General features: G+C 41.3%; 4 protein-coding genes and 1 pseudogene across 5 annotated transcripts; 1 reads left to right on the plus strand and 4 right to left on the minus strand.

Moving 5' to 3' along the window:
• Nucleotides 1-2074: 2074 nt before the first annotated feature.
• TDRD7 (tudor domain containing 7) lies at nt 2075-45374 on the minus strand. The gene is made up of 17 exons (XM_054284380.1): nt 44046-45374; nt 43474-43694; nt 36108-36249; nt 34801-35017; nt 29566-29651; nt 28200-28417; nt 14644-15224; nt 12217-12403; nt 10564-10675; nt 9573-9775; nt 9296-9430; nt 7821-7904; nt 7524-7658; nt 7092-7202; nt 5170-5660; nt 4684-4844; nt 2075-2547 (listed from the first exon to the last, which is right to left on the minus strand). The coding sequence occupies exons 2-17, from the start codon at nt 43678-43680 to the stop codon at nt 2327-2329; spliced, it is 3291 nt and encodes a 1096-aa protein (XP_054140355.1). The 5' UTR covers nt 43681-43694; nt 44046-45374; the 3' UTR covers nt 2075-2326.
• A 14676-nt stretch (nt 45375-60050) lies between these two features.
• DGKQ (diacylglycerol kinase theta) lies at nt 60051-150921 on the minus strand. Its single transcript, XM_054289341.1, has 25 exons — nt 150912-150921; nt 150657-150824; nt 147606-148193; nt 124865-124944; nt 115466-115565; nt 110811-110896; nt 109946-110071; nt 108338-108491; nt 103753-103821; nt 96162-96262; nt 94465-94688; nt 93536-93626; nt 91352-91406; nt 90139-90200; nt 89723-89873; nt 88900-88938; nt 87108-87223; nt 79316-79467; nt 77803-77951; nt 77035-77216; nt 75919-76019; nt 71565-71711; nt 70289-70400; nt 68726-68878; nt 60051-67635 (listed from the first exon to the last, which is right to left on the minus strand). Exons 1-25 carry the CDS (start codon nt 150919-150921, stop codon nt 67465-67467), a joined length of 3387 nt encoding a protein of 1128 aa, XP_054145316.1. The 3' UTR covers nt 60051-67464.
• Nucleotides 148051-209460, plus strand: ACO1 (aconitase 1). 2 transcript variants are annotated; one of them, XM_054284578.1, is made up of 21 exons: nt 148051-148379; nt 178265-178388; nt 180112-180280; nt 182329-182466; nt 183805-183874; nt 183979-184162; nt 187122-187261; nt 188219-188390; nt 188832-188932; nt 189916-190032; nt 191299-191458; nt 200989-201124; nt 201940-202024; nt 202296-202452; nt 202984-203108; nt 203911-204015; nt 204690-204832; nt 206228-206375; nt 206791-206913; nt 207846-208031; nt 208770-209460. In XM_054284578.1, the coding sequence occupies exons 2-21, from the start codon at nt 178292-178294 to the stop codon at nt 208881-208883; spliced, it is 2670 nt and encodes an 889-aa protein (XP_054140553.1). In that variant the 5' UTR covers nt 148051-148379; nt 178265-178291; the 3' UTR covers nt 208884-209460. The 2 variants fall into 2 exon arrangements, with proteins under 2 accessions (XP_054140553.1, XP_054140543.1); XM_054284568.1 differs by lacking the exon at nt 148051-148379 and adding an exon at nt 167001-167072.
• Nucleotides 158663-159625, minus strand: LOC128945604 (Golgi to ER traffic protein 4 homolog; annotated as a pseudogene).
• A 2377-nt stretch (nt 209461-211837) lies between the features above and the next one.
• Nucleotides 211838-232337, minus strand: RIGI (RNA sensor RIG-I). The gene is made up of 18 exons (XM_054287762.1): nt 232031-232337; nt 231805-231939; nt 229811-229989; nt 229170-229316; nt 228424-228550; nt 227490-227603; nt 226441-226594; nt 225325-225583; nt 224438-224600; nt 223930-224031; nt 221725-221882; nt 220951-221086; nt 219910-220058; nt 218718-218808; nt 217842-218012; nt 216188-216339; nt 214494-214640; nt 211838-212796 (listed from the first exon to the last, which is right to left on the minus strand). The coding sequence occupies exons 1-18, from the start codon at nt 232134-232136 to the stop codon at nt 212500-212502; spliced, it is 2787 nt and encodes a 928-aa protein (XP_054143737.1). The 5' UTR covers nt 232137-232337; the 3' UTR covers nt 211838-212499.
• Nucleotides 232338-288358: the final 56021 nt, after the last annotated feature.

Consider the following 288358-nt stretch of genomic DNA (forward strand, 5'->3'; position numbering starts at 1 on the left):
AAAGAGCACTAGCAGGTCAACTAGCAAATGTCTGATGGGATCTTACATGGGGTAAGAGAGCAACACTACAAGCAGGTGTAAAATCATAGTTCTGCACAAGGAGAGAGCAGTAGTACCTGTATTGTAATGGATTAGTAGTGGGGCTGCTGAAGGCAGGGGTGGTACTGTATCCTGGGAATGAAGATGGAGAGACACGTCAGTGCAGCCCCTCTGGATACAGCATATGAACAGAATTCAGAGTGTCGTAACTTTGGGTTGGGTGTACGCTCTGTGCATGCACAAAACAATTCACCAGGTGAACAGCGGTGCCCGAGGGTTTGCTGATCAGTTAAGACTGCAGTTTGTTTTACTAACACACAAAGCAGCCTCTAGGAACTCCAGCACTGAGCTGCACAGATGCATGGGACTGTAGGACTGTGTCCTTGCTTTGACCTGGGCTTTTTAGCCACCAACAACCAAGGAAAGGGTAAGGCATATTTCAGAAGGGGCAGACAAGTTTGGAAATCATCTTCAGTCTCTTGAACATCTGCCAGGATGTGTCCTCTAATACTACAAGTGAAGAGTCACAAACTGCCTCATCAGTACAGAGGTGCACATAAACTTCTGACAAAGAGCAGATCCTCAAGCCTTAACGGATACAAATACAGCCCAGGTATTTCTCCTGAAACTAAAATAGTTCCAGCGAAATTCTCTATTGCCATAAAAATGGCTTGTAGCCATTAGACTTCACAATTGGGAAGGTGAGATGTGGTCTTACATAGGAAATCTCTCTTCAGGAACTCAGGGGAGTGCTTCTCATTCTACTGTCCTACATCATTGAAATTTTCCAACTCAGAACTCATCCTAAACAGAGGGAGATTTGCATTCAAGTTTATCTTACAGTAGCTCATCACCACATGGTTTCCTCTACTTGCATTCTTCACCTTCTCTGCCATGGCAGCTGAAGAAGTTGATTAATATGGAAAACTAATTACTATCTTCATTGTTAATACTACCTCTCTGAAGTACACTTAGAAGTGTCAGCCTCAGCACACTTAAACATGGAGAGGACCATGTTAAGTAGCAATTTGCATTAGAGTAGCAGTTTGCTGGTTTATCACTGCCCTAGTAAGGGCTCTGCTACACCCAGCATACATCCAGACAGAGAGACATGCACCAGACTTCCCAGAGGACTCCTTGCTGCTTAGCTCAGACCTTCTCCAGACCACCACCAGAATTAGACTAAGGAGTGCAAATGTAAGCTTGGTTGCTCAGACTATTTGCATGCATTTTCTCTCTCCCACCCTACTATTACACATGCATGGAACCTTTCAGTCTTGTTTCCCTTTCTGTCCAATCTCCTGTACTTCTGCAAACAGCCTTATAGCAGAATTTCTTAGCTTGGCTTGTGTCCTACTAGAAATACTACACAGCTGTGCACAGCAGAAAAAAATCCCATTTCTGGCATTCCTCGTGTAAAGCTTTAATATTGTGTTTAACAATCTTGAGGGACAAGCAAATTTAAATTGAGACAGCAGACTATGAAATATAATCATGTCTACACCTCCTCTAAATATTTCTAAGACCAAAAATAAAGCAGGTTCTAAAGTAGGCTGAAAATACTGTGTTCCAAGGACTCCAAGCATCCATCTGTGTGCTTACAGGACACTGCTTTCTCCTGTCCCCAGGAAGCAGAAGTCCTCTGAAGAGTCTCAGAAGCGTACATGAAATCAAGCTATCAAAAAATGAGGGAAAGGAATGCTTTGAATTTAGCAGCTGGTCAAAGACGTGGGGTGAGGAGGGGAGCAGAGAATTCAGGAAAGTGGTATCACTGCTAAGAACAGCAAACAGAGCAGTAAGTACACAAAGTGAACAGCTGTCTGTGAATGTTCCACCCCACAAATGCAGTATGCCAAACAAGGCACTATTCAAAGCTTACCAAGCTAAGGAAAAAGGAAAAACTCAACAATAATGCACGTCTCTGACAATAAATTCAGAAATATAAAACACTTGTTAAAGGAAGGACTGCCCTGTAATGACTGAGTAGTAGCTATGAGATAAAAATCCCTCCAAAATTAGGGAATGATCACAAGAACACAATTGAACATTGTTTTATTGATAAATAACTTTTAAAATAATTTAACTCAAATATTCTAGCATTAAAATGGTAAACAACGTTAAAATTTTCAGAAAGTCAACTGAAGTCAACAGAATCCAAACTTGTTAAACAAACACAGATTTTTCAATTTTATCCCCATTATGTCTTCAAGGCCATGTAGTAGTTATACTTCTCTTCAAAGCCTGTTACTCATTTTATTGCTAAGCTGCTACATTGCAGAAGTGATGATTAATCACCCTTTGAAAATTCCACAAGACTCTGAGACACAAAATCATGAATCCATGTATCAATATGTGGAAGAGATGTGTCCACAAGAAAAGTCACTATTTTTCGATCCCAAGAGTTAGTGCTGTCATTAACTGCCTGTATCTGTGCCACAAAAGGTTTCTTCTCTACCAGATTCCGAAACACTATTGATGCCTCTTCTGACCACTGCTGGTTTTTCACTCCTAGAACAAACATAAAGCAAAACAGAAGGTCATTTATAGACTAGAACAATCTAAGTTTAAAAGAAGTGGTGTGAGTTTAAATACTTGAGAAAACAGTTTTTAAAGTGCTAATGCATGCAACTTAAATCTACGAAAAAAACCACAAGCTTACTCATCTCCCACACCAACAAGCTTAATTATTACATTTATTTTTTCTTGAAGTTTAAAGATAATGATGTGTTTGCAGAAGTGAAAGGCAGATGCACTGACTCACTGAAGAATTCAGAGAATATCAGCTGCCTTGCATGACCAGGGCTTATCAGGAACCATGACAAAAAGGAAACTTAAGATCCTTTCAAAACAAACTTCCTTTATTTTCAGCCTGAGGGTGCTGACATTACTTGTCCCATTGGCCTTGCTTTAGATTTTCTTCATCTCAAAGCAGCATCAGTTATTAAAACACCTGCCAAACCTTCAAGTCCCAAACAAGACATATAGAGGGCAGAAACAAAGAGAAATTACGCCTAAATGCCTCACAATTGTTCTTACTTTTTTCAGAGTGGTATCCCACAAAGTCAAGTCTGCTGGAACCTAACAGATTTTTGAATATGGCTGCAATCCACCTAGAAATAAGCAGCTCCTGCAGACTTGGGATTCAGTTGCCCAGACCACTGCTGGTGTACGGCATCTAGACATACGGGCTCAAATATCATGGTGGAATACCCAAGAGCCACTTGATGGATAACACAAGCAGAACAGCAAAATGACAATACTTTGCTTTTATTATTAGCAGCAGCTCAGCAGCTTGCCACTGACAGGACAACACAGGAACACAGCTGCCTGCAGATTGCAAAAGGAATTAAAAGTCAATAGTTAATCAACACTTAAGGAAGAGTAACTAATGCTATGAAAGCTTTATGCAAATGGAAAAGCAAATGGGACTTTTCAAGGAAACAGATTAGTGACTAAGAGGCATAAGACACAAAAGCAGAGAGAAAAAAGTGGAGGAATAGCAGGACAATAGTTACTGATCTTCCAGGCTCAGCTGGCCTGCTTTGACAATATGAAGAATCTCAGAGGCAATTTAGCTAGCTACTTGGGAGACTCAGTGAAGCAGGAAAAGTGGATGACTTGCAGGCTTGCTGGGCTGGATCCTTCAGAAGACAGACCCAGCTAGAAATCAGCCACATCACAGCACTGCACGCCAAGGACCCCAGCCTGTCGGTAGCACATCCACCACACAGCACTAGTTTAAAACACCCCCAAGGTCACACTGAGGCTATGCAGGAAAGCAAATCCACAGAAGGCACAGGACACTAACTCTGTCACCTGTCACTTCCAACAAGCATATTCTGTGACTGAAATCTAGAGCAGTGCTGACCAAACAGCATCAGCAAGCAACATGACTAAGATGAGACGTATACATCCCAAGACAACACAGAACTGAAGGAAAAATTTTGAAGTGAAAGAAAAGTCAGCAAGGAGAGATCAATTGTTATTTTTGAAATTCTCTCAGATGCATGTACACTCTCTATGTGCCATATTCTCAAGGAAATTTTTGTATGTAAGCTTATTGAAAGCTCTGTCCCCTCATGGAGATCTTTGCTTGTTTGAGAAAACCAATATATTTTAGACAACTCTGGATTCCAAATCAGCACTGGAATTACAATAGGGTCAAGATATATATATAAAAAATACTCTAGAAATTCAACATCTAGGGTCCTAACTTTATGTAAACTATGATAATCAGAACATTAGGTTCTTACCAACAGTCACATCATAACTTTCACACTTGGTAATTGGCTGTGTTAAAGGATCAAAAAAACATTAAGTTTTTATTTCCCCATGTCTTTTGCATAGTAGATATCACACGCATCAAATTAAAAATTTTATGACCATGAAAAGCAGCTGCTGGGAAAGTTTAAAGAATCTCCATTCTCAAAGATGGTATCTTAAAGTGCTGCATTAAATTAAACAAACAAAAATAATTAAACAGAATCATCACTGCCTATGCCAAGAAAAAAAGCAGGACATAAACATGTAGAAAAAACTCAATTACATAATCTTTGACTTTTTTCCATTTAACGTTTCTGTTCACCTCATATGCCCACTGATGTAAGACTTTAACAAAAACAATTGCAAATGCTTGATACCTACCTGCAAGCTGAGCTGTGATAGCTTGGAAAGGTAGTCTTCTGAACGTATCCAGGAGTGGCTGTACTTTCCCTACGCTGACAAACTCATGTTTGCCATAGTCCAGCTCATACACTGACAAAAACCCATTTCTAAGAATCCCTTTTATTATGACCCTGTACCACCTAAAAGGGGGAAGAACAAGAATAGACCATTTGAATTCATATTCACACACTGTCAAAGCACCAGAAAAACAATGCACAACCAAAAAATCTTGACCAACATGCCTCAGGCTTCCCAAACCTGGATTTAGCTGAATAATACCAACTATCCCAGCTACAATCTGGAAGCATGAAGAGACTGCAATCTCATTTACTCTCTTAATCTCTCAGATATCATTGGACATCTGCTACGTTTTTAACAATGCAGACTAAGTAAAGCTAGGCTTGCCTAGCTTAGCAGAGTTAAGCTTGCTTTCAAAGATTTTAAGTAATTTAAGTATCTACTTACTCATCTCCAATTTTAGCTGCATACAGCTTATTTTTTTCAATGGTCACAGGTTTCTCTTCTGCCCTGCTGTAGTACAAGATCATTTCTTCCATTAGGGCATACAGATTGTTTAGCTCATTCCAAGGCTGGACAACGAAATGACCGGGATGGCAGGCCACCGAGACGTAGATATCCATGAGGTCACCAGGCTTTGGCAAGGGTAGAGGGGGCGGCATCTCCATGCTGGACACTGCACTGCTGGGCTCTCTGCCTGAATCAGGGAAACTCTTCTCCAGCTTCCCACTAGGTAACTGTAGAGCTGGAACAGCATCACCTACAGCTTTTGTGAAGCCGGTCCCACTGGGAGCCACACTCAAGAAAACATCTTTTTGATGCTTCCACAAGTCTGCATTTTTGATCTGCCTATTGATGCTACGATCCATGTCTGGGAAATTCTCTGGAGCAAACAAGTAGATGTGTGCAATTCCTTTTGAAGCATCCTGTTTAATCACCTTGGAACACAAAATACCGTTTAACAACCAGTTAGTAACTATTAAAGGCACATCTGATTTTGTACAGAACTTTTGTAAAGCAGCAACAATTCATTGCACTTACATACAGAACCAGTTTCAGTGTTCTCCCAAAGATATGAAAGAAGTTGGGGCTAATAAGCTGTTCACAGCAGATGAAAAGACAAAAAACACCTGCAGCAATTCCACTAACTTAAAGCAAACACAAAACTTGAATTTTGTTCCATCCAACAGGTTCAATCACAGTACTGTGTGTAGAATTCTTGCTTCCAGAAGAACAGTAGCCAGTGTCCACACAGATCTAAACAACTTATTAAATAATAACACCTAATCCTTTAAGCTATCCTGCAGTCATTATGGAAAATGAGGCCTGCTAAATTAGATTAAAAAAAAAACCCAAAAAAATCTTCTAGGTTTCTCTCACATGTAATTTTCAAGCACTGACAAAAAAATACTTCCTATTTACCATCAGATATGCTAACATTATTAATAGTAAAGCACTTAAATTTTAATTTGACAAAGTACGCAACATTCTTTTAAAGATGCTTCTGCTAATGTTCCCAGCCAGGAATAAAAACTTTCTGAAATTAAAGCATGAATCTGCTCTCTATTATTTAACACAGCAAAAATGAGCACCAAATTCAAGCTCTTTTGGAAGAGGATGTCTAGAAAAGCCAGGTGCAACAGGTATATATCTCAGAGCAGAGGTCTAGACTAAAGCAAGCAAGAAGGTTATGGAAAGCTATAAAGCACTTTTTCAAAGTGTCTGACAGCAGCTGTAATCAAAAGGTTAAGAAGAAATTATCTTTGTTTAGTCTGTAGTTATAATAGATTTCATTTATAAGGGTATTTTCAGTAAGTTAAACTAAGTGAATATTGCAAATGCAAACAATTTTATCTCAAAGGTAAGAGAAATTTTAACTATATAAAGCATATACTAAAACAAAGTCAATTAGAAAAAGCAAATAAAAAATAAAACCGCTTTCAAAGAAACTAGAAGGAGAAAAAGCTTTGCTCACAAGAGGCATAAAAGTAATTCAAGATTAACTGAGAAGTTGCGTATTTCTATGTGCTGAAACATGACAACTACGTTTCTTTCTTATCAGTGGTGAAATAACTCTAGCTGCATATTTGGACTTGGACAGCAAAACGAACAACTGCTGTGAAAATTGCTAAATTCACAGCAGAGGGGAAAAGACAAGATTCTAACAGGCCTAAGCAAGTAAGTTTTATAATAAATTTACTAAGAAAAGAACTTTGTATAGAATTTATGTCCTTTAGCTGGATACAAACTTCTACACTTCTGTAACAAAAAACAATTTGATGGGCTGTTAAGCTTTTGAAGCTGTTCTTTCAATGCTCTTTCCTAATGCCTATGCGAGTTCAGGTCTCATAGGCATTTTGACTACTTACCTTCATGCTAAATTCAGGACAATTTATTACAGCATCTCTCAGCCACAGTACAGCATCTGGAGTCCACATGCCAGTGTTAGGAGGCAGATCTGCCAGACAGCACTTCAAAGCCTAACAACAGAATTGAGTGTACAAGGTATAATTTAGTAATACGAAAGCTGGTCCAATTCAGAGAATAATGCTGACAGAGTCAATTATGCATGACAAACAGAAAGAGCAAAACGCAAATCCAGTACCATGACACATGCACAACACCCACCAACTCACAGGACTACACTGCAGTTTATTTCAGGTGAAGATGCACAATAAAATACACTACAATGTTGAATGCTGCGAAACAAAACAGAATTTTAGTACATAAACCTTGAAATAGCAGCACTACTAACACTGCCAAGAGATTGAATACAGGTTAACTTTAACATGTCTTCGTACCTGAGGAGGTATTGCAATTACTTCTCTCAGGAATTGTCGTGGGATTTCTTTGAGCTCTGATACTTTTACAGTTGCAACTGTTCCACTATCCATAAATTGCACATCAAGTGCCCGTCTAGTGTGAATAATTTTTATCTGAAAGAAGAAAGCAAGAGTACAATTTTGAGGTTAAAAAACCAACAGTGGCACACACATAATAGAATATTTCATGGAAACTAAACATTCAGAGTGAGTTGAACAAAAAGAAGAGACATTTCTATGTGGGCAAATTCTAGCTGCTTTTTGAATACTTCTTACCTCTACACGTGCCAATTTTCCTTTGGAAGGAAACAAGCAGATTTTGCCACAGAAAGGTAGCAATACATTGAACTCAGATGTCTGCTGCAAATACAAAAACAGGAGTCAAAAAGCACAGAGCTATTACTATCTGGCACTCAATTAACCACTTCAAAAGCAACACATGGCATAAACAGTACTGAGAAGCAAAAGCTCTGTTTCAAATAAAAAAGTATCTTTCTGGCTTTAGAAACACTTCTTATCACATTGCTTTAAGCTTCCCCAGTTGGTAGACCTTTTCATCCCAAACTCTGTGTCTTACAGGGAAATTGGTAGAACATGAAGTGATGGGGTAAAAAGCCACATTGGGCAACAGACTAGGAAATCACCAACAATTACTTGGCTTGAAAAGTGAGAGCAGTTAAGAGCTATGAGAGATAAGCTCAAGTGAAGAAGCTCCTAGCTTATATTCTAGAACATACAATTTCTTGAGACATATAACAAACCAAATTTACTGCTAACTCAAATGGAAGTCTCATAGGGGTGACAGGCACCATGATAATCCTAAATAACAAAACAAGAAAACAGCTACACTATAAAAAAGTAGGGAAACTACATTTGAAGAACAATCAACATCTTACTAGGTTTAAATTCTTGGGCAAAATGAGTTAAAACACTCCAGATAAGCTGCAAAGCCTGGTATTAAAAGAAGCTGAAGAACAATCTCTTTCTCTGATAGCAGCAAGAAAATAACAACTACTCTCTCCCAAGAACACCAACTCTTGAAACACCTATATGGCTGCCTTCCTTAGTGTCTTTGTGTTGCTAAATATTTTAGCAACTTTTAGCAACTTGTGCTGCTAAACTTTAGCAACTTTAGCAAAATATTTCTACACTTTCTTTCAGTGTTTAGCTTGCTTGAAACTGAATCCTGATAAATGAAATGCGTTCAGTATAAAATAGTACCAGGTGGTTGCGACATCAGGTCTAAAGCTTAACTTCTACACCTCAAACACTTTGACAGCATAGTTTCACAAGCAGCAGTTCCAACAGGATCTGCTTTGTATGATTTGATTTTGTCAGGCTCAGCAGAACTACAAAATTGATTATCCAAATTCTTACAAATTAGATCCTCGTAAGATTTTTTCTCTTTGACCTAAATTCCCTTGAGACTAGTAAGGATGCTGCATGAATCTGTAAACATGGTGGAACATCTTCGCCATGCTGACTTCGCCATCACGTGCCTATTTTAAAGCAACTTAAGACTTTTCAAAAAGTCCCCTATACATCACTTTGACGTTGAAAAGAAAGCATCAAAAGACACTTTTCACACTGAAAGGTGCACCCCAGAAAACCCCAAACTAGAAAGAGAACTTTTAGCCTTTTTGAATAGTCTATGGCTACCACAGAAACTTGAACTTATGTGCAAGGAAAATTATCGGTACTCTCTGGAGAAATGCTGATGACTTTATCACTTCCCTTACCGTAGAACTTACCTTGTAAGTAAAGTAGTCTTCTAGTTTCTGCAATATTTCAGAAAGTCTAGACAAGCCTTTGGATGGCACTTGACAATACAGGCTCCCATCAGAGGAAACACTGGTTACTCTGACATTGGTATATAGCGTATCTGCCTGCAACAGTAAGAGTGTGACAAGAAAGGGAAAAAAAACCACCCACAAAATTTAGCAAATTTCTGACTACTGTTTTTTGTCCATATAAGACCTCAACAGTCAATGATTTTTAATAATTAAGGAGGAAACAGGGCAATGGTACCTGTAGGTGCAGTTCAAGGGACTTGTCATACAATGCCTTCAGACAAGTAGCATTGATGTTGATATCATCTTCTCCAGAAGTGTCATAGAGAACAAGAAGAGGAGTATCACTCTTTTCCAGTATTTCCACAGCAAATATCTTGAAACATGTCTGTGATTCCACAGCCTTTACTAGGACAGGATCATCACAGAAGGCTTCCAGTCCTGCAAGACACACCAGACCTTTTTGTGTACCAAAGTTTTACAGCACCCTTACTACTTGCAATCTACTTAATTTCTAGCTTTTTATCAAAGAAAGCCACCTTTGGGGGCAGAATAGAAAAGAAAAAGACCATCTTCAGAAAGAGCTGAGGCAAATGTGTAGAAAAAAATGGAAAACATGTCAATTATTAAAAAATCAACCAACCAAAAATAAGACAAGCTCATTCACAGCAATTTCACATATTTAAACTTTAATATTTTTAAAAAGTTAGAAAGGCCTACTAGTTTCAGAAAGATAAATAAATTTACCTTTCTAATAGCACTAGGATCACTTCAGAATAATTAAACAGGCCCATATTTAGAAATATTGCCTAATTTGGCCACAACTCCATTTCTGGAAAGAAATGTGCTAGTGCATATTGCTTGACACAACACGTTTCCTTTACTTCAAATGTTTCCTTTTATTTCTTTAGGCTCATGTATATTAAAGGGATAAAGACATCCATGTTAAGTGCAGAAACAATTAGGCTCCATTACAGAGGTACAGGATAAAATCATCTTCTAATATCAAGGATTCTCTGTAAAACTCTTCTTCACATCCTTTCTTCCTTTCTTTTCCCTCTTTCCATGCATACCCATGTCTGCTTAGACTGGCTGAGCTGAACAAAATCTATCAAACACATATAGAACTATTACAAAAAAGGATCAGAACTCCCAGACTCACAGAGGCTTCAATACATAAGCTGTGCCAACAGTAAACATGCGTGCAGTCAGCACTGACTTTCTCTTACCTGCCAGTTTACATTTTGCAGCTTGAAAAGGAAGTGATCTGAATTGTTTCTGTAGTCTGCACACACTGTTGCTTTCAACAAATTCACTGAAGCCATGATCAACATAGTATACCTGAGAAGGGAAAAGGGAATTAAAAGCACAAGATCATGAATATAATTTAAAGTATGTTTCCTTGAGTCTAGGGAGACTATCTGGTTGCCACATTCTCTAATACAACCACAGACAAATTACTTTTTGCCAGTTTAGTACCGTTAATTTCATGTTTTCAGGGAAAGCCTCCTTCTCAAGATGTGTATAACATCCTCTCCAACTGTTCTGCAGAATCTGAACTTCAAACAGGAACTTTGCTGCAAGAATTCAGCATATACTATCTCAAACTATGCGAAGAAAGGTAATGAAGTCACAATTTTTACTCACAAAGTTTTGAAAGTGTTCAAAAGTCAAATACTACTTAGGTGCCATTTTAAGTTTTGCCTACTGTTTTTACAGCATTAAGAGAATAATTTTGATTTAAACTTGTTGTTACTTTGATACAAATACCACAGTCAATTCAGGAAACTAGAACAGAAACTACTACTGGCAGCAAATAACTGGAGCTGAAGTTACAGAAGGAAGGCTTTGATGGGACTTCCTAGAACTTTCTTCTGAAACTCTATCTTGCAAAATATTTCCAAAGCAAATATTAAAAAGGAGGTCTAAACACTGTGACAAAGGAAAATCAGCAAAAGCTGCAATAAAGCAGCAGCCTTCTCTGGACTGATAGCTCTGACTAGGGGAGAAATTAGAAACAAGCATGCCGCTAATTTTCTTGCCACTTCTCTAAACCCAACAAGACCTCTCTTTCAGAAGACCAAGTTTTGACATCCAACTCCAATTCACAGCTGAAAGGTTTCATACTAACTTTCAGAAAAAACTCAGTTCTAATACATGTGCTATTTCAGTATTTATAAAATGGTTCAACTTTAAAAGTATGTTAAGCAGGGCTGGGGAAAGAAACAAAAACGTTAAAGATGTATCATTAATACTGATTAGACAAGAAATAACTGAGCAGTATTAAACTTTTTTTTATCCTTCTAATATACATTCTAACTTCACTGCAGATGGCAAGAAAACTCTGTTCAGCACAGGAAAATTTTTTAACAGAGGAGTTAAATAATGTGAATGGAGTTTAACTAAAATACATAACTCCCAAAACACCAGATTTTCCTGGAAGGGGAAAGTATACTCTGTTTTTGTGGGGTTTTTTTTGCTATTTAGTGCATATTAGAGATACTTCAGTACAAGACTTCGAGCAAGATCTACGAGCAAATGAATGTTGTCCTTCCCTTCCTCTTCCTATGTTTCTCTCAAACCATTCCTCTTACCAAGGTACATTTTCAGTACCAAAGTGCTATAGGGCCTAGTTCCTTTTAAAACCAAAACCAAAACTCCCAAAGTCAAACTATTCATGGAGAAAAACCTGAAAGACCATTTAATTTTGTCAATCATATGACTTCTACAAGGTCTTAATTTCTCATATACCTGAAAATAGAAGCACTTTGGGGCAAGAAAAGAAAGAGTACTAATACAGCATATTTAAGACTTGACTGTATATCTAAAAAACAAGCTTGTCTCAATTCTTTCACCAAGTGCCAGAGGAGGTAATTACTTGCCTTCACTCTGTTGTCCTCCAGAGAAATTATCCGTGCACGCAACCAGGCATCTTCTTCAGCATGTACTGCAACAAGCTGCCCAACACTCAGAGACTGAGCTGATGACACTGTACTGGTCTGATTGTAGTATGCTTTCATTTCATCTTCCATTTGTTCCTGGGCAGAAGAATACTCTTTGCCCACATACCTACAATATTTTACAAAAAAAAAAAACCCCAAAACAAACAAAAAAAAAAAAAAACCAACAAGAGTTGGGATGCAACTTCAAAAAAGCTGAATAAAAACATACGAACATTTACATGCGTATATGAATAAATTATATACATTTTCTAAGACATTCATGTCCAAACTCTTAGCTTTTTAGGACAAAAAAGTTACCCTGTCACTAACAAACACCATCTCAATCTGGTTTTCAGTACATTTGATCTAAACTAAAGCAACTAAAGTGTCTTTAAAAATTAGCTGTTAAACCAAGTGCTGTTTTCTCTCATACAACAGTTTTATCTTGGTATTTGGCTGCTGACCGAATGTTCATATTAATGCTGTTTGTGCTACACAGGTCTTCTTAAATCAAGTATATAAACTTTCTGGAAAATCTAAATGGGAAGTTCTGAATGCTTCAGAAACAAATCAGATTAGAGCAGACAAAAGGAAAACCTACCCACAAATTTGTATTACTAGCTACTGTTTCAGCTTGTTCATAAAGATCATGATTTTACTAAATTCTACTGCATAATTTAGATTATATGCAGATAGTGTAATGCAACATGGTATGATAACTCTGTTGCAAACATTATGTTAAATCTGACCACACTCCAGGGAACTCTGATTTTCCTAGAAACAGCCTTTTTGTTTCTGTGCAACCATTCATCTACTTCGTAATGGAGATAAAGTGCGACGACAGTCATGCATGCGTGACTTAAAAGTTTCTTGAACATTTGTTTCATAAAGACACCTAACAGACAGTCAGAGTAACTCAACTGAAAGCAGAAGAATCTTTCAGAATTTCCTGCTTCACTCCCTATTTTATTAATTATTTCTTGTAAGAGTTCAACTGCAGTACCTAGTGTATCATCTCTTCCTTCAAACACCCTGCTGTGAATGTCTAGCAAATATCTAGGAGTGTTTCTATCTATCTCTCTATCATGACTACATTACAATTCTTTGAGAACTGATCCATGTCTCAAAACAGAAACAGCATCAAAACCAGCACCTTTCAGCATTGCCTTCATTTGTACTGCAAGTGAAAGGTTTCAGACAAAAAGCTTAGCCACATACCAAGAAAGTAAAGAGATATTGCTCCATCCCTGAGATTGAGTTAGGAATCTTGATTTTATTGATCCTACAAAAATCAACATCAACCAACACCAGCCACATAGTTCTTGTGTAGGTCAGCAGAGAGGCTGGTAGGACATGTGAGAAAAGAAGAGCCCATGCACTATTTCCTCTCTATATGTCTACATGAACATTTTCTTGTCATGGCAAAAGACCCTAATCCCTTCAGGGCTAGTTTCATCATATCAGGATAAATGGCCCTGCCCGTGAAGTACATGGATAACTCTGAGTAGTAATTTTTGTAACTAGGACCAAGAAAACACTAATTATCATCATGTACCTACACAGAACTGACAAAATGAGAAACTTCAATACTGTCCAAGAAACATGGCTCAAATTTGGGAACAGCTGCTTTGTAGAGAAATTTTTACATAACCATCCTCAGCTCAATGTCATATGGTATTTTAATCCACAGTACTCAAAGTATTAATCTGAAATACTTAGGGGAAACATCCTTAAAACAACAGACTAGAAAGCTAAGAACCATTACTCCACATGGACAGTAAGTTAAAAATGATGCCAGAACTAAAAGGTGCACAGAAACGTTTTGTAGAGTTAAGTCACATGTGCACAGCAGGCTGTTAGTAACAGATGTAATGTAACAATCCACCTCTTACACTGTCCCCTTAGACCAGGCTGATTAGGAACCAAATCAAGAAACACTAGTAGTTTTTTGCTGGATGAATGCTCATCTTTCCATAAGTAGAATCTGAGTGCACTCAAGTCATGCCTAGTTAGTGTAAGGTATAGAAGCAAAAAGTATTTTAATAAGCACAATAGTGATATCAGAATACTGTTTTGTGTTATAGTGGGATTATTTTATAAAATCTTCCAATTGCAAGTCAAATCTGCCTTGATTCTCAGACACATTAAAGCTAATGATAAAAGTGATTGATTCAGGATAGAGAAAGTTTCAGAAAATTTCCATTTAAACACACAAACAAAAGGATTTAAAGTTTTCATTAGCAAAATAAGTAAATAATAAAATCCTGAAACCTCCTGTTCATCTATTTTTTTCTGGCAACCTGCACAATATGAACATGTGGATTTATAAATAAAGCAAAAAAGGAAGATTCCAAAATATAAACTTGCCTAATCAGGACCTCATTAGTGTTTTTCAATTCTAACACCATGATGGACACAGATCCTTCTGATGGAATAATTAGAGAAGGAACAGTTATGTTTTCTAGGTACTGGTCCTTGGATTCTTCATACTTCTGTTCAGCTGTGGCCTTCACACTATCATGCCTCTTGACTTTCTCAGTGACATTCAGATTTTCATCAATGCATTTCTGGGGTTTAGCATAGAGGATCGCCTTTCTGGGGACTTCAGATACGTAGTCCACAACACATACATCTGCCAGCAACTCTAGATTATTTAGAATGTCTTCTGGGAATTTTACTTGGTAAGTGTCTTGGTACACTTTGGGAAGTGCATGAGCCCAAAGACCATTGGAATACTTCAGCAAGATGCCAACGACTTTTGCTTTGAAGTCGCTACTGAGTGATGCAGGTGTGGTCTCCATATTTGGCTTTAACAAAGGGTCTGCTTTTGGTGAAGTAACATTCTGAGATGCCTTTTCTTGCTCAGCATCGCTTTTTGCTGCTGGTGGTATTTTCTTAGCAGGATAAACAAATCCATCTATTGGATCACCTCTGTGTATTTTCTCCACCTTGGAAAACAACAAAGAGAATCAATAATCAATTGTATTTGTAACACGAAATTGTTTTGTCGACTACACTTTTATAATATGCATTTTATACAGACTTTGAAGAGAACATCCACAGGGAGCTAAGCTTGAGGCAGTTACTACAGGTTAGCATTTCCTGTAATGTTTCCTCCTCTGTTTTGAAGGCTTCCAAACACATATGAGTACATCAGTAGTAGGCAAACATCTATCTATGCAATACAACTGGGACTTGCTTCCAAAGAAGTACAGTCTCTCTTTCCTCCTAGCAGGACCAGGAGATGGTGACACCCTTCACAAATTTACATCTTTTCCACGTTAATCTTCCCCACAGGCAAGCAGATCATAAGCAAAAGTATCTCTCAGTTTTCTGAGGGAAAGAAGATTTGACCCTATACTTCAGAAACAAGAGGACACTTGCCAGGCAGTGCTGTCAGGCAGGCTATCTGCTGTCATGCTCAGAGAATTAGTTTTCTTTACAAAAGTTCTGAAATCAAGGAAGAAATTTCTGCTTCGTAATGAATTTCATAACAAAATTGATTAGACCCTTTTAAATCATGGCACCAGCTTCCTTCAGAACCAGGTATTTTGCCAGTCCCTACATATTCGCCCTTTGCTATAAGCTTATCACAGAGGCACAACATTGAAAGTACTGTTTGAGAACTGTAGCCATAAACTCACAATAAAATTCTGCTTCCTAAAGCTTTGCAGTTTCACAGTTTCAACCTAGATTGATCTAACCATACCTTAGCAGGAGTCCATGTAAAATTGAGATAACAAAAGGTCTTAGTGTTTTTGCACTGGTCCCAAAGCAAGAAAAACAAAGAAAGTTACTAAGCAAGGTTTATGTAGCTCTACTTTGGAGTTCCTTTGTCAGAGGAAACAACTCTAATCAAAGTAATTTTCAAAAGCACATCAATGAAAAAACATGGAGCAGCTGAATTACTTGCTACTACTCAGGGGTAGCATTCACCTCCACCCTATTTTTGTCCACACCCATCAGAACTTTATATACCTTGCACAACTAATTATTTGCAGCTCTGTCCTAGCAACATACAATCAAAGCATAATGAACAAAACTCCAGGTATTTTCTTACAGAAAAAGAATAACACATATCACTCATTAGCAAGAAACAAATACTGAGTTACAATTATTACTGAAAAATAATCAAATGGCCTTTGCTGTGTCTAGAATAATGTATTTTGTCCCATGTATATCACATCACACTTAGCCCAAATTGCCACATGGTCTGAATTAAGAGTCAGGAAATGAACTATATAAGTGCATTTCTCTAGACTTGCTCTGCATTACACTGTCTAGGCTGGCACCAAAACAATCTGTGAAAAGGTTATCGGGAAGAGGCCTTGGTCAACTTCCAAGCACTTCCATGAGCACTAGCATGACACAAAGAAAATAATTTTCATAGATATAAAAAAAAAATATTAACCATGTTAGAGAACTCTCACACGTTCTTGGTAGCATGCCTAAATTATTCTCTATCAGTGAAAAACCAAAATAGAAATATTTTCTGCAAGAATAAGACATGAGAAAGCAAAGTTCTTGGGCATCTCTGCTAGTCAGCTTAATATAAGAGACAATAAACATGTCTGGCAGTAAAACCTAGAAGGACCGAGATGCCCTCAATGATTCCTGACAGAGAGCATCTATATTTGTACCCTCTGATATGAGGAATCTTACAGTGCCCCTTGCACCATAGGAGAAGAAAGGAGTTCAGGTAAAAATAACACCAAACCAAAAATTATCAAAGTCTTGCAAAGGCTTTGATACATGGTCAGGAGACCTAAGTATATCAAGTCACACAGACAAAAAAATCAGAGCATGCCATTTTGACAGATAATCATATCCTAGATGGAGAGGAATTGATAAGGATGTCCCATGTGTTCAAGGACAAGGCTGAGGAATTCATTTACATGACCAGCCAAGGAAAACCTTTAGATCCAGAAAATACTTAACATTATCAAGACAACAATTTGTTTGAGAATGCTGTGTTGGACTATATGGCAGTTCATCCTGGAAGAAGCTGGATGCAAAGGTCTACCTTTATGTATCCCTTCTCTTGGCTAGTGCTCTTTAAATAGAGCTGCAACACAGCTGAATAAATTTTTGCTGACAGGACTATAAACCCTTACACAGTAGACCAGCAGCAGACTGAGGAGAGAAGATCCTCAAAGATCTTTAAGCCTCTTAACTCCAATAATAGCTCTGGGGTTTTCTAGACACTGAAGTTCAGTTTTGAAGACGCTGTATATCCTAACTGCGCAAACCATTTAGAGACAGCAAAATGCTATTTTCAGTAAATTGTTTCAGATTACTTCAGTATAAATAAGCACAGGCTGACATCACTAGAATCACAGAATCATAGAATATTCTGAGTCAGAAGAAACCCACAAGAATCACTGAGTCCAAATCCTGGCCCTACACAGGACATCTCCAGGAATCACATCACCTTCAAGGCCACAAAAATTTCTCATAACAAGCAAATGGCTCCACTTGTGAGCAGCACTTCAAAACAGACACCCTTTCTTAAGCACAAATGTCTCAACCAAGTTTCCTGTTGAGCTTACAGATTTACCTTCAAGGTACTCCCCATTAGTATGGCTGACACCCCAGCTCTGCAAGCACATTATTATACTGGGAGGTACTGAGAGACACCTGAAAGACAATGTAGCCATTTGTCACAGCCAGCACAGGTTCATGAGGATAAACTCCTGCTTGTCAAACTTAATTTCATTTTATGACAAGACAGATAACCCATCTAGCTGATCCAGTGGATATAACCTTTTCGGTTCCAGTAAAGCCTTCCATACTGGTTCTCACAGCATCCTTCTGGACAAAACATCCAGCACACACCTGGGTGAACACATCACATGATGGGGTTCCACAGGGCTCCATCTCAGCCCTGAGCTCCTCAACAGGTTCACAAATGACTTGGATACTTAGTAACCCTGGGAAGGAGTACTAAGCAAGTTCACAGAAGATAAAAAACTGGGAGGAAGGCCTTGCAGACTGACCTTGATCAATTAGAGGGCTGGGCAACCACCTACAGTATGAAGTTCAACAAGGGGAAGTGCTGGATTGTACACTTGGGATGGGGCAACCCTGGAAGTGTGTATAGACTGGGGAACAAGAGACTGGAGCACAGCTCCATGGAATGGGAGCTGGGGGTCCTGGTTCATGTCAAGTTGAACGTGAGCCAGCAGTGCCCTGGCAGCCAGGAGGGCCACCCGTGTGCTGGGGGCATCAGGCACAGCATCACAGCCAGGCAAGGGAGGGGACTGTCCTGCTCTGCTCTGGGGCAGCCTCACCTTGAGTGCTAGGGGCAGTTCTGGGTGCCACAATGGAAAAAAGGCATTGAGCTGTTAGAGAGCATCCAAACGAGGACAATGAAGGTAGAAAAGGCCTCACGTGAAGGCCATATGAGGAGTGGCTGAGGTAATTTGGTCTGTTCATCCTGGAGAAGAAGAAACTGAGTTGCAGTTACAACTTCCTTGAAGGAAGGGGAAGAGGAGCAGCAGGCACTGATCTCTTCACTCTGGTGACAGTCACAGGACCAGAGGGAATGGTCTGAAGTTGTGTCAGGGGAGGTTTAGGTTGGATATCAGGAAAAATCTTTTTCAGCCAGAGGATGGTTTTACCACTAGAATAGGCTCCCCAGGGAAGTGGTCAGAGCACTATCCCTGACAGAGCTCAAAAAGCACTTAGACAACACTCTCAGGCACATGGTGTGTTTCTTGGGGATGCCTTGTACTGGGCTAAGACTTGTATTTAATGATCCTTGTGGGTCCCTTACAATTCAGAATATTCTGTGATTCTGTGACCTTGCCCCTTATCATCTCTCCATTACACAGCACAAAACAGAGACAACAGCTGGCAGAATGAATTATCAGGGCAACAGAGAGTGAAGCCGTTCTACACAGGAGAATAATATTTTTTTCCTGGGCTTGAATAACAGAGGCAGCTCTTAAAAACTGAAATCTGAAGACTCAAATAATAAAACTTCAAATAAAAAAATACTCCCAAGATAAATACTGACACTGCAACTGAATGAAATGCAAAAGAGCAAGTCCCCTTGTTTTGACATACACATATAGCAAGGACAAAAGCAGACATGCTCCTGTATTGGCAGGACAAAATCTTTGCATAAATATGCTTGACAACATTTGAAAAAACCACTGACAAACATATAGAAACTAAAGAAAGTATCCACTTTGCAATGCCAGCCCTAATTAATTGTGTGTACAGTGATAGTCATATATTGGTAACCTCCTGGAGCATCAACAGGATGTTTCCAAGAAGGAACTGGAGACAACACATCCTTGAAATGAGAGTTTCTAGTCAGAGTAGATGTTTTTCAATTTCAATGTTACATTCAAACTAGCATATGCAGGTATTTTCTGCTATTCTCCTGCAAGGTAAGAAAAGAAAAGAAAACCTGCAAAGGAAGTTTGCATTTAATGTCAGTGACAGAGTCTCATCAGAAGTCTGGCTCTATGGTTTTTAGTATCCAACAGGTTCTCAAAGACGACTCTAAAATACAAATCAGAACTATCACTCTGATTCATTGAGAAGAATTCTTCAGAAATGTGGTGCAGGAGTTTTTCAGATCTGATTTAAATATGCAACATGGAAGCTCAACCACCACAGCATACATACCAGAGACTGTACACAGAAACATTTTAGTGACAGGCACCTTAGAAAAGCACTTCAGTGTGAAGGCAGCTCTCATCTACCTGACTTTCCTCACAATACGTGAAGTTAAACTCCCAGAAAGCTGGAGCTGAAAGCAGCAAGGAAAGTATTTCTGGCCTTGATCAGCACTACCTGACATCTACACATTGGCTGACAGCACTTCTCTGTCATTGGCAGCCACCACAACTTCAGGTCCCACTGGTTTTGCCCATCCCTCTACAGTACAGGTCTCCCCAGGCAATGGTGAGATGCTGCTTCAACATTAGCATTCAACTCCTCCCTGTTCCAAGTAGCTGCTTCTGAAAGCAGTAACTGAACTGCTGGGTACGTGTCCAGAGCAACCAAATCTGGGGAAAAAAAGACACTTGGTCAGTGTTCTTGAAAGGCCGAAGATCCCCACTGCATATGGTGGGGGAGCTTTTCCTTACAAAGATCAGGAAGCTTCTTACATCATCCAGTTACAGCTAATCCTTGGAATCCACTCCAGCTTTTGCAGCTTCTAGTCTGATATACAATTAATTACTTTTCATGGGAAGCTACGATATCTATTTTCTTACCCTAAACAACAAAAGAACACATCAAAACACTTGTTTTTAGCCAAGCATCATGTCAACTGGGAAGCTGAAACAGACTGGAATATGCTGGCCAAAAAAGCTGCAGCATGTCCATTGTTAAAAACTTGACTGGATACAGACCTGGACAGACTGCAGGTGACCCTGCATGAGCATGGAGGTTGCATTAGGTAATCAAATGAGGTCCCTACCCACCTCAGTGATTCTGTCTCTTGTAGTCATTTCTTCTGTACTTACCTGAAATGTTAGAATGCAAATCATACTAGGTATATATTTCTACTTTCTTTTGTTGTTAAACTAAAGAATCCCTATCGTCCCTCTGTTCAGGTTCAGCTCATGCTCAGAGCTGGGATGGTAAGCTCTACAAAGTTCAAGAGTGTCTTTAGATTGCCCCCTTCTGCCCATCCTCTTTGCCCTCCCACTCCATTACCCTGCACATCACAGTGAAGACATTTGTTCTCCCCTTTCTTGTACTTACAAGACTGGCTTCTGCAAATACACAATTACAGAGGAAAGTGTGATGCAATAAGACAGCTGAGCCAATCTAAAAACTCCATACTGTTGAGGGCTGCCCCTATTCCTCACACCTTTATGCCAGCACTGAGGATCAGCAGACAACTCTGTCAGCAGTTCTTTTTGGCTGTAATACCCTTTACCTCATAATGCATTGAAGTTCTCCTACAAGGTCAGAACACCGGAGATGCACAGGTTGCAGGAGTAAGAAAAGACGCTGTCAAAATGGAGTCTGACTTCATTTGGTGGCTCATAGCGTTGTCTAACCACTCATCACCAGGCCTGAGTTTCAGCTATATTGATTTGCAGCCTGTTCTAGCACTATGTTTGGACAGCAAAGTCATTCAGGACCTTCTGTCCTCAACCGGGTCATTTCCACACATTCCAGGACATCATCCTCCCAGTGAGGCTGATACCAACTGTAGTCTGCTCTGTGCTGAAGTATGTACAGCACATCTAATTACATTTTAGGTATAACATGCCTTGTGTCCTCTGAACTCCATTCTAAATGGCTGCTGGCTCTGTGTCTAAACACCAATTTCTTCAGTGAGGGTGGCAAAAGAAAGTTATTGTAATTCAAGAGATCATCTATTGGAAACAACTTTTAGGGTTTGCGTAAAACTAAGCTTTCATTGATATGCACTACCAGATGCGATAGCCTGCTCCATTACCTCCTCCATGTGCAAAGTACATTAGAGTTTCAAGTTTGTTCTTCTGTTTAGAAAGATCACTTTTGCTTCACATAGCTTAACTGTGGTATAGAAATTCCTTCTCTGAGAGTGAAGACCTGATAAAACTAAAATTTCTCAAGGAATACAACTCTCTACTGTGGCAATGCTTCTCTTTTCTGAGCATACCTGTTTAGGTATGTTTACCTCTTTTCTTACCTACTGTAACCACTGTTACTGTAAAATGTTACAATAAAAGCTCAGCTGCCTGACGCATTAGTATGTAGTACCTATTTTGTTAAGACATGGTGTACTGCCCAGGCTTCAGAAAACAACAGTCTCAGTCTCCCAATTTGTTTACCATCTAATCCTGGCATTCTATCAAGCCTTCAGTTTCATCTTCTGCAAAAAGTCCCAACATGTATAAATGTAAAATATGAATCTGAGAACCAAATACAGCTAAAAAAAGATAAAATAAAACCTCCTACCTGTCAATTAAGCAACATCTCATTGTTGTCTCATGCAGGTCTCATTCTTATCTAAAAAATTCTCTACCTTTCTGTGGTGATAAACATCAACTTGTAGTGACTATTACAAAAAAAAAAATCAAACAAAAAACCAAACAACAAACCAAACAAAATACCCCCAAAACAGTGAAAAAAAAAATGCTAATTTCCCCCTTAATTCCTCCAATTTTTTTCCAGTGATGTATTTTCAAGACTAACAGACTGTGGGACCTGTCCAACACCTTACCAGATATCCAAGAGATTAAGTGAAGAAAACTAAGCCCTGCTTTACCCTGTAAAGCCTCCTCCTCATAGTAAACAGCCAGGAAAATGGTCTCCACTCTGAGGAGTCTTTTCACACAGCATCAGCCAATACAGTCACTAAAGGTCACTATAGTGACTTAAGGTCACTAAAGAATATATTCACATGTTACATATTGTTTAGCTTAATGTTTATTAAAAAGCAGTAAGAAACCTGACTGAGGAATGATAGATTAGAGACAAAAAAACTGTCCTCTGACAAGTAAGCTGGTATGTAGCTAGAGCCAGTAGAGTATTTTAAGGAAAGGAACATCTTTGTTCTAGAACTGCGGAAAAGCAAATGTATCTCTTCCAGCACAAGGGGAATTTCAAAATTCAGAATGGTAGTGTTATTTTTCTACCAATTCCTTCAGAAAACAAGCAGAAAGACTAAGGCAGTCATTACCACAAGAAAACTCCAGAATCAAATCAATATGCATACATCCCTTCATTCTGTCAATTAAAAGGTGTCGGCTTGTTATTCATTCTACCAAAATACAGGCTCTAGGATTGGTGTTTTCACCAAAACTTTGGGGTTTATAACCATGGAAGAACTTCTGAGGTATGACAGGGTCTGACAGGATCCATCTGTCCTGATGGATGAAATTATTTTTGGCTGTTAAGTGACCCGCTGTGCCACTCAGACACTTACAACTCTATGGAACAGGATGGGATTCACCTGAGAGTACTAAGGGACCTGGAAGAAGCACTTGCCAAGCTGCTCTCCACCATTTAGCATCAGTACTGAATAACTGAGGAGGCTGACGACTGGAGTCTGGCTAATGTGATGCCCGCCCACAAGAAGGGTTAGAAGGAAGATGTGGAGAACTACAGGCCTGTCAGCCTGACCTTGGTGCTGGCAAAGGCTATGGAACAGATCATCTTGAGTGTGATCATATAGTACATGCCAGACAACCAAAGGATCTGACCCAGACAGCATGGGTTTGGGGAAAGGCAGGTCTCACCTGACCAACCTGATGTCCTTTCACGACCAGGTGATGTCCGCAGAGGGTGAGGGAAAGGCTGTGGATGCTGTCTACCTAGAATTGAGAAAAGTCTTTGAGACAATCTCCCACAACATTTTCCTGGAAAAGCTGGCAGCCCACAGCTTGGACAGGAGCACTCTTTGCTGGGTTAGAAACTGGCTGCACAGCCAGGCCCAGAGAGTGGAGGTGAACGGCGTCACATCCAGCTGGGGGCTGGTCACCAGTGGTGCTCCTCAGGGGTCTGTGCTGGGGCCAGGCCTGCTTAATACTTTTATTTATGGTTTCGGTGAGGGGGTTGAGTGCATCTCACCAAGTTCACAGGTGACACTACATTGGGTAGAAGTGTCCACCTGCCGGAGGGCAGGAAGGCTCTGCAGAGGGATCTGGACAGGCTGGATTGAAGGTGTGAGGTTCAATGAGGCCAAGTGTCAGGTCCTGCCCTTGGGTCACAACAACCCTGTGCAGTGCTACAGGCTGGGCAGAGTGCCTGGAAAGCTGCCCAGCAGAAAAGGGGGATGCTGGTCAACAGCACCTGGTGGACAAGAAAGCCAATGGCATCCTGCCCTGTATCAGCAATAGTGTGGCCAGTAGGACCAGGGCAGTCCTTCTATATCCAACACTGGTGAGGCCACATCTCAAGCTGGGCCCCTCATGAACAAGAAACATTCAGATGCTGGAGCAAGGCCAGAGAAGGGCAAAAGGGCAGGTGAAGGGTTGGAGCTGGAGAGGGTAATTCCTATGAGGACTGGCTGAAAGAGCTGGGGTTGCTCAGCCTGAGGAAGAGGAGGCTCAGGGATGACTTTATCACTCTCTGCAACTGTCTCTGAGGAGGCTGTAGCCAGGTGGGAGTCCATCTCTTCTCCCAGTTAACCAGTGGCAGGACAAGAGGACACAGACTCAGGCTGCACTGGGGTGGGGGGGTTCAGGTTGGAGATTAAGAGGCATTTCTCCACTGAAAAGGGGGTCAGGCAGTGCACAGACTTCCAAGGGAGGCAGTCAAGTCACCATCCCTAGAGGTAGTCAATAAATGACTGAACTGACAACCAGTCTATGATTGACAATGGGTGTTTGGTTGAGAGTTGGACCTGATCTTGGAGCACATCTGAAATACCTGTTGAACACCAACACACGAAGTATGAGAAACAAACAGGATAAACACCAAGCACTGGTTAGTTCCCAGAGCTATGACTTCTTTGGTGTCAGCAAGACTTGGTGGAACAAGTGCCACACCTGGCATGCTGGGATGGAGGGCTGCAGGCTGTCCAGGAGGAATGGGCAGGGCAGGCAATGTGGAGGAGTTGCACTGTATGAAAAGGGGAGGTTTGAGTGCACAGCCCTTACCGTTAGTGATGATGTGGGTGAGAGACCCTGGCTTCCAGGGAGCATTGTTGTAGTGTCTGCTAACAACAGGCACTCAGGAGAAATCTCTGGGTTGGTATCTTGTTCTTACTGGAAATTGCACCTCCCCAGACATCTACTGTGAACACCGTACTGCTGTGACAATCAAATCTGAGAAAAGTGTGAAGTTTGTAGGAAATAACTTCTGGTCACAAGTACTCAGTGGGACAACTAGGAACTAAAGCCTCCTAGGCAGAGGACTCTGTCAGGGGAGGTTCAGGAAGTATTTCTTTAACAGGAACGTGGCAAACACTGTAACTGGCTTCTTGGCTGACACCCTCAGCATGACAGTGTTCAAAAGATATTTGGATAATGCCCCTAACAACAAGTTTTAACTTTTGGTCATTCCTTAAGTGGTCAGGCAACTGGACTAGATGATCACTGATAAGATTCCTTCCAACTGAAACACTCCTATTTATTTTGCAAATACTTATCACTTGCATTTTTCCATACTGAGTCAACATTTGCATGAAGCTACTATAAATGCCAAGATCCCTTTTCCCCAAGCTTCAAAGTCCACACAGAAAAAAACCTCACTTTTTTTTTTTAATGTAAGGAGAGTCCTTTCTGTCCATGGCCAAGATTACAATGAAATTTTACAGGCCAGAAACATGGTATGAGGAGGTTACATACCTCAGGGGTTCAGCTGCCTGCATCCCAAGGATGCAAGGCTGAGCTCCAACACAGTAAAACTATATAACTTTGACTTAGAATTGTAAAAAAACAGCTAAGTTGTGAGAAAGAACTTGTGACAAAAATATATAGAAAGATAGAAATGAGACAGGAGTTGCAAGTCTAAAATAGGGATCACTAGCTGCTCAAAGACACATGGCAAAGTAATTAATCAAACAGAAAGGTAAAAAAATCTGATAAAAAAAAGGTGAAGGTGGGAGGGTCACTACCAGTCATCACATTTTGCAAAGCACAAGTGCTGGAGGTGAAAGCAAACAATTCAGCAACACTGTGGATTTGCCAGAGCTGCTGAAGGAGATTCTTTTCCTGGCTGAGGTCTGTCTAGACAACAAAGACTTCTAAGCATATTTATTGTCAGCCCCACTGCTCATGAAGGCTGGGCCACAATCTGTGACTGCTAGCCACTACCTGGTAACTTTGTACTTCTGCATTTAGCTGTGCAAAGTGTGTTGCTACAAGTAAGATGCTCAACCAAGCCGACCTAATGAGGGGAGGTAACAGACAAATAGAGACAAAGTCAGCCTCAACACCTCCTGCCTGAACGGTGAAGACTGAAAACAAGATCATCAACCTGCAATTTACAGCGATATTTGGAGACCTGAACTCAGTAAATAGGGAAAATATCCATTATCCATAGTTGTAAAAACATGGAAATTACCATCTTCTAGATAAAATTCCTACCTTTCCAACAGAAGATTTGGAGATGCAAAGTTATTCAGAAGTGATACTCTCCAACGCACAGATTAAAAGCTTGGAGACACTAAAAGTGTATTAGGTTTGTTGTCTGCTGGTTTGTAACTATGTTACACTGATCTGAATGAGTAAAAAAGGAATATGTTCTTCTTTGAGAAGATAATAAAAGAAACACCAAGCATGTTTTTGAGCCTGGCAGACACTACCCGTGTAAGAAACCAACATGACAGAAATAATTCAGGTATCAGATATCTTTACTTTCACTGGAGAGTACAGTCCTTCTTCTGCATTTCAAAGGTTCTACAAACTTGTACACCTGCAGACAATATGTTTAAACCAGGAACAGATTAAGAGATGTACTGTAGCTTTCATATAAGAAGTCCCAATTCAAACTTCTCCATGCCTGAGCCATAATTACAATTTTATAAGTCAGTAAACTGAGACGGGCTTTAGAAGCTCATTAAGTTCTCTACAAAAAGACTGATTGCGCCAAGATAACTCGATAGTTCTGACTGCTGTTGTGCTGTGCCCATTGTATTACAATGTTTCCATGGATTTAATCAGTGCTGCTTTATGCTTAAATGACTTTATTTGCATGCTAGAAAGAAAGAGATAGACCCAATAGATAGTAAGCAAATGGATAATGAACACAGAACAAAGATACTGGATGAACAGGACTGACTGGAACATTAGCTACAAAAAAGACTAAAATTTGCTGCATGAATTAAGCAATTCAAGACATAACAGCTTTCCCTGTAGATAACACAGGAACCAATCATCAACCATCAAAACAAATTGCTTCTGACTGCATACATTTCTAGTGTTTGTAGTAAGGTGTTACAAACACATTTTATATATCTGAGAATACCATACATGTACACAAATGGTGTTATTCCTGAAAAGCAGTTATTCAACTCAGTTATTTTCTTTTAATTTTTTTTTGTATTTAATGCTTTTACAAAAGAAAAGACTTAGGACATACAAAAAAATGTACTTCAAGAAGACAAATAATTCTTATTACTTCAATAGTCTTCTGTGCCACAGTTTGACAAATACCAAGGTAATGAAAAGTCTTCGCTGACTGGCCATATAACACTGGCCTGTTGAAGTAAAGCTAAATAAAGCCTTGATGCAAAGTTGCATGACACCATAAATGACCTGTGAATGCAGAAGAGGAGACGGAAGTACAGCAGTTGAAGCCCCTCCACCCTGTGGTGATGAAACTCATGTCAGACCTCTAAGCGGACACTCAGCCAGACATCAGTTCCTAATAAAAGACGCAATGACACCCTCAGTAATCAAGGGGTAACAGGCATCAGAAGGAGGGCAGAAAGGGGCTTAGCTGTAATCTCTCCCCCTAGCATTACTACCCTTCAATTTCATCTATTATTGTATCATAAACCTAACCTAAACAGCAAAATTCCTTGGCTTAAGATGTGAGAAAGACCTCTGGAAAAGTCTATAGAAAGATAAATACAGTTAGACCTCAGACTGTTCACAAAGGTTGTTGGTAGCTTGTAGCTTTAAGAGGAGGTAAACCCACCAACAAGGAAAAGCATAAAATGCAATTGGGGAAAAAACCCAAACCAAGAACAACAAACATGGCATGGACATCACCTGTCATCAGCTATTTGAGTCATCAGTACTGGGGTCAGTTAAAGGTTGCAAGGCAGCAACCTCAAGCACTTGCTCCACAACACCATGCAGTCTGATCTTCCTTGTTCAAACACTAGTCCAGCCAACTGTGATTTTCTGGGGTTTCAAAGGACATTGTGGGGGTTTTAAGGGATGTGGGGGTTTTCTGTCACTGCTATAGAGCATGAAGGGAAATGCAGGTACACATAAAATAACATTTGGCAAATGAACATTCGGAAGTCTACAGAATACTGGCATCTTCCATAAAAAGGGCTCAATACTTACTGTGCACACATGAGGCCAGTTCTCAAGCTGATAGAGCACTTCTGTGCTCAGGTCCTCCCAGTACATTTCCCGATATATCTGAGACATCTTTGACAGTCTGACACCACTGCTGTACTTGCTCAGCAGCTCCTTAATGCGACTTTGAAGTTCATGGATATCAGCAGCAGAAGAGCCAGGGGCAACAGTATGTGCCTCTGCAGTGGATGTATTCAAGCTATCTGTTAAAAAAAATTACAGCCTTGAAGTAAACACAGCCCTACCAACAGAAAGACAGATCATTACCTCCGTACTTAAAACTAAACATGGGATCTGCCAGCATAGCACCAACTTTAAAACGTGGCTCTCCCACCCAGCATGGCTGGTTCAGTGACTTCCTATGGCAAAGAACTATGGAAATCTCAGACACTAAGTAACTACCTAAAATGAGTTTTCAATCACTGTAGTTATTTTCGTAAAATGTTGCTACGTGTTATTTCTGAAGGAATTCTGGAAGAGAATACAGAACTGCCAGCCCCACTGCAGCTAAGACACTGCACTAAGATAGTATCCCAAGAAGGGCCCAGGATAATTTCTTTATGAGTACAAACACCAGAAAGATATTGCATGACAACCAAGAATGTTCTTCTATATTCAGATGGGTGTACAAAACAGACCAATGATTTGCCTTTCATTCCAAGATATGTCCTGAGGAAAAGTCTCCACCCAATAAGCAGCTTTTCTGTGCTATGGCATCCAAGGAAGCCCTCCAGTGGAGCAAGGAAAGTGACAACTGCTTAGCTGCTCTGGGCAGTTTCATATATTGAAACTCCTCAGGCACTCATTATTCCAGGGGGAGGTTCACACCACTAGCTTACCTGCTGCCTCATCTCTACTGCTCTTCTCCCTTTGGTGAACTCTATTTGCTACCAGACCTGAAGCTTCACAAATCAGACTGACAAGTCTCAAAGAAAGAAACCATCATTTTGCAAGCCTATCAGCTGCACAACTGTTGAGCCATGCAGGCAGAAGAGTATTTGCTGGACAGATACATTAGTAATGCTGCTTACTCCTGAAAGCCAGGATTTCATCCTTATACCAGACTCCTACCCCACTGGTGAAGTAAAGCCTCCTCCTCCCATTTCCAAACTCCTCACACTGGCTTTGTGATTTGCTTTGACACTTACTGCCCAATGTTTTTCCTAGAAGGCAGAGGCAGACAAGCAAACGCACATTTCCTCAGCACAATGAAATAAGAGTGAAAAGGTTCACTTACAGAACTTGATTCCTCATCCAAGCCCATCTTCATTCAAAACAACTAATAAGATGAGTTTTTTTTAAGATGACACTCTCTCTGAGTAGTAAACAAATAATTTCTCAATGGGCATACCATTTGACTCTGTGGAAGAGCTTCTGGACAGGTGAACTTGCAACTCCTTTTGAAACCGTGGTGGGACAGTCAGCCTCTTCTCAGATCTAAAATTGGAAAGAAAATTGCTTAGAATCACTCCTCTTTCTCTAAATAACATTCCATTTGCTTCTAAGACTTACACATAAAATAAAATGCATTCCACACATTCCATACACTCCTAGAAGGCCTCCTGCAGCAGTAGCCAAAACGTCTTTGTCAGGAAGACAACCTGATCAGCAGTAACAGGACAGATCAACGGGTAGTTTATTAATTTTTCCCATTATTGTGAGAAACAAAACACAGTAAAAAGACATTAGCAAAGGGAAAGTATCTAGGAGCACATAGGCATTCTAGGTCTTTTTGTGGATGCTGTTGGTTACATTGTTTAGGAGATTCTCCTCTGAAAATCTCTCCCACTGAAAGCACACAAATGTTGCGCTTGCAGGTGTTCTTCAGAGGAAGAATACAGACTCTACTTGGGAATACAGACACTAAAATGAGCTCTTGACACTGAAGAGAGCACAGCACTGTGTAGCTCACAAAGACCTGGAAAAAAAATCAGCTGTGGAATAATGACATACACTGCAAGCAAAGGGGAACAAGACTTGGAGAAGGGAAATCAAAGACTAGGCAACATCTCCACCATAGCACAGCAGGTTGCTCTGAACCAGGCACCTCCTGATCAGAGCAGACCCTGCACACCCACTGGGCAGGCTTTGCAGAAGATCTCTGCCCAGGGCCAGTTCTGGAATTCAGAGATAACAGTGGAGCAAGCCATAAACCTCACCAGTTGCAGAAACACCAAGGGTGATTTTCACAGCTTCACCTGGACTCTGAGAAGGTAGGACAGTAGTTCCAGAATGATGCTGTGGCTAGTTGCAACAGGAAGTCAAGACCAAGAAGCCCTATATGTCATCACATTGACTTGTAATCAGAGCATATCCATGAATCAGAAAGAGACCTCCCACATTCGTGTCTTTTCTGAGAAGCATGTGAAAAGATTTAACATTAATTTGTCTCCCCTGCTTTTATGCTATCCCTGTTAGATGAAACCATTGTTCCTCCATCAGCTACGGGATATCACTTGTACCAAAGACCATACTTCTGTTCTGAGTCATGTCCCACAGCACTAGCTATGAGGACAGGCACTGCCCAGCTCAGCAATTTACACAACAGGAATCATGCCCAGAAGTGCTGGCAGCAGCAGATCAACTACAAGCACATTTATGAAACTCGGAAAGTACAAAAGCAAAGCCACCCACACAAAATCAAAACTTCCACTCACACCTGACACTTGCTGGGTATCTGAAAAGCCTCTTACAACACTCATCTGCACTACAGAAAAGCCTTCTACATTCTGGGCACACCCCAGATGCCCACACTAAGTAGCAGCAGTCTCTTCTTAAAAGCTGTGGCTGCCCACGCAGATGCTACAAGAAATTCAGGATCCCTCTTCTTTGTACATGTACCTACCAGTATGGACAACTCTAAGCTGAACAAATACTCAAGCTAAAAAAGTCCTCTAAATGGAAGCACACTCAAAAGAGAGTACCATCTTCGCTAGGCAGAAAGCAAAACAATCCTGTGAAATAGCCCCATGGGTAGTGGAGACTGTCCTGCTACCTCTGCCTGCCAACAGGAATCCATAGCTGTGTTCTAGTCCTCTGTGCCATATATCAGGTGACACAAGTGATGTGACTGCAGGGTAGGCCAGCCAGAACTGCAGGCAAGTTCCAGTGAGAAAGAGGGCAGATATTCCCTGCTTAAGCCATGCCATGTGAACGCCCTGGAAAGAAACCTGTAACAGAGCAGGGATGATTCCCTTCCGCTACATGTAAAAGCTAATTGGATTTGGGATCCTCTCAGTATTAAGAGACTTTATGTAGGGTCTTCCTGTGCTTTCTGTTGTGGTTCAACAGTTTCCCATAACGAAACTGTCATCCAGCTTTCCAAGCTGACATGGGCTTTGAGCGCAGCCATCACCAGATCTGAGTGCTGCAATCAGACAAGAATTGTGTGACGTGCTGCTTGCTCCCACAGATCATGATGGTCCTACGTCTCCACAGTGAGATGGGATATGGCCAGACAGTGCCAGGGCCAACATGCTTCCCTACAGTTTGCACTTATGGACAACTCAGCTACTTGCAAGGCCTCATGTTCCTCAGCTGCTGGAAGCCTGCTCCCAGCACGAGGCTTCCTAGCCACACCAGCAGCCTGGCCCTTCACAAATGCCTGAGCCGCCATGCAGCCCTGCCAAGTCCCCATGTTACTATATGTTTGTTACTATAAAATACAGGAAGTATTTTATAACATTTCAAGATTTGTAATGTGTGAAATAAAATTAGGTAGATGTCACCCCTCTTCTGGCTATTCCTAATGTAGTCTGCTACATCTTGTGTTATCTTTATTCATCTCTGGCAGTCTCTCCTGAACTCCTTTTAGGTAAGTTTTCCGCCTTTCTTTCTGTTGTCTCTTTCTGCCCTGCACTGTAGGAGAAGCTACAAGCAAAGTCTGCTTTGGCCCATCTGTTTTTGGAGGAGGAGACATCTTGTGACTGAGCAGCTAGTCACGTCTCACTGCCACACATCACTGCCTCACAACGAAGAGGAGCAATGTCCTTCGCTGCCAAGTGCCTTATCTTGGTGAGGCCCATGCCACCCCAATCTGCCCTCTGGTGCTTCGACAGTGCTATCTAAGCAGCAAGGCCAGGTAGTGGCCAGCAGCAAATGGCTCCTGCTGCTTCAAACAAGGGTGTCACCAAGCACCCAAACCTGTTTTCATCCATGCTGCTGCCTTCCAGCCTCAAGGATCTCTGCAGTTAACCAACAAGGTCTCTCCCTGATTCTCAGGGTCCACAGCAACATAGTCAGGATAACTTCAGAGATTGCTGCTCTAAAGTCATGTGAGTGTGACAGAACCGGGAAGACAACCAACCTGTTCCCTTTCCACCAAATGCTACACAGGGGAAAGCCCCTGAAGCTGTGGTCATAAAAATCTCTGAAAAAAATATCACAAAGCACTACAGAGGTGAGACATAGACTTTGGCAGTCACAAAAAAACCATCATTTCCAGCCTCATTGAGGAGCTTCACTACATGATACGGGGTGGAGCACCAATACCTGTCAGCATCGAAAGTCTGTCACTGGCAGACATTGTGTCAAGGCAAGGAACACACGTCTGCCATAGCAGTACAGATGTTCAACAGAAAAGAACAGAGACCCTTATGTGCTACCATAAGAGCATGGGTGTCCTTTCCTACCATGTGGGTACATGGAGGGGCAGGGTGGGTAACAGAAAGGCAAAAACTGCACACAGTTAACAGCTCACTCCAAACTGGGAAATGGGGCAAAGAGTCTGTCACCCTCAGGACTTGTCTCAGCCTACCTGAGCTGTGAAGGCTCAGTCACTCTCATAGGCAAGTGCTGACACCCCTGCTGGAATAGCGTCCTCAAGCTCGTGCCAGATAACTATGAGGCTGCTGTCAGCCCAGGATTTTTGGGGATGCTGCCCAAAACTCCACTCACTGCACACTGTTTTTTGAAGTCAGGACCTCCTGGCTCAAAGAAGCTTTCCCTCCTGCAATTCCCAAAGTACAAGCAACTACAATGGTATAGGAGGTACAAAATGTCCCCAGCAGCAAGGACACATGGATCTTGCCAGCCCTGCCTCAAATTGGCCAAGTTGAAACAAATTAACAAATTAATCCAGTCACACACAACCTTGTATTCACATGGAATATGAATCGCATCTCCCTGAACTCTCCCTTCACTATGTACCCAAGCTAACAGGATAGCATTTGGACTCTTTACAAAAGCACAAGATGTCTCCTCCTCCAAAAACAGATGGGCCAAAGCAGACTTTGCTTGTAGCTTCTCCTACAGCTCAGGGCAGAAAGAGACAACAGAAAGAAAGGCAGAAAACTTACCTAAAAGGAGTTCAGGAGAGACTGCCAGAGATGAATAAAGATAACACAAGATGTAGCAGACTACATTAGGAATAGCCAGAAGAGGGGTGACACCTACCTAATTTTATTTCACACATTACAAATCTTGAAATGTTATAAAATACTTCCTGTATTTTATAGTAACAAATTTGGAGAAAACTCTAAGTGCTCTTTTTGCTTTGCCTGAGGCAAAGTGCCTCTGCCTTTTAGAGAAGTGCCACTTAAAAATATGCAACTCATCTGCACACACAGAAAAGGGAAGGCCCAAGCACAGATGCTCCTACTCCTTTCTGAGTCACAGCAGGATAGCTTGGTCCTTCTCTGCACAACAGACCCCGGATGGCGCATGGAACTCATGCAGGTGGGTGAGGCAGGACATGCCTGCTTTCTGTGGATCTTCCAGAAAGAGCAGGAACCACAGCAGGATTCAGCTGTTGTGCTGCTCTGGGCCACTCCACAGATACCACGCCACTGCATTTCCATTCAACGCCAGGCTGACTCCCAACCCAGCCCAGGCCGGAGCCCTCCCCCTGCAGAGGATTACTGCCACAATCACAGCTCCGCAGGACTTAGCACAGCCACAATGGGCAACAGCAAACACTTTCTCACCACCGTCAGCTGATGGCCCGGGGCGGCCAAAAACAACACAGAAAGAAACGATGGGGCAGCAGCTGACTAAGCCCCCGGGATTAGAGAGGCTCAAACGGGGCTGAAAAGCAGCATGTAGCGCTAGCCCAGCAGAACTGCAGCTCCAGCCCTCAGCTCAGCTCACCCAAACACGGTCAGCCGGCTCCTGGCTCCCAGCACGCCGAGACGGGGCACAAACACTGACGCTGCAACACAGAGTCAGGCAAGAGGGAAAGAACAGCCACCTGCACAACCATCACCCTCAACACACACATCACCTGCCCCTGCACACAAATCTGCTCCTCCTCCTTTCTGTCACACTGGCCACAATAGCTTCCTCCTGGCCCCAGGCAACAGCTCCACACTCCCTTGCTGTGACACCTTTGGCCACATTTCTCCAAAACATGTGAACAGGCCAAGAGCACAGACTAGCTATAGCAGCACCCAAAATGGCAAAACATCATCTGTCTCCTTCCTGGGTACCATCCCATATTCAGACTTCACCTGCTACAAGGGCAGGGGCCTGGATTCCCACTGGATCCCAAAGGACACTGCTTGCATGGCAGCATCCAAGTGTCCATCACACTTCATTTTCCCCTTGTGCGCGCGCGCACACACACACACACACACACACACACACTGACCTGTTTACCACAGTGACATGCCTCTGCATGGGGATTTCTTTAGGTGGTCCACTCCCAGCAGCTGAAGGTAAGGCAGATCGGGCACTCTCCACCACAGGTTTCACACCTCCACATGCCACTTCTCTGCCTCGGGGCAGGCGAGGAACAGGCCTCTTAGAACTGCCTTCTTCTGGCATGTTCAAAGACCGGGGCTGCCGCAAAGTTCCTTTGGGCTTTCCTAAAGAGTTTGCAGATGCAACCATGATTAGCACTCTTCTCCACCCAGTCTACCTCCGCCTCCCCAGGCACCCAAAGGGTGTACTGCCACCCAAAGGGTTCCTTCTCTACTCTGGTTTGTGGGCACCTGAACTCCCACCACACAGCAGAGGTAACCAAGTTACACCCAGAGGAACACACCAGCATTCAGGCCACACTGGGATAAACAAGCTCTTGGTCACTTTGCTGTTTATATGCTGGATGCGCCACATCACTTTTGGAGGTTTCAAACACTTCCAAGGGGATTGATGTGCAAGACAGTGAATCAACCTGCCTTTATAACCCCTGTCATTCAACTGTGATATGAACCACCAGCTCAGCTTCCCAACTGGCATCCTTGTGGAAAAGCAAGAAGCAGCAAACACTTCATTACAGACAACAGGGGAGCACACACAAACTAGGAGACCCACTGTTGTTCCAAGCTGCCAACCTCCAAGCAAATAGGTCCTGCCTGGGCTTAAGCCTGGAATCAATTCCACAGACAGTCACAACAGCACGGCAGAGAGGAAAACCTGACCCATACTTTAGGAAAACACTGCTACAGAAGCTAATGCAAGAGGTAAGAGGTAAAAAGAGCCGAAAATGGGCCTCAAAACTTTTGTGGCGCTGGCATCAGCAACAGGAGATGCTGAAACAGCCACAGCTACAGGGACTCCTTCTCACTGTGAGGGAATGGTTCAATTCTCCCACTCCACAATAGGCCAAGGTCAGCCTTAAAGAACATGCAGGCTCATTGCCACATTTCTTGCCTGCATCTCAGTTGTGTTCCTCACAGAAGCAGGAGCACATGAAAGTGAAGCTACGCATCCTACAAGGACTTTGTTTTCCAAGATCATTCACATCTTGCATACACACCTGAAAAGGGCTTTCTCTCAGATCATGGCTTTCAGATATAAGCATCCTTGTCAAGAACACTCATCCTCGCAAGAACTCTCCACTTGGACTCTGTAACTTGTGGCCGTAGGTGACCCACCCTCACAGCCAAGACTTTTGTGCAGCAGCTGCACAGTTCTTTCATAAAGGCAGGCCCTGTAGAGCTGCCCATGGCTTACCTGATAAACTGACTGGTGATGTGTTCTTCAGCCTCATCTGACAGTTCACCTGCCGGACTGTTTTCTTCTTGGAACTCCTCTGTCGGGCCACCAGCTGAGCAACTCGTACAGTTTCATTGCAACTAACAGCATGGCAAATTACCTTGTTGGAGCAGGAAGAGGACAGGGGAAAAAGCAGTCAGTGAGACCCATGCTCATCCACAGCCCTCAGAATCATTTGTATCCCTTTCCAAGCTGTTGAATCATGCAGGCCAGCAGGCAGTTCAGGAAAGGCTTCAGCAGCAGATACAGATCTTGGAGATCTCACTCTCCTTTTGTGAAACCTCAGAAGAAATCTCAGTGAACCTCAGAAAGCAGCAAACCAGACAGCCAGAGCCTCTGCATCACCTTTCCACATTAGGTTGGGCCCCTCTGAGAAACAGCCTGGTTTCTAACTCCCATCCCACAGGCCCACCATCTTGCCTTATAATTCTGGAAAGCCATGGGGCTGCAACCTGTCCTTATTCTTTCTGGCAAGGCTCACTAGAGGCTCTGGCACCACGCTGACCCTGTGGAGCAGGGTTGCATTTGCCCCACTTACTGAAGAAATTGCACAACTATCCTGGCTGCACGATTCACAGGCACTGGGCTGGCCCCCAACAACAGCCCAGCCTTGAACCAGCCCACAGGTATCTCCCTGCTCAACTTCACGGCCTCTTGCCTCAACACCCAATCACCCCAGGCCATCCCATGGATGGATATAGGAACTTTGCCTTGGCAAGACACCAAACCATGTGCCTAGCATGCACTTTGCCTGAAAAGAAGATGGTAGCCCAAACTTTTGGGCCATTCAACTGCTGCAAAGGCAGCTGGGTGAGTACTCCTCCAGGACTCCATAGTACACAGGCAGTACCACAAAAGCAATAAGTTAAAATGTAAGTCTGGAGTCGCAGTCATGTTCTGTGATGGTGGTAGAGGTTGTAAAAGGGCCCCTTTCTCAACAGTGCCATGGGGTCAGCACTGCTACCTTGCTAGCCATAGCCCCCAAGGAACCTCAGAGATGACCATTTTGCACAGCAGCAGGGCAAGAGAAACTCAGGGATTTCACCAGCATCTCTGAAATTGACCAAACAGCAGCTTCAAAAAGGATCTTTTCTCACAATTAAGACAGGACAATCAAAGCAGAAAAACAACAAAAGAAAGAGATTGCTAAGCAGCAACAGCTTGGCCCAGGGATCTCTCTTCTTGTTCTAGGGTGACCCATACAGCCCAGGAAAACAAGGGCAATGGATGATGACACTAGAAGCCAGGCAACCCCTCCAGCAGTGCTCTCCAGGGAAGAATGAGCTCCTCTTTGGCAAACCCAGCACCTTTGCTGGGCTGGCTCAGCACAGAGCCACTGCCAGGAGGGCCTCTCCTTCTGAGAGAGAGCTCTCCTACCCCAGGAACTCCTACTTACGGATCAGACAGTGTACCTGCTGCACAGCCAGCACTGATAAAAACAGCAATCCAGCAGTATCACCACCGTAGTGATTAAATGCCAGGAATCACAGAAAAATTAAGACTGGAAAACATTGCTACAGTCCATGTAATACAGCACCTTTGCTCAAAGCAGCATCAATTAGACCTAGTTAGTCAGGTGGTGGAATATCTTCAAGGACGAAGAACTCTCAACCACTCTGGAAAACTTCTTCTATTGTTTAGCCAGCCTCACTGTAAAAAAGGTGGGCTGTTTAATGTTTACATGGGACTACTTTTATTTCACTCTGTTATTGTTGTCTCTTGTCTGTTCACTGAATAACAATGAGAACCGGAGATGGAGTCGGGCTCCATGGTTTTTTTTACTCCCTTTAACAGACATAAGGATAAGATTTCCCTGAGCTTTCTCTTTTCCAGCACAAACAATCCCCGCTGTCTGAGCCCTGCCTCAGAGACGTTACATTGCAGCCCCTTCATAATCTTCACAATCATTCCGTGAACTTGCTTCAGTGTGGCCATGCCAGTCTTGTTCTGGGAAGCTTAGAAAAGGATGTGGTTTCACTGCTGCTGAGCAGAGGGGAATTATCACCCCCATTAGAGTGCTGGCAACTCTTCTTAATGAATCCAAGTATGCTGTTGGTCTCCCTTGCTACAAATGGCACCCTGCCCACTACGAACTCTGCACCCACCAGAACTCCAGGGCATTTGTCTGCCAAGCTACTTTTCAGTTGGTCGACCCCAAAACTATACAGGAATATGGGGTTTTTCTTCCCCAGGTGCAGGACTTGGCATTTGCATTTCCCTATACTAAACTTCATAGGGTTCTTGGTGCTCCAATTCTCCAGCTTCTTGAAATCTCTCTGAACAACGAGCACATTCATTTGCTCTATCAGTCTCTCCTGTCATCCACAGACTTGCTGAGGATGATCTCTGTACCATCACCTAGGTCATTCATGAACACGTTAGACAGAGCAGTTCTTGAGCATCTATTCCCAGGGCACATCACTTTTAAGTGGTCTCCCAATGGGTTTTGTGCCACTGTTACAGAAGAGGATATTACAAGCCCTACCAAAATTCAGTTAAACCACATCCAATGGTCACCACTCAACCAATCATCTCAACTTGAAGGGTATTTGTTTGTAACATATGATTTTCACTCTGTAAATCCATACTGACTTGCCTTCTTGTCTTTCAAGTGGCTGGAACAGCTTTCTAGGATTAGACGCTCAACAACTTTCCAACAGTTCAATGTCAGGCTGATCTTCCCATCCCACCCTTTCCAGTGAAGGGTGGTGCTTTCTTTCAGTCCTCAAGAACCTCCCACAAATTACCATGACCTTTCCAAGGTAACTGACACCTGTGAGTGCACTGCAATAAACTCATGGGCTTATGCACATTCAGTTTTTCCAAATGCCCCCTATCTTAATCCTCCTCCAACAAGATTAGGACTTCCTTGCCCTGCACTTTCCTCTGCCTATTTCCATAGTATCTCTACACCCCTTTACAGCTCACCCAATTCTGCTTCTAGCTCCTGTGTGCATGCTTGCAATAGCAGATTTAAGTTAGGCACTCCTTCTTCAATGACGTGTACCTTCTCCAACCTTGTTTAAGAGAGAGACTTTGTCATACAGCAGGCTGTACCTGCGTCATTACCCATCTTTGTGAAAGGTGAACCTGAAATCCTTCACTCTTCACCCTTTCACAGATCTGTGCAACAATCTGCGCTCAACAGTTTGAGCATGGACTCCATAAGGCTTTAGTGAAGTGAAACACAGCAAAAGGCTGAAGGTCTTCATTTGCTGTACCTTCTTTCTTCTTTTCTGTTGTCCCTATATCCCTGTCCTTGTTTCCTCCAATTGCCTGTACACTTAACCAGCTATTTTAAGGACTCTTTTTGTAAGCATTTACTCAGAACTAGCAGTGCTCTGGGAGATGTTCTCAAGGGGACAGCACTTTGTGTTGGTCTTCAAATAATGAATAGTAAACACAGTCTTGCTTAGGTCCATGTAGGCTTGTTTAGCCAGCATGTGTATAATCCTTCCAGGCTCCTTCTCCTTGCTCCCACCTCATGCATGCTTGCATTTATGGCTCAGTTCTGTCAGTGCTCCTCCCCCCTTTGCTTTTTCCCACAACTATTGGAACGTACCATTTTTGAAACTGGAGGAGACAATTCTTGTAAGCTCACTATCTCTCCTGGATCATTCTCTTCAGGATTGCATTCCATGAGTCTTCTAAGCAGATTCCTGAACAGGCCAACATCTGCTCTCCCAAAGTCCTGCATTGTTGATTCAACTTTGTGCTTTGTTTCCCTCCTTTCAGGGCCACAGACACCATCTAGCCACAGACAGGGCTCTTCCAAGCCTTTACATCTGCAATCGTTCCTTGTTTTCAAGGACTGTGTCCAGCAGAGCACCTCTCTTCATTGATTCATTGCATGTGTCAGGATGCTGGGAGCAGCAGACCCCAGAAACATCCTGGATTATTCACACTTGGATGTCTTGTCCCTGTAGCAGGTATGGCAGTGGCCCAAACCCCCCAGTGGTTGTCAAAAGAAGGCATCATCTGCTTTGTCTGCCACTTCTTCCCACTTAAGATATTTTTATCAGATAGCCACCACGTTGCCATACACTGGTCTGTCCACTACTCATAAGCTCTTCCTGTCTCATCATCTGCCCCAAGACAGTGCTCCTGGCATCCCTGCTGCTCCCAAACTGGGAATGTCTCACAGGAACTCCTCCTGTCCACCACTGCAGCCCATAACTCCTCAGCAGCCAGTGTCAACCCACAGCAGCATGCTGGTTGTGCGACCTGTTGCAACAACTCCCCGTGACCTTAAATGAGATCACAGCCCTGAACAACACAAAGATCTCCAGTTTCTTCTGGTTGTAGCCCAAGCTGTGGACAGTCATGTACTGGCTCTTCAGAGAGGTTCCCATTTGTGCCCACTTCCAGAAAAGAGTATGAAAGCTTTCCTCAAACTCCTAGCTAACAGGAATGGATATATGAGATGGATCACTTGACCTTTGTTGATCACTTTGATTGATCACTTGTTCAAAGTCTCAGTATAAAAGGATTTTTGTCCCTATACAGTTTATCAGAGTTATTTATAAATGAACATTTTCACATCTCTGGTACATTTCAGGTTTTTCCTGTCACTAATGTTCTAAATTTTTTTTTTTGCATTTCCTTCCCTTGTTTCACAAGGATAAAGTTTAACAAAATGCTTTGAATTAAAATGAATTCAGATGTAAAAAGAGATGGGGGCTAGATGAGCAGAGCAAAGCAGTCTTCAAACTTCTCCTTTTGAAGGGGCTTAATTATTCAAGCAGAAGTCAAAGTTTTCTTAGGCGAAAGTGCAATAACACACTTCTCATAAATGAATATGAGGTAAAGCAAAGTAGGGTTCCTTGAAATGATGCAACCACCTGTTGGAGGTGCAAGTATTTCAATGACTCCCCTTTCAGTGCTTTCTGTATGCTGAACTTCATTCTTATCTTCTGTGGAAACTGGAGGACATAGCTACTGCATAAAGAAAATGTAATCAGATTTAATCTTTCCCACATTCAAGACAGCTAAATTAGTGTTCAGTATTAAGAGGAACAAAGCACAATTTATATCATTGTCATCCCAAGATAATGTTTGTTCAGCCTCAGTTACCTAGCTAATATTCAACTCCCACAAACACCTAAGGCAGCATGTAACATGTGGCACTTCGAGATCAATTTGTATTATTTACTGCCTACTTTATACTATTCCTTTTTGAATGCATTTCTTGGACAGCTGCGTCTTGGACAGCTGACCTAGCAGTAAGGAAAGTCCTTCTAAGACTATCTAGACTGCAGCCATGATCACTAGCTGCTAGCAGACCCTTGGATGTGCGTGTCTTTGCTGTCCTGCCCCACTGTCCGTAAGGGGATTAAAGGAAGAGGCAAGGGTCTTGACAGACATTTCGGAGGTCACAGTACTCCAGAGCCATGAAGAGAGACTGGCTGACTGCATGCTCTTGTAGTGGCCTTGTGTGGACTCTGAGCTACAGTCTCAGCCTATAATGGAGCTCAAGTATTCTGGAGAGAGGTGAACAAAGAGAACAGGCTTATTATAATGACATATAGCCTGTAACAAGAAAGCACATGGGAGCGGTCCCAGGCAGCTTAGCAGCCCACATCAGTGCATAGTCATGCTTGCCACTCTCTGCTTCATGTCTGCTATGTCCACACTGTGGACACTGGCAAGAGGAGTGCCATCAAACAGCAACATGGGCTCAATCTTTGCACCTTTCCCACCTCCCAGGTGTTCAACAAGGCACTTCCTCTCAGCTGTTTCAGTCATGCAGAGCACAGCTGGCACTTCTGAACTAGAGTGAGTCCTCCTCAAGTACCTCAAGACCCCTGACTTTCTTCTTTTTCACATCCTAAAGCCACATTTCACTCTCTTGTAACAGCTGCCGCAAAGAATTCACTGCCCTTAGTGCTATCCAAGAGTTCACAAGGCTCTCAGCACACATCGCATTAGTGGATAAACAAGGCTCTCAAGGGAATGGGAGGATACCAGATTACCCTGCAAGGCCCTAGTTAGAAACAGATGGCTATCTGCCAGAACCACCACGAGGAAGCATTTAATTGCAGGATCACAAATGTTCCCAGACCTGAGGTACCTGCAATCCTGTTACTAACGTAGCTGCAGCTGAGGCAGGCTTTGGAGAAAAAGAATCCCAAACTTGCTTGTCTGCTGTAAATAGGCAAATTCTGATGTAAAAATGCAGAAAGAGAACCTGTTGCTTTAAAACAGCCACATCTCCAGGTATTAGGACAAAACTCAGGATACCTCTCACTGTATTCTCACCAGACAGCTAATGAGGGAGAACTAGCTCTGAGTTCACAGATGCCATCCCAATCCAGCTAAGCAAACAAGGAATCTCAGCCTTAAGTCCTGTCTCTTCAGACCTGCCATAACAGCCACACACTGTGCCAAATATCTACTAGCTTTTTGCTCTGCCTCAGGCTACAAAGACTTCAGGAACCCAGAACCATACTCCAACGAGGGAGAGGCTTCAAGCTTGCCAGACAGATCATCTGCAAGTCACACAGCTACACCAGCTATCAAGAGAACACATTCTGACTTCAAACCAGAAGTCCAGACTATTGGGCAAGGAGGTTTGTGGTCCTGGCAAGCTGCTTCCAAGGTGGCAGCCACCAGGAGACACAGGCTAGTGCAGCAAGAGCAAGGAATAAGGGAAAACTCTTCTACCACACCAATCCTCTGCTAAGATCTGCTTCTCCTTGATCTGTGTGATGACCCTTTATCCCTCGCATGCTTGCCAAATGTTGAGGCACTTGCAAATATGCAGCAAGGCACCTCACTTGCATGAGCTCTTTGTCACTTCAGCACATATTTGCAGTCCTGTTGCACTGCAATCCATAACAAACAAGAATCCTAAGTCCAAAGCAAGCACTGTCAGGCTTATAAGCAACAGCACCAAAGAGTTTTACTGTAGGGAAAAAAAATTGATGCTAAACCCCACTGAGAAGAGATGATTAACACACGCAAGTTAACCTTCTTTAAGGTCCCAGGACAAGCCACTAGTATCTCCTCTAAAGTCAGAAATGCTGAGAAAGGGGCCAGATCTCCACAGTCACACAAGTGATCTTTCCACACAGAATTCAAATTTCCAGGAAAAAACCCTGAAACTTTACATTTCTGAATACACAACCTTGGGTCTGGAATGCAGAGGCAGGAAAATAAGGAGCACTTAATATCTTATGTCTCAGCTTCCACCTCTCCCAGAATTAGTGCACCATATGCATGCTACAGAAATCCACAGCACAAAAGGAGGCAAAACTATGAACCAGGAACATTCTGCAAACACAAAACCTATTTCTGAACCGTAATTCTCAATTGTGATTCTTACCTCTCCCATTTTGTTCTCTTCCATTCTGACCACTCCTGGGATACTTTCCAAGTAGCCTTCCAGTGTGTCATATCCTAGGTGCCTGAAGGGAATGAACTCATTGGTCAGGGATCTGTATTCATTCTGAAGTTCTGACAAACGTACACCATTTTTAAAGGCGTGAAGAACAGCTCGCAGGGCTTTTGCAACAAGTTCTGGCTCCTGCATCTTCACCTACAGCCCTGTCTCCAAAAGAAAAAAAGAAGAAAAAAAAGAAGCATTTTTACATACAGGCTAAAATCACTGGGTTTTACTATTCAAGCTCTCTCCCTCAAAAAAACAGAATGCAACAACTCAGTCTGGAGACTGTGATACTTCTGGGTAGGCCTGTAGGGCCATGGTAGTGCAAGCCAAGCATAATGTGGTATGGAACACACAGGGCATGACAGTGTCAAAAAGTGCCGACAAAGGAGTGCAGCAGCCATCATGCACAGGTTGGCTCTGCCAGACAATCACGAGACACCACATGCACAGAAGAGGGGTGGGTGCTGCTAAGCAACTGACCCACCACAGACAAGTACTAGATACTGTACCTGTGACAGGGCAATTCTGGAGGTGTGTACAGCTGGGGAAAGAGAGGCACCATGGAAAGTGGCGTGGGGGTCCTGCCAATGGGAAGCTGAACATGAGTCAGCAGTGCCCTGGAATCCAGGAGGGCCACTCATGTCCTGCGGTGCATCAGGCACAGCATCACAGCCAGGCAAGGGAGAGGATTATCCCACTCTGCTCTGCACTGGGGCAGCCTCACCTTGAGTGCTGGGGGCAGTTTTGGGTACCACAGTATGAGAAAGACATTGAGCTGTCAAGAGTGTCCAAAGTGGGGGAACAAACATGGTGAAGGGCTGTGAGGGGAACCCATATGAGGTTGAAGTCACTTGGTCTGCTCAGTCTAGACAAGAGAAGACTGAGGAGAGACCACACTGCAGTCTACAACTTCCTTGTGAGGGTAAGAAGAGCAGCAGACACTGATATTTACACTCCTGTGAGCAGTGACAGGGCCCCTGGGAATGGCCAAAGTGGTGTCACAGAAGGTTTGGGCTGGATATCAGGAGAAGGTTCTTCACCCAGAGGGTGAGTGAGCATAGAACAGGCTCCCAATAGAAGTGGTCACAGCACCAGGTCTGACAGAGACCAAGAAACGCTTGGACAATGGTCTAAGGCACAAGGTGTGATTCGTTTTGTTTCCTGTGCAGGGCAAGGAATTGGATTTTGATGATCCTGTGGGTCATTTTATCCAATTCAGGGTATTTTGTGATTTGATGACACCTTACTACTTGCAGGGTTAAAACGTCCACTGAAAGTGAGAGAGGGCACAACCACCAGCCCCTGTCACAGCACTCCACACTCTGTGGTGCAGGTTGTCCCTCTAGAGAGACGGGAGCTGCTCCATGTGCCCCTGAGCCAGCACCTTCACTAACGCTCATGTCTCCACTCCACCATGGAAACAGCATGCATCTGGGGCATGCAACGTCTTACCCACAAGTGCACAATGCCTCGACTCCACAGACTCTTCAGAGAGAAAACACAATTTAAGTCCCCAGGAATGTGATCCTCCGACACAGGGATTTTGTTCTGGCCTTCTGTTTTTTCAGCCTGTGTTGCTCGTGTCTGGTAGGGCCATGGCATGCCCAGAGCCTGCCCCAGGGCTCTGCACTGCATGACCATCCCACTGTGCTCTGCCCAGGCATGGAGCCTTCTCAGCCTGGATCGAGGGACAGACCTGGAGCCATGTTCTGGGGACATGTCACGGTGCTCGCTGAGGCCTGCCTGGCAGCCACCTCACACAGCTCCACAGCCCTCGGGCACGTCCCAGTGCCCTGTGCCGCCTCCTGGCTGCTCCCCAAACAGCTCGGTGCTTTTCTACAGCCACGCAAAGCAGACGGCCCAAACCTGCCTTTTATCCTTGTGCAATGCATTTCATCCACATCTACAGATTCATTCCATCAGCTCTCAAGAAAGACTGCTTTACCTACCTCAGGCTTATGATTTTACCGTTACAAATCTCTCATTCATATACCTCTAGAAATGTCTATAATTAGTGGGTCTAAGTATGAATCTACTGATTCATTCCTTCGTACAGACAACTCTAAATACCTACATACCCTATGCATGAGCTGCATATAAATATTTTGATATCTGAGTACTTCCTGGCACAAGGCAGCAGGAGCTGCAACACTGAACAAAATGGCATCTCCCTCCCACAAAATGGTGGCAGAAACCTTCCAGCCAGGGCTCCGGCCCAGGAAGCCTGGGCAGCGCGGGAGGCGCTTTCAAGGCCAGAGCCAGCGCTACCCAAAGCCCTCTCAGCCCCCCAACTCGCAGGCCTGTACACACTTGGGGCTTCTCCAGGAACACCCAGCTGCGCCCTTGGGACCTTGGGGAGCGCCAGGCACAAGTGCTGCGGGGCAGGCTCTGTGCTCCCAGCTGCGCCTCCTCCTCCCAGGCGCTCGCTCACCGCAGGGGCACTCCCGCCACGGGAACTCCCTGCCACGGCCGCACACCAAAGCCACGGAGCTCTCGCACAACCCAGCAACAACCCTGCTCTCCAAGTGTGTGCTGCACACAGGCTCCACTCCAACACTGAGCACAGCACACTGGTGCACCTCAAACGCCTCGTCCTTGCCCCCAGCAGCTCATGTGCAACATGAGCACAGCCACAAGGCCACCTCACTCTCCTCCAGACCCTCCAGCTCTAGGCACAGCACCAGAGTGCCCCTCCTCCAGCACACCAAGGCCAGTGACTGCTGCCCACCTACCTGCACAAGGCTCTCTCACATCTGCAGCGCTGCCACCAGGGGCCCCATGAGAGGCTGGTGTGCCCTGTTCTCCCCAAAGAGACCCTCTCCCATCACCGCTTCCCTTCCTGGGGAGCTCACCAACTGGGCAACAACACACCAACTCCAAAAGGAAGAGAAATGCCAACCTCAGCACATTTCAGATGCCACCACACACACTTCTGGCTCTCCCTTCCTGCACCCAACCTCACGACGGTCCAGCTCCGGGGCCACACAAGGAGGCACAGCATCAAGTCCTCTTCTGCACCCTTCCTCGAACAGTTTCACTTTATGCACACACAGCACTTCACTAACCCAGCCGCACCTCTTGCTCTGTACGCTTATGTTCGCACACAGGTACACCCACGTCCCTGCACCCAGACAGACAGCACGGCCACTACGCCTCTTCACACACACGTGGCCCCTGAACCCTGCCATTTCTGCCCTTGCCGCTCCAGCGGGTTTCACCCACCGATCCTGCAACAATCCCTCAGCAGCAGCTGCCCTCACAGCCGCCCTCTGCTCAACACAGGCACTGCCCAGGAGGAGCAGCACACCCCGAACCTGCCCATCTCCACACAGCAGTGGGCAAATCTACACTGGGCACTTGCATCCTTCCCTTATCCTTTCAGAGACCTTGCAGCTGGTGCACCGAGCTTCAAAGAATCAGGAGATTTGACTGCCACCTGCCAGAAGAAAAAAACACACGAGGTTCATATATCTCACTTGGACTCACTCGGTTTCAAATGACATCATGTGCCACAGAAACCTGTGTAAGTTTTGTGTAATGTAAAGTCCTGATCATATAAATAATCCCAAACACTCAAGCATTGAGAACAATGCAGCAAAAAATGCATTTCAGTCTATAACTGTTTTTCAAGCTATATTCATTCAAGAAACATGGAAAAGTTGATAGGAAAATTTTTGAGGCCTTTTTTCCTACTGTCTCTTTTAAATTGTAGACATAATTTCTTATTTGGCTAACATGGCTCTTGAAAACTCTCTTGCCTAAACATTCTGAGTTTCTTTTCCTACTCAGGTAAAATTACCAGTATATGCACTACATCAAGGAGTGATGAAGAAAATATAAAATAACCTGGAATGGCAGTTTAAAAAGTTGATTCAGAAGAAAAACTACACTAAAAGAAGAAACTGAGGATCACGGGGGAATTACATCATTTCAATATCACACATGTTAGTTGCATACCAATGCAATAGTTGAAATATATCAGAAATAGCAAACAGCATATTATAAAGTCCATCTCCTAAACTGTATTGTAAGGAGTAGTCATGAGGACAAGTTAAACAAGTCGACAGGCACTATGGTACAAAGGTCAAACTGAATCCAGTCTCAACCCACACCTTAAAATCTTCCCATTCCTATAGTCAGCAATTACACAGACTTGCAAGGCAGTAACGGTGACAACATCGATACATTAACAGAAAGCTACACAGCTCAGAGTAGCTTCCGAAGCATTTTTAAAAATCGTTTTTGAATTAAGCTGCTTTAACATGAGGTCATTCAGCAGTTATGACATTTTCCCGGCGGTTCACTGCCTCCAGACAGCAGGACACTTCACTGGAAACGGAGCCCGAGCTGCCTCATCATCACTAAGTCAACGCACATCGTTCAAACTACCTCGGCCAGCACGTGAACCGAAACTTCCTTCGGAACGCTCAGAACGGATGATCCGCGCTGCGGATCATTAGCCGGGCTAAGGAAAAGAGGAAATGCGGACAGCTCTCCCGCAGGGAGGGGATGCACTCCCTGGTAGCCTCGCTTTCCTCAGACTACAAACACTCTCCCGGGGAACGCGTCTCCGAAGGCAGAAAGCATCCACTAACCCGCTGAAGACGGGACACTTTCTCTGTCACCGCGCAAGCACTGAGGAGGAACAGCCTCCCGCTGGCTGGCAGCGCCCGTCCCTCCGCGCTGCCTTTCCCCTCAGACCGCGAGAACTTACGCCCGACGGGGCTCCACTCCTTCCTTTCCACTTCCTCCACCCGGGGTTCTCAGGCACCGGCCACAGCTTCTTCGGGCCGCCGCCGCGGGCCGGGCCGGGCCGGGCCGAAGCCGGGCGGAGCCACCGCCTCCCTGCGCGGGGCCGCGGAATGAGGGGCTGCGCGGCCGCTCCCCGCGCCACCGCCCAACCGGCCCGGGCCGCCCCGCCCGACCCGACCCGACCGCCGCCTCCGCCCCGCCCGCTCCGGCCCCGGGCGCCTGCGCAGCGCCGTGCCGTGCCGCTCCCGGCAAGGGCCACGTGTGCCCTCGGCCGCGGGAGCCGGGCGGGACCCGAGCTGGGCTCGGCGGGGCTGGCATCCGGCCGCGCCTGTGCCGCCTCAGGCCGCCCTGCCGCCGTCTTACGGAACCGGTGAAGTCTCAGTCCTGTCACAAGGCAGCAGCCAAAGTCGCCTTCCAGAGGGAGCGGCTGAGGAATAACAGCTCCGTTAGAGCGTCAAATTCTCTTCTGCAGAGGATCATAGAATGTTAAGGGGTTAGAAAGGACCGTAATGATCAAGTCCCTCGGCCATGGGCAGGGACACCTCCCACACGTTGCTCAAGGCCTTATCCAGCCTGGCCTTGAAAGATGCCGGTGTTGGGGCATCACAGCCTCTCTGGGCAGTTTGTCACAATGTCTCGCCGCCTTCACAGCAAACAATTTCCTCTTAATATCTAACCTAAATTTCCCATCTTTCAGTTAGTACCTGATTATGCTTGTCCTGCTGCTGCAGTTCCTGACTGTGCCTTTTTGGCGTCCTCATACGACCCTTCAGATACTGGTTGCAATGAGGTTTCCATACAACTTTGTTTTCTTCAGCCCCCAACTTTCTGAGCCTCTCTTCATATGGTAAGTGCTCCAGTCCTTTCAGCAACTTTGTGGACCTCATCTGGATTTGTTCCAATTCCAATAGTTCCATGTCTTTCTTGGGTCGAGGGCACCAGAACTGCATGCAGTACTCCTGCAGATCTTTAATTAATTCACTTTAATGCCTCAATTTCAGAGTACCAAAACCCACTGAATTTAGTTCTGCAGGTGGAGCTCTCTCTTGTCAACCCAATGATGTAGTGAGAGAAATAGGGGCCAGGTGTGAAAGCCTTGAGAAGCAAGAAGCATAGAGAAGTACAGCCATGAAGTGTGATGAGATGGTGTCACAGAAGCTGTGGGAAAAACAGAAACTCTTCAACAGAATGTTTTCAGGGTTAGAGAATCAAGGCATTACTTTATTCTGCCCAGGATGTTTTTCCGACCAGGATGTGCAATAGACTTTTCACATATTTGTACATTAAACCCCAAAGAAATTCACATTCATTAGTCTTAAATTACGCAGTTCTTAGTATTCAATTTCCTACTGGCTATTGATCACCTTTGATGTTAATTGCATCTTCATTCTTTGTTTCTCTTAACAATCTTTCCCAGCCCAGGTGTCTCCAACTGCTCTAGAAGTGGTAATGTTCATTATTGTTTGTTAATAGTTATGGTTTATCTCCTGTGTATCTTCCAGCTACTTGGAATTCATAAATGTTAAGATCATAGAGATGTCCCTGGGAACAGGATCATTTGCAGAGAAACTTCAATTCCCTTCCCCCTGGGCAAAGGCAAGCAAATCCATGACCAAAGTTACATTAAAAAAATTAAAAGTGGTGTAATTTCCAGCAATTGCACAAAGGTTTAAGGCAGGGTTTGGTTTGCAAAGGCTGCTGTTGGCCCTCTGCCAGTCTGAGCAGGTGAATGGACATGTTCACCCAGGATACAGTCTCCTGCAGGCTTGCATGTCCAGGACGGAGACAAAATTCTAGACCAAATGAGTTTCACAACAAAGACCTCATTGTAGCTTGGTAATCGGATACACCACAAGTAACAGGTCTGATGGAAATGTTGTGCTGTGAGATGGGCACATGACACAGCTGTGAGAGCAACTTCTCAAACTGCCCCAAGTACACTGCGGTTATGGATTGTTGGACTGCACAGGACTAAAACCTGCATCTGTCAGCCAGGTTTCCAAAAGTGCTGCAAGTGACAGTGCAGGTCTACTCTCCTCATTTTCTTTGATGCTGCGGCAACCATAAGAACCCGTGACAACCTCAGGATGGAATGATGGACAGGTAGACATAGGAGAACAGGATTTTGAATGCTTTTAACATCAAAGTTTTAAATCCAAGATGAGACTTCTGCATTTCTGTGGTGCATGACATCTCCAAAATGAGTGGGTCCAATAGGTGGAGAATTCCTGAGTCTTTTTCTGGCAGGTGGCAGTCAAATCTCCTGATTCTTTGAAGCTCGGTGCACCAGCTGCAAGGTCTCTGAAAGGATAAGGGAAGGATGCAAGTGCCCAGTGTAGATTTGCCCACTGCTGTGTGGAGATGGGCAGGTTCGGGGTGTGCTGCTCCTCCTGGGCAGTGCCTGTGTTGAGCAGAGGGCGGCTGTGAGGGCAGCTGCTGCTGAGGGATTGTTGCAGGATCGGTGGGTGAAACCCGCTGGAGCGGCAAGGGCAGAAATGGCAGGGTTCAGGGGCCACGTGTGTGTGAGGAGGCGTAGTGGCCGTGCTGTCTGTCTGGGTGCAGGGACGTGGGTGTACCTGTGTGCGAACATAAGCGTACAGAGCAAGAGGTGCGGCTGGGTTAGTGAAGTGCTGTGTGTGCATAAAGTGAAACTGTTCGAGGAAGGGTGCAGAAGAGGACTTGATGCTGTGCCTCCTTGTGTGGCCCCGGAGCTGGACCGTCGTGAGGTTGGGTGCAGGAAGGGAGAGCCAGAAGTGTGTGTGGTGGCATCTGAAATGTGCTGAGGTTGGCATTTCTCTTCCTTTTGGAGTTGGTGTGTTGTTGCCCAGTTGGTGAGCTCCCCAGGAAGGGAAGCGGTGATGGGAGAGGGTCTCTTTGGGGAGAACAGGGCACACCAGCCTCTCATGGGGCCCCTGGTGGCAGCGCTGCAGATGTGAGAGAGCCTTGTGCAGGTAGGTGGGCAGCAGTCACTGGCCTTGGTGTGCTGGAGGAGGGGCACTCTGGTGCTGTGCCTAGAGCTGGAGGGCCTGGAGGAGAGTGAGGTGGCCTTGTGGCTGTGCTCATGTTGCACATGAGCTGCTGGGGGCGAGGACGAGGCGTTTGAGGTGCACCAGTGTGCTGTGCTCAGTGTTGGAGTGGAGCCTGTGTGCAGCACACACTTGGAGAGCAGGGTTGTTGCTGGGTTGTGCGAGAGCTCCGTGGCTTTGGTGTGCGGCCGTGGCAGGGAGTTCCCGTGGCGGGAGTGCCCCTGCGGTGAGCGAGCGCCTGGGAGGAGGAGGCGCAGCTGGGAGCACAGAGCCTGCCCCGCAGCACTTGTGCCTGGCGCTCCCCAAGGTCCCAAGGGCGCAGCTGGGTGTTCCTGGAGAAGCCCCAAGTGTGTACAGGCCTGCGAGTTGGGGGGCTGAGAGGGCTTTGGGTAGCGCTGGCTCTGGCCTTGAAAGCGCCTCCCGCGCTGCCCAGGCTTCCTGGGCCGGAGCCCTGGCTGGAAGGTTTCTGCCACCATTTTGTGGGAGGGAGATGCCATTTTGTTCAGTGTTGCAGCTCCTGCTGCCTTGTGCCAGGAAGTACTCAGATATCAAAATATTTATATGCAGCTCATGCATAGGGTATGTAGGTATTTAGAGTTGTCTGTACGAAGGAATGAATCAGTAGATTCATACTTAGATCCACTAACTATAGACATTTCTAGAGGTATATGAATGAGAGATTTGTAACGGTAAAATCATAAGCCTGAGGTAGGTAAAGCAGTCTTTCTTGAGAGCTGATGGAATGAATCTGTAGATGTGGATGAAATGCATTGCACAAGGATAAAAGGCAGGTTTGGGCCGTCTGCTTTGCGTGGCTGTAGAAAAGCACCGAGCTGTTTGGGGAGCAGCCAGGAGGCGGCACAGGGCACTGGGACGTGCCCGAGGGCTGTGGAGCTGTGTGAGGTGGCTGCCAGGCAGGCCTCAGCGAGCACCGTGACATGTCCCCAGAACATGGCTCCAGGTCTGTCCCTCGATCCAGGCTGAGAAGGCTCCATGCCTGGGCAGAGCACAGTGGGATGGTCATGCAGTGCAGAGCCCTGGGGCAGGCTCTGGGCATGCCATGGCCCTACCAGACACGAGCAACACAGGCTGAAAAAACAGAAGGCCAGAACAAAATCCCTGTGTCAGAGGATCACGTGCCTGGAATAATGTGGAAAAGACTATAAGAGTCTCCTCCAAAAGTCTACATGTCATTCTTTACAGTTGCATTATCTTTGCAGTTAAAACACAGGAGTCTCAGCATGCAATGACATTTGTCCTGTTGGGCAAGAGTTACTGCAAGGCCCGTAAGGACCAGAACTCCTCAGGAAAAGGCAAGTGGATCATTATGAGCATTGCAGTGTTGCAGAGCTTTTCAGCCATCATTGTGCACATGGCTCTGACAGGTTGGATAGATGCAGAACTGCTGAGCAAGGCAAAAAGGCTGCATGGCTGACTACTGTGTGGTCTACACAAGGCAAGGTTCACTCCAGGCCACATCCTTTTGTTGGAGGTTGAGCTTCATGTTCACATGCCCATCCTCTTCCTGTCCATCTTCTGAGGTGATTTTCAGGCAAATGACAGTCTCAGATTTCTCAAGGTCTATTCTAATCCATCTATGGAAACACATACTAACGGACTCTGCCCTGGCCACATAATGAACAGGGCTAGTGATTGTAAATGTGCATTGGCATTGTCTGGTCACAGCTGGGACTGCTTCTGAATGTTTTGTGTACTCCTTTGGAACATGGAGAAAGAAGAAAGGATTCTTTGCCTCTGTGCAGTCATATTGCATATGCGCTGTGTGCCTGTTTGAGTTCAAGCATAGACAAAACTGCCTGTTCAAGCTCTGATACTGCTGGATTGCTGTTTTTATCAGTGCTGGCTGTGCAGCAGGTACACTGTCTGATCCGTAAGTAGGAGTTCCTGGGGTAGGAGAGCTCTCTCTCAGAAGGAGAGGCCCTCCTGGCAGTGGCTCTGTGCTGAGCCAGCCCAGCAAAGGTGCTGGGTTTGCCAAAGAGGAGCTCATTCTTCCCTGGAGAGCACTGCTGGAGGGGTTGCCTGGCTTCTAGTGTCATCATCCATTGCCCTTGTTTTCCTGGGCTGTATGGGTCACCCTAGAACAAGAAGAGAGATCCCTGGGCCAAGCTGTTGCTGCTTAGCAATCTCTTTCTTTTGTTGTTTTTCTGCTTTGATTGTCCTGTCTTAATTGTGAGAAAAGATCCTTTTTGAAGCTGCTGTTTGGTCAATTTCAGAGATGCTGGTGAAATCCCTGAGTTTCTCTTGCCCTGCTGCTGTGCAAAATGGTCATCTCTGAGGTTCCTTGGGGGCCATGGCTAGCAAGGTAGCAGTGCTGGCCCCATGAAGGGCCGCTTTTCAGACTGTGCCACTGCCTTATAGGCAGAGCTGAGGTTGCAGAGTATCAAGTGTGCAGTTTTGCAGAGTGATGGCTGTGTCTTTCACCTGTGGGTTACCTGAGATGTAACCTGCTGTGGCATCTTCCAGGTGCATGGCTGTTCTGAGACTGTATGGAGAGATGGGTCTCTTTATGTACTTCAATGTGTTGGTGGAGTTTGTGGTTTGTGAATGCCTGGGTGCAAGCCACAGTGCCATAGCACAGAGACCCGGAACTGGTCTGTGGGTCGGTACCCCAGGACAGAGACAGACAACCCTTTACCTTTTTGGGTGCTGCCATAGCTACCCTGACAGGTGATGTGTGTGTTGAGGGTGATGATTGTGCAGGTGGCTGTTCTTTCCCTCTTGCCTGACTCTGTGTTGCAGCGTCAGTGTTTGTGCCCCTTCTCGGCGTGCTGGGAGCCAGGAGCCGGCTGACCGTGTTTGGGTGAGCTGAGCTGAGGGCTGGAGCTGCAGTTCTGCTGGGCTAGCGCTACATGCTGCTTTTCAGCCCCGTTTGAGCCTCTCTAATCCCGGGGGCTTAGTCAGCTGCTGCCCCATCATTTCTTTCTGTGTTGTTTTTGGCCGCCCCGGGCCGTCAGCTGACGGTGGTGAGAAAGTGTTTGCTGTTGCCCATTGTGGCTGTGCTAAGTCCTGCGGAGCTGTGATTGTGGCAGTAATCCTCTGCAGGGGGAGGGCTCCGGCCTGGGCTGGGTTGGGAGTCAGCCTGGCGTTGAATGGAAATGCAGTGGCGTGGTATCTGTGGAGTGGCCCAGAGCAGCACAACAGCTGAATCCTGCTGTGGTTCCTGCTCTTTCTGGAAGATCCACAGAAAGCAGGCATGTCCTGCCTCACCCACCTGCATGAGTTCCATGTGCCATCCGGGGTCTGGGTGCCAGAAGTGGGGAGGAAGATGTGCTTGGAGCACTCATGACAGCAGCAGCCAGCCCCAGATTTTGTGCCTGAGAGCACAGTGTTCTGTTGACAGCTGATAACCTTCCTGCTGCTTCTCACCAAAGGTCCCTTTGCTGTGGCTGTGCTTTTCTGGGTGTGCTTTTTGGACAGTTCCCCAGAGAGTGCTGATGGAGTAGGCAGGTGCCCTAGGAGGAAGAGGCAGCCTTGGGGCTGCAGTGTGGATCTGCTAGGGCTTTGCTCAGGGCCAGGGCTCTTCCCAGGGGCAGGAGACACTCCTTGTGTGTGGACTGTGGCTGTAGCAGCAGCTATTTGGACTTGCCCAGACAGCAACTTGGAGCAGCTGGGAGGTGAGTGGTGATGGCAGCAGATCCAGAGGTTGTGTAGCTGAGGTGGGCATGAGGAAATAGGTGTCAGGAACAGGGAGGACGCCAGAGGAACTGGCAGCAGCTGTGTGAGGAGTGGAAACTTGGGGGTAGGGGCTAGGGAAGAAAGACGTGCTGAGTGCAGCAGGTGAGGGAGTGAGGCCAGTGCTCCAGCAGGAACAGGGAGACTCGAGATGGGCCTCTGTGTATGTGCACTACAGCTCTGAATGTCATGAGAGTGGACTGAGTGTTGTGATCCTCAGCAAGCAGGGTGGAGCTTCAGTGGAGAAACCTGTCACCAGTTCTGTGCTCTGTTTTGTTAAAGGTACTATTGCATAGAGAACAGAAGACTAAGCCATCTAGCTGTGCAGGAGAGATTTGTTCTGCAGTTCCTTCCACTTCAGATCGCCTTAAGCCATCCAGTCTGGGACCTAGTCTTCAGTCCATGCAGACTCTGCCCCACCAAATTCTCTGTGCTCATGCATGCAGGGCCTTGGGCTCTTGAGGGCTTTGCTCCTCACCACCAAGACAAGACGCCTGGTGTCTGTCTGGGGTTGTGCCATCACAGTGCATCACTGTGCCCCCATGCAGAGTACCAGGGGGCCTGGCCTTTAGCCATGAATTTCAGGCTCTTACTTGACAGGACAGTTGTCACACTGTTTCCTCAGGGCAGGCAGAACCTTGCTGTCAAGACTGCCCAACTCTCAGAACCGCTGGAGCTGGCCCTGGAGCGGTGCTCGGCCTTGTTCCCCCCTGCTGAATGCTCTTGTGAAACATTGTTCCTCCATGGCTTGGTTTAACACCATCTGGCCACCAAGCGCCACACAGAGCCACTCACTCACTGCCCCACCAGAGAACCAAATTTAAACACACATAAAACAAATTTAAAACACACATATGCAAAATTCCCCAAAGAATTCATTCACCACTTCCCATGGGCAGGCAGCTCTTCAGCCATCTCCAGGGGCCCCCTCCCATCTCATGGTGACCTGGAGACACAAATGCCATCTCTCCAAACATCTCTTTCTTCCTCCTTCTCGTGCACAGATTTAAATACTGAGCATGATGTCAAGTGGTCTGGAATATCCCTTCCTCCCCAGCATGGTAGTACAAAAAGCAGAAAAGGCCTTGACTCTGTGTAAGCCCTGATCAAGAATGCTTAAAACATCTCTATATTATCAACCCTGTGTGCAGCACAAACCCAAAACACAGCATCATTCTAGTCACTGTGAAAAAAACTCACTTTATCCCAGCAGAAACCAGCATGCCCCAGCTCACCTCAAGCCAAGCACCACTGAGGCTGGCTACTGGGCCGTGCCTTGGACTGCCCCATGTCCCTTTGCAGGCAAATTTCAGAGAGATAAACTCCCCCTGCCAGCTTTCCCCCAACAGGGGCCTGGGTCCTTTGTGCCCCTCCTGTGGTGGGCCACCCACACTGCTTGCCAAGGCTTCCCCAGCACATGCTCCCTTCTTAGGGGGGAGCGGCACCTGCAGAGCAGCACCCCGCACCTTTCTGCTGCTCCTCCCAGCAATGCTCCCTGCTGCTCCACGGGCTGGACCACCTCCCTGCCCTGCGAGACCCAGCAAGACCTGCTGGCAATACAGTCCTCAGCAGCACTGGGAGAGCAGTCTTAGAAACCTGTGCCCTCAGCACAGCACCATACTGCCATTTGTTTTCTTCCCCAAACTGATTATAATTTCAGAGGATTACTTAAAGAAAGATGGAACAAGCTTTTAAAATCCATGAAACAATAGTTAAAGCATAAACATTTTTGCATAACCACAGCACACTGTTTCTCTTAAAATAATTTTTAAATCACAGCAATAGCACATCCAGTGTCTGGGCAGTTCCTGAAAGCCTTTCCAAATACAGGGGCGGGTTCTGCTATCCTCAGTCAGAAAGCAAGAGGGCAGCAACCTCCAGTTTAACAGTGAGTTACCTAGCCAGGAAAATCATGAAGTGGTCCGTGCCCAGCAGCAAATGTCCGTGTTCGTGTTAAGCGGGTATTGCCAGAACTAAGTCCCTGTTTTAGTAGCATGGTACTTGACACTGCTTCATTTTTGTGCCAACACTCATAAAACTTGTCAGAAACCTAGAAGAATATTTATAATTAACAGAAACTCAAGCAGCTCCCTCTAACAGGCAGATAAAACGATGATCTTGGACAGGTTTAAGCAGGATGCAGGGTAACGCTTATGACCAGAACCGCTGACACACCACAGTTAAAAACTTTAAAAGACTGAAAAAATCCTCAAAATGTTCACTTGTAACTCAAAGAAGCATGAAAAAAGTGTTAAATATTTCTAGAGGAGAACAAATATGGCAAGCCATTGCAGACAGCAGTAATACAGGAGTGACGACAGGTCTTGTGGTGGGAATGGCTGATGAGGAGGAGGAGGTGCCAGCAGGGGCCAAAAACTGGGACGCTGAAGTGGGAGAGTGCAGAAAAAAATGTGCCACCCAGTCAACTGAAGCAGTCTCCTTTCTTGCAGCAGTTGTGATGGAGTGTCTTCAATTCTGGCACGTCCTAGATGAGTATAGGACCTTCCACACCTTTGTTGCAGATATGCTGAAACTCTGTCAGATGGCGATCTCAGCATCCCTGAGTTTTTTCTGGACTGGAGATGTTGGGGGTTGCCTGTGGGGACTGTGGCTTATGAGATTGAGTGTCAGTCATAGAAGACTTGCTATCAGCTCTGCTCCATCTTTTGCTGGGGAGGCTGCTGCATCAGAAGACACCAAGCCATTCCTGTGTGACAGAAAAATATGGGAGCAGGACCTCCAATGCAAGGCTGTGTAGAGACCATGTGACGCGATTAATTTGTTTCCACTTAGGCAGTTTGAAGCAGGGTTGGCAAGATCGACATGTCCTTGCTGCTGGGAATGTTTTGTGCCTTCTGAGCTGCTTGTGCTTTGGAAATTGCAGGAGGGAAAGCTTCTTTGAGCCAAAACAGTGTGCAAATGAGTGGGGTTGTGAGCAACATCCCCAGAGATCCTGGACTGACAGCAGCCTTGCAGTTTTCCGGCACAGGCTTAAGGGCTCTGGTCCAGCAGAGGTGCCAGTGCTGGTCTGTTAGAGTGACTAATTGTGGTAAAGGATCACTGATTAACAGCACAGGTTGGCTGAGGGAAGCCCTGAAACTGACAGAGCTTGTCCCCTCCTCAATTTCTGGTGTAGAGTGAGGTGATGTCTATGTGCAATTTCACTGTGCACATTTTCGGATGCCTACCCTGCCACTGCCTCTGGCCCCAATTACAAGGGCCCTGCATTAAGTCACCAGGCTTCTGGTCAGAGCACTTGTCTCTGCAGACTCTGTGCCTCATCTCTGCTGATGTTCTACCTCTCTAATATGTCGATAACCATTGTGTTGCACTTGGTTTTCCTATCCCTCTCTCTTTCTGTAATTCCATAGTAGACTCTTAGGCTGGATTTCTTGGTTTCCTGGATAGACCAATATAGTATGGTGCCAGCTACAAGAGAGGTCTGGGCAAATTGTGAGGGACAGAGATTTGTTCAAAAGTGAATGTTGAGCCTTATTAGTTGATGAGGAGGCAAGGTTTGATCCATTTGTGTTACTCATGTCAAGGCTGCTTGCCTGTAGGTAGGCACCTGCACAGGCAGTGCTCTGGCTGCATGGATTTGTTTTCAAGATGGTGATGCCACCACCACTGCATGCTCCAGCATTTGGTTATTCAGCCCCGGCAGGAGGGATCACAGGTGCTACAGTAGTTCACAACAAGGAAGCATCTTTTATAGGGCTCAGAGCTGTCATCTGATTATCAGTCTGATGTCCAAAATTATTCCATTAGCCCTTAAACCTAATTTCCTTGTGACTTTATTATTTACTTAAAAGGTTGCTTTTTTTTTTTAGCTGTGCCTCAAAGAGTATTATCTAACCGGTGGCTAGAGCCACACTGAAGTTAAACTGGGATTTATCATGGTCCAATCCATCTGTCCCATTCTCAGACACCAGTTCCCCTTGATGAGAAAGTGGTATAGCCAGATTGCAAGGCACAACCCTGTATGCGCAGGAAGGGACTGCTGGTAGCTGTCTATTCCTCTTGCAGTTCTCTCAGCCCAGAGCAGGGCAGGGGTAGGAATATTTTCAGGTTTGGATGTTTTGTGGTTTGTTCTTTTCTTTTCTCTGCACGAAGGTCAGTGTTTTGTTTGTTTCCACTCTTTTCCCAGAACTGTAGCCCCAAACTAAGGTTTTTCTATGTATGGATTTAAATGCAATTGTAGCTGCTTCAGAGCTCATTGATTTGCAGTCCAGCAAGGAACGTAAAGGTTTTTCCAGAGGTGTTGGGACATAACCAAGGCCGCCTCAGTTCTGCAGTCAGTTGTTGAACGGAGCAGGGAGAACCAATTGCTCATTGCCAGAGGCAAGGTTACTGCACCAGGAACACCTCAAGTGGATGTGTCCAGCTGAGTGACCCCCCCACCATCCCGAGCCATGAAAGGCAGACCCTAACCCCTGAGGAGGGGTGAGCTGTCCACCCACAGTGGGGCAGTTTCCACTTGGGCCTGGCTCACTGGACAGCCCTTCCACTTGCCCCAGCTGAGTCCCTCCAAGCCAAGGTCCATGAGGTCTGACCCTTGAGTTGTGCAGGCCAGGTCCACCACTGCTCACCTGAGCCAAGCACAAAGCTATGTGTGGGCCTGTTACCCACAGCCTGAAAACCAGGTCATGTGTTTCTAGAGAAGGGCAAACAGAACAAGGAATTGTATGAAAATACCTTGGAAAATCTGGATCATCATTAAAGAAGTCTGTGTGCGTTAAAGTAAACTGGTGCTATCACAGAAAGCCTTTACCAATTACAGTGCTAACCACAGAAATAAGGGTTCTAGAGGTGCTTGAACGTTGCAGGGATCAAACTTAGATGTCGTCTCACAAATGAAAACGTTTGAAATCACACTGTTAGAACACAGCCATCCTTTCACAGGGCATGACCCAATCTCAAACAGTAAGGCTACAAAATTCCTAAAAGCAGTGCCCAGCTGAGATAAAGTATGTTTGTTTCTGCAGAAGTGTATTCCGCTATTTTTAAAGCATAACTACTCCACAAGCATCCAGGGTAGAAGAGATGTATTTGTTCACAGCAAATTCTAGTTACAGATCTCTGGAGTTTGTAAATAATACTCTTAGAATACAATATTTCATATTGGTGCAAAATGTACAGTCAAACACAAAACATGTATTGCAAAATATACACAGAATTATTCTAAGAACAGAACCCAAGGATGAACAGATGTTTAAATATAAGAGAAAAGTCCATATTTTATAAATTATTTTTTAAAAAAATCTATTAGTACACTAGATATGTTTTTTGTAGACAAGTTACCACAATATAGTGATGTGTCTCATTTCCAAGGCAGACATTGAGAAACAAGTTACATCATTAAAAGCTAGTTTTTGAGATCAATCCACAAGTAAATGTGTGATAACACATTACGGGTTTGAGGCACAGTGTGGAAACTGTTTTCAACCACTTTAATGCTTATACTTAGGCTGCTTTTTTTTTTTTTCTGAGAATTAGGCAGATGCACAAAGAATAAGCACTAGACAATAACTTGTCAGCTTACATTAGTTTATTGGGTCAGGATTATTTATTACTGATGTATTAGAACACTCACAAGAAATGCTATGAGACACCTTAAGAGTATCTTGATAATAAAACAGCATTCATACAACTGTGTAAATTGGATGATTTAAATAACTAGAAGTGAAAAACAGTTATTTAAGCAATAGTTAAGTTATAGCTGAGAAGAATTAAGATGTCATCAGTCATTTTAAACTAGGAAAGACGCTGAAATCTATAGTGAATTACAAACTCCAATGCTTTGCATTCAAAGCAGAGATGTTGTCTTCCAATATTCAGAACTTGTAGCTTTAAGATACTGATTGCTGCTAGCTACACCATTGCTAACTAAACTATCACAAGGATAACTTGCTTTGGGCATGTTTGGAATGCTAGAGTTATACAGCTATTGCTATGCTACAGATCCCCAAATTTTGCTTCAAAATAGCAGTGAAGGCTTTATAAGCACCCAAAAATTACACAATAAATACTCAGTAATACTTCAAGCACCTCTTGCTATCGAGTTTGGCAAGATAAGCAGCACTAAGAAATGGATGCCATGGTGAGACAAGGTATTAGCAGTTTGACTCAGGCACTCTTGATTTGTGCCTGCCTGCCTTCAGAAAGCAAAAGAGCTTGTGTGGCACACTCTGTGGTGGTGAGAGAGAGGACTGTAAGTGCCAGGCAGTCACCAGACTTACAACCTTTCTGCAGTCAAGCACAAGGGCAGGCTCTCTGCTCTTCAACCTGCAGTGATCTGTATGGGGAGAAGCTCTGCCTTGTATGGCTGATGTTTAAATGGGGAGTTGCTGCCAGAGGTGTAATAGGGCATATGCACAATATAAATGAAGCCATATCTTCTGAAATCAGGTTGTCCCCAAAATAACACACTTGACCAGTGCAGAGTGACATGCTAAATGGGTATGCTGCCAGGAGAGCTCAGAGGGATAACTACACCAATAACACTGCCCTATTAAAAATACTTTGCTTTGGGATAGATCTTTAATATCTACAAACATTTATTTCAAGACTTCAACTTCTTCAGCACTGATCTGCTATAAAACCTTCTCATAAATTATCTTCACAAAAAATAAAGTCACTCTTTCAGAAAACATGTTCAATATAACACACTTGTATCAGTACAAATTCTGTCCTGTGAGTCCATGACAGAGAAGCCATAACCCACACTGAAATCTCTCCAAAGCAACATAACCAGGACTCTAAAACCAGAAGGTAACTATTCCATTAATTACCACGGTAAGCAGAAACAGTGTTTCCCAAACACACAGAGTGCAACGTTTCAGTGGACATGTATGGGTTTACAATCAATAGTCTCTGTCCTGTAAACATTGAAACTGCCACTCTAACTGCAGGTTAAGGTTAATAATTTGCATTCATTTCACTGCACTCCACACATACAGTGCCTAAACTGCTAAAAAAGAAACCACAACAAAACAAAAATATTAAATAGCAAAAGGAATGAAGGCTTTGGGCTGGATGTCTCCTGAAACCAAGTGTCAAATCAGTAAGTGTTGACATTATAAATAAAACTTGAACATTATTTTACGCATTATAGAAGCAGTCTAGTAAAACCTAAAACTTAGAATAGCAGCAAATTTGCTCAAAAACGTACACAAACGTTCAGTCAGTCAGCTATAAATACATTCTGCAATGTGAGATGCCATCTCTATCCCCAAGCAGGCTTTCAAGGAGAACACAGTGTTAGACATGGATGGGGATCAGGAACACTGCAGCTGGAGAAACTCCTAAACAATTGTATTCTACAAACTTGTTCTCATTGTTATCTGAAAGTGCATCTTTTTATCTGTAGAATCATCCCCATATTTACAAAAAAAGTACAAACATTGCAATTTTGCCACACTCTAAGCCTATCTAACCTGTATTTTCTGTTAAGTGCAAAAAGTATAATGAAGTTATACATATTCTGATGCATATAAAATCGAAGCCTGAAAATGAGGCAACGTTGTCACCGGTGAATCCAAGGCAATTCAGTAGTTGCCAAATCTTTGCTGCGCAGCTGTTAAATGGCTAAAGTAGAAGTGGAAGTAGAAATTAAAGAACAGTCTAAGCCAAATTGACAGAGCAGCCTTCAGAGCAGGAACTCCATTCCCCCACTCTCCACACACATTCACCAGCACATGCTCATACCTTCATTACCAGTTTTGGTACAGAACTAGGTCCCAAAGGGCAGGAGGGCAGCCTGGCAGAAACAGGAAGATGTACAGTCACTGTTAAGGTGGTAAGGAAGACTTATGGGGTGCAGACTGAAAAAGTATCTACTGCCAGTTCAAAAGTCTAATGAGCCCCCAGTACTGGTGCTGGAATATGGACTGGAAACTGTGCAAGACAGAGCATACCTACAGTCGGTACGTTATTAAATACATATGCAACAAATCTGTTGTGTCTTCAACGTAAGCTCTTTTAAAGTGTCACAACAGCTCCTCTTACCTTCTCCTCCCACAAAAAGAGGTTTCATTAGATAATGACATTTATGTGACAACGGACTGCTACAGAATCACACGCATGCATAAATGCTGAGCAATTTGAAACAGCTGACATTCAGATCAAGTACAATATTTGCTTCTAAAGACACTAAATCAATACAATATTTGTAAGACGGTAACCATGAGGATTAACAACAACTGTCTATAACAGTTCATTTAGTTTTGTTCCTTAGGTAAGTCTTGCAGTGACAGCTTCCTCCTAGTTCTTAAAATGCTACAATAGCCATTGCCACTGGTTTTAGACACACAGATACTTGACTAAATCTAGAAAGAGCAAGCAGAGCTCAAACTGCATAAATGCAGAAACTGTACTCTAAACATGGTTGTGCTTTCACTATATTGCCATCATGTCGTGTTGGAAAGTACAAGTCCTGCCTCATGTCCAAAACCGGTGAAAGGAAGATCCAGAAGTGAGTGCTATCAGAATGCTGTAACAGGGCAAAAGCTGTATAATTAGGCACTGTGGAAGGAAATACAATAAGGCGTAGTCTTAAAGGGTGTGTGCACATGTATGTACACACATGTATAAAGAAAAGGTTTTTGGCAAAATAACCCTTTCATCTAAAACTCAATGTGGTGAAAACACCAGCAATTTAAACTGTACAAATCAAGGGTAAAAAGCCATGGGGGGAAAAAGCAGCAAATTTTCTGAAGTAGCACCCGTATCTTAGGGATGAGTTTTTGAATTTTAGTTCTACTAATTCAAGGCAGAGGTAATGTGTTTATCCATCAAAATAGATTTTAACCAGCTGACCACCTGCACTAGTCTGCAACATTGTGGTATCTGAAAGGAACCAGGGTTTTTAGGACCTTTTTCTCCCCAGTGCTGGCAATGCCTAAGTAGGACACTAGTGAAAGGTCAGGAGAGTGTACCTCAGCAGGAGAGATGCTAATTGTGCTGTTTGTGCCTGCCATGGTTTATGGGCAAGGTAAAAAGGCAGTGGAGAGAGGATGAAGGAGTGTGCTCCGGATAGCAAAGAGCCTGCATCTCTTCACTGTCCACAGTTACAGCTCCTGGTCCTGTGTCCCTGATATTATTTAACACCTGTCTGGACAGAACTGAGCCTCTTCCCCTACACTTCTGTTGCTGCATTATTTGAAGTACTTGGCCATGTGACCACTAAGCTCTCTCACAATACTACTCAAACAGTCAGTGTGGAGAATCATCTATCTACCCATTGTCACATAAATTATACTGCATTGTTACTTTCAGTGGAAAGGCTATGTCTAAATGTTTCATATTAACTGTGAAGAGTTTACCCCCTCCCTTCATGCAGGCCTTGCATACCATGGAAGAAAATACTAGGCCTTCTCAGACATCATATGCAATGAAAATATGAGAAAAAAAATACACACACACATACACATATTCTTGATATAATGGCCTTTACAGAACCTGAAACTAGAACATCTTAATGGAGGGGTTAATGAGCGAGTTTCTCCTTTTAAAAGCTTTACAGGAAGTTTCCTGTCTCAACTGAATCTGTTTTGCCATCAAAACACATTAAGCATCATTTTTGATGCACAGAGGCCTTATATACTACGTGTTTTTCTTAAGCTATGTTTTCATTCCAGTGTGGCACTCATCTACTCAAATACATGGCAGTTGGTTTCTCGGAAAAAAAGAAAAGGGAACAAAACTCAAAGCCTTCTTGTCCTCTACCAGGACGCCCTCTGGAAGCTAGGAAGAGATCACACTCATACTTCAGAGTCACCTTGCTACCATGATGCTATCCCAAAACAGGCTTTTACAGAGTTCCAGGGATGGGAAATCATCACAAGGAATATGCCACAGAAAGGGGCCCTCTGATTTAAATATTGTGACCTGTGAGTTTCATGTTATTTCAGATAACAGATACAGAGCAAAAGGAGAGACAGGCAGGTGCTTAACAAGCCAAGAACTTGAACACTGTCAGATACATGATGCAGGATTATATATGCCTGGAAAAATAGTAAGACAGCCTTATTTATTTGGGCTGCAGAAGACAGTCTGTACCAGAAATCTTAAAATTTATGCATGTTTTCTGTAACAAAAAGCCCAGCTTCCATTACTGAGTCAGCAGCTGGAAAGTAGACCATGCATCCTATCTGCTGTCCCAAGGATACCAAGCAGTTTCTCTCTCTTTCTGGACAATTATGAAGCCACAGCCTGTTCCAGATTTCCTCTCTAATCTGTGAGCTTCATTCAGACAGTGCACATCCTGAAATACTATACTCGGTCCTCCCTACTTGTAATGCTGGTACCAGGATGCCAGCAGAGGCCCAGCTGACCCCTCATGCCCAGGTCCTAAAGAAGACAACCCTGTGTTTAATGATCAGGAAGACAAGGCTTTTAGCTCTGTACTATCCAAACTATTTCGTTCATAGCGTGAGTCAAGTTTTCATGTTGAACGAAAGCGAAGTTTTAGTCCGCACTGTGGGACCTGAAGAACATCCCCAAATATAAATTTAAGAATTTAAACAATTAAGAAAAGGTTTCACTGAAAATAGAAGTCATTCCTCCAACTGCATCTCTACCAGAAAACTGAGGAGGAATCCCTAGATTGAAAGGAGAAGCTGCAGGCATCTGCCATTTTTCCATAGCTATTTTGTCTCTCTTTCTAGCTTTAGCTGCATCATTCTGTTGCTATAGATGACATTCACACCCTCGTTGCAGCACGACCAGAAAGCAGAAAGCACGTGTAATGGTCAGCTGTTGCTGAAGCTGTCACACTGCTAGGAGTACAGACTCATCAATGAGACCCAGCAAGAACTGCATCAGCATTTAACTGGCTCCATCACAAAACAGCTTTTGTGTATTTCAAAGTTACACTTAAGTCCCCCAAAGCAGCTAGAGATGTTTTCCTAGACACACTGGCAAGAGGTATGCTCTAAAGGCTAACACTCAAGTGATGAATTCATGCCACCCACAGCTGAAATAGTTATTACTGTGCAACAGAGGACAAGGAAGCCCACCATATGGCTAAGTAGGCTCTAGCCAACACGGCTTAAGCAGCTCCAAGCAGCAGATGCATAGAAGTGGCAAAATCTTGCAGGCCCCACCCCCTGCCCACAAGTGGCTCAGAGAGCCCTTTATGTATGATGTTGACCAACAGTGAAAGGTTCAGTTCCTGGGGAACCACAGTGAGATGAGACAGCAGAGATGTGAATGAAGGACGACAAGACTATAGCCATGGGCAGCAGATCTGCATGGCGCATGGCAGGTGTATGGCTGCTCCAGCACAAAGCTGTAAAACTACTGGGTCGCCACAGCTTCAGCAGATGGGTAAACATAGAGAGGTGGTCTTGGTCTCACAGGAACTGATGAAGAAACAGCCTCTGAAGAGCACACACTCATCTAAGTGAGAAAAGACAGTCACTGTGTCCCTGGGCCCACACCTAGTAACACCCACAAAGACTTGAGAAGCCTAGCGAGGTAAGTGAATTTTCATGATGACTCTCACATTCCCAGTTATTTGAAGCCTAGATGCTAAGGCTCCTCAGTAAAGCTATACTGCACATCAGCTCAGCTCTAACATATGACTATGCTAATTTACTTAATTGAACACTAAGTGGTACTTCTTTTAACCTAATTAATGATGATTCTTGAGCTTGCTGTTATATAACAGTCCAAATTCATGAAAATGAAATAACACAAGTAAAGTCAAGACAGAAGAGTCTGGTGTCAAAGTTAGTGGTTTCAGTGATAAAAAAGAATTTGTATAACATACTATTGCCTTGGGTATTCTTGCTCCTTTTTATTTTGACAGTTGTAGCTAATGAAATTCAAATGCTTTTTAAAACTGGCTTTGGCTGAATAACGAGAAACTAAGCTACAATTGAAAAGTTGCTCTACAGGCTGTTCCCCCTTCATTCATGCTGTCCAAATACTGTTGAAGTAAATGCTCTGAAATATTTTGACTCAACTGTTCTAGTACTTTCTCTCTTCCCAGTGCACTGGGATCCTTTTACAGAAATAATCTCTCCTGTGTTTTGTATTTTTCTCTTTACACTTGTACTGTTTCAGCTGTGCTATTTGGACTGATCTAAAGAGCTCTCAGCAGCTCATGCTTTTGCCTTTTTTTGGTTAGGATGCTACTGTGAGCATTAATTTAAAGGAACACATTTTCAGTTCTAGTACAATTAAAAAAATTATCTATGGAATGATTTTCTTTAAGAATGAACTGGGAGGAGGGAAGGATTTTTTTGTGAAGGCAAATCCAGAAATCTCAGCATCTTGGAATCTCTGTTTGGCTGGGAAACAGCTTACAGAAAAGCAACCCCAAGTAAACATTTCAGATGAGACAAGTGGTACATAATAGTTATTTGTGACAATGAGGTACTATCTTTGAAAGACAAAGAAGAACCCAGTACTATCAAAATGTAATGAAAGGCACACTCATAGGCAACACTCTTCACGACTTGTCTGCACTCTGTTTTCCTGGGCCAGGGTGGTATCTACCATAGGCATGAACACATGTCTCCCCTTTGCGTCCTCCTTCAGAGACTGATGTGCTATCCACCTTCATCTCTTTCAGGCTTCCAGTTTTTTTCTGCTTCTGCTTGGATTTTTTCAACATATGGACCTAAAATTGAAAAATTTAAAGGAAGTTATTAAAATATCTGTAGTCATCAATTAGCCGATCTAAGGCAACGAACTAAAAACCAAGTAAAAAGCTGAAAAACCTATAAATACACAACTATCTGGTGCATCTATCCTTGTAAAGCTATAGGATTTACTGCTTTTTTTACATAAACATATACACATTATATATATGTATGTGTGTGCATATATATTCCTGTACACACATATCTATATATACCCATATATAGAGATAACTAATCAGCAACCTGGTAGAAGAAGAAAAAATGTTTCTCACAAGTTAGGTTTGCTCTCTCTCTCACTTTCCATTACCCTTCCATTTCATCTCATGAAAAGAACAAAGTTTTAACATATTCTGAAACTCTGAGGTATGACCCTCTCTTTCACTTCTCCTCAGCAAGGCAATGGTTCTGGTACCCCTTCCAGAATAGCTACATATCCTTTGAGCTTGCCTACAGCAGCATATGTCTGTGAGTTGAAAAGGCATTCCTAAGGTAGCAAGCAAATGTGAGACTGGTGAGTACCACAGTCACCTACGACAACATGTTTATTTCACAATTTCAAAGTCAATAGAGAAGTTAAATTCTTAGGGAGCTGATGCTGTCTTCTATGTACAAATTGAGATATTCAAGAAAAAAACAGACACTGATTACCCAAGTCTTTCTCACAGGGCTTGTTCCTCTCTTATTAATTTTTCTCCTTTGCTACTGCTGTCTGACAGACCTTCCCTTTTCCAGCAGACTGATTCCTACCTCGCACACTGCACTACTACCATGGCCTTTATAACTGCCCTGCTTCAAGAAAAGCAACACTGCCTGCAGATCTCAATACAGAGGAAAAATTGGATCACTAGGCCAAAGCTCAGGGACTATTTTTTTAAACATGAGCATCATCTGAGCCACTGGAGAGAGCCTTCAAACTGTGCTCGTTAGAAGTTGTCATGTCAGTTACCATGTAGTGCTAAGCAGCTCCTTTAGGGTTCAGCATGAGAACACAGACAAGCAAGATAATATGGTAACATCCAATGCAGGAGGAACAAAGTCAAATTGCTAAGAGAAACCCACACCCAGTACCTTTGGTCCTGCAGCAGAAATTATAATCTGGCCAGGGGCCTGAATCCAGGGCTCTCCATCAACTTGAACTGGAATTGGCTTTAGGAGCGTTACACGGAAATATGAGCCTTGAGCTATGCGGATTCCTGATCGAAAACCACCTTGGACTTGACCCTGTTAGGGAGTAAAAGCCAGGATATCAATCACCCCAAGTAACAAGAAGTACAAATACTAGCTGCAATTAAACTGGGTGGATATTATTTTATTCTCACCTGACATTTAAAGTTTCAGCTAAAAAACTGCTTAGGCAAAACTAGGATACCTTTACTGCCTCAGCATTAATTATTTCAGCTAGTCCAGGAAGGAGAACTCCCCTGCAGGCTGCAGGAGGCAAAACAACTCCCAAAGCAAAGTGTTTGCATACAAAGGTTGGCCAAGGAACACTCACAAAGGTCTTGTTTGCTTTGGCTTCCCCCTCCATAACACAGTGAATACTTCTAAAAACACCTAATTATACACACAGACTTTGGCACATGTGAAATTCCAAAGTCTAAAAGCAGTTTATTAATCAGAGAGAGTTCTTCCAAACTCAACTCTAAATGTGGGAGTAAAAACCTTAATATCACAAATCCAAAGCACAGGTTTGTTAACATTTATACTCCAAAGCTGCTTCTACTTTCACAAAAGATTTAAGGGTCTCTACCAAAACAACTCTTTAGTGTATTTTAGAAGATCTAAATTACAAAATAAAGCTGACCAACACTAAAGATTAAGCTCCACAAAATTTAAGCACCCACGTTTCCATTTTTGGCAGTTTCATGGATTAGTTATCTCTAGCTACTTGACCACATATAGTTTTTCAGCAGCAGATTTCTTTAAACATGGTAAGATATGAAGACAAAAATAACCTACCATCCCACAGGAGTGCATTACTAATAGCAAATCATTGTAAAAATATGTAATACATGAAAGAATTAAAAAAGAATTCCATAAGTTGAGTCATAATATTCTTTGCAGGAACAGCATACCACCTGCTTGATGTAGCATTCAAATCAAGAGCATCAAGTATCATATTCTCAGTGACAGGTGTTGGAAAGCCTGTGGCAGATAATTATAAAACAACCTGTCTTGATGGAATCTCCACTGTGATTGTGATGAGGTACAACAAGACTTTTCACAAATACACTAGGTGAAGGGTGCATGTTTTTGTAATATTATAGTAAAATCTTGTTTTCATCCCATGAACCATTCCATGTGGACACCATGATACCTGTTATGAGAAAGCCAGTGCATTCCCTAATACAGACATATATTTGTATTTTATATATACACATATATTGCAGAATATATATATATATATATATATGTGCATACGTATGTTTCTCTACTTGGTTCAAAGTCTAGTTAAGTCATGAAGCATAAAAATCCCCATGGATTTTTAACAAGTTCTACATTCCTACTACTTGTTCTTACCCAACCCTAAGAAAGAGGCATAACTGCACTTGCAATGCGCTGCTTGTCACAGAAATGAGCCTGTCCCATAAAATGCATGTTTCTCCTGAGCTGACTGGGATGCCAACTCACCATGTGCACGACGCCAGTCACACCAACCACCTCCAGCAGGCCGTCATCGATGCGAGGCTTCTCAAAGCGGTTGTCACTTTCAGAGCCCCAGAGGTCGGCCCCAGAGCCCCAGCTGTGTGGAGAGCACACCTGTGACCACCTGTGCTCTGCCCCAGGCACGCTCCCTGGTGCCCTGCTAAAGGTGGCTGGTTTCATAGCCTTCAAAAGCTACACACTCTGCTCCCCCACCAGCTGGAGGAAGCAGTTTTCCTGCATTGTAAAAGCAGGAGTCCTTTTTCTAAAATCTGGAAGAATTTTTATCAGATCTTTTAGTAGTAAAAGAAGCGAAGTAAATAGTTTCAGTTGGAAAGCAAAGGTGTAAATAGGAAGAAGGTAACTCTGTAGAGTTTTAGATTGCTGGGAAACACAGGTTACAGCTAAACTAACCCTTAATTTTCAAGACTAAAGAACTTAACATAGCTCTTAATGGTCTTGACAACATTCGCAGAAGTTACTGAAGAGAAACTAAAGCTAAAACAATTATCAAGATTTCATTCTTGTACCTGGCCAAAAGCACCTGTAGTTAGGCAGATATTCATACACTTCAGTCCTCTGAAATGCTTCTGACAATTTAAACCATCTGCTTTTTGTGCAGTACTGACCCTTCCCACTCAAATCACTTGCTTATTGTTTAGGCATATGAACTACTCATCACTTAATTGGGATCTTTTCTTCTCCACAGCTCTCATGTGCAATGTGTATTTGTGTACATGTAAAAAGGAGTATTTGAATGAAACATTTTCAGACTGAAATGCAAAGAGATGCAAGTTGTTTAAGACAAGACAGTACTTGAAAAAATAATAGTATGGCAGGATTAATTACCTGCTGGTTTTGTGCAAATAAAAAACCTACCTCAATCAACATCACATCTAAGGAAGCCAGATCTCCTGTGGAATTACACAAGTTACTCTAGCTCCCTGCAGGTGTCAAGGAAGCACTCACAGACCTGTAAAGGTATCTGAACTGTGGTCTTCCATGGCTACCCAGGTAGCATTGCACACTTCATGTATATTGACCAGTTGCCTGTAGGACCTGGGCAGTGTCTTACAGTGAAATCCTGGCCTTCACTGCAGGAACTACTTAGGTACCCAGTCCCCAGCATGTCAGAAAGTGTGTGCAGGCTGATGGTCATTGATCCTGTTACCTAGCCATTTGGGATTTGATGCTCAAACACCGAGCAGCAATTCTACACACACAGTCCTGCATGCTCACAAAGGATCCTTCCTCTTATTTTTACCTGGGTATATTAATAAAGATGAGTCCTTCTATACTTGGTAACTCCACCTCGTGCTGGTCCACTTGCAGCTTTATGTCCTTGTGCAGGTTTCTAGTGTGGCTTATCTTCTGCAGCCCAACTTTCACATAAACTCCCTTGTTGTGAAACCTTGGAGCAGACAAGGATCTTGTAACTAAAAGGTAAGGCCAAGCATAGCACTCTTTCCTGTATGTATACCACAATTGTCCTCTAGCAGGTATATTTAAAGAGTTTTTCAATTAAAACCCATTTCAAATTCTTCTAGCTTTACTGCATAAAAACAAAGCATAAACCATGAACTGCTACTTTACATACCTTTACTTAAGGGATGATTCTGCTGTTCAGGCATGTGCAGATTGTGAAATTTTATTACAGAAAAATGGTCCCTTCGTGAAGCATTGCCTGAATACAATGCCTCTTTGAAATGTAAACTCCTAGGCTGGAAGATTACATTTTTGATTAAGACTTAGAGGTCATCATGACCAATTTTAAATTGTTTTCTCAAGCAATACTACAATACTTATAGCAAAAAAAAACATTTGAAAATCTTAGCTTTATACATTCCTAATTAATTTGAAATATACTTAGCTTCAGAAACTTAAAACAGGCTTAGTAATCTCAACTTGTGACAGAGCTCTAACATCTCTAATTTTAGAATAAAAAAGATGAGGAAGATTTTTATGGCATCCCTAGAAATGGCAAAATATTTTAGGAATAACATAAACAAAAGATAGTCAAACACACAGATTATTTTCTTCTATAATGGAAACCTTTGGATACATGGCCTTCAGGGCAACCTTTAAATAAAAAGCATAAATTTCCATTATTTTACCCTACTAGTAAATGGTTGTTGTTGGAATTCATCTCTGCAAAATCTCTCCAGCATTACATCTAAATACCGTAGACATTAAAGTGGGGAAGACAGCCAATGCAGGTTACAGCCAAATCTTCAGACAGAGACTTACTTTTCAGTTTTCTTAAATTATTACATTGCGAATGATTAGTCCTATGTCCTAACAGTTTAAAATAGCACCAAATTAAAGGTACTTCAGGTAACACCATTTAACATAAACTTCTGCTCGATGCAAGATGTGTCTATGCTAAGACAGCTTTTGTCTAATTTGGATAGAACTGAAAAATGCTGGAATATCAGTAGGAAAAACAACACTTGCAATATCCCCAAGAAGTATTAATTTCTCTTGCATGAAGAAAGGAAGCCTTCAGAAACTGAAAGAATACTTCACAGTGCCCTAACTGCAGAACAGTTGCATATCTCTGTAAAATAAGCACAAAGTTGCATTAAATTGCGCAAAATATTCTCCCAAACCTTGCATTTAGGAAACTGCTTGCCATGGCAATCTCCTGCCATTTTGGATGGTACAAGTAAGATGTGGCCTCTTCTGCAGTATGCAATCCTAAAGACTGCTCCAGGATCCCCTGGGAGTGACTTGGATGAAGATCAGATGCCTCCTCAGCAAGTTCACTGACAACACAAAGCTGGGAGAACTGGTTGATACCCCAGAGAGCTCTGCAGCCATTCAGAGAGACCTTGACAGGCTGGAGAGATGGGCAGAGAGAAACAATCTGAAATTCAACAAAGAGCAAAGGGAGAGTCCTGCACCTAGGAGAAATAGTCCTATGAACCAGCACGGGCTGGGGGCAATCTGCTGGAGGGCAGCTCTGAGGAGAAGGACCTGGGTGTCCTGGTCCATGTGTCCTGTCCATGTCCTGAACCACAAGCTGACCATGTCCATGTGTCAGGACAGAGGCCAAGAGGCCAACTGGATCCTGGGTGCAGTAGGAAGAGCATAACCTGCAGGTCGAAGGAGGTGATCCTACCCCTCTGCTCAGCCCTGGTGAGGTACATCTTCAGTCTGTGTCCCGTTTTGGGCTCCTCAGTACAAGAGAGACATGGAGCTCCTGGATTGTGTCCAGTGAAGGGCAACAAAGATTATTAAGGGACTGGAGCATCTCTTTAACCAGGAAAGGCTGAGGGAGTTGGGCCTGCTCAGTGTCAAGAAGAGAGGGAACCTTATCAATGTCTGTAAGTCTCTGAAGGGACAGTATCAAGAAGACAGAGCCAGGCAACAACCAAGGCAAGAGGCAATGAGCAGAAACTGATGCACAGTTCAACCTGAACATGAGGAACAATTTCTTTACTTTTCTTTGCCATTTCTAACTGAGCACTGGAACAGATTGTCCAGAGAAGGTGTGGAGTCTCCCTCACTGGAGATATTCAAGAGGCATCTGGAATACAATTCTGTGCCAAGTGCTCTGGGATGACCCTGCTCGAGCAGGGAGGTTGGAGAAGAGGACCACTGTAATCTCTTCCAACCTGACCCACTCTGTGATTCCGTGAATGAAGGCAGATGCCCTGTCATTAAATTTTACACTGTGAAGAAAACTTATATAGTTTGGTATTCACCAATGCAAAGACCATCACTGTCACAATGGACACTATTTTTATCTGCCCCGCAATGCAAGATCAGCGTTGAATTCCTGCAGGGGTGTTACCACTACACTTTGAGCTGCTAGCTAAAGGTAAGCAGTCCAGAGCATAAAAAGAGGCTCTTCTGAGTGAGGCCAGAGAGCACACAGCTTTTGGGACATGTATCAGTTTAAGGTCTTGCTTCAGAAGAGCACTCAATCCTGTAGTTCTTCCAAGGACTACCTGCAATTTCTGTTGCCACAACCCAAACCTTCCTGTTCTGCACTCAAAGAGTAGCGACCTTGCCTGCCAGCAGCTGTGGCATTTTGCATTAAGTAGATACCATTTTTAGTGAATTTACTAGAAATATTGAAAAAAAAAAAAAAAGAATCTAATATTACTGACAAGAGTGTGCACTTGCTTATGATGGGGAAGCATAAATTCAACTATTTTAGCAGTCATTTTTACAGTCAGTCAAAGGTAAATATCATGTGTCAGCACTGTTAGCATGCACAAGCTTTTGGCGTCTGCAAAAATGTACCTCAATTCCTTATTTCATGTTTCCTTTACAGAAGTATATAGTCCTTTAGATTTGGGGAAAAAAATTAATTCTCTTCTTTCCCACAAGTCCTTCAAGTCACTCTGCAAGAATGATACCAAGCCATTGTCCACTGCACTATGGATGCTGCACACTGGGAAATGACTGAGATGAAGACAAGGATGAAAAGCACACAGGGCAATAGCAATCAAAGTACATCCCTTAAATGCAGTGGCAATAAGAAGAGGATGCACATTTTGAAATGCTGCAGCTTTGCAAATATGGAGTAGTATATTTTGAAGAAAGAATGAACATAACTTGTACATTATATTAACTGCACAAGTCCATCTAGGAAAGTTTCTCCTACTAGAATGGACACTGCCGTACACAAACTTATTACCTGACTTTACTACCTGAGATGCTTTCAGTCAAGTATTGAAAATGCAAACCAGTGGCTCATAGCAACTTATGTACCAGGAGCCACCTATATTTACATCAACAACTGTATTAGTCAGTTTTTAAGAAGAGCACCACGAGCAATGCCTGTAATGACAGGCAGAACACTACAAGACAGGTTGGATTACACATCATTGCACTCATAACTGGTCAGAGAATATTTTTAATAGTTGCAGTTTGAACACTGCATAGTTGTAACCGGCTGTTGTAACTCTGACAACCAAGAGACAATTTAGAAGGCATTTAATCACAAACACAGAGGAAAGCAAACAAAACCAGTTTCTATAAGGAATTACTGATTAATTACACAGACATGATTTCTTTTGCTCATCAATTTCAGCAATTATGGGAAGGAGAAAAAGTCCCATTACTGGTTGATGTGCATGCCAGAGAGGAGGAAGGTCTCGTCAATACATTTTTAATAACATTCTCACTTGATATATAGAGAGTTTTTTATGCTTATATGCAGGTGCTGCAACAGCACTAGGCAAAACAAAAAAAGGTACAGTAGAAGTTCTGAACACTTCTGAACAGTGCTTATTGCTCATGTAGCAGCACTGCCTTTACTCTTGCTAAAGGCTTTGAGCAAGAGATATTTCCGCTCTCTCAAAATTTCACTAAACTCAACAATGCAGTGATTGGCAACTAAAAATACTGAATAACAATGACATGGCTTCCAAAAACTGCTTTGTTGCTCTCTCAGTAGAGGAAAAAAAAACCCCAAACCATACCCAAACCAACAAAACAAAGGAACTTTGTGTCTATGAGTTCCTGGCTAGCTTAATTCCTCCTTGTCCCAGCTATGCCACAAGCAATATTAGTGGATACCTGTAGCATTTAAGATTATCATTTGCAGTGTAAATTCGAAGTAATGCAATACCATTGACCTTCATACCTAGTTGCTCCAGGATTACCTGCTATTAAATTTCCCTGGTTCTTCTTCTCTAGCGTGATGAAAGTCCAAGCTCAACTCTGCATCAATGCCAAGACCACAGTAATTGTTCATCTGTACAATCTGACCAAAAGGAAAAAAAAAGCTATCATTTCCTGCTTACATTTATAAATGAACAGTGAAGACGTTCCGAAGTTTTTCAACAAAAGCAAGCTTTGCAGATGATTCTTCCAAGTCACTTGCATCTTAACAGATTCTGGAAAACATTTTACAGAAACACTGCACTAAAAATAAAGCTGCATGAACAACTGTTGACATGCTTAGTCATTATTTCCAAAGTATCAGAAACTTCAAAATTTAATATTTTAATTAAAAGTAACAGGCATAGTAAGGCAGAAATAAAAGCAAATGCAGAAATAAAACCAACTCAACCTCTCAAAGCAATTCTATGCAATAACTCCACAAGCTGCTGAACACTAATGCCACTATTATTTTTGGCATCAGCCATGGATTTATATTACATCATTGGGAAGACAATCTTACTTACTTTGGAAGGTAACCAGCTTACACCAGATGAATGAACAACTTGACTTCATCTACTCAGCTGCGCTTTAACTAGCTCCCTATATGCCAACCTCAAGTTTCTACAGATTTTGACCATTTCTCCCATTAAATCTTTCTCTGCATGCCAGTTCATTCCACAACTCTTTTATCGTAGGCCTTACTCTCCCATCCTTCCCTTTTAAAAAGCAGATGGAGAAAAAAGGCCCCTGTCTCCACTAAGTGAAAAATAGCTGGAACCTGAGCATCTTAAATCCTCCAACTGACTCATAATGCCTAGGATTTTCCAGTGACCAGACTAAAATCTTGGACAATTGCTACCATTGTTACGATTTCCTGCCTTTTTTTTTTTTTTTGCAAGCCCCTTGTCCATTTCTTCCTTTCATCTGAAAAGAGACAGAACCAGGATTCACATAGGGCTCCAAAATCACCATTTACAGTTAACAGTTTTATTTTCCTAAACTGAAACAAGTTCATATGAACCAAGTGACAGCAACTATACTAATTCCCATCCTCTTTGTGATTTTCACTGGAGCAACAGTTCCTAAGAATCACACCCAAACAGTGCCCAGCTCACCTTGGGAGGCTCAGGTTCCGCAATGCCATTTTCTGCTCCTTCAGCTGGCTCTTCTGCATCCAAAAGGATAGTCCAGCGATCCATAAGAACATCATCTGCCTCATCCACAGAAACCAAAATGGAGTATGGGTCCTCCCCACTGTAGCCAGCTCCCCAGCGCAAGACTCTCCCCAAGTCATTACCTGGGCAACAGTGAAGAACACCAAAAGGTGACTGTGTTTCACAATCAGTGCATCAGCCCAGTTTTACAAATCACACTGCACTAAAGTGCTCCAATCAAGTCACACAACTCATTCATTTGGAAGGAAAAGTTAACTAGCCCCAAAAAAAACCAAACATCTAAGCTGTGTTGTGTTTGCACATGTGCTTACCACTGCATACAGACGCACTGGAGCATTTGCACAAAAAGTGGTAGGGAAAAAACCTGTTGTGGAGTTGAGGCACTAGGGAGCAAGTGAGTTTGTTGTCTACAGCAACGGCTGATGCACCTGTGGTTGTCAGGAGGAGGATATTTTGCCCTCCCAACTCCTGCCCACTCGCCCACACACATATCAACACTCCTGCTGCTTGTTTCTCCGGATGCTGTTTTTCTGAAAGCATGACTGTCATTTTGTTGAAAAGCTGATACCGTGGTTTACTTTCCAGCACCAGCCAGAACTCAATCTCATGGCACCTCAGCTGCAAAACCGAGTCCTGTGTCAGACTGATAAAGATAAAACCTTCCAGAGGGCTTCTGCGCTCAGCTTGTGTTCTTGCTGTGATTCTCACCTGTTCCTAAAGGCAGGATGGCAACTGAGGGCTCTGAGCACACCAGCTTGTGCCTGATCTCCTCGAGGGCACCAAGGACCCAGCCAACCGTGCCGTCCCCTCCGCACACCAGCACTCGGAAGGAGGGCACTTTGGAGAATGTGTGAAACCTCCATTGTGAAGCGAAGCACAGGGGAAAAGAAAAGTTAAAATGGAATATAGGAAATGCAAAGTCCCAATATGCTATTTAAAATAACACAGTATTACTGGATTTCTGCCTATGCCCCTTTACCATCAGTTTCTGGATCAAATTCAGCAAAATGAATAGAAAAATATGAAGTTGTAGATAAAGATGATTTTAAAAAGAGTGAAAAAACCATATTCCTCTAAAATTCTTCACAGAACTAAATGGTTAATCCCTTCCTTTTTCAAGGGCACAGAGACCTGACTAGTCGTAATTTCAACGTGAACATCTGTAACTCTCTAAATCCTGGGGGGGATGTTGATTATGGGTGGTGTTTTTGTACTTAGTCATAGGTATCACAGTACATTTTCTTCTTAATAGTACTGTTTTCCTGGTGATGCTTACCTTTTGTGGCTTTTCAACCTACATACCAACATATCATGGAAAAGAATTGTTATTTCCCATTGCACAAGAAGCAATGAACAAGTGGGAGCATTTTGCCATAAAGCTACAGAAAGATTCCAAAGCCAAAACAAAATGAACTGGTTACTGAAGTTGCAGCTTGAAGTGCATTAATAAGAAAACAGAATTACACAGCTCTGACAGAAAAATTAGTTTGTGTATCTTGTTTATCTTGTCTCCTACATAAGCCGCATTTTTCCCACAAAGCTTTTGTTCTGAAGATCTTGTCATGACAAGTTTTTTGTTAAATAGTAGTGAAGGAATGAGCAATAGGCTACAGCTTTCAGTTTTATGAAGCTGTAACAAAGTGGGGTTCATTAAATCAAGTCATCAGTTCCTGTCTTCCTACAAGCACATTATGTTCTGTTCCTTGTAGAAATGTTGCAGCTGTGATCAGGCAAACCCTGCTAATTCTGCAACTGTGGCCAAGTTTCAAGAGTCAAAACAGAAAATTTTATTATACTTTCCTAGTAGTTCCCATGAAACATCAGAAGAAATAAAAGCAAAAATCCACCCTCATCAGGAAATGTTACATTTCTCTTTCCATCTCCATTCAATTATAAAATCTATTTATTTTCAATAATTATTAAATATGTGCTACTGTAAAGTGCATATGACTTTCCCAGGGCCAGACTGTGCTAGATTTGACAGAAGCATATACATCAGGAACTACTCTATTCTCTTTTCTTTAGATAATCCTAAAGTTTAAATATGTTCTCACAGTAAGAGCAGTCAGAAGGAAATGATCCACTGCCCTGATCTTCAGGCACAGAACAGAAGAAATTTAGATCTTCAAAATAAGTGAATCAATCTTTTAAAAAATAACAGAACAATGTAAATTAAAAAAACAAAACAAAACAAAACAAAAAAAACCCCAGGATGACTTACCCAGGCAGTGGGCCCCCATTGGTAAGTTCAAAGACTTGATGTGGGTTCAACAACTTTCTAAAACTGTACAGCAGATCCCGACCTTTTAGACCACCACTTTTTGGATTCACAAATACAAGAAGAGGGCAACAATTCTGTGGTATCTTGGAAGCCTGAAAGAAGACAAGAAAAAGGATAAGTCAGTGCTATGAAAAGGCAGGAAAATCATACTGCGTCTCAGAAATATTACCTGATGCTTCCTTGATGCCTACTAAAAAATCCAGATTCTATAAATGAAAAGATTCAAGGTCCAGCCAATGGACAGGTTAGCTGCTGATCTTACTTCCCTAGGAATTTAAGGCTCCTTAACCAATTCCAAGTACACATTTGAGCCCAACATTAGAAACAAAGGCATTTTAAGTAGCCCTTCCTATGCATTTTCTGTAAACAGCCTGGCCAAAGAACTGTGAGGGATAAGAGTTCTGTACAATTAAAACAGTTTCCTTGAAAAGCAAGAACTTCTCCCCAAACCAACTGAAAAATCTTTCTTTAGTTTTGTGGTTGACTTAGAATGCCTGTCAATTTACATGGACAAAGCATGTAAAAATTAAGATGTTTGGGGCAGATGGTGGTGTACTTCTGCCTATGAAATTAGAAGCTGAAAGCTTCTTTCAAAAATATGTAAGCTAAGCTTTTCCATCATGAGGATTTACTCAGGGGTGCCAGTATCTTATGACTTACTGAAGCTGCTGCTGAAAGGACCATCAAAGCCTCCAGAAACTGCAAAGGAAGCCACTGGACATGGCAGAGGTGTGATTTCCTGGGGCACTGCATGGACTGCATAGGAGCAATATCTGCAGCCCCACTGGAGGTCAAAATTTCCAGCCAACAGATGCACCTTGGGACTAGTGCTCACCCAGCCTGTCCGCCCATAAACAGTTCTGTAAAATGATTTCTAACTAGTTCTAGAAAGATTAGAAATCACCAGCACACCTTTCATCCATCCTGCCACAAGGCTGGGGTGCAGGTACATGACAGAAAAGTCCACTGGACATTTCAACAACTGCACCTCTAAACAGAAACGTTTGCCATGGTCCCTAAGTTGTGGTAATTGTTATTTACAAATTGGACAGCATTCAGGGAACAGCAATTTGTCACGCAGCTGACCGGATGGATTCAGGGAACAGAACAACAGTGCTAAATATAAGTCAATTTAGACAAGAATGATTCAGGGGTCGGTGAGGCAGCAGCATGACTGCAGCATGCAAGCATGTGGAGAGATACCAACAGCTACAGACGGGAGGAGGCGGCACCCAGAAAGCCTTTCAGCTGCTGCCTGTGAGCAACCACCAGAGACCATGATCTGAGGCGAACAACAGAGAAATCGGGTCAAATTTATGAGTTATATTTGTAGGGATGAAAAATGGAGTCCGACATTGAGACACCCCACACCTGTGACCTGATTTAGGCACATCACAAACAAATGATTGTCTGGGTCTTCACAGTACTTGGGAGATTTCTTCTCATTTTCTGTTCTTAGAAGAGCTGGGTGCTAATCCTCTACAAGTCACACCCTGCCAGATGTGTCAAGATGCTGACAAACATATAAAAATACTTCTCCTCTAACACTGTCTGCATGAGAAATGTGCTCTGTCATCCAGTGTGACTCGTCTCTTGATAAAGAGAAAACACATTGAGAAGAGGAACACTAAGCAGGTATTAAAGCTGGTGAAGCAGGCACACACTGATCCCTTCTTTACTCATCCTTCAGATTCTACAAGACATTCACTTTTTCAAACTTTATCTGTTTTCTTGAAAAACAAATGAGCCAAACAAGAGCTGTTTTGGGGGACAAACAGCCAAAAGAACCTCATGCTTTATTTTACTGGAAAGGATCCACTGCAGACAAAAGAAGTAGGTTGATGCTAAAGAGGCTGAAAGCTGTACACACAGCTCTCTCCAAAGGGACCACCTTCATGCTAGACGGACAACTGAAGTCAAAACACCTTTGGCCTCTACACTCAGGCCTTATTGGAAAGGGGGAAGCAATTACTCAAAGCATGCCCAACACATAATAAGGGTAATATATTCATTTCTGTTAAGCACATGGAAAGGATATTTGTAGGCAGCAAAGGAAGTCTATGGAACATAATGCATGCCACCGTCACAAAAGGTATTAAGTCAACAGCTCAAAGATCCATGCATCCCAAAGAGACACGTGGATTTCATCCCCTTGAGCCACTCAAGCATTAATGGAAGAGTAAGCAGAGATCTGGTGTTTTCAGAAGCAAAGGCCATCTTGTTACTCTGTCAGTTCCTGTACCATCATCTGCCACATCCCACTTGGAATTGTCTTTTGATAATCACAGAATCATCAAGCTTGGAAGACAACTTTAGGATCATCAAGTCCAACCTCCCACCCAGCACTGCCATTATAACACCTGAACCACTCAACCACATCACCATCAGATCCAAAAACACCAGCCTCTTAAACACCAGCAGGAATGGTGACCTTCCTGGGCAACCTGTTCCAATGCCTTACCACCCTGACAGTGATAATTTTTTTCCCCCTAATATCTAACCTGAATCTCCTGTATCTCAGAGGCCATTTCCTCCTGTCCTCTCACTGCAGGCCCAGCAGGAGAGACTGACTCCCAGCTCGCTGCACCCTCCCTTCAGGGAGTTTTAGAGAGCAATGGGGTCAGCCCTGAGCCTCCTCTTCAGGACACTAAACAATTCCAGCTCCCTCAGCTAGTTCTCATAAGACATGTTTTCTGGTCCTTTCATGAGCCTTGTGCCCTTCTCTGGACACACACCAGCACATCAACGTCCTTTTAGAAGTGAGGGCCCCAGAAGTGGACACAGCACACAAGGTTTGGCCTCACCAGTGCTGGGTACAGGGGAACAATCACTGTCCTGGTCCTGCTGGCCACACTATTGCTGATACAGGCCAGGATGCCAAGAAGGCCACCTGGGCACACTCCTGACTCATGTTCAGCCAGATGTTGACCAGCATCTCCAGCATCCCCTTTGGTGCTGGGATGCTTTCCAGCCACTCTACCCAGCCTGTAGTGCTGCATGGGGTTAAATCCCATGAGTAACAGAAGGCAGAGCACTCTGAAAGGAAACAGCATCTCCCATGGGGTAACAGAGCACATTGTTCCTTTCCAGCACTCTTTATCCGGCTTTTACTCTACCCTACCCTCTCTCCTGTCCACTTCCCATTTCTTCCTCTTCAGAGCTTTTTAAATACATAAATTTATCTCCAGCCATTTCAACTTTCTGAACAAAACTAGCAACCTGAAATCTCAGGCTTGGTATAATGCCTGGAAACTTGTGAGGTTTAAAAAAAGGGGGCTAACAGTGTAATAAAGAAAAAAACCACAAAGTTCTGCAGCTCGAAGTGACAAAAACTTTTTCAAAGAAGAGCAAAGAAACCAGCCCGGCTCTGGAGCCTAACAAATACCTTACTTGAATGTAAGAACATTTGATTATCTTCTCTTCTTCAGGAAATCAGTTTCTAAAATTACTGGTTTGGGACATTTAGAAGTGACATACTGAACACATGATTTATATTACTTGCTTTTAGAGGCACGTTCTAATACACTGGGTTTAAAACCAAGTAACTGAAATAATTCAAAGGCAACATAAGGGAATCACAACTATTGCTGAAACATGGTACACTCTAAGGCATTCAAAAGGACAGCTGTGTTTTGTAAAGTTGTCTAAGATCTTACCCAAGTAACATAAATTCTTGCAAATAGTATTTACTGTAAATTGCCAACTATATTTCTTATCAAGTGTCAATACTATACCTAAAAACCCCCAAACCAGTTAAATATACACCCTGAATGCTACTACGATTCACAAGCAGCTACAGAAAATGCCTGGAGCTAATAAAAAATCTGTATGTAGTGTAAAGTTAATAGTCCTACTACAAACCCACCTTTGTTAAGGTAACTTCCAATATGAATTCTTAACTAAACCCATTTAGATGCAGCCATCCAGAATAAAAAGATTATTTCAAGAAAGTGCTTGTCCTTACAGTGAACTTGCTTCCCATCACAACTCTTCATTAAGCGTAAAGGAGTAAGAAACATTGCTAAATCCCCAGATAATGGCCAGCTTTTAAGAAAACAATTATTTTTGGTAAGAATTAAAATCTCTTAATAGTTTGTACAGTAGTGCAGGGTGCTGTGCCTTCTCAAGAGCACACTCTTTGTTACAATCACAGACAGCCACAAGGGTAACACTTTATAGCTGCTAAATTTTTAAAAGTTCTTTAATAAAGCCCCACTGGGGACAGAGGAGTGAGTTTGTTACTGGGCAGAAGAGAGTATGTGACTCACAGCCCGAGGACACCCTTCCCCCTTTAGCCCTGGCTTCAGTGCTGTGCTTGAGGAGTGAAATCTGCAGAAGGGTTTTGTGTTGGCTGGCATTCAGGAAGGAATTTATTGCTCCTTTCTTACAGACAGCTGAAGGAGGCTGCATGACTTAGACACTCTGACAATCACTGTGAATTGCTTAATTTGTCAGGAGTAGCACAACACAGCTTTAAACTGGGGCAAGATGTTTATTATCCATGCTAATCTCCTTCCCATTGACTGTACTGTGTAATCACATCTCACAACAAAGCAGAACAAGGCGTTCTGTGCCACCAGCCCTACCAGTGTGACAACCACAGCACATCTTCCCGGGCAGTGGGCTGTCTGCAGGAACTGCAGATATCTCTGACAAGTAGAATTCAACATTGGCCAATGCCTGCCAGCAGCATCTTCCATGTGCAAGGACTCACAATGCCTCAAGCACAAGTTTTCTCCACCCTGGCCAGAAAGGACCCACTTTCTGATGAGAAATTATGTGCAAGGTGTCACAACACTACTGGAGCAACAGCTGGGTCAACCCATAAGGCTTTTCTTTATTTTTTTGGCATATAGCAGAAATGGAAGAATCACAGACTCATAAAAGTTGGAAAAAGACCTGTAAAATCATCAATTCCAACCTTTGACCGAATACCACTTGTTGACTAGACCGCAGCACTAAGTGCCATGTCCAGTCACATTCTGAACACCTCCAGGGATTGGGGACCCCACTGCTTCCCGGGGCACTCCATTCCAATCCTTGAAAACCCTTCCAGCAAAAGGTGAAAAAGCTGACAACCCTTTCAGAAGGGTGAAAAGCAGCCACTCATGTTTCGGCTAAAATGCTCATTTAACTAGGATGCTTTTAAGATGTAAATATTTTTGTGAGGATTTAGTAGAATGAATGAAATGGAAAGTTTCATCTATTTGGGAACCTTCTACACATTTTCCTGCTACTCTTAACAAATAAAAATGCAGATTATCAGAGGGCACTCCACTAGCAAAAGGCATTCCTGATAAAGCCACAAAAACCTGTAGTGATTTTGGCCTAAAACAACTTCTGCTGACTTCCTTGCTTGCCTGTGCTGCAAAAGAAGTTCTGTTAAATTAGTTCTGAACTGAAAGATTTAGTCCTGCAATGTCTTTCACCTTGAATTGATACCAAAGAGTGAAACCAAACTGTCCCAAAAGTTCCTTACACACAGCAGCTAAACAGGTTTATAATTACTGCACTTTTTTTTTTCATACTCCAGTGGAGAGAGTATTTTCATTTATTTGAATACTGTGAAATGAAAAAGTGTTTGATTAAATTCCTAAAGGTCTGAAACAGCAGAACAGATCAACACATCTGATAACACTAACTGTTTGACTTTCTAATAAGCAGCTTATGCAAACTGATTCCATGCTCAGAATTCTCAGTAATGGGAATCAGAGGGTGAATTGCCTCAGGTAGACCTGAGCATGCCAGACTTGAACCATGCCTCCTCCTTATGTCAGACACTGAGTAAGCAAATCTCACCTTAGAAAAATAAGACTAGCAACCTGCTAACCACCAATACTTCTGTGCTTTTACCAATTTTTAAGAAGGGATATTTTGGTTTGTTGTTTTTTTGTTGGTTGGGATTTTCTTTAATTTAACTGGCAATTTGGAAAAATTATTAGCCCTTCATTCCCAATTTCTTTGTATTTCACTCACAAAAGAAATGTCAAACATAGTGTAAATTTAGTATTGTCTCAGTTCCGGTGTATTTCCTGGTACTGTGTTTAAATCAATACACATATAAACAAAGACTAATATTATCATAGGCTAAAAAGATAGTCTGGGTTGGAAGATCAACTGCGGGAGATCATCTAGTTCAACCGCTACCCAAAGTAAAGATGTTGATCAGCAATTAGTCTGCCCTGGGTAATTAGTAAATGGCATAAGCTGGGTGGACAATCATACAAAAAACAACACTTGAAATATAAACAACACATGCTGAAATGGAAACACAATGTTTGTGCTGGTGTACAGCCCCTCTCTCCTGCTTATGTATTAGAAATTAATTGCTAACAGTCCCCTGAACTGGAGTTTCTAAAAAATATCTTGCATCAGATAAGAGATAGCAATGTCCACATTCTCCTGGCATCAAGAAGTTCTCTTCAAACATATCCAGTGTCAGGAAAACAGACATATGTAATCAACAGAGTGGAGTATGTTCAACTTCACACCGCAGGCAACAATTATAGGCTCATCATGGATTTGCCTAAAATACACCTAAAACAGCTATCCAAAAATACATCCTGCTTTCTGTTTCTCACAATAGGCAATCTGAAACCTAGTCTGGACAAGGAGGCCTTGATTTCTAAGAACTTCACAGAATGTAATTCCTATACACACATAGGAATAAGGCTCTCAGTTTTTTAGGAGGGGGTGCAACTTTTGATTTTCCCAGCTGCATGTGAGCACTACCACTAGTATCTACCCATATAAAAAACATAATTTTGCCTTCAGAAAGTCTTGACAAGTGTAGGACTCATTTTTAAACAGTGAAAGCAGGTATGCGAATAAGCAACTATGGCCATTGAACTTGATACCCTCCTATATAAAGCTATTTCATAATTCCCACTAAAAATGTAATTTTTTTGGCCTTCTGTGATGTTCCAAGAAGTCAAACCAGGACTCACACTTTGCTTGCCATAATGCACTTCCAAAAAGATAGTAATTGCAAGATTCTTTCTGCTGAGGTGTTGTGTAACTACGGCAACACTCTTTTTTGGACAGAACCTACATAATCCTGGTTAAAAATATCACTTCACTCAGTTAATCATTTTACTCTTCTCACATTGACTCACTTTATTAACATGAAACCTATTATTAAACAAACTGATTCACATGAAAGTGATTAGTAACAACAAGAACAAATCAGAATCAGGCCTGAATTTGTGAAAGGACTCTCGCACTAAGTCTTTCAGAAGACTATGTTCTTCTGAGATCCTCAAGGGGTAAACAAGGTCAAACTGCCTCTGCTACAGAATGGGGGAAATGAAGATAATATCACTGTGAAAATAAGCAGAAGTGTTTTACCTCACAGTTAATGAGGAAACAACATTTAGCTCCCATACCAAAGTTTGTAAGCATTTTAAGACATACCAGCTGAAACTGAAACCCCATTTAACATTTTGATCGTTGAAAGAAACAAAGAGAATTTGTTTTCCTCTTCTTTATAGTTGTACAGTTAGGCAGCTGTAGATTGACAGCTGAACAATACCAGGACAAATTACTTAACTCACTGAATATATCATATACATGAAGTACAGGCTCTGAAGTTGGTTGGTTTTTTTGGTCACACTACTTATAGTATGGCCTATTTGAATAAAACATGTTTTCACTTAGTTCTAGCAGAAAGAGTTTTAAGGCAGTAGTTTTTTTTCTTTTAAAGACATTCTTTAAATTCAAACCTGTCTCTTACCATAACTGCAGGAATCACCACAGCATTCAGAGGCTTGTCATTGACAACAGTATCTTTAACTAGCATATATATTCTTTCAGCTTCAGAAAAACATGAAATTTGGAGTACAACAGCACCTGTAAAGAGGCATCAGAAATATTTTTAAAGAAATACTTTTATTATTTTCTATTATTATTGTTAGAAAATAAGACTCATATTACAGCAAAAGTTTACTCAGTCTACTGAGGCCATTATTCAGCAAAACTTATTCTGTAGTCATTTGTTATCAGCTGAATTGTATTGTTATGTTTTCAAACCTTCCTTCCTACCCTCAGATTTTTGTAAAAGCAAAGCAACTTGAAGACAAGAATTGCAGCACAGAACTAATGCATATTTAAAGATTTCCTTTGAGCTTCAGGGGTAGGGCCTATTTGCACACTCTTCATCATTACCAACATTCTGTTCTCATCGTGTACAAGTGACAGAGGTATCAGGTTTCATTTAGTATCCAATTATTAAAAATCCAGTAGTTCTATTCATTAACAATATCTCAGTAAGAATTACTGCAAGCAAATATTTGGGCTGATAATCAAGTTTAGATCTTTATGTTCACTTAGGTTCTGAATGGAGAAGCTGGGTAAGAAGGGAAGACAAAAGAGAAAAGACAAAATAAATACTGACAAGTTAGTGTAAAGTAAGATATTTGGTGAGGAGGAAAACAGGGCAGGAAGACAAAAATGCAAAATGGACAGTACATGAGATGTAGGCTGGTAACATAACCTGGCTGTGACAAACTGGGAGAGTTAGGAAGTTATGAGAACCACAAAAATACAATCATAAGAAGAAAGTGGCAATAAAAATCACATACAAGCAGAAACATCTAAAAAGCACATGCATGTAAATTTGGTATAATAATGCTGTGACACGGGACGAGTATCACAAAACCAAGTATTGACCACTGACAAATATGGAAAGGAGAAGGTACATCTGAAAGCTTTACAGCTTTTCCTATGCAAAGATCAAAATCAATCAGTATCAATTAGTCATGTGGAGACAGCAAATAACCCAAAGGAAGCACACATCAGTCTTCAAAAGCATGCTATAGAAAGATCCATTTAGCAGACATGTGGAAGATAAGCCTGCCAAAGGATGTGAAACATCTCAACTATAGACACCTAAATATAGAGAAGAAAAAATTCCACACTTTAAATTTTTACCAAATGCCGATCTCCACCTGACCACTGCACTAAAGCTGCCCAGAGCCACTGCTGCTCCAGCTGTCAGAAGCCCCATGGCTTCTCCGATCTTGCTGAAATAAAATTCATACACCAAAAGCAAAGAAACAGCTCAAAGGATGAATGTATTTATTTTCTTCAACTTTCAGCCACTGAACTCTAGCTCTTAACACTGCTAGGAAACAGCGACTATGAAACAGTCCCATTGAGACCAAAAGCAGCACCAAATTTTAGTACTCTCAAAGTCAAAGAGATTAAAAATCCTTCACTTGAACAATTTTTAACAGTTCTGTTGTGTTAGATTATTCAGTTGAAGTGCAACTTCAAAACTAATTTTTATAACTAATCTATAATATTACTGCCTTCTGGTACACAAGGCACGCAGCCAACCCTTTAACTTTTTTTTAATAAGGTAACACTAATCCACTGCTCTTCATAAATACAATGCGTTGCATTTTACCTGAAGGGCTTTTTGCTTATGCATTAAGATTAACATACTCTGAGCTTCCAGCCTCTAGTATTAGACTGCAGTTTTGAACATAGACATTGTTTGCAAGACCAAGAATTTTAATGCTTACCTTGTGCTTGATAAACATGACTCACAGATACTACATTTGCTGCAAAGGGTAAAAATATAAACACATAAAACCTTGGGTACATTTAGAGTAAATATTTAAAGTATTTTAAAAAGTTACATAAATATAACATAAATAAATATTAAAAGTTATACAAATACAGGGAGAACCTCCAGCTAACACTTTTCCTCTCATGTTTACTTTGCAAGTAAGAACAGCTAAACTGATTTTCATAAAAGGTGACTAAGAATTCTTTCTGGCATTTCAAGTTTAATTCCTCTTGAAGTGATATAAAAGCAAATTGGGAAAAATGCTTTGTTTCCTGCAACAAAACAATATGACACATTCCTGACATTGTTTATAGAAAGTATTGGTTTAAGGAGTATTATTATGAAAATTCAATTGCACTTCTTTGAAAAAGAAAAATAAATTCTTTTCCCTGAGTGTTTGTCAATATGTGTGCGCACACACTGCTCATACTTCTCCATGATGGGGCACAGAGCTCATGACTAACATGGAGAACAGCCCACACAAAAACTGTCAGAGGCTAAAAAAGGCAAGAGATATTCTGTACACAGTAGACAGTTTAAGGTATGTGTAATTCTTCTAAAAAGTGATGCCTTTTCATACAAACATAACAAAAAGAAAAAAGAAAAGGTGTAGTCACTTATAACTAGAGTAACGTAATTATTATTCTGTACTGTGTGCATGTTAAAATTATTAAAAAAGCCCATGTGAGAGTAAAAGGCAGAATGAGTTTTTTTAAATCAGGCCAGAAGAGGTTAGAATTATATTGATGCTATTAAAGTTTGTTCTGTTTACTTACTTTTGATAGCTAATTCTTCCTTGAGAATATTTGTGTATTCTTCAGGGGAAAGCTGAGGTGGAAGGCCACTAACAAATAAATTTACTTGTACAATGGATTTACTGTTTTCCACAATGTAAAATCTTGTTTGATTCATCTGACGTATTGAAGTCTACCAAAATAAAGGAAAATAAATGATATGACAGTTGGCAAAAAGACACTGTGAGGCAAAATCCAAAATAGTTCTGCACTTAGCAATCATGTCCTCTATGCCTAGAGAATGTCAGGAACAGAAACAAAACTTCAGTTCAAACACTTAGCTTCTCTACCCTTGAGCCTGCTTAGGGGGTAACCAATGACTCACTTTTTCTGTAAGAAAGGGGACTCCATAGTTGCTAAAACAAAAAAAAAAAATCATGTTTCTTTTTCAGATTTACCTTTCTTATGTCCTTGAGTCTGTTAAGAATTGGTTCCTGGTTGTCCAAGACCATGCGCTGAACTGGAGAGGGCAAGAACATTCATCATGTTAGAAAGCATGTAAATTATTATCAGGCTTAATTACACAAAAACAAAAAGAAGAAAAATTAGGGGAAAAGTAGAGCTCGGCATACAACTAATTTTCTCATAAAGGACCACGCAGACATGAGCTACATCTTATCCAACAATAAAAACACATAGGTGCTTGGAACAATTTGACTTTTTCCAGCATTCTTAAATACCACCCTCCTTTAAAAAGGGCAGAAACAGTCTGAACCCCTCAAAAGACAAGCAGTACTTTGGTAATAATCTAACAGTTTGACATAAGACTTTCAAACTATTTCCTAACAAGTACAACAAAACCCAACGTATGAGTTTTATCAAAATATTAAAACAATTGTTTTAATCAACAATTAAAACAATTCTAACAACTTCCAGTGAATGTAAGGTAGCAAATGATCCTTTAAAACAGAGCACCAGAAACCAACCAAGGTTATGACATTCACAAAGCTACAACAGCCTTATGAAACAACTTCCCAATAATGCCTGCAAATAAAGCAAAGCATCAAGACAGTATTTGAACTACCAAGATATTTATTCAGCTGTGGCCAGAACATTAGACTACTTCAAGGTCTTTATTTCTCCATGCAACCTTACAAATACCGAAGCACAAAGGTATGTTAACTTGGAGAACACCAGCCTAGCTCGTGCAGGATCACAAAACACTTGAGCAATGCTAGAACTGCAGATTTCTATTCTTCCTAACACACAAACATGTTTCTTGGACTGTCTTAGGGCTCAAACTTACTCTTCTTCAGGGGCTGTGTCAGGAGGAAAGAAGTAATTTGAACTTTAGAATTAATCTTTAATAAACAACTGCAATTAAGAAAATTAAATGTCAGTTAAAAGTAGTTCCTCAAAAGAGGGCAAAAGTATCAATACCCACCAGAAACTACAAATGAGTTTTTATGTAATAATGAAGAGGAACCTTATTCCCACAGGACACACAGGACTGAAAAGAATCAGCATCACTTCTGATTAAGTATTTCAACATCACCATGAAGTTTATTCTCATTTGTGTTTTTTATTGTAGAACATGAACTGTGACTGTTAGAATGGGGGAAAAAACTCACAGATATCAGATGTGTCTTTGGCCACTGCTCCTTCACTTACCTTGCTTACTGCCCATAAGCACTTCCACCAATTTGAAATTCTGGAGGCACTCCGTCTGCCAAAAGATACAGCACGTAAATGCAGCTTCTGACCGACATACTTTTGCCAGATGTTACATTATTGTGTGTTATATCCTGTCCATAGTGTATAACACAGCACAGAAAATGAAGCATTTTAAAAAAATTAAATCTTTTAAAATCAACCATGATGTTCTTCCTCCAACCAACTCCTTCCAAGACAGGAATAATCTTTATTTTACACACTCATAGCATCATGCTCCCATGCTCCTAAAAACATTGGCATTCTCACAGCCACATTGTGAAGGGACACCTGTACAGCACAGTTAATCCCATTCCTGCTTCAGCAATGAGCAGCTAGCTCATCTGGAGTATTTCCTGAGTGTTCTTCCAGAGGAAGCATGCAGGACTGGGAATGAGCCTGCTCTTGGAGAAGACTGCCCAGGAGCAAGCTTGGCAAAAGCAGGCTTGACCATTCCCCACCTCCTGGGACACTCCAGCTCTGATGGAACAAAAGTTCTTCTCCAAGCCATTGTGAGGGACCACTCAAGTCCCTTTTGCAGCTGGACCAGAAGGGCTGGCACAGCCAAGAGCTTTACCATTTACAACAATAACTGAAACCCTGTGAACACACAATATTCAGGATTGAAGGACATTCAGAGGAAGGGTTTCAAATTTTGGCCTTGAGACTCAAGAGACAAATGATCTTGCTCTATGTGTCATGAATTAACATGACACATAAAGCAAGATGGGGCTGTTAAAACCCTCAACTCCCTACATGTACTTTGCCTGATATTTGATGAAAGCAACTTGGAGCACAAGCAAATTCTGGATATTAAAAAGATTTCCTGTATGTGCATGTTTATACAGAGAAACAAGTAGAGCATTTAAAAAATACCACTACTGGAGATATTTCAATTGATCCAAAGAATTAAGTCTCTTAAAGCATATATGTAGCTGCCCAATACACAGGTGTGAAGATTTTTCCCTAATGGAATTTCCAACTATACTGTTTGACAGCTGCTTTTTTTCAGATGAGGCAACACTTTGGACATGGTTGCTCCTATTTTGTTAAAAGGTCCAGAGCACTTGAGGAAATGGACTGACAACAAATCCTGGAAGTATCCTGCAGCCAAAACAAGCTGCATGCTTTACACAGCTAGATACACCCAGACAGATGTATGATCATCACTAACTGCAGAGAGCTAGTCACAAGCATGTTCTTACGTGCCCTGTGAATAACCACAAAGGGCAGCAGTCACTCTCTGTGACTGTGCTGTGCCCTGGAGCAGTGGAACTGTGCTGATCTGCTGGTGCGCTCACAAGCCCCAGGTGCTGACTAAAATGTGCACGCTACAGCTTTGTGTGTCCACACTGGGGAGGCTGGGCCTGCCAATGGCTTGGCATGCTAGCAAAGTCTACTAATGTTTCCTGAAAGTCATGCAGTTTTGGCACCAACCCTAAGAAGGACAGGCAGATTGAAAAGAGATTATCTTTCAAGGAAAGCATGTACAAGACTACGAGATGTATCTAGAATTTTCCAGTGATGTGGGAAGCAATCCAGACAGTAAAGAACGTGGGTGCCATTTCAACCTTGAGTCCTTCCTTGCATCCCTTGGGGGCTACAGAGATGCTGCTTGCCACATTATGAAGAAAATTTCTGCAGTGCTCTTTAATGTTTTTATAAATTGTCTGGATGAAGAAATCAAATGCATTGTGAGTTTCCTGAAGATACTAAGCTAGGAGGAACTGTGGACTCCCTCAAAGGTAGGGGACCCTTAAGGGGAGATGTGGATGCACCAGAGAACTGGGCAATCACCAACCACATGAAATTTTTAGCAAGAGCTACTGCCAGGTTCTCAAGCTGGGACGGGGTAATCCTGGTTAAAAATACAAACAGGGGGACGAGAGCTGGAGAGCAGCCCTGTGGAATAAGACCTCAGAGATTGGGTCAGTGGCAAGTTTAATATGAGTCAGCAGTGCCTACCTACCCTGAAGATTGTGTTAAGCTTTTAGTAGCATATCGGTCAAAAAAGATCATCTACCAAACGCTAAAAATATTTGTAATAACTGCAAATTAAGGGGCTGTAATTTTTCTGAAGAGAAAAATACATACTTTCAGGGTCACTCAGGTGGTATATGGATGTGATTAAGATCTTTCACTTACCTGCCTTCCAAGTAATGGGAGCACTTCTTTGATCACAGACTGCACAGTGCTATCCTTATTTACTCGTAGAGAAACATATGCCATTCCCACCCTAAGGAGAAAAATACTTATTTTAGGATCTATCCTGTGTGTACCTTTTTAAACAAAGTGTAGCTTTTTCTCAAACATATTTACATTAGTTGAAGAAAGTTGTTCACCGAGACTCATGGTAGATGTGGTATCAGCACCACAGACAAGAAAACACTTTCATCTCAAGGACCAGCTAATTACAATTGTAGCACTAAAGATTAGCTTCTTCCTAATCACAAAGATAAGCTGCCAGTTTTTAATAAAACTTGTCAATGCAGTTACAACAGCAAAATAAACACATGGTTAAATTTTGGTTAAATTTTATCCCCCAAGTCTTCAGAAATTAGCAGGTCCAGACCATTTTATTTCCCCTACTAAATATGCTTAAAATTCATACTGTCTCAGTGGTAAGTTGTATAGCTGTTGGGTTTTTTTTTTTTTTTTAATATAATTTTCTTCTTCCTCATCTCACATGGGAAGTTACACTGTAGTTCTTCCTACAACACATTTCTTCAAAAAAATCCACTAATTTTTCAAGTGATGTGTATGTCATAATTTGTTTGCAGATGTAGTAAATGTAAAGTTGCATCTTTCCAACCAAACACATGATAAGAGAACTGCATAAGTTGCACTGTATGTTCCACACATGTAAAGAAACCCAAGGGTTTCCATCCATGGAAATGAATGTTATGCACACTACCCATTCAGAAAAATGAACACAAGAATCCTGAAATAGAGAAAGAAACTGCACTCTCTGTTAGAGTTCTGCAGCTTCAATAATTACAGCAAACAGGGTTAGACTACAGAGGACAAATGTAGTCAAGCAGAATAACCTTGTGATCAAGAAGGAAAATACTCACTTTAGCCAGGCAGGATAAATTCTGATCACTTCTTCATCCTTTGTTTTGGCTCTGATGATCCAGGCTTCAGGAACAGATTCTCGGAATACTGAGCCCAAGTTGCTGTCCTCTGCAGCATCATTCCTGTTGATAACATCATCAGAGAGCAGCACCTGCTGTGTAAAGGTCTGAAGCTCATACTCCTGCTGGTCATCATTTATGTAGTACGCCCTCAAAGCAGCCTCCTAAAACACAGCAAGATAAATTAACATTTACTTGAAAAGACACCATTAATACCTATACAGCCATAGATATTATAAATACCCGATTTATGAAATGAAAATTGAATGCATGTTCTAACCTCAGAGGAGTGTATACATAGCAATGGCAAAAAAATCAAAACAAGAGTGAAGTTTTGAAAACAAATTTCAGTTAACATGAAAAAAGAAAGCTTGAGATATCCATGTATTTGAACACAATCACTTTTGGCAAGTAATAGTCATTTTAAGACCAAATGTAAAAATCCAGGTCAAAGAAATCTACATTCATGCATGTAAAATTTAGTCCACAAGGAAAATGATAAATTACACTTGATTGAACACAACTCTGCCTATTCAGTCTTCTTGCACTAAGGGATGCCAAAAATTAGTGAGCGTCTCAGCCACAACCCATACACCTGTGAAGAGGCAAGGGAAGGGCTGTCTTTGCAGGATGCACACAGAAATTTTACACCTACAATGGGCACATGCCTGCAGCACCTCTGCTAGCACAGATGCTGCAGTCAATACAGCTCACTTGTAAGAACTTGTATTCTTCTTCTCTGGCATTAAAAGTGCCAGCCTGGTAAAATGTGCTTGAAAGGCAAGTAGCACTCCTAAATAAAAGTGCTTTCAGTCCTGTACATAGTTTTTTCCTAAAGATCTTTGACATGCAGAACACTACAAACCTTTTGCAAAACTCTAGTTGATTTTGAGCAAAGTATCAAGATAAAAAAATCCTAACGATCTTTAGAGCTTTATATTGTCAAAATTCTGATGTAGTCCATTCTTCAGACTTCTTTGCCAAGTCTGTACGACTCTAAGACCTCACCATGCACAATTTTATTGTGAACCACCCTGTTCCCCCTCTGGGATTTATCTCTCACAGCACGGGGTCTCTTCCTAGTCCAGTAAATAAAGATCAGTACAGCACACCTGATTTAGAATGAAGTAATTTTTCCATCCCAGATGGAACACTGGAAAAGCTAGAGAGGGGCCAGTATGTGATCAATAATTGATTATTTTCACAACCAAGGGATGGAAATAACTATAATAAGCTTTAGTGTTCAAAGCTGATTAACTCAAGTGCAATATTGGCGACTGTCCAGGATAAATACCAAACCTCTACTACAGAAAAGGAGCAAGATCTACAGAGCTGGTTATCCTGTATTGCTTGTATCAGTAAAATCAGGCTTCAGACTAACACCAGGAAGCAGAATGACTGTTTAACATGTGATACTGTGGTTGCCATTGTGCTACAGATATGTAAGCCACCGTTTCCTCAGATGCTCTAAAATAGCAGCACTACCTGAAGAAGTCAAATCACGTTGCAGTGTTGTAGCCCATTCACAGATTTTTGTTGTTATTGTTCAGTTACATTTCTAAAACTTAGCTTTTTACTATTGTAATATGAAATTACATGTATCACACTGGAAAACTGACCCTCACTGGGTATCTTACCACAACTTCTTCATTTTTTGCAATCCTTGGAACTGAAATTAGTCGAAATTGGTTGCGTTTCACTGCATCATTCCCATCAAATATCTTTAGTGTTTGTTTACCTGAATGAAAACAATCGTATTGCATTAACACACACCTTGAATAAAAAAAAAAAAAACAACCGTGCTTTCAACCCACTGAAATGCTTCTTCGTGGGAACATTCTTTGTCACAGGACAAGCTTTGAGGCTGAATATTTTAAATTTTGTTTTGTTACGGTTCATTTAAAACAGGGGAACATTCAGAGAGGAAAGAGGGATGAGTAATCAGAATTTTATCCTGGCTTTTGATATAACTGTTACAACCAGACGGTGTATGTTATCACTTCTTCATTCTCAGCATTCAAGAATGCATTTATTATTGACAAGTTGAACAACCTGAAGACCAAGACAAAATACCACTGCCTTCAGAACACCTACCAGAGCAGTGCCAAGTGAGCAAGTGCTTCCAAGGAAAGTCCTTAAAATAGCTGGTTAAGTGTACAGGCAATGGGAGGAAAAATACAGGGACAACAGAAAAGAAGAAAGAAGGTACAGCAAATGAAGACCTTCAGCCTTTTGCTGTGTTTCACTTCACTAAAGCCTTATGGAGTCCATGCTCAAACTGTTGAGCGCAGATTGTTGCACAGATCTGTGAAAGGGTGAAGAGTGAAGGATTTCAGGTTCACCTTTCACAAAGATGGGTAATGACGCAGGTACAGCCTGCTGTATGACAAAGTCTCTCTCTTAAGCAACGTTTTTAAGAGTAATAGCAAAGTGCAACAATATTCTCATAGAACAGGCAGGTTTTGAGAGGTTTTAGGAACAAGTTAATATTACCACTGCATTAAATGTCTCCTTACTGCCTCTGGAAAGGAAACCAAGTTATTCAATCCAAACAAAAAAGGAGATCCCATTGAGACAGACCTTGTGTCCTCTCCTGATCACATCTTTATGAAAACCCTGATGAGCTGCTGACTTTTGCAGGTTCTTGCAGGTACTCCCCAGAGCTGATGCTTTACAGCAGACATAACTATTTATCACTGACAGAATATGCCCTTTTCATTGCAGTATTGGACTGAGCGATTAACAGAAGTCACCCGTTGTACAGCACAGTGTTACAGTCTGATCTCACAATAAATCTGTACACCTGCATTCATCATCAAGTAGTACAGCCACCAGAAGATATCCCTTGCAATCCTTGGAGTGTTAGAAGTATTAGGTGAAAGCCACATATACCAGCTGTAATGCTCACACAACTGGTTAATCATGCAGCCTGTTAATGCACATTGTAAAGGAGATGTGTTACATACTGGAGCCTACTTCCACACTTCCCTTACAGCTTGGAAGCACTTTGTAGTACTGAATAAAATACAAAGAGCCTTTTGCTCTCAAATAAGATTGGCTTTTAGGTTCAATGAAGCACACTAGACAATTGCTATTTACCATAGAAGGATTAAAAAGGAGAACTGAAACTGGAGGAAGAAAACCACCAAACCACCTCTAACTGATGACTGATTAAAAAGCAAGCAAGAATCCAGGCAGAAATGTGCATCACTGGATATCTCAATGCTGTAGTGGCAGATTATGAGGAAAGGCTGCAGTGTGTAACTACTTAGCAAGGACACTTCAGTGCTAGCTTTCTTGAACCACCTGAAACTAATCCACCTACTTCTGCTTCAGTGTATGCTCTCAAACTTCAATCAAAAGCAAACACCACAGAACTAAAGGATTATCTAAAGGATTAACTAAAGGATTATCACTTATGTGTGAAAGCAGTCTTTTAAAAATGAGAGTCCACCCCTCAAAAAAAATCATGATACCTTAATTCTTATGATCTTTATTTCTCCTTATTCTGAAATGCGACAGCTATGCTTGGACTTCTTTTTCAGTGTAGACTTGTCCACTTCTTAAGAATATTTCTTCATTATCAGTTCCACTGGAAGTGGCAGAATGTGTGTGCAAGGATGTTCTCATGACATAGCACGAAGACCTCACTGCACAGTCCCCAGTACAGCTTCCCATCCTACTGTCAAGTCATCCTAGTCTCTCCTGGGACAAAATTGGCTACGTTGACTGGTCTAGTGGCAGGCGTCTCTACCCATGTCAGGGGGATTGAGCCCAGATGATCCCTGAGGTCCCTTTCAACTCAAACCATTCCAAGATTCTATCATGATATTCAAAACCTTAGTGAATGCGACCAGCTGCTCTGAGCGACCTTGCTTGAGCAGGAGGCTGTCTTAGATAACCTCCATACCGCCTCCAACCTCAGCCATGCTGTCACTCTTTGGAGAGAAGCCTGCATAACAGATAATGTACAAAGAAAAAACAGAAATGGAATAAATAAAATCACAGAATTATAAAATAGTTCAGGTTGTAAGTGGCCTTCAAGGATCATGGAGTACAAGAATCCAGACAGGGACATCTTTCAGTAGATCAGGTTGCTCAGAACAACACCCAACCTGGTATGATACATTGTGACTTTTCAATTCTTTTTGTTGATATGAAAAGTAGTATCACTGTGGATTTTCAGTTTTCCAATTATCATAGTGGTTGTATCTGTTGTCAATTTCTTTTTAGCCACAATATAAGGAAGATATCATCAACTCTTACTTCAGAAGTACCCTTGAAACCCAACAACCATTGTATTGAGGCCATAACACACATCAGGAAGTGACCGACTCCTTTAAATTCTGCTGGATCTATGCCAGAATGAGTGGAATTCTTTTAGACACAGATTTCTGTCAGAGTGATCTCCATGGTAACTACAGCATAGACAAATGTTAAACAAAAGACACACTGTGTCCTGGGTGACCTTCTTTAGAGCTAACACAGCTTGAGAAAACAAGTGAACACAGGTTTCTGACAGCACAGCTGATGTTCTGAGTATGAACTTTCCTAACACTATCAAAATCTCTGCTGTTTTCTCTAGCAATCCAGAAAGTAGACAACCATCTGAGAATAAAAACATTCATCCAAGTTCTAGTACTTGTTTTCATTTGCTGTGCCTTTGTAGTCTGCTCTTGTGAGATACTAGTTGGCCTGAGAGAATCCCTAGCAATTGTAAATGGAGAATATTTTATGAGCTCTCCATGTCTTAAAAACAGTCAAACAACAGTTGGATTGACTCTCAAAATAAACTGGTTTACAAGAATAAGTTTAGATCTACGCACCAGTAGTAATGTTCTAAGCTCTAAGCCTATTTCTTAGATAAATAAGCATAATGCTGCTAATCTGGTATCCATCACACAAAAAACCTCCTCAGCTTTATCACTGAAAAATCACATTTAATTTTGTCACTGTCCTCCTCACAGGGGACACTTCTACTGCAACCCAGTGAAAAATGGTTTGCTTGCCCATGAGCTTCTGGAAGCACACTAACAAAAGAAAAAACAGCTACATACTGCAATTAGTCATCCAGAAATACATTTCTCCATTGAGTCAAGAGCACATCCAACACATGTAAATTAAGGAGTGTTTTATGCCAGTCTGATTTGTCTAACTAGCCTTGGCAAGAAGCTCAACTACAACCACTTCTAAAATTAGGTAAAGCTCTTCCGTCCACCTGTTCCAATTTTTAAATATTAGAAAATGATCCAGCTACCAAAGTGAAGTCTACCCCTCCTTAGTGTATATATATATGTATATGTATGTATATATTAAATGTATTATGTATGTATATATTAAATGTATATATATACATAAAAACCACCTTGCTAATATGAAACAGATGCACTTATCAAATTGTGGTATTTAAAGGAGTTACTGCCTGTTTTGTAGTACTGGCACCTCACTGCTAAATGTCTATTATCTTTTCCTGCTGGATCAGAGTACACAGTATCAGGACTTTCTCCTGAAAAACACATCTTTTTTTCTTACCATGGGATCCTGAGCTGAAAATAACCTGTTATTAACACTTAGCCTTTCCAAGGGGAAAGTAACTACAAAAAGTTAACTCCAGGCATAATTTACCGAAGTGTGGAATTTGATTTCAGAGGCTAAGATACCAAGTTTTCCTGGGAAAAGGATAAAACAGCATTGGGTAAGTCCAAAGTTCGTGTTCCCTTTGACTTCCAAATCCCCACAGACAGGACATGGCTTCTGAAAAGACTTACATGTGGCTTGTGACAGACAGGAAAATTATGCAGTCCTGAATTATTTTGTCACTTAAGAAAGCTTAAAGCCTATACTGAGTGTATTTGTGAAAATTACTCTTAAAAGACCAAATTCTAGCTACATAGCTTACCAAGAACCACTCTTTCTGAAACAACCTGTGTTATTTACATGCTTTATGCTCTTCTGCTTCACAGAGTGGGGACTATCCAAGTTTGTTTTATCTCAGTATTAGGATTCATAACTCTACATGATGGCATTTATGTATGTAAGAATTATGTATTTTTTCTTTTACTGTCCTTGAAGAGAGCCTTTCAGAATCCCAGATTCCTTCCTCCCACCCTTCCTTTTCTTTCCTTCCTTCTTTCCCTAGCTCGTTCTCTTCCAAGAGAGCCATTTGCAGGTGTGTGCCTTCTCTGAACGTGTTTTCTTGAGCAGCTGAAACTCCCCTAGCTTCAAGACAACTTTGAAGCACAAATCTGTGTTACACCTGTCCTCCCATTCTGGTAGCCACCTCTTAACCATTCTTCTCTTAGTTTTTAGAGCCTTTCCAAGCATCTGCTGAGGAACACGTCACATGTTTAGTTATCTGCAAGCAGTTACAGAAGAACACAGTGTCCCTTTTTATGAAAGCCTTAAGTTTTCTTAAATATCTTTAGGGGAAAAATCCCTCCCCACATGCTGTCCTTGCTGCTTCTGGAAAACAGTTTGTTCCTGCTTGCAGAATTACAGTGGAGATCTCTTCTGCACTGTCAGCTGGCTTGGGACAAGACATAAGCAAACTCTAAGCCAACAATGTGGGTCTATCTAACACAAAACCATTTCATCTCTTGCTCAGCAGATGAACAGTAACCTGAGCAAGGCAAAACAGAGGCTGTGGAAGGACACGCCATGAAACATCTGTTTGCTGACAGCACTGCAGCTCCCATTTCTCTGGTAGACAGGTTCCTCTAACACCTCCTCCAGAATGGGTTTTCACTGATGGCTGAATTTTGTCCTGCAGAAGAGGGACGCATGCTGAGTCAGACAGTTCACTTGCAGCCAGTGAGTGCTGAGAGACTCCCACAGGGCAGAGAGAGTCCTCTGCCAAACCCGCTTGTGTGTCTGTTAAATCTATCAACTCAGAAACCGTGTGATTGTTTTTATGTTAATTTTATGCTTTTGGTTTCAGTATCTTGGTAGGCTAAATACAGTGGTTGATTTAACACATTTAAACCACCAATACTAAGACTTAGATCTTCTAACTTTATATTTCACTCAACCAGTCCATTACAATAGCAAAGTAACAAAAATGAATGTAGACTACTAATTCAAATCTTCTTACAATACTAAACTACAGACTTGGTATCCTTTTCTGCTGGCTTCTCTCCTGTGGAAAAAGTGTGTCTTTCCACATCAATATTATTCAATTTGTTCTGACTTGTTTTCATTGTTTTTAGAAATACGTACCCCTAAAACATAAAGAGCTGGAATTAAGAAAAGCTAAATATTCTGGAATGCAATTGAGTTCAGACACTCTTGAGGGGAAAGCATGGCAACATCCCAAAGCCACGGCAGATGTAGCGAGTCAACACACTGAAGCAGTGAGCAGCCCCTTCTTGACCCACGTTGTACAAAGGGTGTTGTCCCGAGACAGGTGAGTGGTACAGCCCTCTACAACTGTGTCATTGTCATGTTAACTTCAGCAGCTTATGACTCCCCACAGACAGAGAGGTACAACAACACAACAGCTGGCAGGTGACCCTCAGTAACTTTACCAGGTAGGTTACCAGAAAAGCCATGTCCTGAGCTGACCCAAGGCCATCAATCCCATCATCTGGGGGTGGCACACACCAGAGGAGTCCACAGGGGAAGTTCTGTAGGACACCTCACTGAGCAAGGAGGTCACTCAGCTTGCAAGGATATATGAGATACATGTGATACATTTCTGGGATGGTACAAGGGTTGTTAGGGGAACTTGAAGAGAGGAATCAAAGCGAGAGATCAAAGCCATTTGGGGAAGAAGTAGTGTGGGAAAATAGAAGGATAAGGAGACAAAGGAAGTTGGTCACATTTAAAGAAGTTGCTGGTTGGTACTGCATGGCCATGCCCTGGTTTGCATCACCACAGTCTGTCCTGTCTTACCAGCAAATGCTATTTCTGACTCTTTTTGTGAGTGTGGTTTTAGCTGAGCTTTCTAAATCACAGTGAAGTTACTGCACTCTACACTCCAAAGTTTTGTGAAAATGCATTACAAAAAAGCAGTATTTTATAACACTGTTCTCTTTAAAATACAACTAATGATACTTTACATGACCATTGAAAATATACCATCTACTGCTGCTTTCTCCAGTCCAGAGATGGCCTGAACAATTGACATATTGAAGTTTGTATCTTGCACTGAATTTTCGTACCTTTTTTCTTCTTTAGGGAAGGCTAAACTAAAGCTGAACTGGTGTCTACTAATGCTTCCAATGAGTCCAGCTGAAATATCTGGATACATAATTTGCTCTTTTTGACAGTCATAAGGGAAATACGCTTGATTGTTGAAATGTAGAAGCCCTCACACTCAACCACTTAAGTCACTTAAAACACTGGAAAAATCAAAGTTGTTTAGACAAACTGCAGTTAGAGCATTTTCCCATAATAAGGAAGTATGGCGACAGATCACAACATAAAGTCACTCAGGAACTAAGAAAGTGAAAAAAGAGGATGCTTGAGATCTCTTCTATAACTGATTTAACTACTTATTGAGCTGATTTTTAAAAATTCCAAATACCACTTGCACAATCAGCCTCTTAATTTAACAAGAACTTCAGGATTAAAAAAAAAATCTTAGTGTTTATTGATTTGAAATGTCCTTTTTTACAACAATCCACGCAGTTCCATTAGGTAGCATGTACCATGTTATTCTACTTACTAATATGGATATAGGGGTGGGAAGCTCTTAAATTGCAGTTTTATCTCATCTTCTAAAAAGCAAGAACTTGGTTGTTACCAACCCAGAAAACTCCACATGCTTAAAAATTTAACTGCACAAAAACCAGCCAGTCAGTCCTGTTTACTGCAACATGCCCAAGCCAAAAAAAATTCACCTGATGTCCTCAGCAACATTTGGATCCAGAGAACACAGAAGCAAAAGGCTCTGAAAAGACATTGCTGTCTGACCTCCAAATTTGTAGTTTATCTATGAATTATTAACACTATGTTTTCTTTCTTCAATTACCAAGTTGAGAGAAATTATCTCTTTGTCAAGGTAATGAACAGATTGCCACTTATGCCACTTCAACCTACCAATGGAAATACCAAGGAGACATTTGTATGGCCCTGGATAAGTATGTTGGACCAAAACTTTGGACCTGAAATTAAAACCTAACATTTGAAAAATAACCATTTGATATTTTAATCATAAGGCAATACAAGTTAAGATTATATGAATAAAGAAATGGGTCACTATTCATCCCTTACTAAAATTTTGCTTACTTGAATCAGTTGAAATTTGAACGTCTTTTGTTGATCCTTGTGTTGACCCATCAACATCATCATCTTCATCTGTAAAAGAGAGATATTTTAAGAAAGGATTTTTGTTGATTTGCATGGAAGGGAGAAGGTGTTGGCCATTTGAGAACAGCTTCCATCAAACAAGCTAACACAAAAAGAACCAGTCAGAAAAGCACACTTTCTCTTTCTACCTATTTTATGATAATAATTCATAGCATTAAAACTGCATTACAAAAACAAAATTGCATTGTCATGTAGCTACAGTGAAGGCACACATGAGATCCTTATAGTATTGGTTTTAATATTGCAACTACTGCAATTCATTCTTTTCTGAAGTCATGATGTTTGACTGTCACCAAAGTATGGATGTTTCCATTAAGTTTTAAATTACCAAACCAATCCAGCCATCCAGTCAGAAATACTGGTGTTAGAGAAGTAATTTCCACAACGGAAAAACAAAGTTACTGACACCCAAAGAGAAAGAAACTGCTGCTCTCCAGAAGAGGACTTTGACAGTAGAGTCATCACTCTCACTAAAGCTAGGAGCTAACGTGTCAGAAAATAAAACCATACATAAGATATTCCAAAAAGATTGAAATAAATGCTGTGAACATTCTGCATTTGCTTCTGTGCAAAACATCCTCTCTGTGCTCTTATTCCTGACACTCAGGGCCATATAAGACCAGTGCAAATCCAAACATGATCAATTTTCCTTTTCTGAGGGTAGCAGTGGAGTGCAATGCAAGTGCTCATCAAATAACAGTATTCACACTCACACCCACTGAAAATCCCAGTCAGTCCTGACTGGGACGCAGGCAAAACTTCCACAAGATATAAGCCAGGCAACACCTTTATAAAAAACTATGCCTTGCAGCTGAGGGAGAAAGCAAGAAAACAAAGCACAAAGCAAAAAAGAAAGTATAAAATAAAACAAGTAAAGGCAGATCTTCAGAGCAAAAGAGGTACTGCGGAAGTCAAAATCCTAGAGAACTTCCAAGAAGCAGAATCATAGTATGTCAAGAAGGTCCTAGGCAATAGTCCTAAACTTGACACCAGGTAACACACTGAATATTTGGGTAATGCTTCAAGTGTCTACAAGAAGACCAACAACAATGCTTTTGAGTTGCGGCTTTTAAAATATAAGAAGTGCGTTGAGATATTTTCCCTGTTATAGCGAACAGACAAACAGATCAAGTTTCAAACTGGAGAGAAATTTAGACAGTATGGTCTTGAAACACCTCAAAATAAGAGAAACCTGAATGCCTTCTTGAATTTCATTCCAGATAATTTTTAAGAAGCAGTAAATATAACAATAGGAAATTACTGCTCCTGATGGCTCTCAACCCTTTTCTTTTCCAGTTTAGATGAGAAGAAGCTGACTTCTTCTATTACACTTTCTCCTTCAGTCTGAATAGTAGGGAAATCTACACCAACAGCATCTTGAAACTATTCCAGTGAAGTTCAATGACTTTGAAATTTGTTATGATAGGAATCATTTGGAGGAAGACGCTCCACACTGCTCTGTCATTGCATCTCTTGGTAGCTCAAGAGTTCAAAAGAAGTCTCTTCCAACACAGAGATGTTTGCTGAATGCTGGCGATGAAGCTTAGCATTTATGCTGCGGCAAAAGCTGCTTCAGACAAATGGTCCCCAGTAGGTCAGCAATGATGGCTGCACTCGTTCACTGCACGGGACAAATCATCTGGCACTTGCCAGCCACCAGCTTGGGACGAGCTGTGCCTATGCCTGCAGCAGGCAACGCATCCAGGCCACTGCCAACACTCTCTGTACCTCAGACTGGTGTTTCCACAATCTTATGAGTGATGTCTTTTGTCAGCAGTGGCAACAGAGGAGCACCCTCTGCACATGCCATGTCAGGAGAACTTAATGGCCTGCCATCACACAGGAGTGCTAATTATCTTTTGACAAAGGAATTTCTTGCTCCCCTGAAACACCCCTAACATGCACACCATCTTTAGCAAGATCTGCCACCCAGAGTCTATGCTTTTCTCCTGAAAAAGCAGCAGCAACTCCTGGGGCAGCTGTCCCAAGTTGCTCCATTGTCAGAGGAGCATCAAATACATCCCAAGAGAGTATCAGGGAGCTGCTGGATTCATGACACATCTTGGTAACTTTCAGCACATACCAGGAGCTAGTGGGATTTCATAAGAAGACGAAGGTCTGTTCTGTGAACATGGGTAACAAGAAGGACTAAAAGGCTAGAGCACTGAGCTTCCCTGACCAAGGTTGATGTGAGAACTAGTTCAAGACAATTCTTGGCTCTGCCATTGAGGAAGAATTTGGGCAAAGAAAAAGAGAATATAGCAATAGTATCCAGTGCTATTGGCGGTGACCTGCAGACACCTGATTTTCAGCAGATGACTGAGAATGGCAAACATCCTAAACATCCAGCAACAGGTCTGGAAGCAAGCCTCAACAGGATGTGGATGGTATAAAAGAAGTCACGTGGAGACACCAGACATATTCAGCACGTAGGTGCTAAACCAAGATGCAAAAAAGCACTGTCAACTACGGAAACCCAGAACAAAACACTTAATGCACAGCAGAGTGCAAGGGAGGTGCTGCACCACAAATATTACTCACCACGCCCTGTGCTGAGCCACAGCTGTGGCTCACTGACCATGAAAGAAAGGAAGATGTCAATTGCTGAGGCAGCTGTCAAGGTCACAGGTATGCAACAGACCTGCAGCAGGAGGAAAGGGAAGCAGCCCCACGGCTCGGGCTCTCCTCCCCTGGGTGGAGCCTCCATCCTGAGAGGCTGCTGCCCACTGCATGATGGGGAGCTAAACCCAAGGGGCAGAAATTCTCACAGGCCACAGGAAAGAGAGCCTGTGTTAGAAATGAGATTTTTCAAGGTGTTGCTACACCATACCTCTGTGACACACAGGCTAAGGACTATAAAAATGCATTCTGGCTTTCCAAACAAGGTGGGTTTTATTCAATTTCATTTTTTTCCCCTTCATGCCACAACAAAGCACTGGAAATGGTCCCAATTAAGTTAGTGAATATTCCTCCATCCCTATGTATCTGCTTCTGACCACAAGCTAATGGCTGCATTCTCTCAATTCAAAGGATCAGACAAACTTTTTCATTAAAGCAACGCAAAAATGCCATTCTTACTTTAAAAAACCTCAACTATGTGTAATATGAAATAACACGCTTAGCATGTAGCATAGTCCTGAAATAGAAAATCTTTTCTTCCGTCTCTTAAAATATTGAAGGAAGAGACTAGAAGGTGTAGCTAAAATTGTGTAGCTTGGATTCTTTCACTTAAGGTGCTCCATGGTCAATTTTATTAAGACGTGATTTAAAAATAAAAAAAAATGTGAAACTCAGACATCTTAACAGAACACACCACTGTTGAAGAGAGAAACTTAGCATCAGAAAACTCAAACTGAAGATTCTCTTTTAAAGGTTTGTGATTAACTTTTCTTAGTTATAATAACTTTAGTTATAATCAACTTTATCTTTCTTAGTTATAATCAACTTTATCATCCCTTAAACCTTTGGGACACTTGTGAAATACCTAACAACAGAATGGAATCAAAGTTCACAGTGAATCCTGCAGCACAATTAAGCTCATCTAGACTGGATTGTGTTTTGGTTACTTCTTATGTTGGAAACATTAGGAACTCCGTGGTTTTCAAGTGAGTGCTATACCACATCTTTTACCACTAGCAAGCAAATTTATTAAAAAGAAAAAGCACTCATTGAAAAAAACCCAATCCACAAGAGCAGCCTAACTGCTCCTGTCTGCCTTTGGCAGGTCACTGGGGCGGCCTGGGCCGCGCAGAGCTCGGGCCACGCGGTTCACACGCCAGCAGCGCTTCTGCTACGGCCTCTGCACACAGCACACAGGCACTGCTCATCATCAGCCCTCCTCACCAAAACCACACCTGAGCCACGAGCACTAAGCTCAAGAGCATTCTGACACGTTGAAAAAAGAGCGGTGGCAAATATCTAACTTTGATGAGCTGTATTTTGCCTACCTTTTATTTCCTTTCCTATTCCATTCAAGCACCAAAACAAAGGTTTTACAGGTAGGTAATAATCAAAATACAACTGAAAAAATACTTCCATGTACCTCAGGCTTAAAAAAAATTCTTGCTCCTAAAGAGCTGTTAGACAAACATTCACTCTAGATGGCAGCAGAACATTACCCTGCCTAGACATATGGTATTGTTTCAGCACAGAAACCTTAAAAAGGACAGATGCTTAATCCAAGAAACGAATAAAAGTATCTGTACACATGATATAAGAAATAAGTATTTTCAGCAATGATAACACTAACACCACAATTTTTGATTCTAAGTTTTCGCTTTCTTTGTTTCAAGGATAGTGCACAAATTGCCCTGCACCAGTAAACAGAAGTTTCTGCATTTTGCACAGCATCCATTAAAAAATCTCTAACCTCTCCCAGAAATAGCAAGAAGTTACTGTATTGCCACAAAAGACAATAAAAAGTAGAAATAATATATTTAATTGACTGATGACTCTAGTTTAAACAAACTCATCAATTAGTTGCATTCAACTTTGAAATTTTTACCTGATTCTGTTTGCAAATTTTCTGATATCCGAAAACAATGCAATTTGCTGAAGTTGCGAGAAAACAACTGAACACAACTTGGAGGAAGAATCATATTCCTTAATCTTCCAAAGGTACATTCTGGTGGCACAATTACACAGCAAGCAGCATGAGCCTATAAACAACAGCATTAGTAAAGAACTTGTGATACACACTGGATGTAAATTTATTCATAACAAACTATGACTGAAATTGTATAATTCAGGTTAGGGATAATATAGACCTTTTGTAAATCACCTTCATTAAATGAATGGCCCATCTGCCACTCTAGATTTTTATTTGTGTAATTTAGATTTTGTGTTACCAGTAATAGGGAGTCTTAATATATCAAGAACTTTCAAGGATCATGAACCTGTTCTGTTAAAAGCAAAAGGTTTTTATACAGCTACACGGAGAACTTTAAAGTTTTGGTCTCAAACTCTGATACACCACTCCATGTGGATATTTACTGAGGGAAATGGAAAAGGTACTCAGGTTATATTGAGCAGCTTGAAAAGAGCAGTATCCTCTTATATAGCTGTACCCACTTGCAGACTCTGAGGTTAGACTGTTTTCAGTTTTATTCCAAAAGGTGACTGGATAGTTTCTGCCTTTACACTGTTGGAAATCTTCTGCCTTTATTGAATACACATACCTTTGTATGTATGGCCACACAGCATGTTACATTTCCTAGAGAAACTGTAGAACATTTGAGAACTGTATTTGGCTGTTCTCAAATACAGTCCCTCCCACCTCAGAAATTATGTCTCAGATTAAAATACAAACCCCACAATATTAAAAAAAAAAAATTGAAATCATACCTGAAATACTGAATAACCTCTAGAGTTTTATTTTAAATCATTACTACATGGAGTACCTCATCTAGCCTTAAGTAGCAAATTAATGATTTCTTACACATACTTTCAGTTCCCACCTCATCTACTGCTACTTTCACTTCTACCATATTTTAATATGAGGTGGCATTAAGTGGATGGACTAATTGTTATCTGCACTACACACTGTTTATCAGTGTGTGAAATGCTGTGGTTTCCAGAATTATTATTGAAGGGTGCCATCAGCTTGCACGGGAAATAAACATGTGCCATGTGAATGGAAAAACACAGAAACTGGTACTGACAGCTTAAAAAAACCCCAACCACACAGGCTAAGATCTATTCTATGCTGAAATAACAGCAAACATATGAGAATGGTAAGTCTTTATCCTTGCTGAATTCATGATTTGAAATAAATTCTGATTTAACAGAGAAAGTGCCTGCAGGCTTCTAGCCACAGATCTATAATGATTAGGCCCTGATAAATTCCACTGGATTTACACAAAGCTTCACTGTGACTTTGAGAGTTGTTAATTAAAATACTATGAGGAGGATTTAAAAAATCAGATTTCCCATCTAACACATAAAAAAAAATATTCAAATAAATAACTGTATAGATTAAGTGTATTTACAAAGTGTATAAAAACATATTTATACAATGTGCAAATAAATTATATTTATATCAAGTGTTCAAAAAAGCACGTGCCCATATATATATATGTGGTTTACCACAAATACATGCAGCAGCACAACATACCAGGATGCCACACCATTCACATCTCATGCCAGAGAGCACCTCAGAAGACCCACAGGTTTTTTTGCAAAATTCACAACGAGCACTTGAAGAAAGGTTTCCCTCCCTCCAGTGGTGGTGGTAAGTATCCTGAGGGAACACATCACATGAATGATACATCACTTAGCATTACATGAATCAGATACACATTCATTTTCAATACAACTTTAAAATCAGTAATTCAAATAGCTCTGAGGAAATAGCAACAGATACTAGGGTTTTTCTCAAGATAAATACGAATCTTTAACAATATAACATTTCACTAAAAAAAGAAGTCTCATCAGACTATCAAAAAAATTATCACTGTGTTTTTCCTTCACAGTCCACAAAAAAAATTCTTTTAAAAAAACATCCTACAGTGTCAGTAATCTGTATCTACTGTGCTGTGAGAAAACAAGAAAATAGGCAGTTGTGCCTCAGTCAGACTGCAGGAAGCATGAGGATAAGAGAACGTTTGCCAGGGATGCAATACAGCCAACAGCTCAACATACAGAAAAAAAAGAAAAGAGTTCCACAATCTTTTGCAAAGAAACTTTTATATAAGATTGTGATTATATAAGAATGTGATTTTTTTTTTTTTTTTGATTTGGAGGTTGTACACATCCCACAGATTTTTCAGCAAGAGTTCAAAAGCATTGTGAATATATTAGCATTTAAGTTCATCTCACTCTTTGAAGTATATTCTGAAGTCACACAGGTCCTTTGCCTGTCAATAAGCAACTAAAGTGCTTTGATAACTGGCAGCATGTGAGACTAAAGACCAAGACTGCTCCTTCTCTAGTCCACAAAGTACACGACCACCTTCCCCTGCAGAGGCATCGGCACTTACATGGTCCAGGTGCCCATCCTGGTGGCACTGCCGGCAGTCACTGCAAGCAAACAGGATACAGTCTGTGTGCACATGCAGCTCACAAACTAAAAGCACAAAAACAAAAAAAACTTTTTTAGACTGGAAACCCCAGGGTTTTTCTGCATCTCCTTCTGCCCTCCCTTCCATACTCCTCTACTACCCTTTTCACACCATACTTTTTCTCCTTCACGCTCTTTACATTCAGCAAAGGTAGACAATAAAGAAGTACACCAGCATTGTTTTGTGTGTTCCTCCACTTCCTCTGTGTTAAAAAGATGCAACAAATATAAAGGAAAGGCTGAGCTAATTTTGCTCATAAGCAGCACTTGTCATATTTCCTCCAATTACAGCAATTTGAATGTGTACAGCCGCTTGGCTTTGTCTCACAGTTCCAGAGGAACTGCTGCCTACTCCAACATACCTGTGCCTGAAGGCTACTTTGAGTCAATCACCATATATAAGGTAAATCACTATTTCATTGTCAAAAAAATGAAATAATTTTTTCAGAGCACCCTCCTAAGTAAGGTTAACATTGCCTTCCAAAATATGATACGTACTTGTAGGTGGAAGAAGTTTGAGTGAACTCTGCAAATGTTTAGGCAAGTTTTGGTTTTAAAATGCCTTCATTATTTAAAAGCTGACTTGAAATACCAGATGTGAAAGAAAAGAATTTGCAGTTAAGCTACAAAGTCATGAGTTACAAAAAAAAAAATTCCCAAAACAATAACTAATAGATCTCCATACCTAGCTTCATAATTTCAAGAGTTAGGAGGGTTCTCTGTGGGCCTCAGAGACAGAGATGGATAAAAAGCTCCTCCTGTAGCTGCTTTGTAAATACTCAGGGAAGGCATCTCACTTTTCATCAAGTAAATGAAAGCAAGAGACAAGCATCAAATTTTTCAAATACCTTTCAGTTCCAGTCAAACAAGTTATTTCTCCAAGCATATCACAAAAATATGAGAACTGTAACCCGAAGATTGGAAGGTAGCGACTGCACATATTAGCACATTATCTGGAAGTGTCTTGAAAACAATGCTATTAATTTACTTGAAAACAATGCTATTATTTAGAAAATAATACCCAATTTGTGCTCTTTGGGCTCTTACAGAGCAGAATTAACACTGTGTTTTCTAACCCCAGAGAAGACATAATCTCCCATCACACCAAAGCAGACTCATGACTAAGTCAACCACAAACACACACAGCTCCCCATGCTCAGTGTCTTTCTTCACTGCACTCAAGAACTTCTCTCTGAGCTGTGGCACAGTCCCTCCTCCGCTCACATTTCTCCCTGTTCATAGAGGCAACAGGAGTATTTTCCATTTTTGCCAGTTCAACTAACCAGGCAAACTAGATGCTTGGAGTCATACTCTTGCTAATGTTCAAAGTGCCCATGGCAACGTTGCAGCTTCAAGGAATTTACAAAAGCATTGGGGGTTTTATTGTTAATTCTAATACAGGCATACACTGCCCTTTGCTATACTTTGTAAGAACACAGAGGGGGTTTTACCTTTCGTTTAATTCACATCTGCTGCTTCCAGCACCAACCCTAGCCCCAAATTGGTAAGAAATATGTTCACATAAATGGTGGGAATGTCCTAGGGAGTTAATCCCTTAAGCTGACGATCCTGGTGTAGGAAAGAGGATGTTTTTGAATGTAAAGATTAAATTAGAGGTCCTACAAAAAGAAATTTAATCTTTATCAGCCATTCCATAATCTGCATTATTCTTTAACACATAACAGAATGACAATCTTCTGTTCAAGCTAGCTATGAAAGTTCTTTATGATTGCCAAAAAACCCAACCTGATTAATTTCAGATACATAAACTTGACAGAAAAGCCTTTAAAATGTTAACTGCATCCTTCTCCAATCTGCTGCTCCTGCTCAATGATTATTAAGAAACTTTAGTAAAGAATTCAGCACAAAAAAAATGTTTGGATTACTCCAATTTCTATTTTTTAATTTCCATCCCTTCTTCCTGGAAATAAAGGAACAACATCATGAGACCGGATTCAACTGGCAGCAGTGAAATCTGGTAGCAAAAATAGCTATCCAAAGCAATCAGTAACTGTCACCAGAATTTGGAGTCAATCTATTGTCATTTTTACCAATGACACGTATGTATTTATTTCACTATGCATTAATAAACATGCATGCTCATTTCTGAGAACAGGTCCCCTACTGGGCACCCCAAGATTTATGTGGGTGAAATCTTTTACTTCCTTTCAAGAAAGTTTATTCAATTTTAATATATAAACAGTGTAAATCAAGTGACTAAAGTCACTTGAAAAAAGTGATTATTTTACAAGTACATTTAATGATGTCAATCATTTGTTTAGAGAAGGTAACTCCATCTTAGCCTTTGTTTTAATCTTAATTATGGTCAAGAGTCCAGGAGAAGTTCTTAATTTTAGTATCAGACATGAACATCATAAACAAGACTAGATTTGCAGTATTAAGTCATTAGAGATAAACAAAAAAAAAAAAGGAAGAAAGTTCTATATCTCCATCTGAATTTAAAAGTTTGTTACCATAAAACATTAGACTTCTAAAACAAATTCCACAAGCATTTTTGAAGAATTAAGGAAGAATCTTGTGCATTTTATAAACTTCAGCTGCCCTTTTTAAGATACATTTTAAAAAATTAGTGGAGAAAGAAATTGTAGACTTACTGGTATTCAGAAAAAGGGCACCGAACAAATCACACCACACAAAATAGTAAAACTGTAAAATCCATGTGAGGAAAACAATTCAGAACCTTAAACGAACCATTAAAAAAATTCTGTGCATGTGTAATATCTAACTACAACATGTGGCTTCATGTGCTTCATGTTTACAAAAACTTAAATGGAAACATCTGAAAAAATATTCCTTTGCACTTGTAGGCTGGGTTTGGTTGGGGTAGAGTTAATTTTCTTCACAGTGGCTAGAATGGAGCTGTGTTTTGGGTTTATGCTGCACACAGGGTTTATAATATAGAGATGTTTTAGTTATTCTTGAGCAGGGCTTACACAGAGCCAAGGCCTTTCCTGCTTTCCGTACTGCTACGTTGGAGAGGAAGTTAGGGAAGGCTGAGAGGAGACACAGCCAGGACAGGTGACCCAGACTGGGCAAAGGGACATTCCAGACCATCTGACATCCTGCTCAGTATTTAAAGCTGGGCACAAGAAGGAGGAATGGGGAACATTTGGGGTGATGGCATTTGTCCTCCCAAGCCCCTGTGAGGTGTGAGGGGGCCCTGCTGTCCTGGAGATGCAAAACACCTGCCCACCCATGGGAAGCTGGGAATGACTTCTTCACTTTTCTCTGCTTGTGTGTGGGGGGGTTTTACTTTCCATATTATACTGGCTTCCAATTGTCTCCCTGATCCTCTGGAGGGGCAGGCAGCGAGTGGTGCTTAGCAGCTGTCTGGGGGAAACCACAACAAATGGATACAATGAGAATGCAGTAGAATTAATAGAGTCAGAATATGAAAGCAAATTTTAGAAAGCTTTAACTAAATTGGATCACTAAACTAAAGCTATTTGTAATAGTTAAGAGGGTATAACTAGTGAAAACTATTTTCTTCTCAAATTTCTACGTTTATCTAACGGCACACAGGTTCTGAGTCTTAGTAAGATCACTAGAAAATTCCCTGTGCTATCTGTAGCTCACAGAACATCCTACCAAACCGTCCCGGTCACATGGGGACTATGCTAAGTGACATATTCCCACTAGTCACAAGAACAGTCTGGCTCCATTATGCAACTCAACAGACAAAAGCAGAAACAGAAATACTGCGCCATTCCAAGTCTAAATGCCGTGATCAAAGAGGATTGCTTCCCCTATACGTACACAAATCACATTTAATAAGGCATTATCTTTAGCAAAACAGCGATTTTGGAAGCAACTCAATTCCCTGAAGAATTGATTTTTCATTCATTAGACTTTTTTAAACGGTTCAGAGGTAATATTCCTATAAAACAGTAAATTCTATTTAACCTCACAACTCAACTGAACAACTAATAGACATTTAAGACGATGGATAATTGGAGAGCTGTCCTACATCAAAATCAGTCACGTACTCATGCCAACATGTATTTCAAATTAAAAATCTGGTATTTGGGTGATTTCTTTATTGTTTTTTCAGAGAATACATGTCAGAACATTCAGAGCAGTACTATTTTGACAAATAATATTTTCAAATATCTTTCCATTGAAGGTATCTCATCCTCATTACAAGTAACAGATATCTGAGACGAGTAACACAGGAAATTCTACATTCTTTTCTAGAAAATACGAATACCTGATGATTCTCTGTATCAAAAGTTTCCACTGGAAACAGAAATAAATTACTGCAACAGGACAAGTCAGCAAAATAGCTCCTCATTCTTTGCCCATCTCAGGCAGGGATTCATTGCACACCACCACAGACTCACTCAAAGTACATTGGCAGAAAGCTGAAAAGAGTGTACAGGTTTGACATAATTTGCATTTTATGGAAGGTGGTTGATTTATTATTCCTTAGTGTGGAGTACACCTTCCCACAACCAATGAATGGATAGTAAACAAACCAAATATTGCTCAATCACTCAAGGTATGCAGTGTAGGGAGACTGTAGGTTACTGGGTGGCTGTACAAGGTCTGAGTTACCTTCACATCGAAAGGCAGGTGACTCCAGGGACTTCCTGCACACAGCACAAAACTTTCTTTTGTAAAGTCCTGGAGGCCCAAAACAGTGTGCAACTGGAACCTGCCAGCAAAGAATGCATAAGACATCATCAATTTCAACTTTCAAAGTGTCAGTTAAAATTCATAGAAGCTGCTTTATCTTGCAATAACAGAGCAGTATATACAATGTGAACTTAACTCAGCGCAAGAATAAATAGATGAAACATCCTTTAAAAAATAATAATACTTGGAAATACATGTTAAATACTTAAATGTAACTTTTTTTTTATTCTTGGGAATTAATATGTATTGTATATATTTTTAAGCTGATTAGCTTCTTGATGATTCACAACAACATGAATCCAAAGGCTTCCTTTGGGACATGCCTGTAATCACAGCTGTTCTTCTAAGCATTCGTAATTGAATCAAGGACAATTAAAGAGTAACTACTGCACAGGTGAACAAAATACCCTAAAGACATGCACAAGACAACTTTTAACATCTCAGTGCTGCCACAGTTCAGTGCTCTCCACACGCCTTTCACTTCCTCCCCAAATACAGCCCGGCCACTGGCTGACCAAAGGGATTGGTTGGTCTCCCCCTGCCTTATCCAAAGCTTCAAGGCCAGAATGCTATCCAGCTCCTGAAGTACATCCAGACTGAGTTTCCTCTTGACTGTAGGTTGAAAATGATAGACTACGATTTTCTCTTGCAAGAGCTATCTGTACCAGTTTTGGCAAATGTGTTTCTTATTATTCATTTATTCTTCTTATTCATAATATTCTTATTATTCATTTTTTCTTGCTTGATTTTATTAATTATTAATTTTTTATTAACAATGAACATGGGAAGTGATAGTACCAAAGAATCAACAGATGAAGCAAAGTAAAGAATAAGAAACATACTTAAGTTTCATACCTTTTCTAGAGACTACTCTTCCTACAAGATGCACAACTCTGATAAAGTGACAGTCACATTAGAAGGAAAAAACATAACTGCATGTTTAAAGTCCTGGGATCCAAATGAGTTCCACAAAAGTTTGCTGTGATTTAGGTATTTAGTATTATGCATTTCACATGCCCTTCTTGCTACAATGAAGTTTTACACATCAAGTTTATCTTGTGGTTGTATTTCTGGTAAAAGCTGACAAATTATTATTTAGGTCTCAAATGAAATTAATCATTCCCAGTAAAACTTTGGAAATAAAGACTTCAGATACAGGGAGTCACAGATAGCAGCCTTTCCTCTCAGATACACTGGTAAAACATCCTTCAATTATTCATCAGGATTTGAATTTTCTCCTTGTATATTGAGGTTTTCCTGAGAACTATTAGCAGCAAATATGACACCTACTGTGAACACAGAATTTGATGACCCAAGGAGTCACTTCCAGTTATAAGCATCAAATTTCCACAAGAATTTTCTGTCTCAGAAAGTATGGAAACAGTCACATCAAACAATCCTATTATTCAAGCATGCACAATGAAAGAAATAAGGTAAAGTTTTGCCAGATGCAACACAAGGAGAAAAGAACAATGCTGGAAATTTAATCAAGAAAAATCAGTAACCCCCAAACCACAAAGCATGTGGTTCCTCAGGGCTCCTCAGAATTAAGCTTTGGGAGGTAAAAGAGGACAAAGAGAGGTATGAAATATGTTTGTCTTACTAAACATGAACAGAATAGTGCACAGCAGCTGACCAGTGAAACAAAGTCACCAGCTCATTGCCCTAGGAGACCGTGAGGAATCCTCGGTCCCTGACTGACCAGGAAACTGCCCATTCAGATCCCACACTCCCCACCAAGCTGGGCTGACAGCCAGCCTACAAAAAAGACTCCATATCAGTATCTCCAATACAATATATAACAGCATTTCCTCCGAAAGCTTCAAGTTTTATCTTGATGTACAAGCTGGGGATTAAAAAATACAGCCAAACCATTATTTTCAGATCCATACCCTACTCCTTTTGGCCCAAATTGAAATTTCATTCTCTGCAGCCCTCCATCTCTGACATAAAGTTCATAGCTGGCTTACATAATGTTTTTTTTTTAAATCAGAATACTCAAGCCATATAATGCATGTTTACAAAAAGAATACATATTCTTGGTGGGGGTAAATAATCCTAGAAAGCCTAAGAAGCCTTAATCAAAAGCCTAAGAAGCCTTAATCAAACTATCCCAGATTAAGTTTAAGGCTCATAGTCCCTGCCCACCCTGCTACTTCTTCAAGAGAAGGAAGAAACAAACATCTCTGTACAGTGTCATGCAAGTTACCCAGGCTCAGTTATTGTGCAGGTGAAGTGCCAGAGCTGCAGCTCACTCTAGCTGCTCCAAAACAAAGAAGTTTGCTGGGAGCAGGCCACTTGCACAAAAGTCATCCTGCACAATGAATTCATGCGCAGAAAGTTGGTAAGAAATGACTGTGTGAGCACAACCTGACGCAGACACTGTGAGGAGTACTGAAAAGCCCTGGTGGGATTTCTTCAGGCAAGCTTTTCTGAGCATCCCAGCCTGTCTTCAGGTTTCAAGTGTCATCTTTAAGTGCCCTACCCCTGCCACAGCCTCAGGCATCATGCAGCCACCCAAGGGAGAAGAATTCCCCCTGAAATCAGACACAGCGGAGACCTCCCTTAGCTCCAAGGTGTGAGCAAACTGCTCTGGACACCCAGCATGAGCATCCAACCCTCTCAACAACACAGGTTTGAAACGCAGGGGACTCTTTCTGGCCATGGTCTGGCTATTTTATCTTAAGCCTAGCTTAGAAATGCAGGCTGTTCATTATTGTCACAGAGAGGTTCTGCTAAAATAAAGAATATGTGAAAAACAGTGTTTCTTTCGGGAAAAATTGTGACAAAGGACTTTGACAGAAGGCAAACTTATTCAGAGTCTGACTGTACTTATCTAGAACACTCAAGGGAAGGAGACCAAGTTTAAATTCTTCAGCTGTTGAGACCATGGTAACAATTGTCTGAAGTCTCAAGTCACTGTCAAACAGAACAGCAACTTGCAGATTGAAATGTTAAGGGCAGGTGGAGAAGGGGAAAAGAAGGGGGAAAAAAGTTTCTTTAATTTCTTTCTTACAAATCAAGCCAATGAAACTTTGTTTATCGTGAGTGGTCTTTCTAACATGCTTTAGAAGATGTCAGGTATAAAAGCAATGCAGAGCCTGATGGAAAATGGGACGGGAGTAAGATGGAAACAAAGAAAAGGTAAAAGAGCGAGTACAACATAACAAATGCATCAATTACATAATGCTTGTCCAAACATGTTTTGGTTGCTGAACAAGTTCCAAGCACCTAATATATTTATAAAAATATTTGAAACTCAGACTAGAAAAGCCAGTGAGACACCATGAAAGAATACAGAACATTACATGTTATTACTCAGTTTATATCCACCTCCGTAAGTACAGCAAAGTACAGAAGCATAAGGTGGCCTAAAGAGAAAATGCTAATAATTCATGAGAGTTTAAAACTGCTTTTGCCATCCATCTACTTAAATTACCTTATGGAAACCACAAAAATCGATTTCCACAGAAAATTTCTTCTAGTAATGCCATTAAATGACATCTAAGTGCCCTTACAATATTGATCAGAAGCATATCAACAGAAAGTAAAATGGTAACACTCCAGTGTGATCTCCAGAATGACTCTGCACTCAGGGACAAGATAGTTCCTAGCTCCTGTTGTATTTCCTGCCATCTGTTAAGGAATGCAAAGTATTAGAGAATGTAATACATATCTGTAAATGTTCCTATCAGCCTGTAATAGAATTTGATCCTACAGAAACCTAAGATTCTAACTCCTTCAGTGCAATCTGTGCAAGTACACTGCAGTTCTGCATTAACAAAAAAAAAAAAAAAACCAAACTAGCAACAAACTGCTTTTAAAATCCACACTTTGGAAGATAGAAAAAACAAAGGATAGAATTGCTTTCTCTTGATAGTGCCTTTTAAAACTGTTCCTCATCCTGAAATGTCACAGGATATCAAGCATGTGACCAACAGTATATCATCAATTCACCTTCCACTAAGGTGGAGTCACTTTGTCCAGAGTGGCCCAGCTACCCTCCAGACTCTGATTTGTGTATAGAGTCAGGCCAGGCTGTCCTACTGATCTGCAGCCTCCAGGATGCCTCAGCAGCAGGCGGGAAAATACAGCTCCAGGAAGGCCTGTTTTACACCCAGCAGCAGCTTCTTTTCTTCCAGCTCAGGCAGAAGAAAGCTTCATCTTAAATCATGAGGCAAAGACTTCCAGGTGCAAAGGGCAATGAGAGAAATACAGATATATCAAATGTCAGGGTGGCAGCCGCTGTCTTGGGCAGTCTTAAAAATGAACTACCTTCTAAAAACTTTTCCTAGGCCTATGTCTAGATATTATTTTGCCCATGCATCTCCTTCTCCATCACATCAGAGTGACTTTCACTTGGCATGACTTTGTAAAAAATACCGGAGAGATTAAGAAACCAGGGTGGCAGGACCTAAGGTAGTGTGGGGCTGAACAGCTTCCAAGAAGGAAAGGGCAAACAGAAAGAAGGATTCTAAAACTCTCAACAACAGCCTCCAAGTGTTGAGTAAAAGGAATTTAACTTACGATCACTAGCTTGCAGTTCAAAAACACAGTTGCATTTCAAGAAAAAGCACAAGCAGCTTGGAAGCAACCATCTTCATCAGACACTCACAAGGGCAGTCACACAAGAGTCATTCTCAAAGACTGCTCCCAACATAAGGCCAAAAAAAAATTCCTGACAAAAACTAAAATGGTGTTTCTGAAACAAAAACATGTACGGATGTTTAAGTGTAGAAGCACTTCCCTATCTAAGATAAAGATTCTAAGGTTCACTCCAACACTGTAAACCTTTGCTCTAGGGAGGTAGATACGGTGAACACACCTCACTCCACCCCATGACTGTTCTGTCCAGGCCTAGACTCTCTGAGAGAAGCCAACAACTTTGTGATTCAACTTTTGCCCTTATTGACATATTTTCAATTACTTCCTTGTTACTCAGTAATCCAAAATAGCGCTTTGATTTGTTTGAAACCTCTTATTTAGTAGCAAAATATTTCTGCAACTTGAATACACTGTGTGCTCTGGAATGTCCTCTATTGCTTTGGCATTTTAGGGACAATGCCTATCAACTACTCTTCACTTATGTTCAAACTGATGTTCTTGCTCTGAGTACTTGATTTATTGGCTGGGGTTCAAAGGTAATGTAAGTATGCATTCCATATGGTAGCTCTGAAATGAAGTAAGAATACAGCATTAAATGGTGGCTCAACACATAACAGGACAAGAGAGACAAAATCAAATACTTAATTATCAAAATTTTAACTGGGGCTAACGCAAGGGAATGATGCATACATCTATATGCTATGTCACTATATCCAGGATTATTTTTCTTCATCCTGCAGGTCTCTGTGACAGGACATTTGGCCTTATACACTCCAAGGTCTCAAGGACCCTTTGCGATGGATAATGCATCCTGTGCTAGTTCAAACCAGAATGATATGATACTTCCACTCAAAAGTAAGACTTATGTAAAAGCTTTCCACTGCAATTACGAGTTGCATGGCCTAGTCTTTTTGGCCTAGTAGTGTAAAGAAAAAATAACATGCAAAAGTCACTCACTCCTTGCTTTTCCTTGCTTTTACTGCTACAGAGGAAATCAACGTCCATGTCCTCTTATTAAGACAAAGATTAAGAATTAAAACAAACACAGTGCCATCCCATAATGCTTCTAAAACTGAAGAGTCACTGATACAGCTGCAGAGCTCATCTGGAAGTTCCAATCAAGTTTCAAGAGAGCATAATAAATTCTCCTGAGGTTACAAACAAGGAGGAGCTAGCCCTTCCTTCCCTTAAGCTCTGAGGTTCCCCTTCAGGGAGGAAAGGGAGAAAACCTTGGTGCAGTGCCAAGATTATCAGCAAGCACTTTTAACCCTCATTTGGATTCTAAGTTATGCCATGTGACTGTCTCCAAGCAGCTGCCTTGCTGAAACAACACAAGCATGGGCCAAGTGCTGGAGAGAGACTGTCTTGATGGAAAGGGGCTACCCAGCAAGGGCCCAGGTAAAACCACAGTCACAGAGCGGCCTGGGTTGGAAGGGAACCTTTAAAGGTCACCTAGTCCAAATTTCCATGCACTGAGCAGGGACATCTTTAACTTGATCAGGTTGCTCAGAGCCCTGTCCAACCTGGTCTTGAAGGCATCCAGGAATGGGGCACCTACCACCTCTCGGAGCAACACGTGACAGTATTTCACCACCATTATTGTAAAATGTTTTCCGTAAGTCTAGTCAGAATGCATCCCCTTTTAGTTTAAAACTATTACCCCTCACCCCATTGCTATGGGCCCCTCAGAAAGATCTTCTACTTTCAGACCATTGCTACTGACCCAAATAACAACACTGCACACAGCTGAACCCAGCATCCAGAGGGAGAAACTCAGGTCAGCAGACAATTACAGGAGCAGAGACCCCTGCAAGCACCACAGCCTTCCCATTCCTTACCCCAGCCCATTCATGCAGAAACTTTCCTTACAAAGCAAAGTTTTATTTTTAGCACACAAAGATTCGGAATCTGATAACCTAGACTAGCATTTTTCCATTCTAGACAACCTGGCTTTAAGAATAACAGCACACAACAAAGTCTCGTGAGCAGACTTCAAAACCTTCTTAAAATGGAAATGTTTAGAATCCATTAGAGCAATGAAACAACACACCAACAAGGAAAAATAAGCATAGCAAATGCTGAACTTCATTAAACCATTCTTCATGTGGTCTCATTTCAATTTAATTTTCCAAGAACAGTTATACAGAAAATACACACTTCTAAGAAGCTGTAATACAGCTTCAATTCCAACCTAACAAGGGAAGACTAAACTTCACATTTCACCCCCAAAAACATTTTGCTTTTACTGTTATTTTGTTTTGTGTTGGTGTTTGGGTATGGATTTTTTTTTTGTTCTCCCTTTCTCCCCCTTTTTTTTAACATGTGTACTGTAAAGTAGGTAAATACTTATGGGAATGTAGGAAAGAGAGAGTTTGAATTTGAAACAGTTGCTGAGACCTTACCATTGGAACAAATCACATGCCCTGCAAACTTTTCAGAAGACTGATCCACAAAGGCTTGTTTAGAAACATCATGATCTGTATCCACTCTGGAATACTAACTGCAGGTGATAATGATTTACAATTGAGAAAAAATTCATAGGTCAGCCATAAGAATGATCTGAGACTGGGTGCAGTGGTGGCATGCTTGTGACCCCGTGGGCCTTTACTTGACCCTGGGAAAGAAACCCTACTGTCAGGAATAAAAGTTTCCACCAAACATCTACTGAAAAATTATTCTCTGATGGGTGACTTAGTGTCAAATGACACACATTCTGATGAGCTTTAACAATTGCCATCTTCTCTAGATGAAATCCAGGCAAGTAAAAAAAAAAGTCTCATTTCTCTAATACACTGAATATTGACATAGCTGAAAGAACTATCAGAAAAAAATCCCACCAGTGTTCCCTCCTACGTCAGACCTTTTAATAAATAAATAATTTAAAAGGAGAGATTAGGAAAATAAACTTCCCACAAATTGTATAAATGGCTGTCATTTGTTTTTCGCTCCGTTATATTTTTTACGCAAATGCCAAGTCTGGTATTTGCTTTGACAGAGCCTGCATGCAAAACGACGCCTCCCATATGGCAGCCTTCACTTGTACAGCTGATCAGGATTAATGCAGCTCGGATGACCACGTCAAGGAGGACATGACTGTCCAGAACGAACAGTACAATCCAGAGTTTTCAAAATAAAATCATTACAGCTCAAGACAGAAAACACAGAAGACTCATAGAGCTAAACACAGCAACGCTGAACTGCAAACAGTTTCAAAGACTGACAACAGCACCAAATAACTATCCTCGCTGTGCAGTACAATTTGTGTTTATTGTTTACAGATAAATCACAAGATAAACATTTCAGGGCAGATAGATTACAAGGACTGACAAGAGAAAAAAATTACACTGACGTCTACAACTGATGCAAATGGGAACATTAATTAAGTTTAAATTGAGGACTTTTACCATATAAAAGCAAAGGAAAAAATACTATTTTGAACAATGAATTAAATTTAGAGCAAATCCACAAAAGAAGCAGTCATAAATGTTTACAACACCCACACTCTGAATTAAATTACTATTTTCCAGTTGGATTTTTGCCATCCTCTCAAAGGCCCTTGTATATACCTATATCATCTGATTCACTATTCTTTTTGCTACAATGACTGATTGTCAACATACTGAAACAGCAGACAATGCTAATTCTTAGTAAAAGCACTTCTCACTACCTACATGTCTCTTTACCATGGGTTCTAAGACAGCAGTATTTCTTACTGTTTCACTGGCAAATTTCTACATATCAGACACCTTTCTGACACTTCTCAAGATTAAAAGTATGTAAGGAAAGAGGAAAAGTAAAAGAAGATAAAAAGCAAAGCTTTGTGTTGGCACAGCCTAGCAGCTTTATCACCTAGACAAAGCATATTCAAGAAAAACAAATGGATAATTTCTCTTCATCCAGTCCCTGTAACTCAAATTGCACATTGTTTTCAAACTTCCACATCTTATCCCCTACACAGGCTTCCACAACAAAAAGGAGCTGGCAAAATGTTTTATGACACAAAGAAGGGAATCAGCTCCCTTCACAGGTCTACACGATGGATTCCCATAAACGTGCTTTGAGTCAGCAAGGTCTGTAATGAACATGACTGATTTTACAGCCAGGTCTCATTCGACTTCTTGCTGTGGTATTACTAGAGAAGTACTAAAACATTACAAATACAAAGGTAAGGTAATGCCTTAAGGTATTTGTACTGTTTTACTACTTCTCTAGTAAATTTCTCACGTCCTTCTCCCCTTCCGTTCCTCTTCTGTCATCCTTTCCCAAGTGGATAACACACTTCATTTTCTCTTCAGTTTAGCTTCTTAGGACCTTAGTTGCATCCTATTATATTCTGTAAGGTTGATTCATGTTCCACACCCTTTGAATCAATCTCTTACACATAAAGTCTTGTGGGAGGAGGTCACAAGCCATCTGAAAGCAAGTACTTTATTGCAAAACTTCCAGGTAATGACACACAGTAAGAACATCTAGTAACATTTAAAGAATGCAAATAACTGGTCTTCAAAGGCAGAATATCTACAGTTGCTCATAGCAGACTTCTCAAAGGAAGTGTAGCTTTGCCTGTGAGCAGCTATAAAAGCTTTAGTGATGACTAATACAATTTTTGCATTATGATATGAAAACAACCCACTGCTAATACAGCAGCATGTTCATTACTGATAAATGTGTGGTATTACCCCAAGAAGGAGACAAGTCAGTGTCTTAACTCACCCTTACAAGGCTGGGAGCAATACATGAGCATGGTATCTTGACATTCTTGAGGCACTTTTCATGAGACATGAAGTTGCAAACTGTGGAAATAAAATAAGAACCATGAGCAACTCTTCAGAAGCAAGGGACTTTAAGAAACACAATCAAACAAAACCAAAAATGGAGTAAAATACAATTAGGAATACATCTTTTTAAACACATTTGTTATCCCCTAGGTTTGAGAATGTACACAACTATCACACCCTGAGCAGTGCATGCACTCCAAGTTGTTTTGCTACTAAGATGCTGGCAATGGAAAAGGAAGGACAGCTTATCCCAGAACAGTAGAAGCCTAACACAAGTAATGTCCTCCCACACTCTCTCTCTTCATGAGCATCAAAATGAGTTCTTAAATTTAAAAAAAAAGTTTTAAACAGTCCAAAACAGCTCTTTGATGTAGCCAAAGCAGAAGGACATGTTTGCAAGTGAATTATTCTACAAGCTAGTGCATGTGACATAAATGTGAGAAAACAAAGTATTGTTACAAACTGAGTATAGTGGATGAAGGTTGCCAATTATAGGAGCTTTGAAAGTCAAGAGTAACTAAATATTTCTTTTATTACAGGTTTATAATTTCATCCAAGCTCCACAAAGCATGCTTTCAAGCATGACAGTGTTTTAAAAGATCATTTCTCATGGAGGAGATATTTTTCACAGCTTTTTACCATGAATTTGCATTACATTAAGCTATGTGAAGAAAGTAAGGAATTCTTTATTTCATTCTCACCACCTCTGATTAATTAGGAACTAATAAGCTGTGCAGCTATGGATTTAGAGTCCTCTTTCTTTCAGAATTAACCTCCACCAGTTCAAGCGTGAAGCTTTGTGCAGGTGCTCAGCTCCCGACATCCTGAGTGGAAGCTCGCACCTCTCCCAGTGCCGGGGCAGAAGATGGCTTGCCAGTAGCAACTGTTGCTGTACACAGGGGGTTTTCCCCTCCCTGCTTTTCCCAAGCACAGTGTACCACTTCCTAAGCTCCCCAAGTATCTGACAACACCCCAAGTGCTTCAAATTTCCCATATGCAGTCCACTGCTGCCACTGGCTGTATGCGCTAGTGCCGCCAAAAGCAGTCCATTTCCTCTCCTCCCCTTTCTCCAGCTCATTGACTTTTGATTGCACACTTCTCCAGGCCAACTGAAGCATTAAAATCCAGGTCCACTTCTCTAAAGAGCTTATTGCTAGCCCACACTAAGTAAATTTTCCTTCTAGTAGCACAAAAAGGATGACACCTTTCCTCTTGGCACCCATCTTAATATGAGCAGTAAGCACTTTTTTTTTCATTATTCTACAAGTCAGAAAAAGAAGAACTGCAAGTCGCTACTGCATTCAAACGTGTTATTCGTCATCCATGGTTGAACCCAGAATGGTTATTGCACTGATGAAATAAAGTGGGAAGCAACAGAACCAAATCTTCTGCTGGGTGCTATGAAGCGTTACGTGCATCTCTAAGGTTTATGGCTGTTTCCAACCAAATAAGGAAGATCAGGGAAAGAAACAGCCAAAGAAAGGATGATGAAGTGGATTCTTGCAGCTGCAAATGGAGTTGCTTAACAGGCTGGGAGGTGATCTCTGTGGTGGGGAGGAGCACAGAGCCTACCAGTGCAGAGGAAACCAAAGTCATTACCCAGGCAGAGGAGATGCATCTCCTGCTCCAGAAAACAAGTATGAGTCCATACAGAGAACTGGTGAATCCTCATTGCTGATAAGTGTTTTCTCAACATGGACATAGTGGTTATATAATGATAACATAATTAAACTTGCTCCTTCCTTAGGGGTCAGCAGTATTTCTACTGATGCTCTTAGGAAGGTCACCTGCCTGTGGTGAGAGCAGGTCTGTAGGAGCTACAGGAGAAAAGGGTCAAAGGCCACCTGCCCATGCCCACCTATAGTATGAAATTTGTCACTCATACCCTGAAGACATCTGCCTCAGCCACTTGTTTAGGTAATCTAGTCACTGTCTCAGAGTGGTGCCCAACATTTACCTGACCTGGCTAGGTGAGGGGAAATGCCCTCTGAAGGCAGAAGTGTTGTGACAAAGGTTCTCATGGCTCTGACCCATGAAAAGCAGAGCATGAAGCTTCAAATATAAACAAGCAAGTGTAAAGAATTTCATAAAAAGGTGAAAGCTAGTCAAAGAGGAATCAGCAGTGACTAATGATATTCAGCGTAATGACACAGTTTTCCCTCGTTTTTCTAGTTCAGAAGCAGGTTGGCTAGAAAGGAAAGCAGAGAGCATGGTGGTACAGATTGGTCACAAGAATTTTCTGATCTGCAAGATGCAGCAGGCAACTGAAGTCTGCAAGACCACCCTCTCTAAGTGGCTATTAGATTTAAGTGCACACAAACTCAATACACAAGTCAACTGAGCCCTTCCCAAATACCCTAGGGAATCCAGACAACCAGCTCATGGAAAAGATGTTCCTCCCATGGACTTTGAGAAGTGTTCTCTACTTATTTAGACAACCCAAGTCAGTACACATACCACAACCCAAGCCAATCAGTTCCACAATTTTATCGTTGCACTGACAAATCCAGCAAAACATGGTCCTGTATAAAGACAGTAACATATGGTTCAGATAAGGAAATACCTCATGACACAGAAAAGCATACTAAGTCAGCAGCTTCAGAGAATCAGTAAAACCAAACAGTGAAGGATTGTTTCAGACAAGGAGCAAAATAGGAAGGTGCATAAAGGTTTGAATGCATACAGAAGAGGACAACACAGAAAAGAATTAGCTTCCTAAAATGTCAGCCAGAAAATTGAAGCATTTGAAAATAATCAAATTAAGGAATATCAGGAGACAAACAGCAGGAGACAAACAGTGCCCAAACATAGAAGGTAACATTCTCAGTGAAAGATTTTCACACGTTTTTCAGGAGCTACTCACACAACTCCTCCTCTGCTTGTCACATTCCTCAGGGGGTGAAATTACTCCTACAAGTCACCAATTTGTTTTTATTTTGCACATTCCACATAGAAAGAAGAGAACCCAAAATGGCAGCAAGCGGAAGCATTAGCAATTTCAGGGGTGGGGTGGGGAGGTGGCAGAATCCTACATGCCTATCAATAGCCCCAGAGAGGCTTAATTAGGTCTTAAGTTCTGACAGCTAGGAGAGGTTTTGTGGGTTTTAAGGGGTGACCTTTCATTAGGAAAAACAAGCCAAAAGACAATGTGTGTGAACTTTCAGTAGATGAAATGCAAAATTCTGAGGAAAAAGCATTTAAAGGAAGAGGATAGGTGAATCTTTTTAAAGGATGAAGATTTCTTGATCCATACAAATTAAGTGATGAGCTAGCTACAAGCAGAAACATCTATGGGTTGTGTAAGTCAAAAGAAAGCCATTGAATTGCAGCTTTCAGACACTGTACAAAACATTTACTTAAAGGTTTAGGGGGCTCTATAGAGGTCTTTCCAAGCATCTGGTCAGGCATACTGCACCAACCATATTTGATAAGTTTACCTTCTGCTATTCAACTATAAATTACTTCCTTCTTGTGAAAAATTAGGTTTTGCCGATGCTCAGCAAGAAGCCATCTGGACACTGCGCACCACAATGCTGCTGCCTGCCCACACGGAGCACAAGATCTGGCTTTACAGCAGGCTCTGCCCATAAGCCATCACTTCCTGGGACACTTTTCCTACCACATTCTGTGTGACTTGGTGTTTTAATAAAGGCCATGTGTACATAGGGCAACTCATGGAAGGTACAGCCAGCACCTTTCCAAAACACACTTTAAAAGAAACAGAAAACATCTCTCTCCAGCAAGGCGGGACATAAAGCTGGGAATCACAGTAACTCATGAGCTGTGTAACACTTCTTAGAAAAAGGATGGCTATTTATACCCTCCAATATGTCACACTTTTTCCACAAAAGCATTTTTCTCTCTGTTCTCAAGACAGACTTCAAACCAGAATCCAAACCTAGGAAGAAGAAAACAAGGAATTATGCCCTGTAGGGACTCTAGCTATATATTGGTGTCCTATGCAAATGGTGAGAATTCTGGGTGAGAATTGCTCATGAAATATCAAATATAACACATAAACTTCTCCCCCTTTTGAAAAGACCACTCAGTCTGGAGGAAAAGTCTAGGTGGTGTTAAAAATTACTTTTGTTTCCTCTTTGGAAAAATACTCACCATGATTCAGTTCTGGTGTTTTTTAAAAAGAAATTTATTTGTATATTTGTATTTTAACATGTTAGGTTTTATTTTTTTCTTTTATCTTTAACACTGAAGTCTAACTTTGCATTCGCTAAGCATTTTAATAAGTAGAATTATCAAATTGTTCTCCAGAGAGGATAAATTTTTTAATTTTTTTTTTTTTACAAAAATTTTTCGTTTCTGGAAAATTGAAGTGCAATGCATTAAAGAACATACACAGCTTATTAATGTGGATATAAATACAACTAAATTAAGTGCAGTAATTCTCTGAGGCATCTTGTTAAACGTAAGACTTGGAAGAAGTCCCTGTCTTGGAGAGTTTACTAGAACAAATGGCCTGATATATGTAGGAGTATTACATAAATGGAAAATCTCTACAGTCCTCTACAAAAAGCCCTATAAATGTACACAGATTACATGAAAGAATTATAAGAGGACTAAAATAAAGCAGAGAAAGGAAAATGTCACGTTCAAGATCTAACGCCGCATCAGACACCTACAGACTCGGCAGCAGCTCAGCCATTGCACATCTGGAGAGAGCCAGCAGGCTGACTTTCTGCTGTGGCACAGAGGTGGCTTTTCTGCCACTCCTCCCCAGTCTTCTCCTAACAACACCTAGCATTCAAGTTGCCTTTCTTTGACAATTACACAAGGGGCACATATTTCCCTGGATGCACCATTACAGCTCTAAGACCCTTTCATGCCTATCTGTAAAAGCTGACTAAAGACTCAGCAGCTTGTGAGAGAACTTTTCCTCCCCTTCATAACCATTACTTTACATTCAACCACCCCAAGCAATAAAATGAGACTGAAATATACTTCTGTAATCCTCAGCAGCTGGTGTCAGCGTGAGCTCTCATCTCAGCACTGGCCTTTGTAGAGGAGGTTGTGGACTGTTAATGGAAGAGCTGGGAAGCACAATCCCCCACACTGCCACAAATCCATGTCAGTCCTTGACTGAGCTCCCTGCCTCCCTCTATCGCTTTTATCTGACACCCAGACCCACGCACACAGTCAGTGTGTTTTTATTTTAGCATTTCACACACTGTGAATGCCAACTTTCAGTTCCAGTGGGAACCTTCCATATACAATATCTTTGTTTATATCTGTCTTCTACTAAGATGCTCAGAAAAGCAAGGCTAAGAAAAGGCTGTGGTTATGGTTACCAGCTGGCTCTGGCACTAGATTTGGGTGGCCAGGGGAATGTTGTTTATATCTTCCTAAGCACATGAAGATTTTACAGGATGAAATAAAATGAATTTTCTACCAGATGAAATATTGAACAATTTGGGTTTTTTCAACAACACGTGTCTAGAGGTGTTATAGATTATCTAAATACATCATCTTAAAAAGTTTATTTTTAACAAAAAAAGTTGAAGAAATATGAACAAAGTCCTCATTACGTATCTAAAGTATAACTTAACTCCTACACTGAAGTGTGTCTCTGTACTCACAAGTAAACTTCCACATCCCAAGAATCTCTGTCCTCCTTTTCCATATGACAACCTTCAGCCCTTTAGTGTATTTCACATATCAAATTAAACTCATCTGTAGTCACATCCTTCTTTTTTCATCTGAACAAGTCCCAGCAGCTGTAAGAAGCAACGTTTTCTACCAAAGAATGATAATTCTCTGAAAAGACAGGTCTATGCCCCTTAACACTTCCCACCACACATTTCCAGACTTAGCTGTCATGAGACTGCAGCAAGCCACAACAGGCCCAAGCTCTGATTGCCACAAAAGGGTACACAAGAAGTCCAGAAGGTGTACATAAGAAGTCTAGCTCCCCACAGTTGGCAAAAGGACATGTACCTTGTGGTGGCTTTGGCCACAGCCTGCATTGACAGCAGATGGTTCCAAGAGCCAACAGTGCCATGACTGCAAACTCCAGGGTGACAAGCACCAAGGGTAGGTTTTAGTTTTTGTTTCCCAGAAAGCTGGGTTCAGTGGACCTCTTGGAAAGGTGACAGCATAGGCATCTTTTACCTTACCACTCGCCTGGTGCAACAGAGCAGCAACCTCTGCAACAAATGACATTTGGGTGCAGTTTCCTCAGGGCAGGAGGATGTGCAGGGCAGTTCCAAGCCTTGTGCCTTCACAGCAAGAATGGCTATGTTTCAAATGCAACAGGTACTACAGAGAGAATAATGGCTCTTACCATTTACTCCAGAGGGGTAATTCATTCCAGCAGAGACTACTGAATTTATTTTCAATACTTCCAGTAATTTTCATTTTCAGTAGCTCCAGTAAAGAGAGCATTACTGCTAAGAGTGCACTACAGCTACATCTGACTATACAGTCTGTAGAGTTAGGGTCAGATTCTCACATGCTGTAAATCAGCACGACTACTATCAGTTTGCTAAAGCATAACAATTTACCAAAGTCAAAGATTTCTAACTTCAAGTCAATACACCAGATTATAAATTTGACCATGTAGCATTCATCTTGTTTTTATCAAAATGAAATAATGAATTAAGGGTAAAACATTACCAGGCTTTCTGTAAAGCTTAGTGCTTTGAACAGACAGCCATCAGTACTTCTAGCAATATAAATATTTCTCATAAACAGATGCAATTATTACCAATCTTTGTTCTGTAAGTCACTGACTTATATAATGCATTCAACCATCCAGAATAAGAGAAAGTATTTGAATTTGCATACACTAGAGCCTTTAAAGTAGTTACTCTCACCCCTCCCCTCACTGAAAAAACAAAACCACAAACAAAACAAGATAGTGCTCAGCAACTGAAAAAACGGCTTTTTTTAAGGGCACTGTCAATCACTGCTAGAATATGAGAAAACAAGCTGTTCTTTTACTGTCCCTCTTATTCAGGAAAGAGATGTAAATACTTGTTCAGTCCAGCCAATATCCCCAGGGTTGCCCTGAAACACAGCAGGGCTCTCTGCTTTCTGGTGGGTCTGTAAACCAAACTGCTTTACTCCAGGACCTGGAAGGGCTTTCAAAAATCCCAATTTGCTTGCCGTGATTCACAGAGATGCCACAACTTCCACTTTGGTTCTGCCAGGATGCATAGTCATGAAATTGCAGCACTGGCTTATGCAGAGAAGCTGTTGACGACTGCTTGGGGAAGGAAAATGGGTACGGAAGTGCTGAACATGGAAGAATCAGCTTGCCCCAATTAGTTAATAAAAGTGCCCCACGCACACAAAGGCAAAGATGGCCACTGCAGGAGGCACAGCTACTGCAGCAGGCTTAAAAGTCGGAAGGAGGAAGGACAACTGCCTGCAGATGGACACAGGAAAACAAACAAGAAATCCAGCGAAGCCAGGGAGCAAACCAAAGCTTCAAAGCTGTTATGCAAGACAACAATAACAGTCTCTACTTTCCAAACAATGAATCCGTGGGACTTAAAGGGCATATCGGCACCAAGACAATTCAGCCTCAGTCAATCTAACTCTTTCAAAACAAAGTTTTATTTTGGTCAAAATTAAGTAGGTTATTTCCTCTCCTCTGCCTGCTCTTCGATAGCATGTGCCTGACATAACAGAAGCCAAAATACAGGTTTAATCCACCTCTCTCCTTCAGGGGTTTTATCACTCCCTTCTGAAGTTGTCCTTGGTGTGCAAGCAGGCTTATTTTGTTCATCAGGACTGCCTTTGCGTTCACTGAAGAGATCCATTGACAGTTACAAGACAATAGCTTTCAGAAAATGCCCATGAGCTAATTAGTCACAAATTGGAGAAAAATATTTTTATTTTTTCTATCACAGTGTTCTTAAATTATATCAAAAACACCAGACTGCTTATCCAGACAGGATCATTCAAGCTGGTGGAGCAGTCACTATTTTCAGGAGTAACTTAAAAGCAACACTTTCATTTTACTGGAAGTTTGTGGGACTCAATTTTTACATTTGTTACACAGCTTTGAGCTACTTTTCCATTGTATCAGCTTGCCAACATAGACACTTTTAGCCTTTCATTTACAACTGTGACCACAGGCCAGTCTGAATACTGTGACTATTCACTGAAAGGAATGCTGGATGCAGCACATGGACTTCACCAGCTTATTTCCCAATTCAGCAGAAACATGCAAAGACCTGTATGCAATAATGGTGCGCTCTCTCAGACAAAAACACAGCCTAGTTTAAGCTCAGAATTCTGTTGTGCAATGCTTGCTAAATGTCACCAGGAAAGCTGTCATAGAAGCTTTGGTCTTCCCAAAACATTTCAAACAATGGTGAGAGAGGAATGGAAAAGTCTCCTGAAATCCTTAAGAAGTTAAGCATTAAAAAGACTCTCCTTTCTCACTGCAGTGAGAAACTTCAGGCTTTGCTTACAGTGTGCTTGACACTACACTGTAAATACTCTTCTTCAGAAAATCCAAAAGAAATGAAAACCTTGTTAAGGTTTTTCAGAGAGCTGCTGAGTATCCTTATAGTTCACTTGTATTCAACAGCTCTTTTCTCTCTCTGGGATTCTCTGGTCTTGTAAGCTAACCAGTCATATTTGCTTCTCCTTTAAAAGGAGATACCAGTATATGCCCTGTTTGATAAAAATGCAGTTTGCCTCCACACTATGTGAATTGCCTTGCACTTTATATTCCCAGAATTATCTGCATGAGAACATCTCTTTATAGGTACAGATACTCCAAAGAAATGCTTTTGTAGCATCTGACCTCTAAAATTTCAAGGCAGCATATCTGAATTTCTATTCGTTTGTATTTCAAACATGCTGGTAGAAAATAACAAAGTAACAAGACAAGTGAAAAAAAGACAAGCTACTTATTAAGAAAACAGTCAGGTAAGTTTGGTGATATACTTGAAATGTCAATCATTTGGTTATAGTAGGTTTGCTTGTATTGTACTAGCCTCACAAAGCACCTGGGCTACATAAGCCCTTCTCACTCTCGCATCCCTGAAGCCTACAACACAGCAACCTGCTTCTCCATCCTCCTAGTACCGTAAAACAAGTATTGACACACGAACTAAAGGAACCTCACTTGCCAAAACAGAACTCTCTCCATCTTCCCATCTCCTGACTTTACCCAGAGCAGGTTTCTTAGATCCTGCTAAGCAGGAAAAGCCAGAACACCAACAACTGGAGACAAAGGCACCTACACTGTGTGCTCAGTCCCACCAAGGCTTCGCATTTCCAGGAGAAAACTGCACAGAGAAGTTGTGCCACAGTAGCAAAAGCAGCCATCTCCATTTGGCCAAGAGGCTTTTCTACCTCCACAGCCATCAGAAAATCTAGACACCCTGCCAGCTATGTCTATACACTGAAGAGGGTCTATCCACTCCAGTTAGGATGCTGCAGTCCACTCTCTTTCCAGTCTGCACAGTATGGCCAAGTGAATATGGGCTGAGATGTGAACAGAAAAAGAGCAGCGCTGCTGAGAAGCACTTGGGAATGTCAGTGGACAAAAAACTGAGAAAGGATTCTGAACTTTTGCTCTGCTCTCATGAGACCCTGCCTGGAATGCTGCAGCCAGCCCTGAGATCTTGAGCACAAGAAAGAATGGATACATTTGAACAGGTCTTAAAGAAGGGCCACAAAAAATATCACATGGCTGGAGCAACTCTACTATGAGAGGCTGAGACACTTGTGATTGTTCAGCCTGGAAAGCGAAGGCTCCAGGGAGACCCTCAGTGCCGCTTTTCAATACTTAAATGGGACATATAAGAAAGATAGCAGGGCCCATTGCAATAGGACAAGAGGTAATACTTTTAAACTAGAAGAGGGTAGATTTGAACTGGGGGTAAGGAAGAAATCTGGTATGATACAGGTGGTGAAACACTGGCACAGCTTGTCCAGAGAGCTGGTAGATGCCTCATCTCTGGGAACATTCAAGGTCAGGTTGAAGAGGGCTTTGAGAAACCTGATCTAGTTGAGAAAATCCCTGCTTATTGTGTGGGATGTGTGGGAGTGGGGTGTTGGGCTAGATAATCCTTAAGAGCACTTTCAGCCCAAACTATTCTGTGATACTGTTCTGTGAAATTTTATGAGAAAGATGAGTTCTGCATAGACTTTACTTTTTTCCCTCTTAAAAGACAGCTGGATCAGACTCACCACCAGTGAAATTAGGATGAACACAGAGTTTCAGAGGCATGCAGTTTTAGTTACTGATTTAGTTACTAAATTTAGTCCCCAATATTAGGAGTGTTTTCTTCTTCAGAGAGATGGAAGATGGCTAGTCTCAAACTTGCATTCACATCCAGAAAGAACTAACACCTTCTCTTTTCTTGAAGATTAGGCCAAAGGCAGGACAGTGCCATGGGACAAGGTGCTGGCTCACTGATGGAAAACAAAAAATCTCCAAGAGGGCTACATCAGGGGAGAGAGTTCAGCAAAACATCTCCTGACAATTCTAAGAGAAAGAGGTCCTTCAGGGGAAGAGGTCTCCCACTAACAATGTGAAGCTGCACAGGGAGCCTGGAGGGACACAGTTCTTGCCACCAACAACGTAACAGCAATAGACCACAGGCTGTGACTCTTCTCCCAGCAGGCTCCCAACCACACCAGCTATCAGCAGTCTTCAGGGATGCTGAAGACAGGAGCCTGAAAAGAAATTTTCTCTGAACCACAGAAATCTGTCCGAGTGCAAACAATTAAGTACTTGAGCACTCTTCTGTACAGGCAGAAGGATGAAGGTTGCCCACACAAGCCAGATGCAAGACCATGTAACACAGTTGTGGCTTTTTTCCAGGTTTTCCAGACTGCAGCCTTTACACAGCTAGAAAGGGTCAAGCTGGTTTGAAGGCTGACAGAAAAACTTCTGATTGCACTCCCTGCACATGCAGTGAAAGGCCATACATCCCAACAACCTTCAAAGAAGAAGGTCCTCCAATGACACCCAACTCCCAGTTTCAGCAAGATGCAATGGTGAAAAGAAAATCAAGTACCAGATACCACTAAAAGACTCTTGAAGACCATTTAGCAATCAGAAATTTCTCCTGGCTCTGTCTTAAGCTGGTGCCTCTTATGTCTTTTGCTGCAGACTGCCCGTGCAACCAACTGAAGCCCAGGGGCTGCAGCAGAGATGGGCCAGCTTGGCAGCATGCGTAGATGAAATTGGACAGGAGGGGCAGAGAAACATGAAATGGTTAAAACCAGAAGAACAAGGAAGATCCAGCTGGACCACAGAACCACCTACTGCAGGGCATGCACACCAGAGTCATAAATGCTTACCTCCCTGCAGCTGTTGTCTGCAACAGCCTCGCCAAGTCACTGTTTTCAGGGTGATGCCTTACAAAGAGAAACTTTGTCAATTGTTTATCAGCACTGTCCAGCTGACTTACAGCTACTGGTCAAAACAAAGAGCTACAGCTTACAGCATTCAGAACAGGACAACAAAAATTACAGCAAAGACTGATCCAGCCCTCAATTTAAAGGAAAATGCACTAAAACCATTCGACATTTACTGCAAGCATCCTTGCAACAAAAACTTCATCACAGAATCATGGAATTGTTAGTGCCGAAGGGGACCTCGAAGAACATGTAGTTTCAATTTATAGTGCCATTCCCCACACCAGGTTGCTCACCAGACCATTCAATCTGGCCTTGTACATCTTCAGGAATGAGGTATTCTCTGGGCCACCTGTTCCAGCCTCTGGGCAAAGAAATTCTTCCTAACATCTAATCTAAAGATGCTCTATTTCAGTTCAAAATCATTATCTCCTTTCCTGTCACTATCTGCCCATATAAAAAGTCCCTCTTCCTCCTTTTTTATAACCTCCTCTTAAGGTACTGAAAGCCTTCTCTTCACCAGGCTGAACAACCCCAGCTCTCAGTCTGTCTTTATTGCAGAGGTACTCCATCCTTCCAATCATCTTCCCCACCTTCCTCTGGACACACTTTAAGAGGTCCATGTCTTTCTTGTGCTGAGGATCCCAAGCTGTATGCGGTGTTCCAGGTGGAGTCTCACAGGGGCAGAGTAAAGGAACAGAATCACCTACCTTGACCTGCTGGCCACACTGCTTTGGATGAAGACCAGGATGTGCTTGATTCTGGTATTGCCAGCTCAAGTCCAGCTCTTCATCCATCACAACTTCAGGTCCTTCACCACAGGGCTGCTGTGAAATGACTTCTTCTCCCAGTCTGTACTTGTGCCTGGGATTGCCACCTGCCAGTTGCAGCACCTGGCCCTTAGACTTGCTGACTTCACGAGGTGATCATGGCTAGGCAGCCTGCACGAACACTGCAAGGTTCCAGCCCTCACACATGTGGCCTCCTGCACCACTGTCACTTGTTACCCAGCACAGCACAAATCAATCCACACACTGCCATGTCAGGGTCATCCTCCTCAACAACAACACAGACGTGTCCTGTGCAAAAACAGTCCTGTTATCGCTTCTGCTACATTAGACATACCTACACTGAAATGCCTCCACACATGTAAAAGGGAAATAACAGTAGCACATCTCCAACTTTGAAAAAGAAGAATCTGAGTTACACTGAAATAAACAAGGTGGATCTTAGCTGAACTTAATGCACAGTAGGACTTCATAAGCTGTGACAGAATTTTGGCAGAAAAATGTGATATTGACACAGCTGCCTGGACACTCACAGCGCCCAAAGACTTGGAGACATTCTCCACACTACAGGCTACAGACAGCTGTAATGCCCACCAGTTCTGCACCTATGGGGCATATCACCAGGGACACACCGAGTGAGCCCCACGTGTATCCTGTGCACACAGGAACTCAGTGAGTTAGCTCTACGCTCTTAGCAGTGGGGGAAACAGAGAATTCCCTCCAAAATACACATACGATGCTATGTGTGGACCCAGGCAGCATTTCACATAAACACAATCTTTTCCACTCAGTGATATAACTAGCAGACAGAAGGTTTGCAATCCCTCTTCTGCTGCTTAAAAACTGAACACAGAACATAAATATATAATAAAAAATCCTGAAGATACTAGAAGAAAAATCACTGCTAAGCTTACTTGCAGTAGCACCCACAAACCTCCACAGCACAGTTACAATTTTTCAAGGAAAGTTGGATACATTTAAAATGTAGGTCCCATTATTAATCGACATAAACCCATAATAAATTTGCTTCCACATTCAATTTTGGTAATCTCTGGATTTTCTAAGGCATCTCAATACTTCCCAGCAACACAGAACAAGGAAAAAACCGAGATACCCCAGAGCGGCCAAGGCAACCTTTACTTGTCGTTCCTATATGGCTTCATTTCCAATTGCATCACACTCAGAAGTGTATAAAACAATAGGAAAAATGCAGAAAGCAAAGAAACAGAATCCTGTGCCAACTGGGTAAGTACATTCAGTATTTTCTCCAGTGTGGTTACTACAAAGCTATTGACATGGAGGAAACTACAGGCAAATGATTCACACAGTGGTGAATCAGGAAAACAAAACACTCACCAGGCACTATTTCCAGAAGGCAAATTGAAAGTGCTGATCTCACGATTTTTTAAAAAATCCTGATTCTTCGTTTCATTCACCTAAAGTATTTTTGTAAGATTCTTTTTAAGAAAGTGTGAGCATTTTAGTTCCAGCACTTAGGCTTGAGTCACTGATGAGACTGACGACTATATTTCTCCTGAATTAAAGCAACAGTCTTTCATGTATCTAAGATCATACAAAATTCATAGAAGATGAATGTTTACATCTATATGGACAAAAGAAACCTGCAGTACAAATTATATATACCACTGATGAGTACACCAGAACTTCCAAAAATATAATAACTCTGTCCATAAACACTAAACCTCAAATTCTCTCTGTGAAAAGACATAAATCTTTCCCAAAGAGGGACCAAATTATATCAAGGCTCATACATTAATTTCATTTTAGTGTCGTTTGGTGTGGTCTTCTCAATTGATCAGACAGAGAAAGTTCTTGTAGCACTCGATCTTAATTTACTATGTAGCATAATCAGCTATTAATTTATGCACATGAATTATCAACACACACTGAAAGGTTCTTAAAGTTTCCCAGGACAGCATATTTAAGAAAAAAGTTACACTGAGCTAAGCAAAAGTAAACGTAAGAAAGAAAAACCAAAAAAATGTAATATATCTCCATTATCTTATGGATTTAGTTTTAAATAATCTATTTGGTTCACCTGAAGAAAAAGTGCTTGAATGAAAAATACAATAATGTCAAGAAATCTTTATGCATTTGCCAAACAGGAGCTATTCTGGAAAGAAATATGATAGCAACAGAATAACAGAGGTCAAAACCAAAATGGACACCATTATATTTGGCTGTTTTGAAAGTATTTTTAACATGCTAGTATTTGTACCTTCTACTTTAGCCTATTTTTTAAAAAAGGACTTGGCAACCAAAAGTCCCAGCTGCTGCTGGTTAACTTCTTCACAAGAGAAAATATAAGCCTGTAAGTCTGTACTTGATTTCTGCACAGAAATTGAAACAGGAATCTATTAAGTTCTTCTTGTTTAAGGTTACATCTCTTCTTTCACACCTCCTCATCTTGGATCACGTGTTCGGTTTCTCACTCAGCATCTTCTGTTAACAGAATTAAGTCTGCCCAGCATCCAGACAGAGAGTTGGAGCATCAAACATAACTGGAATCGAAAACCATTTTCTAGGACAAAGAGATTGTGACTCCTTTTTGGCAGGGCTGCTGTTGCTACCCCGGGCAGCTGTCAGCAGCGAGGGCAGACCCCGCTCACAGCCCACATGCACAGCTGCTCCCGCGCTGCACCACGCGCCGGGACATCAACAGCATCCACCCAAAACCCGGGCAGCAACCTCCACAAGTGTCTTGGGAGTTTTAAATCGTGCGCATATTTGTGAATATGCAAAGATTTTAAAATCAGCTTTTCCAGTACACTGTATCAATACCGTTCTGACAAGAGGTTGAATGTGAAAAAGCAGCTTCTCCTAGGTTGGTGCTCAGCCCACATATTTGTTTTAATTCTAAGGGATTATTTTTATAGCAGATATATGCCAGGATTGCTAGTCCTAGTCAGTTTTCCATGCAAATTTGTATGTGTGATGAGTTACACTCTGCCATCCTAACTAGATTCTGAAAAAATCTGTCATCTCACAAAAAAACTTTTTTATTCTGAAATAAAGCATTCACAGTCTCAAATGCAATCCGTTTTTTCACTTTATGTTCAGAGACTTCCCTCACACCATCTTCATGTTTAGAGGAATCTTACCCATTTCCTTGTATTTATGATGATTCCAGGCAAAGATCCTAACCACATCATGGTTTCAGCACTGAGGAAGTATTTTTGCTTGAACCACTTAAGAAACTGGTTAGTGAATTATTTCTTGTGTTCTGGTTAACAAGGTGTACCAGTTATTATTTTCACATTCTGCAGAGGAGGTATTGCATAAAAAGGAAAGACTAATTTCCTGAATTATACCATGACAAACCAAGACACTAATAGGTGACACAAGCTGCCAAGCAGAAAGAAAAGCAATGAGGAACTGAGATTTTTTTTCTATGCATTCTTGCACTTAAACTGGATGTTGTATTTCCTAGCCACCATAACCTAATACTACCCTCCAGAACAACACAATGCTCCTATTTTAACCCCTAAAATTCAAATTATTCAATAATTCAATAATCTCTTACCAGAAAATCAGTTTAGCTAAATATTCAGAATGTCTCTAGCAGTATTGTGTATGGAAAACCTTCAAGCATGGATTGAATTGTGGTCAAATACAGCATTGTTTATTCTTTTAGTTGTTTTAGATCTTACATAATGATATTTTTACAATAGTAAGGGCCATACAATTAAATCATACACCTGGTATTTAAAAAGAAGCCAAGGAAGTGATACCAGCACATCACATTAATAATCCTAAACATATTTCCAAGTAATGGTAGCATTCACTGGTAATAACTCACTGGTAATAATCCACTGATATTCAATCTTAAACAGGAAAGAAAGCAACAAAGTCACATAAATATATGTGAATAAATAGGCATGAATATACACACAGCCCCACCCCCATTCCTCTAGAGCCAAGCAAATAAAAATGCTTAAATAAGAACAGGAAGTGAAATGAGGGGTTGACTGTACTCTACTGAATAACAAACTTCCACAAGTGAGACAACAGCAGGCAACAATAAGGAAGAATGCTGTGGTAGCAACACTTAAGAAAAAAAAAAAAAAAAGAAGTGTGCTTCCAAAATGTTCCTTATCACACTGTGATATACACACGTTAGGTTTCACTCTCTGCTTGGGAGTGTTTCCTAACAGGCTTCTCACAAATTGAAAGTTACCTTTAATTAAAAACACTGGAGAGGGGGAAAAATACAAAAAGAACAGGAGCTGATCAGCATGTATTTTTTAATCCTTTAGAAACGTGTATATACTATACACACAATCTGCTCTTTCCCCACTGGAGCTGAGTCAAATTAAACATATTCAAGTAACTTAGTCACCTGTTTTCTTTAAGTGTTGCAAAAGCAGTTTCACCACAGGTACTTTCAAGAGCCAGCTCATGATGGATCTAATTGACCAACAAGCCCAGAAGGAAGTCAGTTTGAGCTAATGAAAGGCAGAGTTAGAAACACCTCTGCAAGAAACAAGTGACATAACCAAAAAGTAAAGGTCGTCCAGGGACAGCATGGCTCAATGAGAATTCAGAGCTGCCACCTGAGAAGGATGCCCCAAAATCAGGAAGAGAACCACCTTTCTATGGATACTAAGAAACAAAGCAATATTATGGACAAGTTGTAAACAGCATGGAAACAAAAAGGAGGAACAGGCCAGCAAAGGCACCATGCCCAGAAGGAACCCACTAAAAAAAAAAAGGGAAAAAAAAAGGAAAAAATTATTATTCTTGAATTTATAATTCCAAGCATGGGTGGTACTGGTGGGTGGAATAAAAAACATTTGTTACAAACTGACCACAGGTGAAAGAAAACTAAGCACCTTGCATGCCATTCCCCGTGGCAGTAAATGCAGGAGGCCCCACCTTGAGTTACAACTCAAAATAAGTAATTAATGCCCATAGCAGCGTCCCTGCTGTAAAGTAATTTTTAGACCCTTAGCACAGGACTGCAGGAACTATGGTCTGTGGGAAACTTACCAGAGAAAGACTGAAAAATTTTGTGCAAAATTAAAAGGAGTTCAAGGTACTACCCTTGAACATGGCTGAGAAACACCTGAACATACTATGTCTAAGGTATATTTGATAAATTATCATCTAGAAAGAGAACCTGCAGAGCACCAGCCACAGCCACTTCAGACCGTGATGGGTTGATGAGCACCTTCCTTAGTGCTTTTGTCACTGCTTAACGAGTCAGACTGAGGCAGTAACACAGATAATATATGAAAGTGCTGTGCAAGGCTTGGTATTGGATTACAGGCTTTAGCACTTTCTGCAGTAAGTTATTTACTACCTAATTGAGTTTCTGGACTGAAATCTGAGCTAATGCTATCAACACCAACTATAGCTTCCAGCTACAAAAGCTGTGTGCATTCTCACCAAGCACCCTGTCCTTTTCTCTGCATCACTGATGGTGACAGTGATATTTTCCTCTGAGGCACTGTCAGAAGGAGGCAGGGAAAAGAAAAGCATGAAGTGTCTTCAGTATAAAATGGATTATCCTTCACATACAGACCAGTAAATTGCATTTTTCAATGTGTCAGTCAATGCTCCAAACATTTTTATCAACATGTATATCAGCTGAACTGAGCCTAGTTTCTGTGTAAGGTTTTATTTTGTGGAATTACTTGGATATGTGTGCGGTTTTGTTTTGTTTTGGTTTTTTTTTCCTTTTTGACTGTCTTTGTTTGCTCCATCTAAGTTTCAAATGCAGCAAAGTCACATTCACTCAAATATCTCAGCACCCAACATCTTGTTCACAGAAAGGCCCCACCACTGGCAAGAAAACCACTGAAGAATAAAGGCAGCAAAGTCTTGAAAACACAAACTGATTGGAGGATAGAAGCAAAATTGTATTGTGGTAACGCACCAAAAGCAAGCAAAGCTCATCACAAGAAGGAAGAATATGTTTTTCCTTTTGAACTGCAAACATTAAGACTCTTGGGGGAATCTCATATATCACTCACTTCCTTCAAAACAGATCTGAATGAAAACTGTAGGGTCAAGGATGTTTCACGTGCCTATCTCAACAACAGAGCTGGAAAGGATGAGAGTCCAAGGAGACTGCTCCTTGTACCCTTATTCCCTGCTACTGCTTCCATATCGCAACAAACTCCCAGCTTTAACATACCTTCCCTATTTGACTCTATTTTCTTAGAACAGCCTTTAAATTTAATAGACTGCATACAAAATTTGTCCAAAATATGCATCTGAAGACTGCTGCAAATGCTGTCTGAACATCTCCAAGCTCTCCTAAATCAACAAGGAACAACACGGCTTGTCCTTATCTGGGACATACCCATATAAATTACAGCAGCTTTCTGGCTGTCTTGCCAAATCTGAGATTTATGTCATAAATATAACTCAGATCCATCGTTTACATTTTATTCTGGAAAAGCTGTGGTGTTGTCAGCCAACATCTAAATCAGATTAAGAGAAACAAAGCTTTATACATCTTGGAATAAGTTTGGATGGTCTGCTTAGAAGCCTAAAAAAAATTTAACCCACCCCTCCCCACCCCCCAAATCTCTTCAACTCCTCCCCCCAAAACAAAACCAGAAAATAAAGATGTTGTTTCCCCAAAATATTATTTGACTTAGAGCCTTCATATCTAGACAGGTGCCCTATCTGCTCAAATACATATAAAGACATCCACGACTGCAGCTTCCCATAAATATTCTAATGAAATACATAGATACAAAAAACCTAAAATGGTTAAACAACTATAAATTTTCAATCAAACTTGCTTATTACTTAAATCCCCTACATTTTGTCCTTGGCCAAAGTAAACCAAACTGACTTTGCATTATAAAGTTTTATAGAACTGGAAATTATTGTAGCCCCCAAAAATGTACAGATCCACAATTTGTCCAACTCGTTTTTTTTCTTGAAGTGTTTTATGTAAAATAAAAGCACCGTGAAAAGAAATGTATTTCTTGGTGGCTGAAACTAATCCCAAACTCCAGTATAAAATATCTGCTAGCCACCTTTTAGCGTATGAAACTGGTCCTACTGTGAACTACCAGTAAGAGCTCTCTTTGCAATTCTCATACAGGCCTCATCTATCTACTATTTTTCATTTTTAAGATGCATACACATGCACAAAACCTCAGTCATTTACACTGCCTCTTCTTTGGCAAGCCTGAGGAAATTTAAACCCATTCAAACCTGAAATGACCATGATTAGGAAAGCAAGAGCAATATAAGAGAGAAATTTTTCCATGCTACAACTCAAGCTTCACTTAATCTGTCACACATACACTTACTTATCAAAGGAAGTCACAGCTACAAATAGCAAAGTGGTAAGAAAAACCGTTCTTTACAAAAGATTTACAGAAAACAGATTTGTCAGGGTGGAGAGGACATGTGAATAAACCACAGATGCAAGCCTGGTTGACTGATATTACATAAACATGTGCACAGAAGCTTAAAACATGACATCTTCAGATCCAACTGGACACCTATTCCATATAGGAAGAGTATTGCATTCCCCATAAAATTCATGTGTAAAAATATCTTGCCTATCTAAGTAAGAGAGCTGCAATTCTCCCCTGGAGTACTTTCAAGCCCACACAAAGTGCTGGTGACAGTGGTCTGGCCCCCATACTGGAGTGGGAAACAGTATCTTACTTTTAAACAGTCAGAATAGATGCAGGGCACTTTATGCCTTTTAGGGAGAGCATCAGAGCATCTACTCCATAAACTTTTTGGAATTCACAGAAAAAACCTAAGGACCATCTTGGCTTCCACTATGAGAATGTTTTGAGAATTCATTCTGTTTTCTTGTACTTTTGCTACACAGCTACGTAAGCCACACGGGGATGTGCCAGTCTACTGAGTAGTTGATAAGTTAACAGAAAAATACTTTATCATTCACACATAGAAGATGCCATTCTCCAAGAGTCTAAAGTTCAATCACAATTAAAACAAAAATCCAGGTGATTTAGGCCATACACAGCTACTCAAACTAATGACAGATAAGAGGTGAGATTTTTTGGTATGTTTCCTTTTTTTTTTTTTTTTTTTTTTTTTTTTTTTTTTACCCTTTCCTTTCAATAACTGGAGGAGTCACAGTACGAGCATGTTGAGCATGTTTAGTTCCTTTCAAAGATTGGAAGGCTTCTGTTTTGGTAATAACCAGCTTCAGGGAATGTCAACACAAACAGCATCAGGAGACTGAACATCTGAACCTACAGATCTGGAAGAGCAACCACTGCAAATCTACCTAGAAAAAGGCCCTTTGATGGCTTCATAAGCCTGTGGGTGGTTCATCAAACCGAGTCCAAAGACAGCTGCAATTACACCTGCAAACCCAGACTCTCTGCAGAGAAAAAAAACGAGGTAGCAATCATCTACCATGTTTTTCAAGTCTACAGAAAACATTTCCTTCTCTAATAGCTGGGCGGGTTACTTTTTTGTTTTAACAGCCTGGCACTCCTTCTATCACTTTCTAAAGTGCAGTGATCAAACTCCATTAGCTAAAGTAAATGTGACAAGGAGGTAACAGTTAAATGGAATTTAAGAAATCATATTAGCATTATTAAATAACTTGGAACTTGACAACAGCAGACACATGAGCAAATGATCCATCAGGTGGTTTTGAGATTTGTTGTTTAGCAGCAAGTTGTTGGAAAGACAATCACGACTCTAAGCATAGCTGGTTGAAAACAGATGAAAGGACAAAAAACAAACAAAAAAATCCAAGTAAACAAAAAAATCCAATTCTTATTCTTCACCTAGTGGAGACTGATGTGCCAGGTGCCATTACAGGGTTTTCCTGCACACCCTGAGCAGAGAACGTTAGAGCTAATGGAAACTGAGATTATTTCCCCTGTGTTGTAGTAACCCCCCCACGGAGGTGACTTATTTTGGGTAGGATTTTCAGATGTAGTTTTAAAAGAGTTATTTTAACCATGCAGCTTGGAAGTGCCCCATCAGCACATGGTCATTAGAAAGTGATGCTAAAGATGCTTATCCAGAATTCAGCTGGAAAAGCCAAAGGAGAAGAAGAGATCCAGAACACCAACTACAGTGGAAAAGTAGGAAAAAATCCTAAATGCAACTTGCAGGAATACACTACCTTTAAGTATGTTCTATGTGAGTGGATAAGAAAAAAAGTGAGACATTCTCGTATTTTCATGTTTTACAAGCATTACCTGTTAGCATTACCAAAACTATTCAGATCTTTAACTGACAAACTGGCACCTGAATGCCCAGTTTTATGACTCAAAAAATTTGCCATTTTTTAAGTCAGTGATCGAAGAGAACACAGATGACTGGCTTTGTGCATTTTCACAATGAAAGGAATTATCATGTGAGCTTGGAGCTTTGTTGGTTATTAGGATAAGCAATGACCTTATGCTACACAGACAGAACAACATTTCTCTCAGAAAACTTTTAAGCAAAAATAAAACCACCCTTGCAAGACTTGCTTTGCACCTCACAGGAACATGACTTCCACCCAACTTAATCCAGCACACTCCTTACCCCTGGCAATGACAAAAGGCAGGAGCTATTTCAAGAACTGCAGGGTACTTGTTCTACACTTACAGCCTTGTCTGACACCCACCCAAACAATGAGGCTCTTGTACAACCTGACTTTTTGCACCCGGCTTGGGAGCTCCAGCCCAAGCCAGCTGGACTGCATATGCTCATGAAGATATCATGTTTTGTGCTGTTTTGTTTGGGTTTTTTGTTGTTGGTAGTGGTGTGTTTGTTTTCCTTTAAAGAGGGACACAGAGATCCATTCTTTCTGCTATGACACCACTGGATTTTGCTGCATCAGAACAAGTTATAATTTTTATCCTTTCCAAGAACCTCGGCTGCCGTGTAGTCCAGCAGGGAAACCTAGCAATTCCTTCTCCCCTTCCTGGCGTCAGCCAAGGTTTAAAAGGTTCCAACTCCACACAGGTCGCAGATTCCCCATGGGATCAGGCATTTCAGCAGGTAAGGGTGCCCCTGAGATGGATCCACCGTGAGCTCGCTGGGGTGCATGGTGGCTCACAGTGTGTCTGCCCCGGGATGGGCTGGGACACTGCGGGATCACAGCACACACCGGCGTCACCATACGCGAGTGAGCAGCGACACATCTCCGGTTTTACGATATTTTTGTTAGGAATTATTATTATTATTATTATTATTATTATTATTATTAGTTACTCCTATAACTTAAAATAGGAACAGAAATTTCAGGACGACTCTAGTTTTCAGACTTGATTTTTGCAATCTACGACTGCTACAATTAGGCTATTACTAGAATTTTGATTACTACCTTTAGACAGTTCTTTTTGTGATGGAATGCAGTGTTTTCATTAACGTATTTCAGTATTGCGTTTTAGTACTGTGGTCTTACACTAGATTTTAAAATTAGATTTTTAGTACTATAGTTTGTTGATACTAATTATGAACAGAGTTTTTATCAGCAGTGGGTTTAGGCAATTTTTCCTCCCCCCACCTCGCCCCGGTAGCGTCCCCGGCAGGTCCCGCACGCCCGCCGCCGCCCCGGCAGCCCCTTACCCTCGCACTGGTATCCGGCCAGCCCCCAGATGAAGTCGGTGCAGTAGTGGCAGAAGGTGGGCTTGGTCAGGGTCACCCTGCGGAACGCGTGGCCCGGCGGGCTGCTGCCCCCCGCCGCGGTGCGGCCCCGCCCGCCCAGCACCGGGCTGGAGGCCGGGCTGCCGCCGCCGCTGCCGCCGCCGCTGCCGCGCAGCGAGCGCGCCCCGTCCGCCATTCCCGCCGGGCGCCCGCTCCGCGCGCTCCGCGCCGGCCGCCGCTCGCCCGCCCGCCCGCGCTTCCGCCCCGGGGCGGTGGCGGGGGCGGGCGGGGGCGGCGCCGCGGCAGCGCCGGCGGGCGGTGCGCGCTGCCCCCTGCCGGCCGCGCCCTCAGCGCCGCGCCCGGCCCGGCCTCCGACCGCTCCCGGGGCAGCCCGGCCTGGCCTGTCTTCCAACGCCTCTCTGGGCAGCCCGGCCCGACGCGTCCTCCGACTGCTCCCGGGGCAGCCCGGCCCGGCCTCTGCCCGCGCGTTCTGTGGAGAAACTCCGCCTAGCGTCCATCCTAAATCTCCCTTGGCGCAGCTAGAGAATAGGTTCTCTCTGCTGTCTCTAGCTGCCTCGGAGAAGAGGCCGGTCCCCACCTAGCCACACGCTCCTCTCGGGGAGTTGTAGAGATTGATAATGTCACCCCTGAGCCTCCTTTTCTCCGGCTGAGCAGCCACAGCTCCCTCGGCCGCTCCTTGGAAGACTTGTTCTCCAGCCCCTTTGCCATCTTCATTGCCCTTCTCTGGACTCAGAGGTAAGACATCCAGTGTTTTGCCACATTAATCTGGAAGGTTTTGTTTTCTTTTCTGCATACCATTTTAGGGCACACAAAGCTCCGCCTCAGGAAGATATGTGATGATGCATTGGCAGAAGAAAATGATTTGCCATAGGTTTTGCCTTCTACACTCAACATCTCTGACTTCATGAGAAAAGATAAAGGGTTCTGCCAAGTCTCCCTCCTCCATAACACAGGGCTTTTTTGTCCTTTGTTCAGTTAACCTTCTTGTTGCTAGTTTGGAAAATGTTTACAGACCTGGATGTTTCTATGATGCTCGTCTCTGGACTGCCTCTGTTTCTGTGATTTACTATGTTGAGTAACTTATTATGGATGGAGTAGGGTTGGACAAGAAAGGAGGCTATCACTTTGGATTTTGTGTATCTCAACTTGTCTTGATCTCAGCTTTGTGTTGGGAATCTCCACTCAGCTGTTCCAAACAGCATCCAGGTACCTCCATTAAGCAACAAAGGGTAGTTAAAATTTTTGTTCCTGGTTCTGATTTATCTGTATTTTGGTGAAGGGTGTAATAAGCTGGTGTAATAAACCTCTTCTGTAATAAATCCTTGTCCTGTAGACCAACAGTGAAGTTCTAAAATTTGTTCGCGTCTTCTAGTTTCTACTACTCTTACTGTGTGTCTCCTTTCTGTATTGTGAATATGAAAGTAGTTATGATCAGACCTTCTCAAGGAGAAACAGTATAAATAATTAAGAGACCAAAGAAAGCGTAATACGACTTTTTATGGTGGGAGAAAGAGTGAGTAGTTGCATACATAAGCTTTCAAATACTTCTAATTGCTTCTACAAACATGATTTAGAAAACATCTAAGATACCACAGAGGCTGTACAAAGCCTCAGATACGCAGGAGGAAAGGGAAGAGGGAAGCAGTGTGAAACCTCTGTGTTTGAAGATGTGTGCCTGCTGAAGGCAATGAATCAGCCAAAGCACATAATGATGAGTCCTATCTTCCACAAACTCAGCCTTGCCTCAGTCTTCTTAAAAATCATAATACAAGGCCTCTTGGAACACATTTCTGGGCTCATGGGGAAGAAGACAGAGGAACGGCCAATATTGGATTTGACAATGGTCAGTGATGCCCGACCTATTTGATTGCTTTCCATGGCAATTGTGTAAATCTGTGTAGGAGGTGACACTAGTGTATCCTTGACTTCAGCAAGGTTTATGACTTGTCTCCCACAATATTCTTGTATCCATAGTGGAATGTTATGTATGGTTCTGCATGGGTGGACAACGAGATGGGTAAAAAACAGGCTGGATGGTTGAACTCAGAAGGTAGGGGTTGATGGGTCATACTTGAGCTCTGCCTGGAGGCCCGTAATGGGAGGAGTGTTACAGTGGTCTCTCCTGTGCCCTGGGCATTCAGCATGTTTATCAAGATCATGAGAAGGTGACGGAGAGCAGTATTGTCAAGGGATGTCAAGCTCACACATGACACCACGCTGAGGGAGCAGACATTACATTGCCATCTACAGGGACCTGAACAGACATAAGAAATGAATCCCTGAACAGATATAAGAAATGAATCCCACCATAAAATCAAAGGGTTGGTTTGGGTTGGAAGGAACCTTAGAGATCATCTAACTCTTCTGCCGTGTGCAGGGACACCTTTCATTAGGCCAATTTGCGCAAAGTCCCATTCAGCCTGACCATGAACACTGCCAGGGCTGGGGCATCCCCAGCATCTCTGGGTGACTTTTTCCAGTGTCTCATTACCCCCACAGAATATAATTTTTTTTGTAATATCCAATCTAAACTTACTGTCTTTCAGTTTGAAGTAATTTCCTCCTTCTGCCAATACACACCTTTATTTATTTTTAAAGTCTCTAGAGCTCTCTTGTAAGCTCCTCTCTGGTACTGGAAGTCTACATTTAGGTGCCTTCTCTTCTCCAGGCTGGACAATCCCAATTCTCTCTACCTTTCCTTGTGGGAGAGATGCTCCATCCCTCTGATCATGTTGGTGTCCCTCCTCTGGACTCACTCCAGCAGTTCCATGTCCTCCCTGTGCTGGGAGCCCAGAGCTGGATGCAGGTTCCAGGTGGCTCTCCCCAGAGCAGAGCAGAGCAGAGGGGCAGAATCCCCTCCCTGCCCTGCTGCCCACGCTGCTCTGGATGCAGCCCAGGACACGTTTGGCTCTCTGGGCTGGGAGTGCCATGGCTGGGTCATGTCCAGCCTCTCACCCACCAGCACCCCCAAGTCCTTCTCACAGGGCTGCTCTCCATCTGCTCATGCCCGGCCTGTCCCCTGATACTGGGGGTTGTCCTGGCCCAGGTGCAGCACCTTGAACTTGGCCATGTTGATCCTCATGACATTTCCATGGGCCCACTTCTCGAGCTTGTACAGGTGCTTCTGGTTGGCATCCTTTCTTTCAGGAATGTCAGCCTCAGCATTTGGCCTGGCATCACCTGCAAATTTGATGAGGGTGCACTTAATCTATGAAATAACAATGGTCCCAATACAAACCCTGAGGGATACCACTGGTTGCTGGTTACTGATGTCCATTGGAACTCTGAGCTGTTGAGGTATGAGAGGGAACTCATACCCTCTGGATGCCAGCAATTTCCTATCCATGTAACAGTTCACCCATCAAATCCATCTCTCTCCATTTTAGAGGGAAGGATGTTGTGGGGAGCCATGTCAAAGTCCTGATCAATGACATCTGCCTCCTTTCCCTTGTCCACAAGGGGAGTCACTCCATCACAGAGGGCCTGCAGGCTGGCCAGGCAGGACTTGCCCTTGGTAAAGCCGTGCTGGCTGTCCCAAATCACCTCCCTGTCCTCCATGTGCCTGAGCACAGCTTCCAGCAGGATCTGTTCCATGATCTTCCCAGGCACAGAGGTGATGCTCACAGGTCAGCTGTTCCAGGGGTCCTCCTTTCTACCCTTTTAAAAGATGGGTACAATGTTTTCCCTTTTCCAGTCACCTGGGGTTTCACCTGACAGCCACAACTTTTCAAATGTCAGGGAGAGGGGTTTGGCAACTACATCCTACATCAGCTCGTTGCCTCAGGACTCTAGGATGCATCTCCTTGGCTCCTGTAGACTTTTAGGTACTTCAGGTGGCCACGAACCTGATTTTTACTTAGAGTGGGAAAGACTGTGCTCCCACAGTCCCCATCTTGCTGTTTGTCCACTCAAGGGATGTGGGAAAGGGGTTACTACTGAAGACTGCAGCGAAAGGAATTGCTGAGTACCTCAGCTTTCCTCTCAATCATTGTTACCATCATTGTCTGTCAGGGGACACACCTTCTCTGACATCCAAATGAGCAGACAGCAGGGTAGCACTGCAGAAGAGGTCCTGCGTGTCTTGGTTGTCAATGAGCCAGCTGTGCACACTGGCAACAACCAGGATGAACAGTATCCTGTGCTGTCCAGGAGCACAGCTAGTCAGCTGAGAGGAGGGATTATTACTGTCTCCCCAGCACTACAATATTAGACTATTACATTCAGCTTTGACCTCCATAAAGGAAGAGCATGACAAACTGCTGGAGCAAGGTCAGTGGAGAACCAGGAGGGTGGCTAGGTGTTGGTGCACTTATCCCACGCAGAGAAGGCTGAGGGAGCAGGACTCTGCCTGAAGAAGAGACAGTTGCCAGGAGATCTCCTAGCACCCCAGTACTACTGACACAGAGGTTTTTAATGAGGAAGGACCAAGGTTCTTTACAGGCATGCACACTGTAAGGACAAGAGACAAATGGCACAACTTCAAACTAGGTGTTCAGGCTGGATTTGAGGAGAAACCTCTTTACCCTAAAGGCAGTCAAGCAGAGGGGCAGGTTAAGTTCCATTGACCTGTCCTGCCTTTTTTTCAACCTAGCCTGTCCTCTTTAAATGTGTTTCTTTTATATTGATCTAATAGTTCTTCCCCTTTTAAGAGTCAGAGGCCCAAGATTTGGAAAGCTGGAACTCATGTGAACATGTCTTTCCTACAATCTGGGGAACTACCTTATAATTGTATCAGAATTTGATTGTTTCAAAAGCCTGAGGAAGTAATCAATTAATCTTTTTATAAAAAGGTGAAAATGCATTCAATTAACAAATAATTATGTGCATTACTGAATCACTTATCCAGGCAGGTAGTTACAAGGTTTCTTTGATAGAAGACTGGAGAATGGTACTTTTTGTAGTTTAGATATAAATTAACTGTGCGATTGTGGCTATTTTCTAACAACTTACTCTCCAGATAAATACTTATAAGCTGTAACACCGGGGCAAGAACTAAACTTTTTGTACTTTAATTTCTCATCTTATCTCTGAGCAATCTGTATAACCTGTGAAAACAACCTAAACCATCCAAGGGCAGTCATCAGCGAAGTCTGCCAAAACATCTGCTGCCAGTGGCCATGCAGTGTGGCAGCAGTGGAAGGCTAGCCACCCTTTCCATTTCACGTGTGGCACACCTGCTGCCCTAGACAGTAGAAAAAAAGTGAGGTAAAGAATTATTACTGGAGCTGTCACATTCACAAATGTGATAACTTATTAGAAGTGGTTTTTTCCTCATGCAGGAGCTGTTGCTTGACAGGCTGGTAACTGAAAGATGAAACAAACAGGATAAAACTACCATTTCTTAGGTATACCTTTATATTTTTTTAAATAAAGAAGTGCCTCAAGATAAAAACAAATAAAATTCTTTGAACATCCATTGTCTTTGTTTTGACAAGATTAGTAAAACAAGATAAGGAAAAAAATGTAAGGCCTCTGAAAAGAAAATTTACTTCTTTTTACATCCTGATAAACATTTTGTGGCACTTTGGATTCTATAACTTCATTAAACTCAAGTTATGCAACTCCTGGGCAGGCGGTACAGAAAACTTGTCATTTTTACAAGTTTCTTGGCTTGGTAGAGGTGTTTTTGGTAAATGGAACAAACTTTGCACCTTGGATCTTCTGAGCCTTTTGTAACCTTCTTGTACTCTTTAGATCTAGGGAGAAAACATACTGTGACAGATAGAAAGCCTTTGCTACAACTGAGAAGTGAAAGTTCTGGTACATCATCCCAAATTTATGTACAAGATTAAATAAGTTTGATGTAGTGTCAACATCACATCATGTTTTTATCCTTTAAGGAACACAGTTCGTTATACCAGAGCTCTCTTGTCACTCAGACTGTTGAAATTCAGTTACTCAATTCTTTCATGAAGCAATTTATTTGTAAGCAAGCTTCAAAAAACCTGAAAATAAGTAATCATGTCAGGTCCAGGTGAGATCCAGAGGAATTTATAAGACTGTATTAATATGGAAGTAGTGGATGAAAAGCAGATGGAGCTGTGCTGTTTTTTAGTGGTCTCTCCTGGCCTTCCCATTTCCTTGTTTTTCAGAGTGCTACAAACAATTTCATCCATCCACTGACATGATAGGAGTGGGAGTCATTAGCTTCCCAAATGCTGGAGAAGCTTGCTAAGTTTCTGTTCCTATAAAATGTGTTCTTTATGTGTTGGTGAATTGTGGAAGGGTGAAATCCCATGGTACCTATCCCATAGAGCCATAAGCAAAAGCGTTTCTAGATTACTGAAATCTTCTGCATTGTTGACTTCTGTTCTGTGAATTCCCTTCATTACTGCAAGTAATTGGAAGAGAGGAATGACACAAACCATATGTGGAGGTTGAAAAGGAAAGTTTAAAATAAATTGTGGCTTCAAAGAATCAAAGCTTTGAATGTGCCCTCCTGTTGGCAACCAGCAGGGAAGAAGAGCTACAGAGGGGTTGGTTTTATTGGTTTAAACCAGCACATCAATATTTGGAAACTGAGGGATAATGCTTCTTTTTGCACATGAAAGGAAGTGGCTCACGAAGTATCATCTTCCTAGGCAAGAGAGGTTTCAGATTTGCAGTTTTTGCAGTTTTTTCACCTCTCCAAGTTGATGATGTCTGAATTAAAGGTAAATCCTGATGTTCATTTAAATAGGATACCTTTCTTTTTTTCCCAAAGTCTCACAGCTAAAGAGACAATAAAAGTATTAGATCAGGTTTATGCACTCTTTGTCTTGAAATGAAAAATAAAAGAGAAATTCAATTTCTTATACCTACACTACCAAAAAAAAAAAGAAAAAGAGAGAAAAAAGGGTTAGTACCTAGCACATAATTAGTTTGGTTTTGGGTTTTTTTTTTTTTTCATAATAGCTCTACAGTTACTTCCTTCCTGAAAGAAAGTCTTTAAAAAACTGTTCTAATCACACTAGAAATAAATCAAGTGCTGACTTGTTAGTTAAAAGCACCAACAGCCCCTGAATAAGAGAAGCAAAGGCCCTGCTATGGAAAGCCAGCAAAGTTCTTGATCAGTTCCAAGTTATGCAATAACATATGGTACGTCTTTCAACTTTTTATTTGATTGCCAGATTAACTATACCTTTTCAAATAAAGGTTATAATAAGGGACACATTAGACTGCATAATCTAAACAAAATTATGTATTAATGTTTATATATCAAATATATGCACACTTTTCACATAGGTACAGAGATTTAGAAGAAAATCCTTCAGTACAAATTCATCCATCTGTTGTGGGGGAAAAAACCCCTATGGAAATCTTGTCAAAACCATCTTTATTTCACCAAAATCATTACAGTCAGCAGTAGTAAGTATTTAATGAAAACATAGATGCATTTATCAGAAGCAGACATAACTGTATAACTCATACTTTATTTTAGCACTTACACTCTTTACTATTTGAGGAGTTTCCCTAGTTCTGCTAACAAAACTGAGATTTAGTAAATAATAAACCATATCAGAGCTGAAAGTAAAGAAAACTGTGTAACAACATAGCTAAGTCAAAAGGTTGAAATTTAGGGCCCAGGCAGCTAGCAAATATGATGATAGGACAGGCAAGTTATTTGTGCTTCAAATACACTGATTTTAATATTTAATAGCTTATTTCCAGCTCTTAAGTTTTAGAACAAATAACTTCCTGACAGAGTACATAAAGGATTTGCTCAGAGTTAATGAATCACTTCTCTGGGAGAAATACACCAACCAATCAACCAAAAACAGCTAGGGTTTGATTTATTTTTTATTGTAAAGGATTGCCAGTTTAAATTCTTTAGTCATGTTTTCTCTCTGGACCTAGGGAACATGAAAACAGTTCTTTATTAATAGAGTACCTTAATGCATTCTGACATGCAAAATATGCAGAACACCCACATATGGAATAACAGATTGCTGTTAAGGTTTACTAAGAGTTGTGCACTCTGAAAAGAAAATGTCCAAGTCTTGTTGTTAAAACCACATTGCAATTTCTGATTCTACACTCTAATAATGTATCAGAAACTCAGTATATAAAACACCCTTTTTTAATGTATGTGTATATGTGTAAATATATAGCATTATTTATTTCTATGCCTGACAGTACCTGTTGGCCTACAGGAGAGATCTACTCCCAGCAAGAATGTAAAGAAATACCATGTATGCTAGACTCCAGAGTGATGTGTTCATGCATGAGATCCTCCTTTGGCTGTGTCACTGGTACCCACATGGATGACAGGAGGTTGTGGTCTGCAGGCTTGACAAAAGCACCCCAGATCAAAGGTCCTGACAAGCAGCAAACCTTCTGAGACAGAGAGGTCAGCAAAGTAATCTCCAGCCACCATGACTTGGTCTGTCCTTATGAGGGGCTCAGATGTCTCCCAACCAAGCTTGTTTCTGTTTATTTGTTGCCTGAGCATTGCACATGAGTGCCTTCAGTTCATACCTACATGACCAGGAGGAGTCATTCTCCTGTTGCCAGGAGTCACAAAATCCCAACATTTCCACCTTGGGAGTCTCAACTTTCCCACCTTGCTAGTCCAAATCTACTACAGAGTCCAGCCTCGCCTTTTAGCTGTCCCACCTCTTAAGCAGCTATTGAAGATAAATTCTTAAAATAAGACATCACTGTGCAGTTAAAGGGGTTTGTTGATGATTAAATAATTATCAAATTATAATTAAACAATTATTGAGTGATAATTAAATAGTAATGTAATTAAACAACTACAACCCACTGCTCTACAGGAGAACACAACGGCCTCAAGGGTGGGGCTACAGATGTCTATAATGTAAGGTGGTTGGTTTTTGTAGTTAACCTGCCTTGGTGCAGGAGTACAGTCACAGCAGTTTTAGTTTTGGCTAGTCCTGCTCAGGATGGTTCTGTTAGGCCCTGATAAGTTGTGGTGTAGACTCCTTGGTTCCTGAGAAGTCAATGGCCTGGCACAGTTCTCTGGGTGTGCACAGCTGAGCTGACTGGCGGTGATGCCTGAATCAAAGTGCTGTTCGCTCAGCCAGAGTCCTGCCCCTATCATTGCTGCAGAGGGCTCCAGCACGCACCTCTGCACAGGCACCTCCTTGGAGGGATCCTGTTGCCTTCCAGCTCATCCTCCCTGGTGCTATGTGGTCTGCTGCCTTCTCCCATAGCTTCTGCACCAGGCAGCTCTGTACCTCAGCCCTACACCTCAGCCAGACCTCAACCTTCTCAGTATCACTGCATATAACCTTACACCTGCAGGGCCGCCCATGTTCTCTTGGAGCAGCATCTGGGCTGGTGCTAAGGGGCATGCTATCGTGCTGGCTCCAGCACAGTCTTCAGCAGCTCTTCTGTGCACCTTTAGTGTCCTCTGTAATGGGAGTGCTGTGCTAAACCCAGCTGCCCCTCACCAGTGGATCACTGCTCTCCTCTGGGACAGCTGAACAGAGGTACACACTCCCTGATCAGGAAAGCACTGACTTGGAAATGCTATGTTCCACAATAAGGAAAACAGAAAGAGAGGCAGCAGTGTATTTCTATCTGTAAAAAATAAACTGGTCTGTTATGTGCCAAGTCCCCAATTGCTATCCCTGGTTACCACTACATTTCCTCCTTCTGTTCTCTAACAGTTTGTAACTAAAATGGGTTCTGTTGAGTGCAGTCCGTGGTTGATTAATGGAAAGATAATTCATGAGTAGGCTGCTGCAAGCACTGGTTTTGTAGGTGTTTATTTCATTGAATAATGTGGAATAGGAGAGGACTCTGTAGCTCAGAGCAGGGGCAACCTTACCATTAGATCCAAGTTTGGTATTAAAGCAGTTCCTCACATTCTCCCAGCAGGACTGTTGACTTGCTTCATCACCTTGTTATACAGATGAAACTTCACAATGTGTAACTTAGTTCAAGATTTCAGAAAGAATGTGAGTTTTCCAGCCTATGCTGCAAGTAAAACAACTAAAAACTTGCTTGTGTTCTCTGTTACATAACCGAACAGGACCAACAGGCAGTCATTGATAGAAATTTTCAAGGTGTGCAGGGCAGCCTATAGCTTGGGCAACAGTGTAACATTCCAGAGGAAAAGGGGCAATGACCCTTATTATTGCAGAACTGATGTCTTTAAATTCCCCATGGGCCAAAAGAAATGAGCATCCAACTTAAAAATGGGCCTACCACTGCACCTGTGCATTCCAATATGGGAACAGGCACCAGCACCTCCAGCACCAAAGCTGTGATGGGCCTGGAAAGAAGCTGAAAGCTCATCCCAAATCCAGGGAGTCACCTACAGGCTGGTTACAGGACAGAATAACCATGAATCATGTAGATTCCTGTAGCTGTAGAAGAAGAGATTATTAGTGACCTCATCCCCAATAGGTCACAGTTGAACTATGCAGCTGTGACTAATAAAGGTAAGTGTGATAAAAGGTGTAGATTGGCTGATCAGGGAGATCCTTCCTCTTTGAGGAAGAAATCTTAAGGAGGTAGAGGAGCATGCAGTATGAAGGGTGTGTAGGTTACTCATGGCAGTGGAAACAAGTTCTTGTATCAATGTCTCTGGGATGTGCATCTCACATTATGCTCCTTGGCTTGTCTCAGAGTACTTTTGGCACCAGCATAGGAAATCAGCTATTCAATTGCTTTCCCTGCCTTTCAAGATCTTCCTTGGAAGAGGGCAGAAGGCAAGGAGGCTTCCTCAGAACAGAGATGGTATTGGTAGGCCGTGAAGAACAAGCCCCATGTTTATGCTTTATTGCAAGACTGTGCAAAAGGAAATAGTGCATCAGAAACTGAAGACTGTTTAATCAGTCCTAGCAACTGCTCTGATTGGTTTGTTTGGCTACTTCTTGTTGGGTTCCTTCTTTTTTTTTCTTTTTCTTTTCCCCCATAAATAATATAGACTGACAGTATAAACATTCCAGCAATCATTTCTAAAAGACCAGAAGAGCCCTTCTTTTAGAAGGCAAGAAACAGGATTCAAATTCCAAAAGTGTCTTCGGAATCATTGAATCATCAGATTTACACAGCAGCAACAATGACAACAACATTCAGTCAAGCTCAATAGGACGGCTGTCTTCTTGACCATCTTCTGTGTCATTACTTTCCCCAGTTCCCATCAGACTGTTTAAAAGATTTCCTAGCAATCCCCTGCAGGATGAGGTCTGCTTGGGTGGAACTCTGAAGAAAAGCTGTCCTATTCTATCTAGGTACTCATTATTCAGGGGGTCTTTTTTCAGCGAAGTTGTGTGATGCTGTTCATACTGTTAGTTTTCCTCCATGAACTGCCAACAACAGAAACCAGGTGAATTTTAGCAGTGGTTGCACGAAGGGTGGGCCCTTCTCTATGGAAGGATGTTTCTGTGTATGTCATAAAAACAACTGATGCGCTGGTCTTATTTTTTAAGCAGAGAAATTGTAGTATTGCCTGAGCTACACTGTGGTATTTGTGGGACAAGGAGTATTCCACCAGCATGTTTGCACAGCCCTGACCATCTGTTGAGTGCAAGTGATACTGAGATTCACTACAGTTTTGCTCTTTCCACAGGGTAGTAGTCCTGGTAACTGGTGTAGTTTTGGATGTCCATGTATTCCCGATTCCCCACTGGACTATTCTAGTGCTCTGGATATGAAAGCCACTCTTTCACAAGAATTTAGATCCATTAAACTAAAAAATTTAGCCAAGTTTTCTAAAAGGTCTTCTGCTACTTTTGCATCTGACTTCTCCAAAGACTCCAAAACCAGCATGGAGTGATCAGCAGCACTGTTTTTCTGGTTATGACTGACGAACAGTAAGCCCCTGAATACATTAGTTCTCTTGCTTCTGCATGTTTTCCTTGTGACGTATACCTGAAGAAGAGCGCCCGGTACATCTGGTGATGGCCTGATGTGATCGACGTGATAGCAAGAAGACATGATAAGAAGGAAGGCAGAGATAAGGCAGCCCGAGAGTTGCCCAGGGTAAGACAGCCAGGAGCTATGGAGAAACATGGCTTTTGAATCATAGGAAGGAACACAGCCTGGAGTTGCAGGGAGACAGTGGCCAAAAAAAAGAGCTGCGAGAAATGAGAAATAGCATAGCTGGGAGAAGAGCTGCAGAAATCCGGGTTTTGATTGTAAAAAGAGGTACGGCTGCAGTCCGGCAGGGCCCTGGGGCAGTGCCTGTTCCCCTGGCTCCTGCTGGGTGCACGGACGCCCGGCCCACTGGCAAGCGCCCTGCTGGCCCTGGCTGCCCCGGCTCTTTCACTGCTCCAACCCGAGGGCGCGGCAGGGCGGTGTGGCTAAAGCAGCCAGCAGCAACACGGGAGCAGCAGCAGAGCTCTGAGAGACAGAATCATCAATATGGTGACCAAAGAGAGCTGTGAGATACCAAATTGACTACGGAGAGGTAGTCAGCTCAAGAACCAGAAACAGAGCAGTTTTATATGCTAGTAAAACATAGGTATTTTATTTAAATATTTGTATAATTGTTAATCCTAAGCAGAACATGTAAATATGTCTACTTAAACATGTTTTTTTAATTAAAAGAAAAGGGGGAAATATAGGTGACCTTGCCCCTGATAAGTCCCAGTAGTTCTAACTACCAAAGAAGAAGAACAGCCTTGCCCTTAATGGGTTGCAGCTGTGACTAATAAAGATAAGTGTGATAAAAGAGGTGGGTTGGCCAGTCAGGGAGAGCCTTGAGGAAGAAGACCTTGAGCAGGTAGAGGAGCCCTGAGGAATAAGGAACAATCTAGAGAGGCAAAGAAGAACAAAACAAGAAAGAGAGTTGCTGCTGAAAAAGATCTGCTGTGAGGTCAGTCTGAGTCTGATGGAGTTAAGAGACTGGCTTGCAGTCATAGTTGAGCTAGGTGAAAGTCTGTGGTCAGAGGCAGCAAGGAAATACTTGGAGTTATTTTCCAGCAGGAAATAGCCAGCAGTCTGAATCTGCCAGAGAAACCAACAGTACAAGCTTGCTGTAGTCAGAGTCAGGATGGCTAGGCTCTAAAGAAGAATAAACTGAGACCCTTTTCACTTTGTTAAATGAGAGTCTGTGTCTTGGCTCATTTCTACCCCTAACAAGAGGTCTGCTGCAACAGATTCCCACCACAGACCACTGACACAATGGAAATCTAAGCACTGGAGTGTTGAAGTGCATTAGGAATAAAAAAGGTGAATGAGATTTCACTGGTGGAAATGAAGCACTGAGGGCCTGGTAACACTTCATAGGACATTTCATAGGAGATCCCATTGTATAGCTTTCTCTTGGCACAATTGCAGCTTTTCATTAAGGTCTCTGGTAAATGAGGCAGTTTGTTCACTGAAGAGAGATTAACAATAGAGGTACTATTTGCACATAGAGGAGTAGTAGAGGATTTCCCATTCTTATGGCATCTAGACAGGGTAAAAAAGCCCATCAGCCTCTGTGTTCTTTGCTATGTTATCCCTTTCTTCCATGTTTGTGTGCAAAGAATTGAACTACTTGCAAATGGGTGAAAAGGACAACTTTTGTGAGATGTAATTTAGCTCTGTGCTCTCACTTGCACTAGCAGTCAGGGTATATCCGTCACGATGCATTTGCTCTCTGCCCTCAGAGGCAGGAAAATATGTCAGGGAAGCATCCATCCTGACTGTGCCATGTCATAGGAGATCTGATCTCCTCTCTTCAAGAAGCCTTGGAAGCAACTAAGTAGAGTATTCTTTAATTGTGATTGCTGGTTTTATTCAGTATGTTAATTTTCCTGGGGGAAAATTGAGGAATCAAAAAGCAAAATACTAGTACAAACATCTTGGGAAAATAGGCAGTATCCAATTCTTCACTGAAAAGTAGTTAAGAATCTCATGTTTAGGCATAACAATAAGTAAAATGTTACAGAAAAAGTCTACCATTAGTGTGCAGCAAAGGAATTCCTACTGCTCTTCTGTCCATCTTTAATGCTCTTTGAGCAAAATGTGTACGTATAGGCAGCATAAAATGTGGACCTCTTTTCAAAAAGCATGTTTTCCATTGCTTTCTATAATATGCCCCTTGTTTTTAATGAAATTTTAGATGTCAGAGCAACTACAAGCAATTACTAGTCAGTACAGGGAATGAAAGGGTAGTGCTGCAGTGAATGTCCAAGGTTGTTACATTTACCAGTCACCAAATGCATGTAGCAAGCATGTAGTAGGAAACAGGTGCCTCTTAGTAAGGGTTAGGGACTGTGTGTGCAAGTTCTTTAGACATGTACAGTGGCAAAGTGAAAACCGCTATCTTAGACTAGCCACGTGATAGATGGTAAATTGCCTGGGCTCCAGAGATTGTTTCTTCTACCAGCTTTCTGGATTAGTTTACTCCCCACTTCATCCTGATCTATCAGATGAGTAACATGTTCTGCCAGAGTCCTGAGCTCAGTAAGGGAGTGTTAGTGCCACTGCAACACAAACTATGAACAGCGTAAGTCCAGGCTTACTGTGTGAAAGGGTGTTGTACATTGCCTGTACACCAAAGGTTTAAATAAGATTTTGAATATGGATTGTTTTCAAATGAGCATTCACAGGAATCTAGTCTGGGTTAGTCTTCTACACTATTCCAAATATGCAAGGAAAGACACTGGTGGTCAGCAAAGACTTCTGCATTTACTGCAAGTTATATCATTACTCTTGAAAGGGACAAGAACAATCCTTCCACTTCAATGATGCAAACAGTTTTTCTTTCTCGTGCTCTGTACAGCAACTATAAGCTGATCACAGATTATCTACTTTGAAAGAAGTTCTCCAAAAGCATTAGGTAGTCTGGTGCTGAAGGTGCAGTGTTGGCAGTGAAGAGTTTTACTTATCTCAGACAGTTTATTCTTCAAGTCCCTTTCCTTCGGTTCCTGTGGCACAGTCGAACAAATGCTTTTATTCTGCAAGAAAACAGTAGTATTCCTTGACAACACATGTTTATGAGTTTCTACCTGGGACTAAGAGGAGGATCTGAACTCCGAAGTCAGTGCCCTCTCACAGGAGTGACAACAAGCCTCCGCTGAACCCCATTTAACCAGTAGATGGCAGAACTTTAATCTTTGTTTTGCTGCTGAAAATTAAGTTCAATAAATGTAACTGCAATTTTCTGAAGACTCATTTAAAGAAAGACAGTTAAGGAAACCAGTGCTAAGATCAGAAGCAAATTATAACATATTTATTAAAATATGTCAACCACAGAATTTCCTTTGGAAGATGCACAATCATCTAATTAAAGAGGGAGATGCAGTAGGCCCTCAGTTCAATAATCAGAATCTACTGTGGTATTTCTGAGACGTCATCTGGGAGCTCTCAAAATCTCTATTTTCAGACTTTTACTCCTACAATTTGAACAGCTTAAAACAGTCATGACTAACAATGAAATCTCACCACTAACTCCTTCATGAGCCACCAAACATATTTTCCAAACATATTGTACTCAGGACAAGCTGTAAGCCATAACCTGCAAGCTACTGTCTCACTGTCTCTTCAGTTCATTCACAGATGGCTTCCCAGAGTCAGGAACACTTTTACTGAGTGTTGAACACATTTGAATATATAAATTCATATGTTTTGTAGAACATAGTATGTTAAATTATATACCCTTAATGTGCTGCTTATAGGGACACAGCACTCCAGAGCAAACCTCAACAAGCTTTTTCATTATACTACAGAGAGCCAGGAAAAGCAGGACACATGCAGACACTTCTTTTTGCTGACTGCTCCAAAGCTGGGTCCTTTAGACTGCCAGCTCAAGTTTATTGCCTCCCTGTCAGGCCTATCCTAGCCCACCTTGAGACTGATTGCAGCAATCCTGTGATTGCAGCAATCCTGTGATTGCTGCAGGCTCAGTGATCAGCTGAGCCTGCATGGAAGATTGCTACAACACTGAACTCTACTGCTGTATGTTAAGGCTTTATTGACTGTAACAAGCTGAAAACAATCTCTTGGCAATTCAAAGCATTTTAAACTTCTTGACAGGATTGGAAAGAGTGAAATATATTGAGACACAATAGTGAAGTCAGCAATTGAACAGATATGATATGCTCCCTGGACTTCCAGGACGTTGGTGAATAACCTCAAAGAACACTCCAAAAGGAATCTGATATTAGACAAACCTTCTTGGAAATGGATTTCAGTAAGACAGAAAGGACAAAGGACACATAGTTCCTCATCTGTTGTGAAATAATTTAATGAAAAACACTAAAAGCACTCTAGAATACACATGATTGCAACATGAAAGGCATTGTTATTCCTATTTGCATCAATTTTCACTGCAAGAACAGAAAATAATTTTCTTTAACCCTGATTTAGCACAATGCATGATTGTCCAAGAAAACTGTTGGACATCCTTGCAATCTGATCCTAAACCCGTGAACCCATTTCAGTAAACATCTTCTTACAAACAATAGATCTAATATAGTTCTCACCTCCTGGCAGCCTTGGGGGAAAGGCAAACCCTCACTTTTTTAGTCATGTGCTAAATAAGATACCTTATTGTAAACTGAGCCCAGTGAGAAGAATAGCAAAATGCTGGAAACACCAGCAACAACATTCAGACAGCATTGCCATAAACCCTTGAATGAACAGCCTCTCTTCCAATCCCATTATAGCCTCTGTGTCCTTGCAAAGAACAAGCAGAGGCTGAAGCAGTTGTGTCTCTCTTTCTGGGACACAGAATCTTCCCTTCTACTATCTATCAACCTCAGAGGCCTTCCCTCCCTGCAGAACAGAAAGTACAAACCTTGCAGATACCCTTGATTCCCTTGCACTGGGAAAAGTCAGAGCTGATGTATGGATTTCCCATTTCTGTTGCTGACCTGCTATTTTCACTAGTCTTTGCTTTTTGTCCAAGAGATTTTAGGTCAATCAGATTTTGTAGCAATTGCTTTGGTATCTAGGTATGGAGGATTTTATTCATGATTCAAAACTTAGTGATATACATGGGCCTTGGAAGTCTCGTCTGTTAGAAACAGCAACAACAACAACCAAATTAAAATAAAATTTTAAAATTTTATTTTTAAAGGAAGTGACCCAGAGAAGCATTATAGGACTTAATCCCACAAAGAGGAACATTTTTGAAATGCCTTTATTATTATTAGTTATATACAAAAATAAAAATGTCTATCAAATAATAAAACATCTAAAGCTCTAAGAGGTTTTAGAAATTCTCTGGCTTTTCAGACCATCAGAGTAATCTACTATTTTGTGGTGTCATGTAGAAACATGGGCTTCCACCTTCAAGAGCCAAAAGCAAAACTACAAACATAACTGTGTTCTGCCAAACTCAGTCTTAGGAACCTCTCTGGCCAAAGGTTTGAAAAGAATATTATTAATTAATGTCCAGTTCCATGTTAACCATCTGGTAAAGCAAATCATATGTTCTAAAAACCAACAGAATTCTAAAAGAAGAACTTAGTGCAAGTGAATTATTCCAGGTGGTATTTATGCTGAACAGAAAGCAGGCTAACCTGGAAGCAATTTTGAGCAATAACTCAAAAGTACTATATGTTGCAGATTACAGGCTATTTAGAGGTATCAGGTCAGAGAATAGCAGGTTTAACTACCGATGGTCCCTAGAAGTCTCAGCTGTTCCAGTGAAATCAACACCAGGTATGTCAAAGCCAGGATTTCCATATGAAGTTTAAAAAAAATCCTACTCAATGTATCTTCTTTGCTAGATCTTGGGGTCCTTCCCATTGATTTCTTCCGGTCTGACATTTCCAGCTGGATAGTGTATGTAGGCAGGAGGATCTGTCAGCACAGGTCAGTGTGCAGGAATCCAGCCCACAAACATCCAGGTGAGACATCATGGGCATTTCCTATGTTTCATCCTTCTTTTACAAGTTGAGCTAAGCACTTGCATTTTCACTTACCTGAGACTTGCTCCTCTGCAGCAAGTCTCAGTTTGCTCTTAGCCTAAGATTTCTTCAGGTAAAACCAAAACATTATGGACCTTTTTTTAGTCCAACTGTCAGTGGTTAGCATGTCTCCTAGCCAGTGACCTCCAAGACCTCACCAAGACTTACAGAATACTTACATTCCTTACATGCAACTCTTCTTTACTATGTATACAATTATTTTCCTGGAATTAGATACTTTTTAGTTTTCTTAATTGTTAAGCAAAGTTTCCTGTCTGACTATTGAGGAATGACTCTGGCAGGCACACTCCATGCGACCATGTGAGCTGGAATGAAGGTCACTTCACAATGGTGGCTCCAGTGAGCTGAGAGGTGCCCTGTTTGACTCCCTACACACCACACTCTCACCCAGTCAGACCAGGATTCCTTACTGGCTGGTCCCCAGGCTTCCCATGACAGTCTCAGACCCCTGGATTCTTACAATGGTTTAATCATGGTGCAGTGACAAAATAACAGCTCAGGCTGGTGTCTCTGAGGAGGGACCCTGAGCAAAGCAGACCCTGGGCTTTTATACCCTCACAATCTAAGCATGTGAAAGCCTGGGGTCTTCCAGCTGAACCATTGGCTCCTGCTGTGTCACTCAGTGTCTGCTCACCTAGCTGGGCCACAGGGTTTTTGATGGGTCAATGCCAGTTCCTAGCCTCTTACTTCTGGCTCCTGCTTTCCAGAGCTCAACGTGCTGTCCCACTGCAGCAGTACCCTGACTAGTTGCACTGAATGTATTCCTCAATATTATTCAGGCCCAAACCATATACTCTTCTACTGGGAACACGCTGGACACTGATAAAGACTCATGGGGGTGATGTAAATTATGTCCTCTAGGATGTTCTCTACTCTGATATTGTTCTTTAATATTGACGTCATGATATTGATCTTGACCAGCTTGTTAGTAACAGCCTGTTTCTGCCAACAGCCAGGACAATCAGCTCTCCTCCTGCCAAGAGAAACAACAGGACGTCCCACTCCCACTCCAGGATGAGGATGCAGCCCTGTGTGTCAGGTGGTGTCCTGAGCGACACCTGCTTCCAGGCTTCACTGACAGCACCTCTGGACTCCGAAGCCTGGGCAGGCGCTCGGGCCGTGAGCACACGGTGCACTTACGGTCGGCACAAGGCACATCACTGACGCACCCTGCTGCCCATGTCACAGTGCCCGTCTTTCACCGCAGCAGATCTGGCCTTGACCTCGGGACCACCTTCCTACCCACCCTCCCACACTCACAGCGCTCCCTCTCCTCCTCCTCCATCCAGTGAAAGTGGCTGGCCGAGGAAAGCAGCGGCTCTCTCCGGGGCCAGGGCTGCGGGATGGAGGGGTGAGCTCACCAGCCCCGCGCCCCCTCCGCCGGGCTGGCCATCCGCTCGCTCGTCCTCTCGCTCGTCCTTCCTCCTCCCTCCCTCTCTCCCTCCCTCCCTCCCGCTCGGGCGGCTGGCGGCCATCCCGCCGCCGCTCCGGCCTCGGGGCGCGGGGCGGAGCCCGCCGCCACCGCCCCTTCCCTGTGCCTGCGCCCGGCGGCCCCTGACGGCGAGCAGCGGCGGCGGCGGCGGCGGTTTGTGCTCCTCGCTCCCCGGTGAGTGCGGGCCCCGCCGCCTCGCTTCTCTCCCCAACCGGCGCCGGCGGCTCGGGTGCCTGGGAGCCGCTTCTCCGGCCGCGGCGTGCCCGTTCCCGGCGGCCGCGGGGAAAGGTTGTGGGGTGGAGGGGCGCCCCTCGGGGCAGAGCCGGGGCGGGAGCGGGCCCGGGCGGAGGGCGGGCACCGGCGGCTAGCAGGGCCCGTTGGCAGGACCGGGGATCCTGCCGGCTCCCGGCCCCGGCTCCCGCGGTAGCGGCTGGAAAGAGTCGTTGGATGCTGCGGAGGGAAGGCGGCTCTGGCGGAGCAGCCTCTGCGAGCCACCATCTCGTAGCGGCGGCGGGCTGTGCGGCCCCCGCGGCGGCTCCGGGCCCCGGCTGGCGAAATCTCCAGCACCCTGCTTGGGGCCGGCTCACAGGGAGTACAGGGGGCGGCTTTTGCAGAGCGGTGAAAGAGGAATAGATTTAGCTCGAGAAGAGCGGGCGTGGAGGAGAAGTTGTGATGCCCTGTCCTCATGTAGGTGAAGCTTTAACATTGATTTTCCTCCTGGAACTGCTCGAGCCTTGTCTATTGGTATTTCAGTAGTATCTAAATAGTGGAGGATAGTGCGAAGTATACCTATTAAGCACACAGCAACTCCTCTGTGTTGGAAAAAACCTCAGTAGATCTGCAACATAGGTAGGACAGGGAAAGGATGAAAGAAAATAATTGGAAGGTGATGGCTATAAAATGTTGGGTCTTAATAATTTTGGGTGACAAAATAATCTGTTTCATGTTCATGGCACAGACAGCAGGTGCAGGTGTTCTGTAACAGTCCTGGAGGTCATAGCACAGATGCAGGTATTTGCCTTCTAATTTAACTTGACTTAGGACTGTGGCGGTGGAGATGCCCAGTTTCAGTAACTGGATCAGGTATATTTGGATCAGACCCTGTTCACGTTCAGTATGTTTCCACGTCTCGTAATATCACCAGAGTTCCCATTTATTTTTTAACTGGAGGTTGTACTTTGATATTTAGTTTCCACCTCTGAAGCTAGTAAAGGTGGGGGGAGGGGGGATAAAGGGCAGGACAGAGAGAGCTGAACTTTAGTATTTTTTAATATCAGCGGGAAACTTGGTCTAAAACAGAGGATTCTCTCTCCAAACAATTGGAATGGAATTAATATCTCTGAGCACTCAGTGCTGTTGCTATTGTTCAGACTGGCTTTATCAATCCGCAAAACCGAAGTAAAGGAAGACCACCCTAGTGAAATATTAACACTGGAATGTTTATTTTAGTAATGCTTTGCTAAAAAGCAATTGTGCTTCATCAGAATGTCCTAATAAACTTCTGGGGATTGTTACTTACTGCTTCAAAGAAAGTAAGATGAGTGTAATGGGCATAGAGTAGGAAGTGCAGCTGAGTCTTGTGCCTTCCAGGATCTGTGGTGTGTGTGAAGATTTATTAGGAAAATTATCAATACTTTACTCTTCTCAGACTTTATAAGATAGAGGAGGTTCCTGGAGAAGCTTTCTATATAAAAAGAAGTCTGATCACTTAGCTATGCTTTACAGAGAACAACATGCAGACTCTTGCTGAATTGAAAAGACCACAGGGCTTTCAAACTGCAGGTTTTTGTCATATCATATTTGTAATTTAGCATCCTACTTTCTTTCTGGTTGTCTTTGGCCACTCCAACTTTGATACTAATTGTTTTTATAGTAATAGTAGAAGAGCCAAAACAATAAATGCAGAAAATTAAAGAAAAAATAACATTTGAATAGTAAGAAATGGAACAAATCTCATTTGCTGGTGTTTTCCAGCATAGACTCTCACTATAGCTCTGTGAGAGTAAGAGCTGGAAATTTACTCCCTCCTTGGAGTAACAATCTACTTAAGCTAAATGGAAAGGTGTTAATTGAAGAGTGGTCCCTTTGTGTCTTGAAATATAGAGAAGGTAGAGAGGAGTCTTAATTGTGTGAAAATGAGATCATTTTTTTTCGGGGTTTTTGCATTTGCTGCTGCCTTTGGAATTGATTAATTCAGAAGATTTCCTCTAGGTTTTTGGCACTTTCTTGAAAGAATTGGGACATCCCACAGCTGTAGGGTCAGGACTTCAGATGCTTGTGAAAGAGGGCATTAATTTTGATTTTCGGGGTGTTTTTTTTGCCTACCCTTTCTGTGTGAAAACTGTTATAAAAAAGGTGATTTAAAATGTTTAGTGGAACTTAATTTGCCTCCCCAGAAAGCTTGGCCAGAAAACTCTGCTAACAGATATTTTGAGTTCATGAAATTGTATCAGACACACACTTGTTCTCCTTACAGACCGAAGCTGTGGGTGTTTGAAAGCTGGATTCATTTGCACAAATAGTTGAATAGCTGCTGAGATTACCGGTAGAAGTTTTTGGTGTGAGAAAGTTATCTTTATTTTCAGACAACAAATTCAGGATTTGTCTTGAAATCCTGTGTGTGAAAGTTAGGACCCCGCAGTGTCAGATTATTTCACAACAGAAGTAATCCTCTCATCAGTTCTTCATCCTGAAAGGATCCTTCCACCTACATATCTTCAGTAGCTCTGAAACAGTTCAGATTTCAAGTTGCAGAAGAGGAGTTTTCAAGGTGCAGAGAGAGCAGTTTATAGAGCTCATATAAAGGTAATGGCATGAGTACAGAGCTGATTCACAATACTCTCATTTTGTTTGTCTTTCCCATGCAGCTCTCCTGCATTTCTTCACCCTTCATAGGAGTCTTTTGAAACTTACAGACCAATGCCTTTTGACATTGAACCAAAATTCTAGAACAAATCTTTGTACACATGCTCTGTATTCCACATTTCTTGCAGCACTTCCATGTTGTTTTTTTTTTGTAACTAACACTGAAAGCTAGTTCTTTGTTAAAACTGGTCCAAGCTGCATATTTGTTAATGAACAGTCTAAGAGTACTAGCATAGGGTAAAAAAGCAGCAAGTTTGTATAGAGGTAGAAAGTAGGTTAAAGTTCAGAGCTGCTCTCCCAGGAGGTAGGAAAGAAATTTCAACACTTTATTTTTCAGTGTTTGGTAGTCTCCAAATAAGCTTCCTTTTATTCTTGGGTGTAAGGCTGCTCATTTTCCTGTAGCAAAAAATAAAAATTAGTCTCTACTTTTATCTGGGACACTCAGTGGTGAGTGTGCTGAGAAAGCATTCCCTTAACACTTACACCTGCTTAGTTATGATCTGGATTTTGTTAAGACTAGATTGCATTTCAGAGGCTGTCTGAGAGCACAGGAGAGACACTACATACGTGTGCTTACCTGGGTTGCCAAAGGCTGGTGAGATCTATGCAAGAGAAGTGTTTTGACTGTCCCTCTAAGCTATGTTGAGGTGAGAGAGGAGGTAGCATTTGGCTTTCTGGAGTGATGATGTGAAGAAGTTTAATATCTACGTTTTGGAACTGGGCACCTAAACTTCCAACTCACTTGAAGTCAGAGTTACTTTAAGACCTCAATGTTTGATTTCACAAACTTGATCTCTGACCTGAACTTTCAGTTCCAATATGTGTGATACAGCATTGCTAACAAAGTGCAATGGTCAGAATACTCATGACAGCTTATGAAATACACAGATTATGGAAATATGCAATTAGCAACCTGTTTGGTGTGTTGGAAGTTTAGCACTTTATGGATCTGAATAAGCAAGTATTTTAGCATTGCTGTCAAAAGTTTCAGGCAGCAGGAGCATCTGCAATCCAAACCTCTGTTTGTTTTAGTACAGTGTTTCTCTTGAGCATTAAAGTTGAAAGGGGTTCTCTGAAACTTTGCCAGAGGTTGTTTAAGAAACCTTCCTTTTTCTATTACTGCATTTTTTCCCGTGTGGAATACTGATGTAGTTTATACGGGCAGAATAGTTGCTCAGTCATCAAATTGTTAGTGGACTTCTCTTTAAGGGTCTATGTGTAATGATGGACCTTTCTGTGTAACAAAGAAACACAAAGATTCTTTCTGGAGTCTCTTGAAACACTGAAATCTCCTCAGTGTCTGTTAGCAGCAATGGAACAGCATTTATTTGTTACACAGTGGCCTTATCTGCCACAGGTAGAGTAGTAAATAATAAGAGCTTCTCTAAATCAAAAGAAGAAACGGGTGTTTCTTGCAACAGTAATTGCACTCATCTGTTCTTTGTACATCCAAGAGTAATTATAGCATTTTATATTTTTATGAAACAAGACTCTGCTTGTTCTACTTCTGGTGTTGAAGTCTGTCCAAATGCTGGGGGCATGTGTGGGCTTGAGCGTTTTTTTGCTTATGGTTTGTTTGGTTGGGTTTTTGCCATTTTTTGGTGGGTAGGTGGGATTTTTGTAATTATGTTGTCATGTGTCTGGTCATCTCTATCTGTCTGTCGATTTACCCAGTGTAACAAAAACATTTTTCTTAGGCAATTTGAATATTTAAACAAAAAAAATTCCTGCCACATGAATGTATTTATTAGGACTTTTTTCCTAAACTGACTAGAATTATGGATGGATTTACTTAGTGAAGTTTTACTACTTTAAACCCCAGACTGATACTGAAGAGAGGTTGCCTTTCCATTAAGGCTTTTGTCAACATGCTTAACATGGGTATTCTCCTTCCTTGGTTTTTAGGTAAGGTAGGCATGCACAGAACATGGTACAATTCCAATATGATGGAAATTCCTACATGCTGGACCTCCTCAGAGATCTTTGTTTATGGCTATGCCATCTATAACTTAGGTAAACTGGAACGAGTCATCAACTTTTTTAATGGGGGCTCCTTGTTGAGTAGAATGTGAAGCCATGAGAAGAGCTATGAGAAGTTTTAGAGGCCCAGGGGAAATGAGGAATAGCCCTTAATTAATTAAGTGCTGTTCAGTTCTATTTAACTTCTAGTAATGTCATGAAGTGCATGCTCAATGTTGTGATGTAGAATTTAAAACTCAGTATTCTGCTGCTCTGCTGCAGCTCCACTTATATTTTTTAAGTTGCTTGCTTTTGCTATTTGGAGGTGCTTGTTGCAAACTTAGCAGCTAAGTACAGATACATACAGTGGCACTCATTTTGTCCATTTGAATGGACAAAACCAAGGGAAATAACTTGTGGGCACAGGAGTGATAATTGCATCAAGAGGTGGTAAGATCAGATTCAGCATGGATGAAAAATGTTGCATTTTTCAAGCAAGGCCATGGATATTGCCTATGTCCTGCCTTATCACCAGGAAAGGACTTTTAACATGGTGGTCCTGCCAGCTCACCTCTTTTTTTTCCCAGTTTTCAGTTGGAGGTTTCATCACAGAAACATCATATTTTGTCATGCTTCTTCAAGTACCAACAAGTCTGAGCATTCCCCTTTTTCTTGATGACTGATAAAATTGCATCTTTGCTTTGCCTGAGTGTAATCTTTTTTAGCATTTCTAGAGTCTGGTAAAATGTTGAAATTAAATTGCTTCTTTGCTGAGTGTGTGCTTCACAGTGATGGCCAGGAATTTACCCATGTTTCAGGAAAAAGAGCATTTAATACTTGAAATCTGTTTAATTAAGACACCCGGTGTTTAGTTTTATGTAGTGATGTCTAAAATTAACCTCTTATCATTGATAACATAGGCACCCTTTCGTAATTGGAAAGACAGCAACTAAGAAACCAAAGATGGAATAGAAAAAGCAATTGTTGAAACATATTTCTCCAAGTGAGATTAAATATATGTCTGTACTAAAATGCTGAATAACCATGGCTGTTCTGTTGCTACTTTATACCCTGAAGCTTAGACAGAAGTTTTCTCATCCAGAGCCTTTTTTCCCTTCTGCAGATCAAACAATCTGTGTCTTTGATTTATTATCAGGTACTTCTGTAATGAAAGTGGTTATTAAAAACATGAGTCTTCTGTAAACATTTGTGTTGTATACTACAGGAACAGCATAGTTTACTGTCAGCATATATGTAGGAAACCACTCTGTGTGCTACAGTTTTCTCCTTTTCTGCATGGTGAGAGATGAGTGGGATGCTCTGATATCACTAAAACCCCCAAAATAATACATATTGTTGATAGTATGGATCTGTTTACAGTCAATGAGTATGCATGCTGCTGTGTTTTTTATAAAGAATCACTCCTTTTTCTGATGTGAGATTGCTGCTTTTAATCTGACTAGCTGTGCTCAGTTTCACCTTCAACTCTAAAGAGAGTAGAAAAAGATGTCTAGAATGGTTTTCAGACTTTCTCAGATATAGCAAGAGACTAAATACATTTTTTCCTTCTCTGTGATCTTTGAGATAAATGAGATAATTTATGCAAGTGTAAAGATATATTATTGTATTTTTTCAATTCTGTTAATTTCAGTAAAATTTATTTGTTGTCTTTGTTCCAAGTTACAAAACTGCTTTTAAAAAGGATCTGAAGTAGAGTCAAGGAGTCACTGTCAATCAAGAATGTGGTTTAAACTGAACCAAGTCCTTTTCCAATCAATGTTGTTGAGATGTGACCAGTATTGTGTTTATGTTTGATACTCAGAAAGGTCCAACAGCTGAAGATTTGAAAGCACACATAAAACATACCTTGAAATCTCCTGTGATTTTTTTTTAATAAAAAAATTTAAGTTTCTTACTTAAAACCTTTTTATGGAAATCCCCATGAGACTTTAATGTACTTTGAATGTGTCTGATGTAGTTGATTAACGAATAAGAGAAGACAAGGGAAGAGGATGGACAGACACCTTTTTGTTCTGTCCCCTTGGACTTGTGCACATTTCTTATGTCATGATCATCAAAGGATGTGTCCTTCAGGATGCCACAGAGATAACCACAGACAGTACAGCCAGCAGGCATCTTTGCAATGATCTTTTGGTGCTGGTGAACATCTGAGGTCTCCATGGTAAAAGCTGAGTTTGCTGGCACACTCAATACAGATGAAGTGAGGAGTGTTGTACTAAGATTTTGTTTGTTCAAAAAGACTTCTTAGAGTATCACAGTGTAAAACTTGTGTTTCCAGAGAAATTTGAACTGTGTCATATACAGGGGTGCAAACAGCAAGAAACAGCTGTTGTGGGCAAGGGTTCATTCTCTGCCCTAAAGGGCAAGATGTTGCATTTGCAAAACACTACTTCCTTTTTTTATATTTGGAAACTTATGGCCTTATCCAGATAAATTTGTTCTTCCTGGTATTCATGGTTACAATCTTTCTGTACTTCTGCTTCTCTGAGGGAGAGGGAAAAAACAGAAATCAGACTTTCTGTGGTGAGCTAATGTGCAGTCTGGGTGAATTGAAGTGTCTTCTAACAAGAGATTGAGTGTGGTGGCACAGTAATGAGCTACTGCATTGATGTAACAAGGTGAGTGGGAAACGAATTGATAGGGAGTTCAGATTCATAGATGATCAGCTTTAGTGCGGACCAGATTGTGGGTGTTCTCAGATTTTTAATAGTAGGCACTAAGGAAGGGCTAAAATCAGAATGTTGTTTGTCTGGTACACTTCATACAAGTCATGCAACCCTTTAAGGAGGTTCCAGTATTTTGAGATTACCTCCATTGGTCAGAGCACGGTGCTAATAATGCCAGGGTTGTGAAACAGAACATCATATGGGCCATTTACTTGGACTTTGTGATCTTTGTGTGCCTGCCAACTCATAATATTCTATGAGTCTGTGTCAGTAATGAGATGCTCCTTTTTAAATGCTATTCTGCATTTTCACATTTGAATAATCTATTTTTTTTTTTAGTGTAATCTCCACACAAACAGTTTTCATGTTGTTGGGCAGAAGATCAAGTGGTTGTTTTGGTATTTCTGAGCAGGTATCGATGTGGTCACACGTTGGCCATGGTCAGCGTGTGTGACCCTGCGTGCTGCGCCAGTTCCAGGCAGACAGATGTCTGCTCACCCATGTTTGCATATTTACATTTCAGCGCCTGCAAAACACGAATAAATATTCCTTGTTGTAATCACAAATTAACCTGTGTCAAGTTAATAAAAAAGTTAACCTGTATCTATTGCTAATCTGTATCAAGTTAATAAAAAGGTTAACCTGTATCTATCTGAGGATGACTTCAGAAGCTTTGGTATATTCAGTATGCAGAGTATCGCCCCCAGATTTCTTTTTGACAAATCACTAGTTTAGAGTTCTGTGCTGTGGCAAGTTGGTTTATAATTTACTGTGTGGAAATAGTAGTTGGTATGACTGAGCTTCCCTGTCTTGTGAAATTTACTGCAGTAATGCTACTAGTTGGTATTTTTTCTAGAGATTTTACCTCTTTTCAGGTATTTCTGAATGGCTTCCAGGTTTGTAACAGTGTTGTTCATGTCAGTGTGACTAGGCAGATGAAAAGAATTTGTGATTAGGGCTTGGTTAGCCAACAGTTTGGCTTATTTGTGTAAATCACTGATGAGAGGAGATTTGTACTGAAGTATCTCATACTGTGAGCTGTTCAGGGAAGAGGGTGATGTCTGATAAAGTAATGTTATCATGTAGATAATGTGTCATAACATCTTGAATTTCTGCTGTGATTTGCCAAGACATGGACTTGGATGAAAAATGTTCAAACTGCAGTTTATACTTGGATAAGAATATGTGAACTGAGTACAGTGGACTCATGGTCATATCAAATTAATGATCTGCTTTATCTGTCAGGGGATATCCAAATATTTTCTATCTATGGCTACTCTTAAACTTTCCCATGAGAAATTGATATGAATAAAATAAAGTTCTCGAAGTGGAATGCAAAAGAGTAAATCTTAACAGGAGGGTAGCTGGCAAGAAGAGGAAGGAAGAAATTAATTTTGTTAATGCTCAATTGTAGAAGCAGAGTTTGCTTAGAGGAATAGCTAGTAGCTCATGCTGATTAAAGATCATGACACCTAAAACTTTAGGGGCTTGTGTACAGGGTGAGTATTTGCAAAGCTGGGAAAAGGAGTTTCAGAAATAACTTGTCAATGGAATGATACATTTGAGGTTGTGTGTATGTTTGCAGTCTGTTCGTTTGCTGACCTTCTAGCTTCCCTGGGCATTCAGCTTTTTATCTAGAAACATCCATTATTTTCTTTGAAAGAATTCTGTAAATATTTTTTTCCCTACATTATCTTGCTGGTTTACACCCTGGACTTTCTTTTGTTACCATTTCTGCTATTTCTCTTAGGTTGTCTTTTAAGAAAAAACCCGAATTTTGAAAATACTTTAAAAACCCCCCATAAATGTGTTCCACATAGTAGTGTTTCCTGAACATTGCATGAAACTAGCAGGTGCGATAAATAAATTAATTCTTTGGCCTTGCTGTGTCTGTTTTTAACAAGTACTGGACTTTGCGCATCCTTTTGCGCCAATTTCCAAGGCCTGTCATGTGTATCTCCTGACTTGTTGTGAATTTTCTTGTTTGAAAACCTGAGGCAAGAGAAGATAATGGTACTTGAATGAAGACAGGAATTGTCTGTCTCTGGGAAAACAAGGGATCTGAAAATCAGGCCTTTGGTTATCTCTCTACTAAAAAAAATTTAATCGTGACTGGGAATATTGCCAGGCACTGCAAGAGAATTTTTCTCACTGTTAAATTGTTAGCTTGATCCTTGGCATGTGTTGGTCTAAGCCAACGCTTCCAGAAGAGACTTGGGCAGAGTTCAGGTCTTCAGTGTGTCATAGGAAGTGTTCCATTAAGTAGTTTGTATATGGTTAACCTTTTCTGGACATTAAGAGATATTTCTGTAGTGAATTTAGGCCCCTTGCTGCTAGTTGGCCTTGCAATGGGGATTATCTTAGGGCCTTTAAATTTCTGTATGTGAACCTAAAAGTCCTAGGTCCCAGCGGAATGCTTTATCCAGCAAACCATTAAGCCGCAAAAACCAGTAAATCAGTAAGCAACAACAAAAAAAGAAAATATCTCAAACTAAAATGACATTTACAGTAGAGTCTGTGCAAATTTTTTTTGTGGTGACCCTAACAAATCTTTCTGAAATTAGGAGAGTTCTTTTTGTCTCTGATAGCATTTATAATCTTAGTCTGTAATACTTACATTTGATAACACAGGGATGTTTTTGCTCCTGCTGAGCAGGGCTTACGCAGAGCCAAGGCCTTTGCAGCTCCTCACCCACCCCTCCAGCGAGGAGGCTGAGGGTGTGCAGGGAGCTGGGAGGGGACACAGCTGGGACAGCTGACCCCAACTGACCCAAGGGGTGTCACACAGCATGTGCCATCATGCTCAGCATACAGAGCTGTGAGGAGAAGGAAGAGGGAGATGGTTCAGGGTTATGGTGTTCGTTTTCCCAAATCACCATGAGACGTGATGGGGCCCTGCTGTCCTGGAGATGGCTGAACTGCTCTGGAAGAGGTGGATGTATTCCTTGTTGTGCTTTGCTTGCAGGTCTAGATTTTGCTTTATCTATCAAACCACCTCTGTCTCAATACATGAATTTTTTCATTTTGCTGCTCTGATTCTCTTCCTTTTCCTGCCAGAAAGGAGTGAGGGAGTGGCTGTGGGTGCTTAGTTGGTGCCTGGGGTTAAACCACAACACGCTTTAGAAATGAGACTATGTTGTCATGGTGGTTTGTAAGTCACAGAGGCACAAATGGCTGTCTAGAAGCAGCATAAAGAGGAGAATAATGAAGACATTGAATTTCCTTTGTGAAATTGTGTCCAGAGGAGGGCAACAAAAATGGTGAAGGTGTTAGAGCACAGGTTCTGTGAGGAGTGGCTGAGGGAGATGAGGTTGTTCAGCCTGGAGAAAAGGAGGCTCAGGGGAGACCTTACCACTCTACAGTTCTCTGAAAGGAGGCTGTAGCCAGGTGGGGACAGTCTGTTCTCCCAGGCAGCCAGTGACAGGATGAAACAGATTCTCAAGCTGTACCAGGGGAGGGTTATATTTGATATTAGGAAAAATATATTCCTGTCATTGGAATAGGCTGCCCAGGGAAGTGATGGATCCATCATCAGAAGATGTGTGTGTGTGGCACTTGTGGACATGGTTTAGTGGTGGGTATGGCGGTGCTCAGTTAGCAGTTGGACTCGATGGTCTTAGAGGTTGTTTCCAGCTTTTAAGATTCTATGATTTTAAACCATGTGGTATATCTGTATTTTTCACAATACTGCTGTCGTTTTCTGAGACCTTAGATTTGGGGTGGAAAGGGAATGACTGACAGTACCTTTTTCTCTGGTACAGGCCTTTGTGTATGGGATAGATGCATTATAGGCTATGTACTTGGTATGAAACTACAAATGTAATGAAAATGCCCTTGATTTTTCTTTTGTTTTAGGGACACTAACTAGGGCCTTCAACAACCATGAGCAACCCTTTCGTACAGATTGTGGAGCCACTGGACCCAAAGCAGCCTCTGAAGAAATTCTTTAATCTGAGCAAATTGGAAGATGTGAGATATGGTACGTTGAGAACATAAGAGAAGCATTTTGTTAATACTGATAAATAGAACTTGAACAGACTTGGCCACATTGGATGATACTTGGTCTCTGGTGAGAACTATGAATTCAAAAGGCAAATCTTGGAAACAAAATTTTAGCAAAATTTAATTATTGAAATTTAGAATGACAGAAATATCGGCAAGATTGCAGTAGTATTTCCTCAGCATACTGTGCACACAGCAGCCTTGTTTTTGCTGAGTGGTTGAGGAGAGCTAGGCAAAACTAAGAGCACGAGTTTTCTTATACTGCTAAAGGCTGGAAAGGATCTAACACTGATATGTATGACTAGACTTAACCGAAAGATTTTTCAGCTTTGAAAACAGTACTGGTTAGAGAATCCTTTCTGAGGAGGCTTTTTCCTTAGTTCCTCTGACATTTCCCAAATCTTTCAGTGGTACTGCTAAAAATCTTAGTGTCTGTGCCATTGACTATGACTTAGAAACTTGAGTATCTATACCTTAGAGTTATCTATGGTGGGTGCTTGGTGTTTCAAAAGGAGACAGGTGATTAAGGAGAATTCAGGGAACAAGAGGAGGAGCATTTTCTCTGAATGTCAGCATCACATGTCCATTACAGGCTCTGATATGCAACCAGTCAGTTAATGTCAGTCTTGGTGGGTGAAAAGCAGAGGAGAGTCTTAAAGAATAGACAGATACACATTCAGTGTTACCAGTTGATCCATTCCAGGATTCCAAGAGTGATAAACTGCAGATTCTTCAAAGGACAAAGGATGCAATTCGCACTATTCAGCAAAAAAAGGGAATAGCTTAGCAGGGAAAAGCAGGAGAAGATTCTAAAAAACCTCCAAACAACAACAGTAACAATAACACCCAAAACTCCCAAATAAACAAAATCCCCCAAAACAAAACTCCCAACAACAACCAACTCAAATTGTTCTGAATTACTGTGTCCTGAATAATAGATGTTTTTTTACAATAGCACTAATGAAGTCTCACTGAGATTGACTTTTATGTCTTGAGGCCAGCCCTCTGTAGAAAGTTGGAACAAACTTCTCAAAAGATTTTAAAATGTGAATATTTTGAGAGGCAATCAAACAAGTATTAATAAAGTGGACTGGAGGAGGAAGGACTAAGATGTGTTTGGGTTTTTTCTTCACACCCATTCCTTGCAGTAGAGCTGTCAGGACTGCTCCAATAGTATTTTGTGTCATCATCTTTAGATATTTCTGATTTGAAGTAAAAGAAGATTGATAGGTGCACAGTCTGACTTTCGTTCAGTTTCACCTTCTGTCTCTTGAGATGAAGGGACTGCATAAACCACTAAAGCTGTGCTTTCCAACATGGCAGGGAGAAAACTATGCTTTTCCTGGTGCATTTATATGTCTGTATTCAGCGACAAGAGTGAGAACAAACTGCAGAAAAACAAGATGAGCACAGCATGTTTTCAGGGTTGCTGTGCTATGGGGGATGGAAAAGTCCCTCAGCAAAGATGTCTAGTGTGTCACAGGAACTGAGATAACAAACCTGCTGAGAGCATCAAGTGGAACAGGTCAGTTAGTACTGACCTCCTGGCAAAGCTGGAGGTGAGAAGAGGGGTTTGGATAACCGGAATAAAGCCTTGTGAGAAAATGAGGACCTGTCTGCCCCTGGCATGGAACTTTGCACTTGATGACAAATGCCCTAAGGTAAAAACTGAGTTTGTTTCTTGCCTCTTACCCATGCAGCTCGCCTGCCATTTTCCATTCGAATCCTCCTGGAAGCAGCGATCCGTAACTGTGATGAGTTCCTAGTGAAGAAAGGAGATGTTGAGAATATTCTCAACTGGAAAGTGATGCAACACAAGAATGTTGAAGTACCATTTAAGCCTGCAAGAGTTATTCTGCAAGACTTCACGTGAGTCTGATGGTCTCCAAAGCAAGGAAGAGAGTCTTTTGAGAGTGCAACAATGCTCAGCTTGGGGTGGAGGGGTGAGCTGAGGGAAAGAATAGCACTTGGAGAGGCAAACACTCAGAATAAGAGCATTGAAAAAAACTTCTCTGAGATCAAGAAGTAAATATCTTCACAAAACTTCAAAACGGGGAAAGAAAATGATATTGATAAATTGCATGCAATTGAGGAAGTTCAGTGTTTAGAAGTTATTCTCTGTCTATTTTCTCTCTCTCTCTCTCTCTGTCTCTCTCATATTTTTTGTTTGTTTTTTGTTTGGTTGGTTTTGTTCCCCAGGGGTTCTTGCTTTCAATTTTCTACCTATTTCAGTTCTCATTTATAACCCACATAATTTCTTCCTATTCTAAATCTCTGTTATTATTAATATATTTTTAAAGACTTACCTGCTCTTGAAAAAATGAGCATATTATTTTTCCCAGAAATGCATATTGAGATTCCTACCTAATGGACTCTAAAAAATGAACCTTGTTAAAGCAGTGAGTCCTCAGATGTCAGTAATAATCATATAATAGTCCCTGTTCAATGTGGAAATTCAATTTTCAGGTGGAACAATAGCATTTAATTGTTCTAATACAGCATTTGACTTCCAAGTCTACTCACTGTTCTTGGTATCTTTGTCCTCTGTCTTTATAAAATCTGTCTTTTTTTAGTACATCCATGGTAAGCCCAGTGTAACTACGCTGCCAGTTGATTTTCTTCCTCAATGGTAGAGTGTCTTAGCTGTCATAATCTCTGTTATGCATTTTCACAGCAGTTTTCAAAGTGCTAGAGACCCAGTACAGCTCAACTTAAAGACATTAGAAAAAATTGGCAAAACTTCAAATTAAAGAAGTGCTCATTTCCTAGCTATTTTTCATCTACTAGCTGTTGTTAATGTTTTGCAAAACTGGAGCAGAGAGGAAGCTGAACTTCCAAGCAAGTGTTGTTCCTTCTGTTACTGCTCTTCTTTCTTGCCCCTTACTCCTGCTGAGTTTTAAAAATGTGCCTATAACTCTGCAGAGCAACTGCATTCCTGGAAAATGAGCCCTTGGACAGGCCTCTGAGGACCTTTTTGAAAAAGGCAGCTTTGGCAACTTTCCAAAAGCCATGCAACAATTACATTCAGGTTGTCCTGGTTTAGAATTATCTAACTTCCTAGTTAGGATTATTCTGTATTTATCTTTAGTTGTTCTAAGACTGTAGAAGGATATTGTGTCTGTTCCATATTAATTGTAATTGTAATAACATTCATAAGTTGACAAAATAATTCTTCTTCTGTTTTGTCCTACCCTCCCCTCAAATTCCCATAGGTAAAATAATACAGAATTTCCTATTTTTCTCACAAAAAGCTTATCCTGGAATGTCAAACTGCTGAACAATATCAGTTAATTGTGTCCAGTTTAGATAATGTGGATCCTTTTTCCTGTTTATTTTTTTGGTAATTATTCGAGATTTTCAAGGTAAAATTCAGTAGGAACCAAAAAGCCTTTTACTGCTGTTGTTGCATGGTTTCTGATATCAAAAAAAATTGTAATAACTTCCATATGGTCAGAGTCAAAAACATAAACCCTTACTGCTTTGGGATGCTCTTACAGAAATGTAGTTTTTTCAGTGGGTTGCTCATTGATGCCAGGTCCTTATGAGCACATCAGAGATCTCTTTTTGTTTTAGCACCCAGCAAAATCAGATAGGTAAGTAAGAGGGTTTTCCAAGTTGGTTGAAGATATTATGGTAGAATATACCTCAGTAGAAAACTGAGAATGTGTGGGCAGAGAAGCATCAGAAGCTGTGTTAAAAGAAATATTGAAAAGTGTACGATCTCTTAGACAAGTCAAGTGTTGAAATTCCAGAAGTTCTGGTTACTACTTATTATTTGCTTACATTGAAAATGGAGTACAGTTTGCTTTGTATGTGACAGTAGCTGTCTGTTCTGTATCTCAGGACTGGTTTTTTTTTGTTTTTTTTTTTTCTCTTTTCCAAATTGTTTCACCATGCCTATTTTGTTTCTGTTGTAGTGGGGTGCCTGCTGTGGTTGACTTTGCTGCAATGCGTGATGCTGTGAAGAAACTTGGTGGGGACCCTGAAAAAATAAATCCTATCTGTCCTGCTGATCTCGTGATAGATCACTCCATCCAGGTGGATTTTAACAGGCAGTAAGAATAAAAAAATCACTCTTTACTTCTTAATGGTAGTAAGTCAATTGAATCTAGGTACTGGTCATCAAGGTAGTTCTACTGGTTAGCATTTGTACTACAATATACATATGTTAGCATACAATGCTAACATACTGGTGGCATTTGTACTACAACGTTCCAAATACTAGAAAATTTTAAAGTTAGACTGTTGTATCAGCTGTGGTGAGTTGGGGGGAGAATTTTCTGTATCTGTGGTGTATCTATCAGCAGCAAAAGCCTGTACTAAACTGTTGATAGAAACAGACTCATTCCAGGCCTGTGTTTATTGTACTTTAATACTGCTGCATTATTGTTAATTGCTCAGAAATGGCATTTTTTCCCTAGTACACTTTTTTGACCCTATAGGGGTTTTTAAGAAAGGAAATGTTCTCATTCATCCTTTCTTCCTCACTTTTCTAAGAATAGAGGTGATCTACACTAGGCTCAGTTCTGAGGAACTGCTTTCTGCTTCAGTGCCTCCAAGCAGAAGAGCATGAGGGCACTTACTATGGCCCTCATGAGTTCTGGAAAGGCTGTTAAATCCTCAGCATGATGAGGACAAAGATACAAAGACGCACTAGGATTCACTAGACCTACAGTGAAATAAAAGACCTCTGTATACAGGTCCTTCTGCCCTCCAAGGTACATAAATATGGGCCTGCTGAACTAATCTTCCAAACAGATCCTGCAACCGCATGTTTTATGGTGCTTTCCTTACAGCTTGTAGTTTTTTGGTATGCAGTTACAAATCATGATTTTTTGTTACAGTCTTATTTTATTTCTGTTAACCTCATAAACATATGCAAGAAAATAGAGATTTTTCTTTCATATAGAGAACATTGGTCAGATTTATGCTTCAGTTCTTTCAAACTCTGCAGACCCAAGTTAGGCAGCTGATTGAAGTGAAGAATTTGTTAACACTGTTTTGAAACACAGGGTCTTCAGACACCATTCTATCATAGTGACCACAAATGTGGAAGTTGCAGGACAGTTGTGTTCCAGTTTCCTTTACTGCCTTGCTGATTCCTTCTGATTTTGGTGTTGGAAAAATCACATTTCATTAGCATGCAGTGTTGCTTTTCCCAGGCTACAGTATTTAAGCCTGCCAAATGCAGATTAGTATTCACATTTGAAGCAGAGTTCAGGTGTTATCTCTTAAGATTCCCTAAATCCTTTTAATTGGTTGCCTGTAGTGATATTAAAATGGTGCAATGGATCAGCATTCACATTAGCTAATAAATCTTCTTTCAACCTTTGACTAGATATAAAATTCACGTGGTAATTTTGGTTCTGACAGCTGATAATTTTCATTTGCAGGCCAGACAGCTTGCAAAAAAATCAGGAGCTGGAATTTGAAAGGAACAAAGAAAGATTTGAATTCTTAAAGGTATCGACAAAAATAATCTTATTTGCATGGAGAAAAGTTCAGTGAATGAAAGTTCTTCCAGTGCTCATGTTGAAAATATTTTACTTTAATTCCTTTTGTTTCAGTGGGGCTCTCAAGCTTTTAAAAACTTCAGGATTATTCCGCCGGGCTCTGGGATCATCCACCAAGTGAACCTGGAGTACTTGGCAAGAGTGGTGATGGATCAGGATGGCTACTACTATCCAGACAGCGTGGTTGGCACTGACTCACACACCACCATGATAGATGGCTTGGGGGTGCTTGGCTGGGGTATGTACAGCAGTGTATTGTGAGCAGTCTCTTGGCTCAGGGAGCTGTGGTTTGGGCTCTGGTGAGTTGATCCTGGTTGGCAGATCACCCCCTCCCAGTCACTTCCTCCCTCCTCCTGCTAGCACAATGGGGACTGTTAGTCCAAATGCTAGATTAAAGTAATGGCTAGACACAAACACAGTTTAAGTGAAGAGGCGTGAGTGCAGGGAAAGGAAATGAAAGAAGTGATGTAAAGGCAGTCAGTCGCCAAAGCCCAGCCAGTCCCTGGGCAGTGGCTACTTTGGAAAGCCCACCTCCCCGACTGGGGATGAGCCTGATGTTTTATGGCATGGAATGTCTCATTGTTCAGCTCTCTTCAGCTGTCCAGGCTGTACCTCTCACAGTGTTTTTCCCACCCCAGGTTACTTGCTGAGGGGCAGGGTGAAAAACAAAAAGCATTGATGCTGTGTAAGGACTGCTTGGCAATAGCTAAAATTCTGGTGTGCTATCAACACTGGTTTGGTCACAAATATAAAACATGGCAGTGTATGGGCTGCTGTGAAGAAAAGTGTGCCAGCTAGACACACTTACATAGCCTAACCCCAAATGCAAGTAGCCTGATAAGGTTTCTTACAGTTATATAAGACTTTGTAACTAAGCTCCCCTTTCTGATAACTGCCTCAGAGGATTCTCTATGTGTGTTGTTGGCTGTGTTTGGGGTTTTTTATATATTCTTTTCCATTCTGCATTTAAATGATGAGGAAGTAGATAAAGAAAATATTAAATAAAAAAAGAGAATTGAAGTATCACTGACCATCCGATTTTTCTTGTGTCACTTTGCTACTTTAAAAGTGTTGGAATATCCAAAAAGTACTGCAGATACAAATCTTTAGGTGGAAGATGCTGAAAATTAAATCGGAATGACTAAATTATGGTTGGAGAGGACATTATGCAAAACAGAGCTGTGATGTTCTAATACCAGTTCTCTGCACAATATTTGTTACAGGAATAGGTATAAATAATTTATTTTTCCTTGTAGTGGTGAATGGAAGTGCTTGAATTATTGAATAAATAGGTAACTATGGAGTGGAAGTATTTGTAGCCATCCCATACAGTAGCAAAGACTTTAGCTGAGCCTTTGTTTTCCTCTGATATAGTGATAGGAGCACTACTGAAGCAGCTGTTGTACAAATATGGAACACACTGTGTTTTTAAAGAGTATTTGTTAGCTGTTCATGAATGTGCTTGAGCACCACATATGGTAGGACTTTCTGATTTTAATAACCCACCTCTTGTACTGCAGCAGTATTGGTTGAGTGAAATTTTCTGAATCAAGGGTGAAAGTGTTTCTGGCTTAGAATACAAACGTAAACAACTTCAATGCATCTAAAGCATGACACCTTTGGGATTAGGCACATCTCTTATTCTGTATTTGGTTACAGCATATGCATGGAGCCATCATTTAGATGAAGCTGCAGCACTAAAAAGCTGCTTGGAAAAGTGTGGTTCTTAGCTATCACCCTGGTTTTATAAGATTTTCTAAGCCTTCTGGTGTTGACATTCTTGTAGTGAACTTTCTCACACACTTTCTGTAAATAACTCATTGTCTTACATTCCTTTATGGAAGAAGAGAGAGTTGATGGACTGTTGGTTTGACCAGTGTCATTGGAGAGGTGGCACTGTCACCCTCCAATCTGCTGTCACTTTTAGAAAACTGTAAATGTTGGAGTCAGAAAATAAACTTCCCTATTTTCTTCACCTTGAGAACAGCGGTGTGAGCTTGTGTTCTTTCGTGTCCTATAGTGACACTTAGCTTCAGTTTTTCTCCAGAATATGAAAAGTATGGCTGGACAGAGTCTATAGCATATGGGCTTAAATTCTTGCATATTCTTGGATCCAACATTTTTTCCAGAGGCTGGTGATGTTGAACTTGGTTTGTGACTGTCAGTGGTAGTCAGTCAGTTATTTCAATTTACTTAAATGTAAATTGAATTATTCAACACCCAGTGAAAGGAGCCACATGATTTGTTCTGTCATAGCATTATCTTTTAAATTAACAGAGGTATATAATTTTGAATGAAAGAAGTTAGAAATTATTTTTCAGAACTATTCTTAGATTAAGTGGGAAAAAAGATTGGAGTAGTGATTTGGCATTCATAAGCAGCTATTACAGGCAGTTTTTCCTAGCTTAGTATTCATTATACTAAACAAAAGGCAGAAGGACATTTCAGAGAAGAAGATAAATATACGAGGGACTTTATACAGGCAGAAAGTTGTAAAACTGCTTGATGGCTTGGCTGCTTAATGCTAAGTTGCTAGATAATAAACATCATGGCTTTGTTATTTTGCATATGACTATGACATCTTGATATGCTACCTTAATAAATTGGCAATACTAAGTAGTAGCTGGAATTCTGATAGTGAAGGTGTGCTTATGCAACAGTTTCCACCTACATATTCCTAAACCCTGCTGAAACATAGTGGACATAAGGGAAAATATTTCTGTCTTAACAAGTACTTTTTATGTTAGCATTCTTTAGTAACATTTCTTTCTTTCAAAATAATTTCTGATTTTTTGTTTGGTGACCAGCAATCATGGTCTGCATATGTTTCACTCACAGCACATATTCAGTGCCATATCAGTGGTTCTTGGTTTGTTGCATTACCTGTTTAAGATATTAAGTAAAAATTTTACATCTGTTCTTGTAAAAGCCAAGCATCCTTAGATTCACATAGTATCCCATCTAATGGCTTAGGAACAAGGATGAAAATATGAAACTAAATGAAATTTAAAAGCCCAACCTTGCAGGAACAGCAGTGAGATGAGGAATGCCTCTTAGCAGAAGACTCAGACTGTATGGTTTCTCTCCCCTTTCACACCTTAAATAGAGCACTCATCAGGCAATTGACTTCACAAGTTTATCTCTGACATGTTAGTATCTTTCTGAATAGTCACATTTTGTCCTCCTGTTGTGTGCAGGTGTGGGTGGCATTGAAGCAGAGGCAGTGATGTTGGGACAGCCGATCAGCATGGTGCTTCCTGAGGTGGTTGGCTATAAGCTGGTAGGAAACCCTCAGCCACTGGTGACATCCACTGACATTGTGCTCACCATTACCAAGGTAAATTATCAAGATTTGATATTTTGATGTTACAGCTGAGAGATAAACACATTCTATAGGACAGAGCCACTGTACAGAATGTGTAAGAACCCTATGTGTGCTTCCAGGTAGCCATTTTGAATTTTTAAAAACCTTATCACTGTCTGTGGATTGGATTCAGCTCATTAAGGACATTTTTTAGGCAAATCTGTTTCCCAGAACCCACACAAAATATATGTTGGGGTATTTTGGATTCAGTAGTGTTTTGGAGCAACACTTTTTCCTCTGCCTCAAAAGAACCCTGATGACTTGTTTTTTGAGGTCACTACTTAAAATTAGGCAATATAAAAGCTGGAAACCAGACAGTAAGCATTGCAGTCTTATTTCTTTCATGTGCAGGTGTTTGACTCTTGTCATATATTTATAACATGCTTACTCACGCTGTGCATTGTCACTGAATTAAAAGAGTATTACTGGGTCAGCATTAGTGTTGTTGGAAGTCAGAAATCTGGTACAGAAATTCATCATGGAATACTGTCTACAGAGAGACTTTCAAAAGGGAAAAGGCAACACTTTTTTCATCATTTTATTCAAATGTTGTGTGTGTTCACATGTACTTGTGCAGTTGGTTTTCCCTATTTTTCTATCTTCCTGGGTTTGCTGTGTGAAAACTCCCCACGCAGTTCTCTTTCCTCTTAGAACAGCATGTTGAGAAAAAGACAATTGCAAGGCCGTCTAGTTAAAATGAAAGGAAGAGCAAGTTTTCAAAGAAATATGGTCCTATGTTGTATCTTATTATTGAAACTTTACATCCCTATGTCCTCATATTCATGAATTATTTTAGCAAAAACTTCTTGGTTTCAAATGGCTGTACAAATCCTCACAAGAGATTTCTGAGTCAAAAGCTGGATTTCATAACAGACATGCTCATGTCTTTTGAAACATAGCAATGACACAGGTACTGTATTTTTATAACAGCATCTTCGCCAAGTTGGAGTAGTGGGTAAATTTGTGGAGTTTTTTGGTCCTGGTGTTGCCCAGCTGTCGATTGCTGACCGAGCCACCATTGCCAATATGTGTCCAGAGTATGGAGCTACAGCTGCCTATTTTCCAGTGGATGATATTAGCATTGGGTACCTGGTACAAACTGGTGAGTATAAGAAGAGACTGTAAGTTAAGGGGTAATTGAAAGGATGCCAGGTCTATATGACATTAGCAGTGGAATTGAATCAGGTGAAGCCTTCTGAGCTTCAGTTCATTTTTTCTTGGTATTTACTTATTGAGACTAGTTTTTGCAATTAGGATGCATGTTTAGGAGGAGCTGAGTGTTGGACTTACGGCAGCCTGGCAAAAATCTGAGCCTAGATTGTCCAGAATGACAAAAATAGGAAACTAAGATTTTGTTCTGCAAAAGCCACTTAGTCTGTGCAATCAGTTTGTTTTTAGTGGATCTCTAATATTTGTCTTGAAAGAGTCTTGTAGTGCTATTGACAGCATGCCTGTTATGCACTTTTTTTGCTCTATTCTGTCAGATGATGATTCCCCCATTTAACTTGCATTTTGGTTTTGCTGTATCTGGCTTTCATTTTAGGCCGTGACAAAGAGAAGGTTATGTGCACAAAAAGGTATCTTGAGGCTGTGGGAATGCTAAGAGATTTCACGAACTCTTCTCAGGATCCAGACTTCACACAGGTTAGAAACTACTCTGTTTTCTGGCTCCTTGCTTTATGCCCTGTCCTATTTTATTGCGACAATTGTCTGTTTTTCACAGAAACTAAGAAATAGTCAAGGGATTCCTTGTCTTTTGCTTTGGTCTGCACAGCTGTCTTATTTTAAGGCCCAATGGAGTGAGACAGCTGGCTCTTCAGGTGAGAAAACTTGGATGTAGGTATAGATTGGCTCTCAGGTGACCTCTAGCTGGTGCAGATTCTTTCAGTTTTGTTTGATGAAGCTTTGAGAAGGCCTTCCAGACTGAAGGATATTCTGAATTATAGCTATGGAGATAATGTGGATGTTGTGTGTGTAAGCCTGTTTGCAGTTTCTTTCTGTTCAGTCAGTTGTTTTACAGTGTGAATCGGGACCCTTAGAAACCCTCTGTGGTAACCACAAAGCACACAGTTCATTTTCTGTGCAAGAAAATTAGAATCGTACTCTGTGTCCAGGAAAGTCAAGAATATTTCTGGTTTTCTCTACTGTAAAATTTTATCTTGTAACTTGTGTTTGGGTCTGCATGATTATTCAAAAATCTTAGTAGATTTGGAAGGATGTAGCACATTATGAAAACAAAGTTGGAAGATGGGTGAAGAGTAGATGAATAGTCTGCTTTGTTTTGTATCAGTTCCAGTATCTCTTCACATGATTTTTTTAACCTGCTTCTAGCATGTGAAAAGACAAATTAAAAAATAATTTATAATGCTTAGATGCTTTAGTTACATTGGGTTTTTCAATAACTTTAGTACTTTTGATAGCCATACCCGTGAGCTGGCAGTGTCTAAAATTAGAAATGTTTCTTTTCTTCTGCTCTTCCCATTCTCAAGTGTTTTCAATAATTTCTGCAAATAACAATATTCAGACTTAGCACTGATTCAACAGCAGAGGTAAGCATACCTATGGCTTACCTGGCTTCAACTTATGAGGCAGTGCCCAACCACTCTCTGTTTATCTTACTTGAACAGGTTGTTGAGTTGGATCTTCATACTGTTGTGCCTTGCTGCAGTGGACCAAAAAGACCTCAGGACAAAGTTGCTGTGTCAGATATGAAAAAGGACTTTGAAACTTGTCTGGGAGCCAAGGTAGGGAGTAGGAACATTTGGGCAAACAAACTAATTCATGCTTCTAAAAGCTGTCTGGTGTTCAGGAACTACATTCTGGGGTTGTGTATTGTTTGTTTGCCTACTGAAAAATAAATGAGGATATTTGACTGCAGTTTTGGAGGTGAGACAAGCAACAGGTAGTTTAAAATTGTGATGTTGCTTCTCTTGCATGAAGATGTTCATGCCCTATTGGAGTAGTATTTCTTTCTGATCTTAAGTCTAACATGATTTTGACATAGACTAGAGATTTCTGAACTCTGCCACAATAGGGGGTTGTTAATAGAGGGGACAAAATGCCTGCTGCACTGAGTTCTGAGATAACTACCCAGCTCTTCAGCTCTCCAAGCATTCCAAGCAGGTTATGCCCTGAATCCACAATGTAATTTTGCACTAAATATTGAATCTGTTCAGCAGAGCAAAACTGCATGTGTCTCTGTGACTCTTGGATGGTGGTGGTAAAGACAGAAAGCAATGACTACATTCTGCATCATCCAGTCAAAAGTGGTCATTGAAAGAGGAGCTGGATTTATATTTGAATGAATATTCCTGGATACTTAAGTTTTCTAAATCAGTTTGAATCTTTACCTGATACAGTAACCACCCTTGTTAAAGGCACTACAGAACTCCAGTGAATAAAAGAAACGTAAACTACAGCAGTTCCCCATAATTCTTGGTTTGTTACATTTTCCAAACTCCATTAGGTGATCTTATACTTTCAGATCTCTAAATGTAATTTTTCATGACATGAACAGTGCCTACTTGGTCTTTGCTCTTTTTTATTTTTTCCAACTGTCAGACCTTTGCCTCTCAAATCAACTCCTGGTATATCAAGCTGTTTGATAATCCTGGCTTAAAAATTTTACATGTTATGCTAAAATCTCAGGACTAGATTGTGTGCTAAGACTATGTGTGATCGGGAATCTGTAAGATCTGTAACAGGAGTAAGAAGCATCTGAGAAATCCAAAGAAGGATATATTAATGCAGGAAGAAAATACAAATATATTTTTCTGCAAAGACTGCCTGTTTCACCAGTAAACAGAGAAGAGGAGAAACTCCAGCAAAAAAAAATTTTGTCCATAATTTTGGTTGACTAGAGATGCAAGCCTTCACAGTCAGACCTAAAAGCACAAGCATGGATGTGACTAACAGATGCTTTTCATTGTTGAAAAAACAGCCCATACTAATGTTCAGTCAAAATGTTTATATTAACCACTCATTTTGATTCTTACTTTCTCCTCCTACAGCAAGGATTCAAGGGATTCCAGATTGCACCAGACCGACACAACAGCATAATGAAATTTAATTTTGAGGGCCATGACTTTGAGCTTGCTCACGGTTCCGTAGTGATTGCTGCCATTACAAGCTGTACAAACACCAGTAATCCCTCAGTTATGTTGGGTGCAGGTAAGCTGATTGGCCCAATGTGCAGTAGTTTCTCTATGGCTCTGAATGTGTGTCCTAAAGACAGCAGCAACAGGGATGTAATTCAAGGTGTGCAGTGCTGGTTTTGTCATTTGGAGTGTTAAAACTGAGCTTAGTTTCTAAGGGTAGTGAAGGACTTGTGAAAGTGGTAGTTAGAAATATAAGTTGACAAAAATGTATTCTTCCTGCACTGTCTTTTCTACAAGGCAAGCTGGAACTTAATTAAGCAACACTTTTGATACTTTTCCAAATGCACAGAAGCTGATATACAGAGATAAGAAGAGGCTGTTGCCAGAAGAGGCACAGTGAAGAATGATCTTCTGGGGTGCTCTGAAGGTGCTCTGATCTGTTGTCAGAGTGAAAAACACACATTTAGCTAGCGGTTGTCCTCTAAAGCTGTTTCGAGAGTCTGGAGGCATGGTAGGTGTGAGGAGAGGAAGCAAATTGTATTCTCAGGGATTGCCAGCTTTCACAGCTTTTTCATTTACATCTTAATTGCATCCAAGGGGAAGCCAGAGGTGAGCTTGGTATGCACCACTACAGAACAGTTAGTTTAACTTGGTTGTAAAAATTTCAGGTCCCAAGATTGTTCATTTTTAACATGACTAGTCTGGACAGAAAATTTGTCATTCCTAATGTGTGCTTCTGGCAAAAAAATAGGAATGAAGAATGTCAGCTCAAAGAGTTCAGTCTATACTGGACAAGTTTGACCCAGTTTCCCAGGTGCTTGGCTACATGTTTACATATTTCTTTCTCTCCTCTGTAAACATATACATAGATGGTATCTGTCACTATATGATACTCGCTGCATAGAGGCTTACAAGTCTGTCAGACCGTTCATGGGATGCAGACTTTATTCCTACAAAGGTCAGAAGGGATGTGCACTGGGCAGTACAAAGGCCCTTCACCAGAGGGGATTACTTCCTGGTTAAAGAAATATAATTTCTATTTGTTCCTGTGTGGTGCTGGGAAGCTTTTGGGCTGTCAACAGTCACTTTGTGTTTGGCTTTTTGAGGTGATATTTATCACTTGCTTTTAGACCAGAATCTATCTTTGCATATTTACATACCAGCAGTTCACCCCCTCCCAGGCCAAAGGTCTTTTAAACTCTAAGAAAAGGTTCAAAGTCCATCATCAACTAAGATGTGGGGCAAAGGAGAAGGAAAGGAGAGACCTGCTCATTTTCTTACCACTTTGAGAGGAATTGAATTGAGTTCAGAATTGAACAAGATGTCCCAGTCCACTTGACTTTTAACAGGACAGCCCGGGCAGTATACTGCTTTCCTCGGGTCCTTTCTGCATTATCACCGAAATACATCTGTATTTCTTTCTTCCAAGGATCAAGAAGTAAGTTTTCTCCAGGCAGACTCTCTTTGCCTTGTCTATTCCCTTAGTTCTAGGTGTGGATGTATCCTTCAGTTGTGCCTCTTGAGGATAGTTTCTTCTAGTGTTTGACTCCCAGGCTAATGACATGCATTTTTTACTTTCTCTGAAGCAGTAGGGATGCTGAATGCATTTTGAGCGCATTCACTACTATGTAATGCACAGCACCCTCAATAATGTAGTCCTAAGGATTTTGGTATATGTGCTCAGATTTAGTGGCTACTCTCACCTTTGCTGCCTTTCTGTACAGCAGCATTTATGTTTTGACCTTGACAAGGAAGGAAAAAGTAATTCTGTTAGTCTCTGAAAACTATTAGCAAACAGCAGTGTTGAGAATACCCAAAAGAGATACCAAGAAGAAACACAATAGTTTGGCTTTCAGGATGAGGTTTCAAATGAAAGTAAATAAACATACAGTGTTCCAAATTAAGTAACCAAGCTAAAAAAATCCAGGATATGAGCAGATGTTTCAAACTCCTGCTCTGCTATATATCCTGTGCACTATGCAGGGGTTCTGTGTCTGTGGGGATAGTGGGTATGTGCTGTAGGAACTTTGATAGCCTAGTCTGACCTTAAAGAGGTGTTGGATTAATGTTGCTCAGAGGAACTGAAGTTCTGGCATTTCCTTGCCAACTTTGAGAGTTTGACTATGCTATCTTTTCGGAACTGGTATAAGCAGCAAGACAGAGGCCAACACTTTCAAACAGATTGTCAAACTGTCAGTTCCTAGGATGACTATTTGTTCATGGTCTCATTTGCAGAAGTATTCAAGAGTTGCAGTTTCTGCAGATTCTTCTAGTAGCTAAGGAATCTCAGCAACCTCAGGAATAGGACCACTTCTTTAAATTTGCATGTGTAAGCCATCTCACACAACACTTAAAAGTGTCATGGTCCAGGTCATGTCTAACAGAGGTGCCAGACAGCTGGCAAAGACAAACCAGTTTGATCACATCTTCCTGCTGGAGTTCACATTGGATCAAAGCACAGCTTATCTGTTTTCTTATCTAAATGAATGTTATGTGTGAGTGTGAAGGTCCGCCTGAAATGAACAGGTGAGGAATGATTTTTGGGTGCAAAAATAACCAACAAAGGCACAGGGGTTTTGCAGTAACAAATCAACAAGGTGCAATTTTATTGATTATACCTACAGCTAAATATGCGTTTGGTTAAGGGATCTGGGGAAGAGAAGGGTAAGATAAGGAAAAAGGGAGGAAAGGAGGTCAGGGAATGGGGTATAGCTACCAAAACGTGATGTCTTCGGGGTCCCGCCGCCGAAACTCGCTGGTACACGTCTTGGGGAGTACTCAAAGGACAGTCGGACCGAACCCCAATATATATACTGTTCTTGGTTGGGGGAAGGGTAGCTGAAATTAGGTTTCTATGGAGGGGAGAAGTCCATTGTTTTCATGGCCGAATGCTCACAGGTACGTTAGGTTTTTCCCCCTCCCTGAGTTGGGAGGGGGTACAGTCCCAGTCTCTGGAAGGAGGTTGCCATGGGGGTGCCATGGGGGTGCCAATAGGGTGCCAGAGGGGTTCTTGGTTCCTTGATGAGGGGATTCGCATCTCTGTTGGTCTGTCACGGTGGTTGAAGACAGGCAAGAGGGGTCTTCTCATGGAGCGGGGTGGGTGCCACACCAGAGCTCAGTCCAGCCAGATCAGGAGTTTGGAAGAAAGTCCAGTTCAATTGTCCAGAAAAGGGCAGCATGCCCCCTTCGAGTACAGCATGGCGTGTTCTGCAAACATCACTTGTGAGCACACTAGATAAGTAGGAGACTTTCTTTCCCAACTGGCTCAGCAGTTTTAGCCCTTCGGTAGTCTTTTCTCATGACAATTGTGAGGCAAAAAATGAAGGATTTTCGGATGGACTTCTACACAACCCCGTGACTCACGATTGTCTTGAGGAATCTTCATCAGCAGAGCTCTAGAGTGTCTTCGAAACTCGTTGCACGTCGGTAGCATAACCCCAGAAAAGTAGGGATGACAGGAGAGAGGGGATAAGAGGGGAAGAGAAGGAAAAGAAAGAGGGGAAAGGGGAAACCAACAAACATAAACATAATTAATATTGATCATCATAACAACTTCACACGTGGTTATTTGTTATAACAATTTCAAAAATTATGATTAATTTTAACAATTTCAAAAATGTTAATCATTTAAAGCAATATCATTTGTTTAACAATTTCAAAATGATTAAGACAAATCACAAATAATCAAAACAACAAACAAATCATAATATAATCATTGTCTTTTGAAATATTTTCTAAAAATTAAAGTAACTTTCTGTAAATCATACTTGATATTTAAGAAGTTGTTCTAAAGCACATATGCTTGATTCATAATCGTTTTGTATCAAGTGTTTTGGGGACATCTGTTTTATGGAGTACATCAGCTAAGCGGTGTGCATTGACTACAGTTGACAGTTTCTTAAGCTTTTTCATCATTCTCCAATTCAAAATGAATAGGGCTGCTGACAAGATAAAGCCAAGCGTAACTAGGATCAAAAGAACAACAATTGGATGGCACACACTGTTCAGAACACCTGTGGCAGTAGGTGACCACCCAAAAAGAGTATCCCACCACCTATGCTCAGCATCCTGCTTTACCTTCTCCATAACCTGGTGTATTTGTCTCACATTGTGATGAACAGTCACCAGAGTCTTCTGTCCGCTCTCCTTGATTTTCTCGAGGATGTCAATCAGGTCCTGATGGAGCAGCAGTTGTCTCACAAGGGTGAGGTTCATTCCAATAGGAGTGGGCATCAGTTTGTGAATCAGTGTGTAGTGGTATTGCAATAGGTAGTGAGAAGTGACTGGAGCGTCACAAGAAAAAATCACATCCTGAAATCTTAGTAAAGTTACAAGCACAAAAATTTGAATGATTTTTAGGATCTACTAAAACATTTTATATGAGCACAAAATCACAAATAATTCTAAAACATGCACATCTATTGCCTATGTATATAGGAACTGTTTCAGAGGCCTCATTAGGACAAATCTCAAAATGACAGATATTTTTCTCTATGTCTTAGCAAATGTCTTGAGCTATGATTGCATTGCTTTCACAGATGAACTCTTGTTGTTCTCAGGCAATACAAGATTCCAAGTTAACAGTTTGCCATTTGTCATCAACCTGATGGGCCCATCCCCTATGTTCAGTAGGATAGAGAACAGCTCCGTCATGGTTTAATCCTAATGCAATAACAGGGAAGACCAAATGTACAGAGGCATTGCGTATGGTTAAAACAAAAGCAGTGGCAGTGTTTGAAATGGGATCATAGGTAAAGTTCACTAGGTTCCACCAGGATTGGAATTCTCTTTCAAATTCAGTGGCACTGTCCCAGATTATTTTCCGAATTTCTGTGGGGAAGGTGCCTTCTTCTCCTTCTCTTATAATTGAAGCAAAAACCGACTGCATCCATAATTGTGCCTGGATACAGCTGAGAGTGAAAGAAACATTGTTTTGTGTAGCACAAAGTGCATCAATTATCAATTTGTGATCATTTACATTTACCTTCTCCCAATTTGGTACTATGTTTGATAGCAGCCACTGGTGTGTTCACAAAAGCCAATAAGAATGACTGCAGTGGTTGCTGTAATTTGATCAAATCTCTAATTGTGGCAGCCAATTTATTCAAGTTCAATTAATTTACATGTTATGTGTAATATCATCACCTGGTGTTACCATAAGGGGAAGGGAAAACATTATTTCTGTTGTCCATCACTAGTGTTATCATGGTTTATCAGGTCTTCATGTCCCTCGGAGTTCTTCTGGAAAAGTAAACACAACAGACTCTGCCACGAAGAGGCAGAAAAGGTTAGAATAATGGATTTGTCAGAGAGGTTTTGAACAGCAGTGGTACTTCCCCTACAGCAGCAGAGGGTCCACCAAAACCAGGTTGTCCAGGGTAATGTGCTGGGTTGTTTGCATCGTCAGGACATTCCAGTGAAGGGATGATGCTTGGAGGTGTGGGGCAAAAAGCAGTGATTTTAGAACACTCATTTACCTCCCATCTATAGCAAGAGGTGTGAGAAGTCCATTCAATCTTTTCACCTTCTGGCCTATCCTGCACACCTTTGACAGTAAAGTGAGAAATATTATCAGATTGAATTTCCTGTGGGTTTAAGAAAATCCCAAACCATCCTTGCATTGCTTTAACAGTATTATCTCCTGTAGTTCTTTTAAAAGCATCAGCCTGGAGCAACCCAAATATAAACATAGCATAGGACTTGGTGTTAATACAGACAAGAAAGCAATTCTGTCCCTCACTTTGGAAAATGCTCCAAACAGTTAACAGTTCCCCAACCTGGGCATTGTTCTGTTCCTCGATGTTAGCAGAAGCGGGGGAGAGAGGAGGGGTTGCTTTAGTCACAGAGGCAGGTTTATTTTGGCTGCTACCCAAGCTGCCAGTTTCTTGGATTGCCCAGTTCTCCTCTACTTCCCTGGGAGCCAAGCCAACCACAAACACTCCCCCTTCCCAGGTAGTGTACCTTTTCTCAGCATCTTTGAAACCACAGGAATAAAAACCAAGAGGCTTTGTCAGACCCTCGGGACCTTGCTGCCAAATGTGTACTGAAAGTTGTGAGGAGGCAAATCCCCGCTCCACCTGAAAGGCGTCTGTGGGATGGATAGGGTCCAGTGCCTGATGAGCTGTCACTTCAAAAATCAGCAATTGCAATGTTTCCTTCTGAGAAGAAGTCCAATCCCATTTTATTCTTTTTCTCAGCAAGTCATAAAGGGGACTAAGAAGTTTATCTGGTCTTTCTATAGGAGACATAGCTACTGTGGTTTTCTGAAGGAGAGTTGCTGTAGGTTTAAGTGTTCCTGGAAGCCCTTGAGTTAAAGAGGTCATAATTTCAGGCTTTACAGGTGATTGGATTGGAGATTCAAGACCAGGAATTAATTTATTTTCATTAATCGATTGCAGGCAGCCGGCTTTGTGAATGTTTTCCAGAAGTTGGTCGGGGGTACCGACCAAAGGGTCTCTTTTTCCCAAGGGGTTAAGCCCCTCAGCCCAATGAGCAGTGTGCTGAGTTAGGCACCATGGGATGCGTCTGTCTGCTGTTGTTAGGAACATCCCATGTCCCCAGCACCCACCGGCTTCTTGTTCTGACAAAAGAATCTGATCTCCCCCAGCGAGAGACACTTGGCAAATGTGTTCTGTTTCAGATTTTTGAGGGAGAAGCCCGTACTGCTTTGCAAGTTTTGTTAATTCAGTAGCAGTGTATGGGATTTCTTTAGTGGTTTTCTGCGGGACAAGATCTTCATTATTGATATAGTTGCATTCTGTTTTACTAAGAGGTTTTATGTTACTACAGCAGTGCTTCCCGCAATTTTTCATCAGGGCTAATTCTGTTTGAGAATAATTTTGATTAATGTGAGGAGTTTCTTTCTCCTCTGTTTCTTTTGAGGAATCAGTGTTCTGTGAATTTTTAACATGTTCTTCTCTCAGGGTGGCCCGTAACAAGTTATTTACATTTCTTTCTTCATCCAATTGTTTTTGCAAAACTTCAACTAGGTTTTGAAGGGAGTCTATGATAGCATTTTCCTCACTTTTTCGCTTAAAGCGAGTTTCTATGGCTGCTGTTAGGCAGGCGCCCAAGACTGAGCAGAGGATGGTTTTATTTGTGCCCAGTTTGAATTTTGATTCATGTTGCATAGAAGATATTCTATCAATAACATTTTCTAAGTTAAACCAATTGCAGCTTGCCCATTCTTCTCCCCCCGGAGAAGGTGTGGCATTGTATTTAGCAAGCAGAGCATAAAATTCAGCTTTACCTTTTGCACTGAAGTTTTTAGTCATTTTGTGAGGGGACCAAAGCTACACCAGGGAGTTAACTTAAGTTACACAAATCATACAGCCTTTCCACTGTCCCCTTGCTTCCCTGGGTAGTTGAAGAGACAGAATCAGTCTGGGAGGCTCCGTGAGGTTGCTTCAAATTTGTCTCTTCCTTCCCAGACAGTACAGATACACACTCACATGAACACACACACACAAATGTTTTTCTTTGTGAGGGGACCAAAACCTAGAACAGGGAAAAAGCCACTCAGCCTTCGCTGGGCCGCCCCTCGCTCCCTGTGTAGGTGAAGGGACAATATCTGTCTAAAAGGCACTGCTTAGTTACTTCAAGTCTGCCCCTTCCTTTTTAGACAGTCCAGGTATACAAAAAATACAGCAGAAAGAAGAAGAAGAAAAAAACAGTAACAGGTTCAAATTCAGCTCAAAAACAACAGTAACAGGTTCAGATTCAATTCAAATACAACAACAACAACAACAGTATCAATATCAATATCAGTATCAGTATCAGTAACAGCATCAATATCAGGATCAGGAGAAATATCAGTGTCAGTGTCCCTGCCGGTAAGATCAGTAACAGAAGTGACAGTAACAATTTCCCCTGCTTTTGCACCAAAAAATCTTTTGTGTCAATTCCGAAGCCTGTGTGCTCAATCGAGCGTGAGATTTGGCTTTGGTGTGTGCAGTCTGCAAGAGGTTACAGACTACACAAAACCTGCAAAATCTCACTGGCTGCTGGAATCCTGTCTGTGACGCCAATTATGTGAAGGTCCGCCCGAAATGAACGGGTGACGAATGATTTTTGGGTGCAAAAATAACCAACAAAGGCACAGGGGTTTTGCAGTAACAAATCAACAAGGTGCAATTTTATTGATTATACCTACAGCTAAATATGCGTTTGGTTAAGGGATCTGGGGAAGAGAATGGTAAGACAAGGAAAAAAGGGAGGAAAGAAGGTCAGGGAATGGGGTATAGCTACCAAAACGTGATGTCTTCGGGGTCCCGCCACCGAAACTCGCTGGTACACGTCTTGGGGAGTACTCAAAGGACAGTCGGACCGAACCCCAATATATATACTGTTCTTGGTTGGGGGAAGGGTAGCTGAAATTAGGTTTCTATGGAGGGGAGAAGTCCATTGTTTTCATGGCCGAATGCTCACAGGTACGTTAGGTTTTTCCCCCTCCCTGAGTTGGGAGGGGGTACAGTCCCAGTCTCTGGAAGGAGGTTGCCATGGGGGTGCCATGGGGGTGCCATGGGGGTGCCAATAGGGTGCCAGAGGGGTTCTTGGTTCCTTGATGAGGGGATTCGCATCTCTGTTGGTCTGTCACGGTGGTTGAAGACAGGCAAGAGGGGTCTTCTCATGGAGCGGGGTGGGTGCCACACCAGAGCTCAGTCCAGCCAGATCAGGAGTTTGGAAGAAAGTCCAGTTCAATTGTTCAGAAAAGGGCAGCATGCCCCCTTCGAGTACAGCATGGCGTGTTCTGCAAACATCACTTGTGAGCACACTAGATAAGCAGGAGACTTTCTTTCCCAACTGGCTCAGCAGTTTTAACCCTTCGGTAGTCTTTTCTCATGACAATTGTGAGGCAAAAAATGAAGGATTTTCGGATGGACTTCTACAGTGAGGTGGAGAATGCAGCTTGGGAATGTGAGGTTTTGCATAGTTTGCCTATCTGGTGCTTCTTTTATGTTCATCCTGGAAAAGAACTGGAGAGGACTTGTTCTCTGAACATGCATCTCGGTATGGACAATTTATTTAATAGGAAAGAATGCAGGATAAATTTGTGCCTAGTAAGACCTTCCACTGAAATATCTCTATGCATATTACAAATCCAGGAGTGGTAAAACAGCACTTGTGTAACAATCTGTGGATTGTGAGATGACTTGTTTGAGGCAAGGGCCAGCATTGGTGCTCTCATAGTCTTCTGCTCCTGAGGGCAGCAAGTCCTATGCTGGCAGTTTTTTCTTCTCTGGGTTACTGCACCATGGTAAGGGGGAACTTAACAGGTCTTCATTGCATTTTTTGTGAGACATTTGTCTTACAAATAGTGCTCTGAATTTTGAATGTCTTCTTGCTGCCCCAGTGAGTGCATCTTATTGAGTGCAACTTCCATCAGTTTTCTAGTGGAACAGAAATTGCAGGCTGGATGTACAGTTCAACAGAGCACTTGTCCTCTAGCTGGTTGTCACGGAATTAGCGGTGTCGGCTTGCTGTACCGTTTCATTGCTGATGTCTTTTCTGTTCCAGTTCTGTTATGGTATCTCTCCTAACATGCTTATCCACCAAACTGTCTCACTTCCAGGAAAATCTGTAGCTATCCTCTGTATTTTTCAGGATTGCTTGCTAAGAAAGCTGTTGAAGCTGGTTTGACAGTGAAGCCATACATTAAAACTAGCCTGTCCCCAGGAAGCGGGGTTGTCACTTACTATCTGAGGGAGAGTGGAGTTATGCATTACCTTTCTCAACTAGGGTAAGTGTGCTTTTCTTACTGTTGTGCTATGGCTGCTTAACTAAAAGCATTATCAACAAGTGTTACTCTTGAGCTAAGAATGACACAAGAACAGACAAGAGACTCAATTGTAAGAAGAGAAAAGAAGCTTTGTTACAAAGAGTTCTCCAGTTTATATAAACTGATATGATACATTTTACTTGATTAATTAGTTAATAAAAAACATCTTCCTCACACACTGTCTTTGAGAAGAACAGGAAAACAAGGTGGAAAAACACCATGTGCAGATGGTTTATACTAACAAGTTATGACATTCCTACAACTCCCTAAAATTCTCACAAACCACTGTGAGAAACTATTGCCGTTTCTCTCTCCCTGGCCAAGCTAACATCCACAAGCAAGTGATGCAATCGAATTACTATTTCTCCGTACAACTTAAAAGATATTGTAGGTACATTATGGTGTGATCCTGCCTGAGTAAACACATTGCTGTTGTGCTGGCTGGCTTTGTACCAATCATGAAGGCCTGCTGTAACTTCTTGAAGACTTACGTTCTTAAGCAGGAGAATGTGTTATTTTCAAGACTAATTGTTTTGAAACAGTGTAAATGACACTATATTGTTGTTCCTCTTGCTAGGTAACACATTTCCCATTCTGTGTGCATGGACAGTCACTGCAGTGGTAAAAATAGAGCATTTGAAAAATGCTGTTCTCAGTAGCATTTCATTCGTTAAAACAGTATTTCTCCTGAAAGTAACTATTGCCATCTGCTGACTGGTTAAGTGTCTTGCTCCAAGGTAGTTTTTTGTTCACCATTATTTTTATACTTTGGATAGGTTTGATGTGGTGGGTTATGGCTGTATGACATGTATTGGCAATAGTGGACCCCTACCAGAGTCTGTTGTTGAGGCCATTACACAGGTAAGCAGTTTTTCTTGTACAGCTCATTTATGTTAGCTGTTCTCTGCTGTGTGCTGTTCTGAGCTTTATTGTACTGTGCGTTGACTTTTTTAGCTCTGTACAAAGTAAATTCAGTCTGTATTCTTTTCTGTGGGAAGTGTTTTGGGATTGTTCAGGAGACAGTTCTGTGACTGGTCATTGTTGTTGCAGTGCAGTGAGGCTCTGCAGACTTGTTGTGTGTGTGGATTCTGCAAGAGCCTGACCTATCTTTGTCTCAAACTCCATGTTATAGGGAGACCTTGTGGCAGTGGGTGTGTTGTCTGGCAATAGGAATTTTGAAGGGCGTGTCCATCCCAACACCCGTGCTAACTACCTGGCCTCCCCGCCGCTGGTGATAGCCTATGCTATAGCAGGGACCATCCGGATCGACTTTGAGAAAGAGCCTTTAGGTAAGACAGTGTTGGGATGCTTCTTTTCACAGCTTATGAACTAAACTCTTGGGAATTAAGCACTTCAGAAACATTTGTCCTAGGGAAGAGCTTTGAAGTACTAAGTACCTGTGGGACACAAATTATACAATTGTTAAGAGTCAGAGCAAGGAGGAGTCAGAGATCATGGAGAAAGAATAATGCTCTGGCTTGGCTTCCCCCTAATTCCACTGGATCATATTTTTGGTTATATCAGGGTAGTAGATTTTCAAAGACCTTCAAGAAGGTTCTCTTCAAGAACCTTCAAAGAGCCTTTCCAGCATAAATGATTCTATAAATTATTCTGGAAGGCCGTTGGAAGTCACAAAAGAAGAGTTATGTACAGGTATTATCAAGTTTGTGACTCGATTTTCTGTTAGATCCTTGCAAGTGAAATAAAGTGTGTCCTGTGAGTGTTACAAGGAACACATAGCTGGAGAACATAGTGGTAAACTTTTCTTTCTTCTTAATGAAAAATATATGCAACAAAATTGACAATATCATTTTATACAGGAATAAATGCTTCAGGGAAGAAGATTTTCCTGAAAGATATCTGGCCAACAAGAAATGAGATTCAGGCTGTTGAGCGTCAATTTGTTATTCCTGGGATGTTCAAGGAGGTCTACGAAAAAATAGAGGTGAATTAATCCTCTTGGCAGTATTTGATTGATGTACTCTGCTATTCTGAAGATATTAAATAAGATGATTATGATAATGAAATTAACCTTTCTCATGTCTAGGTTTTGCTCTTGTTCTGACAGATATTCAGATGAGGGTTTTTTTTTTTAAATCTTCTGGATAATTAATTCATTCTTTCTGACAGCCATGTTTTGAAAATTGCTCCTTACAGTATTTTTAAGGTAACATGATATGTTACTGATATGTAAATACTGATATGTAGACGATATGTTTTCAACAGCCACACCCAGCTGATACTAGAAGGTGGAATATTCCAGCTTCACAGATGTTTGATTTTTTTTCAACTGACATAAAATTCATTTGCATTAACTAATAGGATTGATATCGGGAAAAAGACTTGTACTTGATAATATCTTCCTACAAATCTTTCTCAAGCTTTGAAACAAAATATTCTTATTGTTTTTATGTTAGGGAAGCTTCTTAAAATTACTTAAAAAACGATAGACAATTATAAAGTGTTACCTGTGTACATAATACAGGTTATTCTCAAAAAACAGGATGAATGTCTCTTCTTTTGTAATGAAATTAGGATTTTCCTAAATATTTTAATAGATAGAATCATTAAAAACACCCCCAAAAATAATGTAGATAGTTATTTTAGCATTTGCATTTTCCAAAGTGCTCTAAAAAATACATAAGACTTTTGCTAAAGTTTAATTTGTAATTTTACCTGGATTCTGAAGTAATTATGTTGCTTCTGAAAACTTAGAAGTCAATGAAAGGATTTTTTATGTTTTTCAGACAGTAAACAAAGCTTGGAATGCCTTAGATGCTCCTTCAGATAAACTATATACTTGGAATCCCAAGTCTACTTATATCAAGTCTCCTCCTTTCTTTGATGGTCTGGTACGTATGTGCTTTCCCTTTGAATCAAGCCAAAGTGTGCAGTGATCTTGACTCATATTGAAGGAGAAGGAAAGCCACTTCAAGGGGCCTGAGAGGATTCATAAAAGCCTATTGAGGCCTTGGTTCTTAAATGTTAGAATTGTGCTATTGTGTTCATTTTAATACAAAGGCATGAGTGAATCTCAAAACTGTAAGGATTCCCTTTCACTTCAGGACTCTTGAAAAGTCTCCTTTTCCTTTTAAGTTTAAATGCTTCTAAATGTTCACAAAGCAAGCGAAGAAAAGCAGCAGGAAATTAAATGCACTGTTTTGCCTGCTTGCATGTTGCACCAAATAGTTCAGTGTTTGAATTGGTAATTCAGTGCCATTTAAAAGTAAATGTAGACTTTAATGCATGCACATGTCTAGGAATTCTCAATTTTCATTCATGTGTCATGGGAGGCCTTGGCTGTTTTTTTGTCTGCTATATTTTCTTCACGAATGAAATTGCTGGCAGACAGCCAGGGCATCATATTTGTTCAAGAACATAAAGATTTTTAATAGTGTTGGATTTTTTCTTTCTCCTAATCTGTATAAAAAGGGAGACTTCATTTTGCAATTTCCACTTTTTTGAGAAAGATAAAGGAATTATTTTTCATACATTAATTGTTTTCTTTGTATTTATGATGGCTTAGACTTTGGCTCTTCAGACCCCAAAAACAATAGAAGGTGCTTATGTCCTGTTGAGTTTTGGGGATTCTGTGACAACTGACCACATATCTCCAGCTGGGAACATAGCAAGAAATAGTCCTGCAGCCCGTTATTTGACCAGCAGAGGGTAAGCACTGCTTATTGTTCTTGTCATTCATTGGGGAGAGAAAACAAACCACTACTGTTATGCCATGTAACAGGCACAGATACCTTCTGTCTGTTCACATACATTTGTATACCTTGACAGCTGCCCGGACAACCGATAAATTAAGAAAGAAAAGCGTTTCTCTTTCTGCTACTTCAGCAGCTCTCACGAAGTGTAAGAAGTAGAATAGTGTGTACATCTGTTATCCCTGTAGAGTTAAAGACTTTTTTATGGAAATAGGGGAAGAAAAGTAGCCTGTACATTTATTCATAAATAAGGGAATCAAGATTTGTCTCCCTATCAAAGCAAAATGACTGTTTTCGTTAGTGCCAAAATGAGTTTTATATTAATTTTTTCTAGTGTGTGCAACTATTTCACATATCTAGGCTCTTAGGCACTACAGAACATCCAGAAGTTTAGGTTTCAGTGCAGCTGCAATAACTGGCAAATCTACTGTGATTGGAGTCTTGTAAAATGTTCATCTTTTTCGATGGCCAATCTGTCAGTTTAGTACTTGGGGCTCAACTTAAGGCAACACAAGGACTTACCAAGTTGACTTATTCAGACTTCACAGGCAATATAATGCTTTTATTCTCTGATATTAGCACTTCTTACAACTACAGTGGTGTTTTGAGCAACAGCACTGACATAAAAACTCACTAGACCTAATAATTTTGGAAAGAGAATAGATTAAAAAAATGAAGAGGATTGAAAACCAACTGCTCTGGACTGTCTGACCCCCTGCCATCAGTAACTTGGAAATCTGAATAGTTCTACGTGCATTACAAAACAGATGCTGTATGTCATAGCTGCAGTTTGGATGTAGCCCAGTGCAAGCAGTCTAATTTTCTATCACATTCTAGTGCATTTTTTGTTTGCTGGTTAGGCTGCAGTGATGAGTTCCCTCATTCTCATATTTCTGTTTGCAAGTGAAATTTTTCTTCTGTAGTTCTAACTTGCAGGAGAGATTCTTGCTGCCTTTTAGATATTTAGCACAGTGCTCTGCCATTGTTCTAGATGCTATAGTAGTATAAACAATGAGGATCTTTGGGCACCAGCTATTAAGAAAAAAATGGTGTTGCATCTGCTGACTTAATGTGAATTATATCCTTGCATCACTGTTGGGTACCATTTCTAGGGCAAGAGTTGAGAACATTATGGAAGCTGCTTTTTCTGACCAAACTGTAGCTATGTGTAAATTACTTTTCCTTCAAAACATCTCAAAGGTGAAGTATTAGCTAACTGGGTGCTACAGCTAGGCTGGGAACTACACACATACCTGCCTCAGAAACACCAATTTATTACTTTCTTTTTTTTAGAGCAGAGTGCTTTTAGTCCAAAACTAACACAGTTTCCTTTCTTCTTTTCCTTTAATAGCTTGACTCCTCGAGAGTTCAATTCTTACGGCTCCCGCAGAGGGAATGATGCTGTCATGGCCAGAGGGACATTTGCAAACATTCGCTTGGTCAACAAGTTTATTGATAAACAAGGACCTCAGACAATCCACTTCCCTTCTGGGGAAACTGTAAGTACACATGCTGCTCTAAACTGTGGCTTACTGACAACAGAGTGGATTAGTGCTGGCTTTCCCTCTTACCGGCTTAGGTCATTTACTTCAGTACCTTTTAAGTAAAGCTAATTGAGGGGGCAGGAGCTGACTCAGGGAAGCAGTCACATGTACCTATGCAATATGGTCCTTTCAGGCGTAGCAGTGGAGAATGTAACCGCTGTAAAAGCACCAATGGAAGGTGCAGGTTTGTGTTGGGAAGGAGATCAGGCTAGAAGCCACAAAGTGCTGTGTGGTCAATATCCTTAAACTGCTGTTTGGTGGAAGTTGTGGGTTTCAATTGTTTATGCAGGGACACTTTTTTTCCTCCTTTCCCTGGAACTGTGATTCCACTCGCAAAAACTTTACAAAGTGTTTGGCATTTTTATTCCAGCTGGACGTTTTTGATGCTGCAGAAAGATACAAGCAGGCTGGTCATCCTCTGATTGTGCTGGCTGGGAAGGAATATGGTGCAGGAAGTTCCAGAGACTGGGCTGCTAAAGGACCGTTCCTCTTGGTGAGTGGCTACAGTAAACTAGGAGGACAGTGTTAACAGTGCATTTATTTGTTAGTACGACTAGCTTATGACAAAATCCTGCGTAACTCATTCTCACTTTTGGTAGCAAGAGATATTTTGAAATCTCAGCTGCCTCCAAGAGATACAGTAGAGTTGGCAAAAGCTATTTAATATTAATAGTTCTTGTTCCGACTGGAAGGCTTGACTAATCTTCATCTAGAAGTCCATAAGGCCAAACTTGAAAGGCCAGTTTCTATACTTCCAGTAGCCCCATAAGCCATAGGTCTGCTTTCAGCAGCATCTGTAAGCTCACTTAGCAAGGAAACAAGAAAGTGTAAGAGAAGAGTATCAGTGAAAATTAAATTTAGTACAGCTTCACCATGGGAGCCAAATCCAGATCCGTATACAGTGAAATACCTGTTTCTTTCTTTGTCCGTCCAGTCTTACACTGTTTACCTAAAGAACTCTGATTCAAGCTTTCTCGCATTATTAGAAAAATGCACAAGAGAGTTGGTATTTAAATTCATCTAGGTTTTTGGAGTTTTTTTTCTGGCAATGAGTTTTTGTGTTAACTGTATTAACATGTCAAATTTTCAAAATTAATTAAACTGCACCCTGGTGCTTATAAGAGGGCAACCCTGAATTAGGAACAGTAATGGAAATGACTAGTGGTGCACTGCGTAAGACATGTTAAAGTAGATGCAGGATTCCTGAGAAAATGTTTTACTTTTTTGAGTCAGGCTTCTTTTAGGGAGGTGTGAAAGTTAATGTACAATCAAATCATCCTGGACAGTTTGCTGTCAGACATGCTGACTCTACCAGTAGCTGGTAAATGAAATGGAGGGACCCACAAACAAACCAATTTTCTTCTTGTGAGTACAGAAAGACTGTTCTGAACCATGAAATAACTCAACCTGTTGTGTATTTCCCAGGGTGTCAAGGCTGTGCTTGCTGAAAGCTATGAGAGAATTCATAGAAGCAACCTAGTAGGAATGGGAGTGATTCCTCTGCAGTATTTACCTGGAGAGGATGCAGGAACTTTAGGACTCACTGGACGGGAGCGTTACACTATTATCATTCCTGAAAACCTAAAACCACAGATGAATGTCCAGATTAAGGTATGAGACACCTAAGTGATGAATTTTCTGAATCACTGTAATTTTACTCAAAATTAACTTTCTCTTCAAAACATATGCTTTGTCATATGGCAGTGAGATTAGCTTAAAATAGGGAGAAGAATTGAGACAGTGAAGGAGATTAAAATAGTTATTCTAATAGGGGGTTAAACTTGAGGAGGGTAGAATTAGGTTAGATACAAGGAATAATTAGAGATGAGGCACTGGAACTACTGCTTGGAGAAGCTGTGGATTCCTTCTCCTGGAAGGGTTCAGGGTCAGGTTGGATAAGGCTTTGAGCAACCTTCTCTAGTGGAATGTCCCCCAAACCATGGGGGTTTGAACTAGGTGATCCTTAATGTCCCTTCCAGCCCAAACCATTCTGTGATTTACTATGGCAGGATATAAAAGCAGGATGCTCAAACTGTTTAAATTAGCACAAAGCCATCCTGTAGTCTGGACTAACCACTCAGAGTCCACTATAAAATTCTCAGTTATAAATGAAGCAGCAAGTGCAAAGAGACTCCATACTGTGTTTGTTGTGGTTTATCTTAAACCACTTTCCTCTCAAGCAGCTTCCTGTAGTTTAGTGTGGATAGAAGCATTGGTGCCTGTTCACTTTTGCTTTCTATCACAATTTTTTAAGATAGCAAAACTATGCTAGTAGTCTTTATTTTACTATGATGTCAAGTAACATGTGCAAGGTTCTGCTCCTTGAATGACTTTCTTTGACCCTAACAGCTGGACACTGGGAAAACCTTTAATGCCATCATGAGATTTGACACGGATGTGGAGCTCACTTACTTCCACAATGGCGGCATTCTGAACTACATGATCCGGAAAATGGCATCCTAATAAAAAACAATAAAGCAGAAAGGTCCAGGTACAAACCTGTTTCTCCTGAGCGCAATTAAACTATAGTAATCATGCTAAAGTGTGAACCATAAAATGAACAATTTTTTTCTGTGGATTGTATTAGAAGGCTTGTTTACAGTGCTGAATTTTTCTGTGTATCAGGAAACTGGACACACCCATATAAAGTAAACAGCATTTATTAACTGTTGTATGACAGTTGGCTTGACTTACCTTAGAATACAATGCAAAAGTCATTAAAATACTGCTGGCATCTGTAGAACCATTGAAGATCACATGCTGATTTCATGTATTTGATCCACTTTGTTTGACTCTGAAGTTAAGTTCTATGCTCATATCAGTGATCCTAGAAATTAACTGACAGTATAAAAAATTTTTATTCCTTCCTATTACCTGACACTGACTTGCTTTCTTATTCAGCTAAACAGAATCTGAATCTAATATTAAAATTATTTAGCTGTTTATTCATTTTAAAAAATGTGAACTCTCTTTAAAATCTAAGCCTTTGTGGAAAGGTGGACTTATTGGGGATATTTCTAATAGATAAAATTAAATTTATTTTTAAAAAGTTTGGTGGTTCTGTCATTTTATCCCTAGTGTTGTGATGCAGAGCAAAACTTCAACTTACACTCTTCTCATTGTCCCTGTAGGAACAGAATCATATGAGTCTTGGCTTTTCATTTATTTTAATTCTAGTTTCTTTGACACGTTTGCATGAGCTAGAATGAATACAAATACTGTCAGATACTGGGAGTCTTCTGTAACCTAAGAGAATACTGGCATGGTACAATTCCATCCGTTTTAGTGCCTTCAAGAAGACAATCTCCACACTTTCAAGATCCTCATCTGCAATTTCTTTGTCAGTTAGCAACCAGTAATTACATTCATGCACTCAATGCAGTCAGTGACTGCCCAATCAACAGTGCCATGTGAATATATTTACAGGGATAAATTAATCTTATTCATAGATAAACAATTCTCACTCTTAACTGTATTTACAGCAACCACCACAACAATTAATATAATGGAGAAATTACTTCAAAGTAATTTCCTAATGTGTTTGTAGTGCAGTCAGGTCTGGCTGTTTCTGGATAAAAACCAAGTGTTAAAACAGTTATGAAAGAAGAGACTTCAGGAGTGCACAAAGACTGCACTGTACCTGAAACATGCTATTGCTTGATAGTGGCTCCTCTAGTAAATCCATCAGAGGCCCACCACAATCCTGCAGGGCCTGAAATGTCTCTCACAAGAAGCTGAAAGCTGGGTCTGTTTAGTCCAGTGATGGGAAGGCTCAGGGATATCATCTCTGCTGTTTGTGTACAAATATCTGAATGGAGGGCACAAAAGAATATGCAGCCAGGCTCTTTTCAGTGTTGCTTTATGACAGAGCAAGAAGCAGTGGGCTCAAACAGTGTGAAACACAGGATGTTCCCTGTGAACAAACACTTCTTCACTCTGAGGGACCAAGCACCAGTGGGAGGAGATTGCCAAGAGAGGTCTTGGTGTCTCCATCCTTGGAGATGTTCAGATGCTGTCTGGACATTCTAACATTGTCCTGTGCAATCCCTTGGATCACAAGATGACTTTTAGAGGTCCCTCCCAGCCATAGCTGTTCTATGATTCTGTGAACATAGTTAATATGGTAGTAATCTTAGTAAGAATTATGCAATTTCAGCTTCAGGGTTTTTTTAAAAAAATCAGATATTCTCAAAGGCCACAGAGTGCTGGTGTTCTTCCTCCACCCTCCCATCTTCACTGAAGCAGTGGACTGAAAGAAAGGCTTCTTGTATCAAGCTAAATTGTTATTAATATGTTATCCCATCAACCTTTAGTACTTAGGCTGAATTGCAAAGTTTTAGTGTGAAATCCTTGTGTTTTAAGAGTAGGAAAATATCAAAACCTTTCAAGTTCAACTGCCCAGAAGTTACTACTATAAACTGGAATTTTGGACTGATTTTTTTTTAATGCCCAAAGTCCCAAAGCAGATGGTCCTTTCACAGAGCAACTTGATACTTAAGAACTGTGATTTTTCCATGTACTTTTAATCTGACAGTGCTAAATCAGCCTTTTTCAAAAGTATTTTGTTCCTAGTATTTTTGGAGGGGAGGCATTATCTAAACCATAGATCATCTTAATTCATTGTTCTATGTTTCCTTTTAGTTAAAAACTAAGTACAGAGGAAGTTACTGTAGGACTGAGATTCAGCCTTCCTGTACAGTGCATACAGCTTTCACAGTAAAAGCCACGGATTGAGGTGGAACATGAAGCAGTGCTTACAAAATTCTTTTGCTTTTAATGCCACACAACACTTTACAAGAACACCACAAGCCTCACTGAGTAGGGTTTAGGCAGTTTAAATTAATTTTTGAACTCATAAATTTAGGTTCATTTTTTTAAAACTCTTACATTAGGTTTGGGGTGGGGGGTTTGTGTTTTGGTTTTGGGTTTTTTTAAATCAGTTCTGGTGTTTTGTAACATAATTCTTGCACATACATACCTTACCACATTGTCAAATACACAAAGTGAACTTAAAATACATTTGGTTTTGGTTCCAGAAATACCAAACACTAAGCTCATTGAAGATGTGTGGAATCAGCAGGTGCTTTTAAGTGTTAAAGTACAACATTTCATAACTCTGTAGGAATTTCTGTTTTTCCCAGGGAAGTCTGGGATCTGGGTAAAGAGGACAGATTTGAATATACTAATGCCTATACTTTGTAAGAATGCTAGATCAGCTCTGATAGAAAGCTCACAGTATTTCCAATGGCTTGAGAGAATTTAGGTGACAATCCATGAAACAGGGCATCCCAGTAAGTGCTAATCCCCATCAAAACTGAACCGCCTCCCATGATCCAGTGCACTTTGTCCCTGTTAGGACTTGTTCAGTTCAGCAGCACAGGAGGGTGCCCATTCTGCAGCTTGAACAACAGCAACTTGATCAAGGTGCAGTGATACAAAAAAAGTGCTACCATTTTAATCACAAGGATGAATCCCCAAGAGGGCTCTGCCCTACTGCATTTCTTACTGTTGCAGAAGCATTTCCTATTAAAGATAGATTTAAGAGATGTAGTATCTTCCTTACAGAAAAGTTACTGGACATTTTTCTTTCAATTTTATATATCAACATCTAAAACATTAAAAGTAACTTTTTAAAAAGTTTCAAAAGTAGCTAGAGTACTGCCTGAAGTGCTAGTAAGTCATGTTGTTCACAAGGATGTGCAATCCAACTACACACTAACAGTATTAAAGAACATGCTGATTCGCCTCTCAATTCTTGAAGGTGTAGCCTATTACCTAAAGTTGTGTGTTAGTCACTCAACTTGATTTATTTTTTTTCAGACCAGGTTGCTCATAGCCATAATTATTTGGATCTATACACCTAGGCACATATTTGTCCTTCTAGTGAAACTTCTGGTGAAATATTTCATTATATAGCAAATACTGGTTTTAGTGGCTTTACCAGCCTTTTATAATCTAGCCAGATGTGGGTGAGGGACCTAGCATAAAGAACCAAAGTTTTTATAGAAAATTGATCGTTGATCATTGCTGCTATTTCAGCCTCGTGCCCTAGAACAATATATCCATTAAAATGTTGAGTTCAGCTGGATGTTTCTTCATCAAACTCCTTCAAAGACAAATTAATACTTTTCCATTTCTGAAAATCCATTTGTGTCCCTGTTTCAACATCCTCTAGTACAAAGCTTCTGATTTTGATCACTGGTAGATTATCAAATATCTTGTACTTCACTATGATCCCCCAGTCATGCTGACACTCAGTATTTCGGCAATGCATCTTGCTTTTTTTCTCAAAACCATCAAACTGTAAAGGTTTCCTGTGGGGCTTTGTTGTATAACGCTCCTTGAATGCATCACCTAAGACAGTATGATGAGATTCCTGAAACACATGCCAGAAACACTTAAGATTAGAAACAACATTGCTCATTTTTTCTTGTCATTCCCCTTCCCTTCTCTAATACATATTCTCCCTGTTAAGGCACTTGCTGTCATCCAGGAGGCTCACCTTCCAGCCTCTTTGGCTCATTGCTTTTTTCTTTCCCCATTCATGGAATACCAGGTACTAGAAGGACCCAGACCCAGGCTCATTAAAAAAAAAAAAAATTACTGTGTATCCCCAGTTACCAGCTTACACATATTTGAACTTAGTAAGCTTTTTAAAAACTGTGTTTGCAGTATTTGAGCCATGTCCCTGAAACTAAGAGAGTAATTCAGACAATGGACAAGTTTGAGAGACTCCTGTTTCCCGTGACGGGTCATGCAATTACTTCAGAGTGGTAGAAAAAATAACCCTAACAAGATGAAGGAGTTACAGTTATTGTTTATAATATATATAATAAAATATTAAAGAAATTAACAGCCTTATTTGAAAGCATATTTACAGTCTGAGCTTAGATCTAAAAATGATAGATCCTCCAAAAATGCAGTTTGTAGGGACTATTTAAAAACTGAGGTGTTATTTGCAGAGTGCTAAGCAAAAACCACTTACTGAAGAGTTTTCTGAACTCTTGGCTCTATTTGCACAGGTATAGGTGATAAGCCAGGAGCACAAAATAGAGTAAAAGTCAAAGGTGCTTTAGATAGCCCTTGTTTTTTGTCAAAGAAATGTAACCAAGTTTTCACAAAGCTGAGCTATTCCCAACTCCTTGCAGAGCTGGGAATAGCTCAGCTATAGTGAGCACCCTCTACATTCCAAAAGCAGCTGGTAAAAACAAACAAAAATTTGGCAAGGGCCTGAAGCAGCCATGGTAATGCTCAGCTGTGGCCTGAGGCCCCTCATCACATTGCATCTGCACTTTTCAGAGAAGTGCAAATAGAAGCAGCTTCAAAAGAACAAAAAAGCAAAACTATAAAGGCTCAAAGTCCTCAGAAAAGCCTCTCTTCCATGATCACCACTTTCTGTGTGTAAAGATTATCGCCTTCTTTTTTCTACAAAGAAACGATTCATGTTCAGAAAGAGTACAATCATAATGTCCCCAGGACATACAGAGAAGCAATGTGAACTGCACCTACAGAATGGAAAACAAAATAATACTGAAGAACTGTAGGGCTTTTCTTGTGAAACCATGATTTACCTTGCTTTTCAAAACTCAACTTGACCCATAAGACAAGGAGTTTGTAAGCTGCTCCCAGTACTTTGTGTAGATAATTTTCAGTCAACAGAAATTGTGGGAGAAATATCTCAACAGCAGAGACTTCCCTCTGATGCTAATCAGGAAAGTAAATATACAGCAGTAACTCTAGAAGGTTATGTAGTTGAAGATCAGGGGTTTTTCAACAAAATTCATGAGAAGGACTTCAGAAGGGCTTTGGGAAAACTGAACTGATTCCTACTGCATCCCGTATTTGTACACCTTGGATAATGTCATATTACATCATATCATATCATATCATATCTCATATCATACTACTAGAAGTAGTCTCAACTGTTCCTGTGGTTTTCTGATTTACTCAGAATTTCTATTCTCCTCCAGTATGCACAAAATAGTCACTTCCACACTGATAAACAATGCACTTAGTTCAATAATGCTGACTTCCCTGGTGATCATGGATATAGGTTCCTATACAGAAACATACCTTAATAATTCTGATGTCATCTGTACTGCAGACATATGCTTTGCATTTTCCACACAAAAGATTTTTTTTCCCTTCTACTATTTCTTGTTTTGTTTTGTTCTTCCTGGAATCTCGTACCATCTTTTCCTTCATTTGCAGGCCACGTATCTGCAATAAATAAATAAAAATCAAGATCATTATAAAATGAAGTCCCACTGTCAGCCTAAATGTGACTTCGGGCATGTAACATCTAGGAACCTATTACTTAAAGCGCACAAAATGAAACACACTTCTGTTCTGTCAACTCATACAAAGACAGAACAGGGTACATTTGTCAATTTAGAATGCAGGGCTAGAATGAGACTGTGTGATGAACAGCATTTATGCTGTTTGCTCCTTCCTCCCCTCCAGCCCCCAACAGCCCCTCTGGTCTTAAGGCTGGTATGTCAATGTGAACTCTTAAGACATGTGAGACCCTATAGCACAATTAATGCTGCTGCTCTGGGAATCTCATGGTTTGGAAAGAAAGTACAAAGACCGCCAAAACTGCAGGCAGAGAAAGAAGGAACAACGCACAGCCTGTAGCTGAGAACCAAATGCAGAAATGTAATCCTCCAAGAAGAAGTAGGAGCAACTGCACCAAGCCTTGGAGGTAGGAGAAGAAATGTTGTAAAGACCAGGGGGCCTTGGGCACCCTTTGTTGCACAGCTCAAGAAGATCACTGAAGATCAGAGAGACACCACACACAGCCTTCCCCACATCCACTAAGCCACAGGATGTGGCAGGCCACACTGTCCCAGAAGAAAATCAAGCTGCTCAGGCAGGACCTGCCTTTCATGAACCCTTCCAAGGTGGGCCTGATCCCTGGTTGTCCAGTATGTGATGGATAATACACTTAAGGTGATCTGCTCCCTAATGCTCCCTGGCACCAAGGTCAGGCTGATGGGCCTGTAGTTCCCTGGATCCTCCTGGTCCTTCTTGTAGATGAGTGGTCACACTGACCAACCTCCAGTCACCTGGGATCTCCCTGATTATCCAGGACTGAAAAGTGCTGGAAAGTGGATAAATGAGCTCTTCCACCAGCTCTCTCACTACCCTTGGGTGGATCCCGTGTGCCCCCATAAAATTGTGTGTGTCGCAGTGGTGTAGCAAGTCACTAACCAGTTCCTTTTGGATTATGGGGCCTTCATCCTGCTCCCTGTCTCTGTCATCCAGCTCAGGGGGCTGGACATCCTGAGAACAACCAGTCTTACAGAGGCAAACAAGGCATTAAGAGCCTCAGTCTTTTCATCTTTGTCCCTATGGGACATATCCAATAAAGAATGGGGATTTCTCCTTAGCCCTTGGTGATACTCCATATGAATATCCAGTTGGGATTTGGCCCTCCTGATTTTCAGCTGCAAAACATCACAATATCTTTGTACACTGTGCCCAAGACGGCCCCAAACTCTTACCCATGAGTCCTCTTTCCATAAGCAACAGGTCATAAATTCTACCTCTCACTCTTAAGATTTTTGCAGTTACTGTACAGTTGATATTCACAAAATGGCAGTACACAGTATCCCTTCTCTGCTGACCTAACCTTTGTCAGAAATCAACTACAGTGAACATTTCCCTTGGGTTATCACTTGGCCCTACATAGAGCCCTAGTAGGTGAAGATTGATACAGATTATGCCTTTAAAATTTGAGTATGAAAACTGCACAAATCACAAACCTTTCTTGCAAATGTTGTTTCATCCCAGTTCTGTAGCTTTTCAATAGCTGCATTCATCATTTCTTCCTTGTATCTGTTTCGTTTTTCATTCTCAACCACTTCTGTCTTGCTTGTCACAAGGATGCACTTGCTGTCTCTTGCCCTTCCACGACCTACACAGCAACACATTTTTACTCTTAACAACATGTGCAAAAGTGGCTGCTCTGCCATGAGACTATTAAGCACCGCCTGTATGGCTGTTTTTGTTTGCAATGTTCAGATTCAGACAATTCTGAAGAGCATTCTTCAAAAACAAACCAGAACAAAATACCCCCTTCCAGGTATCCTCATGGATATATGCTAGCCAGTACTATATTGCCTGCTTCTGTGGCCTCCCTGGGCTGAGTTCAGGCATGCTTTAAAATACAATTTCTGTGTAGCACCTTGCTGTCTTCTTGTCATGTAAAAAAAAAGTAAAGGAGAAAACTTCATCCTAGTCTTTCTTAATTAGTTTTCAGCCCTGCTAATTGATGTCTAAAAAGACCCAACATCCCCATATATCACAAAAACCTAAGGAATTGGAAATATTGTGCTTACAAGAACACAGACAACAACAGCAAGCACCTTCTCTTCTACCTGACTATGCCTACTGCCTGCCTGTTTATTAAAGCTGTGACACAGGCAAACTTCAGGGATCTCATACCAGCTTAGCAGTATTTTGGTTATAAAAAGTGTTCACACATTCCTTTGAGCTTTTACTCCACAAAAATCATGACTGTATGTGGTTTGAAACTGACATAACCTCTCTTTTTTGCATCTTTGATGGCTTCTTAATAAAAAACACTGTCCTTTCATCCATAAAAGTTAATTTTGGGCCAATTATTTCATTACAAAACACAGATGAGAAGGTCGCAATACACAAACCCTGAAAGTAGAGTACAGAGTAAGTACAATGGAAATCACTTCACATTAAATTATGATGTTAACTGCTTGGGAAATAGGAAAAAATATTGCAGATGCACCCTTAAAACAGCAGGCAGTTTTATGCCACTTAGGAATGTGAAGCAGAAATCAGTATTTAGTGTGGCTCTTCATTCCCCTCTACTGGCCATACTGTAAAATTACCAAATTTAGGGCCAAAGTCTCAAGACTTCTCTGGACAAGCAAGGAATTAAAACTCAGGGTGTCTTTCTTTTGGTCTTAAATATTAGAGATCTGCACGGGTGAAGGCCTCATGTACCTGAGAGTAGCTGGGTTGGTAACAAACCACCAGGCTGGGGAAGGCCTCCAGAAGCCAAGGCAATACAAGAAATTCCATTCCAGCAGTCCTTTGTATATTGTCACAGAATGATTTGTAATATTTCTGACAACAGTTCTTCTAGCCATAGTTCTGCTTATATGTAATTGTGAACTTGAGGTATCAGTTCTCAACAGTTCAATAACCTTGTGCAGCATGGCTATTTACCTGTTGTCAGTCAGACAGCAGCAAGGACTTGGCTCTGTGAACAAATTTATCATGTCCCATCATTCATTTGACTTTGCTCTAAAGCACAGAGAAACAACAGCAAGGCATGCATGTATTCCTACAGTATTTCCAAGATGCCATTTAGTAGCATTTCATGTCCATTTCTAGGCCAAAACAGGTTTCTACAGTAATAGGTCTGAAATTCCATACCTCTGACTTGGATCATTTTGGTGACATTTCCGAAGTATTCATAGAGCACCACAAGGTTGCACTCAGTAATATCAATGCCTTCGTCAGCAACAGATGTAGCAATTAGCAGTCTGATGTCTTTGTCATTTCTGAATGCATCCAGTACACCCTTCTGCATTGGCAAGGTCATACCTACAGTACCAAGAAACTGTGTCAGCAAAAAACCACTGAAGAGCTCCTTGAGCAAGATACCGCATTTGCTTTTACTTAAGTGATCAGAAATTAGTACATCCTTTTGATCTGGAAAACTACTTCAAGTTTAATATGCAGCTGGGTGTACATCATACCCGCTGACCAGGAAATCCTATTGATGTGTCACAGGAATTATCAACCTGGGAAACACCATTTTAAACACAACACACAGATGACCTTTATTGGAGACACCCATGCAGCCTAGTTAGTTAAAACCCAACCTAACTCTGAACTTAAGCCATAGGTAATTCATTTCATCTGTAGCTTCTATTCTATCTTAATATGACTTTCTGCCACCAAACACAAAATAAGAGAGGGATCTATAAAAGTAACAGAGATAATATGAGAATTAATCACAAGAAGATATGATAGTGAAGTTTCTAAACTGCTTTTGAACCAGCAGAAGAATCATGCAGAAAAGTATTGTTCACAGTGCTACTGCTGCTTTAACCAAAGGTTCTGGACAAAAATGCAAGCATTTCCTTAGGATCTATTCAAGGTCTTCCCAATATGGAAGAATGCAAGTGCAAACCTGCATGACCTTCTTCTGTTGTAAGGGCACAGAAGATGAACACAGGAAAAGCAGAACAGTTTTAGCAGCATAGCCACCAGTGGTTTAGCATATCTTAGTGCAAATCTGCATACCTGTTTTCTGATTTCTTCTTCCTTTACCCATCAACACATCTGGCTTTATGTGGCTAAGAAGAGGGTTTCCTTCTATCCACTTCTTCAAAGCCTGGAGAGCAAATCAGGGAGTTAGATTCCCTGTGCAGATGAAATGCTAGTTTGTGATAGGTAGAAACATAAAGGCTGGCTAGAGAGCAAGCAGCCTTTCACTGCTAAAAATTTTGCATTTTTCTCTTATAAAATAACAGGTCACTGAATTCTACACCTCCAGCATCAAAGGAAAGTAGTTGCTATTTACAAACTGGGCTTCCACTACACAGTGACAGTAGCACATTCAAACTGCTCTTACAGAAGAACAAAATTCAGCCAAGCCACTGTAGGTTTTTAAATCTAAAATGGAAAGCTGCCAGCAGATGCTTGGTGTTGTTAGTTTGGACTTTAGCCTGCTTTTAATTTTTTTCTGGTCTGCAATTCATCCAGCATGTCAGAATGAAAAGGATAGAAAGGGGGGCTGGGTCATTCAGCTGATAAATCTGTTTACAGTTGACAGAGCTGGTATTTCCAGTAAATGTTTTCATCTACTCGTGCTAATGATTAGCAGCACATTAATGTTAAGCACAAACCTTTTCTGGGAGCAAGGTATTGTAAGGGGAAAAAAACCATCATCCAGCCTAGATTCTTGATCATAGGCAAGTATGAAATAGACCACTGATAAGAAGAGTCCTGAGAACAACTGCTGCACAAAGTTTTTCCTTTGTCTTGATCAAAAACAGGTGCTAGGGCCCAGCCCTTCTTTAGGGCTATAGGAACCCTTTGAAAAATGTATAAATACCTCCTGATGTGCAGTCAGTAATGGAGTAGAGCTGCTGATTCATAACACCACCACCTTAAAGCCAAAACTCTTAAAATACATTGTATTGTAACTCACTTCAGGCTTAAAATAAAAATCTGATGGCTTAATGATCAACTACAACATGTAGTTAGACATCATGAAAGACACCATAGCTGTACTGTAGTTTTCAGAAAAAGAAAAAAAAACTCACTCATCCTGCTTCAGAGCATCAGGGCTTAGGTAGACACAATAAAATAAATTAGAAAGATCAAATACATGCACATTTTTCTATTTCAGATCAAAATGGGAAGGGTAATATGATGACTCATTTTATTTTCCCACTTCCCATTTTAGGAGTTTTAAAAACAAATGTCATACAGCTACTAAGGCTTTTGTCTTGGCAAAGAGAATAGTGCGAGTCTCTGGGTTATAGTGGTATGCTTCATCCAGGATGCAAGCAAGCTCGTCCAACTTTGGATTCTCATTTGACTCATCTTTTGAAAGGGCATTCAGCTCTTGTTCTTTCTCTGAAAGAATAAAAACGAAAGGTTTCTTGAAAAATTTACCTTTTTTAATGCAGAAAGCAGAATTCCCACACAAACCTACTTTCAGACAGCACACACATTAGCTTATTTTTTTATTTTCTATTCCATTTTTTCAGATGCAAGCAGGGAAATCTGTTGGTTAAATGCAACAAAATCCCCAGAAAAAAAACCAAATTATGAATATCTCACATTTTGTAGCAAACTTTCATGAGAATTTCAGTGATATACTGTGTATCAAAGACAGCAACAAAACAAACTCAGCTCTTGCACTATTTCTTCTAAGAAAACAACTGAAGCTCAAGGGGAGACAGACCAGTGATTTAAAATTGCAGTCAACACTGCAACACACCAGACCACAGGCTGGAATATAGCCCATTGCTAACTAAATCAGGTCAGAGAACAGTGACAACCTCTGACTTTCAATAAGAAAAGTAAAAGGGCCACCTGTTTCTCCCCAGAAGACTGGCACTGGCCAGGAGGCGAGGCAGTGCACCGAGCAGTGTATGTTGGCTTATCTAAGGCTACCAGCACCCATGATTGTAGGCCATCCCCCTACTTGGGGGGCACAGCCATAAGGGCACTGTTGCCTTATCTCCGAGACAGGTATCTAAGAGCTTACTACAGCATCCAGCTACAATTATTACTATTTTATCTGCTTCTGCACTAGAAGCTTACAGTCCCAGAAATTCAGTCCCCCCGCACTTGCCCTAACACTGCACTTGCACCCATGAAGTCACCACATCTTCTGGAAAGTGCAGTTTCTGGAAAAACAACTGCACCTACTCTGAAGAAAACATCTGGACCATCCTGGTCCATCTGGAAGACCATAAGCTCTCGTCTCCCCTACAACTGTCACAGGTACTGTGGGAATTACCTTGAAATTTCTCCATCAGCTGCTTCTCTAACTCTGTAAATGGTCCGTTTTTTACATTTGTGAAAAATTCATTTAGGTAGGCTAAAGCATCTTCAATGCGGGCATCTTCACTGATAATGAGAGCATCGTTGAATTTCTGCTTGGAAAGAGACACAAGCATTTAGGCCTCATTTCCCACGGGGTGGGATGAACACAAATTTTATTTGGCTAGATTAAGTGTTGCAAACTTGCGGTGTTCTTCCATTTCCATGACAACACAAGCACTGCAAAGTCTCCTCTGCACTAATCTGTCCCTGGTGAGTATCACAGAGACACCTCTTAGATGCCTTATGCTTTAGCCTGTGTCAACTTGCTGCAGTCTTCAACATCCTCACTTAGTGGAGAGGCAAGCACAGATCTCTTCATTGTCGTGACCAATGACAGGGCTCATGGAAACAGCATGAAGCTGAGTCAGGGGAGGTTTAGGCTGGATATCAGGATTTCACCCAGAGTGGCTGGGCACTAGAACAGGCTCCCCAGAGAAGCGGTCACAACCCCAGCCTGACAGAGTTCAACAAATGTTTGGACAATGCTTTTGGGCTCATGGTGAGCATATCCTCTGCAGGGACAGGAGCTGGACTCAATGATCCTTGGAGGTCCCTTCCAACTCTGCATATATTCTACAAATCTAAATAGGACAACTGGCTCAAAGTCTGCTTCCAGGTGAACATACCTTTAACAGAAGGAACAGAATGACTCTAGCTCTGTATGGAAGGAAAGAGGATACACACTTACCCGCAAGTGTTCAGTACAAATGAAAAGGTCTCTACAAATACTGCTCTCCTTCTCCTTGTCTTCCAGTTGCAATAGTCTGCATTTCTTCTGAGTGGAAACTATCCACTGTTCATATCTCTGTGTTCCAAAGTAATTCTTGTTGATTTGGGAGATGGAATCTATTAAAGGAGAGAAAAAAAATTTGTTCCTCTTGATTAACAAATAAAAAGCATTAGCTAGAGGATAACATATTTCCCACTAATATTGGCTCTAAAAAGCCCATTCAAAAGAACAGTTTTATGATACAATCACAGAACTAGTAAGGTTGGAAGGCACCTGTGGAGGTCTTTAGTTCAACTCTCTGCTCAAAGCAGATCACCTAGAGCAGGTCACTCAATTCAAATGGGCTTTGAGTACTTCCAAGGACAGAGAGTCTACAACTTCTTTGGGCAAATTGTTCCAGTGTTTGACCACCTTATAGCAAAAAAATTCTTCCTGTTGTTTAAATATTTCTATTTGGGCCCATTGATTGTGCCCATTGTTGCTTGTGCCCCACCTCTGGGAACCACCTGTGAAGAGTCTGACTCTGTCTTCTTCACTCCCTGTGTTTCAATTTATACCCAGACATTAGCCTAAAATTAACCCAGTACAATTCAACTGAGGAATCTATGTACACACACACATCTGCAGGGACTTAGTAATAAAATCAAAGCTCACTTATCCTGTAAGAAGCCTATGCTATTCAAAAAAACGGCATGCTCCTTGAATTACCACCTGCTCAACAGTTTATATTCATTCACAAAATAGTCCAGAAGCATATTGTCCAGGGGCTGTCCTTGAGGCAGAACTGGGCAGTACCTCCTTGCTGCATGCACACTCTGCCTGAGTGCTTCACGGGCTACAGTAACCACAGGGTCCACAGAAGGGAAGCCACTGCCATTCATGCAAGAGGAGCTGTGATGCAAAATAAGCTTCAGAGGTGTTTGCTTAACATAACACACATTTTGAAAAGCTCTGTTCTTTGATCAGTCTTCTTGGGTTTGGGTTGTTTTGTTGGGGATTTTTTTTGGTTGTGTGGGTGTTTTAATTCTCCTTCCTGCCCCAGAATATAATTCACTCTCAAATATCTGGGAAGTGGAGGGCAGGGGGTAAATCTAGAACTGATGTAAACAGGTTTAAGGCACTGCAGTCAGCGTGCAAAAAACAGTCTAAACACAGACAACATCCTTTAATCCAGAACTGGAGAGATCAAGGCTGATCCTGAGCATATCCATTCATGCAAGGGGGTCTCTGCTCTATACCTCCTTCTACTCTCCATTTTTTTTATTAATGCCACTTACTGGACATCACTTAGGAACTCTGCAAAAGCAGAAAAGATCAATTTATTTCTCTTATTGCATGAGACCCATTTTCTTTTCACAATCATACATCTCCTCTCTGCAACCTTCCCACCAGAGTAGCTCCTGAAGCTGGAACCCTACTGACAATTGCTTCCTTTCTTGGGCAGCCATATCCTCTTTCCAGTGATGTTTATGTTGCACAGATCCTACCCTGAAACATTACCTCAAAGGCCTTTCAAAGGAAAATAATGGAGACCTGGTAAAAAGTGGAAATAGGAGTACCCAGAAGCATAAAGAGGACAGAATGGCCACCAGAAAAAGTGGCCAGGGCAATCCTAGAAATAAACTCAACTCCAAGTGCAACTTGGAGACCAGAGAAAACACAAGTAGTGTCAGAGCAGCAACTGTGAAAATTAACTTTTGCTGTAAGGGAAAAATTACAACATTCAGAGTAATACCACTGTGACATTTCTTATTTTCCTAACAGAGACAGCTTGGGTGTAAAAGATTTGGAGAAATCTTTAAATAAGAACACACAGGTATTACTCATGAAAGAAATCCAGCCCGCTGCATTTTGAATGCAAGCCCTTTTGTTTCAGATTCTTTAAACTCAGAAGGATCTGACAGTGTCAAAAACACACTGTTTTTAGTTGCATGTGACAGACTGAAATTCAAATAAAAAGGTTTATGATTGTCAAACTAATCAGGTATAACAGGAAAATATTGATTCTTTTATCTGTAATCTCTTATGTAGGAAATATTAGTTAAATGCAACTAAAAATTAAGGCGAAAGGAAGTGCAAAAATAGTGTCTGTAGCAGCTATAAGGATTCACACTGATTTAATCAAATACTGAACTGCAATACAGGCATATTACAGCATCTTACCCACTGAGTAAATCTTCCTCATCAACACTTCTGTCTCAGACATCAGACCTGAGATAATGTCTGCAAAGTGATTCTGAGCTCGCATTTTAACCCATCTGATATCTAGAGAAGAGAAATATAAGTCAGTGTACTAAGTAAAACATTCCCTTGGGAAGCACAGAACAAACTCTTGTCTAGACGAATGCTACACATGGTGCTCCATGCAATCACAATCAAGTGTTAATGAGCACTCCAGGTGCACAGAAATAAGCAGCCCCCAGTCCTCACTGGCAGACCTGAATAAAAACTAGAGCTAGTGCATCAACAGCAAAGAGAAAATATGCCCAAGTGGGCACTGCCTTACTGCAGGATAAGAGACTGCAAGCCTCAGCTTCTTCCAAGCTAGCAGGGAAAAAAGCTCCAGCTTAGTTTTAAGCTTTTATTTTAATCTAAATAAAGGGCAATTTAGTAGCTGTCATAATCATGGTGCTTTGCAACTCAGAGGAAAATAAAAAGGAAGTTTGCTTACGTGTTTCTGGCTTGTTTTGAAACCTCTGCAGATCTTCTTTGTTCTTTCTGACAGTGGATATGGCCTGTATGTCAAGGTAGGAGCAGAGGGTACAGATGTGCTCTACAGTTTCATTAGTGCTCTTGGCATTACCAACTCCAACAGAAGCAGTTAAACCTACAATCTAAGCACACACATGAATAGCAGTGGTTGCTCCTTCGTCACAAATGGAATAAAACCAGGAGACATTGTTACCAGTCACCAAATTGCCACCATCTTAAAAAACAAGGAAACAAAACAGGCCAGAGAAGTATACAAGAAGCAGGCACAAATACTTACGAACCAAATCCTGTAGGTACTCATGCATACTCCAAGGCACTCCAACTTCTAGGATTTAAACTTAAAATAAACTATCCAGCCACTTAAATCCGTAACGAGCTGTATCTGTCAGTGCTTGTCATACAAAGGAAGAGCAAACCCACACCCAGACCCATCCTTTGATTCATTCAGAGATGTCTCCTCAGCTGGATGAAAACCTCATGCCAGCAGAGGCACTGGCCCCATTTTATTGGGCAGAAAACAGCAACAAGGTAACAAGGTAACAAGGTAACAAGGAGATTACTAAATTACATGCTTTCTTCCCATTTCAGCTTTTCCATTTGCTCTCAAGTACTCCAATCTTTGCTAAGCTTGATCAGTTTCCTTTGGTAGCTGCAGGGAAGATGTAACGTGGGAAAAATGCCTGGAAGTGTCCAAGGATGAAAAAATGCCCCAGATGCTACCATTTCCATCTGCAGCTGTTGCTAAATGGGAGTTTGAACTGGATTAGCACAAAAGGCAAGACCTTGCTGAGTGCATTGCAAAACACTTTCCTCTAATGTTTCCACCGCTGACAGGCTGGGCCTTACCTGAGGCAGCTGGTTTGCAGAGGAGTCAAATTTTTGATCAAGGTATCTGGTCATCAACACATTGTAAGGGTGGTTGCCTGTAGTGTTGTGGCACTCATCAAATATCATCAGAGTGAAGACAGAGAGGGAGCTAAGGATCCCTTTCCCCATGCTATTCACAAGAATCTGGGGCGTTAACACAATGATGTCACTGTCCTTTATAACATTTTCTATAGAGATATTTGCAACTGTTTCACCACAAATTCCTTGAACAGAGTATCTGGAAAGAAGATGCAAGAAACAGGGTAAAAAAAAGGCCATGGAAAGCTAGAAAATTGGACTTTTCAGCAAGGTTGAAAGGCAGCTTCTAAGTTTCAAATGTCAAAGAGTTGGAGCTGGCAGTTTCACCACAGAAGCTGAGAACAAAAAAAAAAGAGCTGAGGGTAAATAACTGGATTTTCAACTACCATTAACAAAAACATGTAATATTTGAGGAATGATTAACTTGTACATTTAAGCTGCATTTTTCAGCTCACATGTAACATCCCTTTCGTGTACATGTCCCGCATCATGGGACTGCTTCTGCCCAGCAGCCTCCTTTTCCCATAGCTACAAGGATACCTATGTGGATATTGAGTAACCAGTTCCCTCAAAATCCGAAGATATAGGTTGTTAATGCCCCTCTAAGCAATTTGCAATCCCATCTGAGAGGTGGACTAACATTATCTGACTAGAGGTTGAAAAAACAAAGAAGTTTGGGTCTTTCCATTTAGAAAAGAGAGACTCTAAGAATGGCAAGAGGAATCCCACTGCTACTGCCAGGAACTGCCTCAGCTTTGGAAGCAGGTGTGAAAGGAGTCTCAAGAGAAAGTATACCTCACTCTTTCGGTACAGAAATACTTTCACCATTTCCATAGACGGGCAACAACAAGTGCTTAAACTCTCCAGAACCAGATTTCAGACTCTCCAAACAAAGTCTGCTATGGCAATGCCATTCTTGCAGATACTCATCATCCTGATGCTACTGTCAAACACTCTTGTTCACCAGTAAACACATTACATCTTGCCCTAGCCACAGCTGACCAATTGGGCAGTTTATTTTCTGTGGAGGAAGCCACCAGGGAGAATGACACTTACCCACTTCTTTCAAAATGCTGCCTGAATACATTTTTCTGTTGCTCATGCACTGGCACTTTGGTTGCAAGGAAGACAACTTTTGCCTTTCGTCCTGAGGGAACGTTTTGCAAGTGATGTTCACAAATCATAAGTGCCACAAAAGTTTTTCCAGATCCTTCAAACAAAAACATGAGTGGTAAAGGACTAGTATGAAAGGGTGCATTTGTAAGCAGCAGTTTGTCCCATCTGAATGTCTCATAACAAAGGGGAGCTGACAATGGGGCTGTTACTCTTCCAGACTTGAACACATTTGGAACAGATTTGAACGCGAGCATGTTGTTTACTCAGGTGGGGAATCACCCCTTTCTCTCTCAGAGTCTCAGTCTGTAAAGGCCATTTAGCAGTCACTGGGGATTAAAATCCATTTTCAGTTGTATTTTAATTCTTTGAAATCATTGAGTCTGTCTTCCACTCAGTGCTCTCACATCAAATCAGACTATGTATAGACACCAGCTTCCATCCTTCCGACACCTTTCAGCTTCCATCCTTTCCCAGGTAGCCTTGCTCCTCTCCCACTCATTTTCCTTTGGCCCTCAGGCTCGCTGTGCCAGGGCTCTTCTCTGTCCCTGCCTCTGTTATCCCACTTGCCTCCAGAGCTCAGGGGAAAATTACCCTCTCTGGATGTTGTAGGCACTGCAGTAGAGAAGAGAGAGGAGCCTCAAGCTAACTCATCCTATTTTTCCTCCAACTTACAAGACAAATTTATTAAATATAAAGATTAGTGACCGGCTTAAACTGAAAAATCCACCCTGAGGAGTGAGAAAGCAGAAGTCAGAACATAGAAATTAAAGCTGAATGTGCTGAATACAAGCACTGATGAGCCAACAGACATGTCTTGCCAGCATCTGTGCTGCCCATGGTCATTAACTGCAGGGCAGATCTGGATCTACTGCAAGGAAGACAGCTATGAAATAAATGGCTGAAGAAGTCTGATTCAACCTTCACCATTCCCTATCCTTCACAGCCACATGCACCAAGAGAATTTTTCTAAGAAATGTCTTTCTCCTTACCTGTGGGGGCACAAATCAATGTGTTTTTCCCACCAAAAGCAGGCTGTGCAAGCTCAATCTGGTAGCTCCGAGCCTTCTTTGGTTCATAAACAGATGAAGACTCATAGATGCTTTCTAGGATAAAAAAATGTTTTTGTGAAGAGTGTTGCACTAAAAATGCAAAAAATATGTTGTGCCGCATATAGTTGCAATCTAAAATGATAAAGGTAGAAGAGTCCTTGCAGTCTACACAGAACATTCTCTGACAGACAAGCCTTTTAACAGAACAGATGCACCAAACAAGAATTTTGTGTGAGCTTAATGGAACACTTTTGTTACCCCTCAACTGTGATTCATAAAATGAAATCATTTAAGGTCTTGGCTGACAAAGTTCACTTCAGCTGGTCTTTTTTCAACTGAGAATGAAAACACACAGGATTATTTTTTCCTCAAATACATGTACAGGATTTATTGTCTTCTGCTCTACAGACTTTTGACATTATTACTCTCTTAGACTGTGGTCTTGTCAGAGTGTTTGGACTTAATGGAACAGGAACTAGAAATAACTGGTGGAGCAAAATTTGCCATGATAGTCACTGCACAGACCCTTTGCAGTCACATTCAGTTCTCTAAACTGGTTAATATCAGGTCATGTGTGAATTAATTATATCAGGGAAGAGGTGCATAAACAATAGGCTGGTGTTTTTGATAATGTGCTGACAGAACAACTTTTCACTAGACATGTAATAAATGAGGGGCAAGCCCTAATATTTGCAACGCCCAGCACGCCCAGCATGAGATCCTTTAAATATTAAAACAGTAGACAGCTAAATGAAGTCAGAGATTTGCACTAATTCCTCAGTACCTTCCACTGTGGTACACTACACCTGTGTCCTTTGGGAATCTAAGGAAATGAAAAGTACCAACCAGAAACTTTTAAGTTCTTAAGACTTACCTGAAACTGAAGAGAGATTTTTGCTCAGATTATCACATTCAGCTTCTTCAGAAAATGTCATCATGGTTTCAAAGTAATTCTCAGAGGCATCTATCATTTCACCATCAATGTCTTTGCCAGATTTTTCAAGGAGGGAAAGGTAAATTCAATGACAAAATTTGATAATGACAAAATAATTTCAATGACAAAAGCAAAATCTAAGAGAGACAATTTTGCACTTTTACAAAATATGAACATAATAACTTGGGAAAGGCTGCTTATCGATTTCTTATAGAAAAAGGTATGTGATCTGCTCTGGGAATCATAGAAGTGTATCACTCTCTAGACTATCACATTACTAATCATATTTTATCAGAAAATATTGGATCTATCACAACTCAAGCAGCCAAAAAGATGACAAATGTTGAATTAATAAGAGAAGAAAGAAGATAACTATTTGGCTATTTTTATTCTTTCAGAGCCTGTTCTGCCTGATTCTCTTTACCAACGAAAAGGTACCATGCCTAACCATTTGTCAGGAAAAATAGTCAAAAACTAATTTCTGCCTGTTTGTAGGACAGTATTTGTATTTCATTTGATATAAAAGACATTTAAAAAAAATTTTAAAAGGCTTTTCTTTTTTGATCACAAAGCAGTCTGATGGTATCCTTCTAAATAAGTCTGATTCTCCTGAAAAAGAAAAGAAATTTCTTTCTGGTACAAGAATGGGAAAAGAGCATCATAAAATCAATTCACATTTTACCTTGTCTTATATTCCACAGTTCACTTGCATTGTAATATTCGGCACAATCCAATGCCATCTGAAGACTTTTGGGCCAGTTTTCCTTATCCGAGCGACAGAGGCATTCAATGAGTTTCGTTATCCCGGCTGCCTTGCTTCTGTTTTCACTGATCTGCACACACCACAAACAGAAACTGCCATAGGTTCTGAGCAATCAAACCCACTGCTCTGTGCTGAGTGGGTGAATTTGTTATGTTTGATGTTCAGTTGAAAATTGCCCTTCCTTCTCAAAGAATCAAAGCCTTACAATAAACTTCAGCCATTTACCCACTACAGCTTCAATTCTGGCAGTGTAGTTACACACTAAACTTAGCTGGGCTATAACAATAGGTAGGCTATTTGTTTGAATATTTGTAAATGGTGTGAAACACCACAGAGCTATTCTGTCAATTTCTGCCTCGCAAAGTCTCTCTAATAAACTCTCTCTGCCATAACCTCTGAGGCTTTCCATTTCAGAATAGGAAAAGTTATGAAATTATAGCAGACCTGTTGCCAGCCATCGTCCTCACCCAGCCACCTGTCACACAGGCGCTGATTCATCCCACAAGTGAGGCAGCCAGCACTTCTCTGAAGCCAAACTAGGCAAATGCCAGGATTCTACTATACCTGCATGATCTCATCACACTCCCTCTCTATCAGGCATGTGTTTATGTATGGCATGATTGCTACTGGATCAATTTCTAGCATTGTTGCTTCTATCCGCTTCAACAGCTGCCTGTGCTGCTCCAGTTTTTCCAGTTTGCTGAAGTCCCAGTTTTCAATTGCTTCTGCCAGTCCAGTGTAACCTTTCAGAAAAAAGAGACAAATCATTACTGTGAATTCAATCTCTAGCTAGAATAGGTACGAACATGCTGAAAAAACATTTTCTCAGCCACACTGGAGAAATTAAAATTATCTTTTCCTGTAAATTATAAAAATCTAGGTGAGTGACATACAATTTTTATCTAATAAGTGATTATTTTCCTTTTTAGCACTTGTATGTTTATTATGAAAACCCCTGTGCTAAAAGAGCCATAACACCTACAAAAACAAGAAAGAGCCACACTATGTCACAGATCATATTGCCACATCGCCAAGCAACTATATCCACCTGTGTTTTTCAATCATACAATCCTTGGAATTCTTGCATTCCATGATACTCTTCCACAGGATTCCCAGAGCAAGGGACACTACAAAGAATCACAAGATGCTCTGGTAGCCTTTAATTTCTCTGCATTTTATCTTTTACTCTTGTCCTTGGCTCCACCCTCCTTCAAAAATCCCTCCTGCAATGGAGGCAAGCCAGTCCCTGACTGAAAGCAGGACAGACACCTGCAATCAAGACAGTCATCAAACAGCTGACAATACTGTCCTGGAACAGACAGCAGCAGGGAAGCATTTTTAAGGACCTGTGTAATTTGCTGTGTAGGCTTCTGAAGTGGAAAAATGCACATGAGTGTCCCTGAGGAACTTGTGGTCAAACAGAAGGAATTTGCCTAACTTCTTTAACTTCTTATTTCCTTTTAGAAGAGAGGGAGAGTGGCATGGATACTTACCACCATTATGTTTTTAGTCTAAGTATTACTTATCCCTGCATCTGCCAAAAAGAAGAGTCTAGTCTCCAGCCCAATTAAGAACTACTTGGGATAGCACTTTGAATCAGAGGGCTAACGGTCTCAATTTTTTGCTGAAGATACACCAAACTGAACACCACTACTAGGCTCAGTTCTGCAATTCAGAAATCAGGATTATCACATGGATCATCAGGATTTCATGAGGATTTTATTATTATGGTATAACATTGCTCTGGACCTAGTACTTGCTTTAAGGGATGAGTGGGCTACATCCAAGTGATAAGAACTTTGTAATATTTGTTCACTGAGATAATTATTCATAATTAATGGTGAGGAAATGAAAACAAAAGAAGCTTATGGAATGACATGGTAGGGTCCAACATATCTAATAAATCACCAACAAGGATCTATGACACAACATACATGTAGGGAGGAAAGCTGGGAGATGCTGCTAATTTTATACCTTCTCTTCTGTTCCATTTAATAAAGGAAACCAGATTAGGAACTTACACATCAAGTAGTTATAGCTACCGTGGAACACTCACCTTTATAAACTACTAATGGTTGGTTACTTCTTGAAACAAAAGGCTTTTAATGCCACTGAGTAATTTAAAAAAAAAAAAATTAACTCATTTAAGACTCTGTCGTTGAGTGAAGTTATCCCACTCTACCAGGCAATCCCCACACACCTCCTGACCCATTTGCCTTTCTGCTTCAGAGGATTTAGCCTCCTTTCATTGTATTTGGTAAGAACAATAGCTGTCTTGTTTCTTCTATAAAGGCTCTGAGACGGGTGAGTCTCCTGCCAATGAGGCTTTCTCCATCTTCAGAATTGTTCCAGACGCTTCACTTCCTAACAGGCTTATTGCCAGACTTTCTCAGCTTGCCTTTTCCTGCAGCACCTGACCTGGTCTGGCAGGACGGGCGGCTGAGGCCCGGCCCGGGGAGCGGCCCAGCCGGCGCCCCTGCCCGGGCTCTGCCCAGCTCCCGCCGGGCGCGGCCGCGCCAGCCCGGGCAGCGGCGACAGGGCCCGCCCGGGGCACTCACCTGCTGCAACCAGGGCATCCAGAAAGCCCCGGAGCCAGCCCTCCGCCTCCAGCAGCAGCACGGCATCCAGGAACAGCGCGGCGGCCGCCGTCACGCCCTTCTCCTCCTCCTCCTTGCGGACTCTCTCCTTCACCTCTAGCGAGAAGCCAGCAGAGGACAGGCCGTGAGGGGACCGCGAAGGGGCGGGGGCGGCGGGCGCGGGGGCAGCGCCGCTGCCGGCTCTCACCGTCGGACAGCCATTCCGTCATGTTGCTGAGGATGTACACGGGGTTCAGGCTCCTCTCGATGTAGCGCCTGTAGCACCGCAGGTTCCCCTTCTCCTCCGCCGTCATGGCAAGGCCGCCTGCGCACCGCCGCCGGCGGTGCCGATCCCGGTGCCGCGACCCCGGCCGCGTGTGCGGAGCCCGCCCGAACCGTGGTGCGGAGAGAGCTGGGTGAACAGGGAGTGAACCGCCCCCAGGCAGGGAGCGACAGGAAAAGAAACTTCAGCCCAGCAGAAGAATGGAAAGTGAAAGCAGTCTGGAAAGGGAGCACTGGTTTCCTCTTGCGTCTGTCTTTAGCAACAGAAAAAGGGGACTGCCACCCCCACTCCAATAATCGTATGCTCATGCATGCGGTTGGAAAAGCTGTAATCAGCCCGTTTTTGCGGCTGCCAGGATGAGAAAAAGCACAGCGAAAAATAAGAGTAAATGCATTGGCCTACCTTCTCTTCCCTTTTGTCCTGAGAAAAAGCTGAACGGGCTTTTATGGGCTGCATTCTGGTTTTTGTGTTTTTTCATTGTTTGTTTGCTTGTGTGGTTTTTTTTTTTTTTTGTTCGTTTTTTAAAGTTAGAAGCACTTTAAAAGCGTTTAGAAAATGGATGAGGCAGGTGAACATCAGAGGAGAAGGCTTACCAAGGGGACAATCCTGTTGCAGGGCAGAAAGTACTCACAGTCGGAAGTGCTGCTAAACATGACAGCTCCCTCTCACCATGTGCTGAGTGTGTTTGCCAGACTCAGACAACTGGCAGCTACTGGCCCAGCACAAGATTCCTGCTTCCTAAAGCCTGCCAACACAAGACCACTGAGTTGAGTCTTGGTCTTGTACAGGACAGATGGGGTAGGAGGAGCAGAAGGAGGGACATTGAGGAAGGCACTGACATTTCATTTTCTGTAAAAGGACTTTTAGCAGAACAAGGCCATGATATGCTCCTATGTGAGTTGGACAATCCTGGCCTGCAGATTACAGAGTTACTTTGAAGACCGTGTACTCTCCTTGGAACAAGATAGACCGTGTACCGTCCTTGAATGGATACAACAAGCAAGAAGGAGCATTGTGCCAAGACAAGACCACATGCCAAGCACATTGTGGGAATTGCTAATTTGGCACGCCTTAGCTAGAGATGCTTATAGCATGACAACCAATCAGTAATTAATGTGTAAGTGTAACTATAGTTACTCAAGCAATGAGCATCAAGCATTAGCGGCATGAGACAATGTATAGAGAGGGATAAATGTGCCAAAGTTGCTGAAGAAAGTGGAACAAGATGTAGCCACATTGATGTGACTGTCGTGACTCAGCCAACTCTCCGATCAGGACTCTCTTCACTCTTGGCACCCGTGGACAGGGTGAAATGCAGCTTGCTTAAATGCAGTTCACCTAAACGTGGCAGTCTCTGAAGCATCAGACAAGAATTTGATTTGGGAGCTGGAGAGTTAGAGGGCAGGAGAGACCTGGTGGGCAAATGCAGAGACCAGAGTCCAGAGTCAAGGTAAGACCATGATAGAATTTGATGTGGCAATTAGATTGCTAACAAGTATCCTCTCTAAAAGAGGTGAGGAGATAAAAGAAACAGATGTAGAAGCCCTAGTTAAATGGGCACAAAAAAGAAAAAAGTTCTCTGAGCCTTCTCTCCTATTTAGTACAGCTGAGTGGAAAGTGGGCAACTGCCTTTGGGATAGCACAATAGACGGAGGAAAAAATGGAAAAGAAGCAAAAGGGTTAGGAACCACCTGTGGTGAACACATTAGAAACTATGAAAACTCAGAAAAAGTGGCTGCTGCAGCCATTGAGAGTTTAAGAGGTGATGTTAGTGAAAAACAGCAAGAAACAAAAGACCCCACATCTCCTAAGCCATCGTATCTTGCTAGTTTCTTTGGGGTCAGAAATACTCAACCTATGAAAGGAATTACCACTCCTGTTTGTTCTACTTTGCAAAAGTAATAGATAACGTATCAGAAGAAGAAAAAAATTCTCCACAACAATTTACAGCTGACCAAAACCAAAAAGAAGTGCTCGATCTCTCCCTTGTGGAAGAAGAGCAGAACAATAAATCACTCAGAGCAACTAGTGGCGCACGGCCAAAAAAAGACAGTTACAGCTCATAAGCAAGATAAACAAAAAAGTGGGTATTGTTCTCCACACTCTCATTCTCCATGTTGTTCCCCTCTGTACCCCCTCTTTCCTGAAAAATCATCAGATGATTTTGAAGAAGAAAGAAATCAAACTCGTAAATCAAAATACCCTGAACTGAATGATCCATTTCAAGAAATACTAAAGACAATAGCAGAATTATCCACCCAGCAAGAACAGTTAGAAAAACAAACAGAAAATGTGAAAAAATCAGAGGTTATACCTATACCCTCTTCCACTTCAATGCCTATCACTCCTACTCCTCCACCAATGCCTGGGTGGCTCTTGTCACCTTCACAGGCTCCTAAAGCAGAAAAAGAGCCAATACAGCAAGACTGGTCAGGAGTTATTCGTGATGCTATCTTAGATGGAGAATGACAGACAGCAGGCACAGCACTCTCACCTGTCCTGTACAAATTACCAATAATCATGCAAATTGGGAGCCACGTGACTGGAAATTACTGCAACAAGCAAAACAAGCAGTTACCACTCACAGCCTCCAATCAGAAGCTGCTTGTCAAATCATTCAGTTTGTTTTTACAACAGATGTCCTTTCTCCTGCTAACTGCTCAGGCGTGGCAAGCTTGCTTCTGATGCCATCACAATATTGAAATAGAATAGAAAAGATTTGCCATAGAAGAAGCAAACAGACATCAAGTTGTAGGAGACCCCCTTTATGGATTGCAGGCAGACATGTTAACAGGACAAGGACCTTATTCTACCACACAAGTTCAACTACAAGATCCCACATAAATGCATCAAATTGCTCAAACCTTAGCTCATTGAGCTCTTTTGTCTGTACCAGAAAAGAAAAAGCCTGCACCTTACACCACTATCCATCAGGGAGCAACAGAACCTTATAGACAGTTTGTAGACCACTTGTCAGCAGCAATAAAAGATGCTTCAGACCTACCACCTGAATTACAAGAGCATATGTTCCGCACTCTTGCTTTTGAAGGCACAAATCCTAAAACAAGAGCAATCCTGGTAACCTTACCTCAAGGCAGTCCTGTGGATGAAATGCTTGTAAGAGCACCTGAGCAGAGCAAAATAATCAAGCCGCTGCATTTACTGCAGCAATGAGAGGAACAATAAAAGAACAAGGGCATTTTATTGCAGCAGCACTATCTGGAAGTAGAGATAAACAAGCTAAAATGAGTCATCAAAATAACAATAACATCAAAACCAACAATTGCTTTCACTGTGGTGAACCAGGACACATGCAGCAAAACTGCTCCAAAACTGTTGGATGTCATACATGCAACTCTGATGCTCATGCCACAGCTGCTTGCAGATGAGGACAGTCAGGAAACTTGCAGTGCAGCACGCCGGGTCTGCGCGCGAAGACACAAATTCAAACTCCAGTGACAGCGACTCAGAAGAAAATAATTTCTTTTAGCAGCACATCCCAGCCACCTGAGGAAGCCTTGGGGTGGATGTGGCAACCACAGTAGAAGTAACTTTGAGTAATAAAGAAGTGACATTGATTCCAACTGGTGTAAAAGGTCCTTTATATAGTAGGACTTCTCAACTTGGTGGAATCTTACTTGGAAGATCTTCAACAGGAAAACAAGGAGTAATTGTACTGCCTGGAATGGTTGATGCTTTACAGGACAAGTACAAATCATGGCCTATGCATTACAGCCACCTATCACAATTCCAAAAGGAAGCAAAATTGCTCAAATACTTCCCTTAGAAAACATTTGTACATATGATCCTCACTATTATAAAATGCTCCTGTAGAAAGGCCCAACACCCAAAATAAGAGGAGAAAATGTTTTCGGATCTACTGGACATGAAGTGTTTTTCACATTGGATCTTAATCAGAGACCATACCAAAAGATTCAATTGAAGAAAGGCAATCAGCAAATTGATTTAGAATCATTATTAGATTCTGGAGCAGATGTCATCATCATCAATCAACAAATGTGGCCTTGGATATGGGAACTGCAATCTCCTGTCACTGAAGTAGTAGGAGTAGGAGGTGCAAAAGCATCAAAGCAAAGTAAAGATTTAATTACACTGCAGTTCTGCAGTTTGAAGATGGCCGAACTGTTGTAACTCGGCCATATGTGATGCAACTTCCACACACACTACCAGGTTTAATTGGACAAGATGTTTTATCACAATTAGGACTCGTTATGACAGCTAATCAACACTTTGTGCCATGGCCACTGGACAGCAGCCACCCATACTGAAAATCACATGGCTAACTGAAAAGCCAGTATGGGTAGACCAGTGGCCGATGACCTCAGAACAGCTGCACATTGCAGAAGAATTAATTCAGGAACAGCTGAAAGCAGGCCACATCCAACCTTCCACAATCCCATGGAGCGCTCCTATCTTCATTATATCAAAGAAATCTGGAAAATGGCGACTTTTACACAATTTATGAAAAATCAATGAACAAATGCTAGCCATGGGAGCATTGTAACCTGGCCTTCCTGCCCCACAATGATTCCTCAAAATTGGCAAATTTTTGTGACAGATTTAAAAGACTGTTTCTTCACAATTCCTTTACCCCTGATGACACACAAAGATTTGCAGTTACTTTGCCATCTATCAGTCGTGCAGCCTCTGCCAAATGCTATGAATGGAAAGTTGTCCCCCAAGGCTCTCGCAACTCACCTACTATGGTGTCAGATCTTTGTTGATTGGGCACTTCAACATCTGTGACAACGTTGGCCACATGTACTTATTTATCACTATGTGGGTGACATTTTTCTTGCTGCCGAAACCACAATCTCTGATAGTCAGCTACAGTGGCTCATTGGTCATCTACACTCCTGTGGCTTAGCTGTAGCTCCTGAAAAAGTCCAATGTTCTGCACCATGGAAACACCTAGGTTGGCTCATCTCAGATGCTCAGATCAGGCCTCAAAAAGTAACAATTACTGCACAAATAACTAATCTACACGATGCTCAAAGCTCCTAGGAGATCTGCAATGGGTTCGTAATATTGTCAGCATCACCAATCCTTCCGATCTTGGCTGTGTGGCACTGAAGAAAACAGTCCCCAAACCTGTTCACCAGAGCAACAAACTGCTCTAGATGTCATAGTTCACAAAATTCAGACAAACTGGAGTAGCCATCAGCTAGCAAATCAACCACTATCTCTACTGATCTGCAGTGCCACAACTTCTCCTCTTGCCATTATTCTACAATGGCAAAAGAAAATGGGGGAGGTTACAGCGATCATCATTGAGTGGGTGTTCTGACCAATGCAACAAAAGCATCACATTTGGAGTCATTCAGGAGCATTGGCAGCCTTGATAAAGAAAGGAAGAGACAGAATCATCAAAATTGATGGAGCTGAACCTGCAGATATTAATATTCCAGTCCACGGAGATGATTGCGAATGGCTCCTGAGAAATTTAGCAGAATTTCAGGAAGTCTTGATGGGATATGCAGGAATTATTCATAACAACTGACCAAGAGGACCTCTTTGGAAGATGCTGGAGCATTACCAATGGGTCAAAAAGCCTCTGTGCTCAGAAAGACCAGTCAAGGGGCCAACTGTGTTCACAGATTCAGGATGAAAAATGAAAAAAGCTGTGTGTGTATGGCAATCTGACAGTCAATGGCAAAAACATGTAATCAAAGGAGAACCAAGAGACAGCCTCCAAACTTTGGAACTGAAAGCAATATGGTGGGTGCTAGAAAATTAGAATGACACACCTGTAAACATAGTATCAGACTCATTGTATGTAGTTGGCATAGTGCAGCCCATTGAAGATGCTTTGCTAAAAGAAACAAAAAAATCAACATCTTGATGAACTGTTTATACAACTGTGCAGTACCCTTCAACAAAGAAAACGTGAGTTTTGTATCATGCATATCAGAAGTCATCAGTGGAACATTGGATTAGGTGAAGGCAGTGCTTGAGCTGATGAAGCAGTCAGTTGCTTGGCAATAACACCTCCAGTGAACAAATTCAAAGAAGCCCGAAATAGACATGAGATGTTCCATCAAAATGCAAAATCATTACATCGACAATACCATATACCCATGGCAGATGCAAAAGGCATTGTCTGCTCCTGTCCTTAATGCATCCATCATGGGCCTGGAATAAGGTTGGGCACTAACCCAAAAGGAATAAAAGCACTTCAGATTTGGTGCATGGATGTAACACATGTACCTGAATTTGGAAAATCTAAATAAGCACATGTGACAATTGACACGTACTCTTACTTTGTTTGGGCCACTGCACAAACTGGTGAAAAAGCACTGCATGTTGAAAGATACTGGACAGCCTATTTTGCTGTAATGGGAGTGCCAGAAGAGATAAAAACAGACAATGGTCCTGCATACAGCAGCCAATGAATTGCTATGTTTATGTCAACATGGGGTGTAAAACTCATTCAAGGAATTCCACACTCCCCTACAAGGCAAGCAGTAGTTGAAAGAGATTATTGTACAACAAAAGAATATTTGAAGAAGCAAAAAATGCCAACAGAAACTGATGTAAACAAGTGATTAAATAAGGTGCTGTTTACATTGAATTTCTTATCCCTGACAGAAGGAAGAGAAGGGGCCCCGATTGTTATACATCATCAGGCCATTCAAAAAGGTCAAAACCAAACCATTTCTGGGTTACAAGTTCATTATAAAAACATGACTACAGGTAATTGGGAAGGACCTACTCCAGTGTTGTTTATTGGTCAAGGATATTTTTGTGTTTCCACAGGTAAAGGGCTTTTATGGGTTCCTAGCAGGTTTGTTCGACCTGCATGTCAACCCCAGAAGAACGGAGGAAATGTAGACAACAGAGCTACCTCCAACCAGTCTTCCACAAACTCTGTGCGGAACTCGGGCCAATCCCATCATCCATAGAAGATGTTCTGTTAACAGTAGCAACAAATCAACCATTTGGACCATGAGCTTTTAGTGCTGTGTTAAGAAGACTTTGTAAGGCTAAGAGTACTGCTTGTGCAAATTGTAAGGAGCCAGCAGAAATAGTATTAAGTTGTGGTAACTGTAGACAGAGTTTTGCTGTTCATTGTAGCCGCTTGCAAAATGGTAATGCTTTGTGCTTAGAATGTCAAAACAGCTTTGCTAATATTACTTTTGAAAATACTTGCAGAGAGCTTTTAAACCTTAAGCCAAACCATCTTTTTTCCAGAAATATGGATGCTAGAAAGTATTGATAGCAGAGAAGAAGCCATTTGTTGGTGGCCCTTGACTAAAGCTTTAAGTGTTGTTTCAGCTACAAAGAAAACACAAGTTCTTGACTTCTGGTGCTCGTTTTGTCAGTTGGGGACAAAAATTGCAAAATAATGATGTTGCTTAATTTGATCGTAGGGCTGATAGGAATAGTCAACATACCTGCACCAAAGGCAGCATGGGCTCCTGCCCAACCACAAGCAAACATGTGGGTGAGCTGGGCCAACAAAACCGGACAAGATTAATAGCTTTTTGTCAGCTTTCCCCTCTAATCCATTTTGTACCTGCTTGGTTGGAGTCCCTTTAAAACACATGAAAGAATTTGAGTCCTGGACAACGAGTAAAATATACCTTGACCACTCAAACCAAACAGCAACTGACCTTTGCACCATCAATAGCAAATCTGTGCAAGTCAATTGGTGCAAACATATTGGTGTTCAAAAAAAACCCTTAGGAATTCAAGCATTCAGAATTGCTCAGGGATTGAATGTTAACGGCATAGAACCTCAGGAGCTTGATATCTTAAGATCCATGCCAAGAAATTACTGTTTTGTTTTTGGATTTTATGAGAAAGACATTGACTCATGTAATTTTAAAGTCCACAAACCAAAGAATGACAGTACTTGGATTGTGCCTGCATCCCTCTGGTATTACAATACCATCAGTTACTGCAACAATTGGATTTGGCCTATTCCATGGTATAGTAAGACAACAGAAAAAGCAAAAATGTTGCCTCCAGGAGTATTCCTCTTTTGTGGAGATGGTGCTTGGCCTGCATACCTGCAAAAGCACAAGGAGGACCATGCTACTTTGGTAAGCTAACACTGTTTGCCCCTACTGTCCATCAAATGCCTAACATAAGTTACAAGTTTAGATGCATTAGATGCAGTGTATATCAATTGGGACCTGAATGTAAAGATGATGTTCAGTTGTGGAGCATCTGTCATTTTAGCTTCACTTTTTACACCACAAGTTGCTTCTGCCAAAGCCCTCACTCAGTTAAAATTATTAGCCTGTTGGACAGGGAAACAAATTAACATTACTTTCAGTGTTAAACGAGCTTACCAGTGATGTTGACAGCATATAACATGCTGTATTTCAAAATCGAGCAGCCATTGACTTTTTGCTACTGGCACAAGGACATGGCTGTGAAGATTTTGAGGGAATGTGCTGTATGAATCTTTCTGATAATTCTGAATCCATTCACAAAAAACTTTCCCAGCTGCAAAATAACATGAAGAAACTCACTGTTGTCGAAAATTCTTTTGACAAATACTCAAGAAATGGAGAATCACTAGCTGGTTGAAAACGTTATTGATAGAAGGAACTCGCTTTCTCACTGTTACTTTTGCTGTGCTCATTTTACTTTGTTGCATTATTTCTTGTATGAAAAGGAGTTTAGGATCAATTGTCAATGAGCCTGGGTTGCCCAAAATGAAAATGGGGGATGTGTAGAAGGACTTTTAGCAGAACAAGGCCATGATATGCTCCTACATGAGTTGGACAATCCTGGCCTGCAGATTACAGAGTTACTTTGAAGACCGTGTACTCTCCTTGGAACAAGATAGACCATCGAATGGATGCAACAAGCAAGAAGGAGCATTGTGCCAAGACAAGACCACATGCCAAGCACATTGTGGGAATTGCTAATTTGGCACGCCTTAGCTAGAGATGCTTATAGCATGACAACCAATCAGTAATTAACGTGTAAGTGTAACTATAGTTACTCAAGCAATGAGCATCAAGCATGAGATGCTTGATTAGCGGCATGAGACAATGTATAGAGAGGGATAAATGTGCCAAAGTTGCTGAAGAAAGTGGAACAAGATGTAGCCACATTGGTGTGACTGTCATTACTTGGCCAACTCTCCAATCGGGACCCTCTTCACTTTTCCACTCTTTTCTAGTCCACTTTTACTCTCAAGTATCTAATATCCTTCTTTCTCTTATGTCTTCTCTCTGTTGGAAGAGTGATTGAGCATTGGAATAGGCTGCCTTGGGAAGTGGTGGGATCCCCATCTCTAGTGACCCACCCCTGAAGGTGTTTAAGAAAAGGCTGAGTGTGGCACTTAGTGCCATGGTGTGGTTGACAAGGTGGTCAGAGGTTGGACTCAATCATCTCAAAGGTCCTTCCCAACCTCATTTGTTCTGTGATTCTGTGGTTTCACAATAAATAAGGAAAGTACTCTTCTTCTCAAAAGGCTGTAAAGGTCATTAGGGATCTTTTCAAAAGTCTTTAAAAAGCAGGCACTTCAGGGACCTTATTTCCATCGTTATGCAAGAAAGCTGCTTGTGGATTGATGCCTCTTTTTAAGGTCTAGATTGCCTCCAGTTGCAGGAGTGGGACTGCTGAGGGCAAGGGGACCTGCAGCAGTTAAGTCCCTGTGGAAACCAGAGTGCTTGTTTCCCAGGATTGCTCTTTGCATGCATCCTACCTCACTTGCCAGGAATCCTCCATTCCTCACAATGTCCTTGATTGCAACATGCACAGACTCCTGCTTCAGCTTTCCATGCCTAATGCTGAAAAAAGTAAAATACACAAGAGCAAGGGCTGCTTTGGCATTGAGACCCAAAGTAGCTCTTTGATGTCCTGAGAGTGTAATATTATATGTACAGTGACTGGTTAAGACACGGTAACTATGAACACCAATACCAAATTAATTAGATTTGCGAAATCCCTTGAGTTTTGTGGGGAAGACTTGGCTGTATTCTGGCCTGAGAAATGTGTTGGTAAGTTATGCTGTATCTCCCTCTGTTGATCAAGACTTGAATCGCACTTGACTAAAAGTCAAGAGAATGGCAGCTTTCTCAGTGTCGTTTTATTTCTACAGAGGGGATCTAACGTGATCTTTAAAACTGCACATTTCTGTAAGTTCCTCAATAATCATCCACCATGCAGAGAATAAAAAAAAAAGAAAATAATTAAATACAGTTATTAAATTGTAACTAGTGCTATGTGAGACCAGATGATGGGATCTCTTGTGGCAGGAGAAATGCATAAAGTTTTTGATAGAAAACAGCAGGGGCTCAATCCCTAATCCTGTCATTATTGCAGAATGCATTGTTATGCCTCAAAACAACATAAGGTGCTGGACTGGTTGATTCACTGCAGTATCTACTGCCTCTCTTGCGAAATCCTCACATGTCTCTGGCTCTAAACCAAGGGTCTGAAACACCTTTTGAACAAACACTGCTGTTCTCATTCCTTGGTGACTCCTCCATCTGATCCCATTGAACCTTCCCTTGGGTTAACTTGTAAGAGCAGCAAGTGTCTTTTCAAAGTGACATTTTGCATGGCATTTAATGTTTCTTGAGGAAAAACACGATCTCTGTTTAAAATGCTTTTCTTCATTCTAAAATGTTCTTTCTCTTTTATGAAGATTTTTATATCCCATTCACAAAGGCATGGGGAGACACCCTGCAGAGATCTTAGAAGACACTAAAATGATGCTAGAGTTTATTTTACAGTGTGCAAGCCAAAAGACAATGAATAGAAGAAAAAATTATTTAAATTGACTTTACCTGTTCTGTGTCAGGAACTCAGCTCAGCACATAAGTAGCTTTGTAACAGAGATATTGTCTTTGTGACACTCTTATCTTTGGCTTAAGGAAAATCTTCAAGATACTATCTTCTTCGAATCTTCAAGATACTACTACATGTGAAGTAGGCTTGAATCCCCCGTAATGCTTTCAGCCTTTCCTTGTGAAATGAACATCAGTTTTTATTCTAGTGTGTTTTGTCTCAAGTACTTTAGGTCAAGTGTCACTTTACAGCAAGACAGAAACTGCGCCTGAACTCAAGAGCTGAACATACAAAGAAACAGGGAAGAGCAGAAGGGGCTGACAATGGTTGTTAATGTTTTGTATCTTGTGAACAGCAGGGCTGTTTGGTGCTGCTCACTGATAAACTTTGCCCGTCTGTGAGTTAAATTTATTTTTCACAAGACTTCTAAAGTGTCTTTGTCAATCAACATGTATGGTATTTCAGTCCTGGTTTTCCACAGGAATTTGGTACTGCACTTCCTCTTCTCCAAAATATTGCAAGAGTTGTTAGCCCAAGGAAATTTTTTAAATCCTGGAAACTAGTGCAATAGAATGATAAGAGGCATTTATGACTGACAGGAGCTAAAGATGCACAAATCTTCATTATCTTAATTATTTTAGTGTCTAATTTTTTGTTAGAAAGCTCATACTGGAGAGTAAATCCCTGAAATTATCTTGTGCATTCCCCATAATATTCAGCACACTCGTGTCCCATAGATAGCAAAAAGGAATTATGTTCCACTGGTTGATGTCTTTACAGGCTTGACTGGCCAGAAGGACTCCCTCCTATATGAGGTAATGAATAGGAAATAGTAGTAATTATCAGCCAAGTCAAACATCATGGAACTTACTTGTGGCCTTAGTGAAAATGTAAAAATGATGCCTGATGTGCAAAGGAGCAATGAAACAAACTTTGTAGGACACACTGGGTGGGGTTTGTTGCTAACCTTATCATTATCTGAAGTAGACTTTAGATAGAGAATGCTCTGTTCACTAATTTCTCAAAGTCATGTGTATGCACACAGTGGGACATTCATCCCGGTAAATGTCTTTGAGAAGGTCTGCTGAAGAAAAATAAATACCACTTCTGTCAGGTTCCACCTAGAAGAAGCATGTTGACAGAGAACCGTCCAAACATTCTCATATTATGAAATTATCTTTTTTAAAGAGAATTTGAATTAGTGTAAAAACTGTGAACCATTTTCAGTCTAAGGACAGGAGCCCATTAAGAAAGATTTATATCTCCTTTTGCAGTGCAGACTGACAGACAGGTGTGAAGAGGAACAGCCTGAACCCTGTGTCTTGATGGGTGCTCAATTTGTTAAGTAAATCCTGATACATGGGGTGTCATATTTTTACCTCTCAGTCTGGTGTCCCTTTGGCAGAGTCTTGCTGACCACGTAGGTACCTTGAGGCTAAGTTTCTTGCACATCAAGCGTTTCCATGATATTGAAGCCCATCTGCACCCACGCAAATACTTGGTTCCTCCACAGCACAGGTAAAGCAGATGCTCAGCAGGTAAAGCTGACAAAAACAGACTTCAGGTGCACTGCAGTGCCACAGCCACTGGAGTCATGTACAGTATGGCTTTGTTTGCACCAAACTTTGTTCACGTGATAATCCAGTTGGATTCAGGGGTAAAAGCTGCTGCCGTGGAAGTCAGCAGGAGCTCTACCATCCTTCTCAAGCACAGCAGCACTCACACAATGAGACTGTTCATGTCAGTAAGTTTGTGTACATCAACATAACTGTGCCTGATTGACTCTCCTTTGGCTTCATCTTTGGGTGAATGAATGAATGAATAAATGCAAAATGCTTAAATTGAGCATGCTTAAATTGAGCGTGCATACTTGATGTTTACTCAAGCACCAAAGGCTCCAGAAAAATGTCACAATTTGAACTCCCCTGATACAGTTTCATCCCCTTTCCTTAGATCCTATTGCTAGCCACCAGAGAGAGATCAACACATCCCCCTTGGCTGTCCCCCTTGAGGAAGATGTAGACTGAGATGGTCACCCCTCAGCCTTCTCCTCTCCAGATAAACAAACTGAGTGACCTCAGCCTCTCCTCCTAAGCCTTTTAATTCCTTAGCCACTGGCCTAAGCACAGGATGCCTCACATGGGTCTCACAAGTCCTTTAACCCCTGTTTATCCTCTCAGGCTGTTTCCGCCAATGAAGGTCACTGACCTCAGTGGATGTATCCCTGACCTGTAATGAAGTAGCAAGTAGAGGAGCAATTCCAAAATCCCTTAGCAGTGACTGGCTCTGTGGTGTTCCACCCTGAGAGCCTACACTGGTGTTATCCAATAAAATCTCTCACATAAGCATGAAGAGTAGTTCTCATTGAAGTAACAACACGCAGCAACCTCTCACATTTCCTGAACTCCCCCATGATCCTACTGCCCAGGTACTAAAAGGTGGCTCACAGAAGTGCCACAGCATGAAGGCTAACTACTCAATGAAAGGAGTGTCACTGTTAAAACAAGGCGTTTTGGCTTTGTTGACATCAATCTGTAATTGCTGACCCGCTTCTGCTTGCTAGTGTATTTCAGAAATAGCTAATCATGTTCTGGAGAATGGATAGAAATCTGTGATATGCCATGGATTGTGAGCTCAGAAACTGGGAAAGCAATGGTGCTCGCTGGTCTCAGTGGCTTATACGTAGCTAGTTTTAACATATCTACTAGCAAGGTCCTCCCCACAGAAAAAAACACAAGAAGTTGACTGAATGTGGAAGATTTGAAAGACTTGTGAGGAAAGAGGAGGCAACAGCCTCCTCCCTGCTCCCCTGGTGCAGGCACTGCTGGCCTGTGTCTCTGCAGGGCTGTGGGCCAGGAGTTGGCCTGCAGTGTTTGGCAAAGGCACTCACTGAGGACACGATTGCCCACAGGGGCCAGGCCTCCCTCGCTGGGACGTGAACCAAGCGACACAATGCACGTTTTGTTTAAGGTGTGATGGCATTGATACAGACGCTTCTGAGTGCATATCCCGTGGCAGTGAAGCGGGGGTCTTCTACAAATGTAATAGTTTTAATCACAAAAAACAAAAGCAAAAAATCCAAACCAAAACCAAACCAAAAAACCCCTCAGAACTCATAATTGCACAGAGCTCTTCATGAGTCTCACAATGACATAACTCTATATGGGAAAGTACTCTTGCATTCTGTAATACTATAATTACAAGAATTATTAATGTGCTGAGTGGACATAATTGATGTTTTAATGAAAAATGAAACTAAGGAGTCCGTTTGTTTTCCTTCTAAGAAAGCAATTCTAGAATAAAACCTTGAAATACAATAAGTCAGACCCTTTTGACTAAGTTTGTGGCTCTAAATGCTCTTCTGAAAAAAATCACAAAGCCTAAAACAATAAGATAATAATTTTAAGCTTTATCACTACACCAGGTGATAAAGTACTGTGAAGCTAAATGGTTTCTGCCAGAGTTAATGCTGAATTAAGTAGCAGTTTATGCATGTTGGTACCACACCAAGCCATTAAAGCATGCCTGCTTTAAAAAAGTGCTCAATAGTTCAGAGTGGAATTTCATCACAAAGCTCAATTTCCATACAACTCCAGGAAAACAGGAGTTTTGAAGTATGTTTTTCAAAATAAGCCAAGTGATCAAATTTCCAAAATAAGCCAAGGACCAAAAAGCCAGATTTGCAAATTAATATAGGCCTAGATAGGTCATATGGTGAGGTCTCAAGACAGACTTCTGACACATTGGCCTTAAAGTCTCAATCATAGATTTTTAAATTTCTAAGGTTCTCGATTCCCTTGACAGTTTACTGTTAGTGTATTGAGCATTCTTGTTTTGGTTGCTGTGGTTAATCTAAAACCATAGAAATTATTCTATATGAAAAATTATTTCCCAGAATGACAGAATGGCTGTGGTTGGAAGCATCTCTGGAAATTACCTTGTTCAGTTCTCTGATCAAAATGGGGTCTACCAGGTTGTCCAAGCCTGTTTCCACTCAGTTTTTTAAAATATTTGCTAGAATGAATACTCTTGTGCTGAATTACCTTCACAGTGCAAAAAATAGTGATTGTGTTTAAGTAGAATTTCCTTTATTTTACTTTGTGTGCGTTGTCTCTTGTCTTTTCACTGGACACTGATGGGCAGTGTCTGGTTTTTATCTACATCTCTATCTAACCAGTCATACCTGTAAATATTTTATTTATTTCCCATTAAGTCACACAGAGCAGCAAAAGGCAAGTTGTGGCACTTTTTTCTATGAAACATTGCCTTATCCCAGCTGGCTTTTTCCATTTGAGCATTCTATATATCAATTGCAGAGTGCTTGGTATTTCTATTTTATCTCTTCCTTGTTTGTCTAACGTTTGGAAATCCAGATGGCAGGGCCTTTCAGGCCTTTAAGCAGGCCACTGCTTTTTGCGTGGCTGTACTTAGACACACAGCCACACAGACACACATGTCCCGACAGGTCTTTGGTGAATTTTCAGAGAATGCATCTGTCCTCTGTTAAGACACACATGTATAATACACATCTGTGGCAATGGGGACTAAAGAGAGAGAAAATTCCTGTGACTCCTACTTACACGTGCTTCACTCAACAAAATAAGGAGATAATCTCTGACTTTCTGCAGAAATGTACAACTAGGAGCATTTCACTCATTGTTTTGATTTGTCCATGGATCACCATTGTGTCTTTGTGGACCTGTACAGAAGCACCAAGAACACGCCAAGAGCTGGAAAGATAAGAAGTAAAGTTAGTTTCAACTACCAAGTCTTAGAATTGCATTTTTGAAGATTGTCAGGGACATATGTACGGAAATTTTCAGCACAACAGCGAAGATCAATTTCACAGACATGCCAGTCCTTTCTTGCATCTCCCCATGGTATTCCCTTTCAAAGAAGAAACAGTTCACTCATTGTGAGATATTTTAGCCCAGGTCTGACACTGACCAGTGTTCTTAACTAAAAATGGTACTGAATTAGGGTTACCTCTAAAAAAGGGCAACAAGGATATAAACAGCTGGATATAAACAAACCTGCTCTTCATTCATGCCTTCTCCTTCCCTAAGGCAGCTCCCAGTCTTTACCAATACATTGGTGACCAGCATAGTCACTTCCTCTAAAACATCAGCACCTTCTATTCCTAAGTATACTGTGAACAAATCACATTGCTTTTGCAACCTTAATCTGACTCTACCTTCTAAAACAAAAATTAATAACCCAGATTCACTCTTTCTATCTTCCCAAAAACCTGACCCTAACACTCACCCTAAAACTCACCATGTCCTTAACCAGAGAGATAAAAATGGGTGGTATTTGCTAATATCAGCACGGAATGCTGCCAGGGAAAGTAGCTGCACAGCTTGTTTGCATCCTCTCCTTGCAGCAGTTACTTCATGTCCCCTTGAGGTCCAGAACAACCATCTCATTCAAGTAACCCTCATGAAGGAAGCTTGACCCCAGAGCACCAAGTGCAAGACTGTATGAACAGCGGGAGGGTTGAAATCTGATGGCACCAGCCCTGGTCTCAGCAGGGCTCACTGTTTGACCACAAGCAGAAGAACTAAGCATGCTCTGAAGCTCCTGGCACAGGCATGTAAAGAGCTTGTGTGGCCCAGGTGTGTGGGAAGTGGGGAGGGAACCCTCAGCATGCCTGACCAGTGCCAACCATGCACTGAAAGTGAACCAAAACACACCCAATTCAGCCACTGGCTGCTGTTTATCCTGGGCACTGGAAGCACAGTTCTGGCTTTGCCTCCTAGGCTGCCCCCCCGCCACACCACTGCACTGTCGGGGGAGGACACTGCAATTTACAGCACAGCTACAGAGAAGCTTGAGATGTGTCATCTGCTCTGTGTTGCTCATAGCATGACACTGTCCAGGACCTATCTGTGCTTTAGTCTCTATCACTCTCTTCCTATGAGTTCCTTCAGGGATTTGCAAGTGGCAGAGAGTTCCCAGATGAATAAACCAGACTAGCTGCAAGATCCAGCTTAGCTGAGGTGATCCAGCCTTGGAGAAAGAGCTTGCAGGGTGCTGCAGGAGGCATTCAACATGTCTATTCCTCATTTGATCACACTGCAATCTTTGTGTCTTCCTGCAATTTCCATGCTTCTTGTAAAAATCCAAAAATACACCCAAAACACCTAAAGCACTATAAAACAAATGTGAAAAGCCCTTCATATCTAAGTTTTCAGGTTGGATTTTTCTCACACAAATGAAGTTCTGTATGGTTCTCTGAGAGAACAAATCTTTAGTGTTTTAGATTCAGTACAGTGTGTAGAAAACATTTTATTAGAGAGACATTTGTGGATGCGCAGGTGTCAGTCTGGCAGAGACACATGCACACAAACACTACACTGGAATTCAAGGTAACTTGGATTAGGACAGCTGTCCCTTAAACAGAGAGCCTTCACTTGACTGGGACCAGAACCACTAACATCTGTCCTGTCTTCTGGAATTATCATTAACATCCTCAAATTAACTGTCCTCCGGTTCTGTGTGGGTGTTTGGGGAAAACAGGAAAGAAGCATGCATGTGCTAAAAATAGTAACTACCAGAGACTGACAGAGAAAATAGCTTCACATATCATTAACTAAGCACGTAAATTGTGTGTGAGGGTTAAAACACAGAGACACATGCACACGTAATGCATGACATCATATCGTATCATATCACTCCACTGTTTTCACTGTTTCTGAGATTTCCAAGCTGAGGCTAGGCTGTGTGGGCTTTTTGGGAAGTGCAGGGACACCATCTAGCGTTGTCATTTGGAAAAATCACATTGTGTCCCAGCCCCTTTAACTTTTACCCCACCGCAGTAGGACAGGACAAAAGGCGACTGGAAAAGTTGCCAAAATTGTAGGTACGGCCTTCATTGGGATAAAGTGTAAAGCAATCAAACTGGATGACAGCAAATGAAGCATATCAGAGCCCATCTTTCCAATAAATTATGTACAATGCTGTAACAATTTTGTGTTCACCTTTCAGCAAATCAGGCAGCTGGGCAGCTTTGCTTCCTTAAGTTTTGCATTACTGTCCTATCTGGCCTTGCTGAAGGGTTTGTCTTAAGGATAAGAGTTTTCTCACCACTTCTGTTATCCAAAAGAAGTGAAGTTTGTTTTCATAATTTATTAAATTGGTGGGTTCAAATGACATCTGAATGCATATTTCACAGCTAAATCTGACATGAGCAGTGTATTTCCTATGTTCATTTTTGGATAGAGCAGCAACCATTAGAGCAAGAGAGAGGTTTTTTTTTTCCCAGCTTCAGTGCCCCTTGCAGCACGTAAGTCTGGCAATATCACTGCTGTCCACTGCAGTGGCCTGAGAGGAGGCCACCAGGGAGGCAGCTCTGCAGCCCCATTCCTTTATCAGCACAGAGTGCTGGGAGTCTGGGTGGGAATCTTCTCTTCTGTTAGGAAGAGAAGTGAAACCAAGCAGAGAGCCTTCTGCTTCTGTGGCACTTCTGGGTGGAGTCAGCTTATTGCAGCATCTCTCCACAGCCTGGGAACATGCTGTGCAGTTAGATTTCTTAGGCATCTCTGTCCCAAGCAGTCCAAACCCTCAGATTCCCCTGATATATACAATTAGTTCCTGTGTAATTCCACTAATTCTTTAGCACAGAGCTGTAATTTTTTGGGGTTTTTTTCATGTAGAATTCAGCAGAATCAAACTTAAGAGGAAAATGGTCATCAAACCTATGATCAACTCCATTAAAATCTCACTTACTAAGGTTTACTTGGCCCATTATTCTCAAAATATACAAAAACATAGTTATTTAATATTTGCTATTTTTATTCCTAAGAATGAGCATTGCTTTTCTGAAGTTTCATTCACCGTAATTTAGCAAACTGCAGTAAATTTCAGCCCTAATGATGACAGATTTTCATCTACTGTGAAAGTTGTTACCTTTCTTTCATTTTCAAATTCCTCATGTTTTAAAAAGCTAGGTGTGATTACAGGCACACATATTTTAGTTAAGGACAAACAAGTGTGGTTTTGCACACATGCAGATGGACTGCAACCATCCCTGTACTGCTGAAAAACAGAAGAGTATGATCAGTAGTGTAGGCACACAGGTTTCTTGTCTTTTAACTTGGTACCAAAATTCTATGAGATCCATCAAGAAAAACTCCTAGTTTGAAATTAGCAGGGAGTAAAAACACTGTATTGCTAGACAGAGATCTGGTCAGTCTTACTTACATTAGAGTTTGGTGGGAAATTAACTTCTTTCATCATGATTTCACATTTGTTCTAAACACACAAGCAAATAAGTTTTACAGCTAAAAGGAATTCCTATCTGGAATGGACGGTAACTGCACCATTATACATATTAATTTAAGTATTTAAATATTTGTTTACCCTCACTATAACTAATACCTGTCTCAAATACAAGGTTCAACAGGCAAATGGAAATTCAGAGCTGTCAAGGACTGGTTAATGGTATGCAGGGTATGTTCTGGCAAGGTTTGTGTCTGAGTCTTTTTTTACCTAGCGCATGTGGTGTCTCTAGGCAGTGACTGAAAGTCAGCATTTTCAACATAGTCACTGTTGGAAAACAAGGTATCAATCCACCACTACCCGTGGAAATGCCTTCTCTGAGTACCACGTTCTTTTCTACTACATTTAAGGGAAGTGTATGTTGTGTTAGAGGAGGCACTTATTTAACCAGCTTGGTTCACTGTAGGAGGCAGGGCCACCACACTGCACGTGTTGGAGGGAGACCTGTGCAGAGATCAAACCCAGAGCAAACCTGGGCTGTTCTCCTGCTGGATTTAACAAGCAACACAGGCAGAAATCCACTCTATAGCCCAATGCCCTGTTTGAACAATCTGTGTTATGGAACACTTTGTAATAAACAGGCTGATCACACAGACAGATCTCAAAGACTGCACACAGGCCTGTCTCTAATTCATTTCACTATAAGATGTCTTCCCAGCTTTGTTGTCTCTCTCCTACTTTGCTAATAAAAAACCCCCAGTATAATTATAAAACTACAGATTTACTTTCTTTTGCTCCCCAGTATTCCCTGAAGTATGAAAAAGACCCCCAAAACTTTAAGGTATAAAGCAGTTTGTAAAATATGCTTGTGTTGCTCCCACTTCTAGTGTTTCAAGAATTCTGTGTATGACCACTCACTTCCTTAGGCATTTTAGTGAGATGAAGAATCTGGAGACATGAGGCAACACGTAAAACACTTTGATCCTTGTTTTTCTGCAGCAGACTGGGAAATCCCCATGAATAATAAGGAAGGAAATCTAGGGGTTTCCCTGAAGATCAGCAGACCGCCTGAGCATCCTCTGAAGTACTGTGCAGCAGGAACACTGCTTATTGATCTGGGAATAGTACAGTTAAGACTGGTGTCATGGATAGGCTTAAGCTACGCTTTTGGAAATTAATAGCAACTGACACATAGCTTGTTTCTCTCTTCTTGCTGTGCACCACATCCAAGGAAAAAAGCACCACAGATAATACTGAAGTGTCTTTCAGTTTTGCATGCGACAAGCAAGTGGCTGGAACAGAGCTAGACAAAATAGTTAAATAATTTATTACTTCACTGGAAAAAGAAGTAGCACAGGGTGAAAAGCTATTCACAAATCATGCACTAATTATTCAAAACTTGTCTAAGAACATAGCATAGGAAGATTTTTAATACTTCACCACAGTTTGCTTTTTGGCATGCTTGGGTTTTTTGTTTCGTTTTTTGTTTCATTTTTTGTTTGGTGGGTTTTTGTGAGTTTTTTTCAGGTTTTGTTGGTTTGGTTTGCTTTGGTTTGGTTTGTTTGTTGGGGGTTTTTTTGTTTTGTTTTGTTTTGTTTTTTTTTAATTTGAAAATGGGACTTAATTTAAGAAGAAGGGACAAAAAAAGCACCATAGTATGCATAGTAGAAATATGCAAAATATTTGGTTTTAGAAAGAACTCAAATAAATCTGAGTTATTTCTTGGCTTCCTTTGCAGAAAGTAGTTCTGTTTCATTCCGACTTTATTTAATTTCTATTCCTTGTTCAGTCAGCAGTTCTTCCTGTTCAGTCAGCATGACAAAAGAGAATTAATCACCCAGTCCTAGCCTGGAATAACCTTTCTGATTATGGTTGCAATTTTTTGTCACACCCAAATGCAGGGATCTGTGTCCTGAAGAGGTGATAACTGATTTTGCTGTGTGTCCCTGACTTCAAGTGCCATAAGTGCGCTACAGGCTCTGAACACATTTCAGGTTTCCCCTGAAGGGTCACACAGCCTCCACCACAGACCTGTGCTTCTGCATTTCAAACAAACACCCTCTTTTCCCTTGCTGAGCAGGTTAAATGTTGCTGCATTAGGGAGGGAATTTTGTTGCCTCATGTTGCTGCCAGGCAGACAGTATCTTGTTAGGTCAGTAAAAAGTCATCATATCAATATGTTATAGAAAAGCTGGCATTGAAAGCAAGAACAGATGAGAAAGTAGAGGTGTGGTATCAAACAAAAGACTCTTTGTAATATGGCTGTTTGAGGATTTGTGCAAGTAAATACTGCCAAGAGCAAAACCAATGCATTGGGTAAAAAAAGAGTGCAATGTGTTTTACCCAGCTCAGGTCGATGGCAGAGGACACAACATTTCAGGCATGAACACAGGAATATTATAATAGCTTATTTTTCTACTGCTTTCACCACTTAAATGAAAATGCTGCCTCAAAACAGGTCTAGTGAATACAGTTCTAGGAAAATAAAGAGTGCCTGGCTGGCCCATAACAACATGCACGTGTGCAACAGCATATGTTCCAGTGTGTTTTGAGTGCAGCTTCTGAATGAGCATCCCCCAGTAAAGCAGATAGGCCCAATTTGTGGGCTTAGGTGGAGTGTAAAATGCATGGAAAATATCCCACTTCTCATTGAGGTTGGTCCTGGGCAGCTCAGAGACACAAACTCTGGTTGCTCATAACTTTCAGGTTAAAATGTACAAGAAACTTGTAGCCTGGATTCTAGAGACAGGACATAGTATGTAAATGACCTCTAGTACCCACTTCAGCTACCAAAATAATTCCTCTCAACCTATCACCCACTCCCAACCTCAACGTCTTCCTTCTTTTCCTGGGGGAATTGCTTACTGGAAATAAGGAGAGTGTAAGGCCAAATCAATAGCAAAATTTGAGGCCAAAGAGATTCAAGAATATGGAAGGTTTAATGTTTACTGAACTTTAGTCAGGCTTTCTTGTTAACATTGCAAAACTAAGTGCTTCAGGGCACAACAGAAAGGAAAAAACATTAGAATTTTTAGATTAACACGAGAGAAAACAGTCAGTGGTTATTAATCTAGCACACTGCAGATAGCTTTCCCATATTTCACAATCTCATTTGTTGTACTACCCTCCTAAAATGTCTTTAATGCACTGTTTCTTTTATGTGATTTTCCCTTGAGTGTCTGTGTGTCTGAAGTTATCTTGAGGGAAATCATCTGCATTTTACAAGTCTCTAGGTATTGTGGTCACTAACACCTAAATTAGTGACAAGATTTTAAACCTACCAAAATGTACTCTGTCATCTGTTGCACCAATTAACACAGCATTAATAGAAATACTGTGGCACTGTGAGTCTTAGAATTTCATATATACATTATGGAAACAAATGCCCAATATTTTTGAACCAAGTGACTGATTTCACCAGAATCCTTTTCGTACACTTCAAATCCTTCTTGTAGATACCTTTCATGCTTCTTTTTCACAAGAGCTGTCTTCCACAAAAATCCACTGCCAAGTAACCCACAATAAAGCACTTCCATTACCGGGCTGTATAATACGTTCTCTGTGATCCACTTGCTCTCTCACAAAGCCTTTCAAATACTGCTTTATGGGGAATTTTCTCCATGATTTCAAGGCATGTACATCCATATGTGCAGAAATAGCTTGCCTTGGTGCTGTTGTTGGCCTTCCTCAAAGTGGAGGAACTCAGCGCTCGGGGTGTTGTTATCTTACGCTACACACTGGGAATTTACAAACTAACCGCAACAGACTCTGATTCATCTTTCTATTGCTGAATTTCACATTCCTCTCACAGACACCTGAAAAGAACATTCTTAATCATAAAGCAAACTGATTTCCACTCAGACAACCAGGGCGAAATTGGAAACTTAACTCTTTACTCACTTTCACATGAACTGTCTTGACTTGGTTTTGCTCCTCACACTTTGATTGCACTTTGCTGAGCATCCTTGCTTCCTTTCTCCACTTTTACAGAGTGCACTTGGGGCTGTCTCTGCTCATCCTCCTGGGCTTTGCATGCATGTCTTATGCCATTCTTAACTGCAAGCTCTACCCTTGCCCTGTCCAAAGCACAAATGAACAAGTTGTGACGGCCTTGCTGAAGAAAACCGGTGCTTTGGGAAAGCTGATGGGAAGCCTGGAGAAACAGTTCATTTGGAGGAAAGGAGGGATATGTTCTGCTATGGAAACTGGTCAGACATCTAGGAAGAAGTGTAGGAAAAGACAGGAAAAGGATTTCATGAACTCTTGAATTTGGCATGTCTAGTGAAAGGAAAGAAGATTTGAAGGTTGTGAGGAGGACAAGTGATCCAAATCCAAGTCAGAGATATTCATGGCACGGGCAGTAAAAAGACTTTCTCTATTTAAAAAAAAATGGAAGGGTCTGGGGTGAGGAGCCTTGAGAGAGGATCTTATAGGACCCTGACTAAAGACATATTAAAGAACACTCTATGAATGAAGCTGAAGGGCTGTTAGAAGGATTTCAGCAAAGGCTGAAAAAATTTTTCATTGAAGTTTTATTTTGGTTATTGACAGGAGCATCAGACACTGCTTGTAGCAGGCAACCACACATATAAATACATATTCCCTGTAGGAAATCCATCCTGGTTGGGCTTGTTTCAAAATTAGTAGGATTTTCATGTTCCTACCTGCAGTTAATTTTTAAAAACATAAGAAATTTTGATATCAGCAAAACTTATCATCTGCAAGGCATGTTGAGAAAAGCACCTTTATTGGTAGGAATATAATCTCATATGAAGGAAATCCTCCAAAAGAAATGGGACATAGTACACTATAACTACCATAAAACATAGTGTATTGTCCTTTTAAACTCCTTCTACACACAAGGTATCTCCAGGGGCTCTGCATCAGCTGGCAATTTGTACAGGCTTTCACCTGCTACCAATAAAGACCCCAAATGGTGGGTTGCACCACTTTGTTAACAACAGAAGGCCCATGTAATCATGCCATTCATACAAATACTTTTTATGTTTATGTTGCTTGTAAGGAAGGAGAGAGCTTGGTGTCAAATCTCATTTGCCTCCTTTCAGCAATACACATGATGTCTGTAACTTGTGTTCTAAAGTTTCTGCTTTGAGAAAACCTACAGAAGGGAAGTGTATCCTCCATGAATATTATTTCTGAGTGGAATAAGGAGCTGTAAAAATGTTGGTCTAGTGGAGGTGTGGGAAAAAGGACCCCACCAATACATGTCAGATGTTTGGAGCGGTCCAGAGGTTGAGTAGTTCTCATTAATTTTTGAGACTGTTAACACCATGTGTTTGATAAAACACCATGACTTACTTACTGCAATATTTATTGAACTTGAATCAAACATATCTGCAAGCTCATATCAGCACAAAAACAGGTTTTCTAATTCTTCTGACACATTCTGCTAATTAATTTCCTACAATGAAACAAATCCCATGTAGTGGTGAAGGCTTGTCTCCTGACTTCACTCAATACTGGAATGTAGGAAAATACTTTATGCAAAATAGGAAGGAACTCTGTGATTTGTGATTTAGAATTAATTGTATAGCAATAAAATATGACAAGATCAGACACTGTTGTTTATACACATATCCTTTATTTTCCAGAGCTGCCATTTGACTTATAATTTGAAATTTCTCTAAAACCTACAATAACTTCCAAACCAGTTCATGCCAAATTCCTCCCCGGTACATGTGATGCAGATGATTAATGGTGGCACAAGATTTCCAAATGGTCGATAAGATTGCAAAAGCGAGTCTCTTACATGTGTTTGGAAGAACAACAAACAGCTAAGCCACTGCAAATGTTGATGTACGTTTTGAGTGCATCAGCCTCTGTGTGGAAAATCAGGAGTTACATTTTCTAATGTTTCTGAAGAAGACTAATAGAGCACATGACTGGTTTTCTGTGTATGTCTTGGGAGTTTTGTGGAGAGTCCCTATCAAATTTAGGAATGAATCAATATCCTGTAAATAACTGTTCTGTCCTCTGTAATGGAATCCCTTACACAGGGTCCTGGGTTAAACAGAGTTCATTTGCATTCTCCTGAGTAATGCTTCATGCAAATTTTTGCCTTTTTCCAGATCACCCATGTTTTAAGTTTCGCTTCCCTAAATTGCTGGGTTTGGAATTAAACACTGGCTAAATGAAAATTAAAGGGTAGTCTGTTGTTTTTACCTCATCTAAGAAGAATTCCACTGACTGTACCTAACTTTGTAATTACCAGTATTTTACTGGCTGCAACTCTCCTCTTCATGTAATTCTATTTAACCAAAGACTTTGGATGTCACCCAGATGTTCACATAAATTATATTTTACTTTACTTGAGACTGACCTCATTGATGTCCTGTAGACATAAAAAGATTTGGCAGTCATTTATAACCCTGAATCTTGAATCATATTTTCTAGAAGTGATGTGCATATTTATTGCTATTGATAAAGTGGCTGTCAAGATAAAGGTTGTGTGGAGAATAAGCTTCTTCTGAGGCACAGAAGACAAAGAAAAGCAGTTACTACTTCAAGCTACAACACACTTTACTACACTGGGTAGACTATTGATCTTATTCACCCAGTAAGAGGCTCCTACTTAATTAACATGACACAGTGGCCATTTAAATGCAGTGGGCTTGGTTGCTTTTGTCTAAATGCCTGTACAGCTGCAGCCCATACCACTGCAACACAGCTGTGGTCATCAGACCCTGCACAGAGCTTTTGTTGAGGCTAGTGAGCCTGTGTGCTGGGGTGGGGGATGAGAGGTGGCATGCACACATTGTCCAGTAAAACAGCAACTCGACTGCTGTTCATAAATGATCCTTTTAAATACAGAAAAAGAATACTAAGGGCATCAGTTCAAGTTCAGCCTACAGACTCTGTAAATCACTCTTCAAATATTATGCGTGCCTTCCATGTGTTCCAGATGCTTCCTAGAATTTGGATTTTCTCTAAATTATTATTATTAGAAGGCCTCCTATGGGATTAAAGATCTTTGGAAAGCTTATGAGACCTTTATTTTTCTAAGTAAACTCACAAACCACAATTCTCCTACATGTTGTTCATCTTCACAAGCTTGCTATACTAGTCACCAATTATTAGTTTTGTGGGATTATTTTTTATTCTTCCAGGAAGAGAAGAGTTTTCTCAAGGGTACTCCTGTTGCTTCAATGAGCCCATCAGGCAAATACATCCCAAATGTGTCAGTGAGAGCATTCTCTTAAAGCTCTTTTGTGAAATAGTTTTGTAAAAGGTTGGAGATCCCACATGGTGACAACTTCACTCTGGGCATAACAGGAGATTGGAAAAGACCCAAATTTTTAATTCTTCATCCCATTTGAACATTTTGTTAATGTTTTCTGTTACAGCAGTGCAGCACAATGACAGGGGACTGATTTTAGGAGGATATAAAGACAAACAAAATTGCTGAGAGCCATCTTGAGAAAGCATAACAAGAAATCCACGTCACTTTGGGGAAACATGTTTGGTTTAGTCTGTTGTGTGTCACTGAGGCACTAACAGAGATCACAACAATGGACACCTTTCCCATCAGACATTGTAAGATAAGATACACCTTGACAGCTGCTGAAGAGTGTCACACAGTGGCACACACCTGCACATCAGTTCAGGAATTAGACCATCATTCAGGAGTGTAATTTTCTAAATCTTAATTTTTTCAGCCCATAAGTAGAGCCCCCTTCTGTCAATCAGTAGCACTTCTGGCAAGTGACACTTTTCTCTGAAGCCACACTAGGGAGGACTGTGTACACTCAGAAGATGTCCACACATGACAGTAAGCCAGTAGGAGAAATTAGGGAAAAAAAGTCATTAGTAGACATTTCCTATGAAATAACGAACTTCCTTATCACTTTATTTTCAAACTGCTGCTTTTTAATTTTGTTTTCAGAGAACTCTTCTCCTCTCAGGATACACAAACCACAGGATTCCGATGACTCACACCGACAGAGCTTTCAAACACACGGAGGACGGAAGGGCACACTGTTTCTGCATTAAAGCTTCCTGCCAAAGCCCCAGACTAAGCATACATGAATATATTTGGGCAAAGTTTTAGCAACAATTTTAAGTTCACCTCACTGTAACTGTTCCGGTGAGACAATCATGCCCATTTTATGAACTGTCTGATTGCATCCTGTTTGACGCTTCCTTTCTGACAATCACAGCTAAAGCAAAAACACTTGTGATTTTTGCTGTTGTTTGCACAGAAAGGTGCAATATTGATTTTTTTGATGCAAGGATATAATACCTCTCTTCACTGATGATCATCAGAAAAGGTGTTTGGGCTAAAATCTTGACAGTTCTTTGGACAGGACCTGTAATGCATTATATCTTTATTTTAATTTTATCTCAATAAGCTCCTTACTGATCAAGCTCTTGGTCTAACATCAGCAGGATACTGAAAATTAAAGTGAAGTTCTCTCTTCTTGAAATGTAAAGATAAATCCTTCAGCTGAGGCAGCCCCTCTCCTCCAAAGGAGAAATACTGAGCTTAATCTGCTGTAGAATACTGGAGTCCATATGGGAAAACTTCAGAAGAAGGGGGTCTGAAAGGGGACACCAAATATACACAGGTTGAAAATGCATTCTGATGCTGCTAGTGTCATTAAAGCTATTTGGCCTTTCCACAGAGCTTCTCTGAAGACATGCCAAGGCATTTACCTGCTGTTTAACACCTAGCTAACACTGCAGGGGGAAAATGAAGCCTGTTCAGCCGCATGTTTCTCAGAGCAAAGGCTGAATACCTCTAAATATCCTGCTTAGCTGAACATAGGTAATTTCTCAGAACATGGCTTGGACTTTGATGGAAAAGAAAATAGAGCAAGTCAGTGTGAATGCTTTGCAAATCAATAAATTTCAGATTGTGACAAGCGCCAGGGGCCAGTGAAAGACCTGCATGCTCAAATTCATAAACTGCTTGGTGACAGTGAATGCCTGCCTTGAAGGAAAAGTGTGACTGAGCCGTGCAAAACTTTGAGATGCTGAGCTGATCTCAGAAGTGCAAAGCAAGACCAATGGACTTACAGAGCACCTCAAGTTTTGTTATGTGAATTTCATCCTCAGCAGCTGAAAGTGCAGAGCTTTCAGTAATTTGAAGTTAACATATGTATGCCATAATTCCCAGATCCCGGGTACCAACGCCTTACTGACTGCAGCTCCATTACTGAGGACAGAGGTAAATGCTAGAGCAATCAGACTGCACTCCTCATATGGATAAAACTACATAACAGGAGTAGAGCATTTGGGATCCCAAGCAAGGGGATTGGTGAGTTGTGCAGTAGGATGATATGTATTTTTTTGGAACCTCCATGGGAATAGAATACAAGCATTGTGAAGGTACAATGAGGACAAGAAGCAGGAGATCTTACACTTTAGGAGGATGGTAACCATCTTTTTCCACCCAATTCACAGCCCCATTATTCTTGATGTGTGGAAGGTGATAACAACAGTTTCCCTAGGGCAATGAGTGCATCCCACAGTTTATGCTTTTGCTGCTCCCACAGGGAACTACTGTGCCTATTCTCCTCCTCCTATCAGTTGCATTTGCAGCTAATGACACTGCAACTGATACAGATTGTTATTATTAGTCTCCCAAGATATCAATGTACAATTCAGGACACATGGAATACCATTCATGAAAGATTTAAAGGAGTTTTCCTATTACAATTCTCACTTTTGCATCTTTCCATCCCATTCAAGTTATGATGGATCACTCTTGCTCCTCTACCTGTTTAGGCATATTTAAACAGAATTACTATAGAAAATCTATAGAAGGACTTAAAGAAAATAATTTTATAAATGCATGGGATTGTTACTAGCACATTGTGGGTTTTTATCCTGTTTGTGTTAATCTCCCATCCAAACTATTCCCTTTATGAAAATTTTCCTAAGAAACCAAAATCATAACCTGGTTTTCATGAAGATAATGAAAAACAGTGGTTGCAGAGACATCTGTTACTTTTCTCTTTTCTATGTACTATTCAGTAGTTAAAAATCTGCATTATTCTAGATGTTTGAAGGTAGCATAAACCTAATGTCAAAGCAAAAGTGGGAATTTGCATAAAATGGGGACATTAGATCCTGGAAATAAAGGAGAAGCATGCTAGGTCTATACTGGTAAGCATTTCAATTTTTTTAGAGGTCTGGATTTAAATAAGACTTTTGAAGCACAGTCCCATATGACATTTTTTAAGGTTAATATGGTTTGGATTATAGTGTTCTAGGCTGGTTGCTAAGCATTTTTAGAAAGCATGCTTCAAGCAATGGTGGCAAAAATGTCTAACAGGATGTATGTATCAAGTAAGTTTTCCTTGGGTCTACCTCAGGCAGGTATTCAATGCTCTTGTTAACCACTTGGCTGATGGAAGAGTGAATGTGTTTATTGCACCATCAGTGTTGTATGAGCTGCAAGTTTAGATGTGCTAGAAAGCAAGGTTAAAGAAGTTTTTGAATATCAAAGAAGAGGTCTGGAAACACTGGATTCGGTTTTCAGTGGTGAAAAATGCAAAATTCTAGACAAAAAATGGCCATCAAATAAAGCTAATGCAGGGTAAGAAGTGCTGGGCAATTGTAGCTCTGCAGAAGGGCATCTGCAGGGAGGGGTTTTGAAACCAAAGAGGTCCCCCTGGCACACGGGATCAGGTGGCCAACTTGAGGCCTAGGGAGAAATTGCTTGTACTCTGCTGATACATCTTCAAATATTTTTTGTGCTCAATTTTTGGCAGACTGTCTTAAGAGGGATGAAATATACTTACATTTCATAGATAAATTTCATACATTACAACTGGAGATCCGTAAGAGAAGAAAGAGAATGAGGGTGATCATAAGACTACAAAATAAAGCTGTTAAAGAAAACCTGAGACATACAGTCATCTGCTTGAGAGAGGATGAAGGGGAGGCTAGGAAAACAGTGGAAGTGACAAGTTTAAGGAACTTGCACTAAGGGACGTGAAGATCAGGCAGGTGTGGACGTCTCAGGTCACCCAGGGAGTCTGAAAAGTCTCTCTAACAAAACATCATCGTAAACATGGCCAACAAACAATCCTCACTAATAACTGTCTTAGAGAAGAAAATGACCACAATTCGAATCTGAACATTCTAGGCCTTCCAAAACGTCACATGGGCACCACACAGTAGAGAAGCAGTATCAAAGTTTTTAGTACTTCTGGCAGTATTGAGGGGATTAAATAAACATAGAAAAGGTACAAGGGTATCTTCATTTGATCAGTCTTTAAGGCTTTTTGACTAGACCCTCATCCAAAATTAGGGCCTTGAAAAAACACCAAAAATCAGTTTTAGTGAGAAGAGCTTAGTTTTAATGGAAATAAAATTAGAACAGTTCACTTTCTTAATTGGGAAAACTCTCAGCAACCAATTCAGACAGTCTGGAAATAGGAAGGTTGGTTGAATTTCTTCCCTAGCCCACTGCCTCTCTGCAGACAGAACCTCATGTCCATGGCTGGTTGTAGCCAACCCATTGACTTTTCGAGCAGCAGTAGATTTTTCCCAGGATTCTTTAGGAAATTTGCCCTTCTCCTCCAATCCTCTGGTGCTTGGATGTCTGATCTCTGCCTAGGCCAGAGCAGCCTATACTCCCTTTCTTTTTGGAGGGTTGAATCCAACTTCTTCACTTTTAAATGAAATGCAATATATAATTGTAAACACTCAAGCAACACCAACATCATCCATAGCACCTTCTTGATGGAAAGAATGCCAAATTAAGATGATGGTAAACAAGGACCAATAATTTCTAGAGTGGAAGGCCAAAAGGGATCACTCCTGATATCTGGATAATCTATTAAATAACATAAACCAGTAAATTTCTCTGAAGTATTTTTTATCTGACAAAAGCGTTTTTCTTGCTCTTTTAAATACCTAAACTCCAAATTAAAACTTGCAACTGAAAAACCTGCCCCATTTTTTAATATATTGTTTCAATGGTTAGTGACTTGCTGCCGAAATCTGTGATTTATTTCTAATTTTCACTTGTCATTCTCTAGTTCCTGTGATATTTTAATCTGCCAGGCTTAAGAGACATAGTCAAAGGCTTGCTCACTCTATTCATGCTGACCCTCTGGGACCAGATCATCTCCTAACTTCCTCTTTGGTAAGCCAACAATTTTGAGTTTCCTAGTGTGGGACATGTTTTTGAAGTCATTACTCATCCCTGTGGCTCTGCCATGAACCCTGTGTATTTTACCAACATCTTTAATAACACTGCAGAAATAGTTGTATTGGTGGCACATATTAAATAAGGGGAGGGGGAAAGCTTCATTTCAACTTAATACTTCCCAATACATTTCTTAGGCTATTTTAGTGCTGGCATTACAGGGGGGACTTGCTTACACACCACCCAGAAATATCTTCTCACTGGTTCCTATTTAATCTCCCTGAGCTACATAACCCTATTGCCCTTACCTAAATATTTAGATTTGATTGCAAAATCCACAATGCAATCTCTTCACAGATTGGCAACTCTCCAATATTTGTCTCATGAAGAATTTAGATTCTAGCCATCTTATTTTTTTTCCTTTAGTAACTGGCCAAATGTCAAATGTGTTAGATTTAAGCTTAATGGAATGAAAATGGGAAAAGCATTCCAATACTTGCTTCAAAATGAATAAAATTATGATAACTTTCAATTTAGATGCTTGTGTTTCTGAATTTTCATGTTTTGTTTCTGGGCAAGTTTTTGTGGTTGCCAATCTCTGGTTGTATGCAGCTGCGTACAGAGAGATAGCCCAGAAATATTTTGATTGATCCTTTTGACAGAAATAATAATAGGTTTTTTGTTTGGGTTTGGTTTGGTTTTTTTTTTTTGTTATAATCACACTTCAAAACAGGGCCCATATTGGTAGAATTTTGTAAGTGTTGTGTTTTGGTAGTGTCAAAAATTGCTAGAGACATTTTAATAAAGGCAACTGATTTTTTAGTTCAAACAATATTCAGTGTTTATTTAGGATAATTTTAGAAACTTTAAAACAACTTAAAGGAGAAGAAAAATATTTTAAAATCAAAAAGGCTTAAAGATTTATTAAAAGGCCAGTCAACCAAAGGACCTTTCAAAATGTTTATTCCTGTGGAGTATTCACGAGTTTTTTTTTAAATTTAATTCTTCTTTGAAACATTCTGTAATTGTCAGATTTCCTCAGACACAAAACCTACTATGCCCAGCCAACTCTCACATTTGAACCTCTGGCAGTTTTCAAAGTGCTGTGGGCAGGTCAGAAGAACAACAAACCCCCAGATAGTGCAAAACAGGAAGGAACTGTAAAACATGGCAGCAAAACAGTGACTCATGCGGATGGCAAGCCTTTGGGACGGTGTGATTCACACCCTTATCGTGCCTGCCTGCAGAGCAGCACCGCGCGCCAGGACAGGGGCTCGGCCAGCTGAGCATTCCAGCTGCAACCAGGGCACGTCCACTGGCAGCAACTGCAGGAACTCTCGGGGAGAAAAGCTCCATGGGATGTGCAGTGCTTAGCCCTGTGAATCCTGCGCCTCCACTGCCACCCTGCCTCCCTGGGGAGCCTTTTGGGCACCTTGCGGAGACACCAGCCGCAGATCAGTTCTTGACAGATATTGGTTTAATCCCCCAGGACCATCGACCTTTCCCTTTCACATCTGCAGACAGCATTTTGCATGGGTGAGCAAGAAAGCCAAGGGGCACGATCTGGATGGGAAAATCCAAGCTGCTCCCATCATTGTGTGTACTTTCTGTTATCTCCAGAATAACTGAAGGGACTTTTTTCTGATTTTCACCTTTCTTATTTCAAGCTCCCTTTTCCAGCCCACAGAGACACCACAATCATCTCTAAGTCTTCCCACATAGTCTCCCTTTCAGCAAAACAGGAGATCTGGGCTCCTTCCTGTTTCTCCTTGAGTTTTTCAGGACAGACACCAGGACTCCCCAGCAAAGACAATCACTGCCAGGCAGCAGTGAGGCAGCAGGAGGTTGGTAGGACAATTCCTGGAGCAGAGCATGTCTCTGTATGCTTTGCAGAGCTCGGTGCCAGGTGTGGAGTACATGCTGTTACCAGCAAGGGGCAGGGAAATCAGTGGTCTTTTACAGAATGTGTTATCAAGTTCAGTGCTGATGAGGAAGTGTGTGGGTGTTGAGGGATAGCAAAATTTCCTCTTTTCACAGTTGGCCAATCCCACCGGACTCATGAGACACAGCTGCCCCATTGATTTCATATTTACCTCAGAGGACTTACTTGGTACAATACTGCTCAGTGCCAACATTTCTTCTTGAAAGTTCTTCTCATCAGACCCCAAATGCTTTATCTGAAAGTTTTAAGTCCACAACACATCTAGGCAGCAAAATCTGCGTTGTTGCTGTTGTTGTGAATGACAATATGATTTCTTGTGTTTTCCACTGCCTTCAGACTCTGTTTCCTTCTTCTTCTTTCAGTGTTCCTGTGTCCACAGAAATCTGTGAGAATGTGTCACATTAGTATTGTCACCTGCTGGAAGTAATTTCAAAAAATAACCCAACTGAAAAATAACCTCCATGAACTATTACACTAGATACAAACACACTCCCCTGTGTATCATTGCAAACTATTTGTCTTCTGATGCATGATTTTTCAGCTCAAAGGAAGAAGTAATCCTGAAGTAAATAAATGAAGCTCACTGTCAGAGAATACACATCTCTACACATGCAAAGAATTACTAAAAATTAACAATATTTGCTAAGACACAACAAGCTGTCTTTCATGTAATTATCTTACAAGCATCTTCAGAGACTGTCTTCTTTTTTCCTCTAAATGCTTGGCATTAATTCAAATATTTGGATGTTGGCAATGAATGAAACTTCCCCAAACTTAAAGGCTTTTTTTTTTAGAAAGAGAAAATTACCGATTCAGATGGATTTTGGAACAATAGATTAGCTCAAAATTCAGACAACACTTGCACAACTGACTTTCCAAATCTTCTTCTGGTAGAACAAGAAAATAATGCAATAAAAGGTATTGAAATTAGATTAAGCAAATATCCACAATATGTTTCCATCACTTTAAATTTGACTGATCACCTAACTGCATGCCTTTGTCCGAAGAACTTCGTAATTAATTACAAGTGTTCTCAAAATAAGTGTTGTCATGCAGCTTCCTTTTCCATGAATATATGGGCTCATGGGCAATATTAAGTGATCATTTCCAAGGAAATAGTCCATGCATTTCAGAACCCAGATAGTTTCAGAAGCATTACAGATTAATTTGAGGTCTACTCTTGTATCTCACTGTAAGACTCAGAGAATGATCTTAATAATTCAGGCACAGAGAAAACCAAGGACAATGCCAAAACATATTTTCTTAATTCACATAGTTTATACTTAGAGATGGGTCTAGATTCTTGTGGGTTTTTTTTTTTTAATTTTACAAATACACCACAGAGCAATAGACATAGAAATATGCTGGATGTTTTGACAGCAAAACAAAACTAAAAGTTGGCAAAATTTATTAAAAAGGCATTACCCCTGAGATGAAAACAAACCTCTGTCTTTCTTGGCAATTTGTGCTGAGACTTATTCTCATTACAGAAATCTATTCAATTGTTAACTATTTATAATTACTGTGTGCCCTTTACAAAATGCAGGTATAAGAACCTCTTATAAATAGGTTAATTGGATTAATAGGTGCTTTGATTGGCACAAAACCAGGACAACTGCCTCAGGATCTCTGCTAATCTGAATCAGATCAATTTTGGACTGCAAGGTATTTTATGCTATCTCACTTGCTCTTGTGATCAGACAAGGTGAGTATTTTCAAGGAATATTTTTAAACCTGACCATTACCAGGAGGCAGCATGGCAGCCTCTGACTCAAACTGTGCTTTTTCCTTACAAAATCAAGATTTACTAGTAGTTGAGGATGAATGGGCTCACTAAGAAAGGACTTGTATTTTTTGTAAAAAGCAAACATAAGGAATCCCACAGTCTGTGTGCCAGGCTTTCCACATCCCGTAGCCTTCTGATTAGACATAATTTCTGCCTCAGTATTTGCACACTTATTTAAAGCTGCCTCACCTTCTTCTAACCAAGTTCATCAATCTCCATCACTGCTTTGAAAATATAGTGTCTCATCCCAGCATGGAGAAGGGCAGGAGATGGAGATGTGTGGGATTTGTTCATCCAGGTATAGTTTCCAATGTCTGTGTGCCTTTTGCTGGTACAGGGATGGGTGTCCTGCCTTGTGGCCCAGAGTCACTGACACTCCCCCTTAGCATCCAATTCACAGTGCATCCACGATTTTTTAAATTGAGCTTTGTTGAATTTGTAAGGGTATCCTGCTTGAAATCAACTCCCAGAAATCAGTCTTCTGTCTAAGAGCCAGGTGTAAGTGACAGTCATGATAATTAGCAGCCCCAATAACCACTTCCCTCACTAACCATCCACTGAAAAGCATATTTATCAAACACCTGCCTGTTTCTAGCTGCTGAAATATATGCAGTGTTCTTTCCCCGAATGTGGATTCTCAGAAGGGCTGTTCATTGGTACTACTACACAAAGGGTGTGTCATCTCAAGCATTTGTGTTTGTGGAAAAAAAAAGCATATGTTGAGCTGAGTTCAGCTTTCTGCTGCCAACTGGCTTTTTTGGGTGAAACTCAGAGTTAAATATAGACCCGGGCAGATGCAAAGTCAAGAACAAGTCAAGACATGACAGCAGTACACAAAATTTCTGTGACTAGGACGCTTGTGTGAACAGACAAGTAGAGCAGGAAGGAAAGTCAAGAAAGCACTAGCTAGCTAGCTCTCACACTCAATAGAAAGCATAACATGCCCTATTCAAATTTAATTCATTCAGACAAATGCATTGTTGCACTCAATGTATCTCATGTGTGTAGTTTTTATTGCTTTAGGAAACAATATTGTTCATGCTTTCCTCCTCTTCCTATGTTTTGGATTTACAACCTATTTTGGATTTAAAGAGGGTCATGGGATTTTTCTTCCTGTTACTCACTATAATTAAATAGTGTTTATGTACTTCTGAGTTGAAAGCTCTCCAAATTATTTTTCTTTTCATTATCAATCATTAGTTCCTTTGCTTTTTTTCTTTCATGACTCAGTCCTTTCTTTTCAGACATCTTGTTGCTCTTTCCTAACTTGCATGATAGGCTAAACTTTCACACCAAAACCTTTGGCACTTGCTCTTTATAGCTTGTTCTGTTTTATCCTCCCTGTGACAATGCCTTCTCCTTGGCCCATAAGGTCAGTTCTGTCAGCCTATAGATTCTACCCATAAGCACCTCTGACCTCTGACTTAGTCTCTGTTCCAGACAGAAATTTTGTTTTGTTTTTCACTTTCTGAAATGTCTGACATACTTCTCAACTGTTGTTAGCATCATTACCCCCTTCCATATTATGTATCATAGCTCTGGTTTATTCTGCTTTGAATGCATAAGCAATTGCTTACTTTTTTCTCTTTTCATTTAGTCCCTTGACATCCATCCCCTCTCTGTTTTTGGGGCCCGGAGTCTTAATTTGAGTACTGTTAATAAAGAATAAATACTTTTAGAATAGCTCAGATTACTTAACTCTTGAACTCAAGCCTGCAGGCATTTTGCTTGGATGTTATTACACCCTATTAATTTTGACAAAGGCTCATGTGATAAAACTTGTAGATGACCTCAGCAGCAAAACGTTTTTGGTTAGATCATTCAGTCATTAAATATTTAGGTTTCCAGATTTGTAGTATCTTTTTCATTCTCGTGTGTTAAAAACACAATGTCAGACTGGGGATCATGATCCATGGATTCTTCTTACTTATGTTGAATGGCCAACAGGAAAACATTGTCTAGTTACTAGGAAAGGGAAAACATTTTAACTGAAGAACACAAATTATTTGTCAGTTTGTGCCCATTTACAGAACTCTAAGTTCAACACATGGGAGAGGGGCTTCCTTGAGATTTCAGACAAGAGGGCCCCAGTGAAAACTATGATGTCAGAATAGAATCTTCAGTCTTTCCTAAAAGACAATGCACCCATAGACAGAATCAAGAAAATCCTGATCTAAAAATAAAAAGCCTCCTGAAGTCAGAGGTAGACAAAAACTCTTTGCATATCATAAAGAAAAATGTATAGCAAAATTGTCTAAAAGCAGATGTTTTATAAGCGAAATAACAGGATACACTAAAAATCCCCAATTATTCTCATTTCCCTTTTTATTGCCTGCTTGTAGGATCATTCCTTTACAATTTTTGAGGGCTTAGCAAATCTTTTGAATGTATTGAATTTCCTCTTTCTTCCTGACCCTTTTTTTCCACTGAAACCTCTGGATACTTGTCTCTCAATAATGATACAAACGGATGTAGCCACCCACAGCCTTGCGGTGAGTCCTTCAGAGTCATTCTTTTTGTTCATAAAAGCCTACATGTTATGACCTCTTTCCAATCCCATTTTCTAGTTGACTGCAATGCCTGATTAGAGGTACAGTGCTAATATCAGACAAGGAGAAATCATGAACACACAAGCATGAGAAAAACTGCAGTTGATACTAAAAATGAGAAGTTGCAATGTTAAAAGCTGAAGTGCTAACAGGAGAAAAAAGTTTTGCCTACAGATTTTATGAAAGCAAATATTTGTCTTGTTTAGCATTACACATCTCAGCTTCACATTGCTCAGAAGTCTGTTTATGCTGTGTCACCTACAGTGGAAGATTTCATTAGTTCATCTACTGAATGAAAATACAGTCTATTAATTAATGATTAAAAATGTACTCAATCCTACCAACACAAATGGGAGCAGCAAGCTAAGCTTTTAGAACCTTTGAAAGAGAGGCCTCTCCACTTGAAACTAAGTAATGAGGTTTGATATATGAAGCATGGTCACTAATTACATGCTGATGAATTTTGTACTTACTTCATTAATTGAAGACCATAATAAGGAGCTAGAAGTGGCTGGGGGAAATGCACAGAGGCTGTGTTCCCAAACCCAATAGTCTTTGATCAAGGCTGAGTATGGGCAGGCTGTGGTAACACGTGCTGATGTGATACCAGTGTGCTGCACAAATGTTGCTGCCAGCGCTGGGGTGAGACCTCAAGAAGTAGAGGTGAGAGTGCCAGGTACTGCTTGCTGCCCCAGCGAGCCACCAGTCACTCTTCACCTCAACATGGTCTTGATCTAGGCTTGTGCCACCACAGCAGCAGAGTGCACGTTCTCCCCACCACAGGTTTCTCTTGGAAATTCCCAAATCCCTGCAAAAGAGATCTCATCTGCAGAGATTAAAGCTGAAAGCCTTGGGCATATAGACAAAACAAGAATATTGAGTCAGGAAGTTCCTTACTGTACAATGTTCACCTCAAATACTTAAAGATGCAAAGTTCCCCAGAGCAGATGGTGGATCCTCCTTTTGAACAAACAGGCTCTGCTTCAGCCCCTTGAGCCTCTGCCAGGTGAAACACAGCAGAAGGAGGACGCAAATGTCCTGCACTTCCCAGTTCACCAAGGTCTGAACAAACTGGGTGCTTTGTGAGACATTCACACCTTTCGTGATTTGGAATGTGTACAAAGACAGCTACTGCGGAAATTCCCCTATTTCTTGCCAGGAACAACTGTGATCACACCACAGGCATTGCAGATCCAGAGGATGAAATGTGTGTTGAGGTAATGTGGAAAATCATTGTCCTCTTACCCAAAGGCGGTACGACACTTGGCTGGTGCAGGAAGGGTCGCGGCTGTGGGTGAGGGCTTGGTGTCTTGGCAGAAGCAGCAGCAGTAGGTATCCCTGCAGCATCCTCAAAAGAATGTCTGTTCTAGAGAAACAGACTTTGCTGGAGGGAGGATAGTGCTCTCAATGTTGAGAAAGCTGAGGAACAGCTAATGTGTGGTTGATGGGAAGTCATTAATCAAGTGGGAGTGTATTTGAGCAGGTACTTGCTTACAAAGGTACAGGTGAAAGAGAGCTGGCAGGAATTCAGGTTGTGCATGGTTGAGGCATAACCCCTGAGTGCAGAGTGATTATATTATTTGTGTTACAAAACCATGTAGCAGTCATGGTTGGCATTAACTTACCATTGCTCTGGGTGTTACTACATATTGTCTGTATACTACGAAAGGAGATGATAGTACTGTTAATATATTCTTGTTGGATGAGAAGTAGCTGATCAAACATTCTCAAAAACCAAAGTGAACACAAGAAGTGTTTATTCACATAGACTGCATAGTTTTACATGTGTGCCATTGGTAACACTGGTAAGTTTCTATTTGAAACACTCAGAGGAGGAATTTCCTTTTTCTGTGTGAGAGTACCAAAGCCAAAATAAAGGTCTGCAGATGCATTATGAATTCAGATATAGATGGCTTGCATCAATATTTTATGTATAATCTATTCCAGCAGAATGTCTGTAGATGCCTAGGACATTTCAATGTATTGTAAATAGTGTAATTTTAATGTTAATTATTCTTTGCATGTAAATAATTAATAAAGTCTTAATTTGACACAGTTTTCTGTGTATCTTATTACATGCTATGTACTAGTACTAGTACATAGCATGTAATAAGATACACAGAAAACTGTGTCAAATTGTACTAGTTCTGAAATTACAGAAGATTGAGGTGGAATAGATACATAGCATTCTATTTATAAATTCTTTTTGACATGGCATGTGGCAAATTTAATGCCATGATTTGGTTAAGTTTTCTGAAATATCCTACTTCTTCATGTCCTTTCTCAGTGTTAATGTGTCACTAGAATTCTGAGTGAATGGCTGTGTCCTTAACTTCTGTTATTTTACTTTGATTTTATAGAAAGAAAGGGAATAGCCACCTTAAAGACTGTGGTTGTGCAGATCCACAAAACATCCATGTTTACAGGTCATCAATTTTGTACTGTTTCTCAGACCTGAAACACCTGATGTGGTAAAGACTCAACACACTTCAAAAAGCTAAGATGGGGTGTCCTGTTATGCAAGAATGAGTACCACTTTTGTTTTGAACCTTTCTGATTTGTTCCTCATATCTTTAAAAATTATCTTTTCACTTTGGCACTCTGAATTCCAATAATCTGTTTCTAGTAAAAAAACTTGAAATTCCAGCTTATTCACACATGTTGCAACTTAGCTTCTTGATAATTTCAAATCACTTGAACAATTAATTCCTCCGAGTATTATAGATTAACTCCAACTTTCAGAAAAGGAACTCTTACTTCTAAGAGGGTTTCTTGATTTATTTTTTTTTCCAAGTTAAAAGATACATCTATAAATAATGGGGTGCTCATTTTGCAATGTGTTATCTTCTGCCTCCCTGCTGGCAGGCAGGGGTTTAACCACAGTTACTCATCCTGTGACTCTCCCCACTCTGGCTGGGAAACAATTGCTGCAAACCTGCTCCAGCGTGCCTTCCAACAGACCAATTATCCACCTGAGCCAGTGTGGGAATATCACGCCTCCTCCAGGAGCAGCCTCCCTTTCCCATGCGCTCCGCACACGATCCAAGCCCTACCCTAGCGCAGAGAAAGTCTCAGCTCTGGAGAGGCCGCTGCATTCCACAGCCCCACCGTGCCTCAGGAGGCGGCAGCAGGGATTTCTGCAGTCACAGAGAGCTGCCACTGCTCTTGGAGAAACCATAATGACACCAAAGGTGCACCTTGCTCCCATGGGCAGTGTAAGTGGCTTGAAATTCCCTGGCCATTTGGAAAGAGTTGGCCTTTCCAAGAAAGAATTGTCATGGTTCTCCTGACCAGCTTTTAATTTATGTAAAACAGGGCAAATATGCAGAAGAAAATGACTGAGGTCATGGAATAACTCGGGATCTACAAGATGTTTTCAGTCCCTTTTCCAGTTGCTTACTCCTGCTCCGTGTTTGTATCTTTTTGTGCACTTAACAGGTAAAGACCTCCTTTTTAAGCTGGAAATCTCAAGAGAGAAATAGTTCCTGCCTCCAAGTCAAGTTTTCAACATGGAATACAAATTCCCAAACCTAGTTAGGACAAAAGGTCCTAAAAGTAAGAAAAGAATTTAAAAGCAAAAGTTTTGAAAATCTATATGTCATAATGAATTTAGGTTTAATGCTGACCATAGACTTACTCTCAATAATAATCAATTTATTATGGTTATATATACCGTCAAATGATTGACCATAGACTTAATTCTCAATTACCTTTGAATTAAAATACTTTTGTAAATCAAAGGTGCAATTTTTTTAATTGTCAACTAAAAAGAAAATTGAATAGTATTGACAGGAAAAATTTTCATATAAGTAATTTTTCATATGGAAAGCTTTGATTACAATATAACTTTTTTCAAAGGACTATTCTCCTCAAAAAACATCAATTTACCAATCAAATTAGACTTGAGGAAAGACACAGTGTAGACTTTCACATTTCACATTTCACACTTCTCATAGTTTGAGACATCTTCTGACACAAATCTTTACTGTTGATGAAGAACAGGAACTTTTTCTTTATAGTGACTCAAAATAACATCCTCTGCTGTGGTCAAATAGGAGAACAGTATCAACAATTTTGCTCTCAATATTGGTGTCTCTTACTTGAGAGTATTATAAAATTCCCTTAGTGAAGGAGGGGTGAGGAGAAAGATAGAAATGCTAACTGTGGAAGTTCTCAGGATGAAAGTCTGAAGAATTTCTGTGGGGTTTTGTTGTGGGAAAATACATCAGAGCAGCACACTGTCAGTGGAATATATATATATAGACCTGTATTCCAGGACGTGTCTGTCCTTAGCATTGTTTTATATAAAACCAGGGATATACCCTTTAAAACTCTTATCTGCTTGTTTCTTAGTTTAGTTATACATTCCTCTGTCACTGAGGACATATCACACAGTTCACAGCGTATCAGATGGAGAAAGATTAGGTAAACATTTCTATTTTTTACAATAGCCTTGAATTGTACTGAACTTTATGACATATTAAATAATAAAAGGTACTCACCTTTGTCCTTTAACTCATTAAATTAGAGACTACTTGTAAACCTACAACCAGTGTTTCCTGGAGAAACTTATTTTACCTCTGCACACCAGCATGGATGCCAAGCACCTTGACTTGGCGCTGTGCTTCCAGCCGCGCTGGTGCCTGGCACAAATGCACACTCTGGACAGGCAGTGGGGAGCTGTCTGGGGCTGGCTTTTTCAGCCCCACTGCTGAGGACGAGCCAGAGCATTTGGGGATAAATCTGCTGGAGCAGGGTACACAAGGGAGTTTGAGTGAGAGAAGGGAAATTCCCCGTGTCAGGTCATCTGGCCCTGTCCCAGGGCATTGCTGCCCTCTGGGCTGTTTGCTCACACCACGAGCAGGCTGCTGGGAGAGGCAGCTCACAGAGTGCAGGCAGGCTGGGTCAGCTGCAGCTGCACAGCACACAGGGCTCACAGGGTTTGTGGAGTCAGCTGGCCGCCTAACATAGGATGATGACATGTTAGGGTTTTTTACAGAAGCCAGAGAACTTGTGTACTTTTGTCATGTGCCATGAAGTGGGACACTGGGGCAAGGACACTGGGAACTTTTCTGTTTATTTTGAAGGTGAGTATTAAGTTTACAGCTGAGAGACAAACAGCTTAGCTTCTGCGTCCCCTTAGTTCTTGGGCTTCTGAATTGGAATTAGTAGGAAAAAAGAGAGGAAATCTAGGAATCATTCTTCCCTTCAGTGCTTTGATTTATAAAACTTCAATTCCTGGTCTTCAAAGAGAGAATTGGTCAGGTCAAGCAGAGGCACACTGCCATCCACCCACACAGACGTCTTTTGGTATTTTCGTTTGGGGTTTTTTGGGGCTTTTTGCATGCAGAGCAGTAACTGTTCTTATAACCAGAGGAAAGAAGAGAGCAAAACAAACAGGCTGAGTAAAAATTTACAAGAAAGTGTCAGATTCAAATCCCAAAAATTCACTCCCTTATCATTCAACAATTTATGTGAGTTACAATAGCTCTTCTTTCACTATGAAAATGAAGCAGTACAATCAACACTCTGTAATACACATTAAGAGTCCTCTGCTTGATAACTATAGAAGCACTGAAACTCCTGATAAACAAGTATCTGTTTTCAATGAGTCTCGAGTTCAGACTCACTAGGAAGTAAAATTTCCTCTAACACAGGATGAAATAAGGAAATCATCAGTTACCTTAGCAACCCTTTAAAAAAAAGCACAGGCACCTATCCAAAGGGCAAGTAATCTAATTATAAATTATTGTAAAGGTCACATGAACGACAGTAGCAAGAGGAAGCCCCGATTCACTATTTTAGTCTATGGGAAACAGTATTGCCATTGTGCTCCTCGACAGCCTGTTCTACTGCTGTGCTCTACAGACCATCTGCCAAGGGCTCCTGCTTAACTCACAGGACTGACCAAAATACACCTAGTGAAAAATCTGGCCTAGGCTCACAGGCAGTCCAACTCTTTACTTCTCCTAGCTGGCAAATTTCTCACACCAGGGAGACTGGAGCTCAAAGCAGGCACTTTCTTGTTCAATCCTGTGTGGTGTTTGTGGCATGAAATTTTCAAGAGCACTCAACATTGTTCAGCACTGCTTGCCTGCAAAATCACCATCTGCCTTTCAAACATCCACGCAGGAGATGGGCAGTGATATGTGTTAATACCACAGCTATTTAATAGCACTTAACTTACAGGGTGGTCCTAGCTAGCACTTTGTGACAAACCAAGGAAGGTGTCAAACCAAGGAAGGTGTCCTGTCCACCAGCACTTTTCTGAAAGCACCACACTCCCACCCTGAGCAGTTTTCCCCTCAATACACCCCAAAGGCATTGTGTGCACTTTGGAAGTTGTGTCTCCTGGAGCAGAAGAGGTCTCACCACAAACTTCAGCTTTCATCTTCACTACACATTTTACCAGGAAGATGAAGGCTTCACAAATGCCAGTGTCTGAGTGGCAGAGAGCAGACGTGGTGAAACGCTGGGGTTAATGGCAAAGGGTGAGAATGCCAGGTTTCATGGATAAATTCTCTGGCACAAAAAGTGATCTGTACTCTTTGACAGGAACACAGTTTAAAAAAGGTGAATCAGAACTTCAGTCTCATTGTTTTTAAGCATGATCCTTGCTTAAGAGGAAGAAACACAGGAACTTGCAGGTTGCATCTTTCTTAAACTGCTTCCTGTACTCATAAATTAATGCAAAAAAAATCCTTCCCTTGCCAAGTTATTTAAACCAGCAAAAAGCCACTGTAAAATGAGCTGGACATCTTCACTCACTTTTTCAGCCTGACATTCCTAAAAACTCATGAACACAAACCATGACCCTAATAGAGGGTTTGTGGACTTGAATGATGGCTTAGGTTTTATTTATAATGCCATGACCTTCTGTTTTTCTGGGATGGCATGGATTCTGTCAACCTCAATTCTTAATTTCCAAGGTGCTGAGAGAGCCTGACATTTCCTAAATCAAAGAGCTGTGCCCATCCCTCAGCCTTGGGACCTCCATGGGGGCCTCCATGCTCTGAGCAGCAGAAACATCCCAGCCACATCCCGGTGGGATTCAGAATGTACTCACCAGCCTCCACATACCCTGCTGTTCTCTAGAAGGAAGTCCCAGAGGCTGTGTGAGACAATGCCTTTCCCATGTTTAAATGCCTCCAGCTGTGTGCTGGCTATGGGTTTCCTTTTTTGAGTGTCATTTGAAACCTGCCCTTGAATTGTTTTTGGCACATATACCACAGGTTGCCAGGCTTGCTTCAGGAGATTCTGTTTGGACTCAGGCTGGGAAAAAATTTTATGGGAAATCCGTGGAATCCCACCAGGTCTTCTGTATTGCATAAGTACAGCCCTGAGTGGTGTTTGGTAAGAAGCCGTGGGAACGTAGGTTGAGATGGACAAGCTGAAAGGATGCCTTTCCATTTCCTTCCCCTGGAAGTGAAATATTTTCATCTGAGCAAAATAAAGACTCGTGTGATAAGTTAAAGTTTTGTGCTTTACAAAGCACAATGTAGTAGAATTTTGCATTAGTTTCCACAAGTGCTCCTGTGCAAGGCAAGTGCAAGACATCATCCCTTAAAACCCACATCAGAGGAATGAAACTAAATAAGGCATAAAGGTAGTATGTTCCTCTGTCTCCAGAAAAAGGCAGAAGGATGTGTTGGTACGAGCCTAAAAATGAAACCTGGCTTGTGAAGGATCCAGTAAGTTTCAGTGGCTTGGGGACTATTTCTTTCATTCACCTCCCGTTGCTGCAAGGCAATTTTGATACCTCCTCCCAACTTTGGATTTCTGTAGCACCCCAAAGAGCTGGGAAGACACTTCTCCAAAAGCAGCCTCCCAAACGTCACTGAAAAAGAGAGCGACAAACTCCCTGTGCAGCGCAGGCAAGGATCTCCTTGCATTACCCCTGATCTCATTAAGTCATTAAAGGAAACTCCAGACTTCTCTGGCACCATGTGGATAAAAAGTTGCAAAACGTTTCTGTGAGCAGAGTATCAGCCTTGCATCACCAAGATATTTATTATGCAACATAAAAAATGGGAAACGGAGGTACGGGCGAGTTGCAAGGTCACACAGGAAATGTGCAACCCAGCTGGAAATAAAAACACGGGTCTCCTGACTCCTGTGACCAACAAACCCTTTCCTTTCTGCAACAACAAAGGCAAATGTTTTTTGTTTCTCTGACAGCACAAGAGCATTTTATATGCAGAAACTTAAATGCTTTATCATTGTTATTATTATCATTATTCTGTTCTTTTAAGAAAGTTGTTCAGAAAGTGCTCAAAAATGGGACATTTTAGTTCTAGATAATTTTCTCTCTGCCTTAATCAGATAAGTTGTTGCAGGTATTTTTCAGTATTTCTCAGTTGTACTTCAAACAGCCAGATCTCTACTCCTTCCAATTTATTTTAGTCCTGTGCTGAGATATCTCAGCGTTAGCAGTAATTTAACTGATGGCCAGCAGGAGGAGAAACAGACCAATATGTGATCCTCTACACACGAAATACAGATAGAATGGTTTTATCTGTAATACAGATAAAATGTTTTACGTGGAAAGATGGTGTTAATGGGAGCTTGAGGCAGAATCATTCCTGCTGGCAGTTTTGTGTCAGGGTGCTGTTTGAGCTTCAGCGGCCTGCTGGTGTGTCCAGCGCTCCTTCAAGGCACGGCATGACCTGGTCTGCTCTCTGTGGCCGTCAGACCTGTTAGGCTGCACACACATCCTCCACCTGGCCCCTCTGGGCTTGCAAAGTGCGCGTCAGGGGGCAAAATTGTGTAGAAGAGCCATCACACCTCGTTGCACAAGTTTTGTCTTGCTCTTCTTTAAACCCACTTGTAGGTGCTGCCATGCCTCAGGTAGCATGCCATAGCTCCTGATCCCCCTCTGCCCAAGTAGGTTGAGAGAAAAGGACCTGGGGGAGGAAAGCTGCAGGAAACTGCATGTTTTCAAGCCCACAGGAGTCCCTTAGGAGCTGAAAGACATGAGACTTTGGCTGCGATTGGCACCCTTGGTTTTGCGTAGGTCGCTGTGGTGCAACCGCCGATGCCAGTCGTTGTACAAAGTAGCAGAAACAGCAAATTCCTTTAAAAGGGTGCGGTCCCGTTGGGATGGAGGTTGCTTGTCTGTCTTGTCAGGCCTGCAGCATCTAGGGCCAGAGGCACAGAGAGCCCTCACCTCTTCCAGAGTCTGCCAAGCATGGTTGGGATGGGAAAACGTGACAGATTGTGAGGTGGGGTGAGAGCCCCCATACAGAGGGAGCTGGCAGTGGGTCAACAGGACCACAGCTCTCATTCAACATCCTTCCAAAATCTCAAATGTGCACGATGCAGTTCATTCTTAAGCAGAACAGGACCTTTTTCATCTGTGACAGCAATGTCCTGTCAGGATTGTCTTAAAAATAGATGTTTCTTATAGGGTTAACAGTTTCCTTCAAAGTAGGGTTGGAGGGGTTTTTTTCAGTTGTTTCGCATTAGTTAGCTTCCTGTGACAAAAAAAAAGAATTAATAGGACAAGGAGATGTATCACAGTAAAATCAGTCTGGAGAGTCCAGCACAGGCCATAGAAATACACCTTGAAACTGATATATAAAATCAAAGTAAGAACATGCACTGGTATGAAAAGTCAGGTATTCACATGTGAACCTAGCATATGAAAGATTTGTTTTGATATAATAAAGAAGATGGGATGCTAAGATGGGTAATAAAGAAGATGGGATGCTAAGATGTGGAAGTAAATCTGTACATTGGTGTTCCCAATGCCTTGTCTGACTCACTGACATTCTCTCCAAACAAGAGTATTTGCTGCAGAAGTGTATTTCTACTAAAATAATACTGAGAGTGATGTGTCTTTCAGACTATGCAGTAATACACAGCATTATGCCAACAAATGACTTTTAAATACAAGAATAATGGAGGAGTGTCATGTGAAAGGAAATGAGAAAAAGCATACGCCCTGATCCACATCCTAAGGCTTTTCAGAAAGACAGACTTAGACCTGCATGTTTACCAGCATGCTTCTCACATATCAGGCTCTGGTTCAGGGCACAGCACTGCTGCTGAGCCTCTGCTGAGCATCTCAGCGACTATATGACAAAGTGCCAGTCCTTAAACTACAGTCCCTTTGATATAAGCACCCTAGAAGATTCAACTCTTTCTGTATCACATGTAATCATAGCAGAAAATATGGCCTGCCGCCATTATGACTCAAAAACAAGGACAAAATTATAAACTAGTGTAACTTTTAATATACACCACTGGTCACAGCTGTTACACAGGCAGATGTAATTTCAGGTTTACCTTCAGGAGACAGTCAACCATCCTTTACTTTTGCCATGAGAAGGGGTAAAGCACAGCTGATCGCTGCTTCATTGCCAGTGACACCTGGGCTGACAGAGCCACAGAAGACTTCTCCTCTCTGTGGACTGTTGGAATGACAACTTTTGACTTTTCCTTTGAGCTGCTCTCAGCATCATAGCCACTTAAAATTTTTCTTTCCCCTTGCAAGGAAAGCTGGGATAATGCCAGTCCTTCTTAGCTGCGGGCATTTTCTCAAAGCCTATTCCCTTATGCAGTCCTGTCTGCTCCCCCTCGACTCTAAGCAAAGCAGAATGAAGCTTCCTCAGCCTCAGTTATATTACTTTGCTACCTTAGATGTCTAAAAGAGAGTGGTGCAGTTTTCTTATGAAGATGAAATTCAGACAATCTCTAAACATTGATAAGGAAATTGTTCACACTGTTCCTTCTTCTGTAGCTGGAGTATATTCAGTGTGTGGTTTGAAACCGTTATCAAAGAAATGTTGATGGAACTTAGCACAAATTATTGTTTTCTTCTTACAAAGTCGGTTTGGCATTTTCTATTTGTCTAGGCAGGTGAATCTGCTTGTCTTAACATGTATAATTTATGTTAAAAGCAAAAGTCCAACATCACTATATGCAGATAAAATATGTGCCTTTGTCTGTCTATCTGGCTGCATTCTAAAAGGGCACTGTGATTCTCTGATGTCTGTGAGGCACAGACCCTAGGGCAACACTGCTGTTAGCTGAAGAGAAAACCACCCTTCTGGCAAAAGACATTATTCCAACAGGAAAGCTAATTTCTGTACCTGTAAATTTAATCAAATTCATTTGGCTTGATATATTTAAAACAGTTCTGCCAAAATATTTGTATTCTTATCAACAAATGTGTTCTTATCAGTTAGAACTTACATAAAATAATTTATTTTCCTCTAAATTTGTTTTGCAAAGAAGTTGAGTTGTTTTAGTTGAAGACATTCACCATTAAAAACTAATCTTGGGATAATTTAGATTGGAAGATTTTATAGGCAATCTGCTCCAACTCCCACTTTGAAACAGCTCCTGTTAGATCAGGTTGTGCCAGGACTTTGTTAATTTAAGGTCTGAATATCTCCAAGGACTACCCTGAACTTTGTTCTGAAGTTGTTAACATCACCATGTTGCAGAAGTTTTTCCTCATACCTAATGGGGTTTTCCCACAATCCAGTGCATGCCTGTTGCCTCTAAACCTGTTGCTGTGCATCCCTGAGCAGAATTTGTACCTTCCCACCAGGCAGTAACCGCAGCCTGGTCTCCCCTCTCCCTCCTGTCCACAAGGCTGACTGAGCTCACTGAACTCCACTTCCTGCATGTGCCCTGTGTTCCAGCCACCACAGGGGACCTTCCACTGGACTCCCTCCTGCATGTCAGCATTTGTTCTCTGCTGTGAGCCCAGGACAGCACACAGGAGTGGTCTTACCACTGCTGAGAACCTGTGGAGGATCCCTTCCCCTTGCTGCTGCATTGTTTTCCTGTATGGGTGCACTTCTGCCTCCTGGACAACTTGCATCCTGCCAGGATCCCTGAGAATTTTCTGCAGAGCTGTTGCCAGCTGGCTGGCACCAGCCTGTCCTAATGCAGGGCTTTGTCCATTCCAGAGGACCACATTTACACTGGTGTTTGTTCAGCAAACCTGTTCTGCTTGAACAGCAGTCCAATCTTTCAACACATTTTGGCACAAACCCACATTTGAGGTCATCTGCAAACACACCAAGAGTGCTGCCGTCAACCCATCATCCAGGTCATTGATAAAGGCAGTGAACTTTACTGATCCCATTGCTAGTCTTTGAAAAATAGTACTTCTAACTGGGCTTCATGCTGCCGTCACCACCTTTTGAACCCGGCAGTCCAACCAGTTTTCCGCGCATTTTGTGGCGTACATACCCTGTATCTCACTGTTTTGGCTACAAGGAGTCTATGGAAGACCATGCCAGAGGCCTTAAATGTAGAACTTCCTTCCCTTACATCACTGTAGAAAGCAGGCAAGTTGGTTGAGCACCATTTGTCCCTGGTACATCTGTCTGACTGGACTATTCCCAATCACCTTCTTGTCCTTTCCATGGCTGGAAGTGGCTTCCAGGAGGAATTTTTCTATCACCTTTCAAGGAACTGAGTGTGGCTGACCAGCATGTAGATCCTGCATCCTGTCTTGCCTGTCTTGAAAATCCACATAAACACTTGTCTTTCTTGTCTTCATCAGAAATCTAAGTAATCCAAGAGGGCATTGATGAAGTTGGTAGAGATGGAGGTGATGGAGAACACGCTTGTAATGACACTGGCCAGCTCCTTCCATCCTTGGGAACATCCCAGCTGGTCTCATGGACCTGTGTGATTTCAATTGCTTCATGCTTCTCTCACATGCGTTGGGCTAACGCGCTCAGGGGCTTCCTGGCCTGACAACAAAATTTTCAGGTGAAAAGTGAGCCTAATCCTCACGGGGGGATTACCCAGGATGGATGATTCATTCTGAGATATTGTTCGGCCGAGTAACTGATTAACAAACCTCTCTAATGGGAGCTTAATTACTGAGTAGGTTAAGCACCCATGTACAAGTGAGACCTTCTTTTTAATTTTGGAGATTGTTCAAACTTGAGATTTAATTAATATAAAGGAATTTCATTAATGTAAAGCCTATTGAAGTCAATATGTTTGTAGCAATATGATCTGTGCATGCACTATTGGGTTTATCACTTCTTTTAGCAAATTCCTGTGAAAGAAATTAGCTTTGTGAGCTTGGCTTGTGAAATCCTTTTTTCTTTTCTTTAATAAGTCTGCAAGAAGGCATCTTACTTAACCTAGAAATGATAATTGCACTCTCCATAATGGGATGCAGTCCTTTTCTGTTGGGATGTCTTCAATTTTAGAGCCCTGAAATGTGAAAGAGTAGCAGAGGCAAAATCTTAATGTATTGGCAAATGTTGTTCCCAAATACTTGTGCTGGGAGCAAATGAGTCCTACAAGCACACATGCCTACGTGCAAAGTACAACAGATCAATTAAAAGGCATATGAGTCACAGCTAAATAATTGTCCTTTACATCCGTTAAAGGCCATCTCAGGTTGAACATTAAAAAATCATGTGGTTTTCTACCTTCTATAATGTTATCAAGATGAGATTTTAAATGCTTTGTTTTATTTTTAGCTTATGATGTGCTGTGGAGAGGATTGGTGTCTTGCTATCCCAGGCAAAAAACCAGAAAAAATAATTTTTTTGATTGCAAATGCTTCATAGATTTCTGAAATTTCTCCCCTTCTTATCAATTGTAAAGTGTGAAAAGAATGCTTATAAAGCCATTGTTTGTCAATCAGGCAGCCAATGAAGCTTATTGAACTTCTTTAAAACATACCTTAAATTCTAAACATAGAATACTAACAAATAAACATTGCTGCTGACTTGCAATCAGTTTTGTTTACTGATAAAATACTGCCAGTAATTTTAAGCTAAAGGGGAATAATTTCACTGGATCAGCATGAAAAAAAATTATAATACAGTTCTCATTTGGAAAAGAGGGCAGCTTTCAATCACAAAGCTAGCTTGCTGTAAGATGCAGCTGAGTTCTGTTGAGATACGGGTACATTTCTGTTGTCATGTCGCTGAAGACCAAAGTAGTTTGGTTTGTTTATCTTCAGACTAGCCATCAAAACAAGGATATAATATGATGTCCACCCTGGTCTCCCATCTCTTAGATGTAGGAAATAAGAGGTGCTGAAGCTTACAAGACTATCTGAAGCAAAGTGCAAAACTGAATCCTATTGCTGTAATTCCTGGAACGCTGCTTTAAACGATCTTTCTCAGTACAAGGCAGAGGGGATACACTGCAAGAAGGAGGCTAATTTTAAAATGATTGTGAACACTGAATGTCTATGACAAAGCAAGACTCAATTTATGTTTTCAAACACCTTCCTGTGCATAAACCTATCTGAATGTAACCATTTTCTTACAGATCGGAGACAAATCATTGGTAAACTCAGTGCAGAGTCAATATCCAAAAACTTATGAACTATTGACTCACTCTGCCCTATCTCCTTCCTTGACCTTTATCAAACAAATTTATTATCCTACCCAAAGCTCATTTAAGTCAAGATTAAATCTGAATTATTGTCCTGTACCCTTAAGTATAAAGCCCGTGGTAGGGCTTGGATGATCCCTGTGGGCCCCTTCCAAATCAAATTATTCTGTGATCTCTAGACAACACAATTGTTTTCACTCAGGCATCCTGCAGGTCAAACCTACATACAGCTTCTCTATCTCCTCTGAGAGCAGGCAAAATCCAGTTTTGCAGAACAAGGGTGGGTGTTTACCAGCCACATTCATTATGTCACTCTTGAAATCAGTCATGAGCTCCCTTTGATAAGGGTGGGCTAGAATGGCACCATAGGAAAAATTTCCTAAATTTTCAGGACATAAATTTCCATTGCCTTCTTGTACTCAGCTGTTTACTGTCTTCAGAGGTGTACACTTTTTGCAAAACAAACTTTTAGACAGCTTGATTCATAGCTGCATGGACATGTTTCTGCGTATAGGTGAAAGAATCTGCCTTGACTCACCCATCTCCTCATTCAGTTTTACAGGAATTAACCTTAAAAATATTTTCCTTCCCACGAGCCAAGTTTAGTCTGTAAAGTAATTGCCAAACAGTAAGTATTGGGGTCCATAGTAGATCATTTCCTAAACAGAAAGTTTAGACATGAAGAAGAACTTCAGTCTCCGAGTAAAATGTTAAGGAATTAAATCTGCCTATCTCATTTTTACACATGCTGCACTTAATGTGGAATTATTTAAATGTATGATGTCTTCTATGCTAACAAAGTGTAACGAAATATTTACATGGTTTTAATAATGGAAGAATGTGTAAGAATTCAGAAGACCTGAGACATTAATGATTTTTTAAAGGAGGCATACAGAAAATTGTGGGTTACATCATAAAATAGAATGAAAAGAAAATTTTGTTTCAAATTTTCAAAGCTGATCTTAAACCAGAAGACACTTTCATGAACCAGAACTGGGGGAATAGGAGGACAGAAGGAAGGAAGAGATGAGCTGAAATCCTTCAAAACAAAGCTGCTAAATACTGTATTACATAGAGAAAGATATATATGTTATTTTGTGCTACATTCTTTCTTTTGGGATGTCAGTCCTACAGAAAACTTAAATCTGAATAAGATTCTAAGGCAGTGGGATGCACACACCATTGCTGCCGTGACACTGATTAAGAATATCAATGCTACTTGCAACATTTCTTTTGCTAGACTTGGAGTTATTGCTATGGTGGGAAAAAATATTTTTTCTTTTAAAACTTTAACTGGTGACTCTACAGCCATATATATACCTTCTAATACTGCATTCAGGAAATAAAAGAGAAGAAATTTATTTAAAATTAAGTATGTAAAGTGTACTGTCAAAATGGCTAATTAATCTTGACAAAATTCTCTCGCAGCTTTGCTACAGTGCTCAGGTTTTCGTGAGATTCTAATTCTCTACTCTGAGTCACCTCACAGTTTTCTTGGGCTATAGGAAAATTATGTTATTATGTATTAATCTGAATGCTTAAAAAATATGTCACCTTCTCAAGAATTTTCATAACAGGCTTGGCTATTGAAATTTCTGATACTCACGTGTTCCTATTCTGCTTCCACACATAAGGCATATTTTAACTAGAATATCAGGTGTTATGAGAATAACTTTTACACATTTAAGGCCAATACATGCTGTCCTCCTGAAGGTAGTCATCAAACAGTCTAAAAGGGAGGACAAACAAGCTTTTGCCTCTGCACCAGCCCCTGAATTGTCAATATGGAACATGCAGTGAAGCATTGCCTTCTCTTTCATACATCACTAGGCCACTGTCGTGCAGGCAGAGAATAGCAGTGCCCTCCCTCCTCATGTCCACACACACACACATTTTGACCTCATCTAGTTCAGTTTTCAGCTGTCTACCCCTTTTGATATTTGTTATTTGTTATTTAAGATGCTAATCCTTAGCATCTTAATGTATTTCCACAGATCCTCCTTGACTGTGGGAAAGGCATGTTCTTCTATCTGTCCACCTGAAGAAAATCTGGTTTAATCTTTTATTCCATCTGATACCTGAAGAAAAAACCATAGCCACTTAAGTGACATTATCTCCATCAACCACTCTGACTTCACTATTGAGTGTTAAAGCACAAGGTATTTTATACAGCACAAGTGCACACCTCAGTCTTCAGAGGACCAGCAAGAGAAATTCGGGTTTCATTACTGACAAATATATAAGTAGTGTCCTGTCTGAGATTTGGGAGAGAGTGTAACTGAGGGGCAAGTGCAGTCCCAAGCTGCACATTGCTGCCCCATGCTCTTACCAGCTGCAGCCAGCTTCAGGTGTTGAGGTTAAGCAGGTGTCATGCTGGTAAGAGCTACACTCTCACTGCTCCTTGTTGAGTCAGCTGCCAAATGACTCAGCTTTGGAGACGGTAATCATCAAACACAGAGTCTCATTAGGAAGGAAAACAGCCTCACACAGTGAAGTAACATATGGACATAGTTCTGTCCTGAGGGGCTTCCAGAGAGTCACAGCCTTGGCTCTTCCTGCTGCCAGCCGTGTATGAGGCACCTGTGGCTCTGATCAAGGGAGGCTGTGGGACAGACATTTCTTTGCTGCAAGTGGATGAGGAAGTGGCTCATCTGACATAGGAGATATACTCTCTGCTATTTCATACATTACATACAGCAGAAAATTAAATATATACTGCCATTTATTACTGTAATCTACCAAACTGTTCATGACAGTAAATTGCCAGTAGGCTGAGTAGAACTTACCTGTTTATACCAGGGCTCTCATTTGATCAGCCAGGCTAGTATCTGGTTTCTGGCCTAATGGCCAACTTTTTGATAGTCTATTAAAAATCATTTACTAAGTTATTGTCTTCCTCCCACCTTGTAAGCAAATGTCACACTCTTATACTAATCTCAGCTGTTAATAAGTCACAAAACAAAACAACTCTAAGGTGGTTAACTTTAGAAGCTTAACTGCAGCCTTCAGGCACTGCCTTTCTTTAGCTGATGATCACTGCTCCTTGAAATCAGCTGCTTCATGTCATTTCCCATTGAAACTCTGCCTTTAGGCATTGATGAATCAACTTCTGTTCTAAAGTCCTTCTATCCTCCAAGACACTGGTGAGACTCTTGAGAATTCTCTGTTAACAGCCACCATGACCTACATGAGGAAAAGCTCATCTTGGCTACTTCAACAAAGCACAACCATAACTCCCTGCCTCCAAAATGAATCAGCCAATGACATTTGCTCAGATTATAGAATTACAGCTTTTCCCTCATCTCTGTGGAAATTAGGCGTGAGGACCTTTCAAACGGCATACTGTTGTAGTCTAGTACCTATAAACTATTTTTCTTAAATAAGTTTAGAATTCAAGTCTTTATATTTTAAAATGTACTGTTCTGGTGTTGTACAAATTGGTCTGTCTTACAGCTTTACTGCAGACAGTGAAGAAACCATCTGCCTGGTTAAGACATAACAAGGCAGGTTCCCCAACATTGTTTCTGGTAGAACATGCCCAAATATATTTCAGGAAATTCTGAAAGGAGGTCTGCAGTCCTTGTTGGGTGAGAGACTGAAATTTCTCATTAGGTCATGGGATATACCCAAGACCATGTGGTGCCTGAATAAATTTAGAGCAAGTAAAAGACTTGCAAAAAAGAAAAATGTGACAGGTTGCAATGTCATCTCCTATTCGTCTCTTTTTTTTTCTTCATTTTTGAACTATACAGACTTGTAATGCCATTACATATGCTGTAAAGAAAATTATGAGCCATAGTGTGCTAAAGGTGTGATTTAGAGACAAACCACTTCACTTTCCTGATATTCTTCTCTTTTTAAATGTTGCGAGGTTGGAAGAACACAGCATCTTTTTCTTTTCCGCTTCCTGAGAAGTTACCCTCCAGACTGTATGCATGTGTGAAATACTGGTATGTAATTTTTTTCTGATTTCACTGTCTCATTAAATCCATCAACAACAGTTTAAGAAAAATTCAAAAAGCCAGAATCAGTTAACAATTACTTCAGCTTTCTTTTTGCATTATGTCAATAAAGGAAAAGTCATGTAGGCATTTTCTCCCTTTCAAATAAACTCTGCGTCTTTGGAGAAACTTACTTGGAGACTGCAACACTGTGCAGGGAGAAGGTATCTGTTAAGGTGCATGCAACCTGTCCAAGTGGTCTGCTTTCCATAAAGTATATCTGAACAAGTTGCCCACATAGGCTTCTCCATTTCAAGTTATTTTGTGCTGTCATTCACCACTGTGAATCAAATGGAAAATAACCCCAGGAATGCCATTAACAGTGTGTGTGCAGGCAGGGCAGTGCTGAAAAAGGGTTGATGCTGAAACTATGTCAATTTTGCCAGCAGTCAATCACTCAAAAAAAAAAAAATATCTGTGGTGGGCTCACTATAATAATCTTTTTTGACCTTATACTAATGACCAGAATATTAGTATGGTCCCAAGGCTAAATATAACAGATTTTATCACAAGGCTGTTTCACTGTA

The sequence above is a fragment of the Melozone crissalis genome, unplaced genomic scaffold, assembly GCF_028551555.1.
Source record: "Melozone crissalis strain CALT ecotype California unplaced genomic scaffold, PUWL_Pcris_2 ptg000005l_1, whole genome shotgun sequence".
NCBI lineage: Eukaryota > Metazoa > Chordata > Aves > Passeriformes > Passerellidae > Melozone > Melozone crissalis.

Coding starts and splice junctions, on each gene's coding strand:
- TDRD7 (XM_054284380.1), bottom strand. CDS start 43,680: ATGCAGGAGCCAGAACTTGTTGCAAAAGCCCTGCGAGCTGTTCTTCAC. Junction 9,776..10,563: donor TGCAAAATGTAAACTGGCAG/GTAAGAGAAAGT, acceptor TGTGTCTTGCAG/GACTGGAAGCCTTCTGTGAT. Junction 4,845..5,169: donor GCAGCTAAAATTGGAGATGA/GTAAGTAGATAC, acceptor TCCCCCTTTTAG/GTGGTACAGGGTCATAATAA.
- DGKQ (XM_054289341.1), bottom strand. Junction 91,407..93,535: donor TCCCATTACTTGGAAGGCAG/GTAAGTGAAAGA, acceptor ATCTTTTGGCAG/ACGGAGTGCCTCCAGAATTT. Junction 77,952..79,315: donor AATGGGGGCCCACTGCCTGG/GTAAGTCATCCT, acceptor TTCACAATGGAG/GTTTCACACATTCTCCAAAG.
- ACO1 (XM_054284578.1), top strand. CDS start 178,292: ATGAGCAACCCTTTCGTACAGATTGTGGAGCCACTGGACCCAAAGCAG. Junction 183,875..183,978: donor AAAGATTTGAATTCTTAAAG/GTATCGACAAAA, acceptor CTTTTGTTTCAG/TGGGGCTCTCAAGCTTTTAA. Junction 188,391..188,831: donor TGGGTACCTGGTACAAACTG/GTGAGTATAAGA, acceptor CTTTCATTTTAG/GCCGTGACAAAGAGAAGGTT.
- RIGI (XM_054287762.1), bottom strand. CDS start 232,136: ATGACGGCGGAGGAGAAGGGGAACCTGCGGTGCTACAGGCGCTACATC. Junction 224,032..224,437: donor TCAAAACAAGCCAGAAACAC/GTAAGCAAACTT, acceptor TCTCTTCTCTAG/ATATCAGATGGGTTAAAATG. Junction 218,809..219,909: donor AGACAAAAGCCTTAGTAGCT/GTATGACATTTG, acceptor TTTGCTCTCCAG/GCTTTGAAGAAGTGGATAGA.